Genomic DNA, 288358 nt, shown 5'->3' on the forward strand with positions numbered 1-288358 from the left:
CTCACGTCACAACATAAATTTTGGGCTCAGCTGTGGTCGTAAGTCAAGGACCACTTGTACTGGAGATTTGTTTACTTGTTTATTTTATGGACTGGGAAAGAAAGAAGCTTAGGAGCAAATAGCACTTCAAAAAAAGAGCCCGTCAGAAGTTTAGTGTCAGCACGTCAAGATGCATTTATCCTAGTGCTGACATAAGAAGGAGAACGCAGGCGTCTGCAACGGGATGATTGCCTTTCACCTACTTATTTCCTCTGGAGATAATGTCCCCTAGGAGATGGATGGGAGGGGGGAAATTCTTTGAATTGGAGCAGTAGATTAGGGGTGAATGATTGGGAAGATGGCCAATGAATTTAGAGGAGTGGGGGAAGGAAGAGGAGGGGTTTTGGGTCGGCACGTCAGTGCCGGCTGCAATGAGTCGCTGTAAAAAAGTGCTGTGCTTAATAAAATGGGAGTTTGCTTTATAAAAGACTTTGTTTGTGATGCAATTTATCTGAAGACAGCCTGAAAACCTGACATTTAGTGTCCATATCTGTCACTAAGTGTTGTATCTAATATTTTATGATGAATGTATTTTTACGATGATTATGATAACGATCTATCGCTATTGTTGTATGTACACTGAGAGCTTATGCACCGGAGACAAATTCCTTGTGTGTGTGTGTGTGTGTGTGTGTGTGTGTGTGTGTGTGTGTATTTTTCTTCAACCGGGTATTTTCCTACGTAAACCAAGTTTCTCAAATTGCAGCCATAGTTCAGTGAAATCACATCCACTATCCTAGGCTTCTTCAGACAGCAAGCATGCATTTTGCTGCCTATTGGGAGACTAATATAGATCTATTTCGGACTGATTGGTCCTCATCAGTTAGCCACACCCTTACCATATGTTCCCTCCTGGTAGAGGCTAAGTATTTGCTTTCTTCTCTTATCGTAGGTTTTTGTATGTGAATACATACATACAAAACCTACGATAAGAGAAGAAAGCAAATATATATATATATACTGTATTTCTGCTAGTTAGAAAGAAGAGTATATTGGAATCGCAGAAGAAAACTAACATGATACCCAGCTTCTTTGACTACGATTAGAAACAGAAGCTTAGGCTGAATGAACCCTCAATCTCGATCCAACAGAACCCAAATTTAGCTTTGAACTCGATGTTCCTGCATTCATTCGTTTTTGCAATACGGTTTCACATCAGTAATATTTTATTTAATTATTTTATGCTGTTGTGTGTGTGGGGGGGAGTCTGAATATTTTAAAAAAGAATGCTATATACACATTTGTTAATTTGTTGGAACATTTCACTTTTAAAGACTCAAAGCCTGGTATGTGTTCTTAAAAATATTTCCATATGCTAAAGGTATGCAAGCTTTATGCCAAAAATACTGGCTATTAGAGCACCAGGCCGATGCCTTTTTTTTTTTTTAAGATCTGAGGAGGGGGCAACTGCTGCAGAAACTAGGTATTCACAGAGGAACTAAACTATCCTTAACTACAGTCACCTCGCAATGACCTACAACTCCTCAAATTACAAGAATGAAAAAAAGAAAAGGTTATTAGTAAATCTGAGGCCAATTATGGTGGGTTTTTTTTTTTTCCTGGAGACATGATGAAATTTCCTGAAACAAAACACTTTTGCAACCTCTCTAACATATTTCTAACTTTGGTGGAAAAATAAATAATCTCCTTTTTTTTATCTTCTCATTCCTGAGGTGCAAAGCTAGCCCATTTCTGTTTATGCAGATGGAGGGGAAACACCCCAAGAAACAGCCAAGCAGCAGGAGTCCTGGCATAAGCGAATTGAAATGGAAAGTTATTTTCAGGGCTGCTGATTTGTCATCGAAGGAGAAAGAGAATGGGGGTGCTGGGAGTAATGAAAACTAAAAGAAAGCTGGTTTTTTTTTAAAGAAAAAAACCCCTGGATCGTTATCCATACAAACTGTTGTATATAGACCTTTATTTTGCTCCATTTATCTCCCCCGACCCTCCTCCCCGCCAATAATCATGTAAGGATACTTGGAGTGTCATAGAATTGCTGTGAAAATGGCACTGTCTTTATTTGCCATCAGTATTTTAAAAATGAAATTGCCAATACTGTTAATTATTTTGCACAAGGGTAAGGGGTGATCAGTTGGCATACTCTGTACAATTCTGTTCATGGCATCATTTACTGAAGGAAATGCAGACAAGGGTTTTTTAAAAGGACCAGGGGTCACTCTGAAAAGTGGTGTTCAAGAGTTAGGAGAAGGTATTTATAATGTATGCTCTGGAGAAAATTGATGTATTGTTCTCCTTTATGCCCAGATGCTAAAATCCATGATCATCCAATAGGTTAAACGATGGAATGAGTGGAGATTTCAATTCAATCCTACAACAACCCTCTAGTTGCTTAGTAAAAGTGCTCCCAGATGTTGGAAGGATATAGAATCTGGGACCTCTCAGATCAACTCATATGTAACTTGTATCCAGTATGACCAAACAGTGAGGCCAAACATTGTGGTTCAGCAATATGCAGAGAGCCACTAGCTCTCCACCATGGTCTAACTGGAACATGATGTAATATTTAAATTACATGCCTTTCACATAATAGCTGGTTGCCGTAGGATGCTGATCTGAATTCAGTCTGAATTCAGGTCTTTATTTTTGTTTCAGCACAACCTGGTCTTGATTTCTTGTTTCAACAGAGCTTACGCGGCTGCCTGGTTTTCTCCAATTCCCCTTTCTTAATGCATCCACCCACAAACCAATTCTGCATACAAGTCCCACAGCCCCTCAGGAGAGGCTTCCATATGTTTCTACAGCTCTTAGGAAGCTAAGAGCTGGGAATAGCCCTGTGGCTGATATGTTGCATTAAATATGCCTCACCTCTCAATTCTTATCAATTTCATTATCAAAATTTGATAACAAGCACATTTAGCAGAATCATATTAACTATAGAATGTAAAGATCAGAAGGGACCAGATACAGTATCACTCAGTTCATCCCACTCTCCAGTGCTGCTGTCCTGATAGTTAGAACAATTAGTGCTATTTTTCCTGACAGTTAGAACAATTATTCAGTGGAACAACTTGCCTCCAGAAGTTGTAAATGCTCCAACACTGGAAGTTTTTAAGAGGAGATTAGATAACCATTTGTCTGAAGTGCTGTAGGGTTTCCTGCCTAAGCAGGGAGTTGGACTAGAACAGCAGTCACCAAATGGTGGTCCGTGGACCACTGGTGGTTCATGAGAAAATTTTGGTGGTTCGCAGAAAAATTATTTGCATTTTTTAATATTGCAGTAAATCAGGGGTCCTCAAACTATAGCCCCTGGACTGGATATATGCAATGAACATTTGTGTTGTTGCAGTCTCCCCCTTCGGGAGTTTTTTGTATGGGTCAGAGTGGGGAAGAAATTCCGACTTGGGGTTTGCTTCAGCCTCCTGGCATGGGGCTTTGGGCGAAGGCTGGAGGGAAGTGCCACTGATGGCGAAGAGCCAGAGGGTCTTGTTCCAGTGGGACTGCATCATGGCCTGGAACTGGCTGGCTATCTCAGCCAGCTGAGCCTCCAGGTGCTAGCACCTGGCCTTGCACCCCCGCAGGGCTTCCCTCTGCTTGGAAAGCCTATGCTTGTAGTCCTCAGTGAGGTGCTTTGGCTGAGCTTCCTTCTCATTCAGATCCAATTTGAACTAATCCAGCTGTTTTGCCAACTCTTTCTCATGGTGGCTGCTTAGCTCCAACAACTGCTTCCTATTGGGGCCCTAAGGAGCCCAGGCGGGCAGGTGAGGAGTGGCTGGGAGGGGAGGGGTGAGTAGAGGCCGGCGAGGTGCCCCTCAAAATGACATCGAGTTGGCCACACCCATCATCAAATGACCACCTAGCCACACCCACCCACCCAGTCATTAGGCAGATCATATTAATGGTCCACAGGATTTAAAATTATGAATTTAGTGGTCCCTGAGGTCCAAAAGGTTGGGGACCCCTGGACTAGAAGACCTCCAAGGTCCTTTCCAACTCTGTTATTCTATTCTATTCTATTCTATTCTATTCTATTCTATTCTATTCTATTCTATTCTATTTCTATCCAATGACAAATAGTGATCCAGCCTTTGTTGAACAGCTGTTAAAATTTTTTGTTATCCTACCAAAATTAATTTAAAATAATTTTTAATTGATTCTGAAACAATTCTGCCCAGAATTCTACATAGCAGCCCTTTAGATACAATCAGATACTATCTCAGTATTCATTGTTAATTGGTTCTGGGAGGCCCAATGAGTACCAAACGATGAGGACCAGGACAAAAATCCAGCATCGGAATGCATCAAGTACCAAATTCAATGTTTCAAAGCAGTTGAGCACCAAGGTACCACTGTACTTGGAAGATAGCTGCCATACCTCCCTACAGTTTTCTCCAGGTTAAACATCCTTAATGCACCCAATCCCTTCTCAAGTTTTTTCCTTGTAAGCTCTTTATTATTGTTTTTCCTTGGACATGCTTCAGTTTGTCAATCTCCTCCCTAAATCTCAGTGCCCAGAACTGAAACCCTATATTCTAGATATGGTCTAACCAATGAAGGGGATTTTTTTTTTTTGATGCAGTCTAGGATTGCTTAGGATTTTTTTTGTTGTTTTTGCTTCATTTACACTGTTGGCTTGTGTTCAATTTGGGGATTACCAAGACGTCCAGTTTTTTTCTGTATGAGTATTTGCTGTTCCCCAAACTATACGTCATTTGTAAATTTGATAGCTGTGTTTGGAAACCTCTTATCTAAGTCCTTTACAAATATGTTGAATAGCATAGGTTACATGTATAGAAAGATGTAAATTTAGAGGGTTTTTTTTATTAAGCACATTCCACAGTACAAAGCCTTATATCATGAACAATATCTGTACATTTCAACAGTTGTCCGATAAGCTGTTCATACACAAACTTTCCAAACAGGTAACTGGCAAACATAATTACAAGTTAGAATAAGACTATCCCAGTGCTTTGAAACATTAATCTAGCAGTAACATACAGCTGTTCAGTAATGATTAGCAAAACAAAAGTCCAGAGTACAGCCGGTACTATCATTCATCCCAGGAGTCAAACTCCTCGGGTGTCAGTTACAAATTCCACGGCTACGTTACACCAAGCACAATCAAAAGTACTTTAGGCTGCATCTTCAAATACCATCATTTCCCATGGAAAAACATGAATTTCATCTTACACATGCATTAAAAATGGATGGTTGTCCGTAAATACCCTTTTGTTTTCAGCGCTGCAGTATCAAGTCTTTCGTGTTGCAGCTATTAGGTGACATGGGGATGAGGGGGGAGGGGAGGGGCGAAGGGGCAAAACCGTTTCTGTAAAAGTGGCCCATCTCGACATCTGATATGGGAAAGTGTCCTCTTAAGCATTTTTGTAGATTGGATCAGATCCGTGTAATATATCTTTTTTCCCCCTCCGTGTTCGGAAGAAGAACTTAGGAGCCCAATAGAATTGACTGGGAGGTGAAGGCTGGAAACCAGAAGCAGCTCAAGTTGTACCTTTCTCACATCCGGCGTGTGCTTTCGTTTTTTTATTCGACAGACAAACTAGATGGTGTGCAAGTGAAATAGCCAACCATAAGCTGTTCCACTAAATAAGCAAAATTCATTCATTGGTCATTTATATTGGTTATTAACATTCCTTGACCCCTCAACAACAACAACAAAAAAAAGGTAAAAAAAAGAAAAAAGAAAAGAAAAAAAAGGAGGGGGGGAAATAAGAGGAGGAGGGTATCAGCAGTGGCAGCAAAAGGAAAGCAGACAGAATACCACATGATATCACCCACGTCCATGCCAACAATTGCTCCTGGACCAACCAGTATTTTTATTTATTAATATCTTCTAAAGAACATTAAGAGAAGCTATTGAACAATGTTGCTGAGCAATAATTTAAAAACATGGAGACAATAATTTCGAATGAGTTGTTTTTGTAATCGGGAGATACTGAATCAATAGCCATGGCCAGTCATAGTTAGAAAAAAATCCACGGTGCCATTTACTGCTAGGTTACTCCAAATAAATGGTAAGGTGCACCAATCATCTCCTCTAAGGTCTCAGTGGAATAGCAATTCATCTTCCAATTCAGCATACTGGCCTGGAAATCACGGACAATTCAAACAGATATTAAAAGGGTTGATGTCTCTTCAACTTTAGACAGTGGTTTCAAGATGATTTGCAAATATTGCCTTGTGGAATAGTGAAAGAAATTTTAACTTTTTTTTTTTTAATAAAAAATGCTTCTTATGTTTAGAAGTTAACATTAAGATATGCCCTCCCAATTAAAAAGGAAGAAGAAAATCCTAATGAATGCCAACGCTCTCCCTTTCACAGAAAAATGTTTCTAATACATCCCAACTCCATATGGCGCCAGTAGTAAGAATGCCTGGGTACTTAAAAGCACCTCCCTTGGCATCTGTATACAGCATCAGAAGGCCCCGACTCCCAGCCCTTGGAGGTTACAATGTTTTATGTACATTATATCTACATGCTTATACAGGTACAGTATTGGAAAGAATGAGGCAAGCACACAGGAAGGATCTGACTATACCAAACATTAGGAGGAAGAGAAAGACAGTTGTAGTATAGAGTACAATTTAAAGAAAAGACAATGCTGTACATCTAGTTTTGATAATCTAGCCCAATTTACAATCTTTAAATTAAAGCAAATTACAGGTGCAGAAATAAGTAAATTATTGTCCAAAAGGTTGCTGAACCATTCCAAAGTATTTCTACCAGTCCAACTGAGACTCTGAGCAAACACAGCAGGATCCGCATTAATCGTGAAATGTAAAAGCTGCGGGATGAGGCGATTTTGAAAGCAAGCTCTGTACATTCTGGGTTATGCGTTTGGCACCCACGTTTCACTGAGAATGTTTTTCTTCTTCAGAGTCAGACAAAAAGTGCAAAGCAAATATAAATTAGGTCAAGTCCATCCTTGACATCTGATTTACTCCTGGAAAAACAAGCCGTAAGTTCAGTGTATATGGGCAAATTACTCATGAAGCTTTGGATCTTGCACTGTGGTGAGGGAGAGGCCGAACTCAGTGAATTCCTAGTCAATTCCTTAAGAGACCACCGAGTGGAGGAGGACTGGAAAAAGTTACATTGAGATAAAGAATTGTGCCGCTTTACATCTACACAGCACCTAAAACCACTTCCAACTTTAGCTGTGGCTATTGTCTTCAGATGTGTGATAGCCAAATGTCCAGTAGTTCAAAGACTGTGGAATCCTACAAAAAATAAAAAATAAAACATGAAAATCACTGGTTTAAAATTAAGTTAAAACAATTATGTCTTATAGGGAGATAGAAGACTATGAACTAGAGATCTAATAACAATGAAGAACAGGTCATCAGCTTCTGTAGTTGAATTAAGTCAGAAGGACCACCTGCACTAGAGGTCTCTTTGATGCACCCACTGGAGATACTTGCCACCATTTAAAGACAATGATTTTAAATTCAATTTGGCTTACTCTGCTATTCCGTCCACTTATAACAAATAAGATTGTTTGATTCCCTTAAACTTTGATTGAAATTTGTTAGCTGCTGTAGGATGCCAGGCCCAACACAAAAAGACTTGGATCAAACAAAATAAAGTGCCTAGCAAGAATGTTACTGTTTAGAGTTGGGAAAATAAGATCAACATCGATGTATGTTTGATCATACCAGGGCCATGTTACGCCTAATAGGTAATTGGAGACATAAAGAGTTCCATACCAATAAAGAATTATTTTCTCTACCAAGATGCTCGATTTCTACTCTGAGCATGGAGTAGGAAAGTCAGCCCTGCCCACATCATGCCACAGCACTGCCAAAGCAATTAGTTTCTTTATTAGCCTGCTAAGAGGTTTTCACCTTAAATATCTTCTTCATTCATGCAGAAGCACAAGGAACTAGCACTGTGTATAAAACTTTCCCTTGATCATTAGTACTATTTATTGTCATTTTATATGATGTGTTATTTTACATGTTTATAATGCCTGGCTTAAGAGTAATGGTGTGATATCAGTGCATCCTTCTGACAATGAAGGCAATAGCAGAGAGTGAAGTAGTTGTAACAGAGGAAGAGTAATAAGACAATCAAAACTTATTCACTCTTCTGAACGTCTCTTCAATTAAAAGAATTTGAATTCTTACATCCAATCAATACTCTTGCCATGTCCAATAATAATAGTAACAAAGATTTTATGAATAATTTAATTGTGATTAAAGAATTCAAACATTAGATTGTCTTAGGTCTGATCTATCTGGGCTGCATAAATCACTAGATGGTGGAAAACTTCAACTCTTTGCTGCCATCTAGTAGTCATCTGGATGTTTGCACTCTAGATATGTTTAGATCAGGGCAGTGGTGAAATGTAAATTTTGTTACTACCGGTTCTGTGGGTGTGGCTTGGGGGCTAATATGATTGAGTGGGCATGGCCAATTTTTTTTTTTTTTTTTACTTTTAAAACCATTTTTCTACAATCTCTTTAGCCCGAAGAGGTTGTTAAAAAAATGCTTTTAAAGCCTCTGCTGATCCCAGCTGCCTTGCCTGATCGGCAGAGCTTTTTCTTTTTTTTTAAGCCTCTGACAATCGCAGCTGACTTGCCTGATCGGCAGAGGCTTTATTTTTACTTTTAAAAGCATTTTTTCTATAACCTCTTCGGCTGAAGAGGTTGTAGAAAAAATGCTTTTAAAAATAAAAAAGCCTCTGATGATTGCGCGGCTCAGCTGGGCAATGGGGGGGGGGACAGGGATTTTTGCTACCGGTTCTCTGAACCACCCGCCTCCATTGCTACCGGATCGGGCGATCTGGTCCAAACCGGGAGCATTTCACCCTTGGACCAGGGGTGTCAAAACTCAAGGCCCAGGGGCTGGATCTGGCTTGCGGGGTGCTAAGATGGGGCCGCCCTGGAAACAGCAAAGGACTGGCCCACAATGATAATGGAGCTTGAGAGGGCTGTGTGTAGCCCCCTCGAGCTCTGTTTTTGCTGGCAGAGGGTTGCAGGAGGCCATCGCAGCCGCAAACGGAGCTCAGGAGCCCATTTTTGCTGGCAGAGCACTTGGGTCTCCACAGGCGCCCCTGACACGAGTGATGTCAAGCTGACCATGCCCACCCTGACCCACCCTGCCCCCCACCGAGGTCAAACACAACCCTGATGTGGCCCTCAATGAAATAGAGTTTGACACCCCTGGTTTAAACCTACAAAAAAGATTATAATCCTTCAAAAATAATTAGGGTCTAAGTAGTTAATACGATGTACTGGATCACCACTTCTACAATGCCTGATTACATTAATCTAATCTGCTAGGAATAGTACTCCTAAAATATCTGGGGTGTATCGATTTGCTTCACTTTGTTCATGTAAAATGGCATTCCTTGAAGGCCTTCCTTCAGAGATATTTTGATGCTGGTAAATTAAGATAGACACCATGGTACAAACCTGGAACATCCTATTTCAAAATATATGCATATATCTTAAAATTTGCCAATTATTACTTTTAAAATAATAGAACAGTTTGCATCTATTTTTTTTCTTTTCTTTTTTGAGAAGTGAATTCACAAATATCAATGACAATTCTTTTGGAGTGCAAGGGCCATAATCAAAAATGGAAATTGCAGCAAAAGAAAGAACAAAATAAATGCTTACCTTGGAGAACTGTTAACTGCAGAGTGTTATCTGGAGATGTAGGTGTACGTTCTGGATGGAGAGCGGGTCTCATTTTGTGCATTGGGAGGCACATTTAAAAAATCCCAAATCAAAATGGTGTCATCATGGGAACTACTAATAATTTGAAATTCATCAAATTGGAGTCTAAACACGCGTCCAGAATGTTCCTGAAATATGCAGTGGTTTATAGTTAATAGGGCAGATACTCAAGTTAAACATTACTTTTGGGAATAGAGCAAAGTTTATTTGGGGGGGGGGGGCAATCATATTTGCTGCAATGTAATAGTTTACTTCATAGTAAAAGTGTATATAAAGAGCAGATGACATAAAAGTACATTTCCTTAAGAAAAGGATACGATTTGGAAGATAGAATGCCTGGAGTAACATTCCATAACAATAACATTTTAGGACATTAAGTTCATAGGCATGAATATTGGGATATCCTCCCTCCCAGATCCCCCTCCCCTCAGTGTACAATTTTCAGGCTCTTACCACAGCGGTTTCAAAAGAAAAGGCTCAGAATTTCCACTTATATCTAGTACTTTTATAACAAAACATCCAGTACATGAATACACACAATTGTTATATAACTATAAATGAAGGGTTGTAACAAAATCTACGTACCACCAATGTACGTAAGCACAGTGTACTTGCTGGAGCTCGAGGATCAAGAGCAGCTTGCAGGTCCCAAACTTTGATTTTGCTACAAAATTGAAAGAAAATTTTATAAGGCAACTTTCTTACACATAGATATAGTGGCAAACACAAAACAAAACAACAGCCTAGGAAAAAGCTTTGAAACACATACCCATCATAGGCTCCACTTACAATCCTTTTGTTATCAAATCGTATGCATCTAACCAACTCTTCATGTCCTTCTAGCACTCTTAAACACGCTCCGCATTCAATATCCCAAAGTCTGGGGGGGGGGAAAAGAACCACAATACAGTTTGTTTTAAAAAATACAGTGGACATATATGAAGTGTTTACTTATCTCTTGTAGAGAAGAGTTCACTTGCTACAGCTATAGCTAAACAGCTACAAGGCTAACTGCCACTTAATCAAATGTCGTTCACAAAGCCCCACTTATACTAAAAGTCTGGAGGGGGGGGGGAAACCCTGCAGTGGACAAATTCAATTCAATTCAATTCAATTCAATATAATCCCTTCACTTATTCAAACATAGAATATCTGAATCAACTGATTAATTTGGTAGGCATCAACTTATTCTGAAAAGCTACATTTTTTACTACTATATTTTAGTATTTAATCAACTAAGGTGCTTCAGTATCAACATATTGGCTTGTTTCAAGTGCATTGTTTTTGCACATCCTTTCCACCAAGTTTCCCTTCTCTGCAGACAAACCAATAAGATCACCTAAGAGTTTTGAATAAGACGGCCAAGGACTTATAATAGCATAAGGGAGGACATCTAGGGAAGCATGCGGGAATTATCCTGGAAGTGAGTAAAGAGCATCTGGAGGAATTCGGCTTAAAAATATGAAGGAATGATGGTTAACTCCCCCCCACTCCGCCAAAAAACCTGGAGAACGGCCTTTTCCATTTCTCTCAAGACTTTTCTTCATTTTTTTTTCTACTTAGAAGAATTAGGAAATTTTGGAAACACTGAAATGTAACATAAGTTGCATTTATTGTATATAGAGTAATCTGAATTCAGTATTGGCATAACTCTATAAAATGTCTGAAATCCAATATCACACAAAGATAAATCTGCTCTTCAAAATCTCTTCCCACTCCCACTGTGTAGACCCACAAATCTGATCCTGATTTGTCTCCAGGCATCTGTGGTAAATAGCCGTGAGGGATATGTTGGAGTGTCATGGGACAGGGGGAATTTCTCTGTCCTATTGTCAGAAGTCCTATCAACAAAGAATGAACTGGGTACCATCTACACTTCTCTAAAAATATTGCTATTTTTTCTTTTATTTTTTCCTACTTTCCACATTGCTTTTCCCCCCCAACTCTCAGATATTTAGCATGTACAAAACTAAGGCTGCTCTTGTGCATCAGAACATGTCCCACTTACATTGTCCAAATAAAAGAAATTTTACTACCTACCTAATGGTATTGTCTGATGATCCACTCACAACAAGTCGATCCCTATACTGGAGGCAGGCAATACCCCTTTTGTGCCCATTAAGAGTGCGAACAAATTCACACGTGCTTGTACTCCAGACCTGTGTGGAAAATAAAGGGTAAGGCAATTTGGATTTTCTGTCATTTAAGGATGAAAAGCCCTGGGTCAAAATTTTGGGAGAGCTTAACATGAATCCTGATGAAATTTTCATTCTGTGAATCTAATTCTCAATGCTGAAAAAATGTCCTTAGTATATATAACTCACAAGGGCATTTTTGTTATATTAACATAAAACAGTGTCAATTGCACAACAGCATCAGACAATATCCTGCATTAAATGAGGAGGAGTATTTTTGAATAGCAGGTTTTTTTTCTATTCTTCCTCACAGCTATGCCCCCAATCTGCTAAATCTTCCTTCCCAAATATCAATCAGCATTAAAATCCATTCATATGACAACTCTGGGTTGGACCTAATTATTTATTGCACCATAGATGTTGTTTTGCTGGTGAAACAGAACCTTAATGTTCTTCATCACCAACTCCATGACACCCATTTTCTCCACCACCATAACCAATATTTTGTTGGTTTGGAAGACTTTCAAAGCATATTTGGTGATGGAGGAAGATATAGGAATCTATGCAAGCAGAAGTATGTTTGCGTAACATTGTGAAGCATTTATTGTCTTTCGGAAGTTTACCCCACTGACATCTCCTCATCTTCAAGCTTTCCAGGGATTATTATTTGGAGAAGACAAGCAATGAATCTTGACTGCACAACAATATACCATCCATAGTTTGGAAAGATTCATTTGCCAGTGGTCTTTAACCAACTGAACTGTGGCTAAAACACAATATTATTTTTTAAAAGAAATTATAATCACAAATTAACTACTACTATGACGATGACATTTGTGTCGGTAGTGCTCATGTGCTTCTGGATTGAAAGGATTGAACAGTGACATCACTGTTGCCCAGGAGACACCCAGTTGGGGACTCCTTTCATGTCCCCATTAAGTTGCCCACCAAAGTGGTGCCCATGTATCTATTCGCAGTCACCCATTTTCGAACTGCTGGGATGGCAGGAATTGGAGATGTGATGGGAGCTCACTCCATCCCGTGGTCATGAACATGAGCCTGCCAACTGCACCCCAGCGTCCTAACCAATGAGCCATCATGCTCCTCAAACAAATTAACCAATACAAATGTATCTTATTTAATATGTTGGAAATATTATATACCAATCAAAATATCCTCCAAGGACATTATGAAAACAGTATGATAGAAGTCTAAAGCCATAAAAATGAATTTAAAAATCTAGGTAATATTTTAAAAGCAAAAGTAATTGAACAAATAGCTATAGAAATTAATTTAGAGAGATTTCAGAAGTTAGACGTGTGCTAAAGACATTCATCACTGCTTTAGAAAAGTATTGCTAACTTACTTTAATGGTCCTATCTCCAGAAGCAGATACAATATATTTATCATCAAAGTCCACAACATTAACAGCAGCCCGATGGCCAACTAATACTCGGCGCAAAGTGATGTCAGTTGCTGAAGCCATGTCCCAAACAGCAATAGAGCGGTCCTTTGAACAGGTCACCATTAAACCATTACTAAACCGCAAGTGAAGCACTGCTTCATTATGATGAATTAAAGTGTTCAAGACTTCGCCTGTGTTCACATCCCAGACTCTGAGGAAAGAAAACTTGGGTCAAGTGTTATGAAGCTGAAAGTTAGTGGAGAGTTTTTGTCTTTTAGGCTATTTTCAGAGTGCTATGACTACTGATTAAATATTGAATGATGTACACCAGCAGCCCCCAACCTTTTGGATATCAGGGACCGGTTCCGTGGAAAGAAGTTTTTCTGTGGGATGGAGGGGTGTGTGGCATCTGCACTGCCTGCATTCAGATGGGGCTTCGCTCGTTTGGGCGGCCTGGTTTCTGGCACACCACAATCAGTATCGGTCTGGGCCCAGGGGTTGGGGACCCCGATGTACACAATTATACAAAATTTATCTATGAAATCAGATGCTACTGGCATTGGAAACAAACTTCTTGTACATCAACGTTACTTCCATTTTCATGCCCAGATAGTCAATTAAACAGTTTTAACAGAAAAGCCATTCTTTATATAATTTTGTTTTTATGACTGACTCTGGCACAAGTCAGTTTTGCACAGGGCAGGATAGATCCATTTGTGCCCACAACAGTAATGAAGGAAGCCAAATTAATTGAAATAAAATATTAAAGTGTTTCTTAAATATGGAAAGGCAGTCTTCCATTTTCTTTACTCCATTCCTCTTTCTGCCATATTTTTGACTATAAAATGCTCACCTAACAGTAGAATCAGACGATCCAGTTACAATTACTCTTTCATCATACTGTAGACAAAGAACGGAGCCAGTATGTCCTGTTAATACTTTCAAACATTCCAATCCGGTTTTATCCCATATCTACCATATAACAAAAGAAAACATAAAGGAATTATTTAAATGCTGAGTTGGTGTGAGAAAGATTGCAGTTATTCTTCCAGGGCAGGACACAGACATTTCTGTTCCCCCCACCCCACCCATCTGTGCAATTTTGGAAGGGCATAAAAAAAAAAAAACTGAGCAAAGATTTTAAAACATTCAATTAGATGCCTCTGTGCCACAGTCTGGCATTTAACTATCCTGAATTTATAGGCTTATAAAAAGATGTTTAAATAGAAACAACACATCTCCCTCTATTGCAATGTCTCCACTAATTTAAACCCCTCCCAGTTGGGTGTGTGTGTGGATGCTTAATATTTCATTTTTTTTAATTATTAGTCCTCTGTTTCATATATTTTTGGAAGGATACAGATAAGATTCTGCAATAGGATAGCAGGCTAGATAAAATGATGAAAAATGATCTACCTCTCTTGTCCCTGCTAACATCAAGAAATCCCTTTACCTTAATGGAGTTATCCCTTAGGCCGCTTATAATCTTTTCATCGTCATATTGTAGACAGTAAACACCTTTACTATTCTCAGAGCGGCACTGAATTCTTTGCAAGTTGTGCCTTCCACATCGCCAGTTAGATTCTATTGTCTGCAAGAGAGCAGAAAATGTTTGGGTGATACAGAATCCTACCAGATGCCACTGAAATTTCATCACAATGGTATTTTAAGCAAGCCTTTGCCAGCTACTTGGATTCATTCTTGCCTCCTTCTTGTTAGAATCCTCTGAAGTGGCTCCTTCTGAAGCTGCTTTTGGAACAACATAGAACAGCCCACACATTAATATGTGGGACCCACTACTCAGAGATAACCTTTGCATCTGTAGGTTTTCTGGTACAATTCAAAGTACCATCATCCTATGAAGCCTTACAGTGCTTGGCACCTGCAGGACTTATCTATTTTCAAAGGGCCATACTCTTCTAATGCACTTTGTCCCAAGCACACAAGTTGCAGTTCCTGTTGTATGAAAGAGGCACGATTCATAGTGACAGACTTCAACCTTAGGAACCCCACAAAAGAGCTGGCTGTGCCTTCACTTTCAAATTTTAGACAAGGTCTTAAAAAACAGAACTATTCAGAAGGGCACAGATGCTTATTAACAGGTTTTTAATGCTGATATGCATATGCTTTCTCTAATTTAATTTTTTATTTAAAAACATTTGAGTTAACATTTATTTTATTCCGTTTAGAGGTTTTAAATTTCTTGCACTTACTTAAACAGAATAGAGGGAATAACAAACCTTGGCTATGGCATTTCTCTATAGAGTCCAGCACTCATTTTTGAACCAAATGATATACTCGATGATACAATTAATAATAAAGCTATACAAAATTTTCTCTGCACAGAACAGATGATTTTGGATGGCCCATGATTTAACTCCATTCATGGAACAAAATGAAGCAGTTTTGAGTCAGGCCGAATTATCTTGGGACTACAGAGAAAAACCAAGACCATAGGTGACTAAGGGTGATAAAGGAAATAAGATACTGGGGATGGGGCAGGTGGTTAGCAACCATGCTGTGCCGCAACATCAGTGAAGGGAGGGAAGGCAGGTGCTGGAAAAACTGAGAGCAAGGGCTGGTGGGTTATGCTGACCTGGAAGCTGCTCCAGGGAGAAAGTAAGGGAGGCATATGAGTCTTGCTCTACTCCTCTGAACAGTCCATCTGAAACTCAGCACAACCGAGTTATCTAGATTTTGTTTTTGCCTGATCATGGCTGCTCTGATTAAAATGGTTAGCAGAACATGACAATCTGACTTGGCTTTGAAATATAAACTGTTTTTTTTCCCTGTGACGGACACCTCATTTACTACTGTGGCAAATTAACATTATTTGTCATTTCAAACACTACGTTCACTATTTTCCTCATTTATAATTATTGCTCACAACTGCAGATTAAGCATACATAAACCTGTAAGGCAGAGCTGAGAAATATGTAGTTTGCTAGCTGTTTTTGGAATTTCAATTATTATCATACCTGACTGTTTGCCCTACTAGCTTGGTGTATTTCTTTCTTAATGTATAGGATGTGAACACAGAATTAAATAGAACTTTCACAGTGTGAAGTATTATATGTGTTAAACTCTTAAGTAAAAAATCCTGAATGTGGGAAACCTCATTTAATTTGCTTCCTCTCATCCCAAAATTTAAACTGATTAAATCTCTATTAGTGTCATATACCGTATTTTTTGGAGTATAAGATGCACCTTTTCCCCCCTAAAAGGGGGTAAAAATTTAGGTGTGTCTTATACATCGAATGTAGCCCTGCCCACCCACTGGCCCCCACTCTTTGGTCTCTGCCTCCCAGTAATTTACCTCCTTGCAGCAAGCAGCAAGAAGAAACAGCCCATTTCAGCGTCAGCACAGCCTAATTAGCACAAGCTGATTGTCTGTTGGACCAGCCTCCCGACTCTCAGCTGTTTCAGGCTGCAGGGATTGCCATTGCCTATTGCTGCGCAGGCCTCTGCTGCTTGCTGCAAGGAGGTAAATTGCTGGGAGCAGAATTTTTTTTCTTGTGCTAATCAAGCTATGCTGAAAATGAAAATGAAAGTAAAGTAGGCTATTTGCTGTTTGCTCCAATGAGGCAAAATTGCTGGAAGGCAGAGGCAGATTTCTTTTTCTTGTTTTCCTCACCAAAAAAGGTAGGTGCATCTTATAGTCTGGAGCGTCTTATACTCCAAAAAATATGGTACATTAGATGGGTCTTTCATGATTAAGCTGTAAGGTCCCAATTAATTAATTTTTAAACTAATTAAAATTTCTGTTTACAGTTCATCACATTTGTCATGTGGGCAATAGCTGAAGTGATCCAAATATTTTGGAAGGTCACTAATTCTTGACATGCAGCATGTAAGAGGCTGTTCATTAATCCTAGTCAAATCAATTCTATCAAAATGTTTAGAGAGAATTTGCTTTCCATGTGTGGCTTGAACATCAAAGCAACAGGAATGTGTTATTCCTCCCTAAACCAAAGAGCTAAGAATAAAGTCTAGGCAGGTGCACCATTCCATTCTCTGGGTATATGTGATTTCAGACAAACAGCAATGTGGTACTGCTGCTATGGGAAAAAGTTTCATATTTTTGAGAATTTCTAAAATCCTTTTCACTGTGACAGTTGCCAATATACTGGGAATATAGCCACAATCCACAGAAACATTACAGCTGCAAAGAAATTGGCAGGAATAAATATATATGAAAATACAAAGAGGAAAACATCTGAAAGAATTAAATAATAGTCCAGTGGATAGATACATGGATGACCAGCAGTACAGGGTTCTATTTGCTATCAGGATTCATCTATACCCAAATCAAATACTGTATTTGATGATACAACACATACAGTGTAACATGGCCCATTACAGAATCCAGGTTGGCAATCAAGAGCACTGGCTATTTCAGGCACTCCTTGCCTCTTACATAGCTATCACTATTTTCCTAATTCAAAGGATAACTACCATTACTCTGTTACATCTGTGTTGATGCTTTCGTAAGCAGTAAAAGAGGGAAGGTGGATTCCTTCTAACACTTTGCAGGGTATATCTAGTAGTTATACAGGTAAGCGCTTTAGTCTGGCAAGATTTCTGTCTATAGGCAACAAAGCAACTACTCAGAAGTAACTGCTCTTGGTTTCTTGGTCCTGACAGCAGGTTAGGAAAAAAGTTAGAATGTATGATGTTTTAATTCAATCAAGCTTTGATTTTGAAAGAGAGGAACTATGGTATCCTAAAAAGACCTGTTTTGACTTGACCTGGAGATATCAGAGAACTGAAGCCTTCAAGTTCTAAAGGTGATGGAGGTTAAGGTGTGGATGGAAATCTGTCCCTGACGAATGGAGAAGTTGAGTCAGCTTGAAATTGGGAGTTATTCCTAATAAGTGAACAAGACAAAAAGGGCAGTCTAGCTACCAAGATCACCAAAACAGGTAACAATCACCTCTAGGCGAGATGGGCAGCATACAAGTCTAATTACGAACACAAACAATGTAGTGGGTCACTTCCTGAGTTTTATCAGAACTCTTGGGAGACCCTTCTAAAGTTCCACATACAACTAGGATTGAGCAGGCTGGATATATCATTATCTGGTATTATATTTATTATTTATTAGACAAAATTGTAACTATTTGGAACAAATATTTCAGGAGGCTTGACATGTTTTTACTGCAGGTTTAGAGACTGTTGGACAACTGTTCTGCTTTACTGCAGGGAAATAGCCCTAAAGGATGCATTCAGGTCTCTGGGATCTTAATATGTGAATTATTTTTCTATTTCTTTAGTTCTATGGTGTATTCTTATTTGTTGTTAGTTTCCCAAAATGTTTATGACAGTATTGTGTGTGCGTGGGGGGGGGGGGAGGAGGAGTGGGGGGGGGGGGAAAGAGAGTGATCAAACAAACCAACAAGGAAAGATCTGGTAGACACCTATGGTGCATTTAGAAAGTATTCAGACTCCTTCACTTTAGTCAATTTTGTTATAGCGCAGCCCGATTCTACAGTTGTTGGAATTCATGCCAATGTCATATTTCAGTTTTTTTAAAAAATAAATTTACAGACATTTTAAGGTTCTGTTTTCACTTTGTCATTATGCAGTACTGAGTGTAGATTAATAAGAAAAAAAAAAAAAGAATTTCAACAACTGAAGAATCAGGCTGTAGCATAATAAAATTGACCAAAGTGAAGGGGGTCTGAATACTTTCTGAATGCACTGTATGTCTCATTATTTGCATATCTCACTTTGTCTTCAGGGAATCTACATTTTAATTTTCAAAAATCCTTTAAAGTAAATTGTAACTTCCAGAAACAGTGGGTTTCTATTTTTTTCCTCTTGCCTTTTACAACATCAAGTACATTTTAAACAAAGTAATATCTGAAAAAACATACCTCTATATCTTGTATTATCTTTGGATACAGTGACCTATAAAATGAATTAGGAGGGCCATCTGTGGGCCTGTTTTTAAACAGGTACTGATCCCTGTAAAACAATAAGAAGAAAGAGAGGTGTAAATTTTTCATAGAGAAATAAAAATATTTGAAATGACTCTATGGATATCAGCAACATACTGACGTTGTAAAGCCATCTCCAAATTTTAAATAGCACTAACTTAACTAAATCTGTTATGCTGCTTGAAAATTTAAACACACTGACTGCCCTCCGATGAACCTACCACATTCATACCTTATTTTGTGCTTTTTGTTCTTATTTTATAAAAAGCAACATCGAAAGAGCCAAAGTGAGAATTCAATGATCCATATTATTCTTTTAGTTAAATCCACACATAGAATTAAAAGTTCTACTTTTGATTCTATTCCTATACCTGTAAAAAAAAAAAAACTATTACTGCCCTAGAAAGAAATTGGCTTGGGTAGCTGAATGCAACCAGAGATGTATTCTTCTCTTCCTGAGGTTTAGACACTAGTTTCCATGTCTTTATCACACAGAATAGTGAGGAAGGCTATGAATGTTCTTTCTGTAATTAAACACCAATAGGTTTGTTCCCTACAAAATACAAAGGCTTCCCTGCATTGACTTTATTAGGTGACCTCAATGAAATACACTTTCAAAGAGGACAATTAGAGCCAAGTCAAGAAGCAGAAAGATAGAGAAAGAACTGGAGTAAATAACTCTTAACTAAGAAATGCACTGCATTTTCTTCTACATTTACCACCATTACTGCCCAATCAGGCCAGATGTGCTCAGTACACTAAGGGAAGTATTTCCATTCCAAAGGAGGAAGGATGTTTATTCCTTTTGCACAGATACATACCAGCACCTCCTTTCTGAGAGCCCCTTCCAGAGTGGATCAGTTCGTACCATTCTCTCAATAAGCTTCTTCCAAAGCATTCCTTCTGAAATAACTCGCTGCCATTCCTTACAAACCAATTCAGCTGCACAAAGGGATCTGGCATCTAGGTAGGAGAGGATGTTTTCTGCTATGTGATCTAAGCCTTGTTCTATCAAAGAGAGAGGGGGGGGAGAGAGAGGGAGAGAGAAGAATTGTCAATCTTTGTGAAACAAACACTGTGAAATGTGTAAAACTTTTGAAACTGTGAAACTTTAAATTCAGAACTGCAGATAAATGCCATGTATTGCACACAAAATGCTCCACAGAATGCTATGATTCAATATAAAGAACTGAAGGTGCCCCCCCACCCCAAATAAGATCTTTTGGACCCCTGCATGTTAACCTGAAATATATGCCTAGCTGGGAACCAGAGAGCTGCTTTAAACATGATCAAAGGAAACATTTTCATTATTCTTTTCTGACTGCATTTGTCTGCACCGGCGCAACAAGCCACATTGCATCTGGCTGCAAGCAGCTGCAGAAAAAGTCGGGCAGCAGCATTAACAGGTGTTGGGCCATGGGAGGACTGGCTGCAGTGGTCCTAAAGTAAGCGGGTAAGACATCCCCCGAAAATAAGATCTAGTGCTTAATTTGGGCCCATAAGAAAATAAGACCGGGTCCTATTTTCGGGGAAACATGGCACCAAAAATGAACCCAATTATATATTATAAAAAACCATATCTTTATTTATAATTAGAATAATCTGTGATATAGACTCTTAATTTATGTTATACAAAGAGGTTTTAGTACATCATGGTTTTCCTACAGAATTGATGATCACCTTATTTGATAACAAGCCTTTAGAACAAAATTCAAGGAATCTCTACTAGGACTTGCAAATATTGCAAGTATTAACAAATATGCAAATATTAACATTTCGGAGTTTCAATGGCTGTGTGCACACACACTGCAAGCAGGTGATTGCATTTTGAATTGCTCTGTGTGGGTCAATCCAATACTAAGCATGCCAATCTCAAACATTAATTGGGCAAGGGCACTGATCTAACAAAAAGCAGCTCCTGAAATACTGTTCCTGATTTGACAGGAACCATCTATTCAAGAAATAGTAAGGCATGATTCCAACTCCATTCAGTAAAGGTACGGGTGAATGTTTGTCTTACAGCATTAAGTACTAGTCCCTGACCAAATTTGCCAGGACAAATGAATCCTGCCTTAGTCTTGGCCAGCATAAAACAGCTCTTGGGAGCTTTGCTTCTTTTCACCTGGCTGAGAAGATCATTTAAAGCAGAGCAATTTGGCTGCTGGTTCAAAAGGGATTTCTAGCTTTGGCTGCTTGAAAATTAGAACCCCGTGTTATTATCTTGGGCTCCAAAACATGCATTTGATCAAAGAATTATATCTCCCTTTAAAAAATGGTGGCCAATTTATGATTCACAGGGCCCCATAGAAACCTTAGATCACACAGTCAACATCTGGCAGCAAAATGTCAAATTTTCAGCAGTGCTATTCTCTATTACATCATCTTATTCTATAGGCTGAGAATGGAAGCCTCTAGCTCCCATTCCCATTCTCAACCACTCTCCAAATTACAGTTGTGACGCTTCATGAGTTATCTTCATAGACTTCTGTGGTCCTCAAAAACTGGAAGTATAATGTTGGCCCTTCGTTTCCTCAAACATTTGGGGTGGGGGGAAGGCAACAAAAACACTTTTGATACTTGTAGACTTTAGTGTCATGTGGGGTGAGTAGGGCAAGGCTAATGTACTGTGAGAGTTAAATCTCACACAGTTATTGAAAAACAAGATCAGCACAAATCAAGCTACTGTTAGAAAAAGGAGAGAAGAGAACAATCCAGCCTGCTCAAAAACAAACAATCTATTAGATTGGGTGGGAAGAAAAAAATGAAACAACAATAAGAACATACATATATATTTGAACATGTATATGTATGCTCTTGGGAGGTATTGAATCGAAGTTCTTGATTCAAGGTAATTGGTGAAATTCCTTGGTAGGGGTTCTAACTTTCTTCAGTAAACATTACTTAGGTTCTTAAATATTTTTTTATGAACTTGTCTAAGAATGGTTCATTTCTTCCTGTGGTATGAAGCCTGACAGCTTCAGCAATTGAGCATAATGTATGTTCTTATACACAAACATTTTCTCATGTTTCCACAAAATTTAGATCCTCACAACAGACCATGTGCTAAGCATTTTCTTTATATCTGCATTGCATGTACTGTAAGTTTCTCCATCCACTTTCTCTTTTTTTTAAATCATCTCTCCCCCTTATTAACACCACAGGAACTGACGAGAGAAAGAATCACTGCAATATGGAATGTGCATGCATGCACACACACACGTATGATTTATGTTATCTCCATCCTATATGCAGGTTTGCAACCCAGCTGAAAGAGTCACATACTGTAATCTGCTTTCTCCAGAGGCCGCTGGAGCCCCACCGTCTTTTCTATACTGTCCCCAAAAGAGAAGGTTGAAGACCAGTAGAAAATTCAGTGACAACTTCTTGATGTGGGAGGGGAACACCACCAGTAGGACCATCCTGGATAGTCGTCCTCATTTAATGACCTTAACTGGAACTATAATTTCCATTGCTAAGTGATACTTTCATTAGGCAAAACTTCATAGAACTGCATCACTTAAGAGACAGCAGTTTTGGTAGTCCTGGTAGAAGTTGTTAGGCCAGCACTGTGCCAAGGTTAAATGAGGACCTCATGCTTCTCCCTCTTGCTTCTGCTTCAATTCCACCCCGCCATTTGTCTCTTTCCATCTCTGCCCTTCTAGCCACCCTGAACTCCACTGCCTCCAGCTAACCTTTGTGTCTTCTTCCTCCTGCTACTGATGAGGCAACGCCCAGCCTGGCCCTCTGCAAAGCAGCTACTGGCTGTGTGCAAGGCCTTCCAAAATATACCAATCTCATCACATTCAGCAACCAAACTTTAACTCCACATTACTGGAAAATTCTATAATTCAGGCCTATTCATTTTATCATGTTTTTTTTTTCCCCCTAAATTGATAAAATGGTTTCTCACATTCACCATTCATTCAGTCTTGGGGGCCCAAATGGCCCAGTCACTTACCTTCATTTGTTAAATTCATTATTTTATACTAGACCCACAAGGAAGAATTCGTGATCAGTTAAAACATATGACTTGATAATTAACAATTAAACAGCCCACACAATCATTTATGTCAGTTTATATCTGATTATATAGGAAAAGACTGGGTGGAGGAAATCTGTGACTATATTCGAATAGTACATTGGAAAAAATATGCTCGGTAACCCCCCTCTTTCTCTGTAACCAAGAGACCAAACCCAAACTTGACACTTATAGCTCTAGGAACAGCCTCTACTCTAGCAACATCATCTAAATCATGTGACGCTGTAGTTTGCCTGAAGTTTGAAACAAATGCCTTCACCACTACATGCTAACCGCAACTAACTTGACAAGAACAGTCTATGCAGACTAAACATCCTACTACAATTTTTGAAAAAGTTCATATTGTAATTATCACTTTTTTCCATTAAAAAGAAGCCAGAAACCACAAATATTTTCCATTTTATGTATATGTAGACAGGTGCACATTTCAGAAAGGATGGTAGCAAGAGGAAACTAGCTGAACGTTCTAAGTTTATATAAAACTATCTTTTTTCAGAACGTTTTGTTTTTATGTCACAGTAGCCAATTATAAGATTAATTCAGAACAGCTGACAGAATAAACTGTCATGGCCATTTATATATCTTTCAGGATTATGCAAACACCATTTTCCCCCTCCCTATTTCTTTACTGGTGAGATTGTAAAACTACATTTGAATGTAACTTTTTCTATAAAGATTAGTGCTTGCTATTTGGGCTAGTAACGTAATGCTAAGATTACAAATTTAACCAAGTAAGCCACAGCAGCTCTTCAAGCATAATGCATCTTTGTTTTGACCTGCAAATGATTCCTCAAACAATACACCCTTTTAATTGCTCTAGAATACAGAAAGCAAAGCTTCTGTGGAAAGGCTATGGGGGTTCCTTTTCTATCCCCTTCCTGAAAAACCACTTAAGGTATGTGGTATGGTAAAATGGTAATCCAAAAGTAAAATGGTAACATGAAAAACATCAAGGCTTGGACTTCTGTTAATAATAGCACTATCAGGGAAAAATTTCTTTCACGTAAAACATGACTTTTAGCAATTTGCTGGATAGCTTCCTTGGCAGCAATACACAAATAGTCTGCCACGGCTTTCTATAGCCTGGTCTTCCATCCTGACCCAGCTTAGCTTCTGAGCCCAGCAAGATAGTCCTGTGCTGCAATCTGTTTTAGTCAAAAGCAGCATTCAAACCAAAACAAACTACCGTATTTTTCAGAGTATAAAACGCACCTTTTTCCCCTCTAAAAGGGGGTGAAAATTTAGGTGTGTCTTATACACCAAATGTAGCCCCGCCCACTCACTGACCCCCACCCTTTGGCCTCTGCCTCACAGCAGTTACCTCCTTGCAAGCAAACAGCAAGAAAAAACAGCTCCTTTCAGCTTCAGCACAGCCTAATTAGCACAAGTTGATTGGATCAGCCTCCCGACTCTCAGCTGATTTGCTCTCAGATGTTTTGCTCAGGGCTCTGCTACTTGCTGCAAAGAGGTAAATTGATGGAGCAGATTTTTTTTTCCTTGTGCTAATCAAGCTATGCTGAAAACAAAAATGAAAGTAAAGCAGGCTGTTTTTTTTTTTTTTTTTAATTTGATTTATATGCCGCCCTTCTCCGGAGACTCAGGGCGGCTTACAATGTGCTCAGCAATAGCCTTCATCCTTTTGTATATTTATACAAGGTCAGCTTATTGCCCCCACAAACTGGGTCCTCAATTTACCTACCTTAGAAAGGATGGAAGGCTGAGTCAACCTTGAGCCTGGCGAGATTCGAACCTGCAGTAATTGCAGGCAGCTGGTCTTAATAACAGGGTGCTTTAGACCACTGTACTACCAAGGCTCCTTGTTTGCTGTAACGAGGCAAAATTGCTTAGAGGCAGAGGCAGATTTCTTTTTCTTCTTTTCCTCACCAAAAAAGGTAGGTGCGTTTTATACTCTGGTGTGTCTTATACTCCGAAAAATATGTTACTTCTTGACAACTTTTCTAAAAACATGTATGTTCTACAGTTTGGGAGTAACACCGAGGAGACAATTTTCAGTGTGCCCAGTAAGGATTTTTATATTTGCCCCAAAGGCCAAAAAAATTAAAATTAAAAATAAAAATAGAATAAAATCATATGAGAATGATTAACAGAAAATGTTTGTGATCAATGTATTCCAAATACTTTAATTGGGAAATTAAACATTTAAGTAAATAAAAATTAAATGATGCTAATAGCAACACAGGCACAATGGCCCCCAAACTATCAAGAGTTGACGTGTGTGTGTGTGTGTGTGTGTGTGTGTGCATGCGCATGTTTTTTTCAATTGTTAACTTAAATTTTCCATTGCATCTCTAGTGAAGATGTAGGAGAGCAAACACATTTATGGCAATCTTAGCAGAATTTCCCAGATACTTAACTTGGCACAGCTTGATTGGGTCTGGGGTTGGACTGGACTTAAAGCTCATAGATTCAACATGGCTAATAAAAATTCTAGGCGCAAGATGCTAAAACAGTTAATATTTTCTTTGTCAACATGAAGGTCCAATTCTTACTTTATATGCAGTTCAATTTCAATATTTCTTTCTTCTACTTTTCCCATCTTTTAAGTGACCATCTACAGTTACCTGAAAGAGCTGTGGTGGCGCAGTGGTTAGAATGTAGTATTGCAGGCTACTTCTGCTGCCTGCCAGCTGCCTGCATTTTGGCAGTTCAAATCTCACTGGCTCAAGGTTGACTCAACCTTCCATCCTTCCGAGGTCGGTAAAACGAGGACCCAGATTTTGGGGGGCAATATACTGACTCTGTAAAACTGCTTAGAGAGAGCTGTGAAGCGGTATATAAGTCTAAGTGCTATTGCTATATTTCGTTACGACAAAGTTAGGAGACCACTAGCTGTTGCTACAATTAACTTCTGTGCCTTGAGCAACTATGGCTCTCGGGCTCCCACATTATCACCCTCTCCATTCTCTTTCTTTCCCCTTCTATGTATCTGGAACCATCCCTCTTTTTTTCCTGCTTCAGACCAGTAAAGGGGGATGTGGTATGTGGCATGTGGCATAGTGAGAAATGTCTGGCAGTTTCCATCCTCCACTCCTTTCAGTTTCATTGCCCGAATGTGTTTTCTTTTTTTAAAGTACAACTGATGAGATACTTCTATCTCTCTCTTCTACCAAATACTATACCCCTTTCCCTCAGTGTCAGAAACCCTGGCGATTGGCAAAGCTCTATTGTGTGACATGGCTTAAAACACGTTACAAATGGAAATGAGGAAGGAGACTGGTGTGCTGCCTCTTAAGGCCATTCAATATTTGAGGAGTCCTTGCAATTCTTTTTTTTTTTAATAAATAAAGTCATATTTCTTTCTTAAGCGGCCAGAATGTTCCCTACTTCAAATCCCTTCAGCTTGCTGATACTGGAAAGAATGATAAGAGGTAGAGAAATCTTCTTGAAAGAGACAAACCATTCCCACCATTTTTAGTGTGGTCAAAAGCAATATAAGTGATAAGTGTGCTGTTACGGGGAATGGTCCGATAAACTTGCTAAATCTTAACATGGTTGTGGGGATGGGGGGAGAGAGATTCACTTGGCAGAAAGGCAATGGCAATGGAGCATTCTGATGATGATGGCCAGCTGAGCATTTGCTTAAGGCTATTCCCTAGGAGATGTAGAGTTGTCTGAAGCTCCTGGGTGGTTTGAACTCATTGTCTGAACAAATGAGTTCTCTTGATGTAGGGAGGAAATCACAGCAAGGAACAAAGGAGGACTTTTTTGGAAAAAAGAACACTAAAATAGTGTTGAAATCTTGACAAAGCAGGTCAGTAAAACAGCCCTCAGGAGGAGCAACTATGGGAGATTTGTAGGTTTGCCAATCAGAGGCTTGGTGACAGATACTTCTATTCTGACCCAAGGCCAGCGCAAGTCATGAGGTGGATTATAAAAGCATAGTTCCCAAGGCACAATTAGAGATAACTATTTGTAAAGTAGTAGACAGGAACTGGATGGAGGTGGACTGAAATGGATTGTCAGTTTGGATTGAAAGCTCACTTAAAGGGGATATATCTTTCTTGATTAAAGAAAAAATCCAATAGTATGGTCAAAATCATAAAATAATGAATTAGCTTATGGTAAATGTGGGAAAAACTCAGAAAATGCTATATGTCTTTGATAGTGTAAAAAGTCACTGCCAAAGCAACACTAAGTATATTTTAACTGGCTATATAAAAAACCTCCAGGGGAAATGATAGCTCTATTATATCTAATACAGTTAATATAGGTAAGTGAAAGGCATATTTCTCTAGCTTAGCATAGAGAATGTTGTCATGAAGGCATTAAAAAAACCACTCAAACTTGATTATGGAGAGGATGAACCTCTAAGTAAATCTGCAAATAATCTAAATATGCTATCAACAACTCATCCAGAAAATCATAGCAAGCATGATTCATATGTCTTTCAAAGACCGACAGATTGTTTACCAATCCTAAAAGCATTACTGCATACTCAAACTTTCACAGGAGGACATTTTTGTATAAACCAGACTGTAAGCTTTTCTGAAATACTCCATAGTAAAAATTAATACTAAGAGTTCAGAAATTTGGAGAAAGAGATAATAACCCCCATGAATTACCTGAAGGAACTATTACTTCTTGTCAAGAAAAGGTGAGTGCATAACTAAGGAAATCAGAAGGAGAGATAAAGCCTTCCTTTCCTGTAAAGTCTTAATATCTTAAGAAAGGTAACTCTCTATTTGATAACAATTGTAGGTATTTCATAGGAATTTGGGCTCCAGGAAGGAATACGATTGAAACCATCATGGTCCCAAATCCCAATAAATATGGTATGAGTGGTAGACAGCCCATTCCCTGAAATATTTCAGGTAAGGGGAATTAGCAAGGCACCCTTGGGCAGAAGGGCCAGGCTCTCCTTAGTGTAAACATTGGCCTCATATATAAGGCTGAAATTACTCTCTAGCAGTGAAGTACAACTCTGCTTGCTTCCAGTTGCACGGAGTGGGTGGGGGAGGAAAAAGAAAGGAAAAGGAACAGTGCTGCCTTTCCTTCCCAACTTGCAGTTTTATATATATTTGAAAAATGTATATGGAAAAGAAAATCAAATTCATTTTAAAAAAATGCAGATACATCATGGCTTTAAAGAAAATTAAATGCATTCCATGCAAGAGATTATGGGTATACACATTGCAAAGTGGAACCATTTTAAATAAAAAGTACTGTATCGCGTTTCAACTTTGAAACCCATTTTTCAAATTCAGAACAATTCTTCTGCATTCGAAACAAGCTTTTTAAATCATTTTGAATGACTCCCAAATTCGAAACAGAACCATTCTGAAGTTGAAATACTTCCAGAGTGACCAAACCCTTAGACAGCATTTTGAATTCAGGACATGCATTTTGAGTGTAAGATAAACATCAAATGGCGTGTACTCGGTATTGAATTTAAAATATTTTGCACAACCCTACCAGACAGCTAATAATACAGAGAGGAAAAAATAGAGAAGGCCAAAGAAAAGAAAAGTAAGAAGTTTAAAGACGGATAGCGGGGATGAATCTGGGGAACATCAAGCAGCAGCAGGTCAGGAAAAATGTTTAATAAAAAATTATAGACTGAGAAGGAAATGGATCATTAAGAAAGTACTGAAAATAAAAGAAATGGCTTTTGTTCCAAGTGATGGAAAGAGCACTAGGGTGGGGGAAAGAAAATTAAGAGTCAAATATTGCAACAGTGAACTAGCTAGCTTATATACAATAGGGAGAAAAAAGATAAACAAGGCAAGAAGATAGCATGAAGAGACCTAAAAGTCAGAATCAAAAGCTAATGGCAACCATCATGAAAAGCCAGCACACAGGTGGAGAGAATGAATCACTAGCATAGTCTTCATCCAATTATCATTCTTATATAATTGGCTGAATATTACAGAAAGTCAATAAAAACAAGGTTTTCTTCAGTTCATTCTCTCTTTTTGAAGCATCATTGAAGGAGTGACAACAATATTAATGATAAACTGATATTTCAGGGGACATAGAAAAGCCAGTTACTTAAAATCATTTCAACGAATGTAATCAAAGAATGTCAAACTGCCCTGACTGATTTGATTATATGCCATCAAGTCAGTGTTGAACCACACAGATATTCTCCAAGATGACCTGTCCCTAATCACCTGTCCTTCAGGTCTTTTAATGCTGGTTTTAGGATGGTTGACTCCCAAAAGCAGAAATTGTCTATCATTACAATATCCTCACTGATAATTCTAGGCTTGCTTGTTGTGCCTATTATGATTAGTTTGGCCTTCTTTGCGTTTAATTTTAGTCCCATTTTTACTATGCTTCTTGATACTATTGTTATGGTTCATTGCATAGTCAGCCAGATGTTCAGATTGCATTTGGCGTTTTTATCCACCTATCGAGTCCTTTCCAAGGACCTACGATAGGCAGATGTGGATGTTGATGGTGTTAGAGACATTCTCGCAGGATGTAAGCTGTTCCGAGTAAAGTTGCTTTTTACAACTGACTGATGGTGAATTTATCAATGCTAATGGACTTCAAGTGGTGCTCCAGTTGTTTTGAGATTGCATCCAAGGTGCCTATTAATCTCTTTTATTCATTAAAAATGAATAAAACATGAATAAGAGACTTGGTGGCGTAGCAGACTAAAGTGCTGATAACTAGCACCAGCTGCCTGCAATTACTGCAAGTTCAAATCTCACCAGGCTCAAGGTTGACTCAGCCTTCCATCTTTTCGAGGTAGGTAAAATGAGGACCCGGATTGTGGGGGCAATAAGCTGACTTTGTATAAAAAAGAACACTGCTTAGGGGGCCCTGAAAGCCCTACTAAGCAGGTATATACAAAAGTATGAAGGCTATTGCTTAACGCACTGTAAGCCACCCTGAGTCTCCGGAGAAGGGCGGCATATAAATTGAACCAATAAATAAATAAATAAATAAATGAAACTCAGGCAACTGAACATTTAAAAATGTGTCACAAATACGATTGACTGGTGCTAATGGTTGATACGGTTTGCTGCCAGCATCCTAGGTATCGACCAAGTATCTTCTTAAAATGTATGATGTTCCGAGTAGCAGAATTTTTTGCAGTTCCACTGGTGTTATTGCAGGAAGCTGTAATTTCTTGATGTATTTTGTAAAATTCTTGGACATGGTGCCAAGTTCCCCGATGACAATGGATATCACTGTCACATATTTCATCCATAACTGTGTAGTTTCGATGTCCAGGTCGCAATATTTCATGATTTTTTTCTAGTTCTTTTTATTCAATTCTGGAATCTCCTGGTACAGCGATATCAATAAATTGTACGCTTTGGTTTTCGACGACTGTGATATCTGGCGGGTTGTGTTCTATATGACCATCTGTATTCCAAAGTCCCAGATGGATCGTCATTTAGAACACAACATGCCAGATGATGATGATGATTGATTGATTGATTTAATCTTCAATTCAATTCACAGTCTGGGACTGGTAAGAAGTTAACAAGTCCTAACTAAGGATCTAAGAGCTGTTAAGATAACGTCCGAATATATAGGCAGCTCCAAGTAAGGTGGGTTGTTTTTTTGTTTGTTTTTTTTGCAAAGTCAGTATATTCAGGTCTAAAAAGTTCAAAATTTCCATGTATCTAGGCAACCCTTTGGTGTATGCTCCAAGGGCTCCTATTACTATTGGTAGAACCATTGATTTCTTCCTCCACAATTGCTCAACTTCAATTTGCAGATTGTGATATTTCATTATTTTCCCCAGCTGTTTCTCTTCAATTTGTGCATCACCTGGTATTGCAATATCAATGAACCAGGCTTTTTCTTTTCTACAATAGTGATATCAGGTCTGTTGTGTGCCAGATGTTTATCTGTTTGGATTCGAAAGTTCCACAAGTTCTTGACCTCTTCATTTTCAAGAACTTTCTCAACTTGATGTTCCCAGTAATTTTTGCTGCATTCCAACCCAAACTTCTGGCAAAATTTCCAATGTATAATTTTGACATCTCAGTCATGACATTGTAGATAATCAGTCTGTGAGACTTTGCTGCAGCCACTGATAATATATCCACTGTTTCATCTTTCTCATTGCATAAGGAACACTTACTGTTGTTATTGGCATGTAGAATTTTTGCTTTCACAGAATTAGTCTGCAAGGCTTGTTTGTTCTTATACTGATAATTATTATTATTATCATCATTATTATTATTATTAATCATCGCACAGTCAGCCAGATGTTCAGACTGGGTTTGGCATTTTTACTACCTTTTGAGTCCTTATCAAGGAGCTGGGATAGGCAAATCTGGATATTTGATGGTGTTACAGATATCATTGCAGGATGGAAGCGGTTCCAAGTAAAGCCACCTTCTGTAATTGACTGATGGCAAATTTGTCAATGCAAATGTTCAAGTGTTGCTCCAGTTGTTTTGGGATTGTACCCAAAAAGCCTATTACTATCGGTACTACCCTGGCTTGCCTTTGCCAGTTATTTTATTTCTATTTGTAGGTGTTTTTATTTTGTTATCTTCTCCAATTCTTTCTCTTCTCTTCTACCATCTCCAGGCACTGCCACATCCACTATCCAGACTTTTTTGTCTTTCTTATCGACAATTGTTAAGTCCGGGGTGTTATGTGGCAGATGCCTGTCTGTTTGAATTCTAAAGTCCCAGAGCAATTTAACTTCTTCATTTTCTATTACTTTCTCTATTTCATGGTCCCACCAGTTCTTGCTTACAGGCAAATGGTATTTCTTGCAAATCTTCCAATGCATCTTTTGTTGCTACTTTGCCATGCCACTGCTTGTAGTCAATCTGTGCAATCATCTTGCAGCAGCTTACCAGGTGGTCCACTGTTTCTTCAGCTTCTTTGCATAGGTGGCACTTACTTTCTGTTGTTATTATTATTGTTGTCATCATCATCGATTTAATCTTCAATTCGATTCACAATCTGGTAAAAACTTAACAGTTATTATTATGTTATTATTATTAGTAGTAGTAGTAGTCGTCGTCGCCCACAGCTCACAGTTTGAGACAACTTTATTACTAGAGCTTGCATTTTTCAGCTAGCAGAATAGTGTCATGCCACAGAATATTGATGTTTCTTTCTCCATTTTGAAAACATGCTCATCTTCTTCCAATCTAGTTTCTCTTAATATAAAGTCAGCATATAGGTTTAATAATTAAGGGGAGAGTATACAGTGAGAGTATGACTCACTCCTCTGCAACCTGGAACCAGTCTGTTTCACCATATTTTGTTTGTAATGTGTCTTCCTGATTTGTTTATAGGTTTCATATGAGGACAATGACATGTTTTGGGATTCCCCTTTTCTAAATACATTCCACAGCTTGACTGAGTTGGAGGGTCTACAATGAACTTATTTTCATGTAACTATTTAGAATCTGGGTGTGAGGGTGTTCTGAACAACTAATCCCACACACACCATTTTTGTCTTCAAAAGTGCAGAACAGAATACTAATGACAACAGATGTAAAATTTTAAAATCAGAGAGGGGGATCAAAAAACCCTGAGTAGAACAGCTGAAAGAGCAGAGATTACCTTACTTCCAAACGAGATTACAATAGCAGCTAAGAAAAGCACAGGTAAGTACAATAGAGTAAAATCCTCTATAAACCAAATCCTTTGTCAAGGTTCAAAATTAGAGAAAGCCTTAATGTAGTAGTTTGCAACAACTCCATTTAAAACACACAGTTCAAAATCTATTTTTAAATGGAACAATACTGGCATCCAGTGGCCATCACAATTATTCAGACTGGAGTACAAAGCACATAATAGTTCCTTTAGTGATAAAATTTGTTAAATTTGTAATGTAATCTAACCGCTTTATTTTACATTTCATTACAACATGCAACAAAACCTACCTGGTAAAGCAGTGATAAAATCCCTTTGCAGCATGGGCTTTAAATAGGAATTAATATGTCCATGCTGATAGTGACACATTCGTGAAATGAGGTGTTCCACAAATTCAACCTGATCTGATTCAGACCACTGGTCAAAATACTTAATACACAAGTCTTTTTCTTTTTCGTAATTTCCTTCAGATGGTCGTTTCCTTGAGACTATTACAGATGAAGTTCCATTGCTTATCTGTTTTATGAAAAACACACACAAAAAAATTATGTTTCCTCTTTAACTTTTAGAATACTGTATTGCAGATATTAATCAAGCTTAGTTATTCACACTTTGCATGTGATATGTTTAGTCTAAACAGTTTGATTCACTTCCAAGAAACACCAACTTGTAGCCTTGTTTTCCCAATCCTGAATGAGAAATTTCTTATCACCTGATACATTCTTTATATATTTGTTTCCATCTGGTTTTCATTAGAAAAGTTAGCAACTGAAATAGTCACTAGATTTATTCTACCCCCCTCCCCCAAATACAGAATAAATACTTTATTCTTAATAAAATCTTTGACAGTAATTAAAAACCTTATGTATTCATCACAGTAACTGTGGCTAAACAAGTTGTTACTAACATTCACTATGTACTAAAGTACAAACTTCAGACTTTTTATGCAAAGTCAATTTTGACACACTGTGCAAAGTTTCATACACATTATGTGAAGATGCAACTTTCTGGAAAAAGGCTCTGATGCTGAGAAAGGTGGGAAGAATGCAAAGAAGAGGAGCAAAATGGGAAGAATGCAAAGAAGAAGAGCAAAATAGATGGACTCAGTTATGATGAAGATGAGGGCACCATTGGGAGATTTGAAAGAACAGGTTAAGGATGGCTCTGTTGGTTGATAGGAACTGAAAACGACTTGATGGCAGATAATCAATCATTCAAAATACAAATATTTGCCAGAATATTTTACAATTTTATACAAGCAAACTGTTGCTAAGAACTTACAAAAAAAAGCTCTGATTAAAAAAACAACCACCCAGGCCTGAAAGGATTAGATCAGGGGTGTCAAACTCGCGTCGTCACACTTCGCTAAACTGAGTGTGGGCGTGGCCAGTGCATGATGCATCTGGCCCATGGGCCATGAGTTTGACAGCCCTGGATTAGATCATGTACCAAATCAATAAATGTTTGTTTGTATGACGTATATAAAGTCAAGGACTAATTAAGCATCCTTGTTTGGTATTGTACAGTCTGGGTAGACAATTCCAATCTCTACAACGTGAATACAAAATAAAATAAAAATCAAGTGTCAAGTGAATGTTTATCTCCACAGCTATTAATCTTCATGTTGGAACATGAATAATAGCAGCAATGCTCATGGTCTCTCATATAGGCAGTATACATCTCTATTTCTGTACCTACAGCACCACCTAGTGACTATAGAGAACTATGAGATCAGCTACAAAAGAAAAAGGATCAAAGAAAGTGAAGGGAATTCAGAATATGTAAGCAGAGAATCTGGAATGTAAGGAAGGTGGGCATAAAAATGAGGAACCCATAGTATGGATCAACGTATCAGTTAGGACAACAGACTAATAAACAATTATAAAGAACTTTGGATGAGCTTCTTGGGGCCTCAGTGATCAAGAAAATATTTTTAGCAATTCTGTCTTGTTTAGTATTAGCAAAATAAAAGCTCTTACAGCTGCTCCTTATTCAATAGTATACTAAATAAAACCAGCATCAAAGAGAATGTTTCTACAGTAACTGTGTAAATTATTAAAAATAATATTAAATATAAGGAAATCTGAATCAAGCCTACCTGCCACAATGTGTTTTTCTTTGGAGACTCATCTTCATTCTGATCCTCCATTACTGATGTGTTCTGGGGAAAAAGAAGAAATACAAGTATATTTTCTTCTGTGAAGCTTTCAATGCCTTTCACACACCTGCACATTATACAATCCTACTTAATAGCTACACATAGCAGCAGAATTGCTAGCCATTACTTAACTTCATCACAAATACAAATGTTTATTAAGGTGGGGGGAGACATTCTTTTTAATAGCTGAAATGCAGCATTTCAGTAGTCCATCTTAAATGAGAGCCTAAAATAAAGTCATTAATGTATAATAAAAGCTACTAAACTGCTTGCCTGCAGCACTATCTCATTTATCTAACCTTCTTACCAGGCTTAAGACTTGAATTTCAAGTCAAACTTCTCAAAATATATCTACAGCAATCATTAGTACATGAAGATATACACCAAAGCAAGGAAAAAATATCTTATTTCGGGGGAACAAGAGAACAAGAAACACCGAAAAAGCAACAGCAGAAAATAATTCAGACATAGTCGCGTGAAAAAGTAGCCCTGTGTAGAGTTTTTTTTCAAACACATGTGGATATAGTAATATTTTATCTTTATTCAAACAGTATATAAAAATAAAAGTGATTTAATTGGACAAAAAAACTATGAAGAATAGTTGTTGCAATCATTTATTTAACAACAAATTAATAGACATATCATTTCCTTCTGTGGAAAAAATAAAGACACCCCTTGGCAGAAACAGTACGTGGTACTGTTCCCTCTGACACCTCATATCTTATACCGGGGTGGGCAATTAATTTTCCCAAGGGGCCACATAAGAAACTGGGACTGTTGTGGAAGGGTGAACCAATAGGGCTCTGAAGGTGCATAGGCACATACACACGCACATACGTAAACTGGAAAAAAAGCAGTTGCCTTCAAAATAAAAGTAATGCAGTTGTATTGCATGCATGATATTCACTTATTTACATTTGATTTCTAACTTCCAACTGCCTTCAGGCAGGTCGGACAGGGACAGCCAAAGGGCCGGATGTGGCCTGGGAGCTATAAAATGCCTAGATATGTCTTACACTGCAACTGTCTATCAGTCTCTGACATTGATTAAGAGGGATTTTTCCCCCTCCACTCCACTATATAGGATCTTTTCAGCTATACAATCCATTTCTAGAAATCCTTCATTTCCTCCCCCACCCCCCCAGCCATTTCTTGGGGAATTTACCACAGATTAGTGGTAAAATTGTTTAATAAACATTTTATAATGTTTAATAAACAATGTTTAATAAACATGTTGCAAGGTCCACTTCCGGCTGAATTTCAGTCTTCTGGCAGTTGTTCTCACACTACCCTCAAGCACCCTCTGATACAATGAAGAATTAATAGTGGAGTCTGTGATGGACAGACGCCCAAGTCCCGATGCAGCCAAATAGCCCCAAACCATAACATCTCTACCACATGCTTTTGGGTTGGTATCAGGTTCTTCTAGGGAAATGTGCTGTCTTTGGTTTTCACCGAACATGTAGCCAAATAAGTTTATCTTTGCCTCATCTGCCCAGAGCAGACTGTTCCAGAAGATATGATCTTTCATAAAGTGTTCATGAACTTGCCTTGCCCTGTTCTTCTTTTTGGACAGCAATGGTTCCTTCCTGGCACACCTCCCGTGTGGATCTAATTTCTGCAACTTCTTTATAATGGTAGAATCATACATTTTGATAAGACCAGTCCTCACACTTTTAACTGCTGCAGCATCCCTGCAATCGTGTAATCAAAATTTGGGTATTTGGCAACCAGCATGTACTTATGAGGGTTGCAGCACTCCGAGGTCATGCAATCGCCATTTTCAACCTTTCCAGGAGACTTCCAACAAGCAAAATCAATGAAGGAAGCCAGATTCTCTTAACCAACCATGTGATTCACTGAATGACTATGGAGATTCATTTAACAATTGCAGCAAAAAAACACACAAAAAAAAGGTGTGTGATTCACTTAATGACTGCATTGCTTAATGACAACCATTCAACTGTAGCCATAAATTGAGGACTGCCTGTAGAGGTTTTACTTATTCTTTTTACACAAAAAATCTGCATCTAGATTTACTTAAGTTACACAATGGACTACGAAATGTAAGTGGTGCATGATATTTATTATATCTCCCTTATCTATCAATATTGCTGAAGATCAAACATCTATACAGTATGTTGAAATATGTTGAAAAAGTCAAAAAGTTTTGACTAACCCTTTCACATGACAAGTGTTTAAATATGTTTCTACAGTGCAATGGCTCAATTATGCCTCACTTGCAATCCCCTCCTGGACATTGAGACCCCAATATGAATGGGAACAAGAATGCTTGCTTTTGCTTTGCTTGCTTTTTTAATTTATATGCCGCCCTTCTCCGGAGACTCAGGGTGGCTTACAATGCGTTAAGCAATAGCCTTCATACTTTTGTATATTTATACAAAGTCAGCTTATTGCCCCCACAATCTGGGTCCTCATTTTACCTATCTTTGAAAGGATGGAAGGCTGAGTCAACCTTGAGCCTGGTGAGATTTGAACTTGCAGTAATTGCAAGCAGCAGATGTTAATAACAGTGCTTTAGTCCACTGTACTATCAGGCTGTGTCCACAGCTGCTTCCTCCCTCCCCTATCTCCAAAGAAAAGCAATAGGTTATAAACAGTTGCTTGAATCTATGCTGAACATCACATGCAGAATGGCACCAAAGGATTTGAAAGACAGTGGGGAATCAGTGAAAAATGAAGTTATTTGAAGTTATCACGGTATAACTGAATGTTGACTGCATTCCTATTTCCAACAGCATAACAAGAGTCCCAGAACGTCAGCCCTCCTATGTAAACCAGACAGAAAAAAGGGCTAAATGAATAAATTCTACTTTATTATAAGACTAGAGTACCAGAATCTTTCAAATATGGAAGTATCAACTTCCTGCCTCTGGTTTCAACTGCTTGATCCATTAGGGCAGGTCCTTCCTAAATTTCTTTCTCTGACTGTTAAGCCACGGGTGGGGGGTGGGGGGGTGTCGAGGATCCAGTCTCTCATCTGAATGATTCCTAGGCTGCATCTCTTCCCCTTGTTCTCCAATGTAATCCACACGTTCCATTATATAGAAATATACACAAAACTGAAGGAAATTATTATTAAAATTGGTTTGCTAGTTGCTCCCCCCTCCAAGACATACCAGTCTGTTCCCCAAAACCCTGTGGGCATATTTTTTAAAATATTTGCACCCAATTAGTCCAAACTGAAATTTCTAACTATGCAAACAAAGAATCATTTATCTCTACCTATGTAACAAATAATATATTCATAATTAGTATATAGGAAGAGCTATGAGATATGAAACCTCTATTCTCCAAGTCATCAGAACTCACACCAACTTTGACACAGCAAACATTATCCACACTTCCAAATTGATTTTCATATGCAGTCCCTTTTTGTATGTGACAATTGTTTGACACCTAGTGAGAAACTTGTATGTGGCAAGTGACAACTCTAAGCCTAGCCTTTGAGTTAGACCCATGCAACACAATTTCTTCTGCACTGCTACTCCCATCTTGAGGTTTCTTCATGAGAAGCAACCAACTGGGACATCTGTGGGTGGTCTTAAGACCTCTCTTTGTCTGGAAAGAAATTATGAAGAGCCAGTCTACTCATCAGCTCATCATTTCACCAGAGTCCATTGGCTTCACTTTTAGCAAGCTGTCTTTAGTTCGCTATTTCTTCCCCAGAAATTATAAATGACTACTTTACTCTGGATTCTGAACTCCAGCTTCAGTTGAGCAGTCTCTTTCTAATGAACCTGACTGCCAATAATTTATGTTTATAAGTCAGTTATTAACATCATCAACAAACCCCCAAAATAAAAAAATAATTAAATATCACAATTTGCAGAGAGGGAGAAAAAGAACATACAAAAACATTAGCAAATGGAAATCTAGCTAAATATCATTTATACTGTATTATTATAGTCAAATATTAGGAGGAGCAGCTAAAGCCATCTAGAAGAAATCACATAGGTATTATTGCAGGTATCTTTTACAAGTGATTGCAAAAATCCGGCTACAATAAATGTTAATGTAAGAAAACTTGCTGAATGTCTTCCAGGACTATGGAGAGTAAGATGTCAAAGCACAGTGACATGAAGATTCAATTGTATTTAGGTATTGTAAGCTTAAGACTATTAACTGTGAGACAACTCGCCCCACACCAGCAGGAGCAGCCCAGCAGGACGGCCGAAAGCAGCGCTGCCAGGAAGGCGAAGAGCCCCTATGAGGCCAGAAGCAGCATAGGCAGCCGCTCGGCTGCCAGTGGCCAAAAGTGGCCCAGCAGCAGCAGGGCCAACAAGCAAGACAGGCAGAGGCTGGCGCACGCCAAGAACTTAGGCCATTGCAGCTGATTGAGGCAAGACTGTTCTTGAAGGGGGCATAAGGCGCGTGGGGCCTCAATCGGCTGCAAGAGCGGCCGGGATTCTTTGAGGCGGCGGCAGAAGGTCACCCGCCAATCAACTGTTCCGCGGACCAAGCTGCCGGTAAGAGGGACAGCTTCCCCCCCTGCCCCCCCACCTCCTGGTACATGGAGAAAAAGTAAGACCTCCCCGAAAATAAGGCCAAGCGCTTATTTTGGGGGTCAAAAGAAAATAAGGTCTTATTTTCAGGAAAACATGATAGTTTGGGGGTGGAAATTTCATTAGTCTTGTATTATGCCTTCTATATAGCATTCATATAAAAATTAAACATCATTATTGTGTCCATCAGGTGTTCTACATTTATTCTCAAGCAAGTATTGACACATCATCTAGATGAAAAAAATTGAGATGCTGATTACCAACAAAAGCAGTGCTAAAAAGTTGCCCAATATAAGCATTTTAGATGGCTCATGCCTGCTTCTTGAGCAGCTTTCATCCCCAGAATGATGTTGTATTCATTAGCTCTCTTTTTAATTCTTTGCACCACTCAGAAGAGTAGAACTTAAGATTTCTTCAGGCATTTGTCTAAGAGTACAAACTTTGAAAACTGAGAAGAAAGAATGGATGGCCCCTTATTTTCCTTACACTTCCACATAAACGACAGAACTGCATTCACTCCACTTAAAGAAGAATTCTGCGCCTGATCCAAGATTTACTAAAGGACGACCCTGGACCAGACTGAGATATATGTGAATGAGAACAGTTCTTTTAAGATTTTTCATATGAATGCAGTACATAAATGTTGAGAATAACAATAGGTGGAATCAATGTGCATGTGCCACTTTTTATTCAATTTCAAGTCACTACATGTTACAGGCTAATGTAAGAAAGCTAATCTAAGAAACAATGTATCAGTCACTTGAAAAACCACATTTTATCTTGAAAGAACAGGTGGACTGAATAGAAAAAAAGGAGAGGGAAATAGAATACAAGTTCTAAAAGAAGCCACTGAAATATTTATAGTGATGGAATTGTTAGTTCACAATTTTTAAAAGCAAAATTCAAATTAAGTGGCTGCTTTCATTCTCTCTGTGTATTTATGTTTTATTGATTTACAAATCTCCATTCCTTTATCCTATGCTGGAATACATTGAGAATGGCTATATCTACTGTTGTGGCATTTTACACAACCATTTGAACCAAGTCACCTGCAAAGAGAAAAAGAGACACTGAGAAATCTTAATGGCACAGGAATCAGAGATAGATATAGGCTCATAATAAATTGTGGTATGAGAATAACCAAGACACCATCCCCTCCCCAATCTTCTATACTAAAATTCATGAAGGACTGGGAATTGTTTATTCTGCTTCCTCCATAATGATTATTATGTGCCTGACAGGGGAAGGAATTCAATTGCTCAACATCTTGTTCTATAGGGTAATAATAAAGAGAGTGCTATTTTAGTTTTGAATTTAAGGTTGAACTAGTGCTGACAAAAAGTATTCACGACCCCTTTAAAAAGCAACTTCAACTTCAAACAGACTTTAAGAAAAGCTCTGGACTAACCATGGCATCTTTGCACCTCAGAGAGCATCTAAGATTTCCCATCAGTCAAAACACATGTAATACAAATCCTGATATTAGCATGCTGTGTATATCAAAGTCATACTATTCAAATATAAAAATCAGTATTTGGTCATGTACTATGGAGACATTTATTTGAGGCTGCAGAAAACAGGATATAGTACAGATGCCACTTCAATTATGAGTCAATTTATCGCAGCAGTGAAGATCACAGCACACTAAAATAACCACATCAACTACAGAGAAGTTCCCCCCGTGAGAGCTCTGTGTAAGAGTAAATTACAAAGTAAACTGTTCAAAAGCAAATTAACTGAAAGAGCAACAAAAATGATTCCCATGGTCGGGATCTGAGTACAGTGCTGACGTACCATTTTCAAATGCATATTCTTTAGACCCCAGGTATCTACTAAGTATGTGGACATCTGCAATATTTCTAAATGGTATTTTTGGAACCATGAAACAAAATGACAGACTTTGCTGCTCTTTTTTAATTAATTCATTACATTCAGACAATAATGCTGACTTGGGTCAAAAACATATTTATGCTACATAGTGACATTCTGAACAATGAGAACTGCAATGAGAGAACACTCTCACACTCAACACTTTTAAATTATATTCTTTAAGCAGGTCAATACCCTGTTTCCCCAAAAATAAGACATCCCCTGATAATAAGCCCAATTGGGCTTTTGAGCGCATGCACTAAAATAAGCCTCCCCCTGAAAATAAGCCCTCCCTGAAAATATTTAAATGCAGAGCTGGAAATCAGATAAGAGGGCAAGAGGAGCCCCATCTTGCTCCACGCACCCCAAAATAATAAGACCTCCCCGAAAATAAGGCCAAGCACTTATTTCGGGGTTCAAAAAAATATAAAACAGGGTCTTATTTTTGGAGAAACACAGTATATGTGTGATGTTATAATGACGATCAAGAATTCTCCACTCAACAGCTTTCTGAAATATAAGCAGTTGACTATGGAATGCACTACCTTTCCCCCCAAAAATGAAAGGGGTGGGGGATCCAAAAGCAAGAATAGGAATGGCTCTTAGCTAGCTAAAGGAAATATTTGAAGCTGTTATTTTTGCCATTGGTGCTAAAAAGGATTACCTGAATGGGTGTCCAAACTACTGCATTTCCCATATTCACTGTAATGAATATGGGTAATAAACATGAAGTATGCAGCCAAATTTACAGAAAGATGTTGGGTTTAACTTAGTACCAAAGTTTCAGTTAGCTTCTGTTCTCCACTGTAGTAGGAACAGCATCCAAGAATGGGTTGTCCTCGTCTGTCAGCCAATTAGACTGAGTCTATCAAAGCTGCAAGGACACGCCCTCTGCTAATCGTCCCAGCTTTTGACTCAGTCTTGGTCAGAGACAGACGTGGTTCTTTTAGCTAAACCTATTCTCCCATTACAATTGAATCAACATCTTGAATCCACATTGGACTGTCAGCCGGCTCCCAGCCTCGGCTGGTGGAGCTGGGTTTTTCCAGCGCGAAGGGCTTTAGCCCGACCCTGCTGAAGGCTGCATGGCGGCGAGCCAGACGAAAGGACATTCCTGGCAGGGCAGCGAGCAGCAGGATTGCTCAATGCCACTGACTTTTGGGCTGCGCTGGACATCAGCGATCGGCACTCCTCTCTCTCTGGCTCACAGTGAGTTATTTGCTAGCAGCTGAGGGAGCGCCAGCTAGCAAGAGCGGCCCGGATCATTGGAATGTGAGTTCAGTGCCGGATGGCTGTCCGATAGCCCAGCCTTAGCCTCTGGGCTCAGAAGTCACCTGAGTCCCTGCCAGGGTCCCGGGCAAACTCCTGAGCAAGCGCCAGGCTTTAGCCACGCTCGATAGCAGCAGGGCCCAATTCAAGCTACCTGCTTGGCCGGAAAATGGCCCAGGACACCATGGCTGCTGCCATTAGCGCGGAGACTGCCCTTAGCGACAAGGATCCGGCTCTCTTGGCCCCTGAAGGTGGAGGTTCAGCGGGACCCTCTGGACAGAGGCTGGCGGGCAAGAGAGCTGTGGCAAAGCTATCCCGGCACTGCAGAGCCTCCAAAAAAACATCTAAGGCCTTGGAGATAGACGGGGTTCGGCAGCAGAAAGCTATCGACCGGGAGATTGAAAAAGCCTTAAAGAGAGCTGACCATTGGAGGGAATCACCTCAGAAGGTCATGGATCAGGCAGCAAGTTCATACCTTTTTGCCTCGCAGCCGTTGGAGCTGCTGGAGGAGTTTGACAGCCTCCCAGCCTTGCAATGGTCCCTAGATGACACTAGCGAGCAGGCCCTTACTAATCTGCCTGGCAACAGGGAGCCTTTGCTAAGCTTAGCTCCACAGGCTTCTCACACAAATTCTGCCTGGCAACAGCCTGTTAGGCATAGAGGCCACCTTCACTCCTATGGCCGCAGGTCTCTGTCCAGATCAAGTGCCTGCAAACAAGGGAGAACTAATATCAGAGGCTATCAAACAAGGAATAGCAGCTGGCTTACAGAAGAGCCACAGACTCTTCCCTTCACTCTGATTATCCCTTGCCTCATGCTTTATTCCCAGTGACTCATACTTCAGGGGAGTTTTCTGCATCGCATGGGCCCTACTCCCCTAGCCCTTCACACCGTTCTTCGGTGTCTGAAGAATAGACAGACAGGGATCTGGATTTATCAGAGGATGAGGGGTTACAGTCAGATCAGACTGCATTTGCAGGTCTGTTCAGGCCAGCTTTGTTTAAGTCGTTATTTTTCAAAGCAAAAAAATCCACCAACATGGCATCTACTCCATCATCTTTGGATCCTGTACCAGGACCCTCTGATTCTGCAGGCTCCTTATTTTCTGAGCCAACCAATAAGGCGGAAGTGGTGCCATCTCCCTGCCTATTTTTAGATGCTGTACGACAGTGGAGGGTTAGACAAGGCCTAACCCTGGTTCACTGGACAAAAGATTATAGAACATCAGGCCTGAGATCTCAAAGGAGCTTATGGTGCCTACGGTGGACAACCGGTGGACGCATTAAATGGCGCAGGCCAGGATACCAGAGGCCCCAGAGGAAGCAATCCTTGAAGAAGATACACCAGGTGGCCTCCTGGGCCGTCAAGGCTTCCATGATGGCTTCGTTCTTTAATAGAGCCTCTCTCCTCTGGCTAAAACAGCTACAGGATTGGATCCCGCTGGAAGATACCAGAAGCCATCAGGACTTAAACAAATTGCAGGCGGCTCTGGAATTCTCTGCGGATGCGACACTAAACGCTGCAAGGTTTGCATCAAAGGCCATTGCCCCAAATGTGACTTCCAGGCGACTTCTGTAGCTCTGCCAGTGGCAGGTGGTTGCCAAAGACAAGTGGACACTGGCCTCCGCTCCATTCTCAGGAGAGCGGCTCTTTAGAGATTCCCTTGATCCAATCCTGGTGGAGGCACATGATAAACGTAAGGTCCTCCCATCTCTCTCCCAGCGAGCAGAGTCCTGCCCTGCCCCTTACTTCTGATGCCAAACCTTTTGGGGGTCGGACACCGGGTTTGGGCCACCGCATCCGCGGCACCCATTTTTTCAATGGCAGGAACAACCCCAAGATAGGGCAGGGGGTTATAGACAGTTTCCTCCCAAACGGCCCTTTCGAGGGGGTAGAAGCTGTTCTTTCAAGCAACAGAAGTAGCTGCACCATCAATCCTCCCATTGGTGGCCTATTTGGGCAGGCGTTGCCAGGTGCTGATGCATGGATCTTGGAGATGGTCCAGTCGGGCCTCTCCTTAGAGTTCCTCTCCACACCACCGAGGTTTTTCATTTGCTGCCCTGTTTCAGGGCTCAAGGCGAAACGGGCCCTCATGGAAATTGCTATTAAATATCTGCTGGATATCCAAGCAATTCAGCTGGTTCCAGAGGACCAGCAGGGGTTGGGATTTTATTCCATCCTCTTTGTAATTCCGAAGCCCTTTGGGGGGGGGGAGTATAGAGCAATCTAGACCTAAAATGATTGAACTGCCTTATCATCTACAAGCAGTTCAAGATGCAGTTTCTTCAGTCCATTTTGGATGGCATTAGGAAGGGCAACTTCCTCACTTCCATTGATCTTACCGAAGCTTATCTTCATGTCACCATTTTACCGGAACATAGGCAGTACCTTAGGTTTTATTACGCAGGCTGGTATTATCAATATAAGGCATTGCCATTCGGCCTATCGTCAGCGCCCAAGGCGTTTACGAAAATGTTGGCTGCCTTAACGGCACACCTCCGGGCTCTTCCCATGCGTGTCCAGTGCTATCTGGGCGATATCCTTATCCAGTCCGCCTCTGTCCCCCAGGTGTGTGAGGATCTCAGATGCACCATACAGGTGCTTCAGGATCACGGGTTTTCAATAAACACCACCAAGAGCTACTTCACACCAACTACCAGGTTGCTGCATTTAGGGGCGGAAATAGATACCTTGGCGTGCAAGGTACACCTCTCCCAGAAATGCCAGGCGATTATTAAGGAATTGGCAGGTAATCAGCAGGGACTGTACTGGTCCCCTGGCCATCCTCTTGCAACTCCTGGACAAGATGGTATCCTGCATATCTATTGTGCCCTGGGCACGCCTTCATGCCAGGTCACTCCAGTGGTTCCTTCTCCCTTATCAAAGGGCAGGAAGGAGCAATTCCCATTCCAGAGTCAGGGTACCACCAAGGGTGATATGCTCCCTGAGATGGTGGGCTTCCCTGGCGATTACTAGGGGAAGTCTCTTCAAGGAACCTGAACGACTAGCACTTATGACAGATGCCAGACTATTTGGCTGGGGAGCACACCTCCAGGGTAGGATGACCCAAGGACAGTGGTCACAGGCAGACCTAGGCCACAATATTAATTGGCTAGAACTCAGGGCAGTCAATCTAGCCCTTCGACAGTTTCAGGACATAGTGTCGGGCAGACATGTTCTCATTCTGACCAACAATGTGGCCATTAAGGCACACATTAACTGGCAAGGGGGTATGCATTCTAAGGCCTTTATGAGGGAGGCAGAAAGGCTGTGCCTATGGGCTGAAAGACGTCATTTGTCCCTGCGGCTGGAGCACATTTCAGGGGCCACAAAAGTACAAGGAGATTGGCTTAGCAGGGCCACAGTCGATCATGCAGAGTGGCGCCTGCATCTGACTTTGTTTCAGGAGCTGACGGACCGCTTCAGCCAGCCAGCTGTGGACCTCTTCGCCACTCCGGACAACGCCCAGATGGCAAGGTTTTTTGTGAGGTTTGCGGTTCTGGGTGCGGAAGGGGTCGATGCGCTTCGCAGCCCTTGGCCACGAGAGTTCCTGTATGCCTTTCCCCCTCTTCCTCACATCCCGATGATGATAAGAAAATTCTTATGGAACAGGCAGAGGTATTGCTGCTGGCCCCACACTGACCAGGTGGCCATGGTTTGCCGACTTAGTCGCTCTCTTGGTGACCAGCCCTTGGAGGATACCGCTGGACAGTGACTCCCTCAGCCAGGGGGTATTGGTCCACCCAGAGCAACAGCTGGACAAGGGTCTTTCGTCCAACACGATCCATTGCCAGGTAGCAGCCCTGTCATAGGTCCTGTCTTGCAGGGAGCTGGATTCCCTTGCTCAACACCCAACTGTCTGCAGGTTCATCAGGGGCACATTGGAGCTGACCACGTCCCTTCATCTTCTCCAAAAGCTGGGACTGTTAGCGGAGGACGTGTCCTTGCAGCTTTGACAGACTCAGTCTCATTGGCTGGCAGACAAGGACAACCCATTCCTGGATGCTGTTCCCACTCAACGAGAAGGGTATCAAGTAAGACCAACGCCTCCTCTCTTAGGAATTTATTTAAACATATTATTTGGCAAGGGATGTGTGATTTATTTTATATACATTCTGATATCAATAAGGTTCACAGGATGGTTGTTGTGAGAAAAATAGGAGAACAATATTTTGGATAGGTTCACTACTTTGAGGTTGTTTTTTTTTAATGGGAAATGTGGGATACAAACAAACCAAACAAACGCACTCCAGATAAGCATTTTTTTAAAAATCGGTTCCATAAGAATATGGTATTTGGTCTAGTGGTTAAAAAGTGAAAGATTTGTTAAGTGAATTTATCCCATTTTACGATTTTTCTTGTCACATTTGTTTAGTGAATGATTGCAATTGTTAAATTAATAACATGGTTGTTAAGTGAATCTGGGATATCCATTGACTTTGTTTGTCAGAAGGTTGCAAAATGATTCCTGAACACTGCAACCATCATAAATATGAGTCAGTTGTCAAGCATCTGAATGTAAATCATGTGACTACTGGGATGCTGCAAAGGTCGTAAGTATGAAAAATGGTCATAAGTCACTATTTTCAGTGCCATAACTTCAAATGGTTACTAAATGAAGTGTTGTAAGTCAAGGACTACCTGTATAAGATTCCCAACAGGCAATTTATCTAACATGTGGTCCAAGATACTGTTCTCTCTCTTTCTTATACAATGCATATAATTCAAATAATATATATACTACAGGTAGCCTCACAACTGGGATTGGCATTTGCATCATAAGTCGATAAAGTGAGTCATCGTGTGACCAAAACTGAATTTATGACCATTTTACTGGGTTCATTAAGTGAATCATATAGTCGTTAAGCAAATCCGGCTAGCCTAATTAACTTTGCTTGTCAGAAGTTGGTTGATTGCAAATTGTAACATGACCACAAGATGCTGCAAAGGTTGTAAGTGTGAGACAAATGCCAGGTGTCCAAACTGCGATATGACCATGAGAATGATGCGACAGTCACAACTTCAAGGATGAGTCATGAGTCGCTTTTTCAAAGCCCATGAAACTTCAAACTGTCATTAAACCCTCTAGTCAAGGACTACCTTTATGTCGTCTATATTTGGGGCTCCACAAATACAAGTAGAGCCACAACAATTGCACTAGCACTGATGACGTTACCTAGTTTGGATAATGAAACGTCTGCAAGAAAACAAGCAAGCTCAGAGAGCATCAAGGACCCCTCAAATACAAGTGCCCTAAGGAACTCATTTAAACCTTCCATATTATCTCTCTTGATAAATACCATGCGAAAATGCTTGAGTATTTCTGTATTTCAGTATTTCACAATTTGGAAGGTGTGCTTATAGTGACTCATCCATTTCAATGTGCCAACCTTACTAAAGGTAACTTTTAACTCTTGAGTTTCTATATCCAAAATTCTTTTTGTAGCAACCTTTTTAACTTGGGTTAGAGACTGTTGGACAAGAAACAAGAGAGACCACAGCTCCTGATATACCGTATTTTTTGGAGTATAAGATGCACTTCCCCCTCCTAGAAGAGGGTAAAAATTTGGGTGCATCTTATACACCGAATGTAGCCCCGCTCACCCCCGGAAAATGGGGCACGCAGAGGTGGCAATAGGCTACGGCAATCCCTACAGCTGATCTTCGGGAGGCCGATCCAACTGACAATCAGCTGCTTGTGCTAATCAGGCTGTGCTGAAGGCAAAACGGGCTGTTTGCTGCAAGGAGGCAAATTGCTGGGAGGCAGATTTTTTTTCTTGTGCTAATCAGACTGTGCTGAAAATGAAAATGGCTGTTTACTGTTTGCTGCAAGGAGGCAAATTACTGGGAGGCAGAGGCAGATTTTTTCCTCCTTGTTTTCCTCCCCAAAAAAGATAGGTGCGTCTTATAGTCTGAACCATTTTATACTCCGAAAAATACGGTAAGTTGTCAATTGTGCAATCCAAGAGGTCTCCTGAGATTTAATGTTAAACAAAATTTTGGGAATCTGTCAGATTCCATAGCATTGATTTTGCAGCAATAATTGTACATCCTAATTTTAGACTAAGACCAAATTGTATTAATTCCCAATTCAGTTCCAACTGCAGCAACAGAAATCTTTTTATCCACACCTAAACTACTTGTCAGATGCTGTTTATATTTGTTTTAGTAATGATATGTGTTTTAAGTCTCAAACTCAGCTTCATAGAAGAGCATAGTGGTAACCCTCCTTATAATGTCTGACAATAGTTTCCATTCATGCTGAAAGGTCAGGAAATGGAATGAAAGACTGCATTTTATTCAGTCCAAACAATAATATTCAATAAAATATATTGAAATGTAAAATGTATTATTGTTAGGAATTTATTCAATTCCTAACAATAATATATTTTACAGTCAGAAAGAACAATTTTAACACAATTCTGGAAAATATTTAGATCTGCAAAAGTATAAGTACCACCTACTTTTTTCAGGTTCTCTCATATTTGTTCATTTTTACCTTGCAAAGTTTTGTAACCATTAGCACCTCCTGTCACACACATTTCATTTCATACATATACATGACAGAAAGCAGAGACTGTAAGTGGAAATCTATTCTATTAAAGTTTCAAAAGCACTGATTAGTACCTTCCAGAGTTGGTGGATATGAATATACAGATTTGAATATATTGAGACAATGAGGGTTTTTTAGCATATGGCCTTTGTATACTACCACACTGAATTTGAAATTAAACACTCAAGATGAGAGTGAAGATTTGCAGCTTTAATTCAATTGGTGGCATTAACCATTGAGGAATTACAGTCATTTTAATACACTCACCCCCATTTTTGGTGGCTCATAAATGATGGGACAGATGGCTGATAAGATGCTTCATGGCCAGATACGGTCTGTTCCCTTGTTATTATTCCATGACAAATCAAACAGATAAAGGTAGAGTTTCTTCTGAGCGTTACATGTCTATGGAGATTCTCAGTCATCCAGGTCATGGTTGTCCCAAAGGTGTTTTTTCAAGAGGCAATTGGGCTTCCTTGTTGTTCTGAGTGTTCCATTTGCATTTGATAGCTGTTCACTGGAACAGTCAAAATGAGGTCCAAAGAGGAGACTATTCAAGTGAAAGAGGCCATCATTAGGCTGGAAAAATAAAATATCCCATCGGAAAGATAGCAAAACATTGGGAGTGGCCAAAACAACACTGGAACATTCTTAAAAAGAAAGGAATTAACTCCACAACGCCAAAAAGGTCTGGAAGCCCAAGGAAGACAACTAAATTGATGACCGCAGAATTCTGTCATTGGTGAAGAAAAACTCTTTGACAACAGCTAGTCAAGACAAGAACACTCTTGAGAAGGTAGGCGTGTCGAAGTCTACAGTCAAAATACAGCTTCATGAATGTAAATACAGAGGCTTCACAACAAGGTCCAAACCTCTGGTAACGCTCAACAACCGAAAGACCAGGTTAGGACTTTGCAGAAAATACCAAAAAAGCTTGCCCAGTTCTGGAATAGCCTTCTTTTGACTCATGAAACCAAGATTAACTTTTACCAGAGTGATGGGAAGAGGAAAAGTATGGAGAAGGAAAGGAACAGCTCATGATCCAAAGCATACCACAACATTTGTCAACATTATTGATGACTGGCTACTGATAAAAAGAGCAGGATGAATTCTAAAATGTAGAGGGCTATATTCTCTGCTCAGATTGTTAAATGAAACATCTCAAGACCACGTTCTATTTATGTCAGTTTTGCTGCAGTTATTAAGTAAATCACGTTTAACAACCAGTCATACATCTTTTTCAGCAACATCTTAAGTTCAAAGTTACTGAACAAGGTAAGCAAGGACTACCTGTATATACTTACACCCTCGTGGCAGCCCCCACTCCTTACCTGAAATTCCTGCTATTTCCTGCTTAACTACTTGTATCTTGAGGTTATGCTGGCAACCTGGTCCCAATTGCTGTTGCAACCTGAGAAGTACCTCTATCTGTACAAGTAGTCCTCAACTTAAAACAGTTTGTTTAGTGATCATTCCAAGTTACAATGGCACTGAAAACAGTGACTTATGACCATTGTTCACACTTACGACTTTTGCAGCATCCCAGTGATCACATGATTTACGTTCATGTGCTTGACAATTGACTCATATTTATGACGGTTGCAGTGTTCAGAAGTCATTTTGCAACCTTCTGACAAGCAAAGTCAGTGGATAACCCAGATTCACTTAACAACCATGTTATTAATTTCACAACTGCAACCATTCACTTAATAAATGTGGCAAGAATAGTTGCAAAATGGGACAAAACTCACTTAACAAATTGCTCACTTGACGACATGAATTTTGGGCTCAATTGTGGTTGTAAATTGAGGACTACCTGTAGTCTGAAAATGGAGGAAGGATTATCATAAATTGTCTCTTTTCAACTACAATCTGTATCATACTTCCCCAGGGAAGCACTTTTATACTACCATATTTTCTGGCATATAAGACGACTTTTTAACATATGAAAATCTTCTCAAAAGTCGGGGGTCGTCTTATACGCCGGGTGTCGTTCTCCTGTAACCAGGCAGACCAGCCCGAAAGGCTCTGACGAGCCTTAAATGGCTCTGACAAGCCAAGCTCTGACCATCCCAGTTGAGTTGCCTGCTAATCAGGCAACTCAGCTTGGATCGCCAGAGTCATGTAAAAGGAGAAAAGTTTTTTCCTTTTATATGGCTCTGGCGATCCAAGCTCTGACAATCCCAGCTGAGTTGCCTGCTAATCAGGCAACTCAGCTTGGATCGCCAGAGCCATGTAAAAGGAAAAGTTTTCCCCCTCCAGCTTGCTTTCTTTGCTGCTAGTCGCAACGCTTGCCTTGCTTCGCTTGCTTGCAATCCATTCCATCAGCAAGCAACTCCCTGCCTGCAATCAAGCAGGCAGGGAGTTGTGGACTTCAACTCCCAGAATTCCTCAGCCAGCAAAGCAAAGAGTTGAAGTCTACAAGTCTTAAAGTTGCCACGGTTGGAGGCCCCTGTTCTATTGGGTAAGTTTTTTTCTCCTTTGGGAGCTTTAAAAAAAATAGTTAATTGGAGTTTTTTTAGTTGTTCTTTTTTAGACCTAGCCATTTAAAGTTTAGGAAGTTTTAAATTTAGCTTTCATACAAAAATAATAATAATAAAAATAAAAATAAATAAAAATAAAATAAAATGTGTGCAGCTTTCTGAGATTTAGTGTGTTTCTGTAGTGTTTCACTCTAACTACACAAATACACAAAATCTCACAAAGCTGTATGTGGAATTTTGTGTGTATAAAGTGTGAAAGTTGGGTTTTGGGGCTTTTTGTGGCTGTGTGAGGTTTGTGGTTATGTGAGGTTTCTGTGTGAGATTTTATGGCTGTGTGAGGTTTTTGTGGCTGTGTGAGGTTTCTGTGCTAGACCCAAATGGCAGGGGCCATTTTGGGTCTAGCACAGCTGCTTTTACATTGTGGGTGAGCCAGTTGATGTTTTTTAATTTTTATTTGGTGTGCGTTGGAAGAGGGGTAGTCTTATACGGCGAGTATAGCCCAAACCCTATATTTTAACAGGAAAAGTCGGGGGTCGTCTTATACGCCCAGTCGTCTTATACGCCGGAAAATACGGTATCTTCAAGATGACAGATAGCAGCCAACCATTTTTAGTAGGAATTTTATTTCCCCGCATGACTTCAATTCTATACTAGCTTAATAATGACAATAAAGTAACTAAATACCATTTAGGAATATTTTCATTCATCCTGAGTTTGAAAACTGATCACATTTTTTAAAATTAAAAGCTAACTATAGTAGATTTTCTTGTGCTGATTGTTACACTTTCTAATTTGTCTGAATTCAGAAAACAAGAGCCAAATCAACTTAGAAACAGATATAAAACAACAGCCAGTCCTACAGAACTATCGCAACCTTACTGCTTTTGCACTGCCCTGGAAAATCCTCTCAAATTCAAGGAAAAGCCTGTGAGATGGGACACACCTGTTATGTTGTAGTCAAAACTTGGCATTGGATTCTGAAAGGGGGGAAATCCAGTTTTTATATCTGTAGATTCTGTACTGTTGTATATTGAACTATGCTTTTGTAATGTTAGAGATTACGTAAGGAAAAAAAAAACACCAAAGGAAGATTCACACAAGTCTGTTCACTTTCATGGGATCTAAAGGGGATAAGACACAGTACAGAACTAAAACAGAAGTTGACCTAGTTTTGTCACGCAATGACTATGGACAAATGTAGGTCAGTGGAGCAACTACCAGTCATTACACCATAATATTCTGGCAGTCAAACAAAGTATTTTCTTCAGATTTGATTCACCCACTATTTAGTTATTTAACATTTATTAGAGTGCTGTTTATTTAGCAACTTCTAAAGTCTAATTTTAAAAGATGGAAGAAGGGAAAATTAGATCAGGAGAGGAGAAAAACAACATTATGAGAAAAACAAAAAGTAAAATTAATACAGTCCTGCCAATGTTGTGTACAAGAATCTTTTTTCTAATATTGAAATCACTTGTCTAATTTAATGTTTCATCAATCAGGCACCTTTCTCGACTTTCCACCAATGTGCATTATCAGAGTTCAGAATATATTTCCTGTTCTAAAGTTAATTACCATGCTAGAAAACGAACGTTGTCTTACCTGAACGTTCCTTCTCTGCGCGCTGATGGAGAATCCAAATAATGGGTAGTTCCTCAGCTTCATTGCTGGACTGGGTGACTGTTTCTTTAAGAAACATCCTTGGCCACTCCTCCTTTGCCTGGCTAATCTCCAGTTCATTCGCGAAGTCAACAGAGGATGGTATATTCCTGAAACAACAGAAGGAAAGAGAAAACAAGGCAGTCCTGGCCGGAAGCAGCCCAGGGATGGGTTGGATTCTCCATCAGCGCGCAGAGAAGGAACGTTCAGGTAAGACAACGTTCGTTCTCCAGCGCGCTGCCTGGAGAATCCAAATAATGGGATATACCCAAGCTAGATAGAAGAAGGGTGGGAGGCTGCGTCACCCCGGGAAGGAACAGCCAGGACAGATTGCAGTACTCGACGTCCAAAAGAAGCTTCAGCCGAGGCAAAGGAGTCAATTTTGTAATGTCTAACAAACGGAGTCAAGGTAGTCCACGTGGCAGCCCTACAGACATCAAGGATGGAAGCCTGAGTAGCCCAAGCCGCTGAGGTGGCTGCGCTCCTGGTGGAGTGTGGAAGTATCTTCCCTGGCAGAGGAGTCTGTCTGGTGCGATACGCCATGACGATGCAGGCCCTGATCCAACGGCCTATCGTGGATGAGGAAACCTTCATGCCCAAAGTAGAAGGATTGAAGGACAGGAACAAGGCTTCAGATTTACGGAAGGCCGCAGTCCGTTTGATATAGCGGCGGAGAGCCCGTTTAACGTCCAGGGTATGCCATTGCTGTTCAAGATGATGGCTAGGAGCCGGACAAAAGTCAGGCAGAATTAACTCCTGGGCACGGTGGTATAGAGAATTTATCTTCGGAAGGAAGGAAGGATCTGTACGAAGAACCACCTTGTTGGGATGGAACACGCAAAGGTCCGACCGTACCGAAAGCGCCGCCAACTCAGACACTCGTCTTGCCGAAGTAATTGCCACTAAGAAAGCAACCTTAAGAGTTAGATATCGTAGAGATATAGAAGCCAAGGGCTCAAAGGGAGGTGACATGAGAGCTGATAGAACCAGTGGCAAGTCCCAGGTTGGGTATCTATGAATAGTAGGAGGACGGAGATTGGATGCGCCCCGTAAAAATGTCCGTATACTGGAATTCTGGGTCAAAGGACGATCGTTCCCAGATGACAGAACCGTGCTAAGGGCGGCCACCTGTCGCCTCAGGGTGTTAGGAGCAAGGCCACGGTCCAAGCCGTCCTGTAGAAAGACAAGCACGTCAGAAGGAGAAGCAGTAGTAGGGTCCTGATGAGATTTGGAACACCAAGTGCAAAAGGCACGCCAGGTGGCGTCGTATATACGGTTAGTGGATGCACGTCTGGCAGACTGCATGGTGTGGATCACACAGGCCGGGATGTTGTCCTTCCTCAATCTGATCCTCTCAAACGCCAGACGGTCAACTGCAGCCATTGAGGATCTGGGTGCAGTACGACCCCCTGGCTGAGAGATATCCGGTCGTTGGGAATGTGCCAAGGACGTTCCACCGAGAGGTTCCGAAGGTCCGCGTACCAAGGGCGACGCGGCCAATTGGGGGCGACCAGGATGAGGTCCGCTTTCTCCTCCAACAACTTGCGAATCACTCGGGGAATGAGAGGCAGCGGGGGAAAGGCGTAGAGAAGGCCTTGTGGCCATCTGCTCCGAAGAGCGTCGCACCCCTCTGCTCCTGGACAGGGGAACCGGGAGAAGAACCGGGGAAGATGAGTGTTCAGCTGGGTTGCGAACAAGTCGACCGTTGGAAGGCCGAACCGCTTTGACAGCTCCCCGAACAGAGCCGGAGCTAGACGCCACTCCGCCTGATCTATTGGAGTCCGGCTGAGCCAATCTGCCGTGATGTTTTCGACCCCGGAGATGTGTTCGGCTGTTAATGAGAGAACATTCTTCTCTGCCCAAAGTAGCATCTTCCTCGCCTCCTCCATCAGTTGTCTGGAACGAGTTCCCCCCTCTCTGTTGATGTGGGCTTTCGTTGTTGTATTGTCCGTTAGGACTAGAACATGATGTCCTCTCACAGATGTTTTGAAATGACGGAGAGCGAGGTGGACTGCTCGTAGTTCCAGCCAATTTATGTCGTGCCGTAGGTCCCGAATGGACCAGCGGCCCTGGACAACTGACGACTGCAGATGGGCGCCCCAGCCGAATTGACTTGCATCCGTCGTCAGGGTTAAGCGACTGGGTTCCAGAAAGAAGGAGCCCTTCCGTATTGACGGGGAGATCCACCACTTCAGAGACAGATGTACCGTAACTGGTAGGACAACGTTGATGTTCGAACAGGCCCGGTGAGATCTCTGATAGGGCAGGAGGAACCATTGGAGGGGGCGAGTGTGTAGACGAGCCCACGGGACAATGGAGATGCACGAAATTAACTTGCCGAGCAATTGGGACAAGGTGAGTAGGGGCACGGACCTGCGGGAGAGAACCTTGGTCACGGAAGACTGAATGCTGAGAATCCTGTCGGGGGATAGGAAAACCCGGCAGCTGATGGAGTCTATGAGAGCACCCAGATGGAGGATGCGAGTGGAAGGTGAGATTTGACTTTTGTTGAGGTTCAGGGAGAACCCGTGTTGTCGCAGGACACGAGAAACGTTCTTCAGATCGAGTACAGCCTGATGACGAGAGGCAGAAAGGATAATGATGTCGTCTAGATAACACATAATCCTGATGGGGACTTGTCGCAGAGATGCAGCTAATGTAGCTAGCAGTTTCGTGAAGGTCCGAGGGGCGGACGAGAGGCCGAACGGCATGGCCCGATACTGGAAGTGCCTGTTGGCATAGGCAAAACGAAGAAACCGTCGATGACAGGGACGGATCGGGACATGCAAGTAAGCCTCTTTGAGATCGATAGATGTCATAAAGTCGCCTCGTCGGACGCCCTGCAGGATCGATCTGAGCGAGTGCATCTTGAAATGGTGGTATTTGACGAACCTGTTCAATGCTTTCAGGTCCAAGATCCCTCTCCAGTCCCCGGAGGACTTGGGGACGAGAAACAGGCGCGAGTAGAACCCGAAGCCCCGTTGTTCTACCGGCACTGGTTCGATAGCGCAGATGTCGAGTAGGTGTTGAACTTCTGCGTCCATTAACGCCCTCTTTGCCGGATTGCTCGGAAGAGGGCACCGCAGGAAGCGGCTCGGAGGGCTGGAGAGGAAGTCCAAGGTGAGACCGAAGCGCACAGTCTGAAGGACCCAAGCATCCGTTGTGGAAGAGATCCATTGGGGCAAAAAATGGAGGAGACGACCACCGATAGGAAGCTCTGTGGAATAGTCACTTGCCCCTCCTGAAAGATCGGTTGGACGCTCCGCGGAACTGGCGTCTGGAGGAGGACTGGCCTCTGCCTCGATCACGGTAGGTAGGCCGATCAAAGGCCCGATCTGCTCCGTAGGAGTAATGTTGTCTTGGAAAGTAGGACCCCCTGGGTCCGGAATCAGTCCGAAAAGGCTGACGCTGGCCATAAGGAGAAAAGCGCCTATCGTGGCGCCTGTAGGAGGATGGCATGATTTTACGCTTATCCTTGTCCTCCACAAGGATAGGGTCTAAAGCGTCACCGAAGAGGAGGGACCCCTTGTAGGGAGCAGATGCCAGCTTCCATTTTGACTTGAGGTCCGCCTTCCAATGGCGGAGCCAAAGAAGACGCCGGGTGGTGACATTGGAAACAAGGGCCCGGGACGAAAATTTCGCTGCATTTAAAGAGGCGTCTGCACAGTACTCAGTAGCTGCGATGATTTTATTGATGTCGTGATGCAGCCTGCTGTCCTCGGGAGGGAGCCGTTCCTGCAATTGGCGCATCCAGATGAGCGATGCGCGGGCAAAGAAGGAAGTCGCAGTAGAAGACCTGATGGCCCAAGCAGCGGCTTGGTGTGTCTTACGGAGAGACAGCTCAGACTTCCTGTCCTCGGCCTTGAGGCCATCAAGGACGTCGTTAGATATCACCGAGGAAGACGTAAGGTGGGCCACAGGGGGGTCCACAGCAGGCAACTGGATCAGGTCCTGGAAGGAAGGATCAGAGCAATACAATCGTTTGTCAAGACCGGTGGGAGCCGAGATATAGGCCGGCTGAGACCAGGACCTTTGGACCACATCAGTGAACAATTCCGGACATGGGATAAAATCCTGGTCCGGTTTCTGCAGACGAAATAAGTCACCATGAGGATTGGGATCTGAAGTCTGAGATGATTGAGATGGAGCAATCCCCATGTTAGTTGTAACCTTGGCCTTGTGGAGCAAGGACTTAAACATGGAAGGTCGGAAAAGGCCCGTAAAAGCAGGCCTTTCCGGAGTTAGATCCTCATCCTCGGATAATTCACCTTCCTCGAGCTCCTCTTCCTCCCAAGGAGAGTCCTCCATTAGGGGATCCGGACGATAAGAATAGGCAAGTCGCGGATCATCACAGACATGAGCCAAGGGAGGATGAGCCCTGGTCGGGGCGTGAGGCACCTGGTGAGGATCAGAAGACAGGATGCGAGACACCGTCTGAGACACGAGATCCTGGATGTCCCTAGAAAGCGCAGGCTCGAGGCCCTCAGATGAGCGAAGACCGGCTGCAGTTGGCGTAAAAGTAGCCTCTGGAGGGGTCTTTTCCAGATGTCGGGTGGCAGGTGCACAGGACCCCGGGACCACCGACGGAAAGGCCGCCGCTCTCAAAAGCTGGACATCAGAAGAACCTTGCGCCAATCCAGATGGAGCTTGAGGTACAGGGAGTGGCCTGTCTGGAGAAAGATTGCGCTGGGAAGGTTGAGCCCTTTGTTGGGCAAGAAGATATTGCCTTTCAAAGGCCTTACGCTTTCTTTCCTCCGCTCTGTCAGCAGCGGATGAGCGTGTAGTAGGATGAGGACTAGCAGACCTAGCCCTGACCTCACGACTTTTGGAACCTTTGGAGGAGGCCTTAGATCTCTTCCTGGACTCAGGAGGACTGTAGGCCTGCTCGATATCAGAGGATATGTCCGAATCCGCCATAGCGAAGATGCAGACAGGTAAGAAGCTGAAAACAATTTAGAGAAGAATTAATTAATTCATTTTATATTATTACTGTCATTGTAATATCTTGAAATCACCTGTTTTTTTTTTTTTTTTTTTTTAATGTATAAACAGAATCACAAGGAATGGGAGGAAAAAACATAACCCAGAATCCATCAACTAGGCCAGTGTGGTGTCAAAACACCAAAAGCCTATTAGCCCCCCCCCAAAAAAACCAAGGGTGCCTAGAAGATCAGGCCTCAGCTGAATGGTTATTATTATTACATTGCTAATAATATCTTAGATATGGGGCAACCTGAAACCCAATCACAAAGGCAACAAATCAATGGCGGGAAAATGCAGGCAGCTTAAAATGGCGCGGGGCTGAAATGAGCTCCGAAACGCTGAAACTCCCAGCGTCAGAAAAGGAACACACTGAGGGAAGCTGTGAGGCAAAAGGACTCTTCGCGCGGCTTGCCTTTAACCGCCGAAACGCCGCAACAGCAAGGCGCTCTAAAACGCAAGGAAGGCTGACAGGCAGTTCAAATTGGCGCGCGGTTTGATTTTTGCCGCCGCGCCATGACCGTTGAGCATTCGAGGGGGCTGTCAATCACGGCAGAAAATGGCGGGCGCGAGGCTGAGCTCAAGCCTCCAAGCGCTGCTAACTGCAGTTTAAGCCAAACGCCGTGCAAATTGGAGCCCCATTATTCGGGGAAGGGGGTTTGCAGGGCAATGTAGGGACCCCCGGCCGCCACAGCAAATCGTTGGAGCGGTGTGGGAGGTGAAGGTGGGAATCCGGCTATCCGGATCCCAACGCAGCACCTGGCGGCAAACTTAATCACCCGGAGTTGCCGTGGGTAGAGCTCCGGGGAATAAAGGACTAAGAGAATATAAGTAACGGAGGGGAGTCCCCTGGAAAGAACCCCAGGCTAACTCACCCTCCGCAGAAACAACAGGATAGTCCTTTGAGAAAAGGCTGTCACAGTCTGATAAATCCACACCGCTCAGGAAGGCTAATTGTAGTAAAGAGGTGAAAAAATCCAAATATTGAGATAGTTCATCAGCCAAATTGCTAGAGCCAAGGAAAAACCCAGTCTCTCGCTCGACTGAGTGAATGAACTGGAGATTAGCCAGGCAAAGGAGGAGTGGCCAAGGATGTTTCTTAAAGAAACAGTCACCCAGTCCAGCAATGAAGCTGAGGAACTACCCATTATTTGGATTCTCCAGGCAGCGCGCTGGAGAAGATATCTCTTCCTCTATTCCCAATCACAAATGCAAATGCAAATGCAGACTGGATTGATGGAATACCTCAGTTCTTACTCTAGTTTATTCCACTGACATTTTCAGTTACCTCTCTAATCTACTTTGCTGATGTTTCTATTCTTGGATGAAAGTATGGAAATTAAGGAGGAAAACACTCAGTTTCATCAAACATCTTCTCAAATATTTTCTTTTTAAAGGCTAGTATTCAGCAGTGAAGAGTTAAAACAGAATCTATATCCATTGCTCAATAGTTACAAAGCAAGAAGTGATTGGAGGAACTTTTGCTGACGTCAATGAAACTGATTGTTGCCAGCAAATTTAGTTTTACACTACAACCGATTTAGTTGTAGCACTATAACTGAGTCAGTTTAGTATAGTGGTTAAATTTAGTGTAGTGCCTTGAAACTGGGAGATTGTGAATTCTAGTTCCACCTCAGGTGCAAAACTGGGTGATCTTGGGCTAGTCTCTCCCTAGGAAGAAGGCAAGGGCAAACCATTTTTGATAAATGTTTCCAAGAAAACGGCAGACTTGTCTGGGCCAGGGGTCCTCAAACTACGGCCCGCAGGCCGTATATGGCCCACTGAAGCTAATAATCCAGCCTGTGCAGGACCGCTGCCCTGCCCACATTGCCCCACCTACCTGCCAGCCCCCACCCGCCTTCTGGAGGCTGAGGAGGCCAAAAATGGGCCCATTTTGGGGCAGCAGAGTGGTTCTGGAGGCTGGAGAGATCACAAACGGGCCTGTTTTTGGCTTCCCTGGCCTCCAGAGAGAGGGAGAAGCAGAGAGAAAGACACACAAAGAGAGACACACAAACAGAAGTCCCTCACACACACCCCAAGGCAGCTACATCCCTTCACTAACCTGGTTTCTACTCCCAGGAGCATAACAAATTAAGGTTTAATTTGTGTGTATTGTTTAATAGACTGCTAAATTGGCCACGCCCACCTAGTCACATGACCACCTAGCCAGTCTGGCCCCCCAACAGTCTGAGGGGCCATGAATTGGCCCCCTGTTTAAAAAGTTTGAGGACCCCTGGTCTAGGCAATCACCAGGAATCAAAAACTGACTCACAGACCGTAGTTTCACTGGTGAAATTGGTAACTGCTATATAGAGAGATTAAGCCTATGAAAAACAGTGTTCAAACTTCTCTAGGGAAACATTATGGATATTTGAAGTAATGGGACTCAATTCACCCCTAAGATGGCACACAAATTCACACATATAAAACATAGAACACGTCAAGAACCCACTTGTCAGTCTTCAATACATCCTTGTAACAGCATGGGAGATAGATTCAAAAGCATTTTAATTGGCATAAATGATTTGTTTACCTGATATGAAATTATACTTTGTAGCTTATTGTTCAGTTTGGATGGAAGAGTGGATATTGGTGAGAAAAAGAAGGCTTTTTTAGTTAAAAGGTCCTGACTTGAGATTCAGGCAACATGGATATTTATGGAACAGCAAACATTTTAAACTTTTTATTTATTTAGTTACTCTTATTTATTAAATCTCTAGGCAGCCCATCCCACTGATCCCAGTGAATTCAGACACAAAGCCAGGTTATATCTGAAAATACCTTTGCGGTGCTCAACACCAAAAGCATTTTATAGATAAGAAATTATAAGCAAACACAAAGCTCTCTCTTATTGTCATATATTAGAATTTTGTCAGGGAGAATATAAAATTAAGAAAAGATATGGTGGCAGGACATACTTGTCAAAGGTTCTCTAATGTACAATTATTAGAAAGATTTTAGGTAGAGAAAAGAAGTTTTGGTTTTGAGCAATATAAAGCTGAGTTTGAAATAGAACTGAGTAAAAATTAACATGTTATTGCCAAAATGTATAAACTTCTATTGAAATTTGAAACAGAAGGAATGAAAGAATGATGCAGTGGTCTAAATTTTTTGGAAATAATATACCCGTGATGGTGAACCTATGGCATGCAGTGCCCTCTCTGTGGGCACATGAGCCATCGCTCCAGTTCAGTTCCACAATGCATGCACGTGCATCTCCTGTCGGCCAGCTGGTGGTTGGGTCTCTGCCTCACTTGCGCGGGGAGTGGGACGTGTGGGGGGTGCTGCGCACACATGCGTGGTGTGCCAGGGGTCACATGTAGAGGGGCGGGGTGCATGCGCATTGCATTTTGGGGGTTTGGGCGCACTTTGAGCACTTGGTCCGGAAAGGGTTTGCCATCACGGTGATATACAAATGCAACAGTAGGAGAATATAGCTGAAAGGATCAAAATTTAAGATTTATAATGTTAAAGAGAATTTTTATAAAATTATGTATTATTGATAAATGTTACCGGAAAAGCTTTCTAGAATTTATAAAGATATTTGAAAATGTGAACAATTTTAATATACTTGGTAGACATGCAAATCAGCCAGAAAATTTTGGACTGAAATATATACCTAATTCAAGAAAACTTTAAAAGATCAGAATACAATTGACACCAGCTTTTCTTTTGGAACAAATCAATAAACATTTGGGAAAAAAAAGTCATGGAACTTTGTTTTTATGTATGATAACTGCAGCAAGAAATAGGCGTAATATTGAAAAGATTGAACATTGCCCACAATGGAGGAGGCTGAAGTTTATGGAACTTGCTGAGATAGCAAAATTAACTTAACATCTTTATTCAGAGAAAAGACATATCTAAGTTTATTGCTGACTGGAAACCCCTTATAAAATTTTGCATGAAACAGAAGCAAAATGAACTTACGATATACGGTTTTGATTAGAAATAAATCAATTGAAGAAAAAATGAAAGAGGTAAGAAGTAACTTTATACTTGTAGCTGCTATAAAGAAAATCACAAGCCACTTCTTTGCATTTTTTCTTTTTTCTGCACATTTGTCCTTCTCTTTTTTCCTTTTTTTCTGTTTTATTCTAAAGATTGGTTTTTATTAATTTTTAATGTTTTTCAATATTTTTCAAATAATTTTATTGATTACAATAGGAAAAGTTAAAAATGCAACTACAAAAATATAAAAAGTGCTGGAAAAATGAAAAGAAAATTAGAAAGAAAAAAAATAAAATGACCAATACAAGCTACAAAAATATAAAAATAAAAAATATAAAAAGTGAAAAAAGTAAAAAAAGTAAAAAATATATAGAGAAAAAATAAAAAGCAACTTTAACCTCCATCATGACAAGTACAATTTTAGTAAATTATCACCATATCTTAATGTACAAATGCACTCTTCTTCACATAAATTATCATTTAACTACGGTATTAACAAAATCTTAAAGCCTTGTAATTCCTAATTAGCAAAACCCTATTAATTATATCATTTTTGCATATCATTCTTATAGCATTTCATATTTAAATCTACATTCAATTTGATTTCAATTTTATCTGGTATAAATTGTTTTTCCATGCCAGTGTGTTTGCCCATCATCCATCCAGGTTGTTCTTAAAATTAATTTCTCAGTCTATGATTCCCAAATCTCCAAAAAACATCCACTGTTAAAAGTATTTTGTTCCATTTTGGATTGTGTCTAATCTGTGTATTTGTCTCCTTTAAATAATCCTTTGTTTCTGCAGTTCCCTCTAGAGTCCAATAAAGTACTATATTTTTTGGGTTATAAGATGCACTCCCCCCCCCCAAAGTGGGTGGAAATGTCTGTGCATCTTATAGAGCAAATGTTGCTGAAGCCCACCCACCAGCCCCCACCCTTTGGCCTCTACCTCCCAGCAATTTGCCTCCTTGCAGCAAACAGCAAACAGCCTGGTCAGCTTCAGCACAGCCTGATTTAGCATGAGCAGCTTATTGGCGGTTGGATCGGCCTCCCAGAATACCGTCGATCAGCTGTTCCAGGCTGCGGGGATCGCTGCAGGCCATTGACGCTGCCATCTATTGCGAACAGCAGCGGTGGTCCCCACTGCCTGCAATGGGCTGAAAACGGGATGCATGGAGGCAGAAAATGGAATGCGTGGAGGTAGCGATGAGTGGCAGTGGCAATGAGCGGCATTTATCCCCACAGCTTGGAACAACTGATAGGCGGTATTCTGAGAGGCTGCTCCAACCACCAATCATCTGCTTGTGCTAAATCAGGCTGTGCTGAAGCTGACCAGGCTGTTTGCTGCAAGGAGGCAATTGCTGGGAGGCAGAGGCAGATTTTTTTTTCTTGTTTCCCTCCCCAAAAGCTAGGTGCGTCTTATAGTCTGGAGCATTTTATAGTCTGAAAAATACAGTACCTTCCACCAAACCAAAACAACCAGAATTTTCCCAAGGGAAGAGTATTATATTAAATAACTAATTCCCATTTCAAAACCATCTAGAGCCTTAGTTCATTTTTAACTTTTCAAAATCATCACTTTAAACTTTCTATTGCGGTTTATTAAAAAAAAACAACCCTATTTGTCTAATTCCTTAAACTCAAATGTCAAACCTCTTTTGCAAGGAGGAATTCATCCTGTGAATGCAATGAAACTTTTTGTCCTGAAGTTTCTTAAGGTTTCAAAAATAGTAAAAAAAATAATTTCAAAGGTGATTAAGAAATGAGGCTCGGTTAGACATTTTGGACATTAAAAAGGCTGTGTTATGATTGTGAGATAATACAGAATCCCTGACTCCTACTCACTCAACTCAGAAGCTGATTACATGTTCCTGCAATCTACTCACTCACGGAGTACACATGAAATACCTCACACTCTCCCCTTGCTCCAGAAAGACTTCATCAATCCAGATCCTATATCCATTCACAATCTCCATTCAAGGGACATCTAATTTGCCATTAATCTTCATTGGAAGAGTTTTTAATCTGTCTTTATTAAAATCTTAATCTGCCTTCCCCACACCATACAATTTTAAAAGCATTTAATTTTTGTATCTGTGTGTGAGCATGCCTTTGTATAAGGCTTGACTCTGATAGTTTCCTGGACTAATCCCTGCAGTTTTGTTGGCAAGATTTTCAGGATTAGGCTTGACATCCCTTAATAGAGATAACTTCCAATTTAACTGGAAGTTATCATTTGACAAAAGCTGCATTCTAACTTCTTTAACACATGAAACACCACCAAGCAAAAAGATCACTGAAGACAATCCTTGATACAGGCTGGTTTACTAAGGTTTACCACTAAACTAGCTGATTATTGTCAGTCTCTAATCAACAATAGACATTACAAAGCATTTGTTCTCACTAGAGTCAACCCATTCCCTTCAGCAGTTATTGATGGTAAATATAAAAAAATTCCCTTCCACAGCTTGGGACTCCCATGACCATCACCCATTATGTTGCCAAATTCTGTCTTGCTTCTGCAAGAGTGAAGCAACCGAAACCATATTTCTGTGATACATTTACAACTCTTCCCCTTTCTTTTTAACTTATATAACTTATTTAGATTGCCATTTTTAATGTGCATTTTATTTTATTGAGTGTGTGTCTGTGTGTACACGTTAGTCAAAGATTGTAATGTTTATCTTAGCTTTATTACTATCTCCATCCTAGGGCTGAGAAAGAGGAACAAAGTCACCCAGCTGGCTTCATGCCTGAGGCGCAACTAGAACTCAGTCTCCTGGTTTCTAGCCCATTGCCTTAACCATTACTCCAAACTGGCTCCCTTATTCATACTTTTCTGCATTATACAATAGATTCATTCATTTCATTCATTTAGTATCTATGGTCTACATTCCATCTTTTAGTTAACAACCTTCTCTCAAAGTAACTTTCAAGCATATAAACAATAAACATTTTTGAAAAATAAAGCTGACTAATTACTAGGCTTCTTCTCAGAGGCTGATAGTAGCTATGTGATACTCAAACGAAGGATTAGCCGAGCGGGATTTTATGATGACTGTTACCACCTTTCCCTATGGTGAGCAATCCCTCCAGGACAATTAATAGTAATATAACTTTAGGTCAATAACCAAACTCTCAAAAAACTCTTTAGGTCAATATTGCTCTTTTTCATAACCACATTCATATGGAGATGAAAGTTTTGGTAAACTCTGCACCACAATCCTGAGGTCTTCCTTTTCACAGTTCAATTAAGAATATGTTATACTTCACTTCCCGTAAATTATAGCCAGTAAGAGATTAAATTAGAGAATACCAACATGTAGATTTAGGAATAATGATCCCAAGTGAATTTGATTTATCCAATCAATTCTTCACAACATGTAACTTCTGAAACATATGAATTAGGCCCCAGAGTCCATCTGAAATTTGTTGGTTAGAACCAAGGTCCATCCACAAATTTTGTATTTTGAAAAGTATTTCCCCTGACTTTGAAAAACACAATCCTCAGTATCTCTGAAATGTAGCATACCAGTTTAAAATGTCATTTTATTTCTGATAATTATTTGCTCAATCATTCATTTTGAAGCAATTCTACTTTCTATACTACACCAAAAAAAGAAGCTGTCAATGTAGGTTTAAAAAAAACAAAAACAAACTGATATTATTCTCAGACTCATTTATCACAGAATCACATTTCTTTGGAGGTTATATTTGCTTCTGCCAATATGTCATATGAATTTGCAGATACCGTGTTTCCCTGAAAATAAGACCCTGTCTTATATTTTTTGAACCCTGAAATAAGCGCTTGGCCTTATTGCCATGCACTCAAAAGCCTGATTGGGCTTATTATCAGGGGATGTCTTATTTTGGGGGAAACAGGGTACTACAGTAATGAAAGCTAAAGTTTAGCCACAAAATTAAAAAGGACAAATCATTTATAAGCAAAACTACAGAAAATAGTTTTCATGCATATATTTTCACACTGCAAGCCAATTCTGTGTTTGCCATCCACAGCATTCCAAGCATATATCACACTTCCATTGATTTAACTACACACATTTCAAGAACAGCCTCATGCAGTATTTAATAGTGATGGACTCTGCTCACTGTAAGAATCTATAATGTATACTCCAATATACCAACTATCTACACTAACACAAAGCAATATGATGGAAACTTTTACAAACTGTTTTAACATGCCTTTCAAGATAGTTGAAAAACAGAATTTATTTTTCATTTAGAATCAAGAACAACATAAAAAGAAATATTTGGGCTATGCAAAATGTTATAAAGGGGCACTTAAATTACACTGATTAAACAGAACCCCTGTGCTTTAAGTATCAAAATACCTGCACCTTTTGGAAAGTTCATGTAACTTTTGCAAAGGAATTCTTTGGCTGTCTGCACACGTGTGTGCTGCTTAACTGGATAACAGTATTCATTACAACATTGGGGATGAACTGCTAATATGTATCCTTTCAGATGAGAATGGAGAGCTTTAACAAGGTTATAAAATTACAGAAGAAAATGAGTATTAACTGAGAGGGTTTGCTTTGGTTAAGAATACCTGGATGAAATTCAACTGATGAGATAGAAAAACTCTCCTACTATTACTAGTCTCTTTATTATCTGAAAAAAAAAACAGTTACAGCCAGCACAGAGAATTTCAGTTCACTTTATGAATCAAATCCCATACTTTCCTGAAAGAAGTGATGAATTTTCAGATGACTTCAGGGAAATAATTTTTGAGATAAATTTTTGGGAAAACTAATGATTTTCAATAATGGAGGAAGAGGAAGGAGTTCTTCCTCAAATTTAAGCATACCTATAGGCTACATTCACAAATTCACAGTTGACTTTCAAGATTCACAATATCTTTGCCTACTTAAATAATGTTTAATTCTTTGGCACATTGTGGAAAGACTCAATCAATGCAGTGAAATCTCAACAAATGAGATCTATGCAATCAGCAGCAGATAATGCTTACTAGACATATTTTAAAATAGCCCATTATTACATAAAATGATCAAGCATTTTCAGTTCTTTGCAGAATTGTTTAATAAAGATCAACCAGGGATGACTGTAATGAATCATGGCTTCAGTTTACTGAAACATGAATGTCTGTAAATGCATGTTTTGTATGTCTCTATTTTTTAGCTTTCCCCCTTTGTTTAGAATTTTAGGAATCTTGTTTTTTATATTTAGTTAACTAAAAACATTTCTATGTTCCCCTATCATTAATTCCATTGATAAAATTACAAGATGTCAAATCTCTGAATAAGACTAAACATTTTACTAATTCAGCTCTTTTTATAAATAACCTAACTCTAAACAAACCTTAATTTGCAACTTAAAGCAAAATATCTAATAATTTTACTTAAAAACAATTTCCTATTTTAAAGAAATTCAGACCAATCAAGCAGATTTCATGTTATCATTGTTTAAATGATTTAACATTTAGAAGAAACAGCCACTTATTCCCTTTCTTTAATATATGTGTGTGCGTGTACCGTTGGGGAGCATATTGTCAAAAGCAGTATATGTTAAATTGATTTATAGAAATAATTACCTGCTTATTTCTATGTAAGGATTTTGATACTACCTTTCATCCATTGTTCCAATAATTGCAGCATGTAACACACAAAATGAACACAGGCAACATGCATTCTTCATTTGTATTGAAGGAACAGGTAGAGCAAAATGCTTACCATTTTAAGTTAAGAGTTAGTGTGTGTTATACAGAGCCCTCTTAAGGAAGACTCCTGCATAAACTAATGAGAATCATACAGAAAACATTCAGAAGACTTAATACAATTTAAATTGAATCCACAGCATACGCATAACACATTTACAACAAGAAAGAAGAAAGGCACCTGGAGACATCTGACACTGGGCATGCTCTGCAGGCATCTCAGTGCGCACATGCTCTCTACCAGGTTGGAGCAGCCTAGCCACAAAGACCTTGGCACAGAACACTGCAGGATGACAAAAAGGAAGGAAGAGAAGAAGCAGTTAGAGGCCACAAGTTACTGAACACGCAGGTAACTTATTAGTATGTTAAAATGCATACGTAATTAACCAACGGTATGCAACTGGCAATGTTAAATCCCAGATTGTCAAAAGAGCCTAGCCACAGAACGCTGCAGCTATATTGCATACATGAACTACACATTCCAAACCGTATTCTAAGTTGGAGTTGGATTTTAAGTCAGTCACACTCAGAGATCAATATATCTTCAGTTAATCATAATTAGGGGTGTGAAAAACTTTTTTTTTTTTTCAAGGAATGGTGATCTATTCTGAGTCTAGAATCTCCCATTTGGGGCTTAGAAATTTCATGAGAGAAAGTTCTTCATCCTTCCAGTCTTGATTAGCTTTTCAAATGGACTTTGCTGAGGCTTATATCTAACTAATACCATGCAGGGAGCCCGTTGATGTTTCTTGGCAAAATAGAAAATGCCAAACAGCAGCTTCTTAGTAAATGAGGCTCCAAGACACCTAATTGTTTTTCCACTGGCTTAATCCCTTCAATTCATAAGTGGAAGTCTAACTTTGGAAAATGGAATTCAATGCATTCTTTTGAATTCTAACTTTTTATACCAAGCGATTGCCACCCTTCTACCCTTCCAATATGTCTAGTTAAGGATCCGATTCAATGTTTTGTTGATTAAATATCTTTTTAAATTTTAATACTAAAAATTATTTGCTGGTGAATCAAAAGTTCAGTTGAGCATGATTCTTTAACCATTTCTATTAATACATTTCAAATTTAATACACTTAAATCATAAATGCTTGACTACTGCAAATATTTATGATTACTGGATCACATAGGTGCTATTAAAGGTGGTAAAATGGCCTTTGGAAAACACCTTTAAATAACTCTAGTGGATGTCTGGTAGTCTCATTATGAGGAAGTGATTTTTTTCATTTAAAGAAAACAAGTTACTGCAACTGACAATTAGATCTGAAATATCCAGAAATATTAGCAATTTATGGTGTACTGACTTCTTATCTACTGTGTATGAGCAAAACAATTTTAATGCTTTATTTTTATCTGTCAGTTTTAAAGCTCTATAGTGAATTTAAAAAAGGTATTTGATAAGACTTGTATTACCCAACCATCATATTCAAGTTCTACAAGCAATTTATCAAGAGCATAATCTAAGATTTCAAATCATAATAAGATGGTTTATGGGTTTCCTAAAGACAACATGTTTGCAGTGATAAATAGCAATGGCTCCTTAATTCCAGTTCTATGCTGAACTTTTACAACATCTGAAATTAAGGTGTACTAAAGAAAACTATTTAAATTTGAGTTTCTTCCCAAAACAAGTTGCCTGTTTTTCCTGTTTTTAAACCACTTGGGTTTCCAAAAAAACCCCAAGTGTTTGTGCTAATGCAAGTTGCAGCTTGAGTAGCATAAATCAAAAGGTGCTTTGCAAATGAAGAGGCAAGCTCAAAGATGGTTACAGCTGTAATGCACAGAAACAGAGCTGGAGTCAAACTTACTGCACACAATCCTCTACAATGCATGCCAACATGTGCTCCCAAAATTCTGTAGGCTTAATCTCTAGGGCTCTCCTGAGGTACATACATACTACTGCATGAAACAAAGGAAATCAGTTCCAATTTAGTTATGGGAGCATTTTTTTCAGTTGAAGGGCTTAGCTAAAATGCATCTATTCAATTTTGAATATCATCCCCCAGCTCAGTCATCATATAGGTCCTAGAGTGATAGCTAACCTTTTTGCCATTGCGTGCCAGGAGGGGGGGGGGGCGGGGAGGGCCACGTTGCACGTGCCGACGTGCGCAACACCCCCCCTCGGCACATGATGGCCTAGTAGGCCCGTTTTTCTTTCTTACCTGGTTCCAGATCCTCTCTATTTATCTGGGAAGGGCGAAAACAGCCTTTCTCACTCCCTTGGAGGCCTTCCAAATGCCTGAAATGGCCCATTTCCCAACTCCCGGTGGGACAGGAAGTGACGTTTTTTGCTGTCCCCAGCCTCCAGAGCCTCTCTAGGAGTCTCTCTAAGAATCTCTGGAGGCTGGGGACAGCAAAAAACATCACTTCCTGTCCCACCGGGAGTCGGGAAATGGGCCCTTTCAGCTTCCGTAGGGCCTCCAAGGGAGTGGGAAAGGCTGTTTTCGCCCTTCCCAGATTGGATCTGGAGCCAGGTAAGAAAGAAAAACGGGCCTTCCCCACCCCCCGGCCCTCCAGAGGCAGGAAACAGCCTGTTTCCCTACTTCTGGTGGGCCCAGAAGGCCCAAAAATCAGCTGGCCGGTGCACGCATGCGCCTCAGAGGTGAACTGGCGTGCCCATTAATATGGCTCCGCGTGCCACCTGTGGCACATATGCCATAAGTTCGCCATCATGGTCCTAGAACTTGAATTTGAAAAAAGGAGATTGATGGTTTGTTACTGGTAAAAAAAAAAGGGGGGGCATCCTGGCTCTATACAGGAAATAGTAGCATACGAATGTAACTTTTTCTAAGTTCAATAAATGTATGTATAAAAACAATGAAGGATGGAGTACAAATGACAAGATAATCAGGATAAAAATGAGAAAGCATTAATACAGCATCAATGTTGTGTAAGGGTTTTGCCTCAATAAGCCCCCAAAATATCAACAAATTGGCTCTAAAACTGCATTTCCAAAATTGTTACAGTGAAAATTACCATACTGACTGAATTTATTTGAAGGTTTGATGCAACAATTTACACTTCACTGATAAAGAATATTCTCTATGTTCAGAAGATCCCAAGTTGTGCTGAAAAGCCTTTCACAGACTCTTTTAGCTATGAAAAACTTTATTAATCAGTGTACAAAATACTAGTGAGACAGGCCAATGTTTTAAATCAGAATAGAGAAACTGTAGAGGGTTGAAGTAAAAAAAACTTTTTCTTTTACAACTGGCACTGCAATTTGATAAAAGGGATCAAAATGAAGCAATAGGTGTCCATATAGGACTGGGAGCAGGGGGAATATTTGCCGATTTCTCATTTCCTCTCCAGTGCAACTTCACACAGCTCTTTCAAAAGGCCTCTCAAACCTTCATAGCAGGTTTAGGAGGGGGGACATGGGGAGAATGCAGGTGGTAGAAGAACTGACTGAAAGAACATTTTCTTTTTCCAGTAGACATCTGGCAATTTGAATCCAATCCAATGGTTTTATATACACATATATAACATAGTACTATCACAATCTATAGGAATGCTTGTTTTCAAATCATGGCAGTTAAATGGAGTTTATCTTAATCTAAAGCCAAATAATAGTTGTGCTATCACATATTCGGTTGCTATCGTGTAGTTGGTAATATCTAAGTATTCAAGAAGAGAGAACAAAGTCTCTTTTAAATCCCAGTCCAACTTCATTCTGTCCTCACTATAAAAACAGGGATCTAAAGAAATCAAACATCTTCCCTTAAAGAGCTGCAACTGGAGCAGCATAATCTAATTATAAAAAAAAGCTCAAGTTTATCCACATAACTTTTGATACCCAAGTATCTATTTTAATTACTCTTTAAAATATTCTAGATAATTAACTGAAAATGTCCAATCCTTCTTCAATAGGGCAGGGCCAATCGCCCACCTGTCCAATCTTTCTCAAATTGCTATCTTTGGTAGTATTAAACTAAAATACTAAAAATACACTTGGAGTATCACAGCTGTAATCCTGCCCCCAAAAATACCAGGTTGGTGGAGCCTGCACCAATCCTTCCTTCAGATTACAATGGGCCCAAAAAAATGGGTAAAACTTGTCAAGGCAACGTAGATCAAATACATGCAATGAAAAGAAGGAAGCCATATCTTTGCTAGTCTGACCTAGGAGAAAATTCCAGATCCAAATACAAAAACCAACTTCTGTGTGTGTGAGTGTACACATGCTGTTAAAAATGGCAAAAAGTATCACCCAACAATAAAGTGTTCTTATAAGCACTAGAAGCATTGTTGATGAAAAAAATTAAACATTAAAGTTCTAGAATCAAGCTTCCCCAATCTAATTCTACCAGGGAAAAAAAAATCTATAAACAGCAGATGAATGCAATAGCATCTACCTACTTACCGGTATATCCTAGGGATCAGTATAGAGAGGATATTATGTGAAGTTCATCCTCTCTGTCAAAAAAAAACTCTCAATGCTGACCTTTATTATGTGTTAAGTTTTACTGCAAACAGATAATCCTCAATTTACAACCATTCGTTTAGCAACTGTTGAAAGTTACAAAAGCACTGAAAACAGTGACTCATGATCAGTCCTCACACTTACAACGGTTGCACTGTCCCTGCGGTCACATGATCAAAATTTGGGCTTTTGGCAACCGGCATGTATATACAATGATTGCAACATTCCAGGGTCATGTGATTGCCATTTGCAACCTTCCAAGCCAGCTTCGGACAACAAAAGTTAATGGTGCAAGTTAGATTCATTTAATAACTGGCTGATTCACTTAACTGTGACAAAAAAAAGGTCATAACATTGGTCACTACTCATTTAGCAAACACCTTGCTTAGCAATGTAAATTCTGGTCCCAACTGTGATCATAAGTCAAGGACTATCTGTATCTAAATCTGGTTGATCACTTTTTTTGCCATGAGTTTACAAGCTTCTATAATTCCTCACTGATTTATATTTTATCTTGTTTTTAAGATTTCCCAATTGTATTATTTCCACACCTGATGACTGTTTCAGATTTCTGGTTGCTTTAGTAGCAATTTTCTGTCCCTCTTCTAGTTCTGTAACAACATTCAATGTTTCCAGCATGGTAGCTTATTCTTTTCTTTCCTGGATGACACCTCATTAGTATGAAAGTCATGTTTTTTAAGAATATGCACGATGAGCAAATGTTTTTACAGGTAGTCCTCACCTTACAACCACAATTGAGCCAGTGGTGAAATCTAAAATTTGTTACTACCGGTTCTGTGGGCGTGGCTTGGTGGTGGTGGGGGGTAATGTGACTGGGTGTGTGTGGCCAATTTTTTTTTGACTTTTAAAAGCATTTTTTCTACAACCTCTTTGGCGAAGAGGTTGTTAAAAAATGCTTTCAAAAGGCTCTGATGATCACAGCTGAGTTGCTTGATCGGCAGAGGCTTTTTAAAAAAGCCTCTGCTGATCAGGCAACTCAGCTGGGATTGTCAGAGGCATTTAAAAGAAAAAAAGGGTTTTTTTTCTTTTAAAAGCCTTTGACGATCCCAGCTGAGCTGCGTGATCATCAGAGGCTTTTTTTTTACTTTTAAAAGCATTTTTTCTGCCAAAGAGGTTGTAGAAAAAATGCTTTTAAAAGTAAAAAAAAAGCCTCTGATGATTGTGCGGCTCAGCTGGGAATGGGGTGGGGGTGGGGGGCAGGGTGGATTTGATTTAAATCGAGTTGATTTAAATCACAATTTAAATCATGATTTAAATCACTAGTAAAAAGGCTTGATTTAAATCAACTCGATTTAAATCATAATTTTTAAAGAGCAACTGTCATCTCCGCTACTCCTTTGACCCACTGTTGACTCACCGATAGTCCAGTGTTGCAGAATATACAGCCTCATGCTACATAACTAAGCTCCATTTCATGCTGAATAAACTAAATTATTTATGTATCTTAAATAGAAATCTATCTTAGATTTTTACCCCAAAAGTTTTTTATTAAAATAAATTCGATAAAAATCAAAAAAATCCGATTTAAATCAAAAAAATCCGATTTAAATTAAAAAAAATCTGATTTTTTGGATTTTTTTAAAAAAAATCATTGATTTTTTATCCACCCTGGGGGGCAGGGATTTTTGCTACCAGTTCTCCAAACCACCTGCCTCCACCGCTACCGGATCAGGCGATCCGGTCCGAACCGGGAGCATTTCACCCCTGAATTGAGCCCAAATTTCTGTTGCTAAACGAAACGTTTGTTAAGTAAATTTTGCCCCATTTTCCCACCTTTCTTGCTTCAGTTGTTAAGTGAATCACTGCAGTTGTTAAGTTAGTAACACAGCTGTTAAGTGAATTTGGTTTCCCCATTGACTTTGCTTGTCAGAAGGTCACAAAAGGGGATCACCTGATCCCAGGACACTACAACCATCATAAGTATGAACCACTTGTCAAGCATCTGAATTTTGATCATCTAATCATGGGGATACTGAAACGGTCCTAAGTGTGAATAACGGTCATAAGTCACTTTTTCCAGTGTCATTGTGATTTTGGTCACTAAATGACCTGTTGTAAATTGAGGACTACCTGTATTTAGCTATTCATCCTACCTTCCAAGATCCTTTATCTAGTTAGCAGTGCATAACTGTTTGTGTTGCACCCACATGAGTGTGGATAAATGTGTTTTTGTCTAAATCTGCTTATAAGGAAATGCATTTGCCATTTTAATTTCATTCTCCTAGCCTGGAGAGATCCTTCTGGAATTACCTATAGTCCTTTTTTATTTTAATTCTGTATAATTTGGAATCAAATTCTTTGGCCATTCAACTATTCAAATAATCTACAAATTGTTATATATTAAAAATAGAACATATTATAATACAGCAGTCAATCTATAGTATCTACTGTACAAATGTTTTATGGACTGCTATGTCCTCTGGTGTACAATAATGTATATCTTTATTTCACATTAATTAGCCAATACAATGGTTAAATATAACTACAGTTAGTAGGAACAGCCCAATTTCAAGCCTTATATACAGGTTGGGCTCAGTAAACCTAATCAACTGCAGTTAATTTAAATGGAAGGTTCTGATCCACATGTGAGTTAAGATATAGCTATATAAATCATATGCTGTGGTTTAGTGTTATTTCCAAATGCTGCTACTTCACTCCTTTTACATACTTACATCATTAAATTTTAAAAGACACTTATACCTGCTGCCACAAATACTTTAATATGAATATTTTAGGCTATTTCCTGCAAAAAGCATTTTAAGCAGTATATTTCAATATCTGTCTTGCGTTTAGCTTCCAGGGTGAAAAATCCAAGTATATCTATCAATTTTAAAGTGTACTTAGACTATAAGAAAAATACATAAAGCCAACAATGTACTTTATTCTATTTTCAATTTTCAACTAAACTTTTGCAACATGGATACTGTATACAAAGGGCTGTATTAATTTATGCCTGGTAGCACCGTTTTTTGACTGACAAAGCGGGTTCTAGACCCTTTATTTATAAAAAGGCATAAGCTTTTGTGAACTTAAAGTAACTATATCAGATGCATAGAATGATTTTAAAGAGGCTGAGGCAAGGCCAGGGAAGAAAGCAGTGTTTTATAAATGCAGATGACATGCAAGATAGATTATAAATACACCAATTAGCAAGTGCAATTTGTTTAAAAACCCATCATTTTTCATAATTTCTACTCACTTCTATCACTTCCCATTGAGTAACTATAAGTTAGCATAGTTGCCTTTAGTATAAAAACACCAGGTCTCACTGACAAAGGAATTTCTTGCAGGGTTCGTGAGTCAAATTAAGCTATATTTGGTTTCAATTTTAATGTAATTTATGAAACCAGCAACTGTCGGTATCCATAATTTGTATTTAGTCAATGCACAACCAGATTTATGCAACTAATTACTTAAGCTTCTGAAGACCCAAGATATTCATTCAACAAATTGTATTTTAAACAAACCACAGCTGCATATACGTGAACCTAGCCAGTGGGTTTCCAGCCCCTTTATTTGCAGTTCTTAATCAACCACAGAGCTAATTCTAAAGGAAAGAGTATGAGTATCATTCATTTGTCTAAACCAGGTTTTTATCAACTCCTCAGGAATCCAACAGCACAACTATAGCCGATCCATTTGTTTCATCAATAAGTCTCTATCAGTTTCTTTGAAATGCTATTTATTGTTCTTCACCTACTCAGTTCTCTTCTCCTAGCTCAGGGGTGGGCAAATGTGGCTCTTTTACAACCTGTGGACTTCAACTCCCAGAATTCCTGAGACAGCCAAGCTGTCTCAAGAATTCTGGGAGATGAAGTCCACAGGTTATAAAAGAGCCACACTTGTCCACCCGTCCTAGCTAAACTCATTTTCAGTGTAACTGTTTCCTGAACAAAATAGTTAAAATAAATAAACTGCACTGACACAAAGTTATAGGAAGCTCTAACCCTATGTACACACACACACATACACACACACATATTAATAAATATATTTGACTCTAATGGTCAGATCTGTCAATACTAAGCAATGGTAAGATTTGTAGATTTGGGCTTAATTTGTTGTGTGCTATCTAGTTATAAACTGAATAAATTAGCATTTCAGGAAAGTTGGCCTCCGTGATTTGATTTCCAATTGGGCCAGGAAGGCAATAATAATCTTAGAAATTTTATTTTGAAAAATGTATGTAAATAAGTGCAGGGGAAGAGTAACTTTGGTATTATTCAAGGATTAGAATGGAAGGAGTCCTGCTGTCAACACCAATTATTCATACAGGATAAAAGTCAGTTGCTGGAATACTACTCTTATTAGTCCAATGATATGAAGAAGGCGCATCCATACAAGCAATGGTATATCCAAAATTCATAGCAGAGATTGACCAAAGCACATCCTTATGACTTCAAAACTTGGTTATCAACCATTATACCTGAGAGAAATACTGCTCTACTGAAAGTATGACACAGCAATTTTGTTTTTGGTTTTTAATATATCCAGTTATGAGGTATTTTTATTCGGTAAACCAGTATGAGAAAATATTTTTTTTAAAAATATATAATGTATATACACTGCCTTGTTCAATTTTCCTTTCCTCAAAAAGAAGTGCCTACATTTTAGATTCAACAGTGTTCTTAAATTTCAACTAGAGAGCAACAGAAAAGCCATATGCTGTACTAACATCAATACCAAGTATGTAAGTAATCCAGATGATCCTTGTAAAATACTTTCAATACAGGTAGCAGTTTCTCCTGTAAGCAGTAAAATGAGATTAGGAGTAAATCTTCTAAACGTTGTAACTGAGTTAGCCCATTTAAACAAAAGAACTGTCATTTTTAAATAATGAAAGGTGCCATCTTTCTTATATATTAGAGCTCCCAAACTTTCGTTTATATGGTCTACTACATGAATATCACATAAGAACACTAACTCTGTGGACACTGAGATGTATTTGATCCTCTTCTACCGACCAGAGATGAAATTCCCTAGTACTTTAACAATGTTTAGAGATCTATTTTTGATAACTGAAATCTAATGAGATCATCAATCTCTGTAAGATTGTATTATTTCTAAGCGAAATATTGTGAGAATTTTTTTGGAAGAATGCCAAAACTTCATGAATATTGAAACAAGAAAAGCTTCAGCTGTTAAACAACTGTCTAGTCCATGGACTATGTGCAATGTTGAAACTACCAGTGAAAATAAAACTGGTAGTAAATAAAATTTAATTATAGTGGAAAATCTTTCAAGAGAGCAAGATAATGTAAAAATGCTGTGTGCTATGAATTTTGGGGAGTTTTTATAAACTTGTATTAAATCAGACTTGTTAATGTTCACAAAATGATGAACCACAAGTATTTATTTAAAAGTTTTTCCCCCTCACTTCCTTCAGTTCCTACAGAACCATGCAATCCTGACTTGGAATTTATTTACATACATATAAAAATTGCTTATTTTGATGTTTCCACCAGTAAATAAAGATATAGAAAGAGCACTTATTATGCACATTAAGTTTGTAAATATTATTATTCTTTTACTATAAATTCAGCTCAATCTTTATACTACAAAGCCAAAAAGTAGAGCTTTCTGGCAAATTTTCTTTTGATCATTTAAAAAAGTGATATACTGTATTTTACTCACAGCCCACAAATGATTTTCATTTGTCATGACATGTTAACTGATAAACTCCACCCATGTGGAAAAGTGCATACTGGGAACACCTGTCATCATATAAATTGTCATGTGCTGAGAACTTGATGCAGAACAACATATTTGATTAACCACAAAAGACATTTGTAACACTATTTAGTACAGAGAATTTCTTACCTGAAACTCTGTTTCTGTGCTTCAGATCCACCAATCCAGAATGAATGGGAAATCGAATGGGTTTTCCTTTTCACACTTGTCTGTCAAAAAAGAGCAGCCAATCATCTTCAGCTTGGTGTATCTACTTCTTTTCTTGAACGAAATCCCAATATGCACACCTAATGCTGTTAGAAAGACAAGGAAACCTGTACAGCTAGCAGGATTCCAGTAGTCATTAGATCAGACGAAACAACGGATTGGTGGATCTAAGACAAGAAACTAAATTAAAGACAAGAAATTGCATTGTCCCACAACTGAATCAACCAATCCAAAGCAAACAATTTTGTTTTTTTCACCATCCACATGAACTGAAACAAACAACTAACATAATCCTATTATCTGGGCTGGTAGAATAAACAAATCTAGTACTACATTTGAGACTAAAAATATACACGTAACTCTTCCAAACTATCAGTTGGTAATACAATAATGGAACTATTATAGCAAATCTGTAGAACATGTCCAGGATTCAAAGAGTTAACTTGAACGTGATCACAAAGATTTTCTGAGGGAAGAAACTCTCTGAGTTTCAAAAGAGATCTGCTATAACTGAAAAAGCCAAGGAGGAAAGATGTTGCTTTTTGGACTCATGGAACTAATTCATATTGTTCTGAAATGGTACAAAGACATTTAACCCCTATGTGTTATAAAAGAAAGCCTTAAAAAACAGAAAAGTCTTATTTAAATCAAGATTGGACAGTAGAGAGAACTGGAAGCTACTAGTAAAGGTATACATAATTTACAGTAATTAACATAGTTAATTACTCCAATTTAGTAGGTGTTACTCTGTACGCCATAGTTAAGATGGGACTGGGTTCCTAGCTAGTGTCTTGATCATCTGGAAAGTTACAAATGGCCATATACAGATGCAGAGATATCACTGGAAGCAGTACAACTATGGTTTTCTTTTTTAACCATTTTGGTATTTTTAAAGGCTGAAATGCCAAATCACTTTTCTGTATTTAATACAATAAAAAAGTACTATCCAAAATTCATCTAATTCTAATTTCAGAATGTTAGAAAGGCCATAAATTGCTCACACCTGCTATATACATAATCAATAATTTGCTAAATTCTAAAGTTAACACAGGCGCAGTCCTTGCCTTCTGTTATGACTAAAGCAATTAAGAGAAATGAACATCATAGCAAAATTTCTCATAATCTCAACATTTGGCTCTGAGAGACAGAACAGAAAAAAGAATGTACACAGAAAAACGTATTTTTCATAGATGGATTTTACTATAATTTAAATTATAGAACTATATGGACTTTTTGAAAATCTTTCTCCAGTAGGATTTATATGTAGCAGAGAAACCAGACTGTCAGATGCTTTCTTCTCATGAAACAGGTCTGTTAGCATTTGTGGAGAACTTTTACTAGGATACAAGGCTACATAAATAGTACTAGTGTCCAGCTCAGCCACAGGGCCTGTTCTAAACCAAACTCGCTTTCTTCTCATAGGGAAGCCTATCATTTGTTTTTCAGCAGTGTTGCTCCAGAGCCTGACATTGATTTGGGCTAAGAGGAAGCAATTAGCCCAGGGGTCTGCAACCTTAAACACTCAAAGAGCAACCTGGGCCCATTTCCCACAAAAAGCAAAACCCCGGGAGCCACAAAACCTGGGTGGGCGTGGCCAACTCGACATCACTCACTCCCACCCAGTCACATAACACCCCCAGCCACGCCTACCCAGGTTTTGTGGCTCCAGGTATTTTCTTTTAAACAGCTCTCTCCTCCCCTCTCATCTTTCCCCCTCTCCCTCCCTCTCATCTTTCTCTCTCCCTTTCTCCTTTCTTTCTCCCTCTCCCACTCCCTCTCATCTTTCTTCCTCCCTCCCTCTCATCTTTTTTTCCTTTCTCCCTCCATCTTTCTCCCTTTCTTCCTCCCTCATCTTTCTCAATTTCTCTTTTTCTCTTTCTCCCTCTCTCATCTTTCTTTCTTCCTCCCTCATCTCTTTCTCCCTTTCTCATCTTTCTCCCTCTCTCATCTTTCTCTCTCCCTCTTTCTCATCTTTCTCATCTCTCTCCCTTTTTCTTTTCCCCCCTTTCTCATCTCTCTCTCTCTCTCTCTCTCTCTCTCTCTCTCTCTCTCTCTCTCGTGTGAGTGTGTGTGCGCATGCACGTGCGAGCGGGTTCCCTCTTGAACCATTTGCAAAAACAGGCGAGGGTTGGGTTTTTTTTTTCTGATGTTGTTCTTTCTTCTTCTTTGGGTGCTTTTTACCATATGATTTAATTTTAAATCAAGAGTCATTTCAGGTTCCCAGATAAATGAAGCTCTTTCGTCCCCCTGCTGTGGTTCCATGTCTGCTGGCTGGCCCACCCGCCACTTGCCCTCCCCTCAACTGCCCTGAGAAGGGCGGCGGATGCGGATTTCAGAGTAGAAGTGAAACGCCCCTCTACTTGCCTCTTTTTCCGGCCCTTGTTGGGAGACATGTCACTTTCTCCACCCCGAGACACCAAATGGGCCGCCCCAGCCGATGCTCTGCGTCATAATGGGCTCCAGGAGGAGGAGGGTACGCCGTCTCCATTGTGCAGCGTGCTAAGTTTAAATGCAAGAGCATTTCCCCATATTCCTCTCACCACCTCCGTGGCTGCTTGCTGCTCCTGCACTTAAACTTAGCACGCTGCACAATGCGGGAGATTGCGCTCCCTCCTCCTCCTCCTGGAGCCCATTATGACGTGGAGCATTGGTTGCAGCCGGGCGACCCAGTCAATGTTTCGGTGCAGAGCAAAGTCATGCATCTCCCCCAGCAGCCGAGGTGCGTGCAGCACCAACAAGGGCTAGAAAAAGAGGCAAGTAGAGGGGTGCTTCGCTCCCGCTCTGGAATATGGACCCAGCCTCCATCTGCCGCAGTTGCCCTTCTCTTCTCAGGGCAGGCGAGGAGTGAGGGGGAGAGGTGAGGCCACCCAGTGGTGGGATCATCTGACAGGGAGTCGCAGGAGAGGGCCCAAAGAGCCGCATGTTGCTGACCCCCGGATTAGCTCATCATCAAGCTGGCCTCCATGCCCAAGGGAGGACATAAAATCTCTCTGCTCTTACTCCAGCCCCATAACTACTAAAGCTTGCTGGCTCTCATAGCAACAGTATAGTAAAACATCAATTTAACAAGTCCTCATTCAGCAAACAAAATCTTCAATCAGACATCTGCCTGAAATAATGTGTAAGTCCTTAGTACCCAAAGTAGTCCAGATGATTCATGAAAATCAATGTTAAATTACATCGTATGTATATAAAAGTGATGGTAATTGCTGCAAATGATGTGTTTTCAGATGTAATTGGGATTAACAGACAACTCCACTCCCTACTAAATGATCCATTAAATCAAGATTTCACCATGCATGTATTACCTGGGATAGTCAAAGTTAGATAATGTGCTACTGTATAACTTTTTTCTTTCCTGCGTACTGGGCTTTCCATGAATAAAAAGTAGGCCAAAGTTAAAAAAAAAATTGGGGGAGGGGGAACTTTATGGTCTTTTTTAATTTTTAAATTATAAGCTACCCAGATTCATTAGAGGTAAATGTGGCCATTTGATAAACGGATTCAAAGAAACTGAAGGAACTAGAGACCTTTTAAGAAGCAAGATAGAGGGGAAACAAAGAAACAGAACCCAGCACAAAACTTCATTTGACTTTATTTACACTTAGATAGAAATAAATACCATAATATTAGAACAATAATTTCCTCATTTAATAATTTCTCTGGTAGTCACATTAAAATAACCTTTTGCAGAATGTTTTAGAGGGCTCTATTCAATAACTTTCCTGGATGCAGACAATCCAAGTACAGGTAGTCTTTGACTTATGATCACAATTGAGCCCAGAATTTAGTTAAGTGAGTTTTGCCCCATTTTACGTCTTTTCTTGCCACATTTGTTAAGTGAATTGTTGCAGTTGTTTAGTTAGTAACAGGGCTGTTAAGTGAATCTAGCTTCTATATTGACTTCACTTGACAAAGGATGCAAAAGATGCTCACATGATCCTAAGACCCTGCACTGCATATTAAGTACACATCGTAAATATGAACCAGGTGTGAAACATCTGAATGTAAATCATGTGACCATGGGATTGCTGCAATGGTCATAAGTGTGAAAATGGTCATGTCACTTTTTCCAGTGCCGTAACTTCGAATGGTCACTAAATTAACTGTTGTAATTCAAGGACTACCTATATAGCCAATGAGAGTACTATTTTAACTGTGCAGTGTTAAATCATTGGAATTCCAATAATCATTGGAAAAAATACAGAAAGAAGCAGCAATATATTTCTCTTCCTTTTTTATTTCAGACTAGCAGGTTAATGATAAGGCTGCATTTAATTAAGAGCTAAATTTGCGGAACAGCAATGTTTCTATTCATTGAAGAAATATTATGGGGGGAAGAGGAAGAAGGAAGAGGTAAAAGGAAATTTCACTTGCATAGCATTGGTTATCTATAGCATGCTTTAATATTAAGTTAAATATACACATTCAGAAGACCACTGAATCTGACAGAGCTTATCCATATAAAAAAACCTAATAAAAATAACTCATAAACAACTCATAACAAAAATATTCACAAATAACACTAAACAAGTTTACAAAGCCACATACAAAAATTAGAGCTCTACTTCTTTTTACGTGTGTAAATATTCACTTATGAATTGATTTTTTTCTCTCTCTTCACTCCCACTGCATGTCCTGCAAATATTGCCTGGAACATCCCAACAATCAACAACTGTTTTTATTATTCTTACATAAAGGCTTTATTGTTATTTATTGCTAGGTACATTTAACTGGATGAATGTGGTACAGATTATAAATAAATAAAACAAATAAAGCAGACCCGGGAAACATGCAAAGGTGTAGATTGTCCTTTCCACTGATAGATCCAATTACAACATTGGACATTTAGTATTACTTTAATAGTAGAAACACCTTAGGAAAGTAATACAAATTTTAATAGCTAGCATCAAAATTATCAGGTTTGCATTTGAACCTGATAACTAGAAATTGGCACTTCAAACCTGAATTTACAGTATGTTTGTTCTTCTTGTAAAAGTAGAAAAACCTTAAATATCTGAAACTGTTTCAGAAATATCTGAAGAATTTCAGAATTATCTGATGAGAAATACAATGGAATGAATCATAGGTTAAGAAATGAAAGGTGAAATATTGTTTTTCTTTAATGGTGAAGCATATAGAAGTTACCAAGCCTTGCTATAATTTGTAGACTATATCAGGGGTGGGTTCTACTTACCTTTACTACCAGTTCGCAATGGGGCCACGCACGCAAACGCAGAAGCATTTTCATGACATCATGGTCAGTGGGCAGAGCCTCCCGCCGGTTTTACTACCGGTTCTATAGAACCGGTGCGAACCAGGGGCAACCCACCACTGGACTATATGTTAATCAGATTTAACAGTGAATGTTCAAGTTTGAAGGGGCAAAATATTTTACAGACCTAGAATCTAATCAGTAATGCTGGAAAAAATATTTAGAAATTGTTACCCTAAGTTGACACAGCTAGCACACCTGATTTTTATTAGGTAAAAAAGAAAAAGTATTAAAATATGCCATATCAGCTTAGTGTAGGCCAGTGATGGCTTACCTTTTTGCCGTCGTGTGCCAAAAGCGGGTGGAGCATGGAGGGGTGTGTGTCGCACGTGTGAGCCCACACCCATAATTCAATGTGCCTCGCACTCCCACGCATTTGCTTGCGACCCCCCCCACGCTCTCCCTGCTTTTGGCATGTGATTGCACGGTGGGCCCAGTAGGCCCGTTTTTCGTGAAGAGCAAAAACGGCCATCCCCACAGCCCTGGAGGCCCTAAGCAGCCTGTTTGCCAAGTTCCGGTGGGACTGGAAGGCCCATTTTTTTCTCTCCCCAGGCTCCAGAGCCTTTCTAGGCGTCTGGGGAGGGCGAAAATGGACTTCCCCAGCCCCGAGGCCCTCCGGAGGCCAGAAACAGCCTGTTTCCTGACTTCCGGTGGGCCCTGAAGGCCCGAAAATCAGCTGGCCGGTGCACACATGTGCGCCGGAGCTGAGCTAGGGCAACATTCGCGTGTCCACCGATATGGCTCTGTGTGCCACCTGTGGCACGCATGCCATAGGTTCACCATTACGGGTGTAGGCTATAAATATTTGAAGATATAAAATATTTAATATGAAAGAAAAATTCAACAAAAAATATTCAAAAACATCCATTTATATTCAACATTGCAAAATACTTTTATGGAAATATTTGAAAATATTTTAAGATTTGATAATAGCAAAGGCATTTCCTATTGCTGGACTTTTAAAAGGAAGAATGAAAAGCTGTAAATCTACCACCAATATATCATACTTAAAATTCTGCATAGATTTTATAACCATATATACATGTATATGTATGAATTACAATTTTTATTTTAGATAGTCATCTAAATTGTCAAATTGAATAATATATCCCCAATGATATATTAATTATATGAATCTAGATGTATATACAAATGAAAATTTCAGAAACAACACTACAGAAGAATATTTTCTATCTTATATTAGATAGTATTTGAGTAAGTAATTCTGAAAAAGTATTCCACTTGTAAATAAATCTCACTGATTTCATGGAAATATTTATCAAGGTAAACATTTAAATCTGTAGGCTAAGATGATGCTTGGCTTTCCTTCTCCTACAACTCCATATCACTACCAAAATCCCATGGGCTATATTAATGTAATAAAACAGTACCATATTTATAATTTGCTAAGGGACACACAGCTAAACCTGTTCACTTTTAGGGTCATATAACATGAAAAATTACAAATATCCCCAATTTCTTTGCCAGAAAAGAGGCATTGTTTCATAATTAATATCTGTAATTTACCTATACAAAATGAGTACATATGAATAAAATGAGATTTTTAAATAGCTGACAAATTGAATAGGAACCCGAGTGGAAAGAATTATACTCTAAGCTAGAAACTGGAGATAAAGATCCTTCATACTAGAACATTAATATCATTCCAGCATATTACATAACCTGAGAATTTTTGCCCCTGCCCACTATATTGAAAATTATTACAAAATTCAAAGGAAAAAGCTATAGAACGCACTTAGCAGAAAATATATATTCCTTCATACTGCATTTTTCCATTGCACATTACTGTACATATGAATCTATTTTCAAAACTATTAGGTAAAGAAAAATGTGTGATTACAATTATAAATACTGTATGTAGCTTCTGAAAGGGTTCCAAAAAGATATGAACTCATTTGTTATCTCATTAATAAATATATTAACATCTTACTTTTCTCTTCCAGATGTGATCATAATTAAAATATCTATATTTATGTTTTGTACTTCCCCCATTTGATTAGAATTGCGTTCTAGAACATAGAATAAATTAGACTTTTTGGCATGAGCGTCAAATACAGCAGTACCCTGCATCCTAAGAAATGAAGAACTCTACAAAATACCAGTCCATTGACTAAATAAATCATCTCTCTCCTGACTAAATTTCTTATTGAACAGACAGGTCTATTCCTAAAATACTGTATAAAGATCAAGGCAATTGATTGGTCTGAAATCTAGCCTCCCTTTGGGTTTGGGGTTATGCTATTGTAATTGACAAAAGAAATTTCTCATAAATGTCAGATTTATGCACAGGACTTATACAGAGATGAAAACATTGCAATGATAATTCTTGGATGGTTGGTTGGTTGGTTTGGTGGTGAAATGTTGCACGTTACTGTTTACTTAATTTGTGCAATGCAAGAGAATTTAAGAGAAGAGGCGTTGGTCTTACCTGATATGCTCCTTCTCGGTGTGCTGAGAGAGAATCCAAAGAATGGGTTAACTCCGCCTTTCTGCCTAGAGACTGAGTCCTTTTAAACTTTGCAGCCATGCCTCTCTTGACTGTGTCCCAGTTTTGATAAAAGGCATAGTGGTTGACTTGATGCATTATTGATCCTGTTATCCACTCCTGGACTCTGGACCAGACGGTCGACAGGGTGGGGTTGGATTCTCCCTCAGCACATGGAGAAGGAGTGTATCAGATAAGACCCAACACTCCTTCTGCAGTGTGCTGAGCAGAGAATCCAAAGAATGGGACATACCAAAGCCGGCTTGTCCTAAAGGTGGGCCGCGGTCTGTTCCCAAGTCTCCAGGTCTGAGTGTACCTTTTGGAGAACCCGTATGCCGAAGGCCGCTTCAGTTGAAGCGAAAGTGTCCAGCTTGTAGTGTCTGATGAATGGGGACAGTGTGAATCAAGTTGCTGCCCTACAGACTTCCTGTCGCCCATGCCGCCTAGTGGCTGCACTCCTGGTAGAGTGGATCGTCACTCGCCGGGCCAATGGAAGAGCATGAAGCTCATATGCTTTGACGATGCATGCCCTTATCCACCGACCCACTGTTGATACTGTGACCTTGTTACCCAGTGTAGAAGGCTGGAATGACAAGAATAGAGACTCTGTTTTCCTGAAAGAAGCTGTTATTTTGACGTAGATGCGGAGGGCCCTCCTGATGTATACTACTTCTTTTCCAGGGCATGAGTTGGGTCCAGACAAAAGTCTGGCACAATGATTTCCTGTGCCCTGTGGAACAAGGAATTAACCTTGGGGAGAAAGGAGGGATCCAACCGCAGAACCACTCTGTTTGAATGGAATACACACAGGTCCCCCCTTATGGAGAGGGCCGCTAGCTCCAAAACTCATCTAGCCGAGGTAATAGCTACAAGGAAGGCTACCTTGTCCAAGTCCCAGAGAATTCTTTGGATTCTCTGCTCAGCACACTGGAGAAGTGGCTATGTGGCTCTTGTATGTCAAGAGGACATACAAACAGGAAGAAAATGAAAAATACATGTTATTATAAACAACTGCAAGAACAGAAAAGTGAAACTGGTACTTTATTGATTAACAAAAAATAAACATAATATAGCTAAATATAATTCAAAATTCAGAATCTAGAAATCTATCTAATTTCTAGGTTCAGAAAGTAGAAAATAATGTAACATTTAGCAACACTTATCCAAAGTTTGGAGAAAGTCAGATGCACTAACTGCTCTCTAGAAGTTCTAAGTCATTTCATATCAGTATCAAAGCTAAAAAATTGTGTGTACACAAACATTTATACATATATTATATTTAAAACCTATGTATTCCCCCAGAGCTCAAGACCTACATACAAATGTCTTCCCCAATTATATCTCCACTGCATGCATGCCAAGATTGATTGGGTCAAAGTCACACAACCAATGAGTTTGCTTGAGTGGGAACTGAAACCTAGATCTTTTTCCTTCAAAATATTTTTGTAAGTAATCAAGTATAAAATGCTTTATATTTTGATAATCGTTTGAGAGATTATGCTAATTATCCAATTATAGAGGTGTATACACATACATAGATCCATAAGGAGGGTGGGTTTGGATTCTGATGTATAAAAATAAGAACATTAAATTCAATCCATTCAAGAGCCTGACTCAATGAAAAGATACTTAACTCATTAATTAGTGTCACTATAAATTTATCAATTGGTACGTCAACTCTGTATATTTCAGAACTTCTGTCTCTCTTTGTCTTGGCACTGTAACAGACATTCAGTGCTACAAAGCAAGCATTCCTATGAGGTACAGATTATCAGAAAAGAGATTGGTATGTCATAACCAGTTGGGATCTTTCCTCTACAGCACTACTTCAATCAGAAATTAATGGATGATCCCAGAAATTCCCTGTAATGATACCAGGAGCCTTTTGAACAAACTTCTATGTGTTGTAAGAAGGAATCCCAGATAGAAACAGGGTGTGACTCATTTGCCCTAAAAGATATTTGATAAGATTGCCTTCATTCCTGTTGGTGTCTCTCACCATTTCAAACTGAATTCAAAAAGTTAATGAGATTTTCTCAGACAAGAACTATGCAAGACAGTTTGTAAAATTCAGGGGGGAGGGGGGGCTAGTCAATACTGAAATAAGATGTGATAAAAAAAATATATGGGCCAATTTTTTTTATTAAGGAGATATCTATCCTGTTTCCCCCAAAATAAGACATCCCGATATTTATTTATTTATTAGTCCAATTTATATGCCGCCCTTCTCCGTAGACTCAGGGTGGCTTACAATGCAATATAGCAATAGCCTGCATACTTTTTTTCATGTATATGCCTGTTTATTAGGGCTTTTGCCCGCCCCCCCCCCAAGCAGTGTTGTTCTATACAAAGCTGGCTTATTGCCCCCACAATCTGGGTCCTCAATTTACTTACCTCGAAAGGATGGAAGGCTGAGTCAACCTTGAGCCTGGTGAGATTTGAACTCGCACTAATTGCAGGCAGCTGGCAGATAAGTGCTAGCACTTAACAGCACTTAGTCCGCTGCACCACCAAGGCTTTTGAGTGCATGGCAATAAGGCCAAGCGCTTATTTCAGGGTTCAAAAAAATATAAGATAGGGTCTTATTTTCAGGGAAACACGGTAACTAATCACACAAATTTAATGTTATCCCACTCTCCATTGGGTAAATTCCTGTAATTGTTTTAAAGAGGAAATTAAATCTTCATGGATGAATCCACTGTACCTTCACATTTTCTGTATTTAGTTTGGCCAACAGCTTGGCCATCATTCTCAGTCAACAAATATATGGGTAAAAATGGCAGCTATATTTAAACGTTTTCTTGCATCTCCCACTTTTTTCAGCAGTAGTTCATGTTTTCTATGCTAGAAAAGGCTTTTAAAGGTTTTTCCTTTATTCCCTTGTAAAGTATATTTAACCAAAACAACAAAACAAACACACCCAACCCCCGGGCCATAGACCGCTACTGGGCTGCAGCCTGTTGGGAACTGGGCTGCCAAAGAGGAAGGTGAGCGCACAAAGCTTCATTTGCACATGTGCGGGATTTAAGTTGCACGCAAAACCATTTCCTCCTGCCGCTGAAACTGCCACCACTGCCAGTCCGCAGAACCAAAAAGGTTGGGGACTCTGGTCTATATTACCCATATACTTATTTTAAACTTTCAGGTCTATTTTATAAGGCTAAATTTACATAATCTTTTTTATTTCTCAATGGGCTACAAAGCTTTTCCTCTCATGTCATAACCACTTTTAGAAAATCCCCCAAAATGGGAATAATATTCACAACACTTTTAGTATCATATGAATACAAGCATAGACCTTTATCCAAGCTGTGAAACCCAATTTTTTTGCAACTGAAATCCACAGAGCAGAAAGGAGTGTTGCATTTTATGACAGCTATTTCTCATCTTTCAGAATTGTGTATTATAACTTAGCTTTCCAAGGAGAAGGGGAGGAGGGGAAATTGAATAAAACTAGTCTCTGCAATATAGATGACTGAACAGGAGAAGGGAAGAAATCTGTTTATATCAATGACTGGTGCAGTTGTTGGCGTGTCCCTCCCAATGACCCTATCACAATCTTTTGGAAGATCCAGCAACTTTCTTCAAAGCTGCTTTCTAGCAACTTTCCCAGGTCTTCTATTAGTAACAGGGATTAGCTCGATTAACCTATAGTCTAGAATCACAGGGCTGAAAGGGATCTTGGAGGTCTTCTAGTCCAACCCCCTGCTCAAGGCAGGAATCCTAACACCATCCCTGACAAATTATCATCCAATTTTTTTCTTGAAAACCTCCAGCAATAGAGCACCACAACTCCAGGAGGCAAGCTGTTCCATTGATTAATGGTTCTTTTTGTCAAAAAATTCCTTATTTCCAGGTTGAATCACCCTCTGACCATCTTATCCATTACTGATAAGGCAGTTAGATTAAATACAGTTTATGAATACACTAGGGTCTCACACCATGCTCAATGAAAATAAACCAAGCTATATAATAATGTGAAAAAGTCCAATATATTTATGGATACTAAAAGCATATTTTTACTACAGACTTGTAAGTGCTGCATGAATATGCCATCATCTTATGGCATAAATCCTAAAATATGGTTGTTATTTGATTCGTGAAACTCATATTGACCAACAATAAGGGAGGAAGAAACACAAAAATAATACAAGAGAATAAGTTGAAGTACAATGAATAGCATTTTTGGAGAGTTCATGTTTGATAAGGTGGCAGTTTCTTTGATAGTTCAAATAACTCACATGAAATGTCATTATCTAGCAATACACATTGGCTTCAAACAATCATTCAAGGACATTTTTTACATAAAAAGCTATATTAAAGATGTACCTTTAATTTCCACCTGAAAATCAATACACTGAAAATATTAACAGTAGAAAAACACCTTCAATATTTGCTATAGCTATATCACCCTTTTCCATTTAATCTATGGCCATTTATCTACTATGGCCTCCCCAACAATATAGAGTTCAGCCATACTGCATTTCACTAACATTATGCCAATGATAGCAAACAGCTGTGCTGAACAAATTCATTATATGCAGATTATAACAAGTATACTGTAATTAATTATATTTTTATGTGTATGTGCCCTTTAACCCACAAGATTGTTTTTGATCTAGTGACATTCAAAAACTTCAACAGAAAGAAGAATAAAGTTACAAATATAATAGTTTTAAAATTATAAATAGGATCTAGCCATATTAAAACTGGAAAACTATCAAATGTGTAATATTCAGTCTTTGCCCCGATTGCTCCAGTGCAATCATATGGATTATCATTCTCTACTGAAACAAACTGAAAATGCCATCATACAATACTGCCACCTATGAATCACTGCATTTTTGGCTTCCATTACTATAATTCATGATTTAGGGGGAAATACCGTTTTAAAAAAACCAAAGACCAGGATGATTGCAAAGAAAATGTCAGAAAGAAAATGCTGTGTGATAAACAATTTTTTTAAACATTTAAATTGTTCTGTCCTAAAAGTGCCATTTAAAGTCTGTCTGAAGGAAAAGTATCGCAGGCATTTTGTTTTCTCTATTCAACACTTTAATAAAAAATAACTGGGAACTATCACTAATGTTTGGATATGCAAATAGAATTAATCAGGGATATTTTGAACTCTGGAAGGCTAGAAACGTCTCTTTCATAGAACAGGCATTCCTTTTTCAGATCATGATACATCCACAGATGCATCCACAACAGATGCAATACTCCTTATGAAGAGGTCCAAATTTCAGACAATTTGCGGGTTAATCTAAAAGCATTCCCAAAGAGTTAAAACGATTTTAAAAACCACTACTAAATCTGGGGCAAAGAAAATTTCAGCTCGCAGTCGACGCTCCCAATTTTAAACTGAATTAAATCGAAAGGCAAGAGGGTTCCAGGTACACGTCCCAATAGCCGAAAGGGGGAACTTCTAAAAGAGGGGAGACACATTGGGTGAAAGAAATAGCTGGAAATTAATGAACACAATAAAAGCAAATTCCATCCTGAAGCAGAGCAATTTTTATTCTGGCAAGCCTGCAGGGCACTCAGCAGGACCAAGGCCTCAAATCTCTGCTTTTACCCACATCTAGTACCGAGCAGAAAGGAGGGGGAAAGGGGGGGAGGGTGGGGGTGGGGGAAACAAATCCGATAGCTCCAAATGCAGTCAATGCTCGCTGACCCCTGATTGGGCTTTCTCAGCATTTGCAGCGAAGGATTTCGGCCCCTCCCCCCACCCCGCCCCCACCCAAACTCTTTTTTGAGGAAGTGGGCGCCTTATCACGTGGTAAGTCCTCCCGCTCAAGGCATCTCTACGGGGAATGTCACCTTCAGTCCGCAGAGCGGGAAGATGGAGGGAGGGAGGGAGGGAGGAAGAGAAAGCGGGGGGAGGGGGGTGGAGAGCGACGCCCAGCCCCCGACACCGACAGGGGTCAAGACACCTGCACCGCTTTGTCTCGGTCGCTTAGGATGCGAGCAAAGCTAACCGGAGATAAACGGGAGAAGGAAGCCACTGAGGCCGGACCTTCCTCTCCGTCTCTGGGGCCCGAGGAACAGGAAACGACCGGAAGAAAGAGAGAGAGAGAGAGAAAAGGGGAGCCGGATCCAGCGCGGCTCCTTTATACTGTAGGAGGGAAGGAGGCTCTTGTCCTTCAACCGGGGGGGGGGAGGGGGAGAGAGGGAGAAGTGCGCCTCAGCGCGAGACCCGCCCCCTCCCAGCAATGGAAGAGGGAGATGGGAAAGGCCCCTCTGTCGAAATCGAGGCCTACAAAGACCATCTCCCACCGCGCCGGCGCCTCCCCTTCCTTTCTCTCCCCTCCCTTCTCCTCCTGCCGCCGCCGCCGTTGTGGCGTCTCCCTCCCCCCCACCCACCCCCCTCAGCGAAGGCCGCCCTGAGGGAAGAATAGGGTGGAGAGAGAGAGAGAGAGAGAGAGAGGATCCGCACCGGCTCTCCGGCGAGCCCCGCTCACTCACCATCAACTCGATGGTTTTATCCTCGATCACCGACTCCGGCTCCATCGCGCGCGGCAGCGGCGGCAGTTGTGGCGAAAATGGCTCCTCCTCGGCAAGGGGGAGAGAAAACCCCGTAATCGACCCCCTCGGCTCGGAGAGGAGACGGAAAAGGAGGAGAGCCGTAGCCGGCTCCGACAGATCGACCGACTGACCCGCCGTCGTCGTCGTCTTCGTCGCCGCCACCACCAACGCCGCCTTCTCCTCCTCCTCCTCCTGTTCCTCGGCCGCGCGCCCGGAAGAGGAAGTGAGGTAGCCAGGCGACGCGGTTGCAATAGCAGCAGCGGCGGCAAACCGCCGCGGCCCTGATCGGCTGCGGGGATGCGACAACCCGCCGCCGCCGCCGCAGGAGAACGAAGAACCAGCGCACCCGACATGCTTTGCGGCCACCGGCGCGAAAAAGACTACAAAGGCCGATATGCAGGGGGTGAAAGAAGCCCCCCCCCGAAAAAAAAGCACCTGTTCTTGGATGGAGCGGCCTAAGAAAACTCCGTTTCCCAGCATGCATAGGTCTGCCACCCTTTCCCCCCCTCCCTCCCTCCCTCCTCCGGGGGGGGGTTATTGGTGGGGGGGAAGTTCGTAACTTGCTGGAAGAATAAAGCATCTCCGCACTTCCTTCGAGGGCTCCGCGGGCCCACCCTTTCCTCCCTGGAGGCCTTTCCTGGAATTGGCGGCGAGAAATGACTAGGCCGCGGCAGCTGCCACATGCTGAGTCACTCCTCGGGCTCCGTCTCGCCTCTGAAGGCCTCAGCAGAAGTGCCAGCTTCGACGAGGCCTGGCGGGCTTCGGCCCCGCGGATTCCGGGGGTTGATGGTGATAGTGGAAATACCTGCTGTGAGGGAGGTCTCCTCCGCATCCAAGCCGTCGGTGGAGTTGGCACCGCTCTGGCCGGCTCGCTTTGGAGCGGTCAAGTCGTCGGGATCGCGAGAAGGCAGCTCCAGCTTCAGAGATTGTAACGGCCGCGCTATATAAAGATGGCCCGGTTTATACCTCTTTGGAGATGGAGGTGCTTGCCTGAAGTTCCTATTGAGGATCGCTGATGTCTTTTTTTATTTATTTATTTATTTATTTATTTATTTATTTATTTATTTATTTATATATATATATATATATATATATATATATATATATATATATAGAGAGAGAGAGAGAGAGAGAGAGAGAGAGAGAGAGAGAAGGCTACCTAAACATGAAATATTGCTATTATTTTTTTTAAACGACAGGCGGCTAGTGCACAACTTAAAGAAATTAAATAACAATGCCTACATTTATTTAAGTGTGCTTTAAATTTAATACTGTGTATACTGTATACCATTACATAGTTTTCAGAAGAGGAGTTTTCTTCCTCTGGCATTTGATAATATGCAAAGATCAAATGCTTAACATTCTTATTATTAGTGAATCAAATCCTGGGCGTTTGATAATATGCAAAGATCAAATGTTTAACGTTCTTACTATTAGTGAATCAAATCCTGGGGGTTTGATAATATGCAAAGATCAAATGCTTAACATTTTTCTTATTAGTGAATCAAATCCTGGGCGTTTGATAATATGCAAAGATCAAATGCTTAACGTTCTTAGTGAATCAAATCGTATCCAGTATTAACTATCACTGTTTCTAAGATCTTTCTTTCTCTCTTTTCTTTTGCCGTTTGCTTTCACTTTTGGCTTGTAATCTGGGAGTTGGAGAATTGTGCCTTAGGGCTTTTTGAGAAGTATTGAAAAAATATTTTAAATGTCCTCAAATTCCAGCTAAAGTGATTTCTCGGAATATGTTGAATCAAAAACATCGTAAACAACAAAGTTGTCTTGGTTCCAGTTGGCTACAGAAAATGGTGTGATTATTTTCATATAACAAAGAGTTGTTTGATAGATGGAATTGCTGGAAAACCACACTTAAAGGGGCTTCTCAAAGTCTAAATACAAAGAAGTGCTTCTGGAAATTTTGCATTTCTTGTGTGCCCAGGCTAAGACAAGCTTTATAAAAATTCATATTTATATGCTGACTATATAAGAATATAATCAGTATGAGTCACCTATTAGAAGAATTTTCACACTTATAGCATCTTCTCTGGAAATGTCTACATTTCTTCTGAGCTGATATGGTTTCATGGGGGAAGCTGCCGAAAAGCCGACAGGTCTTTTGAAGGCAACCCAAAATGACTCCTGAAAGTATCTGTCCATTACTGAGCTGGGATATCGATTCAATTTTCAAAAGTGTTTTCTTGCAGTATAGTAGCATTGTTGAGTTTGTGCATCAACCATTGATAATAGGGATTTTATGATCCAGTATGGCTGTATTTAGATTTAATCATTTTTGGGCTCTTGTTTTTCTGTTTTATGAATATTGTAACCATTAACTCTCAACTCATTTCACTTGATCTTTTTCCAAACTTTATATTTTAAAATGGCTGCTGCTTATTGTTTGCCTGGACTGATGACAATTGGAAAGACAATTTTCATTTTCTTTGAAAATAGAGTTCCATCCCTGAATAAACAAAAGACCTTCAGTTTCAAAAGAATGTAAGTAGTCCTTGACTTACAACCACAATTGAGCCCAAAATTTCTGTTGTTAAGTGAGACATTTGTTAAGTGAGTTTTGCCCCACTTTACCTTTCTTGCCACAGTTAAGTGGATCACTACAGTTGGTAAGTTAGTAACCCAGTTGTTAAGTGAATCTGGCTTCCCCATTGACTTTGCTTGTCAGAAGGCCAAGCATTTGAATTTTGATAATATCATGATGGAGATGTTGCAAATGTCATAACTGTGAAAAAAGGTCATAAGTCACATTTTTCAGTGCCATTGTAACTTTGAATGGTCACTAAACAAACTAAGTCTAGGATCACCTGTAGTTTGAGAAAAAAACCATATAGAAAATATTTTAAAAGGAAAAATAAGATGTTATAAAAGTCTAAATGCTTGAAATATCATTTTGGAAATTTAAAACATTAGGTATGGTCTTTAAGAGATTCTTGTAATCATTAAAAATTGGCAACCTATTTTTAAACTCAACATTAAATAACAATTATTGTTAATGTTGTTTAGCATCTGCAGTCATTCTTTACTGAATTAAACTCCTGAGGATGTCTAATGACATAGTTTGAATTGGTGAACTGCCTACCATTTGCCAATTTAAAATGTGAAATTAATGTTCATGTTTTAAAAACATACCAAAACATACCCTGCCCTGTGGGAATTCTAGAAGTACTTCTGTGTAAAATTAACCATCTGTAGAGAATTCATTGTCATGTACCTATGATTGCCTTTATCTGTAAATAACCATGTCTAAATAGCACTAGATCATGGAATCAATCCAGGAGTGGGAGAGGTTATGGGGAAGGGCTTGCTGAAAAAAAATGGTCTGAATGATTTAAGGGATTAGAGATTGGATTATTTTGGGATTCCCACTATCTGGAATTACTTTAAAGATACCGCATTTTTCGGAGTATAAGACGCTTCCGACTATAAGACGCACCTACCTTTTTTGGGGAGGAAAACAAGGAAAAAAAAATCTGCCTTCCAGCAATTTGCCTCCTTGCAGCAAACAGCCTGTTTCAGTTTCAGTTTCAGCACAGCATGATTAGCACACAAAAAATCTGCCTCTGCCTCCCAGCAATTTGCCTCCTTGCAGCAAACAGCCTGTTTCAGCTTCAGGACAGCCTGATTAGCACAGGCAGCTGATTGTTGGTTGGATCGGCCTCCCAAGATCAGCTGTTTCAGGCTGCAGGTATTGCCATAGCCTATTGCCGCCTCCGTGCGCCCCATTTTCCGAGGGGCCGGCAGGTAGGCGGGGTTACATTCAGTGTATAAGACAAACCCAAATTTTCACCCTCTTTTATGGGGAAAATTAACATCTGCTTGCAATTACTGCAAGTTCAAATCTCACCAGGCTCAAGGTTGACTCAGCCTTCCATCCTTTCAAAGGTAGGTGAAATGAGGACCCAGATTGTGGGGGCAATAAACTGACTTTGTATAAATATATAAAAGTATGAAGGCTATTGCTTAACGCATTGTAAGCCGCCCTGAGTCTCCGGAGAAGGGCGGCATATAAATTAAAGCAAAAAAAAAAAAAAAAAATACACCATTAGGCTGAAATATTCTAGCATCAGTGTCTGAGAAAATCTGGATCTTGTTTTACATGTTTATTTTTTCATTCTTTGATCAAAGCTAGTAGGGCTTATTCTCTTGTCAATGAATATCATCAGTGCTAGGACAAAATATAATTTAAATTAATTACATTTAAAGCATTTGCTTTCTCTTAGTTTTTGGCCAGCATTCCTGTTTTTTTAAAAATCTTCCTGCTTTATTAAACGTTCTTTGTCTAGTCTCTTATTATAGTAAGATTCCTAGGAGTTTTGTAATATGGATCTTTGACTTTTACTCCAGTGTAATGCATGAGAAATACGGACTTTCCATAGTCAGATTTTCAGGGTGTTGATGTTCATCCCTTGGGAAATTAGTATCTAAATGTTATGCTCCCTATGGTTCATATTTTTAGTTTGGAGGAAAAATCATATTACATTGAAAAATGGCATTTTTAATGTAAATGTTAAAATGTGGGTTAATACTTCCAAACTACTATTTTAAACATTCATCATATTGCTGTTTTCTGTTGAACAGTAAGTATTACTTCTGAAAATTTCCGCAATGATCTCTGGATAATTATGTCTTAAATAACTACTTATAATCACAATTTAAATTCACTTAAAATAGGCAGTCATCTTGTAACTTCCACGAGTAAACTGGATTCCAAAAGTAAACCATGGGCTATGAGCGTAATTTCCTTTTGTCTACCCCATGGTTCTCAACCTGTGGTCCGCGGATTTCTGGGTGGAGCATGATGTCATCACAGGTGGTCCGCAAAGGCTTGAAGAAATGTTATGATTTAAATCTTAAGTTAAACAAGTTTTGGGGGTTCCATAGCCATAGTCCGTGACCACAAAAGGTATTTAAAGGGGGTCTGTGGTGTAGGAAAGGTTGAGAACTACTGGTTGGTCACTTTGTAAGTAATTTCTATTTTTTATTATAGGTTGAAACAAGGTGCACTTACAACTTTTCTTACCCTGGTGTGTTATAAGCAGTGGTACAGGCTGCCTCTTTCTTTCTTTCTTTCTTTCTTTCTTTCTTTCTTTCTTTCTTTCTTTCTTTCTATCTATCTATCTATCTATCTATCTATCTATAATATTTATTTATAGTATAAATTATGTTTTTGCCAGGTGTGTTATAAACAGTGGTATAGGCTGCCATTTTTATTTATTTATAGTATATGAATATGATATGAACATACCAACTCATAACTGATATACTGTGTACAGGAGCCATGGGCTTTCATTGGCAGTCCTGTACGGCAAATATAAAAAGATAGCATTGACTGAGAGACTGTTCCTGTGGCTCAGGAGAGGTGGAGACCGTTGGTCACATACTCCTTCGATGTTCCTTTTACACAGAGATGCGAAAAAACCACATCCTTCCAATAATTGCTAGATATCCTGGCCGTTTCGATACTGCTTATCTCCAGTGGCTGCTTAAGGACGAACAGTCCATAACTACAGCACAGGTGGCTAGATTATGTGCAGCAGCACTGGGATTTGTCAGAAACACGTGTCTAATCCACCATAGCTATTTTATACAACAAATGTGGCAAACCCTTTGCACTGCTTATTACTTTCCCTTTTAGTATTAAACTGACTACGGGCCTCACAGTTAATGGATTGTAATTTTAGTATAGTAGACCATGTGTAATTGATGGACTGGATTTTATCATAGATTTTATCTGCTATTTATTTTATTCTAGAATTTTTAATTGTATATTTACTGAGTGTTTTTATTTGTTCTAGTCTCCTGTCTATGACTGTAATAAATTGAATTGATTGAGAACGTATGTTGTCTATAGCAAGTTGCAGTTATGCTAAAAACAATAATAATTAGAATTTATTCAAAACTCAATGTTTATGAATATTCTCTCATGAAAAGATAATCTCTAACTATAATCCTTGTATTTATGAGACCCCACAGATAGTTACAACAGTGGCTACCTGAGCCTTTACATATAGTTGTTACACGTAGTTGTTTGTCCATCAATCAGCTTACTAAAAACTTTGCCAGAAATGATACCACTAGTTCATGAGAAATTGTACAATTTATAGTCTTTCTGTTTATCCTCTGTATTTGGTCACCTTTTTAATGAGAACAATATTTAAGCTTAAAATATGGGTTTGTAGGCAGCCAACAAACTCCCAGAAGCCTTTGCTTTAATATCACTACAGCAGGATGAAGTTTGACCGTTTCCCAATAAAAATGCTAGGGACTGTTTTGAAAGTCTCCAGCCATACCCCCATGAAAGGAAGGGTTCTGAAGCAAGTGGCATTTGGCAAGCAAGCTCCTCTGGTTCTTATCTTCTACCTAATTTACCTCTGGCATTTGTAGCCAAAGTGCTTGCAAAGTCTCGAACAGATTTACCAGTGACTCTCAAACGTTAGGAAATCTTCATTTGTAAGTTTACCATTGCACTGCAATAGGTGGCTGATAATGGTCAAACCTATCTATAAAACACATAATACACTAAAAGAAGATCCAAGACGTTGAAGGATATTCCTGCTGGAATCTCACCAAAGGCACCCTGTACAACTTTTACTGACACCTAAAGCTGAATCTCAACCAGACCTTCAGGAATTCAGATCAGATGAAAGATCTAAACGACTGTATCTTGGACAAGGTTAGAAAGTTCAGCATCCCTCCCCATTTTTCCTGTTAATTACAGTTTGTTAATCTGGGATAACTGCTCCCCCCCAAATCAAAATCATTTTTTTCTGTTTTATGGAAAAACTCCATAAGGGAGTTCCAGTCAGCCATAAATACAGATATTGTTTTTTCTGTAATCAAAGAAGTTAATTTAGGCATCTCAGCAAGCTCCATCATCTTCATCAACCGTTCCTCCATTGTGGGTAGTACCTGATCTTTATTTTTGTTCATATAATAATCTGACTACAATTATCTGGTACAAAAATAAAGATCCATGACTTTTTCCCAACTGTTTGTCCATTATTCCCAAAAGAAAGATCTTTGATCTCAATTGTATGTTAATCTCCAAAGTCCCCCTCTGTTGGTATACTGTATGTATTTGAATCCAAAATTTTCCAGCTTTTTTTCACTTCCACCAAACATGATATAGTAAAATGTCCCTTCTTCACATAAATTTGAAGTGTGTTTATACATTCTTAAGGCTTTCTCTGATGATAAAGCAACAGTACCATAATTTTACAAAAAATCTCTTTAAGATTATCACATAAATATCAATCCTTTCAGCCACATATTTTCCCTTTGTGCCATCTGCATATTACATATTACAACCAACATTTTTATCTGATTTTATCATACATTCTTTCACTTGTTCTTCGGCTTCAAATTTCAGGAAAAATGTATACATTTTAGCAATCACACGTCTATTGTTTGTACAGAGTTCTATACTTTTGCAATGTTCAAACCCATAAACTATTTTGTCTTACTTTAAATCTCCCTAATACTTATAAATAACAGAGATTGACAACTACATCCCCTTGTCACCAGGTTTTCTCTTAATTTTGTTTTACATTCCCCTTGACAAAATTATAGTATCTCTGGATAAGATGGCCGTTTGTGTTTGTTTATTATTTGTCTGTAAAATGCTTGTTGTGCTGACAGCCAAAAGGATGGTTTCAGGCACAACCTGGGTTTTATCTGTTTCATTTTCCCAATATATTCCATATTCTCTTAAAAATCCGCATTAACTTTATTATATTACAAATATCTATGCGAACCAAATCTCACGTCATTTTCTTTTAACTCCCAAAGTGTTCTATTTCTTATCAGCACCCACTCTCATCTAAACCAAACAGCAAGATGCAGAATACAATTTCCTTTGTGTTTTGTAACACATTATATTTTAACTTATGGTTTGTTTCTCCTGAGACACAAATTCAGATATATCTTTCTGTCACTGTTTAAATGATGCTTCAGTTGTCAAAGCAGGTATTGTCTGAAATAAGATCACTGCAGGTAAGACATCCTCCCCAATAATGGCAGCTGTAGTTTCACCCATCTTGACATGCCTTTTCTAACTTCATTCCATGCTTAACATAGTTACCTTGAAATAACATGCAATTCATATTTGTCAAAGTGATGTCCCAATCTTTTCCTTTCTTCTCAATCTTCAAGCCCATTTTATTGATCATTTGTTTTATTTTCATATTTAACTTTTTCATCTTTTATTAATCTTGAAGCCAGCTAATGCACAAATTCTTTTAATTTGCCCCTTCATATTTCAATTCCCTTTAAAGGATCTTCCCCATTCAACACCAAATCATCTGCAAAAGCTCTTATAAGTTTTTTTTTTTTGTCTTTACTTTCAGAATGTTTTCAACTTGTACTTCTATTCAGTATTTCAAAAACCAGAATAAAGAAAAGGTGACAGTGAGCAGCCCTGTCATGTTTCTTTTTGTATTTCATGGGGTTTGGTTGTATTTCCATTAACAATTATTTGTACTTTTAATGTAGGATATTTCTTCAAAACAACATGCCATAGTATGTTGACAACTTGCTGCGCTACTTTGCTTATTAAAAAGAGTTGGTTTTATAATTATTGTCATTCATGTGAATTAGCCCACTCTCATCTTGGAGGCTGAATACTTCAGTCTGTTTTAGGAGTAAACTAGACCACAGACTGGACAAATTGACCACAAAACAGTTTTTAGAGTGTGAGAAGTTGCCTCATGTCTAATGATAGGGCTGACCTACATTTAGCTTACGCATATGCCTCTGGAAGCAGAAAAATACTGCTTAAAATGTAATAAACAATGGGTTCCTGGAATAATTACACTTCCCGGGAAATTCTGACATGCAAATTGACAGGAAGATAGTAATGAGAGATCTCATTTGGTTTTAAGCATACATTATCTGGTAACTTTTTCAAACAGCCATTAATATCCGTAGCTGTGATTCTTGCTCCCAGACTGTTTTTTTTTTTTAAATCACTTGAGTCACCTGGAGACAGATTCCACTTGCTCTTCTCAGAATATCAAAGAAAAACTGTTGGCAGAACAGAAAAAAGAATTGGAAGCATACTCAGCGTTTTTAAAAACTTACCCTTCGCTAATGACTTTACAGGGTGAGTGGAAGAGTCATGTTTGCATCCCTGTTCAGACATGACCATGGATTTATTAATTCTTACTCTAGCACCTCAGATAGGGAGTTCCTCAGAGATCTTGGTTACAAATAAAATCAATAAGGATAATTTTTTTAAACTACCCTCATCGCTCCCCCCAACCTTCCGAAGAGATGATGAAAATACAGCATTTGAAGTGTGGATTCTTAATATTTTGCTCAGAAGCCCCGCTGACCTTAACTACTTGGTGCCTTTTTTTTTTTTAACAACCTTTTTCTCCCCCTTTTAGACTTTAACAATGAATTCTATTATCCAATATACATGTATCTTTATAAGGGTTTGGTAGGTTCTTTAGTAGCTGCATAGTTAATTTTAAGGATAGGGGAAAGTCCACTTCCCAAACTTTCCACTGGTGTATAAACCATATGTGCCTCTCTTTCCAGGCTTAAACAAACAAAAAGACTTCAGGAAGTCACCGATGTGAGTAGCAAGAAAGAATACTACTCACCATTCTCCCTCACTGATTAAGAGAGACACCAAATATGTGTAAGAATGGTCGTTGCTTACCTGAACGACCCTTTTGTACTCGACGTTCAGACACTCCTCATTCTGGGTTATGATCACTCCTATTTGCACAGCTGAGTGTCAATCAAATCCCTCTGGAGCTGCATCCTCCTCACTTCCTGCTTCCTCCTCAGACTTTTCACGAAGACAACTTGGCTCAATAGCAGCAGGATCGACCATTAGAAACTCCATCAGGTAGACACACAGGAAGCAGACAGCTACAGAGGGAGAAAAAGCAGACCTCCACCAAAGCCAGGCACGGCCAAGAAAGGGAGGGACGGAGTGTCTGAACGTCGAGTACAAAAGGGTCGTTCAGGTAAGCAACGACCATTTTCCTACTCGCCGTTCAGACACTCCTCATTCTGGGATATACCCAAGTTAGAAAGGAAAGGGAGGGAATTAAGCCGTAGACTGGCCCTGTGGAGAGATTACAGCTTGTAATACCCTTCTGCCAAAGGCAGCATCTGCAGAAGCAAACTTATCCAGCCTATAGTGACTTACAAAGGATGAAAGGGAAGACCATGTGGCCGCCCGGCAAATATCATCTACCGAAGCCTGGGTAGCCCAAGCCGCAGAGGTTGCGGCGCTACGGGTAGAATGGGGCAATATACCACCCGGGACAGGGGCCTCTCTTAGGTCATATGCCTTAGAAATACAGGCTTTGAGCCACCTTCCTACTGTGGTTGAAGAAACCTTCTGACCCAGGGAAGAGGGAAGGAAGGACACCAACAGAGCCTCAGTCTTTCGAAAAGGGGCAGTCCTTTTAAGATATCTTCTCAATGCCCGTCTCACATCTAGAGTATGCCACCGCTTCTCAGCAGGATGACGCGGGTTCGGGCAAAAGTTAGGCAAGACGAGTTCTTGGGCTCGATGAAAACGAGTATTCACTTTGGGAACAAAAGCCGGGTCGAGGCGTAGAACAACCCGGTCAGGATAGAAGATGCAGAGATCACTTCTCATGGACAAGGCAGCAATTTCGGATACTCTGCGCGCCGAAGTTATTGCTAACAAAAAGGCCATCTTTAAAGACAAGTAGCGTAGACTGGACGAAGCGATGGGTTCGAACGGTGGACCCGTCAAGGCCTGCAACACCAAGGTAAGGTCCCAAGTGGGGTAGCGATGAATCGGCGGAGGCCGCAGATTTGAGACCCCTTGGAGGAAGGAACGGATCCTGGGGTCCTGAGACAAAGGAACACGAGATTCTCCTGACAGGACAGTGGCTAGAGCCGCCACCTGTCGGCGTAGAGTCGCGGGGGCCAAGCCCTTGGAGAAACCCGCATGCAGAAAACACAGAATGTCCGGAACAGAAGCAGTTGTGGGGTCTACGTGATGATCTCCGCACCATCTCGTGAAGGCAGTCCATGAGGCATTATAAATACGAATTGTTGATGGCCTTCGAGCTGCCTGAATGATGGAGATAACATCGTCAGACAAATTGTCCTTAATGAGCTTTATGCGCTCAAATGCCACACAGCTAATCGAAGCCATTCTGGTTCCGGATGACGGATGGCTCCTTGAGTTAGTACTATCTTGTCTGGTGGAATCCTCCACGGTGGTTCGACTGATAAGTTCTTGAGATCGGCGAACCACTCTCGACGGGGCCAATATGGTGCTACTAGTAGAAGGTTCGCCCGTTCGTGAATGACCTTCCGCACTACCTTGGAGATGACAGGAAGGGGAGGGAAGGCATAAAGAAGGCCCCTGGGTCACTGACTCCGAAGAGCATCCAGCCCCTCCGCTGCTGGACATGGATAGCGGGAAAAGAATCTCGGCAATTGGGTGTTCTTTGCCGTCGCAAACAGGTCCACTAGGGGAAGGCCGAACCTCCTGGACAGGTCCTGGAACAAGCCGGGGTCCAACCTCCACTCGGCATGATCTATTTGGTCTCTGCTGAGCCAATCTGCTTCTCGATTGAGAGTCACCGAGATGTGTTCGGCTTTTATCGACGAGAGGTGGAGCTCTGCCCATGACAGAAGACGCTCCGTCTCCTGCATCAGTGCCCAGGAGCGGGTCCCCCCTTGTTTGTTGATATGGGCCTTGGTGGCCACATTGTCCGTTAGAATCAGAAGGTCCTGGCGATATACAAGGCGTTTGAAGTGTATCAGGGCGAGACGGACCGCTCTGAGCTCTAGCCAATTTATATTGTGCAGCTTTTCCGCCGATGACCAGGCACCTTGGGCTAGCTGACGGTCGAGGTGAGTCCCCCAGCCTCGCAGACTTGCGTCTGTAGTCAACACCATCCGAGCTGGTTCGAGAAAGGGAGAACCCTTGTTGAGGGCTGGAGACAGCCACCACCTCAGGGAAAGGCGAACTGGAGCTGGAACCTTTACCTTGAGAAGAGACTCCGCTCGACCTTGTCTCTGGTAAGGGAGTAGGAACCATTGGAGGCGACGAAGATGGAAACGCGCCCACGGAACAATGTCTATGCAAGATATCAACTTCCCCAGAAGCTGGGAGAGAGACAGTAAGGTCACAGTCCGGTGTAGTAAGACTTGAGATGTCAGTTCCCGAATGCTGGCTTGTCTGTCGGGAGATAGGGAGACCACACACAGTGTCGAATCTATTGTTGCTCCGAGATGTAGGATACTCGATGTGGGAACAAGATGGCTTTTGGCAAGGTTCAAAGTGAACCCGTGGTTTTGAAGGGACTGAAGTACTAGCTCCCGGTCCTGGGTCGCCTGTTCGGGAGAAGACGACAGGATCAAAATATCGTCGAGGTAGCACGCCAGACGAACAGGAACCTTTCTGAGCGACGCCGCTACTGCCGCTAGCAACTTTGTAAACGTCCTCGGAGCGGACGAAAGGCCGAAAGGCATCGCCCGATATTGAAAATGGTGGTCTCCAAACGCAAACCGGAGGAACTTCCTGTGCGACTGATGAATAGGGACGTGCAGGTACGCTTCCTTTAGATCTACAGATTGCATCAGATCTCCCGGACGAATGCAACCCAGCAGAGACTTGAGGGAATGCATCTTGAACCGACGGTACAAGATGTGTTGATTGAGACGTCGAAGGTTCAAAATGCCTCTCCAATCGCCCGAGGATTTCGGTACCAGGAATAGTGTTGAATAAAAGCCGGTCTTGAGTTGATGCAATGGAACCTGTTCTATGGCCTGGATTTGCAACAGATGGTGAATTTCGAGCAACAGAAGAGACCGCTTCTCCGGCTGAAGTGGCCAAGGGCATTGAAGGTAAAAGTCCTGTGGCATGGTGGTGAATTCCAAACGTAACCCTTCGGTGACAGTTTGGACAATCCAGGCATCCGAGGTGGTAGATGGCCACAGGTGAGAGAATGCCTGGAGCCTGCCCCCGATTGGGACCAGAGGCGGTGAGTCACTTACCGCGCCTGGAAAAACGGCCCGCTGACTGTCTGAAAGGTCGCCTGAAGTTGGATTGTCGGCGACCGCGGTCACGAAAGGGCGCCCTGTCCGAAGTTGACTGGTACTGGGACTGCGAAGATCTGTAGTAAGAGGCGCCCCCGGCGCCGTGGTCTTGTCGAAAAGGCTGTCGATTATAAGGAACATAGCGCCTGTCCTGACGTCGGAAAGACGTGGGTAACACCTTCTTCTTATCCCTATTCTCGACCAGCACCGAGTCCAGGGATGAGCCAAATAAGGCAGGGCCCTTGTAAGGGGCAGCAGTCAAGCGCCATTTGGACTTGGCGTCAGCTCTCCAGTTACGGAGCCACAAGAGACGTCTTGAAGATACAGTCGAAGCTAAGGCCCTGGAAGCAAACTTAGCTGCGTCTAAGGACGCGTCAGCCGAATATTCAGCAGCTGCGACCAGTTTGGCCAGGTCCTGCTGTAATCGTGCGTCCTCAGGGGGAAGCCTGTCCTTCAATTGACGCAACCACACCAGCGATGCCCGATTAAAGAATGATGAGGTTGCAGCACGAATGGCCCAAGCCGCCGCTTGGTGTGTTTTGCGAAACCCCATCTCGGCTCGTTTGTCCTCAAACTTGAGACCATCCCCAGCCTCACCTACCAGGATGGAAGACGATGTAAGACTCGCCACCGGATCATCAATTGAAGGTAACTGCAGGAGGGCATCCAGCGCAGGGGCCGAGGCATAGAGCTTTCGATCAAATGAATTCGGACCCGACAACGAGGCGGGGCGGTCCCAAGGCTTTTGAACAACCTGGCAGAAAAGATCCGGACAGGGAACAAAGTCCTCATCAGGTTGAGGTAGATTGAACAGGTTACTGTTGGGACCAGATGGATTAGAAGAAGAGGAGCCCTGAAGAGGTGTGGAATCCATATTGGTGGCAGCTTTTGCCTTGCGTAGGAGAGAGCGAAACAAGGAAGGCTTAAATAGACCCGGAAAAGCCGGCTTGTCCTGAATCTCTTCTTCATCCTCCGACATCTCAAAATCTTCCAGGAAATCGTCCTCCCGGGCTGATTCAGGCACCAGGCTACAGTCAACAGATCTCTGCTGATGTTGTGCACCAGGGGGATGCATGGAAAAGGCCGAAGTGGTAGGGCACGTAGGAGCAGGGAAGGCACCAGTGGCTTGTTGCAACCCCATTTGATACATATGGGACATGGCCTGAGTAAAAAAGGACTGAAAATCCACAGGCTGAGGGAACCCTGGGCCCGCTTCAGGGCGGAGGCCGGCTGCAGTGGGTGTAAAAGTAGCTTCAGGACCTGGCCTAGAAGCTTGAGAAAAATGGCTTGCAAAACTAGAGGAGCGGGACCTTACACTGGCCCTTGACTGATTAGTCGCAGGCATTGAAGCCTCCTGAGAGGTTGAGGGGCCATCCTCCCTCAGACCACTGGGCAACAAATCTACATTATGAGAGGCCGAGGGCTCACAGGTCACCTCATGGCTCAAGCCTTCAGGAATTGGTCCTTGACCAGGGTCCTGGGCCCGTTGCCTAGCCTTAGCAAACTGCTTTTCTAATGCCTTATGCCTCCTTTGGGCATCTTTATCTGCTGTGGCAGATTTGGAGGACTTTGCCTGCCTGGCAGCCTTAGATTTCTTCCCCCTGAGCTGTTTAGGGGAAGGTACTGGGGAGGGGGAGGGACTCCTGTCCATATCAGAAGAAAGGGCACCTTCCTCCCTGTCATCCATGATCAATCACCCCAATGAATTTTTAATTAATTAATGAATTAATTGTAAATAGAACTTATCAATTCTATATATATGATTGAATATTAGCAATATAAATTGTAATATATATATGCTCTGTTATTATTATTATTATTAGTAATATTTTTTTGTTTTTTTTGTTTATATCTTTTAATTGTAGTAAATGCAATAAATATGTACAATCACAACCAGTTTATCAATATAACAAGGCAACAGCCCCCCCCCTTTTTTTTTTTTTTGAATAAGAATGTAAATTAATTTAAGCAATGTATACTTCCCTGAACTTTCAGGCACCCCTCTGCAGGCCCTTGTGAATTGCAGGTACGATCAGGACAGCGTCCCCACCTGCCAGCAACCTAGCGACCCTGGAAACCAAAGCCCAGGTCGCTATGGCCACGGAGATCCAAAAACGGTGCCGATGATCAGGGCTCAAAATGGCGGCCCGCGAGGGGAATTTCCAAAGTCCTAAGCCAGGCGAAACACAGCGCCTGCGGCCGGACTGAAGCTGCAGCAAAGAGCAGTCACAATATTCAAAGGCAGCTGATGAGTATGCCAGCCGGCAGGGACTCAAGCCGCTCGATCCAATGGCCACTAAGGCAAACCAGAGCCTCGCAAAGTGACTGGCAGCAAAATGGCGGCAATGGCTGCAAACGGCGGGAAAAAACGTTAGAAATAAAGCGCCAGCCAAGCCAAGCCGCAAGCGGCAGCCGGAGCCCCGAACCGCCGCTACGCGCTTTAACCTTCTCCAAACGAAGGCAAAGGAAGCGCAGCACCTTTAAACAATAAATAAATAATACTTAGCCAATTCAGAAAGGAAATAACTAAATGAAGAAGGAAATGCAATCAAGAGAACAGACACTCGATGCTATTGCAATGGCTGAGTGAAAAAGTCTGGGGAGGAAGCAGGAAGTGAGGAGGATGCAGCTCCAGAGGGATTTGATTGACACTCAGCTGTGCAAATAGGAGTGATCATAACCCAGAATGAGGAGTGTCTGAACGGCGAGTAGGAAAAAGGGTACCTAATTTTGACACTTGCCTTTTAAGATATACTAGAATGACAACCCTATGCATTTATAGGTCATTATCAGCACCTTGAATTGAACCCAGAAGCAAACTGGCACATGTAACTGTCCGCATTGCTGTATTTTGTACCAGTTAAGCTCCTGATATTTAGAGTAGCCTCTTATAGAGAGCACATTAATCAATTCAGGTGACCAGGGCGTGAGTACAATCTGCCAATCAAGGACCTGGCCAATTAGTGCACAGCTCTAAATTGTGCAAAGGCCCTCCTATTCACAACTGCCACTGCTCATGAAGTTGAGCCCAGAATGCATCTACTGTTGAGGGATTTTAGTGTAGGGTGTTGGAAAAGGACTTGATTTTTTCCGTTTATACTTTTTTGCTAACTTTTGCCATGCTTTACATAGATGTACTCTTTTGGCAGACCCACTAGCACAGATAGGCTGTAAAGTACCCAGGTTTCTGAATTCACTACTTAAAAGTTGGGATTCTCGCTTGGCCTCATAATCTATTGTAGCTCAAAGTTCTAAGTGCTGGCAAGCTCCAGATCAAAATAGTTATCCTTTGATCCCTCTTGGTTGATTTGGTAATGAAGAGTTGTTCCAAAGTATCATTTTCCGAATCTGGTACCCCATTTGAAGGGGAGTCAGGATGAAATCATTAGAAATAGTTCTTTATAAGATCTTTATACCAGCGGTCCGTGAGAAAATTTTGGTGGTCTGCAGAAAAATTATTTGCATTTTTTATATTGCACTAAATACTATTTATCTTTTTTAAAAAATGATATTGGTTGTCCATGGGATTTAAAATTATGAATTTAGTGGTCCCTGAGGTCCGACCCCTGCTTTATACAGCATTTTGGGTCTGACCAAGAAATTGGAAAAACAACAAATAATATTTAGGCAGCCAGAGAAGTACCCTACCATTGCAATGTGATGGGTATTTGGGAAAATTGTATTTGGCTCAATTTTCTTGTATTTTCCAGCATGTTTTATATTGTCCATCTCTCTCGTCAGAATATGGATTTTTTTCTGGAAAAAGATGCTTGAATTTCCTTTTAGAAAACAGGCCCAAATACTAATTTCCATTAACCTTTCTCCCAGAAACATCTCGGTTGAAGTTAATGATTCGGCCTTTCCTTCAAAAAGCACTCAGGAGCCAGCTTGGTGTGGTTAAAAGTACCAAGCTAGAAGCTGGGAGTCCAGTTCTAGTCTTGTTATAGGCACAAGGCCAAATCTCTCAGTCCTAGGAAGGAGGCAGTGGCAAAATCACTTCAGAAAATCATGAAACTAGTTCAGGCAGTCACCAGGAATCAAAGAAACAGAAAACACTTAATATTCCTTTGGTTTAAACTAGAGTATACATTCTAGCCTTTCTTTTTTTTTTTTGGTTCCTCCAAATTCCACTAGTATACACTCTAACTCAAAGGAACAGAAAGTTACTGAGCAGCCTATCTTTCCCGCTGCTGTTGAACAAGTCTCTTTGGATAATGCTAGAATTGTCATCCATGCTGGAAGACAGTATAATTTCCAGGTCTGTATGATTTTTACTTTAATATATTGCCTGGATTAAGTGGTAGGGACAACTACACTCTTTACTCTACCCTATTATTCCACAGTGAGTGAGGTACTGAGCAGCTGCCTACTCATTTCAAGCTACAGTTGGTAAAGGTTCCTTTCTGATCTAGATCACTGGAAGTGGTGGTGGCCACCAAACACAAACCTCTGCTCAGTACAGCACCAGATCCAGTCCAATTTTACTCAATGCCAGATTCAGAATGAAATTAAGGAAAATAGACTTCTGCTCTCCTGTACTTTAGCACATTACTTTAGCACTATGTTGTTGCAAATGTTTTTAGCATTAAATATAACCACGGTAGACTATTACAAGTTTCACAGACTTTGATACAAGATTTTTCAAGCTATTTTTAAAGCACTCATAAAGATTACAATAGTAGTCTCTAAAATGGGGAGTATCCTTGCAAAATTTCAGATGGATAGAGGGTTGTTGTTTTTTGCAATGAAGAAACACTAGTTGTTGATGCTTAAAGTGGAAGTATGAGGAATTAATTTATTGGTACTCCTATTCATAGCGATTGAATGAATTCGTAAATCTGACTCACTACCAGCACTCACAAAACATAGCTAAAAGAGCTCAGATTAGGCAACCTTGAGATAGAGCACACATTTAAATGAACACTTTTCAGATCGTGCCACAAAGACTGGCTGTCAATCCCAAAATGCAATGACTGGGAAAACTAATGTTTTAATCATAGGGATTGATTTGAGAGTATACCTCTCTGTTGAATGTAATTTAAGAAAGTCAGCCCTGGAACAGCTATGTCAAGATCCAGAATCAAAATGAAGCAAGCTCCATCCTGTGTTAACAAAAATCTGTTTCAAATTTCCTTGCTGCATCTTGCAAATATTTTAATCAGATAAATATCTGTGTATTAAATTACTTTATACAAGAATTGTAAACGGCTCAATGATTGAAGCACTAAGTAAACGTGTGTCAATATTCCAACTCTTGGCCAATGGTTTATGGCTTAGCAAGGTCAGAGGATAAAAAATATTAAAATACAACAAAATCAATGCAATAGCTCTTTATAACTACCAGGATTATCTTCAGTGTTTAAAAGACAAAACCAAATAGTATCTTTTTACCTGCCTGATGTAAGCATGAAAGAACAAGTAACACAGTAGCTATTAGCCAACTCTGGAAATCTCATGAATGCTATTAACAGCTACTGCTCAGTTCCGATTCCTTGTATTTTCCCCCATTGATTTTTCCAGTTGAGGTTTCTACATTGGAGGCTCCCATTTTTAATATGGCTACACTGTTCAAGAATAATTTGGAAGTGCTTTGGATTGTGCACAAAGCAGGGTCCCTCTCTTAACACACGAGCCCATTTCATTTCAGACTTCTAATTTAGCCTGATTGAAGCCATAACCATTTAGATTATGAAACTTTTAAAGCAGCTACTATTAAGGTAGATATTTTTTATGAATAGCAAAAGATGTGAAACAGTATTTACATGAAATCCAAATATATTTCTTCCAATAATTTTCAAAGACCAGTTTTATTTCCTACCATCTTTTGGGGTATTTCCCATCCAGTTTTCCTAATACTAGGTATGCAGGTACCTTCCCCACCAAACAATGTTGCTTCTTGTCCACAAGCAGACATGAGGTGGGGAATCTGGGAAGAATACTTCATTTATGACTAACCATATCGGTGATTAAAGATGTCTAGCTAATTTAAAAATAGTTACAGCTGTGGATATGATATAACTTCCTAATTGTAAATAGGAATAGTGCAAATTCTTAACCATGCAGGAATGCTCTGACAAAGGGAGTTGAAAAGGACAACATTGAATTTTAATTTTCAGGCTTTTGCATTAACACTACAATAATTCCTTAACTAACAAGAAATTAGAAATATGTTAACCCTCAGCAAGAAACCATAGCAGTGATGGAAAATCATATTGCTGTAGGTCTTATACTTTTAGCTCTCAAAAAGGTTTGTGCTATTACATAGTAACTTTAAGACATTTGTGGCACATTAAAAATGGTTAAGATTGGAAGATTAAACAATTTACTCCTGAGATAAAGTCTAAACTTTATGCGATCTGAGCTATATTGCGAAAAATAAAATGGTGATTTAAAGCACCTCCCCTATTTATTCATGTCAATTTTTAGGATAAGGTGCTAACTGCATGTTGGAAAACAAAGTATTCTATTCAAAATCAAAGCAATTTGATGAGCAGCAAGTAATGCTGCAACCCTCCCCAAGTAAAATAAAGTCAAGGATCCAGTATATATTCTTAAATATGGTTTAATACTCTTCTCCATTTCTGTACATCACAACACCAAGATATCACTGCTTGGGAGCTCTCTGAAGAGGCTACGTAGTATGCAAAAGGCTAGGATTCTCATCCTTTTAATGTGTTTGTGTTAAGTGTAATACATATCAGTATATATTGATATATACATCAATATATAATGCAATATATACCACCAGAGATCACACATTGATTAAAGAGATACAAAATTTTGGCATCATTTCCAAACTTAAATAGTAAAAATAAAACTACCAAAAAAAAAAAAAAAGGAGCTGCATACCCTAAATGTGAAACAAGCAGTATATTCAAAACTGTAAATTTACACCCAATTTTTCTGCTCTTGTCATGTCATAGCAGACCCATTTACAATGGCAAAATCAAAGTATGCTGTTTTGAAGAGCTTAAGGATGCTTGTGATCACAATTTCGGCAAATCAGTCTGAATATTCATAATCATAAAGAGCTTCCCTAAGAGATTCCACCCAATGTGAAAACTTCCTGTGGGCAAACACATGCATTACTTGCTTGCCAAGTTATAAAAAGATACAAATTCTATTGCTCACATTGACAGAAAGTCATTTTGGACCTTTTTAAGTATATACTGTGATGAGAAGGCTTTGTTAAGACAACTCTCCCTTCAATTCAAGTGAGGCAGGATTTGGAACGATATACAATGTTCGCAGGTTGGGAGTCTTTGACCAACACAAGAAAAATAAGGAAAATGAACAGAGCCAGGCATTAAAAAAAAAATCAGTACCTTTCGAAAACCAGCCAGTCCTAAAGGAATGCAGGAAAGTGAGCTAACTGTCTTGCACGAACTATGCCATAGTGTTGAATGTGAATCTTTGGTGCCTAACTTCTTAAAAACAAAAAAGTTTATTTCTACAGAAGCTCCATAGCCACCAGTTCCAAGGCTTATGTCGGTCACATTTTGCTAGATAATTGCATTTTAAAGCAGTTTGTGAATGTTGGCTGTTGATTCACCAAGGCAGCTTATGCAGTCCCAAAGCAAAACATAAAAAAAAAAAAAACCTAGTAAAGTACAGAACCAAGCGTAAGCAGTATTAGCTTGCTTGTGGAAACTGTTTATTGACTGACAAAAGGGAAAAGTGAAGGCCACACAACTCATAATCCCGGTTAAGCCTGCTGAGACCCTGGCACTTCAATTTTCTTTAATGAAACACACTTCCTGATTTATACAAACAGTGTTTTTGCAGTCTAAGAATGAAATAGGTGGACCTCCGAATTTTAAAGTCACACCTTTCAAAGCTGGCACAGCAGAGTGTTTAATTCCTTTTACTTCCACCACTGTAGACTGGGAACAATAGGAACAAGGTCTCCCTAAGATGGTTCTTCTAAGCCAAGAACGCCATGTAAATGGGTCGTATCACTGCAAAAAGCAGCAATAAATTTCCTCCTATCAAAGTAAGAAACAAACCAGTATAATTACTTTGTTTCAAATGAAGGTTGAGAGCAGTTAATGTAGCTGAAGGTTAAAAAAATCATTTTCATAAAATACAAGAGCAACCAATTTCACCATTAAGTAAAAGTAAAAACTGGGATTTTTTTTTTAATTAGTCCAAATGGCATTATAGAAATCTAGTAGAGTGCTGCTGTACTGACACTATGACAAATCAGTAGGGTTTGCTTTCTTTCTCTTTCTTTTTTTGAAACCCGATGTTCTGGATAAAGTTCTGGAAATACTCCAATTCTAAGGCAGGGATCTGTTTTGTTTTCCATCATGAGTTTTCTCTCCTTGGGTTGGATGCTGGAGGGGTGAGGCACATTTGCCAGACCCAGGCCGACTACCTAGTAGTCATCAAGGTCAAAAAATTCATCATCTCCTCCTTGGTATTCCATTCCCTGGAAGTCCACTCGGTACCGCAAGATACCTTTGGAAATAAATGTTAAAGGGAAGATATTACAAATACTTCCTATTTAAGAAGAACATTCAGCACAAAACCTGCTTTCTGATACCAAAGTACTGAACTAGACTATATTTCCTTCCCTCTAGTGTTGAACATTTTTATTCATATTAGAACACACTGTTTTAAAACTTACGGTATATAGAAAATCTCAATTTAAATTGTTGGCGTCAAACAAGTTTGCCACTAAGAATTCATGTTAGAGCAGTGCTGCTAATTTGACCTCTAAAAATGTGTTGATTTGCTGCACATAACATTTCATTTCAGCTTTAACCAAATTTCTCATCCACTTCTGTGTCAATTATATTTTCAAAAATTCAACAACAGTATATGTGCAAAGTTTACTACATCTGGAAAAACTGAAATAAGCAATTCACTATGATGGGATGGAACTGACAGAATGTCTAATTTAACACAGGAAAGCAAGAAATCACAGGGCAAACTACTTTTGGATTAAAGCGTAAGTCTAAAGTGATTGATATCTGGGTTGCAGTCTGAATAGCATATATTTGTCCAAAAAAGCGGAATAGATAACAATTGTCATAAAAGTAGCAAATGATTGGAACCATTCTTAAATTCTTACTGCGATCTTGCTGTAAACAAATAGTGTACCAACTAGTGTGCTGTGAAATTATCTCCTATGTTAAATACTATTCCTGGAGATAGCCACACATTTTCAGATCTCTCTTTATAGAAGATAAGGAAACGTGCATTTTTCTTCAATCCACCATTTCTAGCCATCATCCCAAATTCAGAGAATATCTGGCATCTACAGTGCATGATGGAAGAAGGAAGATAGCATTGTCATAATCAGTAAGAGCAGGCAATCTTCATCCTGGTTAAAGCTGCAGTGTTATGCTAAATCAAAAAGTCTAATTCATATATAAAGGTAAGCTTACAGACCACAATGTTGCTTTCATATCAGAATATACATGCATTCAGCACACTGATGTCTCACATAATGCCAACCATCTTTCTCACCATTTTTTTTAGTACAGGTAGTCCTCAACTTACAACTGTTCTTTTAGTGACTGTTCAAAGTTACAACAGCACTGAAAAAAGTGACTTGTGACCCTTTTTCATACTTATGACCGTTGCAGCAACCCCATGGTTACGTGATCAAAATTCAGATGCTATGTCCCAGGGTCATGTTACCACCTTTGGCGACCTTCTGTCAAGCAAAGTCAATGGGGAAACAAGATTCACTTAACAACTATTACCAACCTAAATGCAGTGATTAACAACCGTCACAAGAAAGGTCATAAATGGGGCAAAACTCACTTAACTGTCTCACTTGGCAACAGAAATTTTGGGTTCAATTGTGATAATAAGTCAAGGATTAACTATACTGTTAATGTATTTCGCTCAATCTCTTTACCAGATTGATCAGTGAAACTTAGTATCAACCGAAGATGCTTTCTATAATGAGAAAGGCAGCATATACATCTTATCTATTCCAGCACTCAGCGATAATTATTCTTACCGCAGTGCAAATCTCATTTAAGTTGAATAAATGTACTTCCAAGCAAAGATTGTCAAGGAAGCCTTCCAGCTATCAGATGTACAGGAAGCCTAAATTATCTGACAAAATTATTGGGATAATTATGGAACTATTATAAACATATATTCTCCATGTGGTAATTTGCTTTAAATTCTTACTGCATTGTTTACACTAGGCATATTTATATTACCATCTTTAATCACTACATAAATCAAGGACTCAATCTTGAAAAAGCTGTGGGTCATATACACCAGTTTTTCTTCCCCTTGTGGACAAGCATATTTGTGAGCAGTAATCCTCCAAGAGATTAAAGCATGTCAATGCAACTTGCAAACAATCAAAAGTCTACATAAAGCATCCCTTGAAAATAAATTCAAGTCAAATAAGGAAATATTGATAGAACTGTAAATTCTATCAATGTAAAACACAATTTATGTCAAAAATAGAAGACTAGTGGTCTGGGAGAGTACTGCAAATAGTATTTGGCACAAATGCCAAAATAAACAACCATTTGTTGAAATAATATTTCACAGGATTTTGGCATTCTCTATTGAAATTGTGCAAGATTTTTACAATCTTGCCAATTGGGACACAACAATGTAGGTCACATAGTAATCATGCACTCTATTGTTTTCATTTTCCATTTACCTCCAATCCCTCCAAATCCTTTCACAAACTGGGATCCTTCCTGCGACTTGTCTGTCACAATTTCCAACGTGGCCCCAAATTTCTTGTAGTTGTTTGCAAACCATTCAAGCAGAGGCATGCTTTCTATGAGTTCATGCTCCTGTCCTGTCTAAAAGAGATGACAAGTGTACCTATTAGCAATGTTTTTTCAAATCAGTAGGCAATGTACAATCAGTATTTATGTCATTAGATGCAGAACATCGTGTTGCCAAAGAGCCTTGGTAGTACAGGGGTTTAAGGCACCCTGTTATTAATCTTATTAAGACCAGCTGCCTGCAATTACTGCAGGGTTCGAATCTCGCCAAGGCTCAAGGTTGACTCAGCCTTCCATCCTTTCTAAGGTAGGTGAAATGAGGACCCAGTTTGTGGGGGCAATAAGCTGACTTTGTATAAATATACAAAGGATGAAGGCTATTGCTGAGCACATTGTAAGCCGCCCTGAGTCTTCGGAGAAGGGCGGCATATAAATCAAATTAAAAAAAATAAAAAATAAAATAAAGAAGCATGCAATAAAAAATAACCAGAATGCCTTTCATTCACTTTCCATAGTATATAAACCTAACATCATCACACCAAAATGAATTGTCAGAAAGTGTATGTCACTTATCTCATGACAGTGTTGGTGAGCCTTTTTGGCACCGAGTGCCGAAACGGGAGCACGCACATGCACACGGGGGAGCACCAGAAACCAGAAGAGCAGCTCCCCGGCACACATGCGCATGCCAAGAAGCTGGTCACCTGGTCTTCCTGTTTCTGGCATGCATGCACGCGTGAAGACCAGCTGGTCAGCGCACATGTGCGCACCGGAAGCTCAGCTTCCTGGCATGCGCATTGGGGAGCTGCTCTTCTGGTTTCCAGCGCGTGCAAAGACCAGCTGACCGGCGCGCATGGAACCCAGAAGAGCAACTGATGACGGCTGGCGTGCCCTGAGAGATGGCTCTGCGTGCCATTCTGGCATAGGTTCGCCATCACAGTTATATGAAAATCTCCATATTAGGGCCTCATTCTAGATACTACTTATCCCCTTTAAAATCCTAGTTTGAAACAAAAGGATTTAAAAACGATCACCTCTACAGAATTATCTGCTTGCTAATTTCACTGTGCCCTATTATTGTCAAAGAGAAGGACCAAAAGAACAAAAAAGGCTATTTTGCTGATTATTGGGAACCCAAAGCAATTCCCTTTCTCTCAAAGTCTCCATTATCTTGGTAAATGTTTTAAATAATTCTAGATGTATGACTGTTTTTTGCCAACCCCTTGTTTGTAGACAACACAACAGACTTCATAGGCTCTATTATAAGAACTTTCTCATTTTTCTCCTGGGATTCTGCAAAACCCTTAAATCCAGCAGCATCTACTAAAAGTGATGTCAAAAAATAGGGTTTCATAAAAGATAATAGCAGAGACTCAATAATTCTTAAGGGCATAGAACAGAAATAAAACTGTTACAGCCATCGATTTGGTTTTCTTTCTGATGGCAACCGTTTTCTAAAACAATTTATTCCAAGGGCATTGCTTCATGTCCTTGCTCTTGCCTACTAAGGCAAGGAGGAGGAGCATAGACCACTGCTTCATATCACTGGAGGGACCACATGACAGCATGACTATTAGAAACAGTGTGTTTGGGCAGGAGTGCTTCCAGTCCTTTCCTGAAGACTGGATTGAAAAAAGGCAGGTAATTATTTGTGATTTATCTGAGATGTCTCCACTGAAATGATGACCATCAAAATGCCTCAGGTGGGGGGAAAAAATAAATCCCGGCTTTTGATAAATACCTCTTTATCTGTGAAGTGGGATTTATCTTTTTCTTGTTCTGGTGTCAAATAAAGAATCTTCTCTTCTGCAGGAGGGGGAAAAAGCATAATATGCATTAAAAGCACAATTTCCTAAAGTGAAATCAGATTATCCAATTAGCATTACACAAAATATTACCAATACAGATTAAAGAATCTATTCATTTTGGGGAGCAGTTGTGGTCCTTTACCACATCTCACACTGTTCTGTGACATAAAAAAGATACTAAAATATTGTTTGTTAAGAAAGAAGATGCAGGAGAAAATTACTAACTCTATGAATACCAGCCATCCTCTTGAAGAAAGAAAGCATTCAGCTTTGCTTTCACCAGTTTAAGAGAAACCGACATATTTGTAAACAATGCCCAATACAGAAGACACTGATGTCCTTTTATTTTTCTAGAAGGAAAAGCAGAACGTCACTACTGACTAAATTGGATCGCAAATTCCAAGAGTTTTTTCCCTAGCATATTCAAGTAGAAACTGCAACCCAATAGATGAGTATGAAATATTCTAAAATTGTTATGAAAATGCGGAGGGATGTCACATACGATGACTAGTACATGGCTTAAGCATGAGGAAAAGCACTGAAATAAAAAAGCAGACAAACTGAAACTACTGGATGACCGTGAAGGAGTCCCACAATAGAAAACATAAAAGAACACAGTAATTTCTTCCAGAACTTTCATCTTGCTACCACATATAATGTTTGTTACTGGAAAATAGTCTTTTTCTTTCTAAATCTAATATGGATGAGGGCAAATATTGTCCTGTTTTTCTGTCCTATGCACTTAGATACATTTGCACGATGGTAACGCAATAGCTGAAAAGAATGAAGCCACAACTATTAGGATAACTATAGTTATCTCAACCAGACAGGTTCTGATCATAATCACTGTAAAATCAGAGCCACCTGCATGGATCATATCCAATGAGTATGCATACAAGTAGTCCTTGACTTACAACCACCTATTTAGTGACCGTTGAAGGTTACAACAACACTGAAAAAAGTGACTTATGATTGTTCTTCACAATTGTGACTGTTTTAGATCCCCATGATCACATGATCAAAATTTGAATGCTTGGCAACTGTGATCCCTTTTGTGACCTTCTGACAAGCAAAGTCAATGGGGAAGCCAGATTCACTTAACAAAAGTTATAACAACTGCACTGCAGTGATTCTTTTTACTGTTGCAAGAAGTCATAAAATGGGGCAAAACTCACTTAGCAACTGTTTCGCTTAGCAACAGAAATTTGGGGCTGAATTATGGTTGTAAATTGAGGACTACCCATACAAGTAAATTCAGATACAAGCATTTCTTAAGAATGTTTAAGCACGTTTACCACCACTTTACCTACAGGATTTTAGGTATATGAATCTATTATCTTTAATATTATTTTATGTACATTTACGAGCTTTTTGAGACACTGGTATTTAGGTATGTAATTCTAAAACTAATGTCACAAGAATTATTTCTGTCAGAATCTATGGATTTCCATTAATGGAAGCAGCAAGAATGCAAACATTTACAGTGACCTATACAAATAATTCCTGAAATCCTAAGAGCAAAGCGATAGGTATCACATACCTTCCGTGCCTTGGCAATGAAGTACATATCTCATTATATCCAGGTTCTCATAAACTATCAGGATTTCTACTGCTCCCATTTCTAAGGCTTTTAGAGTATCTTCAACCCCAAAACAATATTTTCCTGTGTCCTGACTGATTTCATCAAAGTATCGGCCTACATTTATTACAAACCAGAGAGAGAGAGGTTATAAAATATGATTATTTTAACTCCATGCACAAAAACAAATTAATTAATAAAATTAAGAAGAGTTCATTACTGTGACAGATACTGACAAATATGTTTAGGAGATAATGGCAAATATGTTTAGGAAGACAACAATTCATCAGATCAAAAAAATGAGGCTAATGACCACAGGACCAAATACTTTTTACAATTTCTTCTTTTGGGTAGGTGGGGATGATTATGGGCAGCTACAGGGTATTCTTTTATATTTCGGTCCAGATTCAGACAGCACTGGTCACAGTTATAGATTATTTGGATTGAAGCAATTCACTCTTCCGGTGGTCTTTGATAGCAATAACCATAGAAACCTTCTGGACCATCTAAAAGGATTGGGAACTAGAGACTGTGTCCTACACAGTTGTAGGGAAGAGAAGTAAGATGTTAGGTCCATAAGAACTGCTGCACTTGCCCCTTGCTTTTTAATGTGTACATGAGGTCACTGGGTAAGGTCATCCATCTATTTGGAGCAGGCGTGGCATGCATACACACACACACACGTTGAAAAAAATAAAAATAAACACCTTCAAAATAAAAGCAATGCAGTTGTATTTTGTACATGGCATACATTTATTTATATTTGATTTCTAATTCTGGACTGAGCTCACATGGGCCAGACAGGGACAGCTAAAGGGCTGGACATTTTTCCGCACTTATTGCATCTGCTGATTCTCGCCCAGCCGCCCTATTTAGGGTGACTCGCTCCCTCCTTAAGGTAGGGGGAACGGAGAAGCCCTTGCAAGGTAGAGCTGAGGAATTTGTGCAGTTTCTGTTGGATAAAGTCGCTCAGATTCGGATGGACCTGGATTCTGATTAGGCAATACCAACTTAGACAATGGGGGCGGGTCTTAATCCTATTGCATGGGAGGAGTTTGAGCCAGTGACTCCTGAGGAAGTGGACAAGGCTGTAGGGGTGATGAGTTCCTCCACTTGTTTGTTGGACCCGTGCCCCTCCTGACTGGTTTTGGCCAGCAGGGAGATGACACGTGGCTGGCTCCAGGCTTTTGTTAACGCGTCCTTGAGGGAAGGGTCCTTCCCGCAACCATTAAAGGAAGCGGTTGTAAGGCCCCTCCTCAAGAAGCCTTCCCTGGACCCAGCAGAATTAAAGAACTTTCGTCCAGTCTCCAACCTACCCTTTCTGGGAAAGGTTGTAGAGAAAGTGGTGGCACTTCAGCTCCTGCGGTCATTGGATGAATCGGATTATCTGGACCCTTTTCAGTCTGGCTTCAGGCCTGGCCACAGCACAGAAACTGCCTTGGTCACGCTGATGGATGATTTCTGGCGAGCCCGAGATAGGGGTCATTCCTCTATCTTGGTGCTACTTGACCTCTCAGTAGTTTTCGATACCATTGACCATGGTATCCTTCTGGGGCGACTAAGGGAATCGGGAGTGGGAGGCACCGTGTTGCGGTGGTTCTCCTCCTATCTCTCTGGTCGATCACAGTCGGTGTTGGTAGGAGGACAGAGGTCGACCCCAAGGCCCCTCGTCTGTGGGGTGCCTCAGGGCTCGGTCCTCTCTCCCCTCCTATTTAACATCTACATGAAACCGCTGGGTGAAATCATCCCACGACACAGGGTGGGATATCAGCAATATGCTGATGATACCCAGCTGTATATCTCCACCCCTCGTCACTTCAGTGAGGCGGTGGATGTGATGTGCCGGTGCCTGGAGGCTGTGAGGATCTGGATGGGAGTCAACAGGCTCAGACTTAACCCAGACAAGACCGAATGGCTCTGGGTATTGCCCCCTAAAGACTATGTCGATTGTCCATCCTTAGTTCTGGGGGGGGGGAAGTGCCCCCCTCAGAACGCGCTCACAATCTGGGTGTCCTCCTAGACTCACAGCTGAGATTGGAACAACATCTGACGGCTGTAGCTAGGGGAACCTTTGCACAGGTTCGTCTGGTGCACCAATTGCAACCCTACTTGGATCAGGAGGCTCTCCTCAGTCACTCATGCCCTTGTCACCCACAGTTGGATTATTGCAACACGCTCTACATGGGGCTACCCTTGAAGAGTGTTCGGAGACTATAGTTGGTCCAGAATGCAGCTGTGCAAGCTATTGTGGGTGCACCTAGATACACCCACATTACACCAATTCTCCGCGAGCTGCACTGGCTCCCTATCGGTCTCTGGGCACAATTCAAGGTGTTGGTTATTACCTTTAAAGCCCTACATGGCTCAGGGCCAGGCTATCTTCCAGACTGCCTTCTACCACATAGCTCCCAATGACTGGTAAGATCTCACAGAGTCGGTCTCCTCCGGGTCCCGTCAGCTAAACAATGTCGGCTGGTGGGCCCGCGGGGGAGGGCCTTCTCTGTGGCTGCCCTGGTTCTCTGGAACTAATTACTCCCTGAGGTCCGGACTGCCCCCACCCTACTGGCCTTCCAGAAAGCGTTGAAGACCTGGCTCTTCCGGCAGGCCTGGGGCCGTTGATCTCGCTACGGTGATCTTGCGAGACCCGGCCACAAATTGGAGCGTATGAGTTTTAATGTTTTCTTTTTAAACTTTTGTGTGAGATATTGTTCGCATTGTTTTGTTTTTTGTTATTAGCCGCCCAGAGTCCCTCGGGAGTTGGGCGGCATAAAAATGCGACAAATAAACAAATATGGCCCAGGAGCCGTAAAATACCCAGGTCTGGTTTGGAGTAGCTGCCGATACCCAACAGTAGCTTACCACTAGGGTCAAACAAGATGTGGTAAGAGCTACTGATTGATGGATAGATTGAAATAGTGGCCAGGAGAGACCCCAACTCTGATTGCTATGCCAGTTATGACCTTTTCTGCAGAAGGAAGAACTACTAATACTAACTTATCACTACTGGTCTTTACCACTGCCTTATGCTCTATATAGAACTGCAGATAAAGCCCACTCAGAAAGCAAAATTACTCCAAACTGCAATGATCTGGTTTGTATTGGCATTCATCCCCAATAGAATATTACATCTTTGTTCCAGGCACTATTTTAACTTCCTATCTGCTTCTGAGTACAATTCAAAACTGTCATCCATAACGTTCTATATGACTTGGCAATAAGGCTATTCAATGGGATTTCATCCACCTCAATTTGAGAAAAAAGTGCCACTTTTCAGTATTAGCATATATTCTTGAATAGCCTTCCCTCAAAAATCAGACGTGGTCTGCTGTTTTTAACTTTTGAAAATTGAGTTATTCCACAGGGATTATGATAAGTAGGAAGCCCCTTTGCTTTGATGCTTTGAATTTTACTTTAATTGTACTACAGTTGTTTTATTACATTTGTGTGTACTGTTTGAACAAAAGGTTCCGATACATGATTTGAAAAACCCAGATGGGGAAACAAACTTTTACTTTGTGACCAACCTGGAGGTTTCTCTTTGCAAAGAGTTCTGACTCAGTGGCAAGTTACAGAGTCACCACTCATACAGTCATCAACACGGAAGCAATAGCATTTTCTTCTGGTAAGCTCAAGGAGTATGAACCAACACAAAAAACCAATATGCATATGCAACAGACCTTAAACTTTGATCAAATATGACATTGTGTTAAAAATATTTTTAATTCAGAATTTTTATATCTGTAACTAACACCAAAAAATGTTGGGTGGAAAGCTGTTACCACTATACCTTAAGGACAAGATAATTCCTATAGAAACTAACTGATAATAATAGAGATATTGGATCTTTATTTTCTTTTTCTTGCATAACTTAAGTGACAATTTTGATATATTTGACAATACATTTATGTTGCATGCAACAATGAATAAATGGATGTGTATTTCTTCATACCTATTAGCTTTTTTTCTTGAATGAATTTCACATTAGACAGGACCTCAGTGGACAATTCAATTGCTTGATTGAATCCATTTTCACCACCATATGAGATGTCAACTAACTTTAATACTTTGGATTGCAACCTCTGCAAAAACAGAGGTCTAATATTAGAAAAGTCAGATAAATGAACAAAAATCTAAAAGTATTACCCAACAAGGTGAAATAAATAACCAGCATTAACTTTAAAAAAGTAATTCCAACCTCAAACCATTTCATAATTGTATCATGCAATGCTTAAATGTAAAGCTTTATTGTGCAAAATATGTGCAACATTTCATGAACAACTAAATTCTACTTAAGACATTGCATTTATCATCTTTTAGTGATTTTATTATAAGTTCCTTTTGTCATGAGCCACTCAAAGTTACTATTATTAAAAATGATAAACCCGTGAGGCACTATAACCTTGATGTGATTGTGGCGCTTATGTGCTCTGAAGATGATGAGAGCTATACCAGATATTAATAACAACATATTGGCAGTTTACATCCTGCAAATGATAACTTTAACATCATCAAACATTTGCCTATCCCTGGTTCTTGGGAAGGACTTGATAAGTAGATGAAAATGCCAAATGCAGTCTAAACGTCTAGCTGACTATGCAGAAAAAAATAACAATTCCAATGGGCAAGATTTAAAAATCTTTTCCTTTAGTATTCTCAATGTTATTGGTTCCTATTTTACAAATATAGCTCCAAGATCCACATATCTCAGTTGCTATTAACAGCTTACTTTTGGAAATAACAACTGAAATAGTAATCCATACAACTATCAATAAGATAATACATTTGTAACTGCTAGTAAAATTAGCAACCATCATTAAATTACTTCTACTTACCTGATCGAACATATCTGATTGACTTAATTCAGTTTTGAAATCAGCTGACCCTGCTAACACAAGACCAGCCACGTTCACCTTGTCACCAGAAATAAACAGCTGCACAGCAGTTTCTGCTACTTTCCTTACATAGTTGTGACGTTTTTCCATTCTCAAACGAGCAAAACGCAAGGCAGATTGGCCTCCTCTCCCTTTGAAAGGCAAGAGATATAAATATATAACATTAGCTCTTGTATCTTTCAACATTCAAATCGAACAGCCTTGATTGGTCTAGTTAGGGTTTATGACTAGCATGACAAACTTGGGTCTATCTCAAATGTCACCTGCCCATGCATGGCATGTAGAAAGTCAGGCAATATGTTAGCAAAAGTTCAGTGCCAACCTTTGTGCCAGTGATGGAAAACCACCCCAAAACAAATTTTCTCTATCACTGTGTCCTATCAATGTCACTCAGCAGAACTTTCTTATGTGATTCAGGAACTTTTAGGATCTGGCCAAGCTAGAAATCATTCAGAACCCTGTAGCTCTTTGCTAGACTTTGTACTAAATCAAACTGGCAATAATTTAAGAATCTATATGTTCAACAGTTCAATCTATAGAAATTAAAAGATGTCGGGTCAAGATTTGGGGGTGGGGGAGTGCTTCACTTTTTAAGGTCTGGTGATGCAGATAAGATGCCTGGTAGTGTGAAACAACTGTATATAGTAATTACTAGCTTCTTTTTCATCGCAGATTATTTTATTTAATGTTCAGCTGGATTAAGGAGATTTATAAATTCCTCCACATGAATAGAAGTTACTCCAGCTTCATAAAAGGAGGTTGCAATGAGGCATGTCCTGGAAAAATGGATTCAGAAAATTTAAATAATTATAGGCCAGTGAATAAAATTTCTTCCTGGACAAGATGTGTACACAATGACTGATCACATCCAAATATCCTATGAAACATATTATCTAGATCCACTTCAATGTGTTTAAGCTTGTTTTGGTGGCAAAACAGTTATAACTGAAAACCCATTTATTTCAACTAGCTGGGCTGGCTTGAGTCAAATTTTAAACTGATTTTAAATTGGAATTGTTTTAATTACGGCCAAAAGATTTAATTATTTTAATCAGTTTTTAGATTTTATATGTTTTGTATGTATGTCTTGTTTTTATTTTGGCTGTTCACCGCCCTGAGTCCTATATTGGAGAAGGGCGGTATAGAAATTTAAACAAATAAATAAATAAATAAATAACTGTCCTGTTGGATTTATATTGCTGGGACAGTACAACTCTGTTGCTCCCCTGAAACTCTTGATGAATTTTAATATCACGAATCTTGCTGATCAACATCTATGTCAAAATACCAAGACCATTAGGAATGTACTGAATAAGGATCAATGTACTGAAGTACCATCAAAACAAATCAGAAGTGCTGTTAGTGGCTAATTTATTTCCCAAGTGAGGGGAAATCAACCTATTCTTCATGTGGTTATATCCTCTAAAGCAGGGGTCCTCAAACTTTTTAAACAGGGGGCCAATTCACGGTCCCTCAGACTGTTGGGGGGCTGGATCAACTGGGTAGGCGTGGCTAGTTGGTCATGGCCAATTTAACAGTCCATTGAACAATGCACACAAATTAAACTTTAATTTGTTTTGCTCCTGGGGGTGTTTTATTTGCTTTTGTTTGCATGTTGCTCTTTTGGTTGCTTTTTCTTTTTACTAGATCGTTTTTTTCAGCTGTTTAGGAGTCTAGTGGTCCACTTCAGGAAACTCAGTTTTGCAGCAATTCTCAGCCCCAAGGAGCTTGAGAAACCTGTCTCTCTCTCTCTTTCTTTCCCTCTCTCTCTCTCTCCCTCTCTCTCTTTCCTTCTCTCCCTCCCTCCCTTTCTGTCTCTCTCTCTCTCTCTTCCTCTCTTTCTCTTTATCTCTATCTACTTCTGGAGGCAGGGAAGATGAAAAACGGGCCATTTTTGCCTGTTTTTTGGCCTCCTTTCCCCCCTCCCCCCAACCTTCAGAAGCATTCTGCAGGCCAAAACAGCTTGTTTTTTGGCCAAAAATGGGCCGATTTTGCCTGTTTTTTGACCTTTCACATCCCCCCCCCCAAGAAGCATTCTGCAGGCTAAAATTGTTGAGCTTATCTTTTGGTTCCAGCCCACAGGGCTTCCAAAGGCACGTCCTGCGCCATGAAGGGTGGGCGGGGCAACCTTGTGGTGCTCTGCGGGCCGGATTAATTACTTCAGCGGGCCGCAGTTTGAGGACCCATGCTCTAAAGGATCAAGTTCCTAGCTAGGTAGGGGAGTTTCTGGATCCATCTTTTACATTAAAGGCTCAAGTAGCACAAAGCATTTTTCATGAGGTCAGGCTAGTGTACCAGTTCACCTCTTCTTAGAGATAGTTTTCTACATTATACCATGCACTAGCAACTTCACATTTAGATTACTGTAATGAAAAGTAGGGTGGCCCTTGGACAGTTCAATTAGTGCAAAATAGTGTAGCAGTTTGCAATCCCTATTCAAAGTAGTCATTTAAGGTCAACTTAGAAATGGCAAGCAGTAACCCAGCAGTGGGGGTTTTCAATGTTGGAATGCCCTCAGTGAAGTATCCTTTGGGTTTGTCCTTATGGTTAAAATACCTGTGTTTTGTTTTATATTGTGTATTTATATTGTGTATACTGTTTTTATAAAATATCTTAATGTTTTAAATTTAGTTAATACATTGTTTAAAATGCAATTTTAACTGTAATCCACTTAGATTAATTTTAACTAGGAGTACAGAAATATTTTCAATGAGATAGCAAGTAAGCAAATTTGGAACATCTATTTCCATACATGTAGTTTCTGTTCTGTACTAAGTTCATATTTAAAAACAAAACAAAAACCTCTCATATCCAATGTTTAAACATCTGTTTTAATGAATGATTCAGATGCAATTGGAGTATTGTCTGGAGCCATTTCATGAAACTAAGCATACTCAGTGATTACTTTGTCAGCTGCACAGAATATCAATTGATGTTAATTTGATCTCTTGTCTTAACTTCAGCCTCCAGATTACTGTACCGGAATTATCCAAACATATTGAGAAAAACAAACTATTCAGGATACAGCCTTTCAGATATCACTGAATTGCTTTCAAGTCTTACTCCCCCAAAATTATTCTTTCTAAAAACACATCAATCTTTCTTATTTTTAATACAATACCGTGCTTCTTTGGAAGATCCACTGTGAATTTGTGCAGAACCTCTCTGGTGTTTCCTTGAAGCGTTCCAAAAAGTGCACCACTACCATCTATTACAATGAAACCGAATTTGCTATCATCTGACAATAGTGCTGTAAGAGCCTAAAAGTCAACATGACAGAAATTGAGTTTGAACAAGCTGATGTACAACAAATCAGATGAGAGATATTCTCCTGAAGGAATGTTTTTATCATTTTTATAAACTTACTTTTGGAGTATACTTTTATACTCATAATTACTCCAAGCTCTTTAAACTAACAAATCAGATTCATTTGAGTTTAAACTACCATCATTGTACGCTTTCGCACTTAAATAAAAAACACAAGCAATGTTCAAATACAATTTATACATCATTTTGTGAACAAGAAAGATATTCCAAGATGAATGAAGCTCAAATGATTTGAGCTGTCTGATACTACAGCTTTAATAATATCAGTAAAGTGCCAATCTTAGAATGGCAAAATAGGCACATAAAGCAACACACTCAAATGAACTTGTGCACTGTATAATTTTTGGCTCACATTGTTTACCAAGATAAAAGCTGTTAGTGATTTCTACCAGGATCAGTAATAAAGTGTGTGCAAGCGTCACATAAGCACCTGATATACAAACTGAAGGTAACACGCTGCAAGGCTAAGATTAGCTGTGGTGGTGAAGTGGTTAGAATGCAATATTGCAGGCTAATTCTGCTGACTGCCAGCATTTCGATCCTGACCTGCTCAAGGTTGACTCAGCCTTCCATCCTTCCGAGGTCAGTAAAATGAGGACCGAGATTGTTGGGGGCAATAGGCTGACTTTGTGAACCGCTTAGAGAAGGCTGTGAAGCACTGTGAAGTGGTATATAAATCTAAGTGCTATTGCTATTAGCAAATCCACAATCTGACTTCTCAATTTCACTAAGACAGTCCATTTAAATCACTTGGGTGATATGTGATTATGTAATGCTTTGCAAAACAAAATGCAGTGGAATTCAGTTCTCGGATTATATTCACATGTTCTAAAATTTTCTTTTGTCTCCCATTTCCTTGAAAAATGCAATTGTCAACAGATTTTTAACTGGAAGTTGTGGAAATGATGTTCAGGAAAATGGTCATGTTCTCATACATGACTAGACTTCCCAATGCTCAGTAGCTTTTCTTGCTATTAAATAAACAGTAGATTGTATAGTTCACTTTAGAAAAAAATAGTTAACTTACCTCTGTATGAAATTTATTATCACACAAATACAATGATGTATTTATTGGTTTGAAAGGTTCAAAATCAATATTCACTTTCTTCTCTTTTCCTTCTTCTGTCACAATTGTTCCACAGTAAACAACCAGACCATTCGGAGGTACTGTAAAAAAAGATATAATGTTAAGTACTGTTGAAGCTTGAATCATTTTATCTATAATGGAATTAGCAGGATATTTTACCTTTGTTATATAGTTTTAGCCGTTGCTGTACAGAAGTAATGGCGCCAAGGACTGAAAGACGATTCACTCGAGACTTAATATTTGATGCTGTGCCAAACTCATCAGCTAACATTTTTGCCACTCGGGAAATCTGGTCTTTGGGGGGAATGATCAAGGATATCATGCTGGTGCCATTGCTAAAATGAACAAAAGAACAAGGATAAAGATTCAAACAAGCAACCCAAATATTTAAGGGATAAGATTTCCATACTAAATGTGGACGAGATGGGCAGTCATATAAATTACTGCAAAGGTACAATGGTTTGTGCCCATAACAACATTTGACATGATACTGCAATGGAGGCTTTTCATTTTGGCATACTTAATACAGTTAAAAAATAATGGTTTCACATCCTTTAAAATTTGTTCTTAAGTACTGTGGAAACATCTCTCTCCCTATTCTTTTTTTAATATATTCTATTTAATAAATGTCCAGTTTTCCCATCTACCTGAATCACACACTTAAAGGCAATTAACAAATTACTCATCTTCATACTGGAATTTTTCAATCATAAGGGATCTGTCTGTATGTGTGAACACACACACACACACACACACACACACACACACACAGAGTGTTTGGATCATCAGCTGGTCATTTAATCCTCCACCAAGAGTATGCAAATATTTTTTTAAAAAAATACTTTAGATTCCCTGTACCAATGTTTAGCATTTAGCTGTCAGGGGATCAAACATGAGTGGTATCTCTTTATTTAATCTACTTCTCTCTACAGAAAACAGTAAAGGTAAAATTAGTGTTGCAAAAATATGCTTTGATGGAAATTCACTAGCAGTTCTCTCTCTATCTTCTCAAAATTGTCACAGAAACCTCTTACAACCAGTGAAAAATTTTGTCATATTGACCTTGCCAATGTCATCTCACAGCACTCAGCTACCTATAGGTAGTAGTAGTGTCCCTAAGCAATAAATTCCACCTTCTGGAATGTTTTCAAAGCAAAATGGAGCAGCAGTTCCTATCTGCCAAAACCTTTAATAAAGAGCCTTTGGTTTGATGCTCAAATCTACTGAGATGTTTGAGACATGTCAACTTTACAACACAAATAGATCTTAGATACAGGTAACCGATTAAATTGTAGAAAATTTAAAGAAAATTATATGGATATAAGGAAGTGATTTAAAAGAGAGCTATCTGTACATCCATTTCAATAACTGCATGTCAATATGTACAGAGCAAATTGCAAAACTGCAATACACTACTGCTGCAGACCATAGAAAAAGTTATATGGGTAACTAAAATAGGTTTGAATAGAATTAAACCTAACAGGGCTTGTTTAAAATGCCTTCAGATCAAGTTCAACTACTAGTGACAATAATGATCTAAACATGGTTTTCTTGGCTACAGTTCTGAAATTGTTAATTCCCAATACAGGTCATTGCTTTAGAATTACCTGCGAGTCTCCTCAGTACTACCAGGCTAATTCTACTTAACTTCAATGTCCAGACAAGGATGGCCAGGTTCTACTGCCAAAGGTATTCCAAAACGTTAGCTGTTCTTATACAATTCAATGGAGGAACTAATTTATTCAATATTACCACTAAGGTGCAACTTGCTTTTCAAGACCGTTTCACACCTACTTGACACATTAGTCCATTTCTGCTGGCCGTGAGGCGGGTCCGAATTGTGCTGCCTGCCAGTGCCCGCTGCGCGAAGACAAGCCTTGTGGCCCCCCGCTCCAACCCACCATCTCTCAGCTTGCCCGCAGCCTGTCCAGATCACGTGCCTCCCCCGCCTCTGCCTGCTACTTGGAGAGGTAATCCACTCACCTGCGCTTCGCAGGCTGCAACCAATCCCAATCGGTCCTGCACCCTCACTGCCTCCGATGCTGGCCACGCCCACCCCTTCACTAGGGCTTATTTTGGGGGATGGCCTTGTTTTCAGGAAAACACAGTAGAACACTAATAATAATTAAGCTGCTCAGTTTCTTAAATTATATAATAAAACTGTATTTAGATTAAAAGAACAAAGATGTGTGAATCATACAAGATCAAATGTGACTGTGCAACATGCACAAAAGTCAATCAAATTAACAATAATCAAATCAGTGTTTCATACACCTCCTTTGCAAAACATACTCCTGCCATCTGCTGGTTAAATTAGTAAGACTTATAGTTAGGAGAAACTGCAATGATGAAAATCAAGATCTCTATCCTAATCAACATTCAGATTAATTTTCAGGATTCAGTAGTTTCATCTCACAAGAAAACTGATTTCCAAATCTTTCAATTATTCAGAAGATTTTGACTCAATGGGTTTCAGTAATAAAACTCTGCACTGAGAAACAGAGTTGAGTGTGTTTTATCTGCCCATAGTGAAGATGAAATAGCTAAAAAAAAAGAAAGTGAAATAACAGCTTCTATGGAAAAGTACCTGTACATTTTAAGGCAAAATTTTAGGGAGCTGTGGATTATTATGAACACTCTGTGTTGGACCTACAGAATTTTCCAGTCCCTTAATCAACACAGCAATTAGAAATGAAAATTAAGACAAGACTATCTGGAATATTTTATTAATTATCAATCAGTAGCTAAGTCACATCTTTGAATTGCAAAATATAAATTATGCGTAAGTACTACTTTTCTAAAGAAGCAATTACAAGCAATTAAAACATTTAATAATATGGTAAATTTGAACCCATTTGAATCCATACTTTCACAGAAGCATACTAATTATTGTAATAAAATATATTTATTCAGTTCGTACAGGAGGATCAGTCAACTAGGTCAATACAGCTGTTCTCTCACTTCATGCAAGCTACACTATTAAGTATCAACAATTAGTAGGGAAAGAGAAACCCTCTAGAGTACAAGACTGTTTTCATTTTCTAGAGTACAAGACTGTTTTCATTTACTAGTTACTAGTCCACTATAGCATCTCTCTAATTATAGAAACCGGCTGTTGGATTTTTGCAGTTCACTTTGAGATTTCAGTTAGGGTTTGTTAACTGGTGAATTTAGCCTCATGTAATCTTTGCAGCCACTCTGTTCTCTGAAATTTAATTTGGGTGTAGTTAGGATGTTTTCCAAAAACAACTATTTTATGAAGGGTCCTTGGTACTCTCTGAGCTTGTTTTCTTACAGATGTTTCATTACCCAAACTAGGTAGCATCATCACTACATCTTCCAAATGTGGCTCTTCATGGGCTGAGTTGATGGGTATCATACCTGATCATGGCGCTGGGCTTGTATTGCCATTTCAGGCAGCTATGGAGCCACATCTGTTCTTGTAGGATAATATCTCAGGGTGGGAGGTCAGCGTGTTCAGTCTACTTGGAATAAGCACACAGGCTAAACTCCAGGACTAGCATGATGCCACCTAGGAAAAGTTATCCTAGAGGAAAGGTAAAACTAGGCAAAAGCAATTTGATCCTAGCTAGGACTGGTTGGGTGATACTAAGAGTTGTTGCAAGCCATTCCAGTGGGTACAGTGATGGCCACAGGCCTAAGAGCAAGTTTTGACAGCAAGTCACACCTGTACATACAGAGCTATATAACCATGAGAGATCAGACCTGTTCTGCCTCAGCAGAATCTGATAGTTTTGTGCTAAAGCATATTGCCCTAATTGCCTAAATTACTAATTATTATATCTGCTAAATCCTGCTCCTTCAAGTGTACATGACGTGGATATGCCAATCTAAATTGGCAAAATAAACGAACACATTTTTGTACAGCACCAAAATATTCTATTATAATTATACTACACCACCTGAAATAACATTCCCTTGTGAAGCATTTTGCTAACTTCTAAAGCAAGCACTTTTACCATTGGGTCTTGCATCAGAAATAGCAGTAATTTATTTCTAAAGCTTCTTCCTCAAACTGAGGGAAATTCATTTGTATTGTTTAATGAAACAGATGAGGGTGGACTTGATCATACATTTTTATTTACTTATTTATTAAATTTATATGCTGCCCATCTCACTATCAAGCAGCCCTGGGTAAATGAAAACAGCAGGCATTATTTTGTATTTAGGTTCTTTGATAGACTATGAGATACCTAGGATACATGGATTAACTAACCCAGAAATACAAATAAGGAACAAAGGCCTAGGGGTGAGTCAGTTAAGTAAGTAGCTTTATTTAACTTATAAATGAGGCTGAGACTTAGTATTAACATCTGACAGCCTGTCATATATTCCTTTGCAAAAATACAAGTAGAAAAGACCTTTCCAATAATTTAAAACAGGTTTCTTTTTTTTACTGACCCCAGAAAATGGTGAGACCACCAACAGGTTATTTAGGATAAAGGCTGACATAACAGGACCAGAACAATTCAAATTAGAGAATTAAAGACATCTAAGATACAAAGGATTTTACTGATAACTGTATGTTATTCACACCAGCATATCTTTAAAAAAGACTAATAGCAAGATAATTGGAGAAAACAAGCAAAAGAAGTACTCATATTCTTGCATCCAAAATGTTTTAATTGTTGCATTAACAGGGAAATGCAACAAGGAAATGCAACAAGGAAATGCAAATAAGCATTTTATTAGTAGAGAAGCTATTCCTGCAACAATAATTTGCTCTTTTGCAGTTCTCTTCGAGGATTCCATAGTTGTAAGTTTTCTTTTTAAAAGGTACTATGTTTCCTCATTTTATAAATGTAGGAGAGGTTAACTACTAATAGGAGGGAAAAAATAATTTCTAAAATTGCTAGTATCAGAAATTCAAGACTTAATCATTTAATTTTCCATCTAGCTTTTCTCAATTTTAACACCAAAATGATTTAGGATTCAAAGCAGTTCAAAGCCATACCATATTATTATTATATTATTCCATAACAAAATAACTTGTTATCTAAACTTGTTTTCCTGGTTTTGCAGCCTCAAGGTAGGATTGAAAGTTTCCATACTGACTGGAAAAATATGCTGTTCATAAAACATAGTAAAAAGATACTGGTAATTTCACAAGTGTAATTTCCTTTTAATTATTCCATATAGATAATTTGTGTCATTCTCTTTCATATACCTATTCATTTATAAATAACACTGAGGAAGAAGAGGAAGGTACTAAATACAAATATTATAAAGCAGTTGTAAAGTTTTCCAATTTAAAATTTTCCACAAAATTCTTATCACTGTAGGCTCATACAGCCATAATGTATGTGTGTGTGAACACATAGAAGCCCCCATCCTGAAGATTTCTCACAAGTGCTACTTGCTTGTAGACCAGTTTTATTCTTTCCACCTTATTTCTAATTTCTTCCTAACATTTCTTCCTATCCCTAGGTTTGGAGATCCTCAAATCTTGATATTCAGGATACAGATACAGAAAATACTGTTGACAGGGGAGTTCTTCCTTATATAAGCTAAAGCATTACTGAAAACTGCTTTGAGCTATTTGGAGTCAATGATTTTATAAAGCAGATTAGCAGGAATCTCTACTCAGTTATAATACTCTCTCATTTAATAAAAAAACCCCTCCACTTAGACATGCTGCCTGTTATGAGATCATTGTGCAACAATCTATATTCCAAAATAACTCTCTAGGTCCTAGAAAATTCCTCCTAAGACATAATATTCAACTTTGTGTATTTTTAGTTAAGATGTTGCAAGTTTGTTATGCTGTTGCCTGAAACACTCGTAAATCTAAAAACAGTGCACCTAAAACCAAATTTTATATGAAAAATTCACAATTTAAAAAGCACAACTTTCCTGATATCTCCACACATGGCTTTTTTTTAAAAAAGTTGCAAAACTCAAACTTTATTAGTATCTGCCTTGAGTTTTCCCAAGCCTATAGCTTAAAGGAGTCATGCAAACATAGAACATAGACTGAAGAATTAACATTCAGTTGCTATCTTTAAAGCTTGCCCAAGGTCTAAGCCCCATTTTCTGTACACTTTGTGAACACTTCATAAAGCAGTGGGTCTCAACCTTCCTAATGCCGCGACTCTTTAATACAGTTCCTCATGTTGTGGTGACCCCCAACCATAAAATTATTTCTAAGACCATTGAAAATATGTGTTTTCCGATGGTCTTAGGCAACCCGTGAAAGGGTCGTTCGACCCCCAAAGGGGTCCCGACCCACAGGTTGAGAACCACTGTCATAAAGGCAGGCTTTGCAGTAGAGCAGTAGCAAACCCCAAACACAAAATATTCATCAGCTGGAATACATTATTTCCCATCCTTTTCAGAGAAAGCTAAATTTCTATGTTACTGAAACATCAACTGTTTAATATTTGTATTAATGAAGTATTTTTTTAAAAAAGAATTTATCAATATGCTTTTCATGAAAAATGTCACTATCAAGATCTTTAGGAAAAGTTAAAAAATACTATGATTTTAAGATGGAATTTAGACAAGATCAATAAAACACTTTATAAGATGTTGTTTCCTCACATATGCCACAAATTCAAATCCTTCAGTGCATTTAGCCCACAAAATTTCATAACTCCGATTAATATTCTGAATGTAGTGTATTGAAAATTAGTTTACTTGTCTCCTGGCCAATCTTATTTAAATGTAAAATTATTTAGCTCCAGAAATGTCAATAGGTCCCTCAACAACTGAAATACTGTATAATTATTAGCAATGATAAACAGGCTTTTGAATTGTATTGTGCTTGCTGTCTGTTTTATTGATTAAAAAGTATACCCCAAAACTGCCAATGCTTAAGTTTTAAAAGTGGCAAATTAAATAGAAAGATGGGATTCAAATGATTCAAAATATTTGCACAATACTCAATTTTGGAAGGTGCAATATAAAACATGCAAAGCATTCTTTCACTGCTCCTGAACAGAATAGAATGCCAACTTTATATATTAAGAATCCAAATGTTGTTGTTCACTTCTTCCATATGTTGGATAGTAAACATATATGGCTGTAGAAAGTTAACTGGAGATAGTTTTCCTACCTGGAAATTTCTTATTTACGTGCTCATGAGGGACAAAAGGATTAAAAATTAATTGCTTTTTCCATTCCCAGCATTACTGGTAAATTGCTAACACAACAAATTATAACTAAATGTCAATTAGTCATAAACCCTATTAGATTTGATTTGGGAAGGCTCAGAGGGAAGTAAGGGAAATTTGCTCTCTCAATAATCAATATAGTATTCTGATTGAACAGCTTTTTTCAACTGGTTGTTGAACAAGCCATAGAGGCCTAGTTCTTATGCCAACATGAAGTCATAGTCAGTAGGTTAATGCATCCAAAAGAAAATCATGCATATTGTAACTTATTAGTTAGAAACTGAACCCCTGCAAGAAGACTCTTTGTGAGTATTTACAGTACTTAATTCAGAAGCCTAAAGATAAAGATAAACCAAAAAACATCAACAATGCTGATAATTTCTAGTGAACATACAGAGATAATTTTGGTTACTTTCAGTTAAGTCTGTCCTTAAATTGAACAACTTAGCCAGGCAAGTCACATTTTTCATAAACAAAGGAGGCAAAAATTCTTCATGCATCTTTTCCCAAAGCCTATCATATACAAATCTATAAGGTACATAAACAAATATTAGTGACAAGCAAAACTTGCCATCTGAGCAACAGAACATTCCAGAATGTTCCATACAGACTATGCTGTTCTGGAAGTAAATCCTATATATATGTAGGAAGTGAGTTGAAGTGTCCTGAAAAGATTATTCTGGATAAAAAAGAACTGTTTGGGGGCTGGAGTACTCCAAAAAGCTTTGGAGGGTTTATTTTTGGAGCAATTTCCCCCACTCCACTCCAAAAAGAAGAACACAATCTGGAATGTTCCAGTCTCAAATCAGATTAGTCAGAACTTCAGTTTCATTCCATTACTTAAAACACAGCTAAGCTTTCATAAATATCTTGGAAAAGATAGTAATTCAGCAACATTAACATGTCCCTTTGGCACTTGAATTTATATATATATATGTATATGTGTGTGTATATATATATATATATATATATATATATATATATATATATATATATATATATATATATATTTGATGGGGTCCATAAATCTTTTCTAGTAGGCCATTATTTCAAATTATTCACTGAATTAATACGTTCTCAAAGTCCTTTTCACATAGTTAGCATTCAAATGAGGAAAGTCACTGTCCTTTATAACAGGCCTTCTACACAACTGCAAGGAATGGTTGTGTATTAGTTCAACAACCAAATGTAAAAACAGTCACACACTCAATTCTTTGAGCATGCAGGGCAGAAAAGCAACAAAAACTATCTTTCTCAGCTAGCACAAAGCCAGAAATATTCCCTTACTTGCTTCAATAGATGGAAAATTACAGAAAAAATCTTAGGAAAAGAGGAGCTAATGAAGGTTACTAAGACAAGTGGTCAGTTGAACATGCCAACTCTAAAACATCATGTACCTGTTGTGCCTACAACAGTTTAAGGTAAACAACCTCTGTACTTTGAAAACAAGAAAGGAACAGGATTAACTTTTATAACTAAAAATGGTACTATATCTATATGAACACATGTAATTATTTTTAAGCCACCTTTTAATTGATGACTGACTGTCCAGCAAGTTCTAGTATGCAACTGAAAGTAAAATATCCCAGAGACTAAGGACAAACAAGACATAAAAAACTTGATTGGGCTGCTCCATAAATTTTGAGTATAACAACAAAATTTGTGGGCACAGTAAAATGGAAGTTCAGAGGAATACAAGGTGAGATGAGGAGGAAAAAACTATCAAGTATTAAACAATGTTTTACGTGGAGTAGACATGATTCTATACACTGGCTTTTATAAAATCTATTTTCTGGATTCAGAATGAATATCCCAAATGTCTTTCAACATTTAAAACAGAACTGCTGTTTTAAACCTACTAGTAGTCCTCCATCAAAGGAAGAAAAGAAAAAAAACACAATGAAGCTGAGCAGATGTGTGTGTGTGAAAAAGTGAAATGGAGGCCGATACTTACAGACTTAGCTGGCCTTAACTAGTTTTATTGTGACTTGAAAGTGTCCAAACTGCACCCACAGGTGTGTGTCACAACCTCAGGCAGCAAAGGGGCCACGTCCGGAAATGGAGAGCGTGGCTCCGTCCGAAGAGAAGAAAACTCCCCTCACAAACCCGAGGACGAGTCTCAAAAGGCAGGAACAACCGCCTCTCTTTTCTCTCTCCCCCCCCCGACACGCTTCTTCTTCTTCTTCACGGCTGCCCCTCACCGGCTCCTCTTAACTACACGCCTCACCAAGAACCTTCCCCAGAAACTTAAGGCCTAACTCACCCCCAAAGTAAGCCTCGAGTTTCAATTTAGCGTTATCTCCTCCGGGCCGGAACCCTGGAGACCCGGGAAACGTCTCCCGATATTTCACACTTCTTCTTTTTTTTCTGAGGAGGGATTTTTTTTGGGAGGGGGGGAAAGCATCCCACGCATTAACGACCCTCTCCCCCCCTCCCCCGTTTTCGGCCCAACCCGCAAGGTTGCTGCTTCTCCTTCTCCCCCAACCCCCCCTTCCCCCCCCCGCGCCCGCCCCACCAACGGCCCACACGTGAGCGCCAAATCCCTTCGGCCGCCTCCCAAGGTCTCGGTCTTCTCCCTTACCCGCGCGCCGCCTCGAGGCTCTTGATGAGCTTCTTGATCTTCCAGATCTCCACGTTCCTGTCGGCAGCGCTGGGATCGTCCGCCATCTTCTCCCTCCTCCTCCTCCTCTTCCTCCTCCTCCTCCACCGCCCCTCCTGCGGGTGGAATCGAGCCGCCGAGCCGCCACGAGGAAAAAGGATTGAGAAATTTGGGGGTGGGGGGTGGAAAGGGAGGGAGGGGGGAGGAAAGGAGGAAGCAAGGAGCCGTTAAATCCTAAAGCCGATGCCAGCCGGGCTCCTTCGGTTCCACCAGCCGAGGAGAGCGGCGGCGGCGGCGGCGGCGGCGACCACCACCACGGCCCGCCGCCCGCCTGCCTCGCTCCCACTGGCGGGGCGACTCTCCCGCCCGGACGCGCGCGCTCACCTCAGGCCTCGCCGCCGCCGCCCCCCCCTTCTTTCCTTCCTACTCCGGACTGCAACGAAGGGTTCCTCGCGACGGCGCTTGTGACGTCGTTCGCCGGCTTCTTCCTTCCTTTCCTTTCCCCTCCGCCTCTCCTGCTCTTCCCCCTCCCTCTCGCTTCTCCTCCGCGCTGCATGTGTTGCAATCGCCTCACATGGGGTTTCTGACATAATTTCCGGTCCCGCACCAATCTTTTTTTTTTTTATTATTAAAGGAAACGAGGGCCTGCGAGGAGGTGGATTTTCAGCTTTCCGCCACTTCTCTGTCTCTCATTGGCTACGTGCCTTCCGAAGTTTCTCTTCATTGGGTGGATTATGCCCGTGACGGCAAGGCGCTCCCCCCTCACCTCATATTAGGCTGTATGCCGGGAAGCGTAGTTTTGTTGGAAGGGTCAGGCAGGGCGGTTAAGGAGTTATCGCGTGATCTACCTCCGCGACGTTATTCGCGCCCGAGTGCGTGTTCTTTAAAGGGAACGCGCACACCTTTTTTGGGAATGTGCGAAGCTTTGAGTCAAAACTTTCCACAGCGCGGGGGGGAGGGGGGGGTTGTCATTGACAAAGAGTACCTTTGCAGCTATAGACATTCTGAATTAGCTTTTAACATAAGAACGACGGCAAACATAAGAACTTAGGTGTTGGCACGTTCCAACTTGTAAGTTTTCCCTTTTTAAGTTTTACAACAAATTAAACCAGGACACCAGATTTGGGGTATAAAAATATGTACTAGGACTTAATAGCAGCAAAATCCTGGTGATTGGAGGCTTGCCGCCCGGATCTCTTAGCCCTTGGTTAAAGGAGGAACAGCCGCTACTCATTTCAGTTCACGGAAGGGATGTCCAGGTAATGGGGATGCTAATTTTTTTTTTTTTAATTTGATTTATATGCCGCCCTTCTCCGAAGACTCAGGGCGGCTTACAATGCGTTAAGCAATCCCCTGTTGTATTGTATTGACTTGGTCAAATCTTTTTTAAACAATGCTAACAGTAATAATACAAATAAGTATGCCTAGTCCTGATCTTCCAACTTCAACAATACCATTCTCTCTTTATAATTCTTTATCATTTTTTCCATTAATTCATTTAAACATAACATTTCTTTGCGCAGTAGGAAGTTAGCACCCACCCCGTTCCTAGAAGAATGAAATATTTTAGGAAATATTAAAAAGGCAGAATATTATGTTTCCCTGGTTGAGAAATGGAGGAACATGTTTTAAAGACAAAGCAACTCCCACCTTCCTGCCTCCCCCCTTTGTTAATGGGCCAGAGGCAGAAACTCAATCTTTGACAATAGGATCCATCTGCAACAGAAACTCACCACATGGCACCTGGGAAGATTACATCAGCCAGCAAGGCTAGCTAAGACCCCCACCCCCTGGGAGTCTGACAACCAATCAGCATACTCTTTGGGGGGGGGCAGAAAGTTCAAAGCCAGAGAGAGCATAAAACCCGGGGACTCGCTATATCTCATCCCATTTTTCTGTTCAGGAACTCAAACCATGTGATCCTGTCCACCATTAAACCATCTTTCCAAGCAGTCTCCATGTTTCCAGTGTCTTTTTCCCCACTTGGAGCTGAACCCAGAAGGATATTTCTTCCATCAGCGCCATGTATTTGTTATCCTCTACTAAATTACTAATATTTATGGAATTATTTTGAAAATTACTCATTATTCCACTATAATTTCAATATCCCAAATGTCTAGGACTACTAATAAGGCCAAATATTGACAAAATTTAATCAGTCCCGGGAATATATCTCAGAATTCCCACAATTTCTAATCCTTAAAAGTTTAAGTTCACAATATACTTTAACACACTATTAATATTAATAATACAATCAGATTACCTAATCCTAAACTTCCACCTACTAAACTTAGTTTATTTTTAATTATAATAGATATATTGTTAATATGTATGCTACTATTTTCCTTATTTGTATTTTCTATTTTTTCTTTTTATTAATATATTTTATCATTATCCATCTTCTCTTAACCTTTTTGCAGCTCCATCATTTATTGACTTTTTAATCACCCTTTTATTTGTCCCTCTTGGAGTCTTATAACTCTTTCTGATATTTTTATACCTACTGAACCTTTGGGTTGCCCTTTGTCTCTTTCTGCTGTATTATTTAAACACCCACCAGTAAGACTCTTTTTTTAATAGAGATTTTTCTTTCTCCCCCTCTATTCTATTATAAGCTTTGAAGGAGTTATCTGATTGATTTCTACTTATTAATCCTTTCTCTTCATTATCTTTCTCTTCTTGCATCTGGTTGTGATTTTTTCCTTCCATTGCTAATTAATTCTAATTTCTCATCTATTTTCTGAATATCATGTTCATCTTTTTCTCCCAATTGTTGAGTGGTTTCTACACTCATTTCTTTATCTTTGGACAATCCCCTTGTCTCCTTATTGTTCTTTATAGTTTCATGTATGTTTTTGAGCATCAAAATTATTTCTTTATTTGCCTCTATAATCCCCTGTAGATCCATTTTGTAACAATTTAATAAAGATTATTCAGTATACTTCTTTGGTTCCAACATCTCAATATTTAAAAACTCCAATTTAATAAAATTCTATCAATCCCATAGTTATGCCTCCAAATCCCCTAGGTTTATAATCTTTAAAATTCTTTAGTGGTTTATAGCCTTGTGTTTTTCTAATTGCATATCTTCCCAATTCTCCAAATTTTAAAGTCTTATTTAACTTTTCTTTTCTCTTTTCTTCTGTCACCTTTCTTCTTTTGCCACGTAGAATGTTCTGTCAAATAGCCTTAATAATCCAAATCAAAATTAATCCACTTGGTTCCTCCAAACTTTCAAGTCCATAATCCAATAGCCAGTTTCAATAAAGTTTAGTTATTTGCAATTTAGTTCATCTTAGAAATCTTCAAGAGAAAAAAGAAACTCAATAGGTATTTTCAAAATATCCAAATCATCTTCTAGTCTAATATACAGAATAGAAGAAAGTAAATAACAGCTGGAAGGGGGCCTGACCTTGACTCTATTCTAAAGGTCAGGCTGCCTTCAAGGTGTTATTTACTTTCTTCTGTTCTGTGTATTAGACTTTATGTGTATTAGTATCACTTTTACTAAGAGTCCTGACACTGTGGTGCTCCTCTTCTTCCAGTAGTTGGCTCTCCTGCTCCCAAGTCCAACATTAAATAGTATGTCAAAAACAGTTGATTATCCAATAAGTCCAGGGGATTTAAAAATAAGCAAGACAGTTTCTCCCAAAAATCACCTTTCAAATTGTTTAAGCTTTTTCCCCGGCTTTCTGTATTTTAAAGCTTCCCTTGGACATTTTTTTCACCTCTTAATTTTCAGTCTTCAATCTTCTCCGTGTGTCTAATTGCTGCTTCCTTAACGCTTGGAGATTATCTTTTAAAATTCTTATACTAAAATTAAATCTTTGGAGTAAGAGCTGGAAGTTATCTCACCCAGTTTCAATGCTCTGTCCTCGGACTGCTCCAGCACAAATCTTATTGTCCCGGTTGTCTCAGCTTGTGACTGCCAAAAACGGCCATCATCCCTGCTGCTGTTCGGGAGAGCTTGCTTCAGACCTAACAAGGAAATTGTGAGTTTCTTGTGGTCCACAAAGCGCTTCTCCTTCGCCGCTCCTACAAGGTGGCTTTAACCCCGTAGGGCCTCCCGACAGCGGTTATCGACTGGATTTCGCAGGGCTCGGTAGAGCCCTCTATTTTCCAAGCCGTTCTCGCTGTGACGTCAACCGGAAGTCAGCCATGGACATTATGAGAACCCAAACTAGATGATTACTTTATGATGTGATGGCTAGGAAGATCAGTTATTGAATTTTCAGCCGTTCTGTAATATTTCTTCTGATTACATCATTAAACATACAGGATTTGATTGGCGAAAACTATTAGTTCTCGACTTACAACTTTTCGGGTATGACTGTTTGAAGTTACACTAGCATTGAAAAAAGTGACTTATGACTGCTTTTCACAATTACGACCATTGCAGTATCCTCAGGGTCATGTGATCAAAATTAAAATGCTTGGCAGCTGATTCATATTTATGACAATTACACTGTCTCGGGATCATGTGACCACCCTTTGCAACCTTCTGACAACCAAAGTCAATGGGAAATCCAGATTCACTTTACAACTGTGTTACTAACTTAACAACTGCAATGACGCAATAACTGTGGCAAGAAAGGTCATAAAATGGGGCAAAACTTACTTAAACAACTGTCTTGCTTAGCAACATAAATTTTGGGCTCAATTGTGACTGTAAATTGAGAATTACCTGTAGTCACTGAATTAGTAAAATGAGAACTATATGCCAACTCTGTAAACCGCTTAGGGAGGTTTGTAAAGCACTATGAAGTGGTATATAAGTCTAAGTGCTATTGCTATATCAGATCACACGTGAAGCTCATTCAGGATCCTGATTTCCACCATCAGCTTTCCAACACTTGATCCTGGAAAGACCATAACCAGAATAGTCTAAGGTGTTTGGCTCTAGAACTGGATCTTTTATAGGGTGTGTTACCCGTTCCATTAATACTTATCATAAATATAACTGTTTCTTGCTAGTGTCTTGTTCAGTTTTGTATTCCCAACAATATCCAAATAATACTGCTTTTCAGTAACTCTCAAACAAGACATATGATACTCTTCACCTGAATATATCTCCAGCTTCTGCCCCAAAATCTCTTTGTCCTAACCCTTTTGATTTATTTTTAAACAGAAAAAAAAATCTGCTTTCAAATTAAATTGCGAAGATATAAATAAGCTACATGCTGTAGGAATTTTTAGTTAAGATGGCATCACTTACCCAGTTTCAATTTAGCTACCAAGGCTAATTGATGTAGCATGAATTTATATAAGATTTTATAAGAAGATAAAGGACAGATCATCATGGAGAAAATCTATAAGGTCATTAAAAATTGACACCAACTTGAGGGCACATAACTGTTGTATCATCACATTTAAGATTCATCTAATCTAATGGGCTTCAAATGAGATACCTTAAAAACCTTTCTCAATGTGAAAAATCAGTGTGGAACCCATTAATAAATACATTTCATTTAACATCTTATTACAGACTTCTCTCTTTTAAACCAAATGAAGATCTTACAATTTCGCTGTAATCATGAGTAAACTGTCATGTTGAATTCCTTGATTCTCCCAGAGCCCTGGGGAGAATACTTTGGGACTAGGACAGGGATCAGCTCTGGAGCCACATGTGGCTCTTTCATCTCTCTGCTGTGGCTCCCTGTCGCTGGTCGGTGCCACAATTTTGAGAGGAGCTTCCAGTTAGGGAGGGGGAGAAGCATGGCGTGCCAGGAGGAGACTCTATGGCAAGGGGAGGGTTTTCCGGTCGGCTCCACAATTGATAGGGCTTTTGGTTAGGACAGGTTGAGGAAAAAGGACACTGCACTAGGAGGAGACTCTATGGTGGGGGAACCGGACTTTGTCAGCTGCAGAATTGAACAGGGATTTCCGGTTAGGACTTTTGTGGCTCTTTGAGGGTTTAAGGTTGCCGATCCCTGGACTAGGAATATCCATGCTTTCCAGCAGAAGTCAGCAACATGCTTCCAAAAAGTACATTGACAATAGCATTCCCATAAATGAGGTTAATGTGTAATAGCTGCTGATTTATTTGTAGTTCTTTCCAGGTCTGATCCACTTTCAATTTTGAATACTTCAACTATTAAACAATACCACATCCTGACTTTCATTCATCCGTATAATGTTCAAGCAGAATCAGGATTACCAAGCATAGTGTTCAAGCAATATTTAGTGGTCAATTGCCATTAAAAAGACTTTAGCATTTCCAAGGAATTGACCATCAAGCCAACTTTCTTCATTGGCAAAACCATAGTCGGGTTACTCCATTAACTTTTTTCAATCAGAACATGCACATTTAGGACATGCATATTCATATAGGTAAGTCATAAGCAGGCCAATGTGTGGCCTTCCAAATGCTAAGCTGCAATTCCCAATATCCCCATAAGGGTGATACTGGTCCAAACTCTGCTGAGAGTTGGAACAAACACCTGACAAACCACAAGTTGCTCAACTTTGAGGTAAACATGCAGCTAAATCCTGACAGAGGAAAAGGAGCACTCATTTAAACAATGCAAAGTTGCTGTTTCTTACTGTTAATATTACACAGTGTAAAACAGATAACGGAGAAACAAATATTCCAATCATGTATCTATGTGCTGAATCTCCATTGGCTAACATGAAACATCGAATTCCAGCATTTTATCAGATTAAAAACTTTAAAGCATCAAACTTTGATGGTTATGCATTAAGCAGTTAAAAAAAATGAAATACTGAACAGATACACAAGATTCAGGTTGTCTTTCTAATCGTTGACAAGTTTTCATCAGATTCCCCAATTCCAGTATACATCTGTCATAGAATGGAGCTGAAATACTATACAAGATTTTTGAACAACGCACTAAAGAAATAGGATGCTTACTATTCCAGTAACCATCTGTACATTTTTACTGATGGAATTTTGAGTTAAATTGAGGAGTCCTGTTCTTCTGTCTCTATGGTAGTGTGTGACAGAATGATGGGGCAGTGATGAGCTTCCAAAAGGGAAGCCAAAGAGCCCAATGTTCTACCTTGGATCCGCTCAAGATCCTACATCTAGTGTATGCTTTTAAGAGTGACTGGATTGTATCATATTTGCAAATATTATGGATTTCCCTGAAGAAAGGCAATTGAAATAACAATAGCCCTGGCTGGATTGCCTTTTAACAATGCCAGGGGAACCAACAACAATAAAAGGCTGCTACGAAACCTTCCTAGTGTTGTATGAAAGCAGAAGCAGATGTAATAATGTTCATTAAGGAACACTGCATTGCTTCCTTGCTTCATTAAAAAAAGAATACCTTATCTCTGTGATGCAAATTCATTCCCTGAATGAATCCAAGTTGCCTTGCACAAGTCTATTATGCACTTCATTTGTTGCACATGGAAGAATAAGTATATGTATCCATCCACACATGTGCCACAATAGATGTGTCAAATTTACTGTAATAAAGATCTGTGGGCAAGTATGTTCAATACAATGCAATAAACTAGAATTAAGCTCCAGATTAGATTTACCGTAACAAAATCAAGAAATTCAGACAAAGCAAATAGATTTTAAATAGACAAGAGTTTAATCTGGAACAGTTAATGAATTAGATCAGAAATGTAATTTCCTTTGCAATGAAGAATTAAGGATGGGAATTTTTGTCCTAGTGGTACCTTTTCAAAAGATAACTTGGCTTTCTTGGGTTTTTTCCCCTTGTAAATGTCTCGCTTCCAAGAAGCTTCTTCAGTTCTGCCAGAATTGAAAGTCCAGGTGTCTTTTGAAAAGCACATTTGGGACAACCATGACCGGGATGATTAAGAATCTCCACAGACAACAGGAACTTTTAGCTATTTTAATTTGCTAATCAATATAATAGCAATAGCACTTAAGACTTAAATACAGTTTCATAGTGCTTTTCAGTACTAAGTGGTTTACAGAGTCAACATATTGCCTCCAACTATCTGGGTCCTCATTTTACCGACCTTGGAAGGATGGAAGGCTGAGTCAACCTTTGAGCCCTTTCAGGATCAAACTCCAGACTGTGGATAGCTAGTCTGCACTACTACAGTCTAACCATCACACCACCAGGGCTCACTTCATGCTTATGAAGGTTTGACAGACAGGCTACTGTCAGGTATGCTACAGATCTCATTTAAGTCACAGGTCCTTGCAACGTAAGCAAAAGTTAAGCATTTATCTACACACACTATTTTTTTTTCTACTTATCATTACATTCTACAGATTTCAGTCAAACCTAGGGACTACATTGCTGCACCATGACTTCCAATCATTTTTCTGACCTCTGTTCATTCTGCTTACAAGATACTGGCTATGAAGCGTGCAAATAATAATTGTGTGATACTCCAACAGATGTAGTTTCTTGCTGTTGGTGTCCAAATCTTGATCATAGTGGGGACAGTGCAACAGTCTTAAGTCCAAGGACCAATTGTTAAGTTACTTTCTCAATGTTATTGTAACTTCAAATGGTCTCTAAACAAGGAAATTGTTAAGCAAGGACTACCTGTATAATGAAAAGCCAGTTTGGTGTAGTGCAATGATTAAGTCATCAAGCTAGAAACCGGGAGACTATGAGTTCTAATTGTGACTTAGGTATGAAGCCAGCTGGGTGACCTTATCTATTTAAAACATTTGTACAGCTACCCATCCTATTACAGCTCCTAATCAAAAACTAAAACACAAAAACTATATTACAACTATACAAAAACTATAAAAACTATAAAAGCAGGCAATGGCAAACCACTTCCAAAAAACCTTACCAAGAAAACTGCAGATTTGTCCAGGCAATTGACTTGAAAGTGCAAAAATACACATGCATCTGCTCCATAAAGATGCCCAACTTTCTTGGCAGTCAGGTTTCCCTACCCTTCTTATGGTTGTCATTTTTGCGCCTACTTTTAAATGCAGCGCAAAGAATGTTGTCAGACGCAACTTTTATCAGAGCAAGTTGTATTAGCTCAAAATCCTTATTCTTTTTGTTTAGCACATTTGCAAAATTGTATAGCAGATCAGCAAAGAAGAATTATGCTTTTGGAGACGTACATTAACAGAGGTGAAAGAAGCCCCAATTTGTGTCTCATTTGATAAGGAGAGTACCAAAGAAGTACAAAGTGCAATATAACTATTTATTTGGATTCTGCAAGATTACATTCATATACATTACCACTTGTAGGAACTACCTGTGAAAATTTAAAAAAAAAAATGCAACTTGAGTCTACAGCAGGAATGGTATCTAGGAATACCACTGGGGCAAGGAAAACAGAATTTTTACACAGACTACTTAGTCAACTGAGAACAATTTATTAATAGGGAATCAGATTTACTGCAAGGAAAAAGACATTGGACAGAGCAGAAACCCTACAAAAACAATGCATGGAGTATCCATGTTGTCTTGTGGTTGCCGCTATATTAAAATAAGTCACATTTTTTATATTAAAGCTAAGGTGTAGACCTGCTTATACTTTCCCAAGTAAATTGTCAGCTGATGACCACAGTCCCAATATCATCTCTTCCCAGAAGCAGAAACCTGTTTCCAGAGGAGACTCCGTTATTAGGGATGGAATTCACAATTCAGCAATGATGAATCCTACTCCCACTCTAAATTTTGAGACATGGTTTCTAGACCTTCAAATTAAACATGCCGATTCCTTCTGCTCTGAAGTTAAGATTGCCAGGAATTCCCAGTGAAAACTGTCACTGACCTCTCTAAAAGTTACCTTGCATTAATTTTTTTTAAATCAGATAGCAATTTGACTAAATTTATACATTTCAGAAAGTATGTATAGAATACTGCAAAAACACAGTAAGACATAAATCAGTTCACAGCTGCTCAGGAAAGTCCTTTGGCTATGAAGCTGTGGAATAGTGTCCTCTTTCTGTTCCAGTCTACACAAGACTGCAATTTACTGCTTTTCCTCCTTCTGATCCCCAGAGCTCCCTGAATCATGTGAGCCAGAGCCTTGTGAACTTCCAGAACTCTCCCGCTCTGATGCCATCTGTGAAGAGAAGCATGGTATTGGTTTAGTTTTGGGTGTGTTCTTCTGCCCTAAGGAACAACTCAGAATGTGGGAAGAATCACCCCAACCAACATTCTCTTCTGAAGAATATGTTTGGGATCCTCTAACAACAGAATGAAGACATCTGCATTTAGTTATGGTGGTACTATCACAGAAACATTCTGCATTCTTGAAACAGAATTCAAACTTGAAGATAAATAGGAGTTTTAATACTTTAGTTAGACATCTGACCACTGATTTAAATACAAGGTGAAGAGTAATGCCTAAGATAGGGTGTTGGGTGTTGTACTTCAGCAACATCTGGAGGGATACAGATGCCTTAAGACCACAGGGACCAAATATATGAATGTTCAGTATTGCATTCTTAACTCTCATGCTGAAAAAGATAAACCGTTGTTTTTACTCTGAATGATATGTAACCGTCGAAAAGAGATATATTAATTTTTATGAAACTGGATATATTTTAAAATCTGTGAACATAGGCAAGTCAGTTAACCTGTAAGCACAATTAATGTTAGAGCACTGCTATGGCTCTTACTTTCCCAGCAAAAGACTCTATAAATGTCTCCACCCGACAGTATGCGCTGAAAATGTATACTCACTGCACAGAATACATAGAAAAGAATGTGCAAAAACTAAAATGCTTATTCTGTGGTATGATTTATGTGTCCTGCGCATAAATCTTACACAGCAACAAAATAAAAATGTATTCTAAGAATCATTAGTTACACGTGATTTGCTGAATAAATTACTGACACAGCAGTTCTGCAGGTCCACAGCATATGGAGTCAAAATCAGACATGTTAACTAATGATCAAGGTAATGGGCTTAGTGGAGGAAGAATTCAAGTTTGTTAACCCAACCTTAGGTTCTTAGAGAAAATATAATTTAATTACTAAATTATCAGTAGTTTAGCCCATAAGGATTAGCAGTGCATTGGCTGTGTTTACATTTCCTTCCTTCAATTAGCTGCTCCTTTTTAAGGTCATTGGCACATATTTTTGGGATGTGAAGCTGGGTCTTTCTCTGCCCAGACAGATCCTTCTATATGTTGTCATCCTACCTTTTTGTAGGCCATTTCAAAAAGTTTCAGGGATGCTTGTTGCAGGGACATTGCTGCCTGCCGGATGTTTTCGCCTGTTTCACTATCTTTACGAGCCAGTAACTCCCGCATTTTTGCAATTTCTTCCTTCAATTTGTTGCACTATAAAGGAATTGCCAAAAAAATTTCAGGTTTTAGTGGAATATACAATAATAGCATGTAATCTATACTATTAGCAAGACACAATCGACTTATATCACTTTAGAAGGCCCCATAACTGATGATCAAGTGTCAGATATATTCACAATGGAAGACTTCAGAAATAAAAACTCTTCATCAACTGTGTCTAATATTCTGATATGAAGCTAGTTAGTTTTTCCTGTTGATTACTGCAGCCCTCAACAGTTGGAAAATATGTTTGTGAAAGGGAAAATATAACATAAAATGTAAGTCTAATTACTTTCAGTATCCCACAGCTGTAACATCCATAATATATTGTTGGGTTGGGTTTTAGATGTATCTTGCAGATTAGATATTTGGGTGCATGACTTGAAGGAATTTTATTAATCAATTTTATATAGCTGCCTATTCACCAAAGGCAACTCTGGGCTTTTAGGAGTATTTTCTCCTATAGCACATGAAGAGCTTTTCTTCACCTACAAGGTGCCACCATGCAAAGCCATCTCCTAGAAACACAAGGACTACTGCAAGACAGAGAAAGGAACCACCCTTCTTCATGTTTAAGAGAAAGCACAAAGCCACCCAATCCCAATCTCGGCATATGGAGAAAACTGATGGGTTCAAAGAAGGCAAGCTTTTCTTGCAATCCTGTTGACCATAACAGGAAGATTCGCAGATCACATGTAACCTGCAGGATGGAAGCTCTCTCCTCCCAACTTCATCCTAAATCTTGGGTACAAGGTAAGAGGCTGGAAAAATACAGCTGCCTTCATAAATCTAAGCAGATGGACAGCTAGCCATCTTCAGCAACATACAACAGAAGCCCATAGTGTTCCAATCTGAAGAGAAAAAGCATAGATGCCTAATGCAGACCATCTGTTACACTATAGTGTGTAGATGCTATTTTCCTTTTACTCAGTGATTCACAAAAAGGTAAGCTGTAAAATTAGCTTTCTTAGAGAAGCAGTATCAATTGCAGCAAGCATATTGCCTAATCGAATTAAGGTGATCAACCTGGGCTGCATGCCAATGCAGAATACAAGAGGGATTCATATAACAAAATGCTAATGCAAAACATTGCTGCACACAGAAAATTAGCTTAGCCAGGGAATTCTTCTAGAACATGTCTTCAATATACTACTTTTCAACAGTCTGCAAATACATTCATTTGATTTTCTATATATTATGAAGGAACGGTCAAGTGTCATAGAGGACAGTAATCCGCAGGAGTCAGTTCTTTGAAGGAAACATTTTGGGGGGGAAATTTAAAAAGCAAGCTGGAAAATTTAAGACTAAATTCGTGAGTTCAGCTTTATTACACATAGTCTTCATCTAGCAACCACAATTGAGACTAAGTAAAGCAGTCACTAAGTAGGAAATCATGTGACTAAAACTATGCTTTCCTCTCTCCACCCCCCACCCCCTTTGGGATGTTCACCCTGGTGCTAGGATAGTGACTGGAAACTGAAAAGAGTAATCAGTAATTCCAAATCTTTGGCTTTTGTTTGCCTCCTATTCACTCCACTGCTCTTTGGACTGCTCCCCTTAGTGCTAAAATAATTAACAAGAATGGAAGTAATGTTTGTATTTACATTCATTGAAGAAGAGATTACCAGAAAGTAAGAAGGCACATAATGGGAATACGCTGGTTGGTTTGGATAGCACAATTGTAGCTGCCTGTGCTTTTGATGTGTATTCCCCACTGTGTACTTGCTTACTCCCTTGTAATCCTTTCTCTCCAGTCTCTCTGCTCTGCAAGGGGCGGGGGAGAAAAACAGGTTAGGCACAGGGAAACATGTATAGTGATTACGTGACTGAGGAATATTGCAAAAGTTGTTAATGTGGACATTATGGAAAAAAAATTAACAAATTAGTGATAAAGTAAGTTTCCTAAGTTGCATTTACAAAATAAATTTAGAAAGGTAGATTTACTTAAAACATGACCAAGCAATGCAACACATCCATACATGTTCATTTTAGATTTTAAAAAACTCTTTATAAAAAGGCAGCATGGTAGACCTACTTCATCTGCAGGCAACTGATCTTTAAATTCTTCCATCTTGGATTCTGTGTCATGGATTATTCCTTCGGCCATGTTTACAGCTTCAACACGTTCCTAAAGAAAACAGTAACTTTGTTAGACAGAATATAAAAGCCAATTTGTACTAGCTAAGCATCTTACCAACAAGACACTTATTTAATGTGCACAGTCAATGAACTCTTGAAAGGGAAACAAAACTAGCTAAATATGGCAAAACACACATTCCATTGATGGAAATGTTTGCATACTATCAATTTTACCATTAGTTTTTCTTTTCTGTAGCTGCACAAAGGGGGGAAAGTGTTTTCTTTTGAAATTAAGGGCCACCAAGTAAAGTAATTTTTCAAGAATTTCCTTTTTGGGAGCAAATATATTTCTTTTATCATTGACCATTAGAATTTTTCATCGGTATAGGAGATATTTTGGCCATTTTGTAAAAAAATAAAATAAAATCCTGGGATAACTTAAGTCATCATTACTTGGAAGACGGCATATTGTTTTTGCTTTGCATGGGTAAATATTAGGGATAAATAAATCTGGGAGTATATAGAAAAATATTTATAGGAGAAAACCTATCCTAACTTGCATGGAAAATAGCACCAATTTCTTCAGTTCCTTGTCTGATTCCCAGATTAACCTTCCTCTTTAAAAGCAGTAACTATAGCATCCCAGTTTGTAATTTGTGTTGCATTCAACATCTGTATGAAATATATGAACTGAAAGCAGTTCCAGACCCCTGAAAGAATATTTCAAAGGGATCGACCTTAGCTTTTTTCATATTGTGATAATCAGAAATTTGAAGGCTCTTTAAGTCACATTATTTGATTTTCTCTACATATTGCTTTGTTCTTGTTTCAAATTAATATATATGTCAATACAATTTGGGGAAGAAATATTATAGCTAAGAAGCTTGATGTGATGCCAAAGTATATTCCTAAAGCATGGAATTTGCCATACCATGTGGAATTCTGACTCTGTGATGCCAGACATGACCAAGATTAATTTTATGTAAATTGAATCCTATTTTCCTGATTTGGTGGACTTTTTTGTTAGTTTTCATTTGTCACTTTCAGATTATTTTAATATCTTTCTGCCCTTTGGGTTTTTTCCCCGTTATTGTTGTAGGGTTTTGTGGATTTTTTTGTATTTCATCATTTAAAAAAGAACATTCTAAAAAAGTCAAGCTAATGGAAACCAAGGTGTTCTTAATTCGTACAAATGCTGTGCAGTTGATGTTAGCACAGAAGCTAACTTATAGCTGACTTTTATTTGAAATAAATTTCAGGCCAATAAGCTGGAAGCCATCTTGGCAACTTTACCTTTTTCCGTCTGTCTTCTTCTGCATATCTTTCTGCATTTTTAACCATGTTTTCAATATCATCTTTACTAAGACCACCAGAAGACTGGATCACAACTACAGGATAATAAAAGAATTTTCTTTTTACAGAATGCTATCATAGAACAAACTCAACATGCAACACGCAGCAGGACTGCAATATTTTATATTAATGAATCACAATCATACCTGGGAAAGATTTTATATCAGGAAAACATCAAATGTGGGAATGCTACTCTAGGTTGACTAAACCAGTCTACATTAAGACCAATGTGGGCTCCCACTTAAATCTATTTTACTAGACCAGTGATTCTCAACCTTTCTTTACCATGGACCCACTTTAAATACCTTTTGTGGCCATGGGTCATGCCCATAGACCCCCAAGACGTAACTCAAGATTTAAATCATAATTTCTTCAGGCCTTTGGGGATCCCCCATGACATCACAGCCCTCTAGGGGACCATGGACCACAGGTTAAGAACCACTGTACTAGACAATATTCCTGCCAGTCTATGACTGTAGAATGTAAAGTACGTAAAATATTGCTAACAATTCCTACTTCATGTCCTTTATCATTTTAGCATAGATAAGCTTTTGATACTAAATGTCATGTATTTAGTCCTTGACTTATGATGACAATAAGAGCTATAAAATTCATCATTAAGAAGTGTGATTGGGGCTGCACCCAATTTTGCAACCATTTTTTTCCAGTCATTGAGCAAATAACTCGTGGTTGTTGGGTAACCATGTGACCATGACTTGTGACCTCCTGCCATTGACCTTATTTTTTAAACTTATGGGAAAGTTATGAATGGCGATCACATGATTGCAGGGCAGTCATAAGTGTGAGCTGGTTGCCAAGCACCGAGATCACAAATATGTGACTGCAGGGACACTGTGATGAACATAAGTGCAAGGATTAATCGTAAGTCACTTTCTTCAGCACTATCATAACTTCAAGCAGTTGCTAAATGAATGGTCATTAAGCAAGTTCTACCTGTATTGTTTGGTTGCCATCTTTAAGAGCACTATCTATAATTTCAAAATTACACCAGTTATCTACCTCAATGCTGTGCTCAGTCAAAAATCTTCCACACACTTTTCAGAATGATGTGTTGATAATTGCATCATAGCACACAAAGCACTTGATTCTGGCCAAGTGCTAAAACTCAAAAATTGTATTAAGCATTTCTAGAAAAATGTAAACTTGGCAGAAAATGCAATGATAAAATATTACTAAATTTTGGCAATTTACTGCAACAAACTCTGCTGGGTTTATCCTCCTAGCTGGCTTTTGCAATAATAGGCTCTCAACTATGCCCTTCGGTTTTTAATGCAGCAACAATCCAAGTACTTACTCTGTTGTTCTCGTCCTGTACCTTTGTCTTTTGCAGATACATGGACAATTCCATTTGCATCAATGTCAAATGTTACCTCAATCTGGGGCACTCCCCTTGGGGCTGGTGGAATCCCAACCTGGAATTACAAGGTACACTGCTGTTGATTTAGAGAAGACCCATCGGTGTAATCAACTCTGTCTTTCCAAGCAAACTAAAGTGAAGTTACTGGTACAATCTATTATTCACTACAGCAAAAGATTTATGAAATCTGAAGAGAAACCGCAGTAATCTAAAGCAAAAGTTATCTTTATTACTACATATTTCTTTACAATTCTAGTATTTGTGCTCAGGAAATTTTACTATAGATGCCTTCCTAGCATAATGTTCCACAATTTACATTAGAAAAATGTTATCAGAAAAGCATCATGAAGTGTATACATTCTATAACAGTGAAGAATTTTCTTCTTTAACCAAATTATGTTATGGCAATCTGTTTCCATACTTATCTGCCAAACCTAATAATTTAAAGGAATTTAAACAAAGAATTTTCATCAAATATTCTGTCCTGTTCTAGGCAAGCTTTGTGTTTTTATAGGAAAAGTAAAAATTACTTTCCTTTCATTCATGACTATTGTTTTAGATTAAAAAGTACATTCAGCAGAATTCCAACATACCAATGTGAACTGGCCAAGTAGTTTATTGTCACCAGCCATTTCCCGTTCACCCTGATGAACTTTGATCTCTACTTGAGTCTGCCCATCAGCAGCTGTAGAAAATACCTGTGGAAGCAAAGCACATTTCATTCCATTATTGCTACTTAACACAATCATATAACTAAGTAACATGATACGGTAATTTCTTGGAACAGAATGGAACCTCAGTACCTGCTCCATGAACTGTTAAAAAGCACAGGAAATGCCAGAAAAACTTGACGTCACAAGTGGCATATCAGCCCCACAGACACATAAATACATTTCAGGAGTTTGACAACCTGTTGTAGCCTCCTGCAGTTATATAATCCTCCTTTTGCAACATCTTTTATCATTTGTGGCAAAACACACCTATTGGATTAGATTAGGACTCACAACCATGTGGTTTGCTTATCTACTCTGTGATTCACTTAATGACCACAGCGATTCGCTTAATGACTGCTGTAAAAACACTTGTAAAACCAAGTTTGGTCATGTGGTGACTCATGTACAACCTGAACAACTCTGACCAAAATTCTGGACTCAATTATGGTTGTATGTTTAAGCCTATTTATAATGGCAGAATGGTTAGTGCAAGAGAGAATGGGGCAACGATGACAAAATTTAGATGACTTTGAAATATTGAGAAAAATTTTAAGAACACATCTTCTCACCTGGCTCTTCTTGGTTGGGATAGTTGTATTCCTATTAATAAGTTTAGTGAAAACTCCACCTAGAGTCTCAATTCCCAGGGAAAGTGGAGTGACATCCAACAACAGCACATCGGTGACATCTCCAGCCAACACTCCTCCTTGGATGGCAGCACCAATGGCAACAGCTTCATCAGGATTGACTGCTTTACTTGGAGAACGCCCAAACATATCTTGTACAGTTTGCTGTACCTGTATGGATAAATTCATATTTAGCAGCAATACACCAGAAAAATGATCACATACCATAGAATGTGGCAGGTGGATTCAGCACCTGAAAGGAGCAGGGAATCTGGAAGCTCAGATATAAAAGTATGCAAGACTACTGTAACATCCTACAGGAGTGTTCAATTTGTCCAACAGAATAGATGTGGAATATTTACTTTTTCACTTTGCAGTAAGCTATGCCCAGAATAACACTAGTCCAGTCCATAAAATTAATCCACATGAAAAAAGTATAATAGATGGTTATAAGTAAGAAGCTGCAAGAAGACCATGCATTCCTTCAGTGAAATTACTGCTCCTTCCCAGAAACCCAAGAAATAACCCACTCCTTCAAGCTGAAAAATCTCTTTCAATGCTTTAAATACCTTCCAGAGTTTATACATTGAATAGAATGCTGATATGACAAAACCCCCCACAAAAATTAAAAAGATGTAAAGTACAGGTAGTCCTCAAGATACAACTATAAGGGAACTTACCCATTACAGATGCATGTCGTGAGAGTTGTTAGGCAAAGCATCTCAATTTACAACCCCACTCCCATCGCTGCTCTCCCCAATGAATTGCTAAACAAATACCCAGGTTATTAAGTGGAGAATAGGGTGCCTCAGTGGTGGAGGAGGCCCTTGGGAGCCTAGTACAGGCACAGGCACAGGCCCGCCTGCCCTGGCCCTCCCTCACCCCGCAAGATGCCGTGCTCAGCTTCCCACCACTTGGCTCCCCACAGATCTTTTCCCACTGCCACTGCCCCTCCCCAGGTCTTAAAAGTGTTTCCCACCCCACCAGATCAAAGACTCTCCTCCTCACTTATCTTTAAAGAGCTATGAGGCCTTCCAGAGCACTGGAATGGATTGTTTCTTTGTGTGGCCGTGTGGTATGATCCTGGAAGCAGCCATTTTGTTGTAACCACAAAATGGCCACTGCCACTGGGTTACTGTCATGTAGCATGGGGACAAACTACTTAGTTTTGCTGCCTCACTGATGTCTGCACAGTCCTGCAGAAGCTTTCTGCAGCATTCAGCAGACCCTGTTAAAAGCCAGCAAAATGAAGCAATTTGTCTGGCAGCTGCCATTTTTGTCCCAGCACTCAAGAGGTGGAACAAAATGGTGGTCGCCTCTGCACAGCCCAGAGATACGTGGCCTGCCCTCCTCCTTCCATGAGGTCCAGAAAGCTCCAAAAAGTAAGTGTGAACATTGATGAGTGTGTGGAGCAGGCTAAGTGCTGTGGAATCATGATGGGGTGGAAGAGGTGCAGGGGCACTGCAACATCCATGCGGTCATTTGTAAGGGAAAATGACCACACCAGGGGTGCTGCACTCATCGTAACTTTGAAACACAGTCTTACAAAATTTTGGACTGTCTGCTGGAACTTTGAGCCTTCGTTAACTGACCTGTTGTCTTTTGAGGACTACCCATAGATTCATTATCAAAGCTATTTTAGGTCTCAAACTTAGAGAGGATAGCAGCAATTCTGCAAAAACAGCAGAATAGCCCATATAAAGGGTTACGGTTAAGTTCTACACAGCCATCTCTATTGATTAACACATTTTTATTTTTGCTGGGTTCTTTTTTAAAAAAAAAAGCAAGCAAAGCATAGTCCAAAGGGCACTTGGCCAGACCGCCATGACAGGATCTTCAAGTACATCAAGTCAAAGAGGAATGATTGTACCTTTGGCATTCTAGTCATGCCACCAACCAAGATAACTTCTCCGATGTCACTCTTGCTAACTTCTGCATCTTGCATGGCTTTCTGACAAGGTGCTATTGTCCTTTTAATCAGATCTGCCACAATCCCCTCAAACTGAGATCGAGACAGCTTCATATTCAAATGTTTTGGTCCTGAGGCATCCATTGTAAGGTATGGCAAGTTAATGTCAGTCTGCAATACAAGATTAACGATCATTAGAAATAAGAACAATTAGAATTAGAATAATACTTATTTGAAAAGTATTCTGTGATGCAGCTATTTGATTTTCTCCAGGATACACTGTTCCCAGATTGGTCCTTCAGCAATTGATCTTGCAAAGAATTACTGTCCTTAATGGATATGGCAGCCCTCAAGTATAAAGTTTCTTTCGAAAGCCAATTAATTGTCCAGAATGTATTCTCTTGGTGTGGTTCATTTAAGTAAGTCTCCATGGGAATAATTCCTAATTCAGTATATTTTACTAAATGGCTATCATTTTTTCCCACAACTCAAAATCACAGCATTTATTTGAAAATCACAATACTACCTCACCCATGACTGTCATCAGTATTTCAATTTTTCTTTGAAAACAAGATAGTAAGTAAAACCATGAAGGGTTACCTTTTCTGCCATCTATTTCGAAATAGTTTTATTAATTTTGAAGATTTTTATTTTGTCTACAGTATTACAACAGACATGAGTCTCAAAAACAATCAGTTTCATGGTTGATATATGGTTAAAAGGAAGTCAATTTTAATAAATAAATGGGAAACTGCAAGCTTTTCTGTTAAATAGTTGCAATCTCAAATTATCGATTAGGTTTAGGCGTATCACTTGAGATATCGCCAGGAAGACCCTGTAGGATAAGGGACAGAATCTGCACATCTTCCAAGGGAACATTTCCATTTTCAGTTTTAAGCTTTGCATTATTGACCTCTATGCACAAACACATTCATTTCTTTGGGAGGATTGATATAGTCATGTGAAAAAGTAAGTAATTACATCCTCTTTGAGTTCTATGGTATTACATATCAGGACATAGTAAAAAATCATCTGGTCTTTAGCAGTTCTTAAAAAGTAGGTAAATACGACCTCAGATGAACAACAGCACATGACACATTACACATAGACACAATCCAATAAAATGATATATAATACATTATTACTTACTACATAATAATTTAAAAAATATTTTAAAACTATTAAGCAGAACTAAAACAAAAAGAAAATGGAGGGATGTTAATAATAATAGAACCATCTCACAAGTGGTTCCCATCTCTTGCGGCCCTGAGGCCTACTGATATAACCAGGTCTTGAGGGACTTTTGAAAGCTCTGGAGTGAGGAGGTCAACCTCATCTCTGGGGGAAGAAGATTCCACAATGTGGACGCTACAGCATAAAAGGCCCACCACTGAGGATCCACCAAACGTAGCTCATTTTCAGTTCCTCACCTGGACCGAAGAAGAAAGTTCACATTTTGCTTTTTCAGAAGCTTCCCTCACTCTTTGCAGAGCCATATTATCTTTAGTCAGATCAACCCCTGTCTAAAAAGAAAAAGACAAGTGTTGAAGTTCACTGTCTTCTATGTAGTCTTGATTAAATGCTAAATAAATCTAATTATTAGAATGAAAGCTTAATACAGAGAATCCACAACAGGTCATACAATCAGCATTCAAACTGATTCTTTCTGCATTCTAAGGAAGACAGGTAACATCAATCCTTAACACTAGGCTGCCCATTGTTTAAGTGATTTTACAACAAATGTGATGTACCATGGAAGGTTTTATCTTTATATTACAGATGCTAGAAATCTTTTTAAAATTCACATTTGAAGAAAAAAATTTGAGCCATACTCTGCTCCTAATCCCATACTATGGTTCCCACTAGCTATATACATTCCCACTCAGAAATGCTAGATAACAATTTCCAGTTCTATTCTATTTGCATTCTAATTATTAAATTGTGAATATACAATCTAAACTAGATCCAGAATGATGAAAGAGGGGAGGGGCTGGGAGGGGAGAGGAGAGGAGAGGATTTATCCTTGCTACTGTATTAATAGTATGTACTGGATATTTTGAAATATAAATGCATTCATTTATATAAATTGGTAAGTCAATATGCAACCCCCTTATTAACCAATAAACTCCCTGTATGAATGTATACATTTCTCCTTCAAGCAACTTCTCCAAGTTTAGATTTGGCTCAGTTTTTTCTTAAAAAAGATAATTAAATGAACATATTAGTATATGCAGATAACATCCACAATGGTAGAGATCTATGAGCCTAGACTGCAATATAGATATACAGTGTAGATACAAAAATTATAGTGAGATGTGTCTTGACTTTACCTCATTATAGTCTGAACACATCTAGGGAAGGACACAAAGCATATAGCATGAAGGAAATCCATGCTACTGAATGTGCGAACACATTTCTACAAAGTAATTTCAGTACCAGTTGCCCTATAACCTTCTTCAGTACTTTCATAAAGGAACTGCATGAAATGCACTATCTGCTTAACTGAAATATTTTAATCCAATTTCAAAATGGGCAGTCTTGATGTTGTCTGAAGTGTTCTGACCTCAAAAGAACCCACAGGAGGGAGCATTCCCAGTAAGGTTAGAAAACTGTAAGACTGTACTATCTGAGCTCCCAATCACCTACATTTGAAACACCTCTTGTATATTTTTTTGAAACTCATCCTGTCACAGGGAAACAATGGCTATTAAAGAAATCAACTTATTTTAAGATTAAATGTGCTTATTTCATTGATACTGCCACCTCGAAGTAATATTTATGAGGTAGAGATAAGCTTTGCCAAACAGTTATTGAATTATACAAGCAGTAAAAAAACGGTACAAATTGAATACAATAGCACGATGAAAAAAAGTGAGATATTTTGGTTAAGTAAAACACAAATTTTGAAATATTAGTACCAGAGTTTTCTTTTTCAAATTAAATTTACACTTGAAAGAGTTCCCTGAAAATCAGTTTAAAATATATAAAATGCTTACTTCTCTTTTGAATTCTTTTACTATATGCTGCAACAGCGCCTGATCAAAATCTTCGCCACCCAAGAAAGTATCACCATTTGTGGACTTGACCTCAAACACTCCCTTCTGAATTTCCAAGATAGAAATATCAAATGTGCCACCACCCAAATCATAAACTGCAATACTAAAAAAAAAAAAAAAAAAAAAAAAAAAAAAAAAAAGGGGGGGGGGGAGAGAGAAGACAGACACACATTAGCACCAAATCTACACATTAATGTAACATTCAGTTCATACTAAATTCTTCCAACATTTGTTCTATTGAGCTATATTTAATCTTTCAGAGTTCATCCATTATCACAGCATCTGATAATCTGATCTTAGAAGTTTCTATTTATGACACCTTATTATAATGTTCTTTTGGCATCAATGGCCTTTGTTCTGCATAGAAATGGAATGTAACTATGTTCTTTCTATCTTGTAAACATGTTCAACTTCTTTCTATCTCTGATAAAAGTGTATCACTTGGTTTGTTAAGTAGAGAGGAATTCAACTGAAAATTTACCTGAAGGCCTTCCAATTCATCATAGGTCTTAAACAGTGCTCTTTATATAAAGCTATACACTGAAGCTGGCAGCTAAAGGAATTAGCACATCTGCTGCTCCAGTAGGTAACATAAACCAATAAAGCACACACTCTCAGAAGTAATATTGCAAAAAGCATGGGACTATTATATACTTACACTTTGTCTTCAACCTTATCTAATCCATAAGCTAGGGCTGCAGCTGTTGGCTCATTAATAACTCTCAAAACATTCAATCCAGCAATCTGTCCAGCATCTTTAGTGGCCTTTGAAGAAAACAGCAATCTATTAGGTATTGGTTGTTCAAGCAAGGGAAAATTCAACACAAAGAGGTGAATCTAAATTATGCTTGCTTCTGCAAAGGAAGCTTTTGTTCAGTCACCTTCCACCCATGGCCCATGCATTCTCAACCTATTCTAGAAAATTATCCAGAACAGATTACAAAACTATACCAGGATTTGCAAGACGAAGGAGAATTACGGATTATTTTTATTTATGGTTTATTTTAGATAAAAACTTCTGATGCAAAGTAGGTTTTTAAGATATGAAGTTGGATTACTGTAGATGCAAGTTGCAATCTTAACTGTGTTCCTACATTTGCCTGAAGACTAGGTTTCCACCAACTTAATATACAGTATTTCTAAAATGGGAAAATTGAGTTTGATTTGCTACAAATAGAGCATTAGAAACAGAATTTTTTTTCCAATTTAACTTCTTGTGGGAAGCTTTATCACCTTTCCTTTGAAGAAATACAGTATTTACTGCACACTGTTTTTGAGCTCTTAATGGGTGAGCTTTAATTTTATCCCTATTTGATTACATCTTCCTTGAATACTAATTTTAGGTAAGAAAAAGTGGGGTAGAATTGACTAAATGAAAACAAATGAATATCTACTGTCAAGTAAAGCAAGCTGCAGTACATTCTGAGATCTGACCAAAATATTTCCATAAGGGAACATGGAAGTAACTATAAACATCTTCCTGATCTCTCTCCTTCCATCAAGAGAAATGAAACCCCAATTTCTGCAACCATACCTGTCTCTGGGAATCATTGAAATAAGCAGGAACTGTGATGACAGCATTTTTGGCAGGATGCCCCAGGTAATTTTCTACAGAAGAAGAAGCATACTTTTAAGAGAGGTCACTATTAAGATATAGTCAAAAATTTAATCTGGGTAGAAAGATATGTGGCAGGGGTGAAATCTAAACATTTTTGCTACCGGTTCTGTGGGCGTGGCTTAATTAGTGGGCATGGCTTGGTGGTAAGGTGATTGGGAGGGCGTGGCTTGGTGGTAAGGTGGGCGTGGCCAAGTCAATGTCACTTCTTTGCCCTTTTTTAACCTATAAAACACAACACAACACAACTGGCTCACCCACAATGTAAAAGCAGCTGTGCTAGACCCAAAATGGTCCCTGCAACAAGCAGGAACCTCACAGCCACAAAAAGCCCCAAAAAACAATTTTTACACTTTACGCACACAAAATTCCACATACAGCTCTGTGAGATTTTGTGTTTTGTGTAGTTAGAGTGAAACACTACAGAAACACACTAAATCTCAGAAAGCTGCACAAATATTATTTTATTTTATTTTATTTTTATATAAAAGCAGCTAAATTTAAAACTTCCTAAACTTTAAATGGCTAGGTCTAAAAAAGAACAACTAAAAAAAAACCCAATTAATTATTTTTTTAAAGCTCCCAAAGGGGAAAAAAACTTACCCAATAGAACAGGGGTCTCCAACCTTGGCAACTTTAAGACTTGTAGACTTCAACTCCCAGAATTCCTCAGCCAGCTTTGCTTTGCTGGCTGAGGAATTCTGGGAGTTGAAATCCACAACTCCCTGCCTGCTTGATTGCAGGCAGGGAGATTCAGTTGCTTGCTGATGCAATGGATTGCAGAGTTTACAGCAAGGCATTGCGACCAGCAGCTAAGGTAAGCAACCTGAGGGGGGGGAGGGGGAGGGGGAGGGATTTTTGCTACCGATTAGCAGGCAACTCAGCTGGGGTCGTCAGAGCTTGGATCGTCAGAGCCATTTAAAAGAAAAAAAGTTTTTTTCTTTTACATGGCTCTGGCGATCCAAGCTGAGTTGCCTGATTAGCAGGCAACTCAGCTGGGATCGTCAGAGCTTGGCTCGTCAGAGGCATGTAAAAGAAAAAAAAAGGCTCTGATGATCGTGCGGCTCAGCTGGGCATGGGGGCAGGGATTTTTGCTACCAGTTCTCCGAACTGCCCGCCGCCATTGCTACCTACTTGCCCGAGCCGGTCCGAACCGGGAGCATTTCACCTGATATGTGGCTATATTATAGAATTTGGAAAAGTATTACAGATCTGCTTAATATTTCATTTGACTAAAATTAAATGTAATTATAACAGCTTTTTAGGGTAGGCTTCAAAAGTAAGATGCAAACAAGGCAATATTGACATCCACATTAGTGAGCATCAATAGAACACTTTGTGAAATTTATTTTAATTAGAAAATCAGTTAAAACTAGTATTTAAGAAAGTCTTAGGCATGCAAGCCAATAAGAGGAGGATCCAATTCTCAGGCTAGCCCTGAGAGAGTCTTTTACTTATATGTGCCAGAAAATTCCCCTAAAGTATGGTAGGATTGTTTAGGGGAAAGGCAGCCCTTCACAAACATGGTACTAAGTGTTTAAAGCTTTAAAAGCAAGTTTAAAACTGAGAACTGGACCTGGAATCTTGCTGGCAACCATTATAGCCAGCATTTCAGACTTCTTGGATCCTGGCAACAATATTTTATACTAATTGCAATGTTGAGCTTGCCCTCAAAAACTACCCCAAGCAAAATATATAGGAAGGATATCAGTCAAAGATAGCCAGTGCAACCTCTGGACTTACTTCTCCTTTGGAGAGGAATTAGAATCACAATATGTTTTAAGCATAGAGCAGACTAATTAGCAGAAAAGATGCCACACCCCTTATAAAAAGGTTATACATCATCTCCATTTAGTCCTTCAGATAAATCATATTATCAGTTTTCTGCTGCAAATCAAAGTAACAGAACCCCAAATAATCTAAGTGTCAGACCTGGAAGCCATCTTTTACAGCCTCGGAGTCTTCTTTCATTGGGGTGTTACTTGGAACCCTGACATTAAGTGTGAGTTTTGAATGGCATAAAAGAAACATCATATTTTACCCGTCACCAAGTTATTTGGGTTAGAAATGAAGCCTTAGAGCAATCACAAAAATTCTGCTGTACAAACCTGAAGTCTCTTTCATCTTCATTAAAATAAAAGCACCAATCTGGCTTGGAGAATAGAGCTTTCCATGAGATTCTACCCAGGCATCACCATTGGAAGCACGTACAATTTTAAAAGGAACATTTTTGCTGAAATAACAAAAGTTTTCAGAAGGTTAGAGCATAGCACTTTGTGGCAACACCTAGCTAATTCTGATCTGAAAAACATAAATCACAAGCAGACCTAGATTAGTAATTAAATGGAATATTAACAAAAATCCCAGAGCTATAGGCTTTGCCAAGGTTTTTCTTAGGCCACAGAACCCTAGATCAAGAGGAAGTAGGACTTCTGCATGTCAGATGACAAGCCCTGTGCTTTTTTACCTTAGCAATAAGGGGTTATGGGAAACCTCTTCACAAAGAATTCCAATTTTTAGTCCCAGATAATTTTTTTTACTTTGATCCTCTGTAGTCCTTCCCCCATCACTAAGATAAAATTTTAGAAGGAACTAAGGAAAAAAAAGATTTCAAAAGAGACGAAGATGTTTTTTCCCTTTAGTCTCTTGTAGAATCTCCCATGTATTTTATGGCAAAAAACTATTGTTAAGACACCAGAAACTCAAGCTTGAGTCAAAGGAATATTTGCTATTTAAAACTGTCACAACTTTCAAAGAATTGGAATAATACAATCTTTGGTAAAAGATCAAAGTTAGCAGATTGTAATATCTTAATATATGTATTATTACTACTTTAATATTACCCCTAAACCCCGATATTGAATTTTCCATTAGTGAAAAAACAGCAAGCCAATATTATGTATCTCAATGTTAACTGTTTCTTTCTGATTTCCCACCCACAATACTTAGGGTTAAATTTGGAAAGCATGTGGGTTCAGAACAGGGGTTTGCAACCTTAAACATTCAGAGCATTTGGACCCATTTCTCACAGAAAACATTGGGAGCCACAAAATCTGGGTGGACGTGGCCAACTCAACGTCACTTTTACCCAGTCACATGACCCCCCCCCCATGCCTACCCAGGTTTTGTGGCTCCCGGTGTCTTCTGTGAGAAATGGGTCTCTTTCTACCTCCCTCCCTCCCTCTCTCTTTCTTTCTCTCCCTTCTCTCTCATTTGTTTCCCTCTTTTCCCTCTCTCTCATTCTCTCCCTCCAGCTCTATCTCTCCCTCTCTCATTTCTCTTGTTCCTTTCTCTTCCTCCATCATTTTCTCGTTTCTCTTTTTCTCCCCTTTCTCTCATTTCTCTCTCCCTCTCATTTGTTTTTCTTTTTCCTCTCCCTCCCCCCTTTCTTTCTATCCCTTCTCTTATTTGTTTCCCCATCCTTTTCCCTCTCATTCTCTACCTCCAGCTCTCTCATTTCTCTCTGCCTTCTCTCTCTTGTTTCTCTTTCTCTCCCTCCATCATTTTCTCATTTCTCTCTCTGTTTTTCTCCCCTTTTCTATCAATCTCTCCCCCCCACACACACACTTCTGTCTGTCTGTCTCTTCTCTCTCTCTCTCTCTCTCTCTCTCTCTGAAAGCTGAGGCTGGGCCGACTTGGCGAGCTCCCCTTGGGGCTCTTCGCTACTCCTTTCTTCTTGGCAACTTTTTGGAAATCCAGGCTGGCTGAGAAATGAGCCACAGCGGTGGCTTCACCAAAGACTACCCCCCCCTCCTCCTCCTTCCATGACCTCCTGGACGGCTGTTGTAGGGCCAGGAGGGCAGGCATGAATAGGGATACCCTCCACAAGTGAGCAGAGCGGTGGCCCTGGCTGCGTTGATTGAAAAGCATCTTTCAGGTGGCTTTAAATCTGGCGCGGGGGATTTCCGCCACCCTGAGGACGCTTTTCAATCAATCCCGTTGGAGGAATAAAGAAGCTCAGAGCAGCGAGAAAAGAGGGCTGGCCCTGCCAAACCTCTCACGCCCACCCCGGGGATCAGGCTCAGAAATAGCTGGAGTGCCCTCGCCAAAGACGCTTGCCCATCCGCCTGTCAATCCACCCACTCCGGGCCCCTTCGCTGCGCTTTGGCCGAGTCCAGCCGCTCGCTTGATGTTATCCCCGCTTGTGGGCACCCTCCCGGCCCAACAGCCGGTCAGGGGGTCATGTGAGGAGGGTCTTCGGCGAAGCCACAGTGGCGGCTCGTGCTCGCTCCTCAGCTGCGGACCTGTCCCCCTTTCCATCGTATCCTTCTCCTGGATCCCATTCCCACCTCGCCAGCCCTCATGTTAGCGAGGTTGGTGTTGGCCAGTCATGTTGGGCCAATGTCTCGGGGTGGAAAGCAGGTCATGTGACCGGGTTGGCACAGAGCCCCAGGAGAGGGGTCAAAGAGCCACATGCGGGTCAGGAGCCATAGGTTGCCGACACCCGGTTTAGAAATAGAGACTGGTTTTCAGAGAACTCAAATCCTATTTATGAAAACTATGATTTTAAAACAGAAAAGAACATTCCCAATTCCTAAAATTATGAAATTTGTACATGCCACTATGTCACCCAGATCATAATAATCTTAAATCTCCCTGCGAGTATCCCAACAAATCAGAGCACAATTGTAGATGAAACTTCACATACTTCAGTTACTTTGAGAACAACTTTCGAATTATTTAACTCCCAAGCATTAAAAATGTGGATCATAGGTGGAAATACATATAGGTATGCAGTTCATTTTTTTTAAGAATTAAAAAAATCTCAAAATGTTTCCTCACATATCTTTCTGCACTTCTGGATCATCATATCGCCGCCCAATCAGACGCTTGGTTGCATAGAGTGTATTGTGAGGATTTGTTACTGCCTGTCTTTTAGCTGGCATGCCAACCAATCGCTCTCCCTCACCGGAAAATGCTACAACAGAAGGAGTGGTTCTGGCACCTTCTGAATTTTCAAGCACCTGCGTAAGACAAAATAATTATTTGGTATGGGCAACTATCATCAAATTTATAAAAATCCTGACTTGGATCAGCAATCTGATTTGACTCACTTTTGCCTGCTTTCCTTCCATGACTGCCACACAAGAGTTGGTTGTGCCAAGATCAATCCCAATAACTGCTCCTTTGATTGCTTCTGAGCTGAAAGGGAAATGTAAGGCAATCAGGCTTAAAAGGAATTTAGCACCTAGTTTTATTTCCACTTGAAGAGTAAATGGTCTATTTCTAAAGAATTCAACTGAGATTTTTTAAAAAAACCTCTTAACCAATTAGTATTGCCTTCCCCAACACAGCAATCTTAGCTACAATTCCCAGAATTTACAGCCAATGTAGCTCTTGGTCATACCAAATGAAATATCAATACCAAAGCTATTGAATGCCAACCAATAACAGCATCAAATTTATACCATTAACCACGATCTTCCAGTTTTGCTAAATAAATAAAATAAATATATGCAAAATAAAATTCAGCATATATTTGCATATGCATGGATATGGATGTATTTTCCTTTGTTAGTTTATCCAATACTCCTTTCAGCCTAAATGTTTTCAAAGAAAATACAAGGCAGAAATTAAAATAATTGTTCACATGCTATGAATAGAAGAAAGCTTTTTACACCAATCTCTGGAGTTGGTACAACTGCTATATGAAGCTGCAATATACACAGTATATGGTATAATATCATATATACACAATATACACACGTTATATGTACACACACACATTCAAAAGGGCTTTTTAAAAAAATAACTTCAAAAATAACATTGTTACACTGAAAATGTGTTAACACAGTACATTTAACAGAATTGACAAAGAAATAAATATACCATTATAGATCCTCAACGTATGATCTGAATTGGGACTGAGATTTGTGTTGCCCTTGTGATCATAAGTTGAGGCACCTACATGACCAGACCTGATTTTTTTGACTGTTTTATGATGGTTGTTAAGCAACATTGCTGTCATCCAGCAAATCCATTCTCCTAAATGGGCATCTTTTGCTGAAAATTGGCAAAAAAAAATTGTCATGTGACCTTAAGATCAGGGGTGGGTTCTACATTTTTTTACTACAGGTTCTGTGGGCGTGGCTTATTTTGTGGGTGTGGATTGATGGTCATGTGACAATTCTTTAGGATTTAGCAGAGGTACTGGTCTACCAGGCTTTTAACTGCTTGCAGAGCTGTATCGGTCTACCCATTTGTTTTTGGAGCGTCCCGGTCTACTCATTTGTTTTTGGAGGCACCGGTCTACCACCACACTGCCTTTTAACACTGATCAGCTATAGGGCGGCAAGAGTTTAAACAGTTTTTTTCCTTCTAGCCGATCAGCTGGGACTCAGGAGGCAGCAATAGATTGGGGGTGGAGCCAAATAAAAGGTAAGAATAATGTGGGGGGCGGCGGGGGGGGCAGAACTGGTTCGGTGATGTCATATCGTCACCACTACCGGCTTGGCGGAACCGGGAGGAACCCACCACTGCTTAAGATGCTGTAACCGAGTTGAACCCAAATTGCGATGATATGACTGAGAGGGGGGGAGGGCATTTAACAGCTGAAAACAGTCTTGCTAAGCTCACAACTTTGAACGTTAAACCAGTGGTCTCCAACCTTTCTGGCTCTGTGGACTGGCGGGGTGGTGGTTTTGTACACGCGTGCCATTATTACAAATGCAGTTTTGCACATGCATGCCCTCACCCACCACTTCCACGGCCCAGGGATTGGAGAACCCAGCATTAAACAACTAGTAATAAATTGGGGACTACCTGTAATGCTTTGCTTTTAAATTTCTCTATTACCTTGCCATTCCCATCTGTCCCTTTGACCTTTGCTTGCCCAAACTTCATTATTCCCAGCAATACCAATGTCACTACCCTTTCTCTGATGTTTTTTATGCATGCCACTGCTTCCCAGGCAGCCTCTGTAATTTCAAACCCTTTCTGAAAATTCCAAAGATTTTTTTTGCAAAACTCAAGGTTTTATGTTCCACTGCAGATATTACTTCCATTTTTATTCTTTTGCTCCATTTAATCATTTATTCATCTTTCATATCATCTCAATTACGAAAACTATTTATACTGCATTATACATTCCTAGTTAATGGCTTGCTGTTATGCTTTGGAAGTAGAATTGCAATCTCATTTTAGATGTAATTTATGCCCAACAGCCAGAATCTTTTGATATTACACTTATCTCCAAAGATTTCAAAATTCTGAACATCAGCAGAAACTAAAACTGATTTTCCAATTCTCTTCTTGAATATGTTTCTTGTAATATGTTGACTCATAATTGTAAAAGTTGTGGAAAATAGTAAGAAAATATACATATTTATATATTTGCACATTTTGTGCACTGATTCTATCAAATATATATTCATTCTCCTGATTTCCAGCTCTCACTTCTCTCCCCTCCCTTTATTGCTGCCCATTTCTCTAATAGAACAGATTTTTTTCAATAGTGACATGGTTTTCACAGTTTTTTCACCCACATATGAAAAAGCTAAAAGCTTATTCAGCCATATTATGAGGTTTACAAAGTGTTCCGGAACAGCAACTATTCTTCATTTTAATATACAAGAAAATCATTTTGAGCTTTAATTTCATTACTTACGCATAATTCCTGCTTGCTACAGTTCTGAGGATATCTTGACTTAAACCATTCCAGATGATCTATAAATACAACAAAGCCAATAACAATGCATTTATAAAGAGCACTTCCATTCTTCACTGATAATGCTGTCTTCTTCCAACATACTCCCATGCTTTACCTGCAAAACATGCCTATCTAAATCCTATCTAAAAAACATTCAGTTAAGCAAGACCCTTTCCTCACCCCTTAGAAAGGGTATCAGTAAAATTGCTTATAGTCAAAGATGCAGTACAAAACCTGCTTGGTGTGCAGTCCTAGAAATAAAAATAAACAAGTCTGAGCGCATTCAAGGGGACTCATTAATAAAGAACCACAATATCAGTAGATCTGAAAACTTCCATCCAAGAAACACACCCCAAGAAACACTACATTTCAAGGAAATTTCTACTCTGTATTAACTGTTGTATCTTAAACAGCCCACAGATATAATTTCAGATATGTTAAGTTTTGGCATAGAAGACCTTTCACTGTTTGTTTAAACAATAGCATCATAAAATTATACTATAAGCCAATATATCTTAACACATGGATATCCAACCTTTTGGCAAGCTGGGCCGAACTAAGGGAAGAGGAATTGTTTTGGCGTACTCTCTCTCTCCCTCTCTCTCTATATATATTCCCATGCTTTATCTGCAAAAGATGCCTCTCCTGAGAAGAGAATCCTATCTAAAAAACATTCAGTTAAGCAAGACCCTGAGGAAGGAGGGGGAGAGTGAGAAAGGAAGAAATGAGAATGAATATATATTTTCATTCTTCTGGGGGATAGGAGAGAGAGAGGGAGAGAGAGAGAGAAATGAGAATATATTTTTCATTCTTCTGGGGGGTAGGAGAGAGAGAAATGAGAATGAATATATTTTTCATTCTTCTGGGGGTAGGAGAGAGAGAGAGAGAAATGAGAATGAATATATTTTTCATTCTGGGGGGTAGGAGAGAGAGAGGGAGAGAGAGAAATGAGAATAAATATATTTTTCATTCTTCTGGGGGTAGGAGAGAGAGAGAAATGAGAATGAATATATTTTTCATTCTTCTGGGGGTAGGAGAGAGAGAGAGAGAAATGAGAATGAATATATTTTTCATTCTGGGGGGTAGGAGAGAGAGAGGGAGAGAGAGAAATGAGAATAAATATATTTTTCATTCTTCTGGGGGGTAGGAGAGAGAGAGAGAGAGGAAAGAGAGAAATGAGAATGAATATATTTTTCATTCTTCTGGGGGGTAGGGTAGGTGCTGCCTTAATGTAACTTTGCTGCCTTGACAGTGGATTTTAAGTACAAAAATGGTTCAACGTCCTATTAATGAAAAACAAGAAAGATCTGCCTTCTGCCAGCCCACTGAATGCAAGGCACTGCTTCTCATCAGCTGAAAGTGGCAGCGGAGCACGTGGCTCCTTCCCTTATTAAGCGGAGGCTGGACAGCAGCCTTTCCATAAGAGGGGGGACGGCGACGATTTCTAATCCCTCTAATCCCCGTTTCTTCACCCATGCTCTCTTTCATTTACTGTCATTGCAATTTCAGGGGCTGCTATACAGACGATGAAGCCCAGCTCTCTCTCTCTCTCTCTCTCTCTCCTGTGAAAAGGCACCAGAATTGGCAGGCGTTTCGTATAGAGGTCAGTCAGGCCTACTACCTTCCAGGCTCATAATAAAGAGCCTCTCTTGTTGCATAAGGGAAAGGGGGGGGGGAATCCGAAGCGCTCGACGTTTCTAAACCAAAGGCCACAGGTTATTCAAATACATCTTGAAATTCTCTAAAAGATTTGGGGTGTGTGGGGGAGGAAATCGTCCCATCGCGACTGCCCATGTGGGACCATATCGAAATCTTCCAAAAAAATATTGAAGGGGGGGAAACCCCCCCAAAAAAACCCACCAACCGCCGCCTTCCTATTTTGCCCGGAGGCAGCACGATGAGCAATTTAACGAGCTGCTAGTAAAAGGAGACGGATCCATTTTGTGTGGGGGGAGTGTCCTTTCTTTTTGTGGGGGTGGCATCGATGCCGTCGAAATTATCCTGGCCTCCTGAGACGGTAAAAACCACGGCACGGTCATGGCGCAAGGCCCCTGGTCCAAGCGGCGAGCGGCCCCCCGCTTGCCAACAAAGGCTAAAAGGACACACATGGAAGGGCCCATTTTAAAAAAAAAGGGGAGGGGGGCCTCCGAAAGCCCTTGACTCCCTCCCTTCTGCCGGGAAAGGAACCGGCAACTGCCTCCCTCCCTCCCTCCCTCCCCCTCCCCCCCCTCCGTCGGGCCTTACCTGGGCGGGCCCCGGGACTCCCCCTCCACGGCGCAGAACGAGCACGCGGGCAGCGCTCAACATGGTGGCAGCGAGAGAGAGAGAGAGAGAGGAAGGCCGCGGAAGAAGCCGAACAGCGGGGGGGGGAAAAAAGAAACACGCGCGCGCTGCCGATTACGGCTTTCTGGAAGTCTCCAGCCCACGTGGGTAAGAGAAAGAGGCGTGACCGGGAGGGCCTCTCTTGGAGCTATAGGTGTCCGGATCAGGCGCCCGATTAAAATAGGCCGTCAGAGAAAACCAGGAGAAAGTAGATTTCCCTGGATTTGAGATTTTAAAAAGGTGTATCTTTTTCTCTCTCTCTTTCCCGCTAAATTCTTAATCTTAATCCCCCAAATAACGCTTATCCCACAACAGGCTTTTTCGAGACCGGCTTTACTGGCCGTTGGCGGGAAGTCCCCAAGCTTCAAGGTCAGAAAGCGGAGGTGGATTGATAGATGCCTTTTAACCGGAAGAGGGGAGTGGGAGATGACTTGCGCGAAGCCTTAGACGAGAGATTGGGCGGCAGAAGAGTTTTTTGTGCTAGAGGGGCTTCCGGAAATGACGAGCGCGCGCTATTTAGAAGCGGCTGGTGAAATAGGTTGCAATGCTGCGGGGGTGGGGCAGTGAGCTTTTCAGCCAAAGCCGATGGAGTTGCTCAATCGGACCTTTAAACATGAACGAAACTGAATGAGCTGCGGCTCGTTAATTTTTTTGTTCCAAACTGCCTTTAAAAAAACAAACAAAAAAACTTAGCAGCAGGGTAATAATTGATACAGGGGAAAAAAATGACACACACAAATGATGGCTTAAATAATATATGGATAACTGACACGGATAAATAAGTGGCGTTCCTGATGGATAAAGAGTTTATGGATTCAGAAGGATCTGATTGTCTTTCCTTTATTGTGTTACTTTTTTTATTTTGTTTTTGTAGTATTCTCAGTGTGAGTACCAGTTTCCCCGCACAATGGAGACCTGGCATCGTAACATGTGGCATTGTCTTCCGTGTTCTCCCGGCCTCCTCAGATGCCTATATATTTAGGAAAATTTGTCCTATTTCTCTTGGCTGCTGAGCATCAGTTCTGTTTGGGATGGTTGATCTTAATGGTCTGGGATGTGTGGTTGGCTTTTTTTTTCTCTTTTTTTAAAGGAGAGCTAACCGTGCTCGGCAGGCAAACTAATAGCATTCACCTCTGAATATCAAAATGGAAGACGTTAATCATGCAAGCAGTCCATCACGAACGACGCTATTTTTTAAAACAAATATACCCTAGGTTGTTTTTGCTTCAGCAGCTCTTATACTAAAATTGGAACAATACCAAAAAGATTAGCAAATATATAGATTAAATAGATTTACATTGTATGAATATAAATATAAATACTGTATAAATGCTATGTGTAGAATAGCCCAAAGCACATATTCCATTAAAAGTTCTGTGAGGATGGGCTCCAGCACGACTCTTAAAGCTCGGAAGACTAAACCCCTAGTCCTGGTGACTGATCCAGATTGGATCCTGCAATATCCTGAGATACGTATTTGCCTTCATTTGTTAGAAATTTCAAGGACTGATATTTGGCAGACAAAATATTATCTTTCCCATTAAGCACAGCAAGTAGATTACTTGACTGCCTTGTATTCCCACATGGATTTTTTAATCATTATTTTCACACTGCATGTTTATACAGAGTTCACCACTTAAGCCAGGGGTGTCAAACTTGCGGCCTGCGGGCCAGATGTGTCACGTGCTGGCCACGCCCACCCCCATTTTAGCGAAGGGGGGGAAAGTCACGATACATCATGTGACAACAACATGACGCCACGAGTTTGATACCCCTGACTTAAACCATCCCATTTTCTTTTTCTGTTCTTTTCCTCTCCACAGTATGAGACTTCCAAGTTTTTCACTACCTAGATTTTGCCCCTAACTTTTGCTTCATTGAACAATCTGCTCAATCTGTATTCAGACTGTTTCACGGTGGAATGCTCCTGTTCAAAATTTCAGTCAACAAACCATAACTTTTCTAGAAAAAAGTTAACATTCTATTCCTCTGCTGTCCCTTGACTTTCACTATTTTCATAATAGGCATGTCTAGATTCACAAAAGGCCATGAATTGCTTTAATCATTTTTAAAATAGCAATAAAAATAGCACTTAGACTTAAAATACCTCATTTTACTGACCATTTTACCAAGAAGGATGGAAGGCTGAGTCAAACTTGAGCCTGGTGAGATTCGAACTGCCAAATTGCAGGAAGCCAGCAGTCAGCAGAAGTAGCCTGCAGTACTGCATTCTAATCACTGCGTCAGGAGAGTACAGGTAGTCCTATATTTACAACCATTTGTTTAGTGATTGTTCAAAGTTACAAGAGCACTGAAAAAGGGGACTTATCACTGCTTTTCACATGTCTGTTGTAGCATCCCCACAGTTACATGATCAGAATTTGGATGTTCGGCAACTGGCATGTATTTATGACGGTTGCAGTGTCCTGGGATCATGTGATCACCTTTTGCAACCTTCCGACAAGCAAAATCAATGGGGAAGCCAGATTCACTTAACAACTGTGTTACTAAACAACTGCAGTTATTCATTTAACAACTGTGGCAAAGTCGTAAAATGGGACAAAACTCACGTAACAACAGTCTTGGTTAGCAACAGAAAGTTTGGGTCAATTGTGGTTGTAAATCAAGGATTACCTGTAAGAGGGTATTGATTGATCAACAGTTTTCTCTGCCTAGCTATTAGCCAGAAAGGACTTGCCTGCCAGTTCTCTGTCAACTCTGTATATAACTATGAGCACAGCAGATAAAGAAAGATGGAGGCTTGATCAGTCTCGTGTTCATGTTAAACTGGCATGAGAATCTATGGGATGAAAAGTTGATAGGAAGAGGCCTGACACTGCTATACCTTTTTTTTAAACTTTGTTCTTTGCATTTGTATTGCAGTTATAGAGATTGATGGGGGAGGAGAGGCTGCTCTTTGAGGGCTCTATATGTTTAAAGTTTTAATTTTTGTGCTTGTTTGTTGACCTAAAATTTAAGGGGTTGCTGTTTTCAGTTCTAACAGATTATTGCTGAAAGCGTAAGATGATCATTAAACATAAGATTTAATTCTAAAATATGTAAAATTATACTCATTACCCCGTAATCTGACGAGTCTGGATATACTGAGACTTATGTCATAGTAGTAGTAGTAATAGTTGCTGTTCGGTTTTTTTAGACAGCAGAATAACATTTTTTTACTTCAAAGAATCTTTGAGTATGGTGACTTACACTTTAAGAGCTTTTCTCAAATTGGTATCTTCTTAATATATTGGAATAATTCCCATAATTCCCAAACTATTTGTCATGTCAGCTGGGGAATTATGGAAGCTGAAGTCCAACACATTTGGAAGATACCAACTGGGGGAAGATTAGCTGAAATAGTTATGTCCTCAATTTTAGGACTTTAGTCTCCTACAGATTAGTAGGAGGATTAGTAGGATTAGTTAGAAGTAAAGATCGCCAGCTATTTCAAATCAAGAATTTATTGTGTCTGCACTTTCGTAATGTTTCTTACTCTGAAAAGGAATACAGGTTGTCCTTGACTTACAACCACAACTGAGCCCAAAATTTCTGTTGCTAAATGAGATATTTGTTAAGTGAATGTTGTCCCATTTTATGACCTTTCATGCCTCAGTTGTTAAGTGAATCACTGCAGTTGGTAAGTTACTAACACAATTGTTAAGTGAATCTGGTTTCCCCGTTGACTTTGCTTATCAGAAGGTCACAAAAGCTGACCCCTTTGTGATCTTCTGACCCTGGGACACTGCAACCATCATAAATATGAATCAGTTGCCAAACATCCAAATTTTGATCGTGTGAGCAAGAGGAGGCTGCCAGTGGTGGGCTGCTGCTGGTTCAGACGAACCGGTAGTTCTGACTATCAGCTGGCCTCGCCCACCCAGCCCTGTCTTATCCTGTCCTATATTTCCTTCTTTCTGGCTCAACTGATTTCCATGCCTCGGCTGTTCTACTTACCGGAGCTGCCATAGAAGGTAAGCGACTGAGCTTCAAATTGCTGTATTTTGAACATGCACATTAGGCGCATGCGCACACAAAGCACATACTCACAAAACCGGTTGTTAAACCGGTTGCAGCCTACCACTGGAGGCTGCAATGGTTGTAAGTGTGAAAAACAGTCATAAGTCTCTTTTTTCGGTGCTGTTGTAACTTTGAACGGTCAGTAAATGAACTTTTAAGTGAAGGACTACTATAGCATGAGGGGTATATATGTACGAATTCATTTGGCCTATAAGGTTCTATAAACAAGGTTCTTGTTAATGTAGGCAGCTTTGTTATACTGCTAAAGTGAAAAGACAATACTTGAACCTTTCTATTAAATGCATAAAAGTAATTTGTGATATACTGGCAAATCCTCAGAACTGTGATGTCCATCGGGTCACAGCTGAACAATAAAATTATGATGCAGGGGATTTTTACTCCTGAGATAATACAAAGCTCCCTATTGAAGGCTAAATCACAATTGAAGGCTGATGTAAAATGAAACACATTTGAACCAGAGAGTGGCGTGAAAGAGCTACCCAGGACTTTTTCTGATTGCTCTTGTGAACAATGAGCAAGGGGAGAAAGAAAGAAGAAAAAGAAAAAACAGCTCAATTCAAGGCACTGACAAATGGCATGCAAATATTGGCAGACTGTAATTAAAGCAAAAGCATGCTCAGGGGGAAACTATCCCAAATCTTTGTTTATAACAACTCCCCTTTGTTGTCATTCCATTTACAGAATCAATGCTAGAATGAATGGATGTCAAATGTTTCAGGAAAAAAGGAGGGTTTAATTCTTGGCTCAGTCACAGGCACAGCAAACAATGCTATCAACAGAGCAGCAGGCAAAAATCCATTTCTTTTGCTTCCAGAGAAATGTTATACGCTTCCTTCTCCATCCCCCCCACCCCCCAAAAAAGAAGGGAGCAAACAATTTTGTAAACAGCTGTGTTTAGGTATGTCTGATTTGGATACCTTATTCTGGCTTCGTAGTCCTTTTACCTGACTGGCTGGTCGCAAAAATGTAGCCATAACTGCTTCTCCAAAAACCTTGTGCTTTAATTTTGTTCCAGTCAGTTCAGTGAAGATTTTAATTTGAGTGAAACCCAGTTTGTAATAAGCTTTCACTTTGTGCTCCACATCACTCTTTGCCTGCCCTGCACAGAACTAAGATCGCCCACGATGAACAAGGAGGGCAAAAAGCAGAAAAATCATTAGAGGTCAAGATTTTTTATCTGTGGTTTTTAAACTGAGCTTTGCCAGCTTCAACTTTTGAATGAATCCATCCATTGTATCCATGAACCAACTCTACAGCTCCTTTTCTGATGGTTTTATAATGCCTCAATGGCAAATCATAAATTGGTGGGGGCAATTAAAAGAAAAGGGAATTTTCTGTAAGAATAAAAGAAAAATGGGGAAACGACATCATTATCACCACCACCACAGTTGTAACTTATAAGCAATATCAGCTGTCATTAACAAAGCCATAAATAAATTTTTGATATATAACTCTGCTAATATTTATTTTTATTTTATTGATTCGATTTATATGCTGCCCTTCTCCGGAGGCTCAGGGCGGCTTACAATGCGTTAAGCAATAGCCTTCATACTTTTGTATATACCTGCTTAGTAGGGCTTTCGGGGCCCCCTAACCGGTGTTCTTTTTTATACAAAGTCAGCTTATCGCCCCCACAAGCCGGGTCCTCATTTTACCTACCTCGAAAGGATGGAAGGCTGAGTCAACCTTGAGCCTAGTGAGATTTGAACTTGCAATAATTGCAGGCAGCTGGTGCTATTTAACAGCACTTTAGTCTGCTGCGCCACCAAGGCTCTTATCATATATACGATTAAAATAACTTTTAGACCCTTTCTAGAGGGCAGTTGACATTATGGGCTTCCTAGAACCTGGGAAAAGGTTAGCAGATTTATTTCCCACCTGTATTATTTTATAACTCAAGGTGGTGAATATATCCAGTACACTTTCCTCTTCCTTTTCTCCCCACAACAACAACAACCCTATGAAGTGAGTTGGGCTGAGAGAGAGGGACTTGCCCAAAGTCACCCATCTAGCTTTCATGGCTAAGGTGGGACTTGAACTCATGGCCTCTTGCTTTCTCGCCTGGCACTTTAACTACTAGACCAAACTGTTTACAATAATACTGTATTCAATACAATACAATGCAATAATACAAAAGTAGTTTACGATAATATTGCAAGTGTACTGTATCCCTCCTTGATCAGGAAAATGATTAGCCTCTTTTCAGGTGCATCAACAAGAGATCAACAAAAAGATCAAGAAAATACTGTCTATAGTATTGACTTAAAAGATATGTGGGATGCTACAGCAATGTATCCAGTTATCAAACTTTCAATAGCTCAGTCTTTCATTTTTCCCTTTCAAGAAATCTGTTTAAAGAGAGCATGAAAATCTTATACTACGGTTGTAAGCAGTTGCTAAAGGCCTTATACAGTAGCTGGTGGCAAAGCCTTAAGGCAGGACATTTTGTGGACTGAACATTACAAGAGGTGGGATGCTAATAGAAATGGAGGATGTAATTTTCATATTGGTTTTCCTGGGATTTCCAGAGATATTTGATCTGTTTATCTTTTTTTAAGCTCTGGGCATAGCAATAACAATAGCAGACTTATATACCGCTTCACAGTGCTTTACAGTCCTCTCTAAGGGGTTTATAGTCCTCTCTAAGGGGTTTACAATATATTGCCCCCAACAATCTGGGTCATTTTATAGACTTCAGAAGGATGGAAGGCTGAGTCAACCTTGAGCCTTTCAGATTCAAAGTCCTGGAGTGAGCAGTGAGTTAGCCTTCGGTACTGCATTCTAACCACTGCACCACCACAACATGCCTAGGATTAACTTATATACATGCATACATACATACATACATACATACATACATACATACATACATACATACATATAATGGAAAAAAATTCAATAACTGTAGTTGGAAATGGCTCCAAAGGACACAGAAAATGGGATTGAGGTCCTTAGGACCTCCCTTGGGAAGGGAGAATTCAGCTAGAAGCATGTTTCTGGATGGTTTTCACCTGATTTCTTCCTTTACTTTAAAGAGCTTATCTAGAAAACAGAACCAGGTGTATGCCCTTCATTGAAATGCCTCTTTTTAAAGCTACTGATGAATGGTGGGGGGGGGGGGAGCTGCAGGAAGCTTTTGCACATGTGATTCCTTAAAAATAATGTGACTGCTTTAAGGATTTCATGGAGCTGGGCTGGGCTATTGGCTTCACAAGGAACAGAAGAATGTGCTTGTGAAAGATGCAGTGCACTTCTTCCAAAGACATTTCAAAGTTGGCATAACTTTAATAATTATTATTCAAAGTGCAGTGAATTTGCTTTGGTGCCCTTTGGAATGATATAAAGTATACGCAGCCTTGGCGAAGTAGTTAAGGAAGCTGAGGTACTATTGTTGACAATAAGAAAGGAAAAGTGGCTGATGGTTCATCCTACAAGGTTCTTGGTTCAAAAAGAGAAAAAGCAATGGAAAGTTGCAGTTATACCCTTATCTACTTTCCCCATGGAGCAAAATCAACACATTGGTTTTCTTTGGTATTGATTCTCTGGATTCAGATATGTCATACTGCATGACTGGAATAATATTCAAAGAAGTATCATCCTACCGCCCGCCCCCCCACCTCCAAAAGCATAAATTGGATCAAATGAATAAATTAAACTAGAAGGATTTAAATTCTATGTGTATCACTTTTTAGTTGTATTATGATTAATTTTATAAAAGAGCTAACCTCTAAATGATCAGATTCTGGCCCATGCCATGTGTCACATCCATTATGTTTGGTATGAATTATATTGCATTGTTTCATAAGGCATGGGGAGAATAAAATTAGATAATTGTTACATTAGAGATGCGGAAGAAGTCAAAGTTCTTATGAAATCAGAGATTTCATACCAGCAATGCAATGGTCAAGTTTAAAGGGTAGAAGTTCCTTGTGACAATCTCACTTATGCATGATATATGTAAGTGGAAAGACTCAGTATTTCAAAAGAGAATGGAAAGTTAGAGATAGGAGCTTTCCCCCCTTAATGCAAATAGGAGCTATCCTATTTGCATTAGAGAGTTAATTAATTAGAAATTAATAAAGGCATTTTAAAGGAAACTAAAGATTGCAACCATTTTATGCAGTGGTGGGTTTCAAATTTTTTTACTACCGAGTCTGTGGGTGTGGTTTGGTGGGAGTGGAATGACTTGGTGGACGTGGCAGGGGAAGGATACTGTAAAATCTCCATTCCCACCCCACTTCAGGGGAAGGTTACTGCAAAATCCCCATTTCCTCCTGATCAGCTGGGACTTGGGAGGCAGAAAATAGATGGGGACTGGGCCAGTCAGAATTTTTACTACCGGTTCTACGAATAAATTTTCACTACTGCTTCTCCAGAACTGGTCAGAACCTGCTGAAACCCACCTCTGATTTTATGTTAATGGCATAGGTGGCAATATATATAATACCCAATTTATTAGATATTCATTAGATCAGCATAATTGCAATCTTAAACATAGATACGGGGAAGTAAACTTCATTGAAAGCAGTGGTGCTGAATTTGGTGCAAAGCCCAGGCTACCATTGATGATTATTAATTTGTGAAAAAAAATGGAAAATGAAAAATATAATGTCCTATGGGGCAGGAAGGCCTTGCAAAGCACTGAAGAAAGTTTCCATGGATACTCACAGCATACCTCATTCATTATTTACTCCAGGAAAGATAAGACTGAATAGAGCACTTCTTGTTTATTCTTAAGAATAGATAATAAGTTTGGGCAGTCCATTTTTTGAAGAAGATGTTTCTTGAGGATAATTTGATATTTACAGAATATTTAAAGAATTTGACTTTTTAGGAACAAAATCCTAACAACAGACAAAGCAAATTGGATTGATTGATTCATGCATACAAAGCTTTATGTGTTTAGCTTTTAAAGGTCTTATATATGCAACATATTGAACTGACTGAAGGATTGTGGGTCAGAGAAGGGAGAAGAGAATGTTGAGCCATTACATAAAACGTATCTGAGTTCTTGGAAAGTACAAAATGTGAGAAAGGAACTCAAAACAATTTCAGCTTGATTGTGGTAGGTGGAAATAGATAGGGGGTTTGACAGTGATGGTATTCAATTTTTTTTACTGGTTCTGTGGGCGTGGCTTGGTGGGCGTGGTGTGGCTTGGTGGGTGTGGCGGGGAAAGGATACTGCAAAATCTCCATTACTACCCCACCCCAGACCCAGCCAATCAGCTGGGACTCCGATCATCTGGGACTTGGGAGGCAGGGTATAGATGGGGGCAGGGCCAACCAGAGGTAGTATTTACCGGTTCTCCAAACTACTCAAAATTTCCTCTACCGGTTCTCCAGAGCCTGTCAGAACTGGCTGAATACTGTACCTTATGATTCTTGATGAACGTATCTTTTATTTTATGTACACTGAGAGCATATGCACCAAGACAAATTCCTTGTGTGTCCAATCACACTTTGCCAATAAAAATTCTATTCTATTCTATTCTATACCACCTCTGGGGTTTGACAGTTTTTCAAGATTCTCTTGCAATATTCTATCACAGTAAACTACATTCTAAGACTCCTAATGTCAGCTTGTAGTACTAGCTCTGTTTTTACTGTAAAGTTACATTAACAGAATCTTGCAAGTTTGAAAGTACATTTCTTCCCCCTTGCCTTGTCCAAATAATCAGGGAAGGGTTGCCATGCTCTCGTTGCTTCTGCAGCCTAAGCTGCCTCTTGTCTGATTTGCCTGCAGTTCTTCCTTCTGTCCCTCAAGGTCATTCCCACATGCCATTATACCTAATGATTCCTGTTCTCTAACCTTGCCTGCTGGTTGCAGGCCCTATTTCAAGATGTCACGGCATAGTCTTTATGCTTTGAGGTGTGTGTGTGGGGGGATACTTTGCAGATGTATGAAACTTTTTGCCTTTCTGAAGTTCCTTATAAGGAAATAAAGATGGAAAAATATGTGCCCAAAATAGCATATTTATTAAAGGCCTAATGCCACCTGCAGTCTATACATATAATTCTTCTAAGAGTGTCTTTATAATCCATCAGGACTGCTGATCCCTGCCAAACTCCATGAATTTACCAAAAAGTGAAAGCTCTTTGAAGAAATAAGTCTCAGGCTGCCACAAAGCATTCCTTTCATCTACTATTACTTTTTGAGCTTCGACATATTACCTTTGTGGGTAAATGATATCATGATACATTTCAAGTGAAACTCAAGAAAAATAATATCTCTGGATTCAGGCGAAATGCCCATATAAATGCCCCGGTTATTCTACCTGTGGACTTTAGTAGAACCACAATTTCTGAGCTGCAAAACTATTGAAGAGAACCAGAAGGTTCAGTTGCCTCTTGAAAAAGCACCTTTGGGACAACCATGACCTGGATGACTGAGAATCTCCATAGATATTGAAAAGATCTGCTGCCATCTAGTGGTCATTTGGAAATTTGCAAACCCGATATGGTTGCCCTAAATTTCATCATTTTTTGGTAGGGTTCACATCTCACTCTGGAATTATTAATAGTAACTGTGATCTAATTAGTTCTTCCCTTCCCACACTTTAGTTTAAACTATGTATTGTGTTAAGTACTGTTAGTATTAATATTACCTTTATCTCTCTTCCCTGATTTTGACCATCAATATACTATATATTCCAGGGGTGGGTTCTACTTACCTTTACTACCGGTTCGCAGTGGGAGCATGCTTGCATGCTTCTGCTCATGTGCAGAAGCTACTGCGCATGCGCAGATCACCCATGATGATGTCGTAGCAAGTGGGCGGAGCCTCCCGTTGGTTTTACTACCGATTCTATAGAACCGGACTGAACCGGGAGCAACCCACCACTGGTATATTCTGTGACATCGCTGTATAGGGAATTATATAATGCCTGCATTGAATAACACTTCTACCTCTTTATAAGTAAGTGCAATGTGCCTGATTTTAATACGTGTAATATAACTTCACAATGTGCAACTGATATTAAAAAACCAACTTTTGGAGGTGGCAGGTTTATGATTGTAATCAATTATCCATGCTAAGGCAGACCAAAATTCTACCCACATGTTCTCCTCAGCAGCTTCATTCTTCTGGAGAAGTCTCTATATCTAATCCCTATATTTTCTCCTTTTTAGAGTTTCCAAAGTCAAACAGCAAATCCATTATTGAATACACGAATTATATAAATGTGAGAGGCGAAATGAAACTTGTAACGCTTCTTTAATGCGAATTGAGCATCTCAATACATCTTGAAGCAGGTGATTTAAAAGTGAAGGATTTATTTTTGACATACCAACATTTATATATTGCTGACATCTGTGAAAGGTTCAGGGCTTTTTTTTTTTCCTGCTTCTTAATTGAATTGCTGTTGTTCTGAGATAGAGCAGCAAGCAGTACAATAGCCAGAGGGCGTAAGAAGCATATCATCACCCATTTTCTTCTCTTTGGATCCAGATAACCAGCAAAACTGCATAGAAAGCCACTTTTATGGATATTTTTGGTATTAATGCCTATCTAGTAAATTAGGACCAGTAATGAGGGGTTCACAGATAGCACTAAATCTGGGGTGATGCCTTTGGCTCTCAAATTCCACCCCCCACCCCCCGCTAGCTCTAGAGATCCCTTTGGCTGAAAATGACATGATTTCTCATCATTTTAAGGTGGATATGTCACCAGGACTAGCAATTATTGTATACAATGCAATATTGGCTTTTTGTACATCCAGTCCCAGCTCCATCCATAGGGGATAATTTAAGAAAGGTAAGGCTTTCCTATCTGTAGATGAAGAAAGAGAGGCAGGAAATTCTCCAGTCTCTGAAATACAGAAACATATAATATGCTGGGTTAGCGGCATGCCTAGCCATGGTGGCACAGTGGTTAGAATGCAGTATTGCAGGCTAACTCCGCCCACAGTCTGGAATTCGAGGTTGACTCAGCCTTCCATCCTTCTGAGGTCGGCAAAATGAGGACCCAGGTTGTTGGGGACAATATGCTGACTCTGTAAACTACTTAGAGAGGGCTGAACAGCACTGTGAAGCGGTATATACGTCTAAGTGCTAGTGCTATTGCTCTTATCCATCTCTTCCCATTTACCCTAGTGATCAGGCTCTTCACATACAAAGAGACAATGCAAGTCTCTTTACAAGGGTCCTTGGTGCTCCTTTTGATGATTCCTGAAAAAGAGACATCTTTCGCCCTTGCCATTTTGAGAAAAACCTGTAGAAAAGGGGAGAAATTCTCCTTCCACCCTCCAAAATCTTCCCATGCTGTAGAAGAATTTAGCTTGGGCTATGAAATGGAACAAGGAGAGGGAAAATGGCTGCTCTGGGAGAGTAGGAAGTATAAGAAAGAGATTCAGAAAAGCTCTGCTTTGATTTTGTTATCCTTAAAAAGAGGGCAGGGAAGATTTTAGATGGGCTTTCAAGATCCTGTTAATATTACCCTAGGCCAGGGGTGTCCAACCTTGGAAACTTTAAGACTTGCGAACTTTGATTCTTAGAATTCCTCAGCCAGCACAAGGGGATTCTGGGAGTTAAAGTTCCCAAGTCTTAAAATCGCCAAGATTGGATACCCCTGCTCTAGACCAATACAGTAGCATTTCTGGAATCCCTGAAGTAGTTGTTGCTTAACCTGATCTTCCTCAAAGGGCTGACATTTGCCCATATGTATGATATGGTCCAACCCAGTGGTGAAATGCTCCCGATTTGGACTGGATTGCCCCATGGTGGCGGGTAGTTTGGAGAACTGGTAGCAAAAATCCCTGCCCCCCATGCCCAGCTGAGCCGCGCAATCATCAGAGGCTTTTTAAAATTATTTTTAAAAGCATTTTTTCTACAACCTCTTCAGCTGAAGAGGTTGTAGAAAAAATGTTTTTAAAAGAAAAAAAAGCCTCTGACGATCAGGCAACTCAGCTGCAATTGTCAGAGCCTTTTTTTTTTTACTTTTAAAATAATTTTTTTACAACCTCTTCAGCTGAAGAGGTTGTAGAAAAAATGCTTTTAAAGGTAAAAGAAAAAAGTTGGCTAGACCCACACAATCACATTACCCCCCACCAAGCCATGCCCACAGAACCGGTAGTAACAAATTTTACATTTCACCACTGGTCCAACCTAACTCGACTTAAAAGTGTTCAATGCAGCCTTTGGCAACTAAGAGATTGTCCCTCTCAATTATCTGTGATTATGTTTAAAGAAGTCCATGAAAACAATAGGATTTACTTCTGAGTAGGTAAGAACAAATCCAGTTCCAGAGTAAATTCCACAACCATGTCAAGCACAAACAGCAACAGTAGAAAATCTAAACCAGGTGCCTATCCACATATATGTGGTACTTTGTCCTCGTGCTATTTTCCTTCAAAAATATGTTGTGGTGTTTCCTTAATTGCTTGAAAATAATTAGGGAATCCAGCATTTAAAACTACATAATTATTGTTTGAGGGATGTTGCTAGGGAAATGTGCATCTAATTTATTTAAGCTGAAAAAACAAACCAAGTTTGGGGGAACATTCTATGGGCATCATGAAACTGAACAAAAACGAATAGGAAAGAAGAAATGAGAATTCAAGCTGGTGTGTCTATAGGTAGAATACTGGATCAATACATTAATGTACATTCTAGCAGCAACAGCAGCAACATAATTACCTGCAATGGTTAAAAAAAAATAAATCCAATAGTCTTTTCTAACATCACCTGCAGGTAAGAGGTATGTATTTCACACTCATGTGATTGACACAACTGATGCATTGCAGTGCTGTATGCCACAGCATATACCTACTGAATACCATTTTGGAAAACTAAGAGAAAAGTCTCAGGAAACCGGCCATAAATCAGGAAACCGTCAGGACAGGCAGCTCTACAGTTTCAATATTCAATGAAATTCAAGGTTCAGAAACCTTGGAGGATGGGGAAAAAGATTCATTTTTTTTTTTTAGAGCAAGACCTCTCCCAGCTTTAAGGGAGTGTTTTGATGGCAGTCGAAATCCAGAGATACCAGCTCTTCCCCCTCTCATTGACCACAAGAGGATTATAGATTTACACCCGGACTCTTCTTTACCTGCCACTCTTTCTGTAAAGGCAGTATTGCTCAACCTCAACCACTTTAAGATGTGTAGACTACAACTCCCAGAATTCCCTAGCCAAAGTTTTTGAGGCTTGAGAAACACCTGTGTGAAGGATTATCAATCTGAAGTCAGTCCTTCCTGGCTTTCTTCACAGACACACACACACGCGCACACACACACACACACACCAGTGATGGGATTCAAAAATTTTTACTCAGTTCTGTGGGCGTGGCTTGGTGGGCGTGGCAGGGGAAGGATATTGTAAAATCTCCATTCCCTCCCCACTCCAAGGTAAGGTTACTGCAAAATCCTCATTTCCTCCCAATCAGCTGGGACTCGGGAGGCAGAGAATAGATGGGGGCAGGGCCAGTCAGAGGGGGTATTTACCAGTTCTCTGAATTAGTCAAAATTTCCGCTACAGGTTCTCCAGAACTGGTCAGAATCTGCTGAATACCACCTCCCTCCCTCCCTCCCTCCCTCCCTCCCTCTCTCTCTCTCTCTCTCTCACACACACACACACACACACACATACACACACGTGTGCTCTTGGCCTCTGGTAGGATGTGGTGAAGGCTTCCTTATTTCTATAATGTTTTTCCTGTAAATAAGTCTGTTGTAAATCTTGCTTCACTAACCAGGTGAAGGTCAGATTCCTGCTCTCAGGAACACTGACACCCACACAAAGAACATTCCAACCTCCAATAGTTTAAAGCAGAGCCATCTGTGGCAGAATTCCAACCCTCCCTTTGGTAAAGATTTTTAGACTCATTACAGTAAGGAACTGATCTTGAAGAGGCAGAACAAAGTGGAACCTCCTATTGTGGTTGGCTTCTTTCCTCTGTATTTCACTCTGCTAAGATCAGTCCTTAGCTTTGACACTGCAGACATTGAAAAATGAGGTTTATAGCTTACTCTTTACAGATCATTTAAATGTTTTAAGGCAGTTCCTTCAAAATATGAACAAGGTGCCTGAGATCTTGGCAGATGTGCACGCTGTGCTTCTCTAATAGTAATTTTTTTTCTCCGGGAACAATCTGCTTTTTATCTTTGGCTGCTGTCAGCATTGATAGAAAATTTATTGTATTTTCTGCAATAAAAAGTAATGCTTTTATTGTACTTTTATATAAACGTAGCCTTATTTTTGAATTATGCCAAGGGATACTCAACTAGTCTTGGCTGAATACAGAATCTATCACCTCTCTCTTTTTCCTTTGATTTCTTCTCTCAAGTTTTCTAAGCCTAATTCTAAGCTGTGTTACTTTTGTTGGCCACAGGAAACTCTTCCATTTTCCATACTGGAAAAAAAAATCTAAGTTTTTATTTGTTCTGATGGAAAAACTTGATACTTAAGATAGTAAGAAAAGGGAAGAGTCATATAGGATAAGAAAAAAAATCACTGGTCAATCTTAAAGTCTGTAGAGATTCTCAGTCATCCAGGTCATGGTTGTCCCAAAGGTGCTTTTTCAGGAGGTAACTGGACTTCCTTGTTTTTTCTTTTGAAGACGTTTCGCTTCTCATCCAAGAAGCTTTTTCAGCCTGTCAGAGCTGAAGAAGCTTCTTGGATGAGAAGCGAAAGGTCTTTAAAAGAAAATACAAGAAAGTCCAGTTGCCTCCTGAAAAAGCACCTTTGGGACTGGTCAATCTTATAGCTAGGCACAAATGGATGTTGAAAGTTAAATCTATCCACAATTTTGCAAGGGCAAGGCTCACTCTTCAGGGTAATTGTTACTGTACTGAAAAAAATAATCACCGGGAAGGATTCCCTCCAGAGTTGCACTGCCAGTAGTTGGCCATTGTCATTTATGCAAAAGATGGAACACAGCTGTGGATAGAAAGATCACATACTCATTTTATTGAGACAATGGTTTGTGGAATCCAGATTACAGAAAAAGAGGAACAAGACCATAGAAACATAGGGTCCTTTATAGATAGCTTGAACTTTAGAGGGGGAGTTTTCAGGGCTCTGACTGCTAGGTTTTGGGATTATAGGAGGGGAACTAGGCTTGTTAATTTATGCCATGCAAATGGAGCCATCCTATTTGAGAAAACCATGCTGCCTGGAGGCTGTAAAAAGCCATTGCCTCTGGCTAAAACATGGGAAGACACTGATGGGATTAGATGCTTGTCATAAAAGACAATGAAATGTTTAAAGAGGTTTCGTTTCAAAAAGTTGCATGGGGGGGAATCTTTGTGGCCTTAATCAATTTTATCCTGCATGAGGATGAGTCATATTTTCCTTTTCTTTGGTTCAGAAGTGTAAAGGGTGCTTTATCTAAAAGATCCTTTGGATTTGACAGGATTATGCAAAATGGGCAGCTGGACCCAGCTCCTGTCACATTTTCAGCATCAGTAAAGAATGTTCTAGGAGCATTTTCTCTGCTACAACACCATAATCAACCAACCAACCAGTCAATCAGTCAATCAAATAAATCATATAAGAAGCCAAGGAGGCTGCAGACAAAACAACCTGTGCAAATGAAAGATATCCTGGCCATTTTAAAGCTAAAGAAATTTGAATACACTCATGAAAATCTGTCTGAAATTCTCTCCTATTTGAAAGATAATTCTAAAGCAACTTCTCTTTCATCAAATTAAATTGTCAGGAGAATTTTTCTGCCCAGCATTAGTTCATCAATACTGTCAACGAGGACTGATGGCGGCTCTTGAAAAATACACGTAGAGTTTTTCTAGCTCTGCTTGGAAATGCTGGGGACTGAATCAAAGCCTTGCTTGCAAAGCAGGCATTCTGCCACAGAAAAATAGTATTTCCTTTTTTTACAGTTCCCCAACTGAAAATGCAAACCCATGTTTTTCAAACTCAAACTTAGTAGCACGCTGGCTGGGGAATTCGGGAAGTTGAAGTCCACAGACATCTTAAAATTGCCAAATTGTGCTAAACTTGAGACTTTTGCTGTCAATTTCCCTGAATGCAGAGTAATCCCAAGTGTCCAAAGAATGCCCAGAGCGAGTTGCCCATTTCTGTAACAAAGCCTCACATACTCTGATTACTGGTGGCAGGTAGAAGACATTTAAAAACACCAGAACTTCATAGTGTAGGAAGTTAGCACTCACCCCTCTACTAGAAGAATGAAATATTTTAGGAAATATTAAAAAAGGCCGAATATATTTCCCTGGATGAGAAATGGAGAAACATGTTTTAAAGACAAAGGAGCTTCCTGCCTCCCCTCCCCTTTGTCAATGGACCATCATCTGCAACACAATAGGACCCATCTAGCAACAGAAACTCGCCACATGGCACCTGGGAAGATTACATCAGCCAGCAAGGCTAGCTAAGACCCCCACCCCCTGGGAGTCTGACAACCAATCAGGATACTCTTGGATACTATGCCCAGGAAGTTCAAAGCTCAGAAAGGGCATAAAACCAAGGCATGCTCAGCATCTTGTCCCCTTTTCTGTTCAGGAACTCAAACCATGTGATCCTGTCCACCATTAAACCATCTTTCCAAGCAGTCTCCATGTTTCCAGTGTCTTTTTTCCCCACTTGGAACTGAACCCAGAAGGATATTTCTTCCAACAATTGTAACTTGGAAGGGATTGTTTTAATTCCTATTTTTGGTGGGACATTCTTCTCCTTGCTTCAATATCACACTGTGTGGCAAGACATGGCCAGGTGGGTTAGCTATTCTTGTTACCTCCAAAAGCAAAGCTGCTTTCCATCTGCTGCATGCCAGTGTGGCATGGGACTGCTGCCAAGGCAAAAATATTGCTCTGTGATTAAAAATGATTTCATGGCATACGTCCATTTCTGGAACTGTGCCAGATGTCCCTAAAGTGTAAGAGAAGCGTTAGGTTTCACCAATTGTCAGCCCTTTTTAAACTCCTATCTTCCACCAAGAATCTATGTAGGTAATTACTTGATTTACGACCACAATTGAGCCCAAAATTTCTGTTGCTACAGTGAGACATTTATTGAGTGAATTTTGCCTCATTTTACGATCTTTCTTGCCATATTTGTTAAGTGAATCGCTCCAATGATTAAGTCCATGGTCATTAAGTGAATCTGGCTTTCCCATTGATTTTGTTTGTCGGAAGGTTGCAAAAGGGGATCACGTGACCTCGGGATACTGCAACAGTTATAAATAAGAGTCAGTTGCCAAGCATTTGAATTTTGATCATGTGACCATGGGGATGCTGCAATGGCCATAAGTTTGAAAAATGATCATAAGTCACTTTTTTCAGTGCGTAACTTTGCACGGTCACTAAACAAACTGTTGCAAGCCGAGGACTACCTGTATTTTCCCTTGGCCTTTTGTTACAGAGCTTGCCTGGGTAAATATATGTCACTTGCAACAGTTACTTCCCCAACCTGCATTTCTGGACCGAACCCTGGGACCTTCTTCCCTTGGGTGGGTGGGTGGTGGTGGGGCATCTCAGGGTTTAGGGCTGGATCAGTACAGTTACAGTATATTATTCAGGTAAAAGCAGAGTAAAGAAAGCTGATGACTAGCAAAGAAAAGAACCAGAGGATCTGGATGACAGTAATCAGTGGAGGCCAAACAGAGAATAAATGCACACTGAGTAAAGCTTGCAGCAGTGTAAATAGAAATGCAAGGCAGCTCATCACAGAAGGGGAGATGATTATCTGGTGACCTGTGTCTCTCCTGTCCAGGAAATGTCGTTGCCAGCTGTAGGATGGAAATAATCTAATGCTTCATCGTAAACCCATTCCCTTTAAAATGCTAGAATAAAGGATTTAAAACCATATAGTTTGTGGAACAGGCTGCTGTGTCCTGGTTGCATAGCATGCTAAACCATAATTGGTGGTTATACGTCAAATTAAGCCCAACACAAACAAGGTAATTTAGAGCAGGATTTGCAAATGGCCTCTAAATGTCTCCTGGAGGCTTAGGAAGTGGGGCCCCAGAAGATGTTCCGTTCCATTTGTTCAGAATTTTTTTTAAAAAGGTAATTATAATGTCACTTTACAATCATTATCTTCCTCTGCCAAATTGCATATTGGTAACTATATTTGGGAGGTCCCAAAGGTGCTTTTTCAGGAGGCAACTGGGCTTTCTTGTTTTTTTTTCTTTTGAAGACGTTTCGCTTCTCCTCCAAGAAGCTTCTTCAGCTCTGACAGGATATTGGGGAAGAAGTCAGAGCTGAAGAAGCTTCTTGGATGAGAAGCGAAACGTCTTCAAAAGAAAAAAAAACAAGAAAGTCCAGTTGCCTCCTGAAAAAGCACCTTTGGGACAATCATGACCTGGATGACTGAGAATCTCTACAGAATATTTGGAGGTCTTTTGGAGAACCATACCCAAAGCTTTTCATAAATCCAGTATCCCAAGATGGAACATAGAATAATAGAGTTAGGATAATAATAGGAAAGGACCTTGGAGGCCTTCCTCCTGCTCGAGCAGGAAACCCTATGTCACTTCAGACAAACGGTTGTCCAGTCTCTTTATGAAAGCCTTCAGTGATGGAGCACCCACAACTTCTGAAGGCAAGCTATTCTGTTGATTAGTTAATTGCTCCAGGGGTGAAATTCAAAATTTTTCCCTACCGGTTCTGTGGGCGTGGCTTGGTGGGCATGGCAGGGGAAGGATACTGCAAAATCTCTATTCCCACCCGACTCTGGGGCCAGCCAGAGGTGGTATTTGCCGGTTCTCCGAACAACTCAAAATTTCCACCACCGGTTCTCCAGAACCTGTTAAAACCTGCTGGATTTCACCCCTGAATTGCTCTCACTATTAGGAAATTTATCCTTAGTTCAAGATTGCTTCTCTTCTTGGTTAGTTTCCATTCATTGTTTCTTGTCTTTCCTATTGGTGCTTTGGAAAATAAGTTGACCCTCTCGTCTTTGTGGCAGCCCCTCAAATACTGGAATACTGCTATTAAGTCTGCCCCCCCCCCATGTCCTCCTTTTCACTAGACTAGACATACTCAATTCTTGTAACTGTTCTGTCACATGTAAATGCCTTATTCTCTAATGTGTAAATAGCATATGAACGGGGTATCGGGGGTTAATTTATTCTTCACTTCTTAATGTATTCATAATTCACCACTCCCACACCTAGCTCCACCCATTGTATATATAAGGAGCTGCACGTACCCTTTTCCTCGCTTCTATCTGTGAATATTCAGTGAATATAGAATGCCTAATGTAAATAAAGGAGAAATATTCAAACCTTTAACTCTTACTAGATTTTATTGAGTCTGATCCTGAAAACATTGCAACATGTTCTTTGTACTTTTTAGCCTCCGGCCCCCTAATCATTTTTGTTGCTCTTCTCTGCACTCATTCCAGAGTCTCAGCATCTAGCATAGATATTCAACATGGCACAGCAATTTTTAGAAACTGAAATAGAGGCACTGAAGAATCCCACCAGGAAGGCTGGACAAGACTTTGGCTCACACCAATAAATAAGGCAAAGGTAGACAGGCCTCCAGAGGAGCACTCTAAAGCAGGGAGAATTTGCTTACATGATTTCTGTTTTAAAACAGGTGTGCCTGTCAGCCCCCTAAAGGAACTTCTCTCTGGAAACTCAAAGCAATAGCTTCACAAAACTTGGAAAAGCTTTTGAGGATAAATCAACTGCCCTTGAAAACAAAATTAAACAGCTGGAGCTATTGGCATAAGGAACATGAGCAACCCTATCTCTTTACAACAAATCTATCAACCACAGTGGCAAAATAATTAATTTTAAACCTATCTGGGCTAGCCGAGCTATTTTGCAGAGCAAGCATGGTTGCTACCAACGAAGTAGCTTAAAGGATTGTGGAATGATTAAATTCCCTTGGAAACAAGGGAGATTTTTTACTGCCATATTTTACTGTGTTCTAGTTTGTAGGATAGATCACAACTGCAGTTCCAAGGAATGCTAGGTTTACACATATCTTGGGCACTGAAACCAATATTTTTAAATCTTATGAATACATCCACTCTTAATTCTGATGCCATGGGGAACTCATGGTGTTCCACTTCCTCACATATTCAAGTGATCAGAAATAGGATTGAATCCAGGGATGGGCTTCAAAAATTTTAGCAAGGAGTTTTCTGCCTGGTTGCTGGGTTAGCATGGCCATGATGGGCGTGGCCTAGTGGCCTCCTGCACCCCATGGGGGGGGGTGTTTTTGCTTTCCCTGGGGTCTGGAGGCTTTCGTCGAGCCTCCGGGAGGGCAAAAATGGCCTCCCCAGGTTCTGGAGGCCCTCTGGGCCTTCCTGAACTTCCGGTAGGCCCGTTTTTTGCCCTCCCCGAGCCTCCACGGGTGCCCTGCACTTATCTGCATCCAAAATGGGCTGCGTGGGGACTCCTGGGAGGGGTGGGGTGGGGTGGGGTGGGGTGAGCGGGGCCAGCCAGGAGTGGGATTTGGGGGTTCTCCGAACTGCACAGAATCTTAGCTAGAGATTCTCCCAAACCCCTACAAACCCCCAGCAGCCCACCCTTGTTTGGATCCATTGATCAGGTCCCCTGGACACACTTTCTAGCCATGTGTCCTGCTTCCTTAGCAGCTGTATGAGGGAGCTGCATGTATGTATAAATAAAACATGCAGGTACGGGTCCTCCACCCCCATATTTTTACTATCTGATGAAGGTCTAGATCTTAAAAGACTTGTCTCACATTAGAGGGCCCCTCCAGAGCTGAGCCATCAGTAGTCAGATGATGTGCAGCTATAAGGTATCATCAGTTTTGATGCCCCACAATCTCCTAGCAGAGGTATTGTGGAAATTTTAAAATCATAAATAGCAATACCATTTAGGATTATGTATCATCCCATAGCACTTTACAGCACTCTGTAGGTGGTGTACAATATAGAAGCATTATTTGCTTATTGCCCCCCAACAATCTGGCTCCTCATTTTATCAACCTTGGAAGGATGAGTGAACCTTAAGCTCTGTCAGGATCAAACTCCAGGCTGTGAGCAGAGTTTACCTGCTGTTGTAATCTAGGCTTTCTGATTCATTAAAACACACGAGTAGTCCCAAAAACCTCTTTTATTGCAACAGTTGTGAATTATGTTCATTCACAGCTGTGTCCCAATTAGTTGCAAGAAGTCCTTCGGGAGAAGTCCTTCAGGATGATCACCAACCTATCTCCCTTGACATGCTGCCGAAGACCTACTTGGCAAAGCTACATGGAGTCCAGAATCAAACACAGATGCCAACTGGGAATAGAATTAACAATGTTGCTTTCCTATAAAGGGCCCACATGCCTTTGCTCCTCTTTTAAGCCCTATGGGAGGGACCAATCATCTTCAGGCCTTATTCCTGAGTCGTCCCTTTAGTTTTAACTGTTCGTGCCTTCTGGCAGCTCTGCACATGCACGCACTAGGAACAGGCTCCTCCTGTTCCTCTGCCTCTCTGATGTCCAACTCTGGAGGCTCTGGAGTCTGTGCATAACTCCTAGATGGCCATCTCTGCCTCAGACGCAGAGCCCTCATCTGAGCCTTCCCCGGTCTCCAGGACTGGCCCATGTTCCTCCCCAGCCACCTCACTGTCTGATTCCACTGCCAGCTCCGCAGGCTGCTGGCGGACCACAACACCTGCAATACTGCATTCTAGGTGAAACGTTAATATATACTGCTAGTCCATGTATGTTATGCCATGCACTGAATAAAATCAATAACTGCATTCTAACCACTGCATCACCAGCAAGCTGTGGAGAAGCATGGAAAGTTTCTTTTAACATTTGCTCGAGGAAGGCAAGCCCAATGCTGGTCAGTTTCCTTCAGTAAAAGTCCATGTTGAAACTGGTGCAACCCAGCGGTGAAATCTGCCCGGATCTATCCGGTTTGTGCGAACTGGTAGGGCCTGTGGCAGGAGATTCCGCCCACCTGCCGGGACATCATTACGTCCCATTTTTGACCCTCTGCACATGTGCAGAAGGCTCTGCACATGCTCAGAAGAGCCGCGCACGCTCACATTTTTGAACTGGTAGCGAAGGTAAGTGCATTTCATCGCTGGTGCAACCTATTTGCAGTTGCCATTTCAACTTATTTGCTTCTGCTCCTATCATTCCAAAAAGTGGCTAAAACCTTCAATAGGGCAGCTAGATATATTGCAAGGCATTGTGTCTAATCCTCCTCCATTGGTGAGAGATTATACTCATGATCCTGCCAAAATTACTAACCATTCTGAAAAATTAAGAGGCCAAAGAATCGAAAACAGATGAAAGAGATGAAAAAGATAAGTGCTTCTCAAATCTGCATAATAAATGAAACCAGACTTGAAAAGGGGAAGCTTTTCGGGGTCAAGAGACCCGTAGAGAAGTATCTCCCAAGCAAAACAAAGAAAAGACAAAACCACCTCTTGGCCAGCACACCTATTAGAAAGATATGCCACCTATTAGTGCATTGTGGTGATGTGTGCTTGTAAAAGTGAAAAAAAAAAAATCAGTGTGGATGAATGTGCTTCAGGGTTTTTGTTTTTTTTTAAAACCTTTATTAACATTTAAAATCCAAAAATACAAGTTAAAATACATCTATAACAAAAATACATCCGTAACAATTATACAATTCAATGTCTTTCTGACAGTACGTAATTCTTAACTTTGTTCATCTGTTCCCGCATATTCCTACTTAATCGACATATTTAAACACATTTTATATCTTATTTTATTCTATACATTCCTTATTATTAATTTCTATCCTGTTGCAATATTTTCAGGATCAGACTCAATAATAATAATAAGAGTTAGAGGATTAAATATATTTCTCTTTAATTATGACAGGCATTCTATATTCACTGAATATTCACAGATAGAAGCGAAGAAAATGGTGAAGGTGGCTCCTTATATATACAAAGGGTGGAGCCAAGAGTGGGAGTGGTGAATTATGAATACATTAAGAGTCAAAGAATAAGTTAACCCCTGATATCCCATATATACATTATTTACACATTAGGGAATAAGGCATTTACATCTGACAAATCCCCCTCTAAATGCCGGTTCGCTATACAACACCAATTACATTCAGATTCAGGACAATATAAGACATACAATTTAGAAGTTAAATATTTGTGCTGTTTAGAAGGTAAAGGCTTCGTCAATATGTCAGCTAATTGTTCAGATGTATCACAATGTACTGCTTTGATAAATCCATCTTGAGACAATTGTCTCACATGCTTAAATTTTATATCTATATGCCTGGATCTTTGTCCAATGGCATCGGATCTAGATATTTCAATGGCTGCTTTATTGTCTTCATGCATAACAAAAGGCAAAGCAGGTTTTTTCCAAACATCTGAAATTAAATCATTAAACCATACAAGGTTATTTGCAGCTTTGGATAAACAAACATATTCCGCTTCTGTGGTTGAAGTGGCTACCAGTTCTTGTTTACCAGTGTACCAGTAAACTGGACAGTCATTTAATAGGAAAATATAACCAGAAGTACTTTTTCTGCATGATATATCTCCAGCCCAATCCGCATCTGCGTAACATGTAAGCTTTGGTTCTTTATTATCACTAGGTTCTAATACTAGGCAAAAGTCTAATGTACTTTTCAGATATCTTAAAATTCTTTTGACGGCTTCCCAGTGATACATTGTTGGTTTGCTAACGTGCCTTGATAATAAATTGAGTGGTAATGCAATATCTGGCCTAGTCCAATTAGATATATAAAGAAGTGAACCTATGACTGATCTATAAAATGTATTATCCTTGAATTCAGGGGAAGATTCATCAGTATTTCTAAGGAAATCAGTTTGCATAGGAGTGTCACAGGGTTTGGCATTGTTTAAATTGCATTTGTTTAGAAGTTCAATGATCTTATCTTTCTGAGTAAGTTTGAATCCCCTTCTAGTTTTGTTAATTTGTACACCAAGATATTTGTTTACTTTACCTAGAGATTTCAACGAGAAATGTTCATTTAGCTTGTTTACAAAGATTTCTCTTCTCTCTTTGTGTTTTCCTATATATAAAATATCATCTACATAAATCAATACAAATTCAATATAATCATCACTCTTTTTGACAAAGAAACAGTTATCAGCAGTGGTGGCGTTGAAATCCATGGTCTTAAGTACTTTTACCAAGCAATCGTACCATCTTTTGCCAGATTGCTTTAATCCGTATAAACTCTTGTTCAATAGCCAAATTTCATTTTTATTAGTGTATTGACTGTGAGGTGCTCTTACATATATTTCCTTATCTAGTTTTGCGTGTAGATACGCAGTCTGTATGTCATATTGAAATACATCAAGATTGAGTGCAGATGCTACTACTAGAGCTGTTTTAACACTCTCTGTTCTTACTGTGGGGGAGTACGTGTCAGTATAGTCCTCCGGATATTTTTGAGCATAACCTTGTGCAACCAATCTAGCTTTGTATAGAGTATTGCCTCCTTCTAGGTTCTTAATTTTATAAATCCACCTGGTACCAATAATTGTTTTATCTTTAGGTGCAATCGCAGGTGTGAATACATTTAATCCTTGCAAACTTTCCATCTCTTTTTTCATAGCTAGTTCCCATTTTTCCTTTTCTTCACGAGGGAGTTTTAATACTTCCTCATATGTATTAGGTGTTATTTGTTCACCATCCATATGCATTATGTAATCTCTGTATTTATTTGGTATTTGATTTCTGTTGTTCCTAATAGCTCTTTCAGGTTTGCTATGGTTGTCATGCAAATATCTTGCTTCCTTTTTTATTAATGTGTCTGTCTTTATTTTGTGTTGACTATTTGTCCATGTTTTGGTTTTGTTTTTATTTTTGTTGATATTTTGATTTTCTATTGTCCCTTCCTCACGAGATTTTGTATCTTTGCATTTATTTGGAAATATTTCATTAAGATGTAATTTAGACCAGTTGGCCTGTTCATGGAACACAGCTGTTCTGGAAACTATAAATTTGTTATTATTATCAATGAATCTGTACCCTTTGGTGCCAGTTTCATATCCCATAAATCTTAGTCTTCTGGATACGTTTTCTCCCTTTCTTCTCAACTGTTTAGGTATGTGTACGTCTGCAGTGACCCCAAATATGTGCATGTGTGCTAATTTTGGTTTCCTATTATACATCACCTCATATGGTGTCTTATTCACAATACTGGACCAGGTTCTATTTTGAGTGTAATTTGAATAATGTAAGGCTTCTGACCAAAATTGTTTGCCTAAACCAGCATCCTCTAATGTGCACCTAATCATGGTTTGTAATGTGGAATTTTTTCTCTCTGCAATCCCGTTCTGGAACGCAGAAAATGGACTAGACGTGTAATGTAGCATTCCTCTATCCTTTAACCATTGGGAGAATTCTTTAGACATGAATTCACATCCCCTATCTGTCATAATTTGTTTTATTCTGATATTATGTTGTGTTTCTATGCGTTTGTAAAATTCCTTAAATTTTTGAAAGGTTTCATCCTTGTGTTTTAATGTGTAAACAAAACCATAGCGACTGTAATCGTCTACTATTGTTAGGAAGTAACGTTTTCTATAAGTGATTGATGGAGTTAATGGGCCAACTAAGTCCATGTGTACTAAGTCAAAAATTTTGTTAGTTGATCTGGTGGATTTTTTTGGCCTGGGACTAGTTTTTAGTTTAGTAGATTTACATACTGAGCATTCCAAATAATTTTCACAATTTTTTATTTTGACACCTTCTGCGTGTTCAGTCATTTTTTGTACTACAGGAAAACTTGCGTGTCCTAACTTCCTATGTAAGATGTGAGCACACTCATCATGAATTGGTTTACCTATTTTTGGTTTCTTCTCATTGTGTGTATCTGCGTGATCATGAGATATTTTACATTCATCATTGTCACTGTTACTAATATTTTCATCATCTGCCTCAAAACAATCTTCCATATTTGAATCAATGTTATGTAACCATCTTTCTTTTGTTATCAGATAGGGTAGGCCTCCTTTAATCATCACAGTGCCTACATTTGTTTTATTCTTCTCTAAAGTTGCTTTTCCCTTTGAGAAAACTATATTGATGTCAGAATCTCTGCTTAGTTTTATGGCACTTAGTATGTTATGAGGTATTTCTGGTATTAACAATACCCCCTCTATTTTTCCTAGACCAGGCAAGGTCACATTCCCTCTGCCTAATACTTGAACCTTTTCTTGATTAGCTACCTTTATTACAAACTTATCTTCTGTAAATGAAGACAATATATTTTTGTTATTAGTGGTGTGATTAGTTGCCCCAGAATCAATAAGCCAATTATTGTTCTCATTTTGTTGCGTTTTAGTACTGTCTTGTTTATTTAGTCCATTCAGTGAACCAGATTTTCTCTCTTTTGAATTTTCTCTGCCCCCTCTACTTTCTCTGTAATTTGGTGGGCTTCTATATTTATGTCTATCTGTGGGAGACTGTCTATAATTGTATTTATTCCTATATTCTGACCTATGTCTTTCCTTTGAAATTTCGGGACAATCTCTTCTATTGTGTTCCCTGGACCCACAATTGTGGCATTTAAAATTTTCATTACATTTTTCTTGGAAAGCTACCTTCCTAAAAGATTTGTGTTCTGTGTGATTGCTAGAACGATTTTTTCTTGAATTGTCTTCTGCTATCAATTTGTTAGATAGACTTTCTATGGTTAAATATCCTAGATTGATGGTGTCTAAGTGTGACATAAAACTATCCCATGATGAATCAAGTGAATTGATAATAACACTTTTCATTGTTTGATCTGAAATCACTTCCCCCCTCAAATGCAGCTCAGCTCTTATTTTGTTTAAAGATATTAAATGCTCACTTATGGAAACCCCTGGTTTTACTCTGGAAGAAAAGAAGTCCTTAGACATTCTTGTGGTGGTAGCTACACTATCGCTGTGAAACAAATTAAACATGCATTGAATTATTTCTGAAACAGTTAGATTTGGTTTGATGCTATGATACATTGCAGGAGACACGCTAGATATTATTAAGAAAAATGCTCTATGGTGTAAACAATCTATTTTTAAAGTCCAAGGTCTTCTTGGGGGACTAGTGATAAAAAATAGTAAATTTTCTTTCATAAAGACAACCTGAAGCTGTTGATACCATTCTTGCAAATTAATGCCATCAACCCTAAGTTTTGGAAAGTCACTGGGTAAGTTTCCCACATTATTTTGTCCATTACTTACAACCTGAGGTAGTCCGTGGTCTCGCAAGTGTAGGAAATTGCAAAACGGCATGGGGATGCTCGCAACGAGTCTGCGCGGTTCTCTGGCCAGTTCAAGTCTTTCCGGACCGTCTACGTAGTTTCGCACATGCGCGTTGTTCATTTCTTCTTTGGCGTCGTCGTGGAAGGTTCTCTCCATTGTAGCTCGCTCGCTCCGCTCCTCTTCAGACGAGTCGGTCTCTGGCTCGGTCTTAGGAGTTCTGATGGCGGCGACTGCTCTTCTCTTTCTTTTGGGTGCGTTGGCACTTGCTTCGGTCTGCGGTGTAGGGCGGAATTGACATGGCTCTCTGGGCTCGGGTGTCATCGCTCTCGAAGTCAGGATGGGAGCGTGCAGGTCTTGAAGTATCGGCTTGTTCGCTTGCTTCTTCGTTGGCGCTTTGGAAATTTTTAATTTTGGCCCAAATGCAGCAAAAAGCGTCTTCATTGCTGACTTTACTTGAGATTTTGTTAAGTCGTCTTCACTTTCTGATTCTGGTTCTTCCGAAGAGTTTGAATCTTCCTTTTCACTTTCGTTGTCTGATAACGTCTTTCGCGCCAGAAATTTTGAACTGAGCATCTTGATTGGCTCTGCTTCGTTCACTTTGGAGGCTTGTTGAAACCAAGATGGCTGCCATTCAAAATTTCGCGCGGGATCACATTTTTTCTTTTTCATAACGACTTTCTCTGTAGTCATATCACTCACAGTTTTTTGGTCTTTGGGTTTCTCTTTAGCGATGTTTTTCTCTCTCGCTGCTCCGCTGTTCTTCAGCATTTCTTGGAGGTTCGCGATGAGGCTTTCATCATCCTTCTGGCTTTTTAATAGCTTCAATATCTCTGACCTGAGTTCGTTATTTTTTATTTCGATTTCCTCCTGGTCATCATTTTCATTTATTAATTCTTCTTCTTCAGTGGTGTATTCTTCGGATTCTCTCGAAATCGCGTTTGTGGATTCGTTGATTATTTCTTGTTCAGTTTCTATTTCTTTGCTGTAGGCCCTGGTGTTGGGCCTATCTTTCTTAGACATTTTTAGGTATTTATTGAGTCAATTAACCATCCTCTGCTACCAGCTTGTTGCAATATTTTCGGGATCAGACTCAATAATAATAATAAGAGTTAGAGGATTAAATATATTTCTCTTTAATTATGACAGGCATTCTATATTCACTGAATATTCACAGATAGAAGCGAAGAAAATGGTGAAGGTGGCTCCTTATATATACAAAGGGTGGAGCCAAGAGTGGGAGTGGTGAATTATGAATACATTAAGAGTCAAAGAATAAGTTAACCCCTGATATCCCATATATACATTATTTACACATTAGGGAATAAGGCATTTACATCTGACATATCCATTGATACCAATTTTCCCAAGTTAAGTAGTATTCCGAGTCTTCCTTATTATTTAATTCTAAAGTAAGTTTGTCCATTTCTGCACATTTGAAAATTTTCTGGATTATTGCACAGTCTGTTGGTATAGTGGACATTTTCCAGGCTTGTGCAAGTACAATTCTTGCTGCTGTAGTTAATCCTTTTAGGGTAATTTCCTTTAATAATCCCCAGAAGAAACAGTTCAGGTTTAAATTCTATCTTACAGTGTGTAATTTCTTTTAGCCATTTTGTATTTTAATCCAGAATTTTTTAACTTCTGGGCAAAGCCACCATACATGGAAGTAGGTACCTTGTACTTGATTGCATTTCCAGCAATTAGGTTTTAGGTTGGGGTACATTTTTGCGAGTCTTGTTGGGGCTAAATGCCACCGACAGAACATTTTATACTGGTTTTCTTTATATGCGTGAATGTGCTTCAGGGTTGACGTATATTGAAATAAATTCAGATTTGCATTCTGAAGTTTCTGCCCTTATCTGTGTTGCCCAGTTATGCCTTTATCTGAGTTGCCCAGTTATGGCAACCACACACACACACACACACACACATTGTCCCAAAGACAGAAACTTTGCATTTCACCTGCATCTACAAACTCTTTGAGTCTTACTACCTGGGGAAGAATTGTAGCCAGGTGACAGGCAAGCCAGCTTGATCTGAGATCAAAAACAGTCAGACTTACTTATCTGCAGCTGTGAAATCCCCTGGTGTCTCCTAGTCTAGTATTAACCAGCTTCTCAAGATGAATCAGGGTTTACTAGAGGTTGCATTCCGACAAACAACTGCCCTCCTATACTCTGACACATGGCCATCCTAGTCCCACGTAAAGATCCAAACGGAGTTACATTAAGTTTGGACACGGATAAAACTGGTTGAAATAAAGTACTGCCAAATAACCTGTTTCATCATAAACAGTTTTGAAATAGTTTAACAGTGCATTCATATGAGCTCCAACAGTGCTGTGCTGAGCAGTTACATCAAAATGAATATTTAACAGCCAACAGAGGCAATTTTCAAAGCTAGCCTTTTCAGCAATTCATTCCTTTGATTTACCCCCCAGTCCACCAACCTCTTTCTCCTTTCTACTGGATTGAACATTTTTTGTTCCACTGCAATATCCACAGCTTCAAATGGAATGTTTCCAACACCAATATTTCATACGTGGTGGGAAAACACCCAATTTGCTCTAACTCTTCAGTTTTTTGCTCCATCATTTGTGTTCTGGCATAATACTAGTGAGACCATTAAACTCTCATGTCCTTTTGTACTGATGCGGGGAAAAAAAATTGGCTCTTATTTCCTGTGACTCTCAGTCCACTTCACTCTTTGGTACCAGTAGTCTTCAACTTATGACCACAATTGACCCCAATATTTCTGTTAGTAAGTGAGGCATTTGTTAATTTTGGCCCCATTTTACAATCATTCTTGCCACAGTTGTTAAGTGAATGACTGCAGTTGTTAAGTTAGTAACAGGGTTGTTAAGTGAATCTGGCTCCCCCATTGACTTTGCTTGTTAGAAGGTCGTAAAAAGTGATCACATGAGCCTGGGACACTGCAACCGACATAAATATGAATCGGTTGCCAAGCATCTGAATTTTGATCATGTGACCATGGGGATGGTGCAGTGGTCTTTCAGTATGAAAAGTAGTCATAAAACACTTTTTTCAAGTGCCATTATAACTTCAAATGGTCACTAAATGAACTGTTGTAAGTCAAGGACTACCTGAATAAATTTTGGAACAAGCAGCAAAGCAGATCCACTTTTATCTAAAAATCCACTTTTATTCTGCAGATAACAGAATATTTTCAGGCCGGCCAGCAGAGGGAGCAAAGTCCATTCTGAATCTCTCTCACATCCAAAGTTTTATGGACAGAGATGAGAAATTAGCATAAGGGCACTAATATAACTTAAAGCCAATTTATACAGAACATCTCTAAATTTAGGACATAGAATCTGTTGGAAGGGACCTTGGAGGTCTTCTAGTCCAACTTCCTGCTGAAGTAGGAGACCCAGACAAGTGGCTATCCAGTTTCTTCTTGAAAACCTCCAGTGATGAAGCACCCACAACTTCTGAAGACACTGGTTGTTTTCACTATCAGGAAATTTCTCCTTTAAATGTGATTTCTGTCTTTTCAGGAAAAAGAAGAAGAAGAGGTGTTATGCTTTTTAGCATCTCTAGTCAATGGCTGGTAGCTTTATAAAATTCAAATGATCAATCTTTTATTAAATTATAACCTAGAAGAGATTGAAGATGAGAGGTAATTGCTTGAATGCTGAACAACTCTCTGCCCATCTGGAGAAAGAAGAACAAGAACAACTAATCACTTCCATGATCCGGAATTTCCTCTTAAACGATTTCCCTTTAGTTTAAGTTCAACGCCAGTGATCACACAAACACATGCATTTTTTTGGCCACAGTTTTGAAATAGTTTAACAGTGCATTCATTGATTGATTGTTTTGATTGATTGATTGTTTTGATTGAGTGATTGATTGATTGATTGATTGAGTGAGTGATTCATTCATTCATTGTCTAATCTACAACCCTGGTAATTCTACCCTGGTAGTCCCACAAAAGCTAACAAGAACTGACCTTGCTTAGTTTTTCTTACAAGTTTTACAATTTTTTATTAGCTTATAATATAAAATACAAAAATACAAAACCAAATAGCAGGAAACCAAAAGGAGAGAAAAGGGAAGAGAGAAGTGTAGAAAAGAGGGGAGGGGGAGAAAAAAAGGTGTTGACTTTTGATTCCTTCTGGTGCAGTAGAATAAGGCATTAACATCAAACCTCAACTTTTTACTTTTTCATAATAATATAACACAGCCATTTCTATAACAACAAATCAATCTAATCAGTAAAACCCAAAATCAAAGTTTCATTTTTTTCCCACCTCAACCACAAACTCTAAAACTGGTTTCCAAGTAGAAACAAAAATACCATATTTTTGGGCCTATAAGACGCATCCTCCCCCCAAAGTGGGTGGAAATGTCTGTGCTTTTAATAGAGCAAATGTTGCTGAAGCCCTGCTCACCCACCGGCCCCCACGCTTCAGCCTATGCCTCCCAGCAATTCGCCTCCTTGCAGCAAACAGAAAACAGCCTGGTCAGCTTCAGCACAGCCTGATTTAGGGGCACCCGGAGGCGGCGATAGGTGGCAGCGGCAATGGGCGGCGGCGATCCCCGCAGCCTGGAATAGCTGATCGGCGGTATTCCAGGAGGCAGATCCAACTGCCAATCAGCTGCTCATGCTAAATCAGGATGTGCGGAAGCTGACCAGGCTGTTTGCTGCAAGGAGGCAAATTGCTGGGAGGCAGAAGCAGATTTTTTTTTCTTGTTTTCCTCCCCAAAAGCTAGGTGCGTCTTATAGTCCGGAGCGTCTTATAGTCTGAAAAATACAGTACTTGTGTTTTTTTTTCTTTTATCAAAAAGTCAATTTAGCCATCTCTGCTAATTCCATCATCTTTTGCAACCATTCGTCCATTGTGGGAATCGAAAGGTCTTTCCATTTTTGTGCGTAAAGTAGCCTTGCTGCCGACAACATATATAACATCAAAGTTGCAATTTTTTTCCCAAGTCTTTTTCCATTAAGCCCAAAAGAAAAGGTTCTGGTTTTATCTTTATATTCACTTTAAGATAAAGGTAAAGACCTTGCTTAGCTTTCTTGAGATAAATCAAGGTTGGCTTCATGCTACCAGTACTTCCCTTACTCACATTCAAACATAAACAGTACCTCCCTTCTCCACTTCCTGAAATGGTACAGGCAATTGAAGTACTTACTCCTATTGAAAAATTCTTTGGTAAAATTCATAAAAGAAGTTCTTTCCAGGGGTGAAATCCAGCAGGTTCTGACAGGTTCTGGAGAACCGGTAGTGGAAATTTTGAGTAGTTCAGAGAACCAGCAAATACCACCTCTGGCTAGTCCCAGAGTGGGGTGGGAATGGAGATTTTGCAATATCCTTCCCCCAGGAGCGGGGAGGGAATGGAGATTTTGCAGTATCCTTTCCCTGCCACGCCCACCAAGCCACACCACACTACGCCCACCAAGCCACACCCACAGAACCGGTAGTAAAAAAAAAATGAATTTCACCACTGGTTCTCTCCTCTTGGAGGGGAGATGGGAAGATGGCAAGTACAGCAACAGTAGGCATTTCACTATGCTGCTTCTTGCATGCACCTACAAAGAAAAGAAACATAGATGTCAGGTGTTAGCCTCAATATTTAGATATCAATAATGGCCCACCCGCTGCTTTCCCCATCATCTGTCCTCATTTAGCCCCTGAATCTCCAGGTGCTGAAATGGTACAAAATTATCCTAAAACAACCAGATGTTAGTTATCAACCTAACATGTAGGAATATAGTAATAGAATTCAGTCCAAAAGATATTTTTTATATTTGTTTTAAAGAAGCTGGGGCATACCCAATATATGGTTTTCCTTGCCGAATATGTTTTCCTTGTGGAATATGTATGTACATATTTTCCCTCTAAGATACATGCAAATAAAAAGTCTGAAGAGAATAATGATTTATTTCCAGAAGTTTTCAGCTCTTGGCTTTGTTTGCTGTCTTACCTCCATTAGATTTATGGCAATTAGTTCCATGAGATAATGTCATCAGACCACATGATAATCTTAACCAGTCAAAATATTTGGTAATTTTTATCCTTTAATTGTAGGTTTAAGCCTTCTTCACTTTATTTGATGAACCACTCTATCTATGGTGAAGAAACCAAAGAGCTTTTTTTTTTGCCTCTCAGTTCTGGTTGTTGTGAGGTCAACTTGGGGGCAATAGTTTATGAGTCTTGAGCTAGGATTGTAGAGATCCATGCACCAGCCACCATGTTATTGGGCAACCTGGGTAGTTGCTATATCTCAGCTCAGCTGTCCTTATCATAGCATTGATACAAAGATGGTGAAAGAAAGAAGCAGGAATGCTGTGTAGAACATAGAATAACAGAGTGGCAAGAGACCTCAGAAATCTTCCAGTCCAACTCCCTGCTTGAGCAGGAGACACTCTACCATTTCACACAAATGGTTGTCCAGTCTCTTTTTGAAAGCCTCCAGTGATGGAGCGCCAAAAACTTCTGAAGGCAAGTTATTCCATTGGTTGATTTACTCTCACCGTTAGGAAATTTCTCCTTAGTTCTAGGTTGCTTTTCTCCTTCATGAGTTTCCAACCATTGTTTCATGTCTTACGTTTTGGTGCTTTGGAAAATAGTTTTGACCCCCTCATCTTTGTAGGAGCCCCTCAAATATTGGAACCTTGCTATCAGGTCACCTTAATCCACGGGTGTCGAACTCAATTGTGTGACATATCGCAATGTTTTTTGCTTCTGCAGAGCTGGGTGTGTGTGTTTGGCCTGTGCATGATGCATCCAGCCCGTGGGCCACTAGTTTGCCAGGCCTGCCTTAGTCCTTCTTTTCATTAGACCAGACACAACCAATTCCTATAACCATTATTCGTACATTTTAGCCTCCATTTTTGTTGCTCTTCTCTTCATTCTTTCTAGAGTCTCAACATTTTTTTAATACTTTGGTGACTAGGACTGGATGCGGTATTCCAAGTGTGGTCTTATTAAGGCTTTGTAAAGCAGTACTAGAACTTCACATGATCTTGATTCAATCCCTCTATTATTAAGGCATCCTGGGATTGCACTGTTTTCTTTATGCTGCTGCCACACACTGTCCTGGCAGAACGCTAAAGTATTCAGTGAGTGAAAAAGAAAAACCCAAGCTATCATGGATTTAGTAACAGTAACAGAGTCGGAAGGGACCTTGGAGGTCATCTAGTCCAACCCCCTGCTCACACAGGAGACCTGTACTAGGGATTCGAATCGCCGAACTGCTGACCTTTTTGATCGACAAGCTCAGTGTCTTAGCCACTGAGCCACCTAGTCAGATCTCCCTGCTTTTGGATCCGGATTCAGAAAAGCAAAAACCCTTCTTTACATGGCACATCTAAGAAGCACATTGTTCTGATCCAGAAACTCCAGCAGGATTTGAGACTTTACTCCTATAATGATTCTACATTGTTCTGACATTGCTTTGACCTTGGCTGTTCTCGTGACATTGGCTCACTTCAAGTCATAGTTAGGGCAAACACCCTTGCCTGTCATTTACATTCATTACAATATTTCCCTCTTCCCCAATAAAAAAAACAACAACACACCCCTCTTAGATATTTCACGAGCCATTCAGTTGGACTATGAATCATAGGGTGCTAATAGGAGCTTTTGATGGGCTGGGGACAAAAACAGCTACCAAACGACTGAGAGGTTGCTTAGTGACATGGTCATTGGAAGGCGAAACAAAAGAATGCATTCTTGTTCGTACGCGTTTCCCCTGCCGTTGCAGCGAAGCATGCTTTTCTCAAAAAGAAAACCCTCACGAAAGCCGACTGCTGTGAAGATCTTAATGGTACTTGTAGGGTTTCGATTATTATTAATTCCTTTTCTCCTTTCTTTAATTTGCCAAACGCGCTTCATTATATACACGATTTGGAAGGGAAGGGAAAGCTTTTGCATTTAGCAAAGGACATCCCACTAGCCTTTCTCAGATATACGCCTGCTGAGAAATAAATGAACTTTCTCCTGTGCCTTAAATGAAAGCAGAGCGATAAGAAGAATGGCAAGTCTCGGCATTCAATTCCAGAGGGAAATGGTGGGTTATCTAAACAGCACACAGCTTATTTGGTCGCAATCAGGGTTTACAGAGGGTTTAAAAAGACCAGCTTTGTTTCTCCAGGTATAGTAACTAGGATAGAAGATATGAGCCTTTTGGAACGCGCTCGCCGCTAGCAGGTTAATTTTTGTCAGTTTAAAACTGGGGAAGTGCTCCGGTCTTAGCATCCCGCCCTCTATGAATTGGACCAATTTCTTTTGGCATTTTGCTCTTAACTGGCTGTCAAACTCAAACCTTCACCTTGGAAAGCAGCCTCAACCACAAGACAATTGCACAACTGGAATTCTTTAACAGGAAGAGAGGCGTAACTGTAATAAATCTTGCCTTTTTTGAAAAGGAATAAGGGAATTTCTGCACCACTTCTATTCTTCACTTTCCTCAAAGGAAATCATCTCTGACCTGCCAACCTTGAAATACTGAGAACGAGGAATAAAAACACACAAGGCCTATTCTTGGGCTGCCATGTTCCTCAATAACACATACATTTCCTCATCCCTACACGGTGAAAAAGGGAAAGGAAATAAATTGCTTGTATCTTTTATTTCCCCATCTGCATCCTTAGCATATTTGTGTATGTGTTTGATTGGTTGTTCATTAAAAAATAAAGTCCCAATGGTTCCTATGAAGGGGAGGTTAAAGCAGGGTTGGGCAAATGTGTCCCTTTTACAACCTGTGGACTTCAACTCCCAGAGCCAAGCTTGGTTGTCTCAGGAATTCTGGGAGTTGAAGTCCACAGGCTGTAAAAGGCCACATTTGATCCCACCCCTGGGTTAAAGGGATCAAGCTCCCATTAACCTTGCAATAGTTCCTCATTTGTGGTGTTAAATACAGGTAGTCCTCGACTTACGACCACAAGTGAGCTCAACGTTTCTGTTGCTAAGTGAAACAAGTGAGTTTTGCCCCATTTTACAACCTTTCTGACCATATTTGTTAAGTGAATCGCCCCAGTTGTTCAGTTAGCAATGTGGTCATTAAAGTGAATCTGGCTTCCCCATTGACTTTGCTTGCCAGAAGGTCACAAAAGGGGAATCACGTGACCTCGGGAGGCTGCAACCATCAAAAATATGAGTCAATTGCAAAGCATCCGAGTTTTGATCACGTGACCATGGGGATGCTGCAATGGTCGTAAGTGTGAACAATGGTCACAAGTCCCTTTTTTAAGTGTCGTTGTAAGTTCGAACGGTCACTAAATGACCTGTTGTAAGTCGACGACTACCTGCACACAGGAGATCATCTCCAAAGAAACTGACTCAGTTTTTGAACCCAACTGACGACATGAGATCACAGAGGTTGCTCCTATCAAGCTGTTGCTACAAAGTTAGTGTGGAGAAGAACCCCGAAACAGGAACGGGTATCAATAGAAGCAAGAGCAAGAGCACTTAGACTTATACACTGCTTCATAGTGCTTTACAGTTCTCTCTAAGCAGTTTACAGTGTCAGCCTATTGCCCCCAACAATCCGGGTCCTCATTTTACCCACCTTGGAAGGATGGAAGGCTGAGTCAACCTTGAGCCTGGTGAGAATCGAAGTGCTGGCAGTCGGCAGAATTAGCCTGCAATACTGCATTCTAACCACTGTGTCACGGTGGCTCTGGTGATCAGAGCTATGCGTGTGTTCTTCGAAATAAGCCTCATTTAGTTCCGAGGAGCTTATTTTAAAGTCAGTGCTGAGAGCAGAATCTCCCACGTCCAGTCTCTAACCTTGAATGCAATAAAAGTTAATGGCAAGGTGGCTTTATCTGGTTTGTGCTTCACTTACCTTAGGTGTTAATCAATGGCAACCTTCAGATCAGTGGTTATGCTTGTCTTATCATGCTTCCCTGGAACCCTCAATGCCACCTTCGCTCTCATTGGTGAGCAGGATAAGTTCTTCATTTAGCCTTGTATCATTGCAGCTTTGAGATGTTCGCTAGTTTTAAAGGGCCCAAGCACATTTTGGTTACACGTATTCTGGGCCAGTTTTACCTGCGTTCAGTCAAAACTCTATTCTCTGATTTTATGTGGATTTTCATGTTTGGGATTTTCAGGGCATGTGATGGGCACACTCACAAAATGATTGCTGGGCAAAGGGGCTTGTTTGTTAACAAAGCACTAGCCCTCATGATTGCAGCTAAGCAGAAGGCACCTGATTACCAGAAGACAAACTCTGGATTTGCTTTCCACTATGCCTTAATGTTCACCATAAGACAGCCTGTGGAGGCAGTTCAATACACCTTCCCATTGCTAGTTTGATGATAGAGTCAGTCCTTTGTTTTTGCTCATGGCATGAAAAGAGTGGCCCTCTTGTTTTAATTTCAGGCAGCAAAATCTCACAGGCCAACCCTCATAAAACTGAGCTGCAAACATTAGGAATCATTCAAGAGGATGGTGTTTAAGGGGGACATCCAGTTCACACACACACAGAGAGAGAAGCTTGCAACAATATGCATTCACTGCGGGCAACAGAGGCAACCCCAAATTTTAACCTCCCATCAAAATGATAACATCATCGTGCCATTGTACTGGAAGAGCTGATCTCTTGACCAAAAAGGATGGGACTTGCAACATTGCTTTTGTCATCATAAAGAAGAGGGAGTCAACCTATTCTCCAAAGTACCTGAATGCAGGACAAGAAGCAATGGATGGAAACTAATCAAGGAGAGAAGCAACCTAGAACTAAGGAGAAATTTCCTAACAGGGAGAACAATTAATCAGTGGAATGACTTGCCTCTGTGAGTTGTGAATGCTCCAAAACTGGCAGTTTTTAAGAAGAGATTGGATAACCATTTGTCTGAAATAGAACTATAGAGTTTCCAGACTGAGCAGGGGGTTGGACTAGAAGACCTCCAAGATCCCTTCTAACTCTGTTATTTGGTATTCATTCGCCCTCCTTGTTCTCCATCCTCACTGCCCTCCCCACCCGAGCTGTGTGTGACAGCATTCCTTCACAGATGATGCTTGAAGGCCACACATCTCACTAAGGTTCCTCCATAGTATAACCATAGTTTCCTGGACTAGCCATAAGGAACTGTATGCTAGAAGATGTACTAATCCTGATGGCCTCCTTCCCATGACACATTAAGCCCAAATTAAATCAGGTTCATTCTGTTCTCAGCCAGTACATTCATTCTTCTTTAGCATGACCCAATGCAGGAAAGCAATGAAAGCAAAAGGAGGGGATGGAAGTGTTCAGCAGTGAATCCCCCAACGTTGCTTTTCCTGATGCAGACAGCTGAGCATTATTTATGTGCAGAGCGCAGCAGCCTTGCTGTGGCTTCGGCAGTTCCATTTATTCTGTGGCATGTGGCATGAAATTAACAAGCGATTCTCTTGTGTTTCAGTGGTGCTGGATTTATGGTAATCAGAAATAATGAGAAAGACTGGTGAGGTGGAGGGTGGGTGGGTTGAAGAGAGAAGGAGGAACTGGAGCCGAGAGAAAGAATCAGGCAGATGTGGCTCGGCCTGTCTCTTTTGCCTTCTTGGAGAAGTCAAAAACGGGTGTCCTTTGTTCTCCTTGACTCTTGCTGCAATGCTGACAAGACTGCCTGAAAGATCACGAACTCTTAGAACAGGTTCTAAGTTAAACAGAAGCCAGTCTTGAATAGCAATAGCACTTATATACTGCTTCATAGTGCTTTACAGCCCTCTCTAAGCAGTTTAGAGAGTCAGCATACTGCCCCCCAAAATCCTCATTTTACCAATCTTGGAAGGCTGAGTCAACCTCGAGCTGGTCAGGGTCGAAGTGCCAGCAGTGAGCAGCGAGTTAGCCTGCAATACTGCATTCTAACCACTGCGCCACCATGGCCAGTCATTCTCCAACTCACGCCCATCCCTATAGATCCTGTGACTTCACCTTGGCAGGTTGCTTGGGGGAACCAGGCAACTGCATTGCAAATGAGGAAGAGGGAAATGGAAACAGATTTTCCGGGGCTTCAAATGGAAAGCTGCCCATCCCCCAAAGATTGGACTGCAAAAACAGATTCCGAGATGGGGGGCGGGGTGCAGAAACAGATGTCACAGTTTTAACATGCCTTTGATCCTTTGGCTGTAGGACTGGAATGGCAGATAAATTTCCATCATGCCTTCTAGGCTGCTGGAATGCCCTGGGCATATGCTGATGGAATGGCATTGGCTGCCAAGGAATAGAATTACGGGACAGACATGGGGAGCACAGGGGAAGGAGCTCATCCATCATCTGCTGGCCTTTCTCTATGTATTCAACACAACTTAGAACTTCTCCCCATCCTGATGGACTCCGGGCAGCAAAGAAGAACTGCAAAGTCTGTCAGCCAGCTACACAGAAGTAAAATGAACACAGGTAGTCCTCGACTTACCACAGTTGTATTTAGTGACCGTTCGAAGTTACAATGGCATTGAAAAGAGGGACTTAGGGACTGATTTTCATACTTACAACTGTTGCTTCATCCCCATAGTCATGTGATCAAAATTCAGACGCTCGACGATTGACTCATATTTATGACGGCTGCGATGTCCTGGGTGTCCTGTGATCCACTTTTGTGACCTTCTGACAAGCAAAGTCAATGAGGAAACCAGATTCACTTCACAACGGCATTGCTAACTTAACAGCTGCAATGATTTCATTTAACAATGGTGGCCAGAAAGGTTGCAAAATGGGACAAAATTCACTTAACAAACGTCTCATTTAGCAACAGCAATGTTGGGTTTGATTGTGATCGTAAACTGAGGATTCCCTGGACCATCTCTTTCCGCTGATGACCCCTGCAGCCAACTCGGGCCAAAAGTCTGATGAAACAACATGCATATCAGTGGCGGATTTCAAATTTTTTTACTACCGGTTCTGTGGGCATGGCTTGGTGGGCATGGCAGAGGAAGGATACTGCAAAATCTCCATTCCCTCCCCACTCCAGGGGAAGGTTACTGCAAAATCCCCATTTCCTCCTGATCAGCTGGGATTTGGGAGGCAGAGGATAGATGGGGGTGGGGCCAGTCAGAATCTTTACTACCGTTTCTCCGAACTACTCAAAATTTCTTCTACCGGTTCTCCAGAACTGGTCAGAACCTGCTGAAACCCACCTCTGATGCATATATTTCTTAGGTAGCAGGCTTGGGGCTGTAGAACAGTCTTCCAGAGAGCAGTCTATCACAGAGAAGCCCCCTCCCAACCATCAGCTGACTCTGCCCGAGCTTGGGTGTGTTTAATGCTGGATCTAGCCCAATAACTCAAAGACAAATTCAAAGTTTCAATCTAATTCCTTTATTGCAGACCTAGGTGGATCCTAGGCCTAGTGGTGCCAGAGGTCACTGACCTTGAACCTCTCTCTTATAGGTATACATCTGGAACAACTGGAGTACCTCGTGGTTGGGGCTATTATACCCAGGAGGAGGGGCTAGGAGGTAAGGAGTGGCTATAGAGGTTATGGGATATGTGGTCAGTTAACCCCTGCAGACCCAGATGCCCAGGGAGGTGGTACTGTTAGACATTTACCATGACAGGGTGCAAAACGCTATCCTGTTGTTGGCAGATATATTGGGAGAAATATAATCTCCTGTTAATCCCCAGCAATTGCAGCATTTTTGCAGTAGTGGGGATCATCCGTTTTTTCCCCTCCTCAGGGCTCTGTTTCTCATGACAGCTTGTCTAACAACTGTAAAAAGAGTAGCCGATCAAGAGCAGCATCTCGAGTCTCCGCCTGCAGGCCTTCCAATCCAACTCTCCATCTGGGTGAAATCTGACAGGTGGCTCAGTTCCACAACGTGATGATGCCCCAACACCATCACCCTTCGGCCAGATGTTTGTGCAGCCTCAGCCTGTGCCATGCCTCTTACCCATAACAAAGCCTTCTCGGTGCTTTGCATCGGCTATTCTCGCAACAGTCTTGTTTGTCGTCCCTTGGTGGGACTGGCATTTCCAGTTCAATGTGACGATAGACTTATCATTTAAAGCCCCCCCACCCCCAACCGACAAATTGCTCTCCTGCAGGATGGGCTTTGCTGATCGCTCTCATGTCTATTTTGCTGCCAACAACTGTCACGGCTTCCTTCCTCCTGAGCCATCTTTTTGTTCGCATTGCTTTTTATTTCTTTTTATTTGTTGCACTGGTGTTCTCTAAGACTTTATTTTCCTTGGCAACTGATCTTCAGGGATTTCGTTCGCATTATTTTTAATGAAATTATGCCGGAATTTCATACTGACATTTCTGCTCCCCCCCCCCACCTTCACTGTCTTTTATCTTGCTAGAATTTGTGCATTTATAATGTTTCAGTGACATACCACTTTTTAATCACTGACTGTGTGATGTTTCTCATTTTAAAAAACAGATTAAAGGATTAAATGAAGCCCACCTAACTAGAAGCAGGACACATGTAAGATCTTAACTTCAGAGTAAACATTCAAAACCTACATGGGGCATGACGTAACATCTCTCTTTCTATTTTGACAATTTAAGAGAAGATGGGCTGTATACCAGTCTCTAGATATCCCTTCTAGATATTCAGTGACAACCGGACTTCAATAGATCCTAAATTGAATGCTCTACATATACAATAGTCATCTGCAAGGCATAGCTCTAAACCAGGCTGGTTATGGTTCTTATGATAAGAGTTGTGTAAAACCTCATACACGAGGATGTGAGCTAATTTAATATCTGTATCTCTCTGGTTTGAGAATTTAAGGAAAGGAGAATTGTACATTCCATTCTGATATGAGCCCTGGTGGCACAGTGGTTAGAGTGCAATATTGTAAGCTAACTCTGCTGACTGCCAGGAGTTCAATCTTGACCAGCTCAAAGTTAACTCAGCCTTCCATTCTTCCAAGATCTGTAAAATGAGGACCTAGATTGTTGGGGGCAATATGCTGACTCTGTAAACCACTTAGAGAGAGCAATAAAGCACTATGAAGTGGTATATACAGTAAGTCTAAATGTTATTGCTATATATCAGATCATTTTAAATAATTCAGATGATGATGATGGAGTTGAATCATGGTGGTGCAGTGATTAGAATGCAGTAGTGCAGGCTACTGTCAGCAGTTTGATCCTGACCGGCTCAAGACTGACTAAGTCTTCTATCTTCCGAGATGAGTAAAATGAGGACACAAATTGTTGGGGTAATATAGTATGATGACTCTGTAAAATGCCTAGAGAATAAAGCACTATGGAGCAGTATATATGTTTAGGTGCTATTGCTATGGAGTTGGCATAGGTTTGAAGAAAGAGCATTCTTGCTGCTACTTACCAATTGTTTACCTCCTTAATCTTTCCTCTTAATAGATTTTCTTTGTAAGAAAGAAAGGGAGAAGAGGACAAACATAAAAACTTATCACCTGAGTCCTCCGTACAGTGAGATTTTATGAATGTTGCCTATATAATAAAATTCTCACATAGACGCACTTTATCCTTAACAAATTGAATTAACCTATTAATACTTGGATCATACATTGTACTAATATGCTTTGATTGGATTTGGCAAAGCATATTAGTGTTGAATGTTGCCTATACAATAAAAAAAACTGTGACTTGTAAACATCTTTATGCAATAGTTTTATGTAGGAATTGTGCCACTGTGGTTGTATCCACAAACCATGATTAAAACAAACCATGATTAAAACAAACCATGACCCAGCACACAACATAATTTAAATACTGAGTTCCTACATTGGTCTGTGACCACATTGTGGTTTTATACAATGTGTGAATACAGCCACTGTTATTCATGGACCATGATTTCATGTCCTTTTGGTAAACAGAACTGGGTAGATGCCTTGACTTACGACTTGCCACTTAAAAACCATTCAAAATTATGATAGGCCTGGAACAAGTACTTTATGGCCTCTAAAACACTTCTGGTTATTGTAAAATGTCCTGCCAACAACCCACCCACCCCAGTCACATGACCATATTTCAGGCACCTGGCAACTGGTTTGCTTTTATGACTGACTGCTGTGATTTCCAACATTTTTTTTGCCAGTTTTGAGAGAATGGGCATGAGAGAATGGGTATGATTCAGTTAACAACCATGTGATTCACTTAACAACCAGTGCAAAAATGTTGTAAAATTGGCTTATGACTATAACAACTTACAACTGGAAATCTGGTCCAGGTTGTAAGACAAAAACTACTTATAATTTTAAGTCACAAATTGCAGTAGCATGATTCACACATTCCAAATTAAAAACCAAACAATCCACATTATGATTTAGCAGGATGTATGGTTTATTCAACAGGCTATGAATAAAACAAAGCATTCCTTCATATGATACATGAACCCAGCCTATCTCTTTTTCTGATTACATCTATTTTTCACCAGAAATTCCTGACATGTCTTATTTTGGAAGTTTCTGCCTAGAACTGTTGGTGGCCTATATATCTCTGCTCAAATACTCCCTGACATTACACTGGCTTAGATATTTACATTGGCTCGGATTCTGTGCTGTCATTCTATGAGCAATTTCCCACAGCGGAGTTAAAGTATTATCAAACTGGCAGACAACTGTACTGGCATAACATTGCTGCCTCTATCATGTCACCCCAGTGATGCCGCCAAATGGTGCTATCCTTATTTGTTGTGAGCAGGGCAAGTCAAGAAAAATAATTGATAAATGCTCTTCCTTCTTTTTCATCAAGCTTCTGCAGCCAGTGGAAAGTCACTGTCCTTTGCAGGAATTGGGACTGGGATTGAGACTGGGGGAGATGACAAATTTTGGTAGATATTTGGACATATGGGCTTAGTCATCTCTCAAAATCTGGTACCAAGTCATCTGCTCCTCGTCTTGTCACTTGATTTGACACTTCTGTTAATCCAATAGATCATGCACCTAAGATCAGGGGTGGGTTCTACTTATCTTTACTACCAGTTCGCAACGGGGCTGCACACGCGTTGCATGTGCAGAAGTGTTCTAATGATGTCAGGGTCGGTGGGCAGAGCCTCCCCTCAGTTTTACTACTGGTTCTATAGGACCGGTCCGAACCGGGGGCAACCCACCACTGCTACAGATCAAGCATTTCGCTGCCTCCCTTATACCTAGTCGCAGTCCTAGGGAAAGAAAAGGGATCCAGTATGGTCCCAGATGCCACTCATCTGTCAAGTGCTTCTCCCCCTCATCTTCTTTCCTGAGAACGCAACCTGCTCCACACTTCCAGATACCCTTTGCTGAGCTCCCTCCTCCAGAGCTTCCAACCCAGACATGAGGCAGAAAACCACAACTCCTGGAGAACTGAAAAACCAGTGCTGCTCAGAAAGGGCAGGGAAGGCTGCAAAATGGACTTGGAGAGTGGAGCTCCAAGGATCTAGTTGCTTTCTCAGCAATTAAGTCAGAGCAGCAACACTCTGCAAGAATGCATCACAATTTTCTTTCTCTCATCCTCCCAGGTCACTTGCCCAGATTTCAGGAGAAGTTAAGAAGGGGGAAAATCCTGAAAAACTGTCAGAGATATCCACACCTTCCCTTCTTCTCCCCAACAGTCAGGGACCATGGTGATGCCCAATCAGCAGATGACCTGAAATCAACCAACTGTTCAGCACAGGACGAGCACTCTTTCATGAGAGTACTAAATCTGTGCTTCAAAACAGCAAGGCCTTGCACTCTTTCAAAAGAGTACTAGATCCATGTTTATAAGGAAAGCCTGTAAGGCCTGACAATGTTTGGGAAACAGAGTCCAGCCATTATGAGTCGCCTCTGTAGAAACCTAGTGTCCGACCTTTTCTGCAGACTAGAGCCCAAATGGCCACAGAAGGAAACACTATCAACCAGAGTCTGCTTGCAACCACCTAGTTAGGTTGATGGATCTTGCCCAAATAACTCCAGACACAATGTAGTGTTTCTAATGGCTTATTTATTAAATATTCAAATATTGAATTAGCTTACTTTTACATCTGTATCTGACCTATGTCCTTTCCTTACAGATGTGAAACTGGAACTGCTGGATGACCACGTGGGAGCTGCCTTTTGTACTTGGGGGGAGGAGCTTTGAGGTAAGGTGAGGCTATGGGGATAATGGGTTGTGTGGTTGGGTTAACCCTTGCAGGGTAGTGTGGAATAGATATACAAGCAAGTTAGACATTTCACCTGACAAAACCCCCTCTAAATGTCTAACTGGTGACATATTTACGATACCCATATATACATATATATCTACATACAAATACACATGCAAATTACATATATACACATACTTTTGACGTGAGATATGCGTGCTGTTTGTGTGGCAATGGTTTTGTGAGTAAGTCTGCTGTTTGCTCCTCTGTATCACAATGTATAGCCTTAATGAACCCGATCTCTGAGAATTGCCTAACATGCTTATACTTTATTTCTATGTGTCGTGACCTTTGACCTATGGCATCGGCTTTTGATATCTCGATGGCTGCCTTATTGTCCTCGTGAATGATTATGGGGTATGACGGTTCTGTCCAGTTGTCGTTGAGTAAATCATCGAACCAAATTAGGTTGTTGGCAGCTTTAGACATACAAACAAATTCTGCCTCAGTGGTGGAGGTTGCTACTAGTTTTTGTTTGCCTGTGTACCAATGTATCGGGCTGTCGTTAAGGAAGAAGATGTAACCAGAAGTGCTCTTCCTGCTCTTGATGTCTCCCATCCAATCAGCATCTGTGTAACAAGACAGTTTTGGTTTTGTAGATGGGTTGGGTTCAAGGCACAAGTGGGCATCAATACTGTATTTTAAATATCTGAGTATTCTTTTAATGGCGTTCCAGTGGAAAGTTGAAGGTTGGCGGACGTGCCTGAATAATAGTTTGACTGCTAAGGCAATGTCCAGCCTTGTCCAATTGGCTATGTATAGTAGCGAGCCTATGGTGGACCTGTACAATCTGTTATCTGTGAAAGGTTCCGTATTGTCATACAAGTTTTTTAAGAAGTCTGGTTGCATGGGAGTTTCACTGGGTTTGGCTTCTGACATGTTGTACTTTTGCAGTAATTCTGTGATTTTTTCCTTTTGGGAGAGTCGGAAACCTTGTCTGTTTTGGTTACCTGGACTCCTAAGTACTTGTCTATTGTTCCCAGTGACTTCAATGAAAAGTGTTTTCTTAGTTCAGTGGCAAATATATCACATTTCGATTTTTGTCTCCCTATGTACAATATGTCATCCACGTAGACGAGGACACCTTCAATGGAGTCCTCTTCTCTTTTTGTGAGGAAACATTTGTCAGGTGGCTGTATAGCCCATAGATTTGAGGGCCTTGGCCAAACAGTCATACCACCTTTTGCCGGATTGTTTGAGGCCGTATAAACTTTTGTTCAGGAGCCATGTGCTGTCCTTTCCTTCATTAAATCCGGGTGTAGCCTTGACATAGATTTCTTTGTTTAATTCAGCATGTAGGTAAGCGGTTTGTATGTCAAATTGGAATACTTCCAGCCCTAGGATTGTGGCTATCATTAGGGCGCTCTTGACACTCTCAGGCCTAACCGTGGGCGAGTAGGTGTCTGTATAGTCCTCCGGGTATTTTTGAGCAAAACCTTGTGCAACCAGTCTTGCTTTGTATAGTACTTTATTGTCTTCAAGTGTTTTGATCCTGTATACCCACTTGGTTCTGATTGGTTTTTTATTTTCCGGTGTTTTGGCTGGTGTGTATACATGTAGGTCTTTGAGGCTCTCCATCTCCTTTTCCATGGCTTGTTCCCATTTTTCTCTTTTTTCTTGGGGAAGGTTGAGTATTTCTTCATAGGAGCTGGGTGTGGTGTAGTTGGTCTGCATGGACATGACGTAGTCCTCAAATCTTTTTGGTGTTTTGTTTCTGTTTGTCCTGACTGGTCTGTCAGATGGTGTATCTATCTCATGTAGGCACTTGGCTTCTTTGTCTGTCCAAACTTAGTGTGGGGTGCCCTTCCTTCCATTCCTCAGCCTTGGGTTCGTGGTGCTTGGGTTTGTGTGCTCTGGTTTCTGTTGTTCTTTCAGTGGCCTGGTCTACTTCCTCTAGTCTGTGTTCGTGTTTATTTCCACCAAGGAAAATGTCATTGGAGTGTAGTTTTGACCAGTTAGAATGTTCGTGGAAATCCGCTGATCGTGACACTATAAATTTATTGTTGCTGTCTATAAATCTGAAGCCTTTTGTCCCCGGCTCATACCCCATGAATCTCAGTCTCTTGGAGATCTTGTCTCCTTTCCTCCTTAATTGTTTGGGTATGTGAACGTCTGCTGGGACACCAAATACATGCAAGTGGGCTAGATTAGGCTTCCTCTTATGCATTATTTCATATGGGGTCTTATCTATTGAGCTAGACCAAAGTCTATTCAATGTGTTGTTTGAATATTGTAGTGCCTCTGACCAGAACACTTGACTCATTCCTGCATCCTCTAGGGCACACCTCATCATGGTTTGAAGCACTCCGTTTTTACGCTCTACTACTCCGTTTTGGAAGGCAGAAAAAGGCAAAGAGGTGAAGTGTAATATCCCACGCTCTTTCAGCCACTTTGAAAAGTCTCTGGCCATGAATTCAGAACCGCGGTCCATCATTATCTGTTTGACCTTAGTGTTATGTTGGACCTCCACCCTCTTATAGAATTCCTTGAACCTTTGGAATGCCTCATTCTTGCGTCTAAGTGTATACACAAAACCATAGTGGCTATAATCATCCACAATGGTCAGAAAGAACCTCTCCCTGTACCTGATGGATGGCTTCATCGGGCCTACCAGATCCATGTGTACTAATTGAAAGGTGGAGTCAGTGGTTCACCCTGATTTCTTTGGCTTTGGTTTGGTCTTTGAACACTTACAGACAGAACACTCAAGGTAGTTTTCACATTTTTTTACTTTTAAGCCCTCGGCACACTCTAACATTTTCTTAACAACTGGAAATCCTATGTGGCCTAGTCTTCTATGTAGGAGGTGAGCACAATTGTCGTGAATGGGCTTTCCTATGTATATTGTGTCTCTACCAGGTGATTTACATTTGGTGGTTTCCTGGTTGACCCCCTCTGCTTCTCTATTTCCTGTTCCCTCATTAGCAGTGTTTACGTTTACACACCTCTGATCATTCTCGCTTGGTATGAAGTATGGTAGCCCACCATGTATTGTTATTTCCCCAACGTTTTCCCCTTTGCTGGATATGTACGCCCTGCCTCCCTTGAATAACACCTCGGTGTCTGTGTCTTGAGTTAGTCTTGTGGTGGCTAATACATTATATGGAATCTTTGGTACAAATTATATCCCCTCTATTTCCCCTATTCCTGGGATGTGTATGTTTCCCTTTCCCATAACTCTGGCGCTACTTTGGTTGGCCACCTTTATCACAAAATTCATCTCAATGAACAAGATGAATAATTTTTCGTTATATGTTGTGTGGTTGGTGGCCCCTGAGTCTATGAGCCATATATTCTGTCTTTCCTTTTGGCTAAGGGTTGGTTCCCTGTATCTGAAGCCGTATATAGATCTAGTGTTGCTGTCCCGGGAGCTGTCTCTACGCTCGCTAGCTCATCTGGGGTTAGGGGACCACCCACGTCCTCGTTCTTTGAAGGGCCTGCGGTCCGGTGAGTGTCTCCCCTGGTACCTCCTTCCTGGTTCAGGTCTCTCTCTACGGTCACTGTACCCCCTGTCACTGTTATTTCTGGGGCAATCTCTTTTTAAGTGGTTCCTGGAGCCACAAGAAAAACATTCTGAGATACTGTTTATTCTGTCCTGGAACTCAACCCTTTTAGCTGGCCTAGGGTCCTTTCTAGATAGGTGATGATCCCTCCTTAAGTTATCCTCTGCAATTAAACGGTTGGTGAGCGTGTCTAGAGATATGTGTTCTATACTGAGACTGTCTAGTTGTGTCACAAAATTGTCCCAGCTAGGGTCTAATAAATTTATGATTATGCTCATCATGCTCTCCTCTGTAATTACTTCCCCTCTCTGAAGCAATTCAGCCCTGGTAGCATTGAGCTTTAACAAATGCTCACTCATGGAGACTCCTGGCCTGAGTCTGGCAGAGTGAAAGTCCCTAGATATCCTTGTAGTGGTGGCTCTACTCCTGCTGTAGAAAAGACCATAAAGTTTTTGCATGACCTCGTATACTGTCATGCGATTACCTATGCTAGGGTACATTGCAGGTGAAATGTTAGTTAACAATAAACAAAATGCCTTGTGGTGAATACAATCAATTTCAAATGACCAAGGTTTCTTGGGTGGTTTGGAAATTAGAAAAAGTACATTTTCTCTCATGAATATTATTTGTAATTGTTGGCTCCACTCTAAAAGATTTTTTCCATCTATTTGGAACTTCGGAAAATTAATTGGCAATGTCCCAGAATTGTGTGAATTATTACTTACAGAGGGTAGTTGTCCATGGTCCCAGATGTGAGTGAATTCCCAATAGGGTATTGATATGCTTGAGGTTAGGTTAAAAAAACAGGCAGTCACTTCTTTTTTTTCTCTCTCAGCAAGTGAAGACTGAGCATGTGTGAAGCTCATTTGCTGCTGGAAGTCGCCGGGTGAGAAGCTCACGGCTGAGGCTCCTGGGTCTAGGGCCAGGCCTGCCAGGGGGAGGTCGGACTTACCCGTGGAGCATCTGGATCGTGCGCTGGACATCTGGAGCTGTTCCTGGACGTCTGGTTCCTCTCAGGGCTTCGGCGGCAGGCCTGGAATCCTCGTGGTCGCTAGGTGAGGCCTCCAGAAGTTTGGCAGCTTGGCAGCGGCGGCGGCCGGTTCCAATTCACAGGCGTTGATTGCGGAGTGGGCTGGGAAGCCCGGTGGAGGTTGCAGGGTAGGTGAGTGCCTCGCTTGGTCTTTTTCTTTCAGGTCTCGCGCTGACGGTGGGTAGAGCGGTGCGTTCGAGGTTCATCGTGGGACCGGTGTGTTTGCCATAGGTTGATGCTTGCTGCTGTCGAGTATTGCCTCCCTCGAGTGGAACAGGGTCAGTGTATCGGTGCCTTGGGTCGCCCTGGTAGTGTTCCGAATCGCTGAGGTTTCTTCGTGATTTGAAGCAGGTGCAGGAGGCTTGAAAGCGGAGCCGAATGCTGCCACAAGAGTCTCTATGGCTTTTTCTATCTCGAGCTCAGTAGGCAAACTCCTGGATTTTTGAATTCTTTCTTCATTATTATTTTTGTAGTATTCTTCATTTACTTTGGGGTTCGTATTGGTTCGTGCCAATCGGTTTGGATCCAGGCTTCCCATTGGTTGCTGGCCATTCAAAGATGGCCGCCGGGAAAAAGACATGAAAATGGATTTGGCTAGGTCCGGTATGCCTGGTTGGAAGGGCTTCTCTCTTACCGGAGTTGTGGTCTCCTGGATTCGTTCCTGGGCTTCCATTGCTGCTCCATGATTCTCTAGAAGACTTTGGAGGTTCACGATGAACTCTTCGTTGCTGGCAGGCGCTTCCATCATTTTTAATATGGATAGCCTGAGTTCATCTCTCTCTTACGAAGTGTCCCTTTTTTGATTGCTTGCCGTTTCCTGTTGTCTCTCGTCCCTGGGTAGTGAGTCCAGATCGATGTCCTGCTCACTCTCAGTCGGTGTGGTTCTTGGTATGGCACCTCCAGGCGTCAGTTGTGCAGCCATTTGCCTGGTAAAAGCTCTGGTGTTTATTCTGTTTTTCTTTGCAGAATAAGCAGCTTGTTCAGTCATTATTCCGAGTTATGGGCAACCATCCTCTGCTACCATTCTGTTAGGTTGATGGATCTTGCCCAAATAACTCCAGACACAATGTAGTGTTTCTAATGGCTTATTTATTAAATATTCAAATATTGAATTAGCTTACTTTTACATCTGTATCTGACCTATGTCCTTTCCTTACAGATGTGAAACTGGAACTGCTGGATGACCACGTGGGAGCGGCCTTTTGTACTTGGAGGGAGGAGCTTTGAGGTAAGGTGGGGCTATGGGATAATGGGTTGTGTGGTTGGGTTAACCCTTGCAGGGTAGTGTGGAATAGATATACAAGCAAGTTAGACATTCACCTGACACACCTACAGTAGCCAATAGGAGCTGAGCAAATCTCAAACTACTACTACTACTTCTTCTTCTTCTTCTTCCTCATCCTCCTCATCCTCATCCTTCTCAGCCACTTTCTTGATAAACTGTTCCAGATCATATCCATGACCAAAATTGTGACAGGAGAAGAGGGAAAACACCGCTTTAAAACTACAGATGATTTTAATGTGCCTCTATTTAAAGGCAATTTCATGAGAACAGAGCTGCTAGGAGGGCATGTTAGTGAGTCCTAAGTCATATGGAAATATTCAAGAGTGATCTGCCAAAGACAATAATGCATGTACTGTATTCCTGTCAGATGCTGCCATGCTAAATTAAACCAAAGGAAGCCACAGACAGGAAGGGAAGCTTTAAAAAAATTTCAGTACATTACGCTCAGTTTCTCTAGCAAAATTCCTTTTATTAATGCCATGATTTTTAATCAGTGAACTCCCAATTTGCAGAGAAATATATTAGTCTTGTCTATATAACGCAGCCAGTTTGATTAGCATTTTTTATGATGGAGTCACAAATTGTGCAAAGCCTTAATGAGACCTGCTTAGTTTTGGCTTAGCATACTGTGTAAACCCAGACATTATTGTTTATAAAACATGGTTTATGGCATATATGAACCCAACTAATTGTGGCTTATTCAACAAATCAAGGTTGTGCGATTCCAACTATAATTTGCTTCTGAAAAAGGCTTGGAGAGAAAATTAGATCACTGTATTGTAAGAGAATAAAAGGCATTCTAAAGGAAGAGAAGGAGACTGCAGGAGAAAAGTAAATGAATTCTTTGGGTTTGTGTTCTCTCATTTTAAAAAATAGGAAAGTTCTAATCAAATTGAGGGGAATCACAGAAACCTTTCTAACTTTCATTCATACATTTTCATCACCATATCTCTAAAAATTCATAAGTGAAATTGGTGATCTAACAAAAAAAGATCTAACTTACCTTTTGTGTCAAGTTTTGTACCACTCAGAGGTCTGAGAGTAGGCTACATAATAGCAGTAATTTGAAGAGATCTTGGAGACCTCCAGAAAATTATATACCACTGGGTTTAATGTCTCTTCCAAGAATTTTGGTGGAAGGCTGGCTAGCCAAAACAGCTGGTGGGGAAAACAGATTTAGGGTTGCACCTGGCTTTAGCATGAGTGGCTCTTTTGTGCTCCCTTGTAAAGACTGCTCCATTTTACCTGCTATTCCTTAAAAGATAACACACACACACACACACACACACACCCCAATGGTGGGTTGCCCCCAGTTTGCACCAGTTCTATAGGCCCACCAACCCTGATGTCATCAAAATCTATCTGTTCATGCGCAGATGCATCTGTGCTTGCGCAGAATAGCGTGCGTGCGCGGCCCCATTGCGAACTGGTAGTAAAGGTAAGTAGAACCCCCACACACACCCACACACACAGACAAAAGAGAGAGTCAGAGACAGAGAGACAGAATATGTAGGAAGGCAGAATCTCATATATTTGGAACATAGACACTGTAAAATGTGAGGCAAACATATCCTGTGATACAAAAACCCCATTCTGGATTTATGGAGCAAGTGAGATTCTGGAAAAGTTGGGAACGACGGATATTGCTATTATTTGCTTGCCCAGAGGGAGGTATGGACAACCTCTTTTAGCTTGTACGCCTCACTTTTTATTCAGCATGAGGGCCATGAAAGGTGTTGAGTGAGATGACAACATAACCAGAAGGCAGAGCTGAACAGCTCGTTTTTATTTTTTATTTTTATATTTAGTGTTTTAAAATTAATCTAAAAATATTTTATTCTTACATTTATTTGTTAATTTTTTTTTTAGAATAACAGAGTTGGAAGGGACCTTGGAGGTGTTTTAGTCCAACCCCCGGCTTAGTCAAGAAACCCTACACCACTTCAGACAAATGGGTTATCCAACATCATTTTTATTTACTGGATTTTACCCTACCTTTTTAATATAATATAAATATAAGATCATGCCTCTTTTGAGTATATAGGGGAAGATTAAAAATAAAAATGGGTATGTTTTGTTCCTGTCCACTCTTATCTTTGTATTTGCAGCGAAAGAGAATTTAGCTTGTTGAGGCTGTACAATAAAATTCTGGTTCATTGTTAGAGGAAGAGAAGGAAGAGGAATGGAATGGAGTATCCTGGAACTCTAAATGCAAGTACTCCATATTACAAGACTTGGTTGCAGTTCATACTGGGACATATTTCTTATACAGCAAGGTACAAGAAAAAACAAATAATGAATTAAAATAGAAAGCATCCTTCTGCAGCACCAGAGAAACATACTCTGGGGAGGTTTTTTATTATTATTATTTGCAGAAAACATGAAATGACTTGTCCAAGAGCTTTCAACATTACTGAGCCAATGCAAGAGAGCTTATCCTGAATTTCCTAGTAAACTGGCCAGTATATTAAATCTCTGCATTAAAATTCCGCCTATGCTTGTCGGTAAAGAGTATTCTTTTTAAAAGAACACCGTTTTTGTCTCATCCTCAGCTGGATTGATTTCCCCATTACAGCCACCCATTCTTCCGGATTGACTATAAAGAATGAGGGCATTTTGGAGGGCCTCGCAAGTGTGACAATGAAAGAAACATTTTCTACACTCAGAGCAATTAATTGATCTCCGAGCGTCAATACGGCCACAGAGCGGTTGCTTGGCAGAGAAATGAGACGACACTGCAGCTGAGGAGCGATGGGCTTTACTTGCTTCTGACTCAGTGAACTGCAGAGAGAGGACAACCTCAAATTGAGAATAGCTATTAGCTGTCATTGGCAGCATAGATTTTTGCTTTAATAGGAAACAAAACAGTGATTTCTAAATGGTCTGCATTGTCAGGCTCTTAAGGGTCAGTGCTTCTTGCATTCAGCATGTAATACAGAGAGCCTGTTTGGTGTAGAGGTGAAAATGCTGGCCTAGAAACCAGAGGTGGGTTTCAGCAGGTTCTGACCAGTTTTGGAGAACTGGTAGCGGAAATTTTGAGTAGATCGGAGAACTGGCAAATACCACCTCTGACTGGCCCCGCCCCCATCTAATCTCTGCCTCCCAAGTCCCAGCTGATCGGGAGGAAATGGGGATTTTGCAGTAACCTTCCCCTGGAGTGGTGTGGGAATGGAGATTTTACAGTATCCTTCCCCTGACACACCCACCAAGACACGTCCACAGAACCGGTAGTAAAAATTTTTGAATCTCACCACTGCTAAAAAACACGAAGCTGTGAATTTTAGTTTCATTTTAGGCATGAAAGTCAGCTGAGTGACTTTGAGCTGTCACTCTCTCTTTGCCCAGCCCACTCCACAGGGTTATTGAGGAGGAAGGGGTGTTATGCACGTTTGCTGCCTTGAGTTACCTATAAAGTAATAAAGGTGGGATAAAAATCTAATACATGTGTAAATACATCTATACTTGATGCCACTAGTTCTTGGCGTTGAGGAAATCTTATATATAGAAGCATACCTGAACTTCTCCAAGATAGCTTTAGAAGAGGGTGCACAAGCTTTTGTGTCTGGGGTCCTTCCTGAACATACTATGGCAAGGCACGGTTGGGTCATGCATGTGGGCAAGGACAGGATTTGGGTGTTTTTCTGGATTTCTGGTCAGTTTGGAAAGGGTTCATAAGAAACTCCTTTGATACGTTTTGCTGTATTAGTGCATTTGCCATCTCAAAAGGTAAGAAGGCCATCTCTCCTTGTTCAGTCATTATGATTGTGGGATATTCCAAGTTTACAAAAATTGGGTTGGGGAGGCAATCCTGATTTAGAGTTTATGGATGGCCACCACAGATTTAGAAGCTAGAGAAATACCTGACAGGTAGTTAGCTGGACTGGTTTATGACACTACTGCTCTTTGTGATACCTATCCGAGATCAAGAACCACCACGAGCTGTTTGGGGTTAAAAAGTTTTCCTGTGCTAATTTATAGTGTTGCTACTATCAAATCAATGGCAAAAATGAAATAGCACTTTTGTTCCTGTAAGGTAAGGCTGGAAGACAACTTATATATATATATAAGTTGAGGGCACCCACTCTCTGGAACCAACTGCCCCCAGAGATAAGGAGAATCCAAGACCTCGGTGCCTTCTGCCGTGCCCTTAAAACTTTCTTTTTTCAGCAAGCCGGGCTGGCTTAACACTTTTAAATGGTTTTAACTGGTTTGTCATTGTTTTTTAATCATGGGGCCAAATTTATATATATCTTTTTAATAGTATTTTAATGTTTGTAGTTTATGTTTTTATTTGGCTGTACACCGCCCTGAGTCCTCAGGGAGAAGGGCGGTATATAAATTTGATATAAAATAAAAATAAAAAATAAATATATAACCTACACCCAAATTTGGCCACATGAAAACATACATACAGTATCCCAAACCTAGAAAACACCCCTAGATGGCACCTGCGGAATCTTAAATGATTATTTTAATAAAAACCTAGTTGAAAGCTAAAACCCAGTAGAGGCTAAAGCACAATACGAACAGTTGTCTAGTTTAATGAAGAGTAGGGCTAGGGGTGACACAGCAGTCTTTCAATATTTGAGATGCCATCACAGAGAAGATGGGGTCTCCAAAACAACTGAGGGACAAGAGGGCAGGACAAGAATTAACAGATGGAAGATCCAATCTAGAATTAAAGAAGACTTTCCTGTCAGGGAGAATAATTAATCAGTGGAACAGCTTGCCTCCAGAAGTTGTGCTCCATCACTGGAGGTTTTTAAGTGATTGGACAGCCAATTGTCTGAAATGGTATAGGATCTCCTGCTCAAGAAGGGGGTTGGACTAGAAGACCTCCAAGATCTGTCTGACTCTGTTATTTTGTATTCTGTAAATTGAGCTGACATTTCATGAGACTGCCCAACTTAACCTGCGACCACGACCGAGACCAGAATTTCTCTTGGCAGCTGTTAAGTAAGTCTCACCCGATTTTACAATCTTTTTTTGCCATGGTTGTTAAACAAATCACTTGCAGCCATTAATTTTAGCTGAGATGCTGAAATGAAACACTCAACACTCATGAATTCACTTTTGAGGTCACCAAACTCTACAAGACTCTGGGCAGCTCACAACCTAGAAGCAAGTAAATAGTAAAACAATAAGAACAAAGATGATATGCATCTGGAAGAAAAAAATAATAGTGTAATTCTCCGGGGATTCAAAACTACCCTATCCAAAGTCTTTGGGGAACAGCCAGCTTTCAATATTTTTTTTGAATGTATGGATCTCTTGGGAGATGCTTTTGTAGAGGCAGATGTTGCAACAGAGAAGGCAAACTTCATACATCCCAAGAGATGGACGTTGTTTAATCAAAGGAAATTGGAGCACACTGTTCAGTCTTACAGACTAGGTGGAAATAGATGGTCTCTTAGACAACCAGGCCATAGGCGATGGAAGGCTTTGTAGGTCAGGGGTCCGCAACCCTGATCTGTGGACCAGCACCGGGCCATAGCATGTCAGAAAACGGTCTGTGCAAACAAGCAAAGCCCCATCCGCAGGATGCAGGCAACACACAAAATCACGCCCCCTCTGGTCCCCAGAAAAACCTCTCTACACAGAACCAGTCCCTGGTGCCCAAAAGGCACTGTTGTAGGTGATAAGCAAGACCTTGAATTACACTCAGAAGCCATCTGGTAATCAGTGCAACTCATGGAACTGTGGTATCATGGGGGTATATCAAAGTGTGCCCGTTATTGTCTGTGCCATTGCATTCTTGACTGGCTGTAGTTTCTGAATATTCTTTGAGGGTAGTAACTGGGTGAGCTCCCGTTACTTGTCCCAGCTTCTGCCAACTTAGCAGTTCGAAAGCACGTAAAAAATGCAAGTAGAAAAATAGGGACCACCTTTGGTGGGAAGGTAACAGCGTTCCGTGCGCCTTTGGCGTTTAGTCATGCTGGCCACATGACCAAGGAGATGTCTTCAGACAGTGCTGCCTCTTCGGTTTTGAAATGGAGATGAGTACCGTCCCCTAGAGTCGGGAATGACTAGCACATATGTGTGAGGGGAACCTTTATCTTTACCTTTTACCATGTGGAATGCATTGGAACACTCCACTAGTGAGGTGACCAGGGCATTAGTGGCAACTGGCACACTATATGGATCAATGCAAAGTTGACCACTCCTGACCACAGTGCCACCTTCTCTTCAGGCAAGAGCCATGAGTCCCAGAAAAAAAATACCCCAAAATGTGCAATGGCCTGGAATGGGAAAGGGCAATCCCATTCAAGATTAGAGTTGAAGAGTTCCCAGAGTTGGGAGTCCCAAATATAGCAAGCTATTCAGTCTTCTCAGGATTGAGCCTAGATCATTTTTGTTGTAGTTTCTATCTGCAGCAGGATGTCCGTCCGTCAGTCAATCATAGCAATTATAAGTCAACTTTGTTCCCACTGCTGATGTTCTAGAACAGAGGTGTCAAACTCACGTCGTCGATGCAGTGTCATGTGACATATCTGGACTCCCCCCCCTTTGCTAAACCGGGTGTGGGGGTGGCCAGCGTATGATGCATCTGGCCCGTGGGCCAGGAGTTTGATAGCTATGTTCTAGAATGTTGCTTTATCTCATCATTAACAGCTTTAATTAGCTAAAGTTCCCATTTAAAACAGCAGATGTTGTAGCTTTCTTAAGATGTGGGTATTTTTCAGTCTGAGTTTTTTCATTCAACAGGTTTCAAAGATGCTCCAAGTATAAGTTTTTTTAAAAAAAAAAATCAAAGGTTTTTTTTTTATGCATAAGAGGCTCCTGCTTTTCTATAGTTCTGAGAACTTGACAACTTCTTTCTCTTGGTATTTTTGAGCTTACTTTCTTCTTGAAAGTGGAAGAGAGGCTATTGGTGATATTTACTGTTACATATCTATGACCCTCCATACTTTCCAGTCTGAGAAAGAACTGAGTTTTTTAAATGCAGGACAATTTTTGCCCAATACTAATTATTTATTCTCTTTTAACCTCCCCAACATAATGTTCTCCAGATGTTTTGAACCACAATTCCCACCACGTGAGAGCCATCACTCTAAACAATACCATGGAGAAGGACTTTCTGATTATGTCGTAGTGATAGACCCCTCAAGATGCTGTGGTATTGTGGATGGGGTTTATTTGCTGAAGTACAAGTAATATGGGTGAGTTAACACGATACGTGAATTTATCTGTAAATTCATACCTTACATCGAGCAATAATGTTATTTGTCTTTGGCTTAGAGTTTGGGTTAAATATAACAATCGTGGTTCTTAAACATAGCTTGTGGCTTTGGATGTTATAGGTCCAATTTAGTGACTTAAGGCTGATATTTATGACCAGTTTGCCCCAGTGCAAATAAAGTTTCTGACCACTTCTCAAGGGTGGGATAATACGATGTCACATTCTACCCACTGACAACCTACTAGGAATGCAGTCCTATCTGGCTCACTTCTGAGTTTCATTTCATTATAATTTCACCAGTGGAATAGTGAAAAGATGTCCTTTAAAAATGCACTAATGGAAAATAATTGGGAAAAATGGTAAAATTGTACAGTAATGTCTTTTAAAAAAACAGACTACCTGTGGATATACCAGATGGAGGGTATTAAGTACGAAGGGGAGTGAATGGAGAGGGACTCATATAAAGCCCTCTTTCTCTGAAAAAAAAACAGTCACTGTTTGCTATCTTTGCAGGGGCGAGAAGAGCAAAGAAGCACAAGAACTTGCAAATTAAGGACCATGGCAAATGCTTAACATTAGACCATTGCCATGGTCAAAGTGGAAGAGGGGACTGAAATACAGAAAGGGATTTTTAAGCCAACTTCATTTCCAGCTGGTTTATACATGGGAGTAGTCAAGTGGCTTAAGGAGGCAGTGCAGAACAGCCCTTACTCAACCTTCAGCTAAATGCTGGTTTAAAAAGATAAGTGAAACCAGACAGGGGTAGCAAAAGCCATGAAATCTGCAATTTGGCATATATTTTTGACTATATCCTAAATATAGTGGATGGTGTGTTGACACAATTGGAAGTATTGCCTGAAAAATTTGGCCCAGACTACAACCTTGAAGGCTTCACTTCAATTCCTCCTTGAACTAACATTTCAGTGGCTGTTCTTGGGTCCGTCACTTTCTTTCCACCTACCTCCTCATTCTGAAGATCTAATAAAGATTTACTCCATTTTTCCTGAACCAACGCCTTCCAAATGTGTACTTCCAGCTGGCAGCATTCTAAGTTGAATCTTTTTAACCAAGAGCATGGAGTAAGCAAAGCTCTTGCTGATGTTTGAGAACTGCGAAAGGTTTTGAGAAGTTCTAGAAACAGCAATCTGGGGAAATATGGAGATGAAAACGAAGAAAAGAAGGTACTGCCATCCATCCAGGCGGTTTTCTTGGGAAAATGAAGATCTTTGCTGCAGCTGGACTTAAATTTCATCCTTAAAAAGAGCCTTGATTCAGTCTGCCAAATTCAGAAGAAGAGAGGCAGTTGGGACAAAGAAAAAGATATAGATTGCATAAGTACCTACAGATGAATTCCCATGTAATAAAGAATCCCGCCCCAAACTAGCTCTGTTTGCAAACAGGAGAAACTTCTGGCCTGAGCTCTCTCATTTACATAGCTGTGTAGGCTGTTCCCCTCATATAGGCTAGTTGCTTGCATTTGTTGGCACTGGGACTATGCTAAAGCTGGCATTCTACCCTAGTGGGCATAGTGCCACCTGAACAGATGGGCCCAAGTACAGGCATATTCAAGAGAAGCCGAATTCAAGAGAGGTGGGTTTTTTGTTTTGTTTTTTGGCCTGCTTATAATGGGCAGGATATCAGCACAGGAAGCTGAGTACAACAGCAACTTGGGCAATGCTTCAGCAAATTTAAGAGAGAGTCGTAGATGACAAATATTTCAGAGAAAAACCACTTGGGAGTTGAACAATATAAAATATAATTCATATTGTAGATAGAGATGTTCTTTCATGTGACTGAAAGGCTTGGACTGCCTTGAAACCTCTTTGAATTTTATTTAGAGGTCAGAAAATTGTTGTTATCTATCTATCTATCTTCTTCTTCCTAGAGTATTCCTGCAAGTGCAGAGTCCACTTTTTGGATCATTGAACGCCACTTTGCATCTCCAGGACACAGGCCCACGGCTTGCATATCTTTGTTGATGGTGTCTTGCCATCTCTGTTTTGGATGCCCGCGAGGTTGCTGGCCATTGATTTCTAGTTGGTAGGCAGTCTTGGCTATGGTGGAAGGTGCTGCTCTCAGGACATATCCATGCCAGTGGAGCTGGCCTTCTCTCATCTTCTCGATATTTGGTGCCACAAATATGAATGGTGTCATTTGTGATGTGGTCAAGAAAGGAGATGCCCAATATCCAACAGAGCATTCGCATTTCCATGGCATGGAGATAGCGTTTGGTCCCTGTTGTTGCTGTCCAGCATTCAGTGTCATACAGTGCAACAGGGCGGATGGTTGTCTTGTAAATCTTAGATTTAAGACAAGATGGCATTCGTCTGTCACATAACACAACAGTGAGTTCTTGCCAACGCATCCAGGCTGCATTCACTCTTGCTCGAACCTCACCATTGATGTCGCCATTGCCTTGGAGGTTGGATCCCAGATACCGAAAAATGGCCACCTTCATTAGGTTTTCTCCATTGATTTGAAGCGTTCTAGGGGTGTTGACAGTCTCTAAGAACTCAGTTTTCTTGATGTTGAGGTGGAGTCTGAAATGGTTGAGGCGATCATTCCATGTTTGAACTTGCTGTAGTTTGCCTCTGGTGGTGGAAGCAAGCACAGCATCATCAGCATAGAGCATAGTTGTTATCTATGCCTCCTGAGATTCAGGGTTTTATAATAGAGGTGCATCACACTTTGTTAAGACATTATTGATATAGCTATGGTTGATTATGCAACCGGAATGAGGTTTTCAACCTTAAGTCAAAAGCCATAGATCTGTGATGGGAAACCTATGGCACGTGTGCCCGAAGTGGCACGTGAAGCCATGTCACCTGGCATGCGCGGTGTCGCCTGTTTCTGTTCCAGGTTTCTGGCATGCATGCACATACAATGATCAGCTGGCCTTTGTGCGTGCAGCAGTGCTGGAAACTGGAAGAGCTGGTCTTCCATTTTCCGGTGTGAGCATGCGTGCCGGCCAGCTGATTGGCGCATGTGCATGCGTGGCAGTAACCGGAAGACTTGCTTGCCGGTGCGCATGCATGCACCAGAAACCAGAAGTACCTTATCTGGTGTGCACATGCCCCCTGGGCAGCTCCTCTTCCTGGTCGTGGCCCTGATGAGCACGAAGTGCTCCCTTTTGGCACTTGGTGCCAAAAAGGTTCGCCATCAATGCCATAGATCATTTCCCCACTAGGAATTTATAACATCTTCTAAAATCATCTAATCACCGTTGTCTCAAAAATACTTGAAAATGAAGGCGGTCTTTATTTTACTTCAACATTGCCTGAGTGATGCTGTGATATTCAATAAGTCATTGATGGGAATATAGAGCCATCATGTCCAAATCATGGTGGCTGGTTTCACACAGAGCATGCTAATCAGAAATCAAATAACCCAAATGCTGGGCTTAATGGAATGTTTGAAGACAGACCTAGAATTGCTACCTTTGTAGAACCCTTCTTTCTATTAGGCATGCCTCTTTTCTCGCCCTTTTAGCTGATTCTCAAGGAGGATATGTATGTATGTATGTATGTATGAATGTATGTATGTATGTATGCAGGTGTGGGTTGCTGGGGGTTCACAGGGGTTCGGGAGAACCTCTAGCTAAGATTCTGTGCAGATTGGAGTACCCCAAAATCCCACTCCTGGCTGGCCCCTCCCATTCCACCCTGCCCCTTCCAGGAGTCCCCACACGGCCCGTTTTGGATGCAGGTAACTTCAGGGTGCACGCGGAGGCTTGGGGAGGGCAAAAAACCAGGCCTACCGGAAGTTCAGGCCCATTTCTGGCCTCCAGTGGGCCTCCAGAGCTTGGGGAAGCCATTTTCGCCCTTCCGGAAGCTCGAAGAAAGCCTCCGGAACCCTCCCTGCTGTGGTGCAGGATGTCAACTAGGCCACGCCCACCATGGCAATGCCCACCCAGCAACCAGGTAGAGAACCCCTTGCTAAAATTTTTGAAGCCCACCCCTGGTATGTATGTATGTATGTATCTATGTATGTATTTATTTATTTACATGGCTACTCAACTCGCTCTCAGTGATTCTGGGTGGCTTACAAGGATAAAACCCCAAAATAAAACAATAAAAAGTAGTAAAAAGGCAATAACCCCTCATCCCCCTGATGACAATGATCAAATGAGCCATTTGATGGGCTCCATGCCACTCTGGGGACTCCAGACTCATTGGCAAAACAGATCTTCAGGGTCTTATGAAAGAGTGTCAAAATGGAGACCAATTGTATCTCTGTGGGGATAATGTTCTATAGCAGTGGTTCTCAACCTGTGGGTCAGGACCCCTTTGGGGGTTGAATGATGCTTTCACAGGGATCACCTAAGACCATAGGAAAACACATATTTTCAATGGTTTTAGGAATAATTTTATTGTTGGGGGTCACTACAACATGAGGAACTGTATTAAAGGGTTGCAGCATTAGGAAGGTTGAGAGCCACTGTTCTATAGGAAGGGAGTCACCACGGAGAAGGTCTTTGTTGGTCCTGCTAGATGGACCTCCTTAGGAGAGGGGTTTTGTAAAATTCCCTGCCTCCCTGCTCTGGTGGGTTGGATAGACATTTGCGAACAGGTCATTACTCATGGGAATACTTATTCAAGAATAACAGAATTGTTTTACACTACTGTAAGAAACATTTTTCACTGGAGGTGGCTGATGGGAAGGCTTGGCCTAGTCTGGGTACCAGCCATTGTCAGATTAGAAGGAACCCCTGTGTCAAGATAGATCAAATGCTTCCAAGACATTCAGAATAACAACCAAATATCTACTCACCAGAAAAGGAAGGGGAAAAACTTCAGAATTTAAACTCAGGAGGTATAAAGACTTTGATTTTCATAAAGGGACAATTTCCCCCCAAATAATTGCCTTTATTCTTGTCTACAATAAACGTGCTACGACCTGGGTTAGAATCTTCTGCCAGATATGGCAATTCCTGAGTGAGGGTTCAGAGTTTGGTGAACTGAGATTGATAATTCTGGCAATTAGAGTTGTTTCCTTCTGATTCTCCTTTCTGCTTGTCTCCAGACCTCCCATCCATTTGTCATGAATTCGGTTTGGGAGTTTTAAAAAGTAAGAGGCCCCTTGAAAATTGGTATCTAATGCAGTGAAGAGTGGATGTGAACTAACTTCTCATCAGGAGTCTACATGTTATCCTCACAAGATAATGAATCTGCTCATTCTTTTCCAGTGCAGCCTTGTGTTGTGTGAAGCCATTTGTGTATTGTCCGCAAAATACAGAAGTCAAATTTTCATGGGGATAGATTATAATGGGAAAGCCCAAGAGTGAGTGAAGCCATCTTAGAGGGAGTGAGAGTACATATGAATGGCATATGAAGGAATGCATGCATGACTTTCCAGGCAAGCTTACTTGGAGGAAGGGAAGTTTGTGTCTACAAAGAACAAGCTGTATCCATATCTCATGCTGGATGAACCCAAAACGGCTGAGATACAAAGTGAGGAGATTCAGTGCTTTCCTTCATAAAAGAAGTGACAATGACCTTGAATGATATATTGACTGTTTCCCTATGACTATCATTAAGTGTTGTACCCTATGATTCTTGATGAATGTATCTTTTCTTTTATATACACTGAAAGCGTATGCACCAAGACAAATTCCTTGTGTGTCCAATTGCACTTCGTCAATAAAGAATTCTATTCTATTCTATTCTATTCTATTCTATTCTATTCTATTCTATTCTATTCTATTCTATTCTATTCTATTCTATTCTATTCTATTCTATTCTATTCTATTCTATTCTATATCCTCCCCTTTATTTTGAAAGAAAAAGCAAACCAAGAAACATTGGCTGGCCAACCTTCACAAATATGGCTGGGAGATTTGCAAACTGTTGCCAACTATGAGGCATGCCATGGGGGAAGTACAAAAAAGTCAAGAGTACATCTCTATGGCTGTATTTGCTTGGTCAAATCTGCCTCTTTGTTTACCCCTCCTTTAGGCATCTGTGTAACCAACTGTGGTTTGATAAGTTGTTATGCTGATGCATGCTGGATAGATAATTTACTCATAGTTAATGATGAGCATTCTTGGCATGTCACAAAACCGCATTCAAAGAGTTTCATCCATAGAATCAAGAATCTGAAAGAAATGATCAAAATACATTTCAATACTGTATTATGTATTTAAAAAAATCTTTTGTATAAGAACATTATTTGTCCAGAAAAAAAATTAGATTAATTTCAACTGCTAAAAAATAAATTATCTTTAGAAACAATGTCGTCATAAAAATGGTTTTTGTGGGATCTTTCCCCCCAAATGATAGAAAAGCCAATCTATTTATTTGCAAAACAAGAAATATACTTGGTGTCTGTAACTTCTTATATATCACAGAAAAGCTACTTTTCAAGACACTTTTCTTAACCTTCCAGTAAGAAACCATTGAGTTTCTCAAACAGTCCCAGCATTTTATCCTGTACTTTGCTCCAGAGATATTCAATTTGTTGTTAACTAATACTGTATGATATTTCCTTGGGCAGCAACCAATGGGCAAGATGATCTTTTTGAAAACAATCCTAACATATAATTCTGGGCGTCCTTCCCAGAACAGTTAAAAGCTTTTGGCAAAAAGGTTGGGGCACATGGACAGTTTATAGACCAGGAAATAGCAAAAACGCTTCTGTGTAACTGCCAGGCAAATCCATGTAGTCGCCAGCAGTGGAACTCATCTGTCTTCCCTCTGTTCTCCTCTTTATCAGTTCCCAGACCGATAAGAGCTGTTCCACCTTTTCCACGTTTGGAATAATTCATGAGGTCCTTCATTCAGATGGTTAAAACAGACGCTGCTATTTACATGGAGCAAACGGTGATGTTCCAAAAACTGGACTTTGAATCTCCAGCTCTCCTCTTTTGTCAGGGAGGCCAGGCAATTCTCAGTCCAACCTCACAATGGAGGCATTTTTGACCGCCAGAGATTGCAATGCTCTTCTTCTTGTGGCTCTTTATATAAATAACTCAAATTATTTAAATAACTCAAAAGGCTCTGAAGAGCAGGTTTGGAATAAGTCTGTTCCCCTGTGGTGTTATAACAAGAGTGATTGTGGGTCTAAATCTCACCTCTTGTTTCACTGAGCAAGCTGAGAAAAACTAAACTCAGAGAATTAAAGAGATCTCTTTATTATAGCCAGGGGTGGGATTCAACTGGTTTGGACCAGTTCGGGTGAACTGGTAGCTCTGACGATCAGCTGAGAGCGAACTGGTTTGCTCCGACAATCAGCTGGGCCCGCCCGCCTGCCCCTGTGCTATACTGACCTATATTTCCTTTGTTTGAAGCCCAGCTGATAGACGTGGCAGAGCAGATTGCCGCACCTCAGCTGTTTTACTCACCGGGACTGTAGTAGAAGGTAGGTTTTAGAGCTGTTTTCAAATGCACTATGCGGACAGGGAGCATGTGTTTGGCGTGCATGCGCTCAGCGAACCAGTTGTTACACCGGTTGAATTTCACCACTGATTATAGCCCTGGTCTCCTAAGCACTGTGACTTTAGGGATGTTATATAGATGTGGCTTTGCATTGCCACTGGCTTCCCAACATTTCAACCTCAAATACCCAGGCAAGTCATAGGATGTGATCAGGGGTGGGTTCTACTTACCTTTACTACCGGTTCGCATCATGCCCGCGCGTGCACATGTGCAGATCACCTATGATGACATCCAGGTCAGTGGGTGGAGCCTCCTGCCAGTTTTACTACTGGTTCTTAGGAACCGGTCCGAACTGGGGGCAACCCACCACTGGATGTGATTCAGCTTCATAGAAAGGGAGCTTACAAATGGGAAGGGCCAGGAAAATGCAAGCCTGGAAGCAGTATAGGAGCTGGGATATTTTATACCCTTTGTTGGGCAACCTTTCCACTGCGGGTGCTAGAAATCTGGGAAATATGGTCCATGGACTGCCACAGATCTGTGGCATGCCAGAAACCAGGCCACGCAAACAAGTGAACCCCCACCCACGGGATGCAGGCAGCACACGAAACCACGCCCCCTCCGGTCCTCAAAAAAACCTCTCCCCACGGAACCAGTCCCTGGTGCCCAAAAGGTTGGGGGCCACTGCCTTATACAACGTTTACTTTTTCAGAAGTATGACTAAATAGCATTTTAAAATGTACCTGTTCAATGTGGAGGTATAAATTAAGAAATATAATAGCCCAAAGATTAAATCTTTCTATCTTCCAAATGCACCAACAAAAAACCCGAATCTTAGAATTAACAAGTTCACAATTAATTAGCAATTTGACTAATAAGACCGCAGAACAAAAAAATGAGATTCACCAGCATCCGTTGTATAGACCTCAGAACACTCTTTTTGGAATAGGTGGTTTAAGGGGAAAAATAGCAATAGCACTTAGACTTATATACCACTTCATAGTACTTTATAGCCTTCTCTAAGCAGTTTACAGAGTCAGCCTATTTCCCCCAACAATCTGCGTCCTCATTTTACCCACCTTGGAAGGATGGAAAGCTGAATCAACCTTGAGCCCATCAGGATTAAACTCCAGACTGTAGGCGAAGTTAGCCCGCAATACTGCATTCTAGCCACTGTGGCTCTTTTAATCTCCAAAATGGATGCTCTAGTCCAATCACAAAGCAGTTCTTGACATACTACACACAGAATGATGCAGTTCTTGAGTAAGCCAAGAGAAGCTGGAGGCTTTGCTGAAGCATTCATCTGTTTTATGCTTTCAATTTCCAGCAACCCATATAAGTATTGGATAGCCTTGGGCCAATCACTTAAAAACTTTGTTCACACAAAACATTTAAAATGGATATTGAAATAATCCATAAACTGAGTTGACCCAACACATCAAATCATAAGCTAACTAAGTGGCTTGGCTTTATACAACATAATCAGCAGCAAAACAAACAAGATGAATGTGTGGTTTGGATTTAGCCATTAGGTCTTCATCCGAGCAGGCTAAGCCCATTGTACAAACAGCCTGATGGTTTTTAGGGAAGGAAGGAAAATCCATGCATGCATGTCATCCTTCCTTGGCAAGGCATTATGAGAACTTGACGAACATGTCTGGTGGGCACCCCCTGAGGAAGGCTGATTCCATCATGAAGCTACAGGAGGTTAAATGAACTCAGTTTTAAAAATAAACAGATTCAGTAAGGCATGAAATATGTGAGCGCCTGTAGGTATTGTGGCATTTAAGGCCTACTGCACAGAGCAGAGCAACTGACAAGTATGGCTAAGAAAGGATCTTCTCATCTGGACCTGAAAAATGTATTCAGGACTCAAGACAAAATGAGCCCATATTCTGGTCTGTAAAATCTTATTCTCCCAGGTTGAGGAAGCAGATGCTTCCTCACCTTACTTTGTATGAATGGATTATTAAAACTATTTTATTTAATTTAGGCAATCGCTAGATGATTTCCTACCAGATGCCTTAATGCCAGAATCTTAGGGGAGAATTAAAACAGGCTAGTTGATGTTTTACATCAGGAGAATAGGAGCCCCAAAGCCTTCCAGATGTTGCTGAACTTCATTCCCAACACCCTTTATCATTGGCTGCCCTGGAAGGGACTATTGGGATTCTCAGTTCAACTACAGCTAGAGGCCCACAGATCCTTCTGTCTTGTAATATACTTGCACTTGTTCTGAAACATGCAGTATCCTGGAGGATGGAAGCTGATGAAGCTTTAAAAAATAATGCTACAAAAAGATGCTATGATTCTGTGTAATGAAATGTACCTTTACCAGATGTTGCCTAATCTAGCAAATAATGCTTTAAATCCACTATAAATTTACTAAAGAAGCTTGGGACCATTGTCAACAAATAGAAGAAAGACATGTTGATTATAAAGCTAAGAAGATTGTAAGAACTGCATAGCAACATCTAAACTAGTCAAATGTGATGCTGTAACTACTGTACCACATGCTTAGGAACCTGAGGCCTTCTGATGCCATCTAGTGTGCCAGAAGAATTAAACTGGCTCTGTTTGCATGATATCAGATTAACTAACATTGGTTTATTTAACAACTCAGTGTTGTGCTCATGGTGCAATGAACCATAGGCTAACTAAATTGAGTAGGTTTTCACAACTCACTACACTAAAATATGCCTCGCTAGTTTATTTACTGTATTGGGACAACTAAGGCACTGTTTGTTCCTCTTGATTGGGTCAAGCAAACATGTGCCTCTGAAGAGACTGTTGAACCTCAGTTCTCCTCAGATCTAGCCAACATGCTCATAGGCAATGGGAATTGAAATCCAAAATCTGATGAGTCATATCATCATTTTTTATTTCGGATAATGTATTTCTCATGTATTTGTATTTTGAATTATGTTGCAATATTTGCAATGTGTCCTTTCTAAAGCTGGGAAAAGGAGAGAGAGAGAGAAGGAGGGAGGGAGGGAGGGAGTGGGGAGAGAAAGAGAGAGAGAGAGGGGGAGAGAGGGAGGATTAATTTGAAGTAGATTTGTTAATTCTAGATACTTCTGTTGGTGTGATTGCTGTTGCTATTATTATTCTTTTTTATTATATAGCACATGTTGCTCAAGCTTTTCTTTCCTATTATTGTTTGGCTCCTCCTTCCCTCAGTTCAAGCTTTCCTCCAGGACATACAAATTAGGCACGGGGCAAAGCTACTCAAGGAAATAAACTTGACAAATAAAGTGGTATTTGTGTTGTGACACTCTGCTTGCCATCATGCTGGTTTTGGCCCCTCTATGCATGTCAGTGTTCAATTATCAAGGAAAAGGAATGTAGCAGTACTTCATTGCTATTTGTGCCATCAATATGAAGTCTGCAATGTCTCTGTGTATCATGAAGTATATCATGAAGCCTGACAAATCCAGAGGCTCTTTGAATGTGTAATTTTTCTGAACCCTGCCCTGACTTGAAGATGAACAAGTCTTTCTCCTCCATATAGGTAGTCCTCATTTAACAACTGCCTCATTTAGCTACCATTTGCAGTTACGACAATTATGAAAAAGTAACTTTGCAACCAGTCTTAACATTTATGACCTTCCCAGGTCTATAAGGAAAGCTGAAGTAAGATCCTAAGCACAGTTGCGATTTCACTTATATAGGAAGCTCCCCCTCCTCTCCTAGAAGAATGAAATATTTTGGGAAATATTAAAAAGGCAGGAGAGAATATTTCCCCTAAATGAGAAATGGGAAAAATCTTAAGGGAAGCAGAAACCAGCCCGAGTTTCCCTGCCCCAAGCAGAAACTGAGGAGGCCAGGTTTTACAAATGCAGATTTGGTAATCTATTCAGAAAGACTGGGTCAAGACAAAAACTGGATTCCCATAGGAATCCAGAAGGTATAAAAACCCACACACTCTAAATTCCATTTTGTCAGCTGCCTCAGAACCACAAACCCATGTGGTTCTGTTCACCAATAAATGGAGTTTCTTTCCAATCAGCCTCCACCCTCCATTTTATTTCCAGCGTCTTTCTCCCAGCTTGGAACTGATGGATGGATTTTCCAGATGGATTTTCCTTCCAACACTTAGCAAGTACTTTGCTTAATGACTGAGTTGCTAATACCCACGTGTGATGACTATATGGGGACTACTTGCAATGCTGTCCTCAAGACTCTCTCGTTTTCCTTTCTAGTCCATCAATCTCTCTTCCCCCTTTGTTTTTCTGCAAGAAATTTTATGCCTGTGAGAAAAGTTTGTTCCAGCTGGCATTCTAGAAGAAGGAGAACAGCTTGCCTGTCTAAGAGTTCACTTGACAGAATGGCAGACAGTGCAAACTGTCACACCTCCAGTTTTTGCTTGCAAGTTTTAAAACACATTAACCCTCATTTTGAATCAAGTGGAATGAAAACTGCTTAAGGAAGCAACTGGAAGCCTGGAACAGTTAATTCTCAGGGTAGAATATCCTTCCCATTTTTTTTTTGTTTTAATTATATGTATTTGGGTTTTACTGCAAAATTTGTGGACTTGTAATCAAGCCTGTAGTTTGCCCCATCGTTCAACTTCATTCTGATTAAAATACTGAAGACATTATCATACATAAGTCTTATGTATATTCACAACCATCTCATCTTCTAGGATTAAGAGCAGCTGAAAATTCACACACATGTACACACACACAAACACTTTATTTCACTGAAACAAAAATCACGGAAAGTCTCATACGCTTTAAGCTGGATTTCTAAATACATTTATCTAGGAATAAACTCCATGGAATTCTAATGATTTTTTGGAGTTCGTGAAATATCTGTTAAAAGTCTGGCAAGTTTTGAAAAGCAATGGAAAACTTGTGACTCCCATCTGTTTAAACTACAATTCCCAAGATCCTTCACTATATTCATACTGGTGAGAGCTGCTGGGAATTATCCCTCTACAAGGTCTGTGGGACCTTGTATTGCTAAGCTTTTAATGTACGGTTAGCATGTGCTTTCAGGGAAACTTTCTAGAGGTAGCCAGGTTGATCTGTTGGGAATTTCTCCCGTGAATACTTGCTTAGCTAGAAAAATAATATCATCATGAATGATTTTTTCTGAAAACTCTTCCAGATCTTATCTTGTGCACAATAGGTCAGATTTTGAGGATTTTGAGCCTTTCAGATCAGGCTGAGCTCCAACTTCCAGTAGCATCCTCAACCATGGGCCCTCCTGAGGAGCTGGGAGTTATAGTTCAGCAACATGTGGAAATACTGGGACTAGAAGATCTAGAGTGCAAGAATCTAGACGAGCACTAGATGGCAACAGATAGTTTTATGTCTATCTTTGCTGCCCTCTAATGGTGGTTTATATTTTTGCAGCCCAGATCTAGTACTCGAAAACAATAACTTTCTTTACTTCTTGAATTTCATGGTTTATTCCACAATTGAATTTTCTCTTCTCAGCTCAAATCTGCCAGATAAGGCCTGGAAAAGGCGACAAATGAGGGAACATACATATTGTTCTCGCTATGTAGCGCAAATTTAGAAATCATTGCTTGAATGTAAACATAAATATAACCCATTCTTTATCGTGTAGCATGTGAGCGGGTGATTCATGTCCTTTCTCAGTCTGCTGCCCGGCTGATAAGCATCTTCCATTTGAGTTTTTCTCTTTAAATTAACGATGGAGGATTCTATTTCCACAGTCTTACAAGTTGGGTCAGCAGCATTTTAGAAAAACAAAAAGTTCTATTCAAAAGGTTGTAAAAAAAGGTCTCGCCCACCAGTCTCATATATTCACTAGAGAACCGAGACTTGTGAGAGTATATATTCTTTACAGCAACCCAAGTGAAGCTGCCTTATCTGAAGTTGTGTTTCACAGTTGAACATCTCATTAAACTGCTTTTTTTTCAGGTTCTCGCTCCCTAGGCTGGGGTGACAGAACTGGTAAACCCAGAATTGTGATAAGCTTTTCTTCAGATAAAGAGAGAACCACAGAGTAACTGCGGTCTTCCCAAACAGGCAAAATATAATAGACACAAAGGGCAAGTGAATGGTGTGCCTTTGTTAGGTCTGCACGGAACAAGCCGGTTTTTATTATCTCCAACCAGTAGTGGATTTCAATTTAGTTTGCTACCAGTTCGTTCATGCGGGTGCACACGCAATGCTTCTGCACATGTGCAGAACTGTCCGGGCAGGTGGACGGAGCCTCCCGTAGCCATCACTACCGATTCACCCGATCCGGGGCGAACCAGTAGCAACCCACCACTGTCTCCAACCCAATGGAACATTCAAGAAAGGGACTCAAAACTTTGTCACTTTGTTCCTCCCTCAGCAGCATAACTCTTTGAAAATTGACCAGGATGTTGGCTTGCGTCAGTAAAAGACAACAGAAAGGGTTGGGTAGTACTGCATTGTACCCCAATCCACCTCACATCTTGCTATAATGAGGAAAATAGGAGGTGGGAATATTAGGTTTGTTTCCCACCATGAGCTCTGTGGGTGTGTGCCTGTGTAGTGTAAACAGGTAGTCCTTGACTTGTAACAGTTCATTTAATGACTGTTCAAAGTTACAACAGCACTGAAAAAAGGGACTTATGACAATTTTTCACACTTATGACCATTGCAGCATCCCCATGGTCACCTGATCAAACTTCAGATGCTTGGCAACTGACTTGTACTTATGACCATTGCTGTGTCCCAAGGTCATGTGATCACCTTTTGCGACCTTCTATCAAGCGAAGTCAAAGGGGAATCCAAATTCACTTAACAACCATGTTACTAACTTAACAAGGCAGGGATTTGTTTAACAATTGTGGCAAGAAAGGTCTTAAAATAGGGCAAAGCTTACTTAACAACTGTCTCACTTAGCAATTGTAAAATGAGGCAAAACTCACTTAACACATGTCTCACTTAGCAACGGAAACGATGAGCTCACTTGTGGTCATAAGTCGAGGACTACCTGTATTTAACACCACAAACGAGGAACTCTTGTAAGGTTAATAGGAGCTTGATCCCTTTAACCTCCCCCTCATAGGAAGCATTGGGACTTTTTTTTTTTTAAATGTACAACCAATCAAACACATACACAAATATGCTAAGGATGGGGAAATAAAAGCATCTCCATGGTCACATGATCAAACTTCAGGGCAGTGGTTCATTTAACAATTGTGGCCAAATAAGTTGTAAAATGGGACAAATTAACTTAACATATGTTTCACTTAGCAACATAAATTTTGGGCTCAATTGTGGTCATAACTCGAGGACTACCTGTATTTATGACAGTTGCCTTGTCCCAGGTCATTTATTTATTTATTTATTACATGTATTTATATGCCGCCATTCTCCCGAAGGACTCAGGGCGACGAACACAAGTTAAGAAACAAGTACAATAAAATCATAATTTAATCCAAATAATTAATTAGTAGTAAATAATAAAGCCCGGAATCAGTCTCAGCCTATTTGTTTGAAAAGCCAAGTCTTCAAGTCCCGACGGAAGGAACGGAGATCAGGAGCCATCCGGAGCTCAGTAGGTAATTCATTCCAGAGGGTGGGAGCACCCACAGAGAACGCCCTACCCCTGGGCACAGCAAGGTGACATTGGCTCGCCGTTGGAACCCTGAGGAGAGCGGCCCTATGTGAGCGAACAGGATGGTGAGAGGCAGGCAGGAGAAAGTCATGCAAATATCCCGGACCTAAGTCATGAAGGGCCTTATAGGTGAGGACTAGCACCTTGAAGCGGACCCGGAGAACCACTGGTAACCAGTGCAGCTCACGCAGGAGGGGTGTTATATGGGAGTAACGAGGGGCTCCCGTAACAACCCGTGCAGCTGCATTCTGGATCAGCTGGAGTCTCCGGGTGCATCTCAGGGGCAGGCCCATGTAGAGAGAATTGCAGTAATCCAAGTGGGAAGTAACCAGGGCATGAGTGACTGTGCGAAGGTCATCTCGGTCCAGGAAAGGGCGCAAGTGGCGCACCAGGCGAACCTGGGCGAAGGCCCCCCTGGTCATGGCCATTAGATGAAAAGTTCCTGTGACCTTTTGTGATAATCAAAGTCAATGGGGAAGCCAGATTCACTTAACAACTGGGTTACTAACTTAACAACTGCAGTGATTCACTTAACGACTGTGGCAAGAAAGGTCGTAAAATGGGTCAAAACTTACTTAACAACTGTCTCACTTAGCAATTGAAATTTTGTGCTCAATTGTGGTCATTAGTTGAGGACTATCTATAAATAAAATGGGGGAATAAAAATATAACAGTGACTATGTTCTGCATGCTTTCCCTATCTAATTTTTTTCAGTTGGTTGCTTTGCTCCAAATTAAATCAGTTCGTTATTGTTATATTGATATTAAATTGTTCAGGCACTAGGATAAACAGCTCTTGTTATACTGTTTTCAAACAAAGGAAGTTCTTTGGTTAATTGATTTTTGTAGACATCAGTGCAAAGGCAGCAGCGTATAATTTCACTTCCATTAAGAGGGAAGCTTGGGTTCAGGGATTCAAATCCTTTCTCACATTGTTAAAGCAATTTAATATACATCATTTTTTTATGGTTAATTTCTCATCAATGATATACCCCAACAAATCTTGGTAATTACTTTGTCCAATCACTGGTATTATCTTTCTATAGCAACCTTTTTCTTTCTTTTACCTTTCACTTGCTTCAGTCTGTTCTTTTTTTCTTTGAAAAATGATTAATACACTTTTTAAAATAATGTCTGAATACTGTAATGTATATTGTGCCTAATAAATATATATTGATTATGCACACACATGCACACACATATATATAAGTATATGTATATATAGTATATATATTAATATAAAGATGAGTGGTGAAATGTAAAATTGCTGAGCACATTGTAAGCCGCCCTGAGTCTCCGGAGAAGGGCAGCATATAAATTAATTTTTTTTTTTAAAAAAAAATGTTACTACAGGTTCTGTGGGCGTGGCTTGGTGGTGGGGTAATGTGACTGGGTGGGCATGGCCAACTTTTTTTTTACTTTTTTAAAGCATTTTTTTACAACCTATTTGCCCAAATAGGTTGTAAATAAATGCTTTTAAAAGGTTAAAAAAAGAGAGGCTCTGACGATCACAACTGTGGCGCACTATCATCAGAGCCTTTTTTTTTTAACCTTTTAACAGCAGGAAGTAACGACACCCGGGTGGGTGGGCGGAGCCTCGCACCGCCATCACTACCAGTTCTCCAAACCACCTGCCACAATCGCTACCGGATCACTCGATCTGGTCCGAACCAGGAGCATTTCATCCCTGATAAAGATAATATATATATTATGATTAATATAAATTTTAAAACCATGTGGGAAGCATAAAATGAGAATCAGGTAAAACACAAGCAGTTAGTATGTCCTTTAATGTAAATGTGGTAATAGAGATATGGTTATATATCAGCTAGAAATCAGGAGACTGCGAGTTCTAATCCTGCCTTAGGCACAAAGCCAGATGGATGACCTTGGGCCAGTCATTTTCTCTCAGCCCTAGGAAGGAGTCAGTGACAAACCATTTCTGAAAAACCTTGACAAAAAAAACTGCAGGGGCTTGTCTAGACAGTTTCTGAGAAATCAGACATGATTAAAAGGAAGAATAAAAACATAATGGCAACACAGGCGCTGTTTGCATGCATTTAAGAGCGCTATGCAAAAATAAAATCTGGTATTTTGACAGAAAAGTAATCAGGTTAATTGTGATAAGAGGAGTTCCTGCACTTTTTTTAGTTATCAAGTAGTGAAGGTGTGTGAGTGGGTGTTCTTTCATTATACATTCTTTAATTATACATCATAAAATAATATTTAGTAACCTGCAGTCTCCCTGAGACAGCTAGTTTGGTACAGTGGTGAAGGAATCCGGCTAGAAACTGGGAGACTGTGAGTTCTAGTCTGGTCATAAGCACAAAGCCAGCTTGGAAAAGTCCCTCACCCTCAGCCCTAGGAGGCAGGCAATAGAATCACGTCTGAAATCTTTCCAAGGAAACTGCAGGGACTAGTCCTACAGACACTTGTCTAGGACTCAGGCACAAATGTCCCAAAGGTGCTTTTTTTATTTTATTTTTCCTCGAAGACATGTTGCTTCTCATCCATGAAGAAGTTCTTCAGAACTGAAGAAGCTTCATGGATGAGAAGTGAAACGTCTTCAAGGAAAAACAAAGAAACTCCAGCTGCCTATTGAAAAAACACCTTTGGGACAACCACGACCTGGATGACTGAGAATCTCCATAGGCAAAGGCACAAATATTTATCTATCTAGTCTCCTGAAGCTTGCATTGAACCTCTTTTAATGCAATTCAATCCCAAAGAAAGAGATTATTGAGAAACTCTTGACCCCATCTCTGAGTTTTGTGTTGGCCCTGCTTGTTCCTTGGCCTTTCTCCAGGGTTTGAATTTTACTTAACAAGGCCTTACTTAATACAGGTAGTCCTCGACTTACAACAGTTTACTTAATGACCATTCAAAGTTACAACAGCACTGAAAAAAGTAGTTTATGACCATTTTTCACCCTTATGCAGCACCCCTCCCCCCATGGTCACGTGATTTACATTTGAATGCCTGACAGTGACTCATATTTATGTTGACTGCAGTGTCCCAGGGTCATGTGATCCCTTTTGTGACTTTCTGACAGGCAAAAACAATGTGGGAAACCAGATTCATTTAACAACCAGGTTACTAATTTAACAACTGCAGTGATTCACTTAGCAACGGTGGCAAGAAAAGTCATAAAAGCAGGCAACACTCACTTAACAAATTTCTCACATAAATTTTGGGCTCAATTGTGGTCATAAATTGAGGACTATCTGTATTTACAGGGAGGGGATAACATAGTCTGGTTCTCACATCATGCTGAGCAGTGGTTTGTTTAACCATAGTTTATTGCCTTCTTTAAAATTGGCTTAGTTTCCCCACCATAAACCAAGGATGAATAAATAGTCTCTGTTGGTCTTTATCACCAAGATATTTATTTGATAATAATACCGCCTGGGGAGATAGCAGTTTATCATTGTAAAATGCCCTCATCATTCCCAAAATGTTCATGTCTAATTCCATTTTGCAATTGCAGAAAGTCCAATTCACCCCATGGGGACAATTCAAACTTTTTTTTAAAGGAAGATAAAGCTTTCTGTTTCTATTACCATATGTTTTGTAGCAGAGTTTCTTTTCAGTCCTGACCACTCCATCATTTTTCGCCAGGAGTCCTGGCCATCACTATATAATTTTCACCTAGCAAGCAGTTCCGCTGAAGAAATAGTGTTGGCCCAGCTGGCTTCTCAAAATCTTGTTCCTGTGTAGTTCACTGAAAGGTGCGTTAAAAGAAAAAGAGAATGAATAATATAGCTGAAAATGGCCATTCTTTTCTCAAGTTTGGTGGCATAAATTTGGAGAAATCAGAGAGCTGCAAAATGAAGCTGGGGAGCATGGACCATAGGACTTTTACTCCTGCCTCTGGGCAGCTTGGAGCTGTAGTTCAGCAATGTCTGATGGATCACACATTTGCCACTCCTGATAATGGCAATATCGATGTAGAAGATGGTGGAAGAACCCATTTCCATATCACCAGAGCCTGTTGAAAATCGTTCCAGTCATCACCGGTATTCATTCGTGGACAACCTGCTATCTCATCAAGGCTTTTTTCTTTTTAACTTGTAATTTCCAAACTTCAGTCTATCTGGATCAAGGGGTATGAAGTAGGTATAGACAATCCCAGAGGCTTGCCAGTTGCCAAAATGGATCTATATCAGGGGTGTCAAACTCAATTTCAGTGAGGGCCAGATCATGGCTGTGGTTGACCTCGGGGGATGGGTGGGATCGGTGGGCGTGGCCAACTGGGCGGACGTGGCCAGCTTGACACCACTTACTGGATGTGGCTAGATTGGTGGGCATGGCCAGCTTGGCGCCACTCTCCAAACTGCTGGCAGGTTTCCTCTTTGCATTGGGTAGACCAGCCTGAAGTCACGCTGCCCTGATGTTTCCTCTTTGCATTGAGTAGACTGGGCCAAAGTGATGTGGGCCAGCCCCTTACATTTTCCAGGACAGCCCCGTAGGCCAGATCCGACCAAATTGTGGGCCAAATCCAGCCTGCGGGCCTTGAGTTTGACACCCCTGATCTATATCAAGACGCATCTGGAAATTTATAAATAAATTGGGAAAATGGACAATGGAGGAGCAAACAGAAGTAAACAGAAAGTGAAGAAGATACACACACACATATCATTCTACATAAGAATTTAAACAAATGGCAATCATATTTAATTATTCTTATCCATAGCTACTATACATTAACAAATAATTTGTTTGTATCATGGAGATGATCAGTGGTGGGTTTCAAAATTTTTTACTACCGGTTCTGAGGGTGTGGCTTGGTGGGTGTGGTGTGGCGTGGCTTGGTGGGCGTGGCAGGGGAAGGTTACTATAAAATCTCCATTCCCACCCCACCCTAGGGGAAGGTTACTGCAAAATCCTCATTTCCTCCTGATCAGCTGGGACTCAGGAGGCAGAAAATAGATGGGGGAGGGGCCAGTCAGAATTTTTACTACTGGTTCTCTGAACTACTCAAAATTTTCGCTACTGGTTCTCCAGGACTGGTCAGAACCTGCTGAAACCCACCTCTGGAGATTATTTAGTAATTGGAACGGTATCTTTATTTATTTTTCCAGTGCTGATGATTTTTAGCGCTAAACAGGAGAAAGAGAATCCATTTTATTGTTCAGATGTCAATTTTCCAGTGATATGAATACAGTTAAAAATATGAACATCTGATACTATTAGACCTTGTCTCAAGTTAATAACTTCTTCCCCAAAAGGAACAATTTGAGGACAAATTGTTTATGTTTCATTTATGTTTAAATGAAGCATTAATTTCATTGCATTTCCATCAACAATTAACTCAACCCTATCCTAAGAAAAAAATAACATTCTTCCCACTGTCTAGGCAAAATGAGACCCTCTCTAATTTTTTAAAATCCTACCCAACCATTAAAATTTGCATATCAGATTGATTAATCACCAACTGAATTTTATAAAGAGTAATTGTAGTTTTTTCCCCCTATTATAGGATTTAATAAACACTTGTAGTAAATTCTATAGTTCTAGGGCTGAAAATGCCACAGGTCTAAATTGCTATCTCAATAGATATTGTATTTGTAAACACTACAATTGACTCATCCTTGGCAGATAATATTTATCCTTTAAATTGGCAAATGAAAAACTTGTTATTTTTATCCATTCATTGATTCAAAATATAAATCCCAGCTTTCATCCAAATTTTCTATATAACAGGGTTTTTCTTTTTAAAAAAAAAATAATTCTGAGATCTGAATTACCCGATAGTGTCAATTCAGCCGGAAAAAAAAAAATCAAAGTGCCATTTCATACAAATAATGTATCACAGTCTTTAAGTTGACATTATTTGGAAACCATTATATTTTGATCCCAAGATAGCATTAATATTCTAGAGGGCCCCAAGAAGAAGAATTTCTACTTAAAGGAAGTAATCCAAAATATGATATTAGCTAACATATACCGCACATAAAATGATGTAATTTCAGAATTTCTCCACTTTAAGAAAGAGAATAGAAATGTAGCAAAGGAACCACATTCATGTTTTGATAATGTTGTTTTTTTAAGCATTTAACTAGATTCTTCATTGGAGTGAGAGTGGGTTTTTTCCTTATGTCAAAATGATGTCCCTCAATTCTTGAGCCAGCAGAAACCCATACTGATATATAAAAGCTACTGCCTACATTGGCAGTCCTTATCCTGCCAAGGACATAATGTTGGAAAATAATGCTTCCTTATTTATGGTGTGTAGGATACACTAAGGACAAGGATTGGTGGATTCCTCTAGCATATAGGTAGTTCCAGGGGTGGGTTCTAAATTTTTTACTACCGGTTCTGTGGGCGTGGCTTATTTTGTGGGTGTGGCTTGGAGGTCATGTGACTAGGTGGGCGTGGCTAGCTGGTCAGAGTCATTTCTGGAAGGTCCTCACACTTACGACCAGTCCTCGCACTTACGACCCAACTCATTTGTTTGCTTTTAACACTGATCAGCTGTAGGACGGCCCTTTGAAGCCCAGCCAAGAGTTTAAACAGTTTTTTCCCTCTAGTCATCAGCTGGGACTCAGGAGGCAGCAATAGATTGGAGGTGGGACCAAATAAAAGGTAAGAATAACGTGGGTGGGTGGGAGGGGGGAGGGGGGGAGAACCAGTTCGGTGACGTCATATCGTCACTGTTACTGGCTCGGTTGAACCGGACCGAACTGGGAGGAACCCACAACTGGGTAGTTCTTGACTTACGTCCGTAACTGAGCCCAAAATTTCTGTTGCTAAGTGAGACATTTGTTAAGTGAGTTTTACCCCATGTTACGACCTTTCTTGCCACCGTTCTTAAGTGAATCACTGCAGTTGTTAAGTTAGTAACAAGTTAGCTAAGTGAGTCTGTCAAAAGTCACTTTTTTCAGTGCTGTTGTAACTTTGAAAACGGTCACTAAATGGACTGTTGTAAATCAAGGACTACCTGTATTTTCTTTTCCTTCCCATCAAACATCCTACGTAATGGAGGATGAGGTGAGTTTTGGTGGCTATTACAGTAGGGTTAACCACCTCTGGAAATGTGCTCAGTTTTTGGAAAAGTGTGCTGAGCAGCTGGCTCTCTCATTCCTTCTTTATTTGGACAGCCTCTGCAGGCTGGCAGCCATTACTGCCAATATTGGTCAGCTTTTTCAGTCCAATCTGGATCTGAAGAGATGGCTCTCCCTCTTTGATAGCAGAGTCTGCTCAAAATGGAAGGGCCATGGAAGACTGCCCAAAGTTCAGAGGGGAGAGATATGCCCATGTCAGTCTAAAGAGGCCTAAAGGACAAGATAATCTCATCTCCTAGGAATCATCTAAGTGCTGAAAGCAGAAAAGACTAAGCACATAACAGTTAAGGATCTCTTCAAAATGGCTTAGGTGTGGATTAGGGATGAGAGGAAAGCAACACAATGAGAACATGAGAGAAAAAAAGAGGCATTGGGGCATGTGCGTATAGCTATGCCCATTTACTACTTTATCCCATCAGGAAATAGGCTGTTCAGAGTACCTTCATCCTCCTTCTACAAACTGTCACTTTTCAAACACTAGAACTGCAATGCCTAGAAGCAATGCTTGGAGCTATAATCCTCAAACTGTCTTATACAGGCAGTCCTTGACTTACGGCCACAATGGAGCCTAACATTTCTGTTGCTAAGTGAAACATTTGTTCAGTGAATTTTGCTCCATTTTACGACCTTTCCTGTCACAGTGGTTAAGTGAATCTCTACAGTTGTTAAGTGAATCTGGCTTCCCCATTGACTTTGCCTGTTAGAAGCTCACAAAAGGGGATGACCCTGGGACAGTGCAACCGTCATAAATACAAGTCTTTTGCCAAGTGTCCAAATTCTGATCGCAAGACCGTGTGGATGCTACAATGCTTGCAAGTGTGAAAAATAGTCATTATAAGTCACTTTTTTCAGTGCCGTTGCAACTGAATGGTCACTAAATTAACTGTTGCTGTAAGTCAGGGACTACCTGTACCCGTATCAGAAATATATTTTCTTGGGGAAAAACCTTGATTGCAAATTTCTATTTCTAAACTATTTTATTTTGGAGTATGATTCTGTGCTACAGCTGTTACTAACAAAGTGGAGTGTTGTGTATTCTGAAGTGCAGTGAGGGCACACACACTTTGCCCCCATACTTTTGACCATCGACTCACTACAGTGAAGAGTTCACAGCACTTGCTGCAGGGGTGAAATCCAAAATTTTTCCCTATCGGTTCTGTGGGCGTGGCAGGGGAAGGATATTGCAAAATCTCCATTCCCACCCCACTTCAGGGGAAGGATACTGCAAAATCTCCATTCCCACCCCACTCTGGGGCCAGTCAGAGGTGGTATTTGCCCGTTCTCTGAACTATTCAAAATTTCTGTTACCGGTTCTCCAGAACCTGTTAGAACCTGCTGGATTTCACCCCTGACGTGCTGAGGGTAGCTTCACATTACAGACCATGGGACTCTGTAGGCCGTGGAGAGCAGGGGTGGGTTCTAAAATTTTTTACTACCGGTTCTGTGGGCGTGGCTTGATGGTCATGTGACAATTCTTTAGGATTTAGCAGAGGTACTGATCTACCAGGCTTTTAACTGCTTGTAGAGCTGTAACGGTCTACCCATTTATCTTTGCAGGCATTGGTCTATTCATGTATTTTTGCAGGCACCGGTCTACTCATTTGTTTTTGGAGGCACCGGTCTACCACCAAACTGCCTTTTACCACTGATCAGCTGTAGGGCGGCCCTTTGAAGCCCCGCAGCAAGAGTTTAAACAGTTTTTCCTTATAGCACATCAGCTGGGACTCAGGAGGCAGCAATAGATTGGGGGTGGGGCCAAATAAAAGGTAAGAATAACACGGGGGGCGAGGGGTGGGGGGACAGAACCGGTTTGGTGACGTCATATTGTCACCGCTACTGGCTCGGCGGAACCGGGAGGAACCCACCGCTGGTGGAGAGTTTCCAACATACCAATGTTTCTCTGCTTTGGAACCAGAGTACGATTTGGAGACAGGGCACATCTTCATCCCGCCTTTATTTAGCTCACCGTTGACTCCTATCTTCATATTTATGGTGGGCCTTATAAGGAAAGCAAAGCTGTAACAAGAATAATCTCTGGAGCTGACCTAGCTGAACAAATGTGCTACTGCATTGCCCCAGGGAAATGGCAGGCAGCCATTGCTGCCAAAGTCACAAAATACTCAGAAAGGATTACTGTGATCTCCAGATCCCCACCCACCATGGTCCTAAAAGGAATTATTTGTAGCAAGCAGTTAATTCCACTTCTGACTTTTCTCTCTCATTTCTTGATTGCTCCAAAGGAGACTTTGATATGCAGGGCCACTGAATGCCCATTTGGGGGTTCATTATAGCCCACACATGGCTTCTTCCCACTCGTGGGAACCCCTGTGGCAGGGCTTAGACCAGGAGTGCTATTCAGCAGGTTCTGACAGGTTCTGGAGAACTGGTAGCGGAAATTTTGAGTAGTTCAGAGAACCGGCAAATACCACCTCTGGCTGGCCCCAGAGTGGGGTGGGAATGGAGATTTTATCATATCCTTCCCCCAGGAGTGGGGTAGGAATGGGGATTTTGCAGTATCCTTCCCCTGGAGTGGGGTGGGAATGGAGATTTTGAACTCTCCTTCCCCTGCCATGCCCACCAAGCTACACCCACCAAGCCATGCCCACAGACTCGGTAGTAAAAAAAAATTGAATTCCACCACTGGCTTAGACAGATAGTTAATGTAGAAGGACTTTGGGGTTTTTTTTAAAAAAATGGGGGAATTATCAGCAATAATCCAAAATGTCAGGCTTTTTGGGAGAAAGTTATTCTCTCCAAGCAAAATGCCCACCATGCTCTCAGATTTATTAAGAGGAAAGGAATGAGGTTAACATCATTTCAGCAACTGAACTAGTTCCCCTTTGGAACCCATCTACGTTAGGGTGAATTTCCTTTCTAACAACTTTCCTAGGATACAGCTAGAAGAAGATTGCCTTCACTGATATCTGAGAAGCTTGTAGCTCAGTGGTTCTCAACCTTCCTAATGCCGTGACCCTTTAAAACAGTTCCTCATGTTGTGGTGACCCCCAACCAGGGGTGGGTTCTAATTTTTTTTACTACTGGTTCTGTGGGCGTGGCTTATTTTGTGGGCGTGGCTTGGAGGTCATGTGACTGGGTGGGCGTGGCTAGCTGGTCATGTGACCGGGTGGCCATGGCTATGTGTATAGGGACTACTCAGAGGGCTGAAAAAAGTCATTTCTGACAGGTCCTTGCACTTTTGACTGGTCCTCATGTTGTGGATTTAATAAGACCAATGCAATTTTTCAGGGTTAGTCAGAGACATTGTATATTGCGCAATAGGTTCAAAGCTCTGTACATGAAGCGTTGAACAAAGACAGAAATTAGGTACAATGGTTTTTATACTCTTCTAAGACAAAGGATTCTGTTAACTCAGCAGTTAATATGATCATATACATTTATCATTTTTAATTGACATTTCCTAATTACTGTTTCATATTATTCTTTGCCAACAGTCATAATTCTTTTTGCCAATTACTGAAGCATAGATTCAAATTATCTCTTGTTGATATTACATGTGGTCATCCTTTGATCTGTTTTAACCTTCAAACAAATATCTCTATCTCTGGCAACTGAGGGGCCCCTCTTGTGAATGTTTCTACTTCAAAGGAATTCTCTCCTTTCAACTGGAGATAATTGGCTTCCCTCAAACAAGCACATTTCCTTTCTTACAATACTATGAATAAAGAGGGCCCTTCAGTGATCATCCAGCTGGACCCACATTTACCTACATTACTCACACTTATGACCATCCTCACATTTATGCCCATGCAGCATTCTTAACAACCATGTCACTCATTTCACAACTGCTTCTCTTCACCATGGTAACAAGATAGGGCAAAAATGTAAAATGTGAGGACAGTCGTAAGTTTGAGGACTGGTCAAAAGTGCGAGGACCAGTCAGAAATAACTTTTTCAGCCCTCTGAGTAGTCCATATGCATAAAAGGATACAGCAATAGAGAGGGATGAAGGAAGGGAAGGGAAATTAGAGTAGGAGTGAGGGTAAGAGAGGGAGGAAGAGAGGAGGAGAAGGAGAAAGGAAGAGGAAATAGGGAGGAGAAGAAGAGGGTGAGGAAGAGAAAGTAAGAAGGAAAGAAAAGAGAGAGGTGGTAGGTTTGAGGAGAAAGATTGCTGTACAATAAAAAAGATGAAAGGGAAGAAAGCCAACCCCAAACAAATATAAAGATATTAAGATAAAGAATGAATTGTTAAACTTTAAAGAATAAAAGAGAACAAATATGAATAAATAGCAATAATTAGAAACACACATACAAACATACAATGTATTTTCTTTGAACAGAGTATTTGCCCGGTTCACAAATTTAACCAGTGTTTAGTCATTTCAATTAAATTTACAATTTCTATATTTCCTTTTTGCCATATTTATTCCTCATCTATTTTTGTAAAAAACCAATATTACCCTTCATCCTCATCTCTAATCTTAATCAAATTCAATTTTTCCCTTCTATTCTATATTATACCCCTTCCCATTGTCATCTATTTTTATATCCATCCTCACATTGGTTAATTATGTAATATTACAGTTGTTTAATATAAATTCAACATTTTAATATAAATCAATTAGTTATATAACTACCTTTTTGGTATATTAATCAATATGAACATGAATATTCCAATTATTTCCTTTTTTGGTGAGGAAAAAGAAAAGAAATCTGCCTGCCTAATTTTTCAACGTTGCAGCAACAGCAAAGCCAACAGCCTGCTTTACTTTCAGTTTCGTTTTTCAGCATAGCTAGGGGAAAAAAAATCTTCTCCAGCAAGCAGCAGAGCCCTGAGCAAAACAGCTGAGAGCAAATCAACTGAGAGTCGAGAGCCGATCTAATCAAGGGCTAATTAGCCTATGCTGAAGCTCCACAGGCCAATAAAATTACAAAAAAACACTGAACCATTTGTTAAATTGCTGGCTCGCCCGCCCCTCGCCCACTACTATTTATTGGCAATAAATAGTGGTGTGGAGGGGCAAGCCAGCAATTTAACAAACGGTTTGGCTGAACCCCCTAGAACAGGCAGAATCCCACCACTGGCTATAGGGCGGCCCTTTGAAGCCCCGCGGCAAGAATTTAAACAGTATTTTTTCCTCTAGCCATCAGCTGGGACTCAGGAGGCAGCAATAGATTGGGAGTGGGTGGGGTAAGCGAACGGCCGGCAATCCAACAGAGCAGAGAGTGAGGGTGAGTGAAGGCGTGGGGGGGGGGCGAGAGAGGGCTTTGGCGACCCCTGTGAAATGGCCGTTTGACCCCCAAAGGGGTTGCGACTCCCAAGTTGAGAACTGCTGTTGTAGCTGGATGTCCCAAAGGTGCTTTTTTTCAAGAGGCAACTGGACTTTCTGGTTTTTCTTTGAAGATGTTTCACTTCTCATCCAAGAAGCTTCTTCAGCTCTGACTGGATGGTGAGGAATGGAAGGATTTATACTCCTTGCAGACAGCTGGACATTTGCATTCTTTTAGTGGGTCATTAAGGTCACCTGGAGGTTTATCAGGGTCATCAGAGTCATGTGAGTGGTGCAAATTGGTGTGGAGCCTTCTTGGAACTGTTGAAGGAAACTTGGAACTTAGAGCTGGACATTTACATGATGCTTCTGACGCTTTTATTAGGCCAGGAACCGGGGTGAAATGCTCCCGGTTCAGACTGGATCACCTGATCCGGTAGTGATGGCGGCGGGTGGTTCGGAGAACAGGTAGCAAAAATACCTGCGCACCCCTCCCCCTATGCCAAGCTGAGCTGCAAGATCATCAGAGGCTTTTTTTTTTACTTTTAAAAGCATTTTTTCTACAACCTCTTCCCACGAAAAAAATGCTTTTAAAAGTAAAAAACAAAAAGCCTCTGATGATCGCGCGTCTCAGCTGGGATCCTCAGAGGCTTTTCAAAACATTTTTTTCTGCAACCTCTTGGTCGAAGAGGTGGTAAAAAAAATGCTTTGAAAAGTCTCTGACGATCCTAACTGAGTTACCTGATCGGCAGAGGCTTTTCAAAGCATTAGAAAAAATGCTTTGAAAAGTTAAAAAAAACCAAAAAGCTGGCCACGCCCACCCAGTCATCAAATCATTGGGTGGTAGATCTTTAGGACATTTTTCTGCATTGACTCCATGCTTGGGTCTATGAGAATTCACCACAGCCAACTCACCATGGCCAACTTGCCACAGCCAACTCACTGCGGGACAAGAGTTATATTAAAATCAAAGAAATGGTGGAATAGAATCATTAAAGAAAGGATGCAAAAAGAGGGACAGAATAAAATGTGAATGGCAAAAATTGAAAAAATGTTTTATTTATTTTAAACAATTAAATAGAATTGTTAAATTGTCCCACAGCGAGTTGTCCTGTGACGAGACGGCCATGGCGAATTGTCCAGCAGCAAGTTGGCCGGGTTGAGTTGGCTGCGGCAAGTTGTCCCATTCTGCCATGCTTTGCTTTAGTTTTTTTGTCCCAAGCACAAGCTTGTTCCAGCTTAGCTTTTGCATTAAAATCACATCTCCCTTTTGTTAAGATGTTCCATTGGACCTGTTCCTTTTATTTTATGTACATTTGAAAATAAATTGCCATATTTTTGGGAGTATAAGATGCTCCAGACTATAAGAAGCACCTTCCTTTTTTATTGAGGAAAACAAGAAAAAGAAATCTGTCTCTGCCTCCCAGCAATTTTGCCTCCTTGCAGCAAACAGCAGAGGCCCACTCAGCAATAGGCAATGGCAATCCCTGCAGCCTGAAACAGCTGAGAGTCGGGAGGCCGATCCAAGCGACAATCAACTTGTGCTAATTAGACTGTGCTGAAGCTGAAATGGGCTGTTTCTTCTTGCTGCTTGCTGCAAGGAGGTAAATTGCTGGGAGGCAGAAGCCATAGGGTGGGGGCCAGTGGGTGGGCAGGTCTACATTCCGTGTATAAGATGCACCCAAATTTTCACCTTTTAGGGGGGAAAAAGATGCGTCTTATACTCCAAAAAATACGGTAATAAAACATATTAGAAAGAGAAGTGTTCATTGGACTTGTCTGAATCTTAACAGGTATGCCAGCTAAGCAGCTGTCAAGATTTTGAAACAGCTTCCACCATGGACTTATCAAAACATGTCATATCCCATGCTTTTCTAGACTTAAATGTTTATGCCAGAGAAGTAAGAATGGGGAGGTGTGCAGCCCCACTCACTCACACTCACACGTCAGTGTGGTTTATGGACACCACGGGAGGATTGCACAAAGGAGCTCTCACCAGCAGGTCAAAAGGATGCTGCACAAGCCCGTTGGTGAATGTGAGAATGTTATCCCAAAGAATTAAGCAACACAATCTGGAGATTTATTTATTTTTCATATTTCTTAACCTCCCATCTCCCTCAGAGAGGGGTTCTGGGTGGTGATGAAACACAAAAGGTGGAAGTCCCTTAGTAGTAGGTTCCACTTACCTTCGCTACCGGTTCGGAACTGTGAGTACGTGCGGTGCTTCTGCGCTTCTGCGTATGCACAAAATCTTCTGCGCATGCGCAGAGCATCCGTGATGGCGTCCGGTGGATGGGCGGAGCCTCCCGCCACCATCTCTACTGGTTCGCCCGAACTGTGGCGAACCGGTAGAAACTCACCACTGAAGTCCCTGCAGGAAGAAGTTGACTTTATAAACACCCCTTGCATAAGAACAATTCAGCCATTTCTCCGTGTTTCTTTATCACTGGATCAAGTTTTCCATCTTTTTAGCCGCACAACTCAAGCTTCCTTTAGCAAGACTGTCAGAGGGGACTTCCAGATGATACAGAATGCAGAATAACAGAGTTGGAAGGGGCCTCGGAGACCTTGATCCATTTTTCTGCCTCGTGGCTCATTTCGGTCAGTTTAAAATATGATCGATCTGGGCTATTTTGACTACTCGGAGACCTCTTTGGACAGCAGAATGCTATGAGCAGATCATATTTATATGCTTCAGTGCCTACTGAGATCACAGAGAACTTTCAAAATCATCAGTTTGTTTGAAAGTTTTCTCTTCCTGGTCAAAGCTGAGCAGAACTGTCAACCAGTCAATACTTGTTTGCCAGCCAGGAAATTAGCCCCTTGTGAGGAGAGAGGGGTTGTTAATAACACACACAAATTCAGTTTAAACCTTCAAAACCTTCTCACTTGCTATGGCAGTTTTGCCTCTGAATTCACAATGCTGGTATACTGAGGACCATGTGTTTGAGTTCTTTTTCCTACCATTCTGGATCCTAGGAGCTGGGAGGCAGAACCAGCCGGAATCCTCTCTTATGAGAACGTTCTTCCCTTTCAAGTGCTAGGCAAGCATACACAGTGTTTCGGAGGCAGCATTTGCCAAACTGACATATTTCCCTGTTCAAAAAAAAAAAAGGGTGGGGGGGTGGGGGGGCTGCTGAGTTGAAGGTTAGGAAGAGCAAAAGTACTGAGACCAGGGGTCTGCAACCTTAAACACTCAAAGAGCCATTTGGACCTATTTCCCACAGAAAAGAAAACACTGGGAGCCACAAAGCCTCGGTGGGATGGCCAACTCAATGTCACTCACTTCCACCAGTCACATGACCCCCTCCCCCCAGCCATGCCTGCCCAGCCAGTCATTAGGGCAGAGAAGTTGTTAAAAAACACCGGGAACCACAAAACCCTTTTGACATTTCTCTCTCTCCCCCTCCCTTCCTCCACCCCCTCTCTCCCTCTCTCTCTGTATCTCTCTCTCTCTCTGCCCTGGCTGCTTCTCCATCCCCTGCCGTCGCCCTTACCTTCTCAGACCAGGAGAGGAGTGACTGGGAGGGCAGGGTGAGGGGCGGGGCCAGCCAGTGTTGGGATCACCCGACAGGGAGCCACAGCAGAGGGCCCAGAGAGCCACATGAGGCTCCGGAGCCCCAGGTTGCTGACACCTGACTTAGACTTATATACTGCTTCACAGTGCTTTACAGCTCTCCCCAAACGTTTTACAGAGTCACCATATTGCCCCCACCCCAAAATCTGGGTCCTCATTTTACCCAACTCAGAAGGATGGAAAGCTGAATCAACCTTGAGCCAATCAGGAATCGAACTCTTGGCAGTTGGCAGAGTCAGTCTGCAATATTGCATTCTAAGCACTGTGCCACCATGGCTCTATGATTAAACATATGGCTGCAAGTCAAGAACAGGATAAAATGTAAGAACAATTCATGGAATCCAAAACACAGGCTGTACCATCACCTAGAACAGCAGATCCCAACCTTTCCAGTTGGTGATCCAGCCCAGTGTGTGTGGGGATCAGTAGTGGGTTCCACTTACCTTTGTTACTGGTTCGGAACTGTGAGCACTTGTGCGTGGCGCTTCTGCACATGCGCAGAGCATCCATGATGACGTCCGGGTGGGCGGGTGGAGCCTCCCGCTGCCGCCATTAGCAGTTCACTAGAACCAGGGCAAACTGTTAGAAACCCACCACTGGTGGGGATGAGTGACAGGTGCACACACACACAAATAGTTCCATTTGTGCGAGTTGTGTGTGCACGCACCCTCCACTCGCGCGGATGGAGCTTTGCATGCAAGCAGAGGGTGCTTGTGCTTGCGCACGAAGCTCCACTCATGTGAGTGGCAGGCACTTGAGTGGAGGGTGCTTGTGCTTGGGCGCAAAGCTCCACTCGCGCGAGCGGAGGGCATTTGCAGGTGAACCTCCCATTTGCGGGAATGGAGCTTCGCGTGCAAGCACAAGCGCCCTCCACTCATGTGAGTGGACCTTCACACACACACATTTGCCCATTTCTCCCAAGGCCTGGTTTTGAATGGGCTGCGGCCTGGTAGTGGGCTGCAGCCTGGGGGTTGGGGACCCCTGATCTAGAAAACCCCAGAAACTGGTTGAGTTGAAAAGCAAAATGAGTACGGGTAGTTCAGGACTTGCAACCATTTGTTTAATCACTGTCCAAAGTTATAGCGGCTCTGACAAAAGTGACTTATGACAAGTTTTCACACGTATGATCATTGCAGCATCCCCACAGTCATGTGATCAAACTTTGGGTACTTGACAACCAGCATGTATGTAAGATGGTTGCAGTGTCCCAGGGTTTTAGGATTGTCCTTTGCAAACTCCTTAGGGAGCTTCTGACAAACAAAGTGAATGGGGGAAGCCAGGTTTGCTTAACAACTGCATGATTCACTTAACTTCAGGGATTTGCTTAACAACCATTGCAAACGAGGTCATAAAATGGGACATGGCCCACGTAACAACTCTCTTGCTTAACAATGGAAATTTGGGGCTCAGTTGTAGTTGTATGTTGAGCACTACCTTGCCCTTACAAGCAAAAAAAAAAAAAAAGAGAGAGAGATTTGTGTGCTGATTGTTAATGCTTACAAACATCAATTTAGAGGCCATTTGCCTATCTGGAAGACCCATCCATGTCAGCAGTGCATTATTGGTGGGAACACTACAGGATTGTGTTCTTTGCTATATATAAAGGAAAACGACAACCTCGGGAAGTTTTCCTGCTGCTGCTCAGCATTTGTTAACAGTGGCAATCGCCTAATACAGACATAGAATGAGTTGGAGTGACAATAGATATCAATAAAATTACAGTACATAGTTCAAAATGTGGCCAAATGGAAATAAACCCAAACCCAAATTAAAGCCAATGCTCAATGACTAGGTTGATTCATCACATTAAATTATAATAGGATTGGCTTAATTTTGTGTGAACCTAACGATTGTATTTGTAAACCATGGCACAGAATAAATTGCAGCCATAATCAGCCACTGGCATATTCAAATAATTATAGTTTTTGTTGTTTTAAATAAGAATTCTGGCTTAATGCAAGGTATGAACCCAACCAGAGTAATCCTATCAATTGCAACTCAGAAGTCCGTCTCACTGTGTTTAATTGGACTTTGAGTTTAGCAGATGTAGAACTGTGGAATAAATCTGCAGAAAGGACACAGCATAGCTGGCACCGATGTTGCTATATATGTCAAAGAACACTCGGAATGCAGTAAATTAGAAAGCTAGCAAGAAATAACTTCAGACATTGAATCAATACCAAGCCAGGAAAACTAATTCACTATATTATTGGCCCCTCACAACCAAAGTACTAGTAGTGATTTGGATAGATAAGGGAAAAAAATCAAGCAGTTTTAAAAAAAAGATTACTTGATGGGTGATTTCAATTATTCTCTCACAGATTGGGCAAATATAAATTGAAATGAGGGCAAAGGAACCAAGTTTTTCTTCAAGAGGAGTTAGTTGTGGAGCTTAAAGAAAGCTTTTTATTTGGCCAGGGTCAAGTATTGTACTAAGCCCGTGATGGCGAACCTATGGCACGCGTGCCACAGGTGGCACGCAAAGCCATATTGGTGGGCACGCGAACGTTGCCCAAGCTCAGCTCCAGCATGCATGCATGCGCTGGCCAGCTGATTTTTGGGCCTTCTGGGCCACTGGAAGTTGGCAAACGGGCTGTTTCTGGCTTCTGGAGGGCCTCCGGTGGGATGGCGAAGGCTGTTTTCGCTCTCCCCAGACTCCTAGAAAGCCTCTGGAGCCTGGGGAGGGCAAAAAACGGGCCTTCCATGCCCACCATGCTGTCACATGCCAAAAGTGGGGGGGGGAGCATGGGGGGATCGTGCGGGCATGCATGGGGGGGCAGGGCGCCTAGAATTATGGGTGTGGGTATGCGTGCACGTGACTACCCCGCACTCCCCCAGCTTTTGGCACGCGATGGCAAAAAGGTTAGCCATCACTGTACTAAGCCATATTTAACCACAATCTCTTGACAAAATTGGCTGAATTCATGCAATATTCAAGCTATAAGCCATGTTTTAGAAACTATTAGTGAATGCATTTCAGGCTTACTGTAAATCAAGGAAACCATATGATGGTATGAGTTCTAGTCCTGCCTTAACCATGAAAGTCAGCCGAGTATCTTTGGGCCAGTCATTTTCTTTAGCCCAAACCACCTCAAAGGGTGGTTGTTGTTGTTGTGGGGAAAATAAGAGAAGGAAGAAGTTTTAGGTATGTTCGCCATTTTGAATTATTTATAAAAGTAATAAATATGGGATATAAATAATAAATAAAATCATAGTTTAATATGAGGAGCAGTTTTACCTGTCAAGTAGGCCTGGAGATGTAGTAGAGAGAGAATTAATTACAAATGCAGTATAACCATTTAATAAATCAAACTACTTGGGAATAGGGAAAAAAAATATAGAATCCCGTACTACATTTCAGAAGGGGAAAAAAATTGCTTTGGACAAAACTCAAAAGGGTACTGTTTAATTTTGGAAGACCAAATTTCTCAGCTATAAGATGGATAGTTAAAAAGAGCTTAAATTGGAGGATCAGAAGGGTCAAATCCCTTCCGAAAGCTAATTTAAAACCACCAGGAGATAGTTCCAAGAACAAGAAATTCAAATCACAAATTAAAGCACAAACAAGCACAGATGATACAGAAGCATGAAGGAAACCATAAAAAAACACGAAAGATTTTGTATAAATTGAGGTTGGTAGCCTCTGTCCCTTGCAGTGATGCAGAACTACAACTTTAAGCATCCCTAACCATCAGCTATAAAGGCTGGGCATGCTGGGAGTTATGGATCAACATCTGAATGAACCCTTCACTCTCAGTAGTAAAAGCCTTGAGAGAAATGGGAAGAGCGAACAACACATTCGAAAACTCCTAGGGAAGAACAAGGAAGAATTGCTAAGGCAAGAGAAAATTAATCTGGGAAGTACATTTTAAAACAACCAACAGTCATTTCTTTTAATATTCCAGAAGCTGAAATGCAGAGAGGTAGGCTGATAGAAGACAAGGAATGATAATTAAAAATGAGCTGAAAGATGCCAGAGAGATTGCAAGGCTGTTAAACAGTTTATTTCTATTGCTGCAGAAGGATTAGAAAGGCATTAACAGCTGAAACATTGCATCAAGGGATGGGAGGGCATATCTCAAGGTATCAATAAGAGATATCCCTTTCAAAGAAAAGTTGTAGAGCTATATTAAAAGTTATAAATTAATAACTCACTGGGGCTAACGGTATGAATTTGAAAACTCAAATACACAATTACTTATTTGGGATAAGTGATTGGCAAATTTTCTTCATCTAAATTGTGATGATGCGGGTGTTGATTTTCCTGATATTTCAGCTTAATCAATGAGCATATACTGTGAATTTAATTTTTTCATGGAATGCGAGAGACCAAGTTGAAAACAAAAGACATTCTGGGAAAAATTTAGAACTAGTATGTGCCGGTGTGATATCCTGGCAGGGATTTGGTTTTATTTTTTTAGCCACAAATATATTGTATTCCCAACATTAAATGCTGCAAGGCATATTTGGAAGGCATTGGGATGAAGGGGTCAGTCTGACCCTTCTCATATGGTAAATTTATCCTCTAGAACAGGGGTGTCAAACTCGATCCTGTCACGGGCCACATCTGGATTTTGTTTGCCCTTAGAGGGCTGGGGTGGCCGTGTCCTGGTTATCATGGCTGACTGGGTGAGCATGGCTGGGCCCAGGACAGCAGATGGCAGTTCCTTGCTGTCTCCAGGACAGCCCACGGGCCAACTCCATGGCCTATCATAGGCCGGATGCAGCTCGTAGGCCGCGTGTTTGACACTCCTGCTCTAGGATAATCCCAGTCTGAAAATTGCAAATAAATTATTTGTTTGTATGTTGTGGGCAAGTAGGCATACAAAAGGGTGAGCTTGGATCGTGGCACCAATCTTGTCATCTTAGCTCCCCTTGCAGACTCCATTGAATACCGTTTGGATCACTTTGCAGTTTCTGGCCGCATGCTGGCTAGGGGAATTCTGGGAGTTGAACAGGGGTGAAATCCAGCAGGTTCTGACAGGTTCTGGAGAATCGGTAGCGGAAATTTTGAGCAGTTTGGAGAACCGGTAGCGAAAATTTTGAGTATTTCAGAGAACCGGCAAATATCACCTTTGGCTGGCCCCAGAGTGGGGTGGGAATGGAGATTTTGCAATATCCTTTCCCTGCCACGCCCACCAAGCCACGCCCACCAAGCCACACCACACTGACCAAGCCACGCCCACATAAATATATTTAGATTTCACCACTGGAGTTGAAGTCAATCCATCTTAAAGTTCCCAAGCTTGAGAAACACTGCCCTATACTAGCACGAGAAATTTAGATTGGTACATTCTAGTACATTCAATTAAAGCTAATCAAGCTAACTAATCAAAGAGAGAAGCAACCTAGAACTAAGGAGAAATTTCTTCTTCTGACAGTTAGAACAATTAATCAGCAGAACAACTTGCCTCCAGAGGTTGTAAATGCTCCAACACTGGAAGTTTTTAAGAAGAGATTGGACAACCATTTGTCTGTAATGGTACAGGGTTTCCTGCCTGAGCAGGGAGTTGGACTAGAAGACCTCCAAGGTCCCTTCCAACTCTGTTATTCTGTTAAAGCATTTTTGGAGTTCATAGTTTGGTTCGGATATATTATTAGCATCATCTAAAACTGATAATTTTATCAGACTGAAAAATTGTCAGTTATGCATGTTATGCATTTGGAATGATTTTTACAATGGACCTGAGTAAAATAATTCTGTTTAAAGGAAAGAGAACTTTCAATTGATAGGAAAAGTAAAGTAAAGTAAATTAAAGTAAAGGAGGGAGGGGTTTGCTAAGGGACCAAGTGGGATACCTATGGAGCTTGGTAACTTGAACCCCTTCACTGCAACAATAGGGTCTTAAAGCTTCTTAATTGTGCTGGTTAGATCTTGAGAGTCCCCAAAACTCTTCTTCTTCAGATGAGACCTCATCCACATTATACTATGGCTGTTGAAAGAGGATAATGGCATCTAAAACATTTTGGAACTGGGACACACAAGAAGCTTGTTAATGCCATTATCCAGTCTTTGTCTCCATGGAGACGGCTTGCACTAAGGCCTTGTCGCTTCTCAGGATCTGTTTCTCTTATGATATAGTCACCAATTTCTCATTCTTTGCTACATTCTTAACTAAAGCCTCAAATCCTACCAAGTATTTGGACAGGCAATTTAAATGGAAAAAATTAGCACAATTGTGGCTTTGTAATCAGCAGATGACATCACACATTCTTCTTTATCTGAACCCTGGTGATTAAATACGTATATGGAATCCAAGATAAAATTTGTTTCTTTTGTACTGTAAATTTGTCTTCTTTTTGGATTTTCCTGAGCCGCTTATAATTAAGGCTTTTTGACAGTTCACAGCATGGCTGGCTACCAGAAGCAATGTGATTAAACCTAATTTGTTTAAAATAGTATATTTCTATCTTTCTCCTTTTCTCTCTGCTCTAATTAGCTCCAGGATTATTGTTTATTAATGCCAAAATTATTAGATTTCCTTCTTTATTCAGAAACTGAGTAGGGCAAGCTTGAATTAGCAGAGCATGTCTTCCCATTTCCTTTTCTATTTTCTGGTAGATTTCAAAATATTTATAAATTAAGGAGATAATATGGGAAAAAACAGAAAATAAAGTTGTACTGTTTTTGTCTGCCATTTCTACTGTTTCTTAGTATAGGAGGGAGTTGTGATTAATGCCACTGTTTACAAACTTTTGCTGAATTCTGTATCCCACAGGCTGAATTCTCACTCTTCTCAAACCACCATGACAGGAAATTCAAGCAGCCATCAAGAAAATCAACCCATTTTGGATATGTATGCTAGAGGCACAGCTTTGTCCCCAAACTTCTGTCATCTACTAATGAGATCCATCACTTGCAGTCATTAGCCTGATAAAGAAAGCAGATAAAATAAATCTGCCATCTACCAGATCAGGGTTGCATAATCTGGATGATCATGAGATGGCATTTATTTTATGCAGCTCAGAACTGGTAACCCTAATTCTGAATTGTTCCTGGGGGTACCATCAGAACTCTTCTGGCTTTTACCTATGACAAGCAGTTCCACATACAATGAAAATTCATTCTTAGGAAACCAGCTGTAGAATTATTTCTGTATTTGGGGAGAAGAAGAAAAGTATGAGAGCTGGTGGGAACAAGAGCAACATCCAGCTTTGGAGAAATGGCTGGCTGCAATACAAGAGCACCTTCTCATGACCAGGGTCAGAATCCTACAGCTGCAGTTCCTGCTGGTATTCAGGCCATGTTTATGCTGTTGTGGTAAAAAATTGTAGGTTTTATTTCTTTTTTCTTTATTTCACTCTTTTCTTTTCTTTTCTTTTCTTTTCTTTTCTTTTCTTTTCTTTTCTTTTCTTTTCTTTCTTTGCACTTTTCCCTTTCTCTTTTTAGTAGCCTTTCTCTCTCAGAGTTTAGTTTGTATTAGTTTTATATTAGTGTAATAAAGGTGCTGGAGAAGACTCCTGCGAGTCCCTTGGACTGCAAGACGATCAAACTGGTCAGTCCTAGAGGAGATCAACCGTGACTTCCCTTTAGAAGGCCAGATCCTGAAGATGAAACTCAAATACTTCGACCACCTAATGAGAAGGAAGGACTCACTGGAGAAGAGTCTAATGCTGGGAAAGATTGAGGGCAAAAGAAGAAGAGGATGACAGAGAACGAGGTGGCTGGATGGAGTCCCTGAAGCAGTAGGCATTTTATTTTATTTTATTTTTATCATACTTATATGCCGCCCTTCTCCCGAAGGACTCGGGGTGGCTCACAACAATAAAACAACAAGACAGTAAAATGAATACTAAAATAATCCACTTAAAATCCCCGACAGTTAAAACTAAAACCCCCAACAGATCAGGAGATTTGTTGAAAAAGCCATGTCTTCAGATCATTTGTTGAAAAAGCCATGTCTTCAGATCGCGGAAGAGCAGAGGTCGGGGGCTGTCCGGAGCCCAGTAGGTAACTCATTCCAGAGGGTCGCTGTGGCCACAGAGAACGCCCTCATCCTGGGTGCCAACAGGCGACATTGTCTGGCCAATGGCACCCAGAGGAGGGCCGTCCTATGAGAGTGCACTGGGCGGTGGGAGGCTGGTAGGAGATGGTCCTGCAAGTACCCCGGGCCCATGCCATGAAGGGCATGAGCTTAAATGGACTCCAGAGGATGGTAGAGGACAGGAAGGCCTGGAGGAACATTGTCCATGGGGTCGCAATGGGTCGGACACGACTTCGCAACTAACAACAAGTGTAATAAAAATCTTAAACTATATGTCAATGAGAGCAGCATTATTTATGCCATCATACATTTCTGGCAGCTCAAGGACTGATGGATTCATTCATTCATTCATTCATTTATGACTCAGACCAATAATGCTGATTGATATGATTTATTCTTTATGCTTAATTCAGCTTGTTGGAAGGGCCTACAGCTAACTGGAAGGAAGAGAGCAGGAGAAATGTAAGTTGAAATCAAACCCATGCAGATTTGACGTTTCTAAGAGATGTTTTGAGGAAATGTCTTGAAAAATAGAAAGGGGGAAACCATTTATCAGCAAAAAGAAATGGGAGTTGGTCAAAAGCATGAGGAAAAGGGAAGGAGAGAGAAACTGGCTTATTGGGTCTTTCTGAATTGATTGGAGAAATGGGGTACAGTAGAACGGAATGTAGGCAAGGAGAAGTTTACATTAATACATACAAATATGTTAATTGTGCCAGGCAGGTACACATTCAGTTTCCAATATTCACCAAGAAACTGAATTCTTGACTTTATGAGGTTTCAAAGGAGAGTTGATGTAGTGATTGAGGCACCAGGGTAGAAGATGGGAAATTGTGAGTTCTAGTCCCACCTTAGGCGTGAAAGCCAGTTGGGTAAAGCTTTAAACTAGTTATACACTCAATCCAACGCACCTCACAGTTGTTGTTGTTGTTGTGGGTAAAATGGGAGGAGAAAGAAACATTACGTAAAATAATAAAGGTGGGATAAAAATCTAATCAATAAATAAGGAGAAACCTCTTTTTCAGCACAGAGACCCTTATGCATCGTTTTTAGTGGCTTCAGAATTTCCTTCTAAGGCAGAGTAACCTGGAAGGATACCCCTTTTCTGCTCAAAGAGAAATATCCTGGGATGAAAATGGCTCCTTTGCCATTCATTAAGTAAGTCAAGCAAGCCCATGAACTTGCAGACCAACTAAAACTGATCTCTGAAAGTCAGAAATCTTGAGCTTTTCACTCCCCTAGGGCGCTTTCGCTGCATCTAATTGGCAACGCCCTTACGATTGCTCGGCTCTGCTGTTGTAAGACAAACGATTCTCCCTCCAGATGGCTATAAAGGTTAACGAGGAACTTATTCATGGCTATGGAGACAACAGATTGGCTCCTCTCTCCCCCCCCACCCCAATATTAGATGGAATGAAAACAACCGCATAACTTCAAACCCACACGCAGAGCGCAGTGTTGCAATGCAGCTTAATTTTTACAGAAAGCCTGAGTGTGCCAAGCTGTTGCACAGGCACTTTGATCTATCATGCTACATTGCCTCCTTGACTTGAACCTCTCCGCTGGCTGGGATATTGGGGGAGGAAGAGTCGGACTGGCATTTCTCTGACTGCAACCCCCATGGAGCTTGCAATCTGCACCAACGCTACTTTCTTTCTTTCTTTTTTTTAAGTGCCCAGCCGTAGACAGAATTTCTCTTAGCCTTTTCGTTTGGAAAATGTCAGAAGCAACTGCTAAGCCGTGTTTTGTAGGGCTTATTTGGTTAAAAACATCGCAAGGACTTTATGAGAAATCTTTGTTTTGAAGGGCAATTGACATTTGGAAAGCATGATTTCAAAAATAAAGTTTGACAGTTACTGCTCCCATAAAAAAACAAAAATGCATTTATTAAAGAGGCCACGCGGGGCAGGATTTTGAAGGGCTTGCTTGAACATTTTCTCCTTCCCCTCCTCCTTTTATCTTTTCACATTCAATTGAATGGAAGAAGGAAGTCTCTTTGGATTGTTTTCAAACAACAATTTTGTTAAAGTCCATGTTGGTGGTGGTAGGGGGACGATATTGCTGGTACCTGTGTTACAAGGTGTGTGTGTAGAACCAAATCTTACTGTTTGTAACATAGGCATCTTTGTGTCTGTGCCCCACACCCCCAAGCTTCTCAAGGGAGAGGCAATCCATCTCTTGGGACCTTTTTAGATCAGAAAGCAAGGAAGCCCAGCAGGAGAGAGATCTGATTCAGCAAAAGAATGCAAGCAAAAACTCAGCTGCACCTTTTACCCCCTTAAAGGAACATAGTGAACTTCAGACCCAGAAATAACGCAAAGAAAGAAAAATTGCTAAGGCAAGCTTGAGACTAAGGGAGATAAACAGAGTCCTCTTCGTAGGGAAAGGAAACCCAAAAGGTACTTTTCAGACTGGAATTTTTCAAATTTGGAGTGAGCAATCCTGTTTGATTTATTTTATTTTTTTATTTCCATCCTGCCTTTATTATTTTTAACAAATACTGCTACTAAAGGTGGCGATCTTATCCAGGACATCTTCCTCCTCCTCTTTCCTCTACAGCAGGGGTGTCAAACTCACATGCTGGCTACACCCAACCCTGTTTTACTGAAGGGGAAAAAAGTTGCGATATATCATATGATGATAATGTGTCATTGCGAGTTTGACACCCCTGCTCTACAACAACAACCCTGTGGGATGAGTTGGGGTGAGAGACCCAAGGTCATACACCCAAGGACACATACCCAGCCAGTCGAAGATCACACACCCAACTAGCTTTGAGTATTTAGTACTTTGGTTACCATTTGATGCACATTTTTTTTTCCTGGGAGAAAATCTTGTCAAATTTGGTACGGTTAACTTTTGAATTATTGTGCATAGGGTTGCATTATATACTACATGGGAAGCTCTTGCTTTAAACTCTCACTATTACCTTTAACTAACAAGGCCATTGGCAAACTTAACAAGTGGCGATCATAAGTCACTTTTTTCAGGGCTGTTGTAACTTGGAACAGTTGCTAAAGAAATGTCAGTAATTTGAGGACTATGTGTACTTTGCACACCATAACGCTCCGTACTAAAGTAGGGTTGTTGGAGAGGAAGAAGAGTTGATATTTGTGCATTGTAAAGCTTTATTTATTTATTTATTTTACAAAAATGGATGCAATCACATGTGGTCCATTAATGACTATGATTTTCATATGCAGTAAATATTATCCAGATAAAGGTGCTCGGTAACAGTGTTCACTTCAGGTGTTGGGGATAGACTCCAGGATGGTCTGATAGTTGCCTTCCCTCATTTGCAAAAAGAGATTGTTGTATCTTTTCAAACAAAAGATGCTTGAGTCAAAAGTAGGCTTTCTGAATTTATACAGAAACATCTAGAAGTAACTTCGGTGCAAGAATTACAAGAAGGTAACTAAATAGTAAGATTAGATCATGGACATGGTGGACCAATTAAGGCTAAGCATAACACAACAGAGCAGAGGTACAGTCGCCATTTTACTGTCACAGAAATGACTTGATATTGCAGTGAAGCTGTAGGAAGGAAATAGAATAAGAGGCATAGACTCCAACCTGGCTGCCTGATGATTTCATTGGCACGATCCACGGGGTTGGTTTAGCAGAATTAAGGAAAGTGGTTTGCCGTTGTCTTCTTTTGGGAGGTTGGTTTGCCTTCCCTGTGTCACCTACAGCATTGAGATTCCTGATCGAGTCTGATCCTGTTTAGCTGTTGGGGTATCAGCTTAGAGTAGCTCAATGCTGTCTCTTGACGGAATACATTACAGAAGACCTTTCTAAAATGCAAAATTGAAAAGACGGTGCCAACAAAAAAGGGACACACTTATTCATTCCCTCATAAATTGTTCTCCTGCAATAGTTTTCTGAAAGGACCTCATGACAATTTGCATTGGGGGTAGGCAGAGACATGCCAGGGGAGTGCTAAATAATTTTGGCTGGAAAGGACATCGTTTTCTCTATGGTTTGCAGCTGCTTTATCATTCCTTGCACACATTCGCAACAAATATCTGCCATCTGTATTCCAGATGGCACAATAGCAATGATCTCATTACAGACATCAACCTTTAGTGTAATGCCAGTAATTTGGCACTCAAAAAAAAAAAAAAGACCTACCTGGGCCTTGACTGTATAGCCTCATACTGCTTTCCACCTTAACTCAAATCAGTGAGTTTTATTATAAGAACAAGCAGAGAGCATGACTGGTTTGCAATACAAAGAAGTCCTTAAGCCGTGCCAGCTATTGTTGCTCTCGGATCCTTTCTAACACCCTGCAAGGAAATTTTGTGGGGAAAATTCTGGTGACATATTCATACCCTATGAATTCATACCCTAAAATTGCAAGGAAGAATCTTTCCCTTCCTTGCAATTTTCTTCCTGTCAGGAAAACAGAAAAACATCCAGGGATTTTTCTTGAATTGTTGCTCATTTGATGGTGGTGGAAAATAAGCCATGTAACATTTGAAGGCCCAGAGGTGTTTTGAAGAGTATGGGATGAATGTGCAAGCTGTAAAGCACCCTTAGCTTTCCTTGATTTAAGGAATAAATCAGTATTTCTCAACCTTGGTAGCTTGAAGATGGGTGGACTTTGGGATTCGAACCGCTGAACTGCTGATCGTTCTGATTGACAAACTCAGCATCTTAGTCACTGAGCCACCTAGCCAGGCTAATCCTAGAAGATGCTTCCCTGTTACCTTACAGGAATATTTTGAAAGTACTCATGCAATGTTTTCAACAAATGAAGACTTATATAAAATTGGATAAATTCCTTCCTATTCTTAGTTGTTATAAATTTATAAATGTTTCCACCAACTTGCCTCCTTCCTTTTGTATAGATTAAATCCATACATTCCTAGTAGTAGTTTCCACTATGTTAAAAGCCAACTAACTAGGCTCCAAAAGCAGCAGAAAATATAAACACTGTTCTTAGAACTGAGTTCTGTTAGTATCATACATTGCTTTGATTGCCAGCCAAACACCACAGTTAATACAGTCGCTTGCAAAGGTAATAATTGCTCAAAATTCCTCTCCGGGTCACGATAGGAATAAAGTTAGTACAGGAAAACAGTAATCCATAGCAGAGATGTTGGCTACTGAGATGAATTGACAAGGTGATAAACTACTGTTACAAAGACTATATGAATGTCTGAATCTCATCCAAATGTAAGGTCCAAATGTTGGAAGTGTGGATACCACCAAGGTACCATCTTTCATATGTGGTGGTTCTGTCCCAAAACGAAGAGATATTGGAGAAAAATACAAAATTGGCTACAAGAATCAACTAATGAAAAAATTGAAATGATACCTGAAACATTTCTCCTGGGCATACTAAAGGCTAAATATGGGGGGAAAAGAAGATATTTAATTATACATATACTCACCGCAGTGGGAATAGCATATGCCCAATATTGGAAAGGAAAAGATACACCACCAGAGGAACTTATTATTCAGAAAGTTTTAGAGTGTGCCGAAATGAACAAATTAACGTTAGAATTAAATGAAAAAGAGGATTCAGAATACTATACAGTGTGGGATGATTGGTACAGATGGATTGATAACCGAATAAAAAATAGATGAAAGTTAATATAAATTTTAAGATATATATATGTACCTGGAACTATGAAACATAAAGGAAGAATTGATCTAACCTGTGTGGAAAAGTAACACTGTCTGACTGATTGTATGGTATTGTATTATCATAAATTTCAATTAAAAAAAAAAGAATGTCTGAATCACAGTATTGATTGTAAAGAAGGAGTCTCTCAGGCACATTAACCTCCACTTAGATTAAAAACAGAATAACAGAGTTGGAAGGTACCTTGGAGGTCTTCTAGTCCAACCCTCCACTCAAGCAGGAAACCCTATACCATTCCAGAAAAATCGCTGTCCAGGCTCTTCCTGAAAGCCTCCAGTGATGGAGCATCCACAACCTCTGAAGGCAAACTGTTCCACTGCTTTATTGTTCTCACATCCAAGTAATTTCTCCTTAATTTTAGGTTGCTTCTCTCCACGATTAGTTTTCATTTGCTAGAGTGTGCTATGTTTATGCCTTCAAGCACTCCAAAATAACATTTTTTTCTTTGATCCCAAGCCATTCTACAGCCCTGGCAGAGAAGGAAAACATGGTGCAGTGGTTGTGGCCTAATGGTTAGTGCTATGTGTTATAGTGGCTGAAATGCAATATAGCAGTGCAATGACTAGACATAGGTTCAGATCCATCCTCAGTCTCAAAAGCTCATGGGTGATTTTGGGCTACCCTTTCACAGATTTATGTGGGGATGAAATTGAATAAGGAAATTCTATCTATGCACACTGCTTTAAGCTTCTGGAGAAAAGCTGGAATATAAATCTAAGAAATAAATAAAAATATTGGTCATTCTAAGAATTGTAACTTTTTCACAATATCACATCTCAGACAGACAGCTTGTATATAAAAAAAGTGCATAAAAATAGTCTAGGATAAGACTAAATTTGTGATTCCTATACGGGCTGCCATGATTTGACAAAGAATAAGAATACCGGTACTAATCCATATTGACAGACTGTATAATCCTGAAAGTATGGCAATAAAACTGAATATGTGTTAAAATCCAGCTATTTTTTTTTTCAACATGCTGTTTGTGTGACTCTGTGTTTCAGGGAACCACCAAATGTCTACAGGAATTCAAACGTCCTTTGCTCTGAAAAATCATTAGCCCGTGCAGCAATTGATGGCAATACAAACGGGTTCAGATTTTGTCTCTTCTTCAAAGTGGACATAAGAAGACAACAAAACTATTATATTTACTCTGAAAAGATTTACTTTTTAAATGATGTAATTTGTACAGTGCTGAAAAAGGTTGATTTCTCCTAACCTAATGTGGACATTTAGGCAGTGTTCTGCTATTATATCCAAATTTTTCATATGAAAAGATTCTCTCAGTCTCTTTCCTCACGTGCATCTAATCACAGCAAACGGATCCCAAGACGGGTGAAATCCAGCAGGTTCTGACAGGTTCTGGAGAACTGGTAGCAGAAATTTTGGGCAGTTTGGAGAACCAGCAAATACCACCTCTGGCTGGCCCCAGAGTGGGCTGGGAATGGAGATTTTGCAGTATCCTTCCCCCGGGAGTGGGAAAGGAATGGGGATTTTGCAGTATCCTCCTGCCATGCCCACCAACCCACGCCCACCAAGCCACACCACACCACGCCCACCAGCCATGCCCACAGAACTGGTAGTAAAAAAATTTGGATTTCACCACTGGACCAAGATCCTCTTTTTATTATTTAGCATCTCCATCATATGGTTTTTCTTTGTCTTCTGACCACATCAGAGCAGCCTTTAGTTAACCTTCACTCTTCCAGTTTACTATAGTGCTTTCCCATTTATCCTGGTACAATTGTTTTCTGTGCTAGTAATCTAGCACACTTCACCAACCATTCAATCATTGACCGAGTCATAGAGAGGATCTGCTCAGCCCCTAAAAACAACTTTAGGTTTCTAAAAGTCCATCACCTCCTCTCCAGTCTTTGGATATTGTCCCCCAGAGCAGCTCTTGGCTCTCCCTCTTGCACATCAGGCTGTTCCCTGGATGAGCCCAGGCAGCAACTTACTAGGAATGGCAAGATGGCAAGGATTGGGTGGGAGGGTGAGCCAGACAATGAAGCAGGGGAGGGGGGGAAGGGAGGGAGGGAGGGAGAGAGGGAGAGAGAGCGAGAGTGCTAGTTCTGCAACTTTATGGTACAACACTCCATGCGTCTGTCAGCTATTGCTTTTGAATATAATTTAAATTTGAACATAATTCTGGAACAGAGCTAAAGCATGGATTTATTTTAGCTCCTTCAGAACATGGATTTAGGGCTCTTTTGAAATGGCACTAAATTATGATGATCATATTTTCTTGAAAAAAAATAAAGGACAAACCTGAAAAAGGACAAATCTGAATGAGTGTCATTAAGGATAAAACATCTCACAAAAAGAGCTGTGGTGGTGCAGTGGTTAGAATGTGGTATTGCAGGATAACTGGCGACTGCCAGGAGTTCAATCCTGACTGGCTCAAGGTTGACTCAGAATTCCATTCTGTCGAGGTCGGTAAAATTGGATCCAGATTGTTGAGGGCAACATGCTGACTCTGTAAACCACTTAGAGAGGGCTGTAAAGCATTGTGAAGTGGTATATACCGGTAAGTCTAAGTGCTTATTGGTATTGCTATATTAATTGATTCTGTTTATACATTGGTTTTACAAAGGAAAATTAATGAGCCAAACCAAGAAAAACTGTACAAAATGCATATTCTAATAAAAATATCTAAAATAAAACAATGTATAACCTGGAGGTGACTACTTGATAAACTAGAAGACCTCACTTCCACTTTATTTTATATATATTCTGCAATCTTAGCTATTTCTTGTTAATTTAAATGTATTTATTGTTTTACTGTTTTAATCTTTTATACTGTAGTCTTATCAGATTGGAAGCCATCCAGAGTTGCATGACAATGAGATGGGCAGTGAATCTATTTAATAAATATGTAAATTTATTTTAGAAAGACAATTTAGTGTCCATATTTTTCACATGAACTTGAAAGATTGTGCAATAAGTGGCCCTATTTGTACGATAAAAAATAAATGACCAAAATGAAGGACAAAAATGAGTTTATGAAAAATAAATAAAAGGACAGCTTTCTGAAAAAAGGGCTGTCCTTTATAACAAAGGATGTATGGCCACTGTACATAACATCTGGATAACGGGTGGGTTCTAAAATTTTTTACTACCAGTTCTGTGGGCGTAGCTTATTTTGTGGGCATGGCTTGGTGGGGGTAATGTGACTGGGTGGGCGTGGCCAATCTTTTTTTTTAACTTTTAAAAGCATTTTTTCTACAACCTTAAGAGGTTGCAGAAAAAAATGCTTTTAAAAGCCTCTGACAATCAAGCAACTCAGCTGGGATTGCCAGAGGCTTTTAAAGGCATTTTTTTTCCTACAATCTCTTCGGTTGAAGAGGTTGCAGAAAAAAATGCTTTTAAAAGCCTCTGGCAATCAGGAACTCAGCTGGGATTGCCAGAGGCTTTTAAAGGCATTTTTTTTCCTACAATCTCTTCAGCTGAAGAGGTTGTAGAAAAAATGCTTTTAAAAGTTTAAAAAAAAGACTCTGGTGAGGTGGGCGGGGTAAGCGAGAGGCGACCAGGCTGGGGACCGGTTCTGGGGCATGGCCAGCCAATGTTATTACCGGTTCTCTGAACTACTACAAATTTTTACTACCAGTTCTTGCGAATCGTTGCGAACCGGGAGCAACCCACCACTGATCTGGATCCCAAAAATGTTTGACTCTCAGTCGATATCACCTTAGAGTTGGGCTCTCTTTGAAGACACCCAAACAAAACATGCAAAACAGACATGAATTTTGACATGGCGAAGCCTAACTTTAGGAAGGGAGGGGAACGGCCATCCCAGTGGCAGGGGTAGCAATCATATGGGGCAGCACATATATATATTTTTGGCTGTTATAATTTTCAATCAAGGATTGGTGGATAGCATTTTAATTTAGATGTATGGAAGAGCTTTCAGCTTCCTCGAGCAATGGCCACTGTATTTGAACAGAAACAGGAGCAGATCCAGTAAGTCACTGCGGAGAGCCTAAGGCAGTGGTGGAAATCCAAATTTTTTTACTACTGGTTCTGTGGGTGTGGCTTGGTGGGCGTGGTGTTTCTTGGTGGGCATGGCTTGGTAGGCATGGCAGGGGAAGGATACAGCAAAATCTCCATTCCTACCCCACTCTAGAGAAAGGATACTGCAAAATCCCCATTCCCTCCCCACTCTGGGACCAGCCAGAGATGGCATTTGCCAGTTCTCCGAACTACTCAAAATTTCCGCTACTGGTTCTCCAAAACCTGTCAGAACCTGCTGGATTTCACCCCTGGTTTAAGGCCAAGATTAATGTGGGTGGACCTTGCTGGGACAGTCAGGGCCTGGCAGTGACCGAAGGTGACCAGCATTTTGTGTCGGGTTTGCCAGTAAACAAGTTATTTTGGAGTTAGGGATACTGGGTTTTTTCCAGAAATCTGTGTTTGGATTTGAACCCAGAATTTCTTTGTCTAATGTTATTAGTTAAATTATGCATTGAAATCTGTCCCTCATGAATTACATTCCTGTCAGCCCTCTGTTTTGTAAGCTGCCTTAAGTATGGTCATTTCAGTAGCAGAGTAAAGATTAGAAACAATTAGTAAATGGGAACCATCCCCAAATGCTCTGGCATGTCATGTGGAATGGAATGAAAAATGTTCGGAAGATGAGGCAGAGAGAAATTTGATCCTGAGGGGAAATGTTACCTTAGATAAGGTGTCCAGGAAGATATTTTTCTGGTTTTATTATTATTTTTTTTTCCAAACCTCCTTATGCCTGGTAAAGCATTCCACAATCACCAGTGGAGTGAGCCTACATAGCCTCATTCCCACCAACACCTGTCCAGGGGGCACCAGCCGCATAGAGCTATTGCAGCAAGCAGCAATAAAGAAGCTTTCCGAAAATAGCGCGGAATAAGAAACCCATTTTGTCGAAAGAAAAATAGGGCAATCCAAATGTCTATAACCTTTTCTCACTTCCTGAAAGCAGTCCCCATCCTTCCATTGTTATGTGTGGGTAGAAAATGATTTATAATAATAATTATTAGTTGTTGTTTTTCTTTTATTGGAATTATTTTGCTGCTAGCGGCATGGGGTGCGGGTGTTCAAATTTGATTGCATTCCTTCTGAGAGACGCTTTCCTCCAATTACTTTCCTCAGTAAAGGGCCTGCAACTCAGAGACATTTTGCTTCCCCCCCCCATGGGGGAAAAAACCTCTCAATTTGTTTGCTGTTTGGGGAGCTGCAGCAGCATAGAGAGCTGACATTTCCAGAGCACCACTTATAGTAACTTCAGGATAGAATTAGAGGTGGGCTGAATAACCTGAACAATTAGAGACTGGATAAACCCATGGAGCAACATTAGCACTGATGGTTTTTGACTGATTCTAGGTCACCGCTCCAGCTGCCCACTTCCTCCTATAAAATGGAATAAGATCTCAACTGAATCAAATGGTCAATGCTTTGGATTCTGGAAGATGACATGAATGTTCCTAAACCAAGAAGGACTCCACTGAGAAGTGCCACAGCTTTTTCTGGCACTCAAGGCCACATCTGCCCCCCCCCAAGAAAAAATGCATTTAACATACCTTTAGTGGATTTTAAATTAAGTAGAATCAACACAATATGCTCAGATACGAGCCAGTTTGGTTTAGTGCTTAGGGCACAAGATTGAAAATGAAGAGGTTGTGGGTTCCAGTCCCACTTTAGGCATGAAAGCTGGCTGGGTGACCTAGGATCAATCACTCTCTTTCAGCTCAATTCACCTCACAAGGTTGTTGTTGTGGGGAAAATAGGAGAAGGAAGGAGTATTAGTATGTTCGTCACTTTAAGTTACATATAAAGTAATAATGGTGGGATAAAAGCATCTAATAATACATAAAATAAAATGAATCCATTCATTTCCTCTTTTTGTTACATTCAAAATTATAATTTCGTTATAGTAAATGGAAGTTTCTAGAAGTTTCCAATGCACTGAGGGCTACCTGCAGCTCTGGAGTCTCAGGTTGTGCACTTTGCAAATGTGTTGAAAAAAAAGATTAGGGTTCCTTGGAAAGAGACCAGGTTAGTCTATTCCAAGACTAACTGGGTGTCCTTCCAGGGTATCCTAAATTGTCTTTCTACCATATCTGGAGACCCCAGATTGACAAACAATGGAATAGACTATAAGTGTTAGATTAAGGTGACCAGATTTTAACATTGGTAAAGAGGGACATTGTGGGCGTGGCTTATTTTGTGGGCGTGGCTAGCTGGTCATGTGACTGGGTGGGCGTGGCTAGCTGGTCATGTGACCGGGTGGCCATGGCTATGTGTATAGGGTAAGGTGAACAGATTTTAACATTGGTAAGAAGGACACCATTGTGGGCGTGGCTTATTGTGTGGGCGTGGCTTGGAGGCCATGTGACTGGGTGGGCGTGGCTAGCTGGTCATGTGACCGGGTGGCCATGGCTATGTGTATAGGGACTACTCAGAGGGCTGAAAAGTCATTTCTGACAGGTCCTCACACTTTTGACTGGTCCTCACACTTATGACCATCCTCACATTTATGCCCGTGCAGCATTCTTAACAACCATGTCACTCATTTCACAACTGCTTCTCTTCACCATGGTGACAAGATAGGGCAAAAACGTAAAATTTGAGGACAGTCGTAAGTTCGAGGACTGGTCAAAAGTGCGAGGACCAGTCAAAAATAACTTTTTCAGCCCTCCGAGTAGTCCATATGCACAAAAGGACTAACCAGACGGCTGAAAAAAGTCATTTCTGACAGGTCCTCGCACTTTTGACTGGTCCTCACACTTATGACCATCCTCATATTTATGCCTGTGCAGCATTTTTAACAACCATGTCACTCATTTCACAACTGCTTCTCTTCACCATGATGACAAGATAGGGCAAAAATGTAAAATGTGAGGACAGTCGTAAGTTCGAGGACTGGTCAAAAGTGTGAGGACCAGTCAAAAATAACTTTTTCAGCCCTCTGAGTAGTCCATATGCATTAAAGGATACAGCAATAGAGAGGGATGAAGGAAGAGAAATTAGAGTAGGAGTGAGGGTAAGAGAGGGAGGAAGAGAGGAGGAGGAGGAGAAAGGAAGAGGAAGTAGGGAGGAGAAAAAGAGGGTGGGGGAAAGAGAAAGTAAGAAGGAAAGAAAAGAAAGAGGTGGTAGGTTTGAGGAGAAAGATTGCTGTACAATAAAAAAGATGAACGGGAAGAAAGCCAACCCCAAACAAATATAAAGATATTAAGATAAAGAATGAATTGTTAAACTTTAAAGAATAAAAGAGAACAAATATGAATAAATAGTAGTAATTAGAAACACACATACAAACATACAATGTATTTTCTTTGAACAGAATATTTGGCTGGTTCACAAATTTAAACAGCGTTTAGTCATTTCAATTAAATTTACAATTTCTATATTTCCTTTTTGCCATATTTATTCCTCATCTATTTTTTAAAAAAAACCAATATTACCCTTCATCCTCATCTCTAATCTTAATCAAATTCAATTTTTCCCTTCTATTCTATATTATACCCCTTCCCATTGTCATCTATTTTTATATCCATCCTCACATTGGTTAATTATGTAATTATGTAATACAGTTGTTTAATACAAATTCAACATTTTAATATAAATCAATTAGTTATATAACTATCTTTTTTGTATATTAATCAATATGAACATGAATATTCCAATTATTTCCATGCAATCCAATTTCTTACAAATCAATTAATTATATCTATCAATAATAATAAACCAAATAATTTCCCCCATATATACCTCCAAACCACAACTTAATTGCAGGGTCGCCCGCCCCTCCTCCCATCCGCGCGGCATCAGCCTACCCTAGCCCAGGGCTGGGCAATTGTGGCTCTTTTACAACGTTTGGACTTCAACTCCCGCCGAGCCCATTCTGGGGAATTGTGGAGAATTCTGGGAGTTGAAGTCCACAAGTCTTAAAGCTGCCAAGGTGGGAGACATCAAGCATGAGGCTGGCCAAGTATCCTCCTTGAGAGACAACAGTTGAACATCAGGAGAGCTGTAAGAGGGCAGGGCTACATTTGGAAATTTTCGCATTTTTGCAGGTGGTGCATTACGATCTGGTGTCTGCAATGGAGAGCAAAATCCGGCTTCTTCTCTCCGCTGTAAGGGCGGCATCAGGATTCCACCTTGGTATATTTGCAGCACAAGGCAGCCCTCCTCTCCTATCGCTTGGGACTCGGAGCGGTAAACAGCGTCTGGTTCGGGGAGCAGCCGGATTTTGCTCTCCATTGCTCTCTCGGCCCCCTGCAAGCTCTCGTCTCTCGAGGAACGCTCCCTGAAATGGCGCGGGAAACTTTGGTTGGGCTTCTCGAGAGATGAGAGCTTGCAGGGGACCGAGAGAGCAATGGAGAGCAAAATCTGGCTGCTCCCTGAACCAGACGCTGTTTACCGCTCCGAGTCAGCAGGAAACGAGGGCTGCCTTGCGCCGCAAATATACCAAGGTTTTTTTTTTTTAACACTGATCAGCTGTAGGTCGGCCCTTTGAAGCCCCGCGGCAAGAGTTCAAACAGTTTTTTTTCCCTCTAGCCATCAGCGGGGACTCAGGAGGCAGAATGAAAAATCGGGACTTTTTTAAAACGCCGCGGGACACGGGACAAATTGCTCAAAAGCGGGACTGTCCCGCCAAAAGCGGGACGTCTGGTCACCTTATGTTAGATCGTGGGAGGCAATGAAGAGGCAGGAGGACAGACAGTAACTTCAGCTCTTTATTTAAGTGAGTGACTTCTGCAAAGGCTTAGCCGGCAGCACTCCCTTTTAAAGGGAGCAGTTCCACCAATTCAGCCACTGACAAGGCTTTACATTTCCCTCCGTTTGAATCCACCAGTCAGTGGCGGGCCCCGTTTGAATCCACCAATCAGTGTTGGGCATGCAAATGTCCAGCTAAACCTGGACCTGAGTGAAGCCTACATCCCTGGCTTCACTTGCTATTTACATATGTAACAATAAGAAAGCTGTCCTTGCATATAAATGTTAAACAATTATAAGAGGGAGCTCTAGAGACTCTGTGTCTTGCCCTACTAGACCACAAAGCCACATTCACACTTAACTCTAATCCGGGTTTTGGGGTTGTTTTTTCCCCCAGTCATGCCACTGTGCTCCGCCATGCATAGGAAGTTAAACTATGATGGATGTGCTCCGACATCACTCTAGGCCAACCAACAACCTGCATAATGACTTAACATTATGGCTTAACATAACTAATGATCTGTCAGCGCTTGTACTCATTCAGGTCGATGTTATTCCTAACTATGCCTAGAATTTCTGCAAAAGTGTTAAAAAGATGCCGAAGAGCAAATTGAATTCCTGGCTCCATTTCAAAAGTGTGAATCACTATTAGAGGGAGCTAATTTGCATACTAATCTGCATGCTTGATTTGGGGTGGGAGGTGGGAAGAATCCATAAAAAATACACTTTAAATCTGAATCCTATTCCAAATGGGCAATCCTTCAAGTGATTCTTTCCCCCAAATAACTCACATAGACATTTCAAGTAAGTATGTCTGTAGGGGATTTTACATTTACTGTCTGTTTGGAGGGAAGGTGGGTGGGGACTCTAGAAGATCAGGGATTGAAGTACATGGAGAAACGAGTTCAAACAATTCTTACAAAGATGGAATCACAAAGATGGAATCATCATTGTTCTTGATGGTTACTCTGGATGGGGTCGAGCTCCACTGAAAAAGGGAAGCCTACTCAACCAGCAAATGGAAAATGTATCCAGGCAGGCCTTCCTTCTAGGAGTGAAATCCAGCAGGTTCTGAAGGTTCTGGAGAACTGGTAGCGAAAATTTTGAGCAGTTTGGAGAACCGGTAGCGGAAATTTTGAATAGTTCAGGGAGCCAGCAAATACCACATCTGGCTGGCCCCAGAGTGGGATATCCTTCCCCCAGGAGTGGGGAGGGAATGGGGATTTTGCAGTATCCTTCCCCTGGAGTGGGGTGGGAATGGAGATTTTGCAGTATCCTTCCCCTGCCATGCCCACCAAGTCACGCCCACCAAGCCACACTACACCATGCCCACTAAGCCACGCCCACAGAACTGGTAGTAAAAAAAATTGGATTTCACCACTGCTTCCTTCCTTTTCAGCTGATGCACCAGTTGTAGCCCTGCCTAGACCAGGAAACACTGGCAATGATCACTCACATCAGTCCAACAAGATAGGCCAGACTAAGAAACCCATGCCATATGGGCCAGAACTACTATTGTTGTAACAGCTATAGTAAAGAATCTTGCAGGTCTGAATATGTTTCCCTCTAAGGCGATTGAGGCAGGATCGAAATATTGTGCATAAATAAACACTTCAAGAAAATAAAGTCTATATTTTTGTCCAAATGAGTAAGATCCAGGGTGTTATTTGACACTATTTACTTAAATCATTTGGTCTGATGGATAATAACTATCTTCCCGTTTTGTCTGAATTGGAAAATATTTTTTTTCTTTCATGTTTACAATTGAGTTTACTTTAACTACTTATATAGATTTTTTGCCATTCCCAAGACTGAAATCTTCATGACTTTGAAAGACAAGTCTTTGGCTGTGGTGCCTTAGGTTCTTTTTTTTTTTTTATTGCAAAAGTTTTACAATTACATTTTCACCCCTTTCCCCCCCCCCTCTACCCACCCCGAACTTCCCATCCTCCCTAACCCTCCCTAACCCTCCCCTCCCCCCGGACTTCCACACAATATACTTATATCAGGTAAAAAAAACCCTTAATATAAAACTTATATAAAACTTGAACCCCTCCCTCCTCCTTGTAAGTTTTTCATCTTCATTACACTGAAATATTTCTATCTTAAAATATCATTTTCAATTAAAAGCTATTTGGTACTTCCTAGTTTGATATTTGTTCTGAACATAATCTATCCACTTTTTCCATTCCCATTCATAAGTCTCTTGTGAACAGTCTTTTAAAAATGCTGAAATCTTCGCCATCTCTGCAAAACTGGCCATCTTCAAAGTCCATTCCTCAATCGTGGGCAAAACTTCATTCTTCCAATATTTACCTATCAATAATCTTGCAGCTGTTATCATGTACAATATCAACTTTGTTTCACCCGTAGTAAAACCCTTAACTATACCCAATAAAAACAATTGTGGAGAAAATTGAATTTTTTTCTTTAAAACATTCTGCATGACCCACCAAATTTTTATCCAAAAAGCCTTAACTTTCCTACAAGTCCACCAAACATGATAATATGTAGCATCTAAACAATCACATCTCCAACATTTTGGCTGAACATTAGGGTACATACACGACAATTTTTTGGGGTCTAAATGCCATCTATAAAACATTTTATAGAAATTTTCCCTCAGATTCTGCAACTGTGTAAATTTAACATTCTGAACCCAATTTTTTTCCCATGTTTCCAACATCACTGGCTCCTCAAAATTTTGTGCCCACTTAATCATACAATCTTTAACCAGTTCAGTTTCTGAATCCCTTTCCAACAAAACATTATAAAGCCTTTTAATATGCATTGGACCTTTCTCTTTTATATGTCTAACCAATTCTTCCTCATGCAACATAATACCAGTTTTTTGGTCCTCTCTCCATCTCAATTGTAATTGATTATATTGTAACCAAGTTAAGTTAATCCCTTCGTCCAACAGTGTCTGTAGTGTCTTCAACTGCCATCTGCCCGCATCTGTAAAAAGAACCTCTTTGTATAAAACCCCCCCGAGTGACATTATATTTGTATTCCACATAATATGACCAAGATCCAGCCATAGCGGTATTTTATAATCCCATTTGAATCGGTGCTTCTTCCAAACTCTCATCAAAGAGTCTCTAAGTATATGGCTTTTAAATACTTTATCCACTTTGTTGTCATAAAATAAGTAAGCATGCCATCCAAATTCAAGATCAAAACTTTCAATATTCAATATTCCAGTCTTTTTCCTTCCAAACCAATCACTTGCTGAAGTCAAAGCTGCTGCTTCATAATATAACTGTAGGTTTGGAAGTTTAAGACCTCCCCTTTCTGGAACATCTTGCATAATTTTCAATTTCACTCTTGGTTTTTTCT

At 40.3% G+C, this 288358-nt stretch overlaps 3 protein-coding genes, 1 long non-coding RNA gene and 1 other non-coding gene across 9 annotated transcripts; 1 reads left to right on the top strand and 4 right to left on the bottom strand.

Annotated features, from left to right (window-relative positions):
• Positions 1-4798: 4798 nt before the first annotated feature.
• On the bottom strand, positions 4799-93539 carry FBXW11 (F-box and WD repeat domain containing 11). Of its 4 annotated transcripts, XM_034432300.3 has the most exons (15): positions 92504-92788; positions 78180-78259; positions 68087-68188; positions 34862-34924; positions 33054-33279; positions 20000-20186; positions 19116-19206; positions 14693-14830; positions 14093-14211; positions 13201-13450; positions 11740-11858; positions 10469-10579; positions 10285-10363; positions 9640-9827; positions 4799-7236 (listed from the first exon to the last, which is right to left on the bottom strand). In XM_034432300.3, exons 3-14 carry the CDS (start codon positions 68135-68137, stop codon positions 9666-9668), a joined length of 1596 nt encoding a protein of 531 aa, XP_034288191.1. In that variant the 5' UTR covers positions 68138-68188; positions 78180-78259; positions 92504-92788; the 3' UTR covers positions 4799-7236; positions 9640-9665. The 4 variants fall into 4 exon arrangements, with proteins under 4 accessions (XP_034288191.1, XP_034288190.2, XP_034288193.1 ...); XM_034432299.3 differs by lacking the exon at positions 78180-78259 and having other exon boundaries at positions 92504-93539; XM_034432302.3 differs by lacking the exon at positions 68087-68188 and having other exon boundaries at positions 92504-92790.
• Positions 93540-112171: 18632 nt separating this feature from the next.
• ETF1 (eukaryotic translation termination factor 1) lies at positions 112172-139323 on the bottom strand. 2 transcript variants are annotated; one of them, XM_087882335.1, is made up of 10 exons: positions 139150-139323; positions 129193-129368; positions 128974-129113; positions 127741-127879; positions 124560-124750; positions 123677-123806; positions 119689-119844; positions 118082-118146; positions 116268-116415; positions 112172-114085 (listed from the first exon to the last, which is right to left on the bottom strand). In XM_087882335.1, the coding sequence occupies exons 2-10, from the start codon at positions 129353-129355 to the stop codon at positions 114003-114005; spliced, it is 1215 nt and encodes a 404-aa protein (XP_087738461.1). In that variant the 5' UTR covers positions 129356-129368; positions 139150-139323; the 3' UTR covers positions 112172-114002. The 2 variants fall into 2 exon arrangements, with proteins under 2 accessions (XP_087738461.1, XP_034288188.1); XM_034432297.3 differs by lacking the exon at positions 139150-139323 and adding an exon at positions 138748-138852.
• Positions 139324-147871: 8548 nt separating this feature from the next.
• Positions 147872-173185, bottom strand: HSPA9 (heat shock protein family A (Hsp70) member 9). Its single transcript, XM_034432296.3, has 17 exons — positions 172608-173185; positions 170322-170380; positions 167770-167857; positions 167498-167679; positions 164824-164948; positions 162635-162708; positions 161759-161865; positions 161041-161203; positions 159475-159567; positions 158006-158215; positions 156079-156306; positions 155390-155494; positions 154734-154851; positions 153359-153453; positions 152022-152114; positions 149840-149980; positions 147872-148755 (listed from the first exon to the last, which is right to left on the bottom strand). The coding sequence occupies exons 1-17, from the start codon at positions 172668-172670 to the stop codon at positions 148663-148665; spliced, it is 2037 nt and encodes a 678-aa protein (XP_034288187.1). The 5' UTR covers positions 172671-173185; the 3' UTR covers positions 147872-148662.
• LOC117674519 (small nucleolar RNA SNORD63) lies at positions 154447-154511 on the bottom strand. The gene has a single exon (XR_004593883.1). It is a non-coding gene; the product is annotated as a small nucleolar RNA SNORD63 (small nucleolar RNA).
• A 51330-nt stretch (positions 173186-224515) lies between the features above and the next one.
• On the top strand, positions 224516-234066 carry LOC148116734 (uncharacterized). The gene is made up of 3 exons (XR_015733738.1): positions 224516-224645; positions 231713-231862; positions 233768-234066. It is a non-coding gene; the product is annotated as an uncharacterized LOC148116734 (long non-coding RNA).
• Positions 234067-288358: the final 54292 nt, after the last annotated feature.

This window comes from Pantherophis guttatus, chromosome 1, assembly GCF_059756535.1.
Source record: "Pantherophis guttatus breed Tessera chromosome 1, ASM5975653v1, whole genome shotgun sequence".
Classification (NCBI taxonomy): domain Eukaryota; kingdom Metazoa; phylum Chordata; class Lepidosauria; order Squamata; family Colubridae; genus Pantherophis; species Pantherophis guttatus.

What these genes read in the sequence shown, in the direction of transcription:
- FBXW11 (XM_034432299.3), bottom strand. Translation starts at nt 93,043, where the DNA reads ATGCTGGGAAACGGAGTTTTCTTAGGCCGCTCCATCCAAGAACAGGTG. An exon ending in TTTTATCACTGCTTTACCAG is followed by an intron (nt 20,187 to 33,053) that starts GTAGGTTTTGTT and finishes TCTCTTTGATAG; the next exon opens with AACAAGGCTTAGATCACATA. An exon ending in TCGTCTGATTCTACTGTTAG is followed by an intron (nt 13,451 to 14,092) that starts GTGAGCATTTTA and finishes TTCTTTCCTCAG; the next exon opens with AGTCTGGGATGTGAACACAG.
- ETF1 (XM_034432297.3), bottom strand. Translation starts at nt 138,833, where the DNA reads ATGGCGGACGATCCCAGCGCTGCCGACAGGAACGTGGAGATCTGGAAG. An exon ending in ATAATAAATTTCATACAGAG is followed by an intron (nt 127,880 to 128,973) that starts GTAAGTTAACTA and finishes GTTGACTTTTAG; the next exon opens with GCTCTTACAGCACTATTGTC. An exon ending in GGATCTTCCAAAGAAGCACG is followed by an intron (nt 124,751 to 127,740) that starts GTATTGTATTAA and finishes TGCCTTTCAAAG; the next exon opens with GGAGAGGAGGCCAATCTGCC.
- HSPA9 (XM_034432296.3), bottom strand. Translation starts at nt 172,670, where the DNA reads ATGTTGAGCGCTGCCCGCGTGCTCGTTCTGCGCCGTGGAGGGGGAGTC. An exon ending in TGGAAGGAAAGCAGGCAAAA is followed by an intron (nt 167,680 to 167,769) that starts GTGAGTCAAATC and finishes TGTCTTACGCAG; the next exon opens with GTGCTTGAAAATTCAGAAGG. An exon ending in GATAAGGTTGAAGACAAAGT is followed by an intron (nt 161,204 to 161,758) that starts GTAAGTATATAA and finishes TTTTTTTTTTAG; the next exon opens with TATTGCAGTTTATGATTTGG.